Source organism: Tauraco erythrolophus, chromosome 19, assembly GCF_009769465.1.
Source record: "Tauraco erythrolophus isolate bTauEry1 chromosome 19, bTauEry1.pri, whole genome shotgun sequence".
In the NCBI taxonomy this organism is placed as follows: Eukaryota; Metazoa; Chordata; class Aves; order Musophagiformes; family Musophagidae; genus Tauraco; species Tauraco erythrolophus.
The window spans coordinates 3,663,274-3,940,672 of record NC_141483.1 but is presented as its reverse complement, the minus strand read 5'-3'; the positions used below and the strand labels follow the sequence as shown (position 1 = coordinate 3,940,672).

General features: G+C 49.3%; 12 protein-coding genes across 16 annotated transcripts; 7 read left to right on the top strand and 5 right to left on the bottom strand.

Moving 5' to 3' along the window:
* Positions 1–12,473: 12,473 nt before the first annotated feature.
* Positions 12,474–35,959, bottom strand: SUDS3 (SIN3A corepressor complex component SDS3). 2 transcript variants are annotated; one of them, XM_086623311.1, is made up of 12 exons: positions 35,794–35,959; positions 33,898–33,967; positions 32,856–32,911; positions 32,386–32,457; positions 30,613–30,632; positions 29,895–30,051; positions 26,120–26,215; positions 24,160–24,221; positions 23,240–23,261; positions 22,477–22,582; positions 18,072–18,156; positions 12,474–14,722 (listed from the first exon to the last, which is right to left on the bottom strand). In XM_086623311.1, exons 1-12 carry the CDS (start codon positions 35,957–35,959, stop codon positions 14,624–14,626), a joined length of 1,011 nt encoding a protein of 336 aa, XP_086479437.1. In that variant the 3' UTR covers positions 12,474–14,623. The 2 variants fall into 2 exon arrangements, with proteins under 2 accessions (XP_086479437.1, XP_086479436.1); XM_086623310.1 differs by having other exon boundaries at positions 26,120–26,250; positions 29,897–30,051.
* Positions 35,960–68,597: 32,638 nt separating this feature from the next.
* On the top strand, positions 68,598–132,761 carry TAOK3 (TAO kinase 3). Its single transcript, XM_086623664.1, has 21 exons — positions 68,598–68,618; positions 80,860–80,958; positions 82,195–82,405; positions 86,163–86,234; positions 87,245–87,346; positions 87,821–87,866; positions 88,808–88,904; positions 92,407–92,520; positions 93,596–93,687; positions 95,216–95,309; positions 96,785–96,866; positions 102,268–102,435; positions 105,350–105,556; positions 115,646–115,780; positions 124,256–124,492; positions 125,121–125,249; positions 126,181–126,384; positions 129,119–129,358; positions 130,291–130,503; positions 130,948–131,130; positions 131,281–132,761. The coding sequence occupies exons 3-21, from the start codon at positions 82,286–82,288 to the stop codon at positions 131,440–131,442; spliced, it is 2,697 nt and encodes an 898-aa protein (XP_086479790.1). The 5' UTR covers positions 68,598–68,618; positions 80,860–80,958; positions 82,195–82,285; the 3' UTR covers positions 131,443–132,761.
* A 1,662-nt stretch (positions 132,762–134,423) lies between these two features.
* Positions 134,424–137,096, bottom strand: PEBP1 (phosphatidylethanolamine binding protein 1). Its single transcript, XM_086623498.1, has 4 exons — positions 136,949–137,096; positions 136,463–136,572; positions 135,735–135,835; positions 134,424–135,341 (listed from the first exon to the last, which is right to left on the bottom strand). The coding sequence occupies exons 1-4, from the start codon at positions 137,081–137,083 to the stop codon at positions 135,124–135,126; spliced, it is 564 nt and encodes a 187-aa protein (XP_086479624.1). The 5' UTR covers positions 137,084–137,096; the 3' UTR covers positions 134,424–135,123.
* A 1,171-nt stretch (positions 137,097–138,267) lies between these two features.
* VSIG10 (V-set and immunoglobulin domain containing 10) lies at positions 138,268–146,725 on the top strand. The gene is made up of 8 exons (XM_086623721.1): positions 138,268–138,352; positions 139,046–139,330; positions 142,866–143,147; positions 143,999–144,292; positions 144,847–144,957; positions 145,414–145,426; positions 146,346–146,500; positions 146,655–146,725. Exons 1-8 carry the CDS (start codon positions 138,268–138,270, stop codon positions 146,723–146,725), a joined length of 1,296 nt encoding a protein of 431 aa, XP_086479847.1.
* A 1,012-nt stretch (positions 146,726–147,737) lies between these two features.
* Positions 147,738–150,672, top strand: CFAP73 (cilia and flagella associated protein 73). Its single transcript, XM_086623720.1, has 8 exons — positions 147,738–147,745; positions 148,158–148,334; positions 149,019–149,124; positions 149,285–149,389; positions 149,457–149,657; positions 149,778–149,999; positions 150,276–150,434; positions 150,526–150,672. Exons 1-8 carry the CDS (start codon positions 147,738–147,740, stop codon positions 150,670–150,672), a joined length of 1,125 nt encoding a protein of 374 aa, XP_086479846.1.
* Positions 150,673–151,198: 526 nt separating this feature from the next.
* Positions 151,199–157,032, bottom strand: DDX54 (DEAD-box helicase 54). Of its 2 annotated transcripts, none has more exons than XM_086623385.1 (20): positions 156,976–157,032; positions 156,378–156,510; positions 156,222–156,292; positions 155,953–156,138; positions 155,816–155,865; positions 155,655–155,696; positions 155,338–155,433; positions 155,066–155,187; positions 154,784–154,845; positions 154,497–154,628; positions 154,002–154,212; positions 153,535–153,669; positions 152,984–153,205; positions 152,821–152,894; positions 152,509–152,751; positions 152,196–152,341; positions 152,005–152,118; positions 151,825–151,929; positions 151,519–151,622; positions 151,199–151,422 (listed from the first exon to the last, which is right to left on the bottom strand). In XM_086623385.1, exons 1-20 carry the CDS (start codon positions 157,015–157,017, stop codon positions 151,199–151,201), a joined length of 2,514 nt encoding a protein of 837 aa, XP_086479511.1. In that variant the 5' UTR covers positions 157,018–157,032. The 2 variants fall into 2 exon arrangements, with proteins under 2 accessions (XP_086479511.1, XP_086479510.1); XM_086623384.1 differs by having other exon boundaries at positions 152,509–152,709; positions 156,976–157,017.
* A 63-nt stretch (positions 157,033–157,095) lies between these two features.
* RITA1 (RBPJ interacting and tubulin associated 1) lies at positions 157,096–158,434 on the top strand. The gene is made up of 2 exons (XM_086623696.1): positions 157,096–157,328; positions 157,634–158,434. Exons 1-2 carry the CDS (start codon positions 157,096–157,098, stop codon positions 158,163–158,165), a joined length of 765 nt encoding a protein of 254 aa, XP_086479822.1. The 3' UTR covers positions 158,166–158,434.
* Positions 158,435–164,674: 6,240 nt separating this feature from the next.
* TPCN1 (two pore segment channel 1) lies at positions 164,675–212,239 on the top strand. Of its 2 annotated transcripts, XM_086623272.1 has the most exons (29): positions 164,675–164,891; positions 181,004–181,068; positions 181,142–181,232; positions 185,325–185,449; positions 188,475–188,651; positions 190,572–190,685; positions 190,948–191,078; positions 191,317–191,405; positions 192,016–192,050; positions 192,654–192,712; positions 193,495–193,594; positions 194,645–194,761; positions 195,739–195,863; positions 197,716–197,764; positions 197,962–198,025; positions 199,176–199,220; positions 200,285–200,341; positions 200,430–200,483; positions 201,884–201,956; positions 202,191–202,298; positions 203,529–203,600; positions 204,430–204,519; positions 205,272–205,387; positions 206,076–206,122; positions 206,678–206,746; positions 207,181–207,265; positions 208,750–208,886; positions 210,141–210,221; positions 211,482–212,239. In XM_086623272.1, the coding sequence occupies exons 1-29, from the start codon at positions 164,780–164,782 to the stop codon at positions 211,602–211,604; spliced, it is 2,610 nt and encodes an 869-aa protein (XP_086479398.1). In that variant the 5' UTR covers positions 164,675–164,779; the 3' UTR covers positions 211,605–212,239. The 2 variants fall into 2 exon arrangements, with proteins under 2 accessions (XP_086479398.1, XP_009990110.2); XM_009991808.2 differs by lacking the exons at positions 181,004–181,068; positions 181,142–181,232.
* Positions 212,240–216,066: 3,827 nt separating this feature from the next.
* Positions 216,067–220,750, bottom strand: SLC8B1 (solute carrier family 8 member B1). The gene is made up of 15 exons (XM_086623519.1): positions 220,574–220,750; positions 219,938–220,090; positions 219,792–219,844; positions 219,628–219,685; positions 219,250–219,382; positions 218,973–219,140; positions 218,779–218,886; positions 218,637–218,693; positions 218,270–218,400; positions 217,966–218,107; positions 217,448–217,569; positions 217,120–217,273; positions 216,955–217,035; positions 216,351–216,415; positions 216,067–216,264 (listed from the first exon to the last, which is right to left on the bottom strand). The coding sequence occupies exons 1-15, from the start codon at positions 220,748–220,750 to the stop codon at positions 216,067–216,069; spliced, it is 1,800 nt and encodes a 599-aa protein (XP_086479645.1).
* Positions 220,751–223,417: 2,667 nt separating this feature from the next.
* Positions 223,418–227,459, top strand: PLBD2 (phospholipase B domain containing 2). The gene is made up of 12 exons (XM_086623419.1): positions 223,418–223,614; positions 223,790–223,883; positions 223,967–224,125; positions 224,566–224,666; positions 225,089–225,303; positions 225,383–225,477; positions 225,549–225,709; positions 225,848–225,943; positions 226,268–226,339; positions 226,469–226,621; positions 226,768–226,930; positions 227,056–227,459. The coding sequence occupies exons 1-12, from the start codon at positions 223,418–223,420 to the stop codon at positions 227,221–227,223; spliced, it is 1,674 nt and encodes a 557-aa protein (XP_086479545.1). The 3' UTR covers positions 227,224–227,459.
* Positions 227,460–230,055: 2,596 nt separating this feature from the next.
* On the top strand, positions 230,056–232,343 carry SDSL (serine dehydratase like). Its single transcript, XM_086623662.1, has 8 exons — positions 230,056–230,141; positions 230,462–230,648; positions 230,758–230,797; positions 230,905–231,044; positions 231,337–231,425; positions 231,531–231,758; positions 231,869–231,993; positions 232,150–232,343. The coding sequence occupies exons 2-8, from the start codon at positions 230,481–230,483 to the stop codon at positions 232,341–232,343; spliced, it is 984 nt and encodes a 327-aa protein (XP_086479788.1). The 5' UTR covers positions 230,056–230,141; positions 230,462–230,480.
* A 4,447-nt stretch (positions 232,344–236,790) lies between these two features.
* LHX5 (LIM homeobox 5) lies at positions 236,791–243,700 on the bottom strand. Of its 2 annotated transcripts, XM_086623539.1 has the most exons (6): positions 243,528–243,700; positions 241,574–241,797; positions 240,888–241,073; positions 240,103–240,380; positions 238,523–238,688; positions 236,791–237,158 (listed from the first exon to the last, which is right to left on the bottom strand). In XM_086623539.1, the coding sequence occupies exons 1-6, from the start codon at positions 243,698–243,700 to the stop codon at positions 236,791–236,793; spliced, it is 1,395 nt and encodes a 464-aa protein (XP_086479665.1). The 2 variants fall into 2 exon arrangements, with proteins under 2 accessions (XP_086479665.1, XP_086479666.1); XM_086623540.1 differs by lacking the exon at positions 240,888–241,073.
* Positions 243,701–277,399: the final 33,699 nt, after the last annotated feature.

The following is a 277,399-nucleotide window of genomic DNA, read 5'->3' as shown; positions in this document are numbered from 1 at the left end:
ACAGCCCCAACTCTCTCAGCCTGTCTTCATAGCGGAGGTGCTCCAGCCCTCAGATCATCTTGATGGCCTCCTCTGGACCCACTTGGGGAAAAAGAAATAGGAGGCCCCAAATTCTACTGAGCGTAGGATGGAGCACATCTCTGCCAGCATGCCAGGGTGCCCGGCAGCAAGGCTCGCCTTTCTCAGTCTGCCTCTAAGTTCAATCAGCAGAAGCAAATGGGATAGCTTGGCCCCAAGGAAAACCTCATACCCCCTCCACTTCAGAAAGTCCTCAGGGACTCCTGGGGACACTTGGACTCACCAGGATGCTGGAAACAGCAAGCTGGAAGGCAGCAGGACTTCTCTGGAGGGAGCTGACAGATGCCCTGGCTGAGCCCTCTGCTCCTCCTGTCTTGCATCATCCCTGATTCAAGGACAGTGGCCAACATGAAGGCGTCCTCCTGCTTCAGAGGGGCACGGTCCTCATCTACAGAGACAGAGACAAGAAAAGAAGTTTTTCTTTCCTGCCATTGAAAAGGAGTCAAGTGAGACTAAACCACAAGTGCTAAAGGTTGTGGTGGGGTTGAAGTGTCAGTGTTTAACCCAAGAATAGCCCACCTGAGACGTGCCTCTTCCTCCTCCTTTACTTCAGGCCCACCTCCCTGCCCTCCCAGCTGCTGTCTCTGAGCAGCATCACCGCAGTGCTGAGCAGAAGCCCTCCTCAAAAATGTGGAAAAAAAAGCAAAAAAGCAAAAAAATATATTCCAGCCTTTGAGCCATGCTTTTAATATCTCATCTTTCTTTTTCTGCCAGAAGAAAGTAGATTCCTTATGCCAGCTGGGCTGGAATCTCCCCACCACGTCCCTCTGGCTCTCATGGCCCTGGCCGCCAGCCCCTCTGGGCAGATGGGAAGCACAAGGCTCACGTGCCCCCCATGCAACCCCTTCTACTCCTGCGTCCCTCGGCAGTGGGGCGGCCACCAAGTTGGCAGCACAGGGGGCAGTGGCACTGCGGGGCTGGGCAGGCTGCCGAGGAACAGCAAAATTCAAGGCAGATCCCGGGATTGCACAGGAGACCCATGCTGAGCTCCACGGGGCCACTCGGACACCTCGATGGACATGTTTTTGTGGAAGAACTTGTCTGGGAGAGGTGACAGATCAGCAGCCACCGGGTCACACTGAGTGACATCTGTCAGTCACCGCCATCACATCCTGTCTCAAAGGCAGCTGCCATCCCACCCCTACCCAAACTATCCGTCAAGCGTCATCTGTGTCAAGCCAGTTTTTGCTGTAAATTTAATGTCTGTAAAGTATTTTGGCTTTAAATTATTCCGCAGCCTCCCTCAGCGCAGCGGCGCTTCCCCGTCTAGACAGAACAATCTTGTTGTCAGCGGAACAGATTCGCCCCGACATCCCCGCGGCTGCTGTTTTGTAGGAAGGAGAGAGCTAAAAACCTCCTTCCCTTAGAGTGCCGAAACGCGGTCCTGTCCATCCAACTTCAACCACACACCTCGATACGGAATGCTGCAGTCTTTGGTCTCATCTCTCTTTCTTCGGAAGCATCGGTGGAGAAACAGGGAAGGGCTCAGCATCTGTGGGATCCGACATCTCCCTGTGCTCCTTCCCTGCCCTCCTGGAAGGGAGGGATGCCCTCCTCCTCTGCTCTGGCTTTTGAACCCACCGGCTTTGGCTCTCTCCTCCAGGCTGCAGACCAAGGATCGGAGTTTGGGGACCTCATGGGACCCCTCCGTAACACTGAGGTCCCTGCTCCCAAGCACAGACCTGCCGGATGCTCTGCGGCTGCGGGACAAGCCTCGGATGACTGGCAGAAGGATGAAGGAGAGACATCGGCAGCCTGAAAGAGACGTTAAACCAAGTCCAGAACACATTTTGCATCATCAGCTTTGCCCCCGGGTCTCTACAAACACTTCCTTTGTAATCAGAAAAGCACTCCTCCCCCGTGAGAAAATCCCGCGCCAAGGCGAAGGCAAACCGGAGCCAGCGCTGGGCAGCGCCTCGCGTCCAGTCAGCCCCGCTGCAGCCTGATGTACCTGGAGAGGAAAACCAGCCTGATCAAGCCAAAAATAACAGGATTCCCCTTCCAGCTCCATCCATGACCGCTCCTTGATGTCCCCAGTCAAAAGTAACTAACACCAGTTGGGCATCTTTCATCTCCTCTCCTGGTAACACGGCCGCCGGCATGGCCACCCGGAGGGTCATTGTTGCCTTGTGCGACGCATCCCCAGCCCGGGCATCGCCCCGGGGAAACGCGTGGTCCCCAAAACGAAGCCCATGAGAAGCTGGAGACACGCAGTCACAGCGGATCAGCATTAGCTCCCATCACTGCAAGTTGAAGGTCAAGAGCTCAACATCATCCTGGATGTCCCCATCTCTCTCCGGTAGGAGAGGGGTGTGGACACCAGCCTCCTGCTCTGGCCAGGTCTCCTCCAACAGACCCAGAACAGTTCTCCATCAACAAAGACAATGCTCAAGATAAAGGTTTGATCAAAAGGAGCAATTGCTGGTTCCTCAGACCTAGGGCAAAACCTTCTCAATGAATTAACGAGCCAGCAAAACACTACTATTGAGTAAAGGCGTTGGCACAAGGCGTCAGCAGGTCCTGCATTGGCATGGAGGCACACAGCCACCACGGAGCTGGTGCTTGCACCTCTGAGCATTGCGTCTTGGTTCCGCTCTTCATGACACCTGCGCTGAAAGGACTTGGCTTGGCATGTCTTGGCAGTCATCAAGAGGCTTTCAAGAATGACTGAACTGCCTTTTTAAGAGGCAGGAGATGTGTGCAGCTAATCCCATCTTAAAACTAATGATTTAATTTACCTTAGGAGAAGCAAGTCAGCATAAATTAGTATCTCCCAGTATTATAACAGAAGCATGTTTTATCTGGAGCTCATGTTGATTAAATCATCAGGTGCCACAATCTTTCCTTCCTACCTCAATAAGATGGGGAAAGAAAAAGAAAAACCCTAAAAATATAGGTTTAGCCTTTTAAGCCACAGGAAGGAACAGCACATTCATCCCCAAGTGCTCTCCTTGCTCCCTGAAGCGCACACACAAGACCCCAACCCAGCAAGGTGCGGTACTGGGAGGTGAAACGAAGGCACGTGTTCAGAACCAACGAGACACCAGGAGATGGAGGCTGGAGGGGCTTTGAGGCAGTACAGGAAGAGGCAACCCACTGACGGGGTTTCACTCTGCAAACATAACTGAAGAAATCAGATCTGACTTCTGAAGGCTACAAATCTGCTTTCAGGATCTAAGACACCAAGGCCACCAGTCGCGCAGGCTGCAAGCTCGAGTGGCTTAGATCCACCACGCACGGAGACAATGTCTTAGCAGAGGGGGAAAACGCAGAAGCCCTTGTAAAACCTCTTCCTCCCACCCCCCTAATGTCATTTCTGCTCGTTCCTACCTCTTTTGTTCTAGACTGAAAGGAAAGGACTAAACCGCCCACCTTGATGAATCAACAAGACCTACCTTGACTTTTTCCCACGGAGTTATCACCTGCTGCGGGTGGTTTTTCCAGACAAAGCCTGTTGCTGGGGGACTCGCCTGCAAACCCTCTCCTGCAGCTTTCCACCGGGCACTTCACGTTGAATGGCTTTGTCTGCTGGCGGTTTGGATTGCTGGAGAGCTCTGGAGCCCTTGGGCAGGGCACTTGAGAGGCACACCACCTTTTCTTCAAAGCCAATTCAAAGCCGCGGCAGCGGGTTCGAAAGCTTCCCGGCAGAACGACAAAGGATCTTGTTAAGCTTGGGGAAGAAGAGAAGGGGTCCAAGGCCAAATAAAAAAAAAAAAATTAAATTAAAAAACCCTACAACAACAGAAAGCTCCCTCTGAAAAAGGAAACTCTAAATGTAAACTGTGTTTGTGCGGACCCCCGGCCCCAGCAGCAGCTCTCCGACAAGCAGTGAGCATTCCCAAGGCCAGACCCCAACGCGAGCGACGCCGACTCGCCCTCCCGGCCCGTCGTGACGCAGCTCGGCGTTAGCGCTTCTGAACCGAGCGGGTTTGCAAGGGAAGGGCGAGGAACGGACCTTTTCAGGTCGTTTTATTTGCTTCTTGGAAAGTGGGGGCAGGCAGCTTCTGCCCGCAGCGCCGAGCGCGGGCTGCGGTGACCGCGGTCCCCTCCGTGTCCACAGGGATGGAATAATTACTGCAGTGCTGTGAAAGCTTGGAAGCCTTCAGAAGAGAGACAACGTTCTCTGGAAAACTATTTTAATATCAAAACGAAGTTACCGAGAGGGGCTGCGTGCCCAGTGTCTCATCACGCAGAAAACGCTCTTCATTCAAACACCCCGGTCCTGCAGGAAAACAAACGTACACGGGGTGTGAAGGAACCAGGGTTTGGGGTTCTGCCTGGAGGCATTTTCTCAGCAAGAGTTTTTCTCGGAGAGGAGAGCGAGCGTGTGCTGAGCCGCAGCCTCGCAGATCTGGAAGCTGCAAGAAGCCTCCTGACATATTTTTTTGCCTTTTTCATTTCTGTAGTCCTGCAAACCTGCGCCACGATTCGCGAAGCAGAGGACGGGCACGTTTCTCTCCTTGAACAACTTTCAAATTAAAGCTCAGAGCCAAGCCCCTTCCTCACCTAGAAGCAAAGCACAGACTTCCCTAAAACGATTCAGGTAGACAAATGTAATTTCCAAACAATTCTTCACATCCTTCCGGCGTCCTTTTACAGCAGAAATAACCTATTCTGACCCTCTCCTCCTGCTTTTCCAGGTGTGAACAGCATCTCCCTTCTGGGCTTTGTACCTCTTCACTTCAATTAACAGGGTCCCCAAAAGGTTGAGGGCTTCATTACTTCTAAATGAAACATCTTCCAACACGCTAATGCCACTTGTCTTCTGCAGGACCCTCCTGCCAGACAAGCCTGACGTTTTGACAGCACCTTCACACTCGTTTTCCCCAAGCAAAGGCACCGTTAGGCAAAGTTTAATTTTTAGGATGGCTAGAAAAAAATCTCTCCCTCTAAGTAACCATGAGACAAACATCTGTACACTGCATGGAATCGCACGTCAAGCCGCTCAACAAACCTGGCTTATCTGCGGGGAGCGAGCCTGCAAACCCTCGGTACAGAAGCCTTTTCTCCCCCAGCTTAAAATTGTACGCTGAGTCCTCCGAGTCGCATGGAAGGGAGAGGTTTCCACTCATTGACCATCCCCGTCCTCCCAGCACCACGTCTGCTTGTGCTTCACCACCTCTGCCAGGTCTCCTCCTCTCGCAACAGCAGACAGCCCTCACGGCAGCGCAGGCACGGAGAGGATGCTCGGCTCCTCCATGGCACCGGCCACCGGAGTCATGTCACTCTGCCACTGTGCACTCACAGCAGCTCATTCTGTCTTAAGGAGAAAATTTGGTTGAGGGACTTCTTGCTCCTTCCTTCAACGCTCCCAACAGACCAAACCTACAACCATTTGCATTTTTTTCCCCAAATACATTCCCCCCTCTCCCTAAGCTGGGGGCAGATCAGCCTTCACAGCAGATCAAAGCCCACAGACCTCAGCCAGCTTTTCTTCTTTCCTCTTGCAAGCCTTTAGCTCCCTGAAGCCCTGGAAAGCCAAAGGTGGAAGGCAGAAAGCCCGTGGTCCTCAGCAAGACAGACTTTATTATATTCAACCAGTGAGTTTCACCTTGGAAGGAGAGACCCTCTTGTCTAGGGGCTCAGCTCCTCTCTGAGCTGCCTCACACAAACCCCTCCTCTTCTGCCAGCATCTTTACAGGCACCATCATTCCATCCTCAACATCCTGCACAGGAAAATGATTAATTACTCCCAGCAAGTTGCCATCTGTCAGCTGATCACTGACAGATCTAATTAACAGACCATCCCCATGTTCTCCACCTACTGCAAAGGAAAACATGCTGTCTTCCAATGGTTTATGCTAACGCATTTTTACTCAGGATTTGCAACCAGCTTCTCACAGTCAACTACCAAATATAGCCAACTACCAGTAACTCGTTATCCAGAAACGATCTGGTCACCTTCTCTGGACCAAGCCTTCGCCTGTCCAGCTGGATGGAGAAGGGACAAGAGGGTAACACTGAAGAAGAGGTTCCATGCCAAGAGGTGAAGATGAAGTTCTGACACAGCTGAAACCCTAGAGCAAAACCTTAAGGAAGGTTGAGTTGCCCTACGATCAGGAGTATAAGCCAAGTTAAGGAAGGAGAAGGGCACTTCCAGCTGAACGACGGACACAGCTCAGCGTGGCACGTCATCGCGCTCCTGTGCCTCAGCTTCCCCAGCTCAGTCATCGAGCACGTTCTCATTTACTTCTCTCTGTAGAAACCTTTGAGATTTGTGTATCAAAACCACTGCAGGGGCAATGCCACTGGCAATGCAGGCAGCAGCAGGCACTGGATGCCCTTCACAGCACGGACCGCGTGGAAAAGCAGGATGCTCTTGCACTGACGCTGCCTTCTCCCATCCGTTCTGCTCAGCAGCAGAGATTGCCACAGCAACAGGAGACAGAGGAGACAAATATTCCTCTGGAACATATTCGGTTGCTTTTTAGTGGATCGACATGAGAGAGTTCGTTTATAAACACGTCAAGAGCATGTCGGTGTGAAATTGGAAATGAGAGCGGATGGCAGCACAGTGAGCAAAAGACACGAGGTGAGGAGGTTGAACAGGCAGGTCCACCTGAGCAAGGTGCAGAGCCAGAGACCCGCGGGACCGTGCAGCATCTCGGCGCTAATCGACTCCATCGACCGAGCAATGGAAACCCTTTTCACTAATGGAAACTGCTTCGTGGTTACTCGCCTCCACGCCGTCACGGGGCATGGTGAGCCTCTGCCTCCAAAACGCCCACTGCCATGCGCAGCCGAGCTGCAGCCTTCTGCTCTCCCCTTGGGAAGGGAAATGCCACCACGCTGGTGCCCACCACACCAGTGCCCACCGTGGGCTGCTCCTCTCCCAGCCCCGCCACCGCTCCGTGAGCCGAGCCACAGAACGAGACAGCAAACAGGGACAGTAAGGTCATGCAGGAGACTGGGGCCTTCCCCAAAACCATTTAAGAGGCTCATTAAACCAGTTAATAGCGCGGAAGCAGCACTGACACCATGCCACAGCGCTTCCAGTTTCCTTCGTAACATCCCCAAAGACTCGAGCGTCGAGCTTGAGCGCTAAGTGACACTCTGAGAGCCCCACCGAGTGCCCTTGCCTGGAGCTGGAGAGGGCAGCTCGTCCTGAAAAACCCCACAGAAGGCAACAACCCCATCCTCGGAAAAAGAGCGAGGCTTTTCCCATGCTCCCATCACGACGGCCGGGTTGGGCACCCGGGGACCACTCACCCCACCGCCCTTCCCAGCACCCCGTCACAGCAGTGCTCCGGGACACGCTTGAGGCACAAACCCGCTCACTGGAGGAGGGCTCGGGGGAAGCGGGGCGAGAGCTGAACAAGTGCTCTCAGATAAAGGGTACCTGCAGGTTTGTGGCTCTGCTGGCAGCCCCTCAGAAGGGCACCTGGAGCGAACACTGCAGAAGGCACACGCGACAGATGGGCTCATGGGAGCAGGAGACCTCCTTGGTCATCAGAGGCACCACATCCCAGTGACAAACCATGATAAACCACTGATCCCCCAGCGACAAGAACGCAGAACCTACCTGGCCACGCATCACATTCTTCTTCATCTGAGACACCGCGCCGATTCAACAAGGTATTTGGCAATAAAAAGATCCAGAAGCAGTGAAAATGCGTGCTATAACAAATTAATCTAATTTTTTCCTCCCACTCTCTGGCTGTCCCTGGTTTGTACTGGTACTTAAAGCCAGAGAAGCAAACTACCTGAGACAGCACTGGGTTTGTTTTTATGAAAACAGAACCTATTACCTTTTCTTTTGCTTTCTTGGCAGCAGAGGAGCAGCTTTGTGTCACAGCCATGGTTTTGTAACATCAGTAATAGAGAGTGAAAAAGGAGAGCATAGTGAGAGATGGAGAGAGACAAGGAAAGAAAATGAGGGGATTACAGTAAATGTCTCTAATATTTTAGCAAAATACTCTGGTTTCTTCAGTTCAAAATTTAAATTAAAAAAAATGTAGCAGCACCTCGGAATTTAAGTGAATTACACCACCATTGAAACAGGGTGTTGTAACGAGGCGCGGGCAGAGAGCACAAGCAGACGAGTGTCTCTTCTGGGCTCGTGCCTCTGCCCGGCTGCACCCGCTAACGAGATGCCCATGACACAGGCAGGGAACGTGCCCACCAGAAGCACCTCACTGCTCTGTCCTTCAGCCCAGGAACACGACAGGTACCACAAAGAGCTGAGGCACAATCGAGATGGAGTACCTGTCAGGTGCGCTGATGGGGAGGGAAAACCACCTCTGGCTCAGAGGTTTTGCAGATTAATGCCTTTAGGTACATCAAATGGCGAACAGGAACGGGCACGCCTTGCAAAGGCACAGCCATTACCAGGCAACCCCATCAATACGGGCCCCCGCGGGCTCTGGCACTCACGTAGCAGAGGGCAGCCACGCGCAGAAGACGCTGCGACAATCCAGCCCAGAACACGCGCTGCTGCATCCGAGTGCAGGGAGCACACCAAGTACTCCAGACAAAATTCTGGACTCAGACTTCTTTGAGCACATCAGCCTCAGAAGAGAGCGGTGCCAAGCCTTGCTGAACGCTCCAGGAACTCCTCACGACACTGCTCTCAGCCGTGCCCTCCAAGAACGGTGCAGGAACCAGCACTCCCGCAGGTGCGCCCACCTTTGCCAACGCACCGCAGCAGCAGTGCAGGTGAGCAGCTTTGCATCCCAGAATACCTGCGAAACACTCGCCTGCACAGCGCCTGGAAAGGACAAGCAAGCACCCGCATCCCTGAGGCGGATGAAACCCTCAGCGAGCACAGCCCTGTCGTGGCAAAGCTGCTCCCTGACCACCAGGCACTGCCCCTTCCTTGGGACAACGTGTTTTGGTCTTCAGGCAGAGACCAGGGGACAGACCATGTCTGTGTTTCAGCCAGACTTCCAAAGCGCTCCTCAGAACAGCTGTCTTAATGAAAGAGGAAACAAATCAAGAGTTTGGAATTCTCTTAGGGAAGAACAAGACCCACAGCCGAGCCAGGGCTGGTAAGTATCCCGCCGGCTGCGCCACGCTGCTGCCCTTCCCTGGCTGCAGAACGTCACGCTTGGTACAAAACGAGACCTCATCAACACTAGTGCCGAAATCCCGCTCCCGAGCCCGCATCCCTGGGCCCCAAGTGACACGTTAAACTCTTCTGCCATGTCTTACGGTCTTCAGGACAGTCTTAAACCGAGGGGTTTAGTAATCTCAATTTCAACGGATGACATTTTTTACTACCACAGAAATCCCTTCCGTCGGAATATTTGCCTCCTGTATTTATACTAATTTTGTGCAACTATTTTACATGATTTAGTATCATTAGTATTCAGAGTCTTCCCCATTTCCTGATGCCTCATGATGTACGAGGTTTGGAACGTTGCTTCCTAATCACATTAGAAAAAATATTCATGTGACTATCATGCAGTTACTGAAATTTAGTTCATGGGCAAAAGGATATTTCATCCCCATAACGCGCAATTCTTCAGGATTCCGACATGATCAGCAGTTACCTTCAACTATTTGTTTCAACAGAAGTTAATTAATTATCAGACACTCATTACTTCTCTGGAAAAACAAACAAAAAAACCCAAAATCTCCACTTACCTTTTAATTTTATGATGCAAGACACGGAGCTACATCCACATGTCCTGAGCCAACCGCTCCCCAACTCCATGTTCAGTCCATGCGAACAATCTGTTCACTCTGACACCTTTCAGTCACCAATCCCAAACAGGATTTAAACCACCAAGCAGAAACCTTGATTTAAGACACTGATTTTAACCTTGATTTGTATTTATTTTCATTAAAGACCATTAGCTTTCATTAACCGGGATACCCATTAAAATAGCAGAGCTCTGCAGGCAATCGGCAACTCCATGAAAACACAGAACCTCAATAAAGCAAAATGAAAAATGTATGTTTCATCACTATTCTGACTTTTTTCCTCAAGATTTGGGGCAGAACATGTGGCTGCAAATCAGAACTAACTGAAAAATGACAAAGCTCCCTTAGGCACACGGGGCGACTGATAGGTTTCAAATTTAAGAGACTGATGAAATAAATCAGTAGCTGTTTCCAGTGGGTCAGATCTCTGGTGCCAAAGCCCTAAAAATGACCAAATGCTCAAAGCATCGCTATTTTAGAAAATATTTTGCATTTATGTCTTTTGTCACGTAAACGTTATTTAAATTTTTGTCCCAGGGTATAAGGTTTCTCTGAGCCACTTTTTCCCTCCCCCTGTTTCTTAACATCTCATCAGAGGGGAAAAACCCAAACCTTTTATGGTTTGGGGTTTTTTTTTGGCTCCTCAGTGAAGCAATATAAATCCAAACAGTTCTTTACGTGTATTTATTAACTAAACTGAAACCAGTAATATTTCACAGAAAAGCATTTTTGCATAAAGAGGAGGAATCTAAACACCAGCAGTCACCCCACTGTAAAGAGACAGGTACTTAAAGCATCACAAGATGTTTTGGCACCCAAAAGTATGAGCTGATGTTAAATGTTAAAGGCGTTTCCCAAATTCAGCATAACATTAAAAAGAGTGGGATTTTTTTAACGGAATGAAATGTGAATTTCCAGTGACAATAGGTTTTCAATAAATCCTAGAAAAATGGAAACGCTCATTCTTTTGTTTTCTGAACATTTTAAAATATATTAAGCTTTTAGTTATAGATTTTCTTGATTTAGATTCAGATTTTCTTAACCATTTGCTATTTACTTCTGTGGAACAAGAACCCAAAAGGTGTTTTAATCTTCCTTTTGCTAACAGAGGAAGGACCTCAGTTATTCACAAGGGTCATAGCAATTTCTTGCTGTTCTAGGCTTTATTTTCATAAGTGGCCCATGAATGTACAAAAAATTACAATCAATCAAGACTTCTGTTGCTACATCACTTTGTCCCTTTACAAAATGCCAGACAAAGCAGATAAGCTAAAAAAAAAAAAAAGACAATTTCTTTTATTAGCATTCCTCCCAGCAAAAAGCCTCTTTCGAAAGCTTCCAGGGAGTGTGATGGCAAAAAGCCACGGGAAGTGGGTTCGCTGATCTGCCTTCCCGTCCATTTGGACATCCAATGGCTGGGGGCGGGAATCTTCTTCATTTTGCACTCGATCAACATCACAGTCCGTTTTTCAGCGCAATAAAAAAACCCCACACTAAACATGAGTCAACAGCCAACTCCAATTTGGCCCTCCATAAAAGTCTATTTTTGGCAGAAGGTTCACCTTTCTTTAAAATGACTGTACCGGGAGTTAAAACCATTCCTGAAATTTACTTTAAACGCTGTTCATAATGAGGATTAAATCTTTTTGTACTTGCAGCAAAGCCATTTCTGTTCGCTGAGGGTTTGAATTGTTCAAAAGACTGATGTTAGACAGGCCAATAGCAGACAGAAAAGCCAATTTTCTCTTAGAATTTAAGCAAGACCTTGTCCATCTCCTTGAGTAACCCGTCTCTATTTTTCCAACCAGCGGCAGGAAATCTTCATTTCTACAGCTAATGTCTGTACTCTTGATCTCCACGTGCCTCATCCTCGTCACGACACATTTTGAGAGCATCCTTCTAGGATGAAAAAATGGACTGCTTCCCTGAGTGCACAATAAGGCACTGCATTTTTATGATTTCCAGTCCTGTGAATGGCACAGGCCATTACAGAACAGCCTGCTTGAAAAAACAGGATACGATATTCACGTACTTTGTTAGAGGAGACAGATCTACATTTTATGGGGATCAACTAAGGCAATAAAGACTTCCATTTCAATAAAATAAACTAAGGAAGAAGCAGCCTTAAAACAAAATACCTTCAGTGTAGCAGTTAAATTTGAGCAGAGGGCTAGACGCCCACAGTCAGGACTGTCAAAAACAGAAATAAGTTAAAAGGGCAGGAACTCTGACAGAAAGGAGTTGTACAAACCTCATACATCCCCTCCTGGAGATCCAAGATCAGCATGAAAGAGCGGAGCAAGAGCCTGAGATCAAGTTTTGACAACTTCCATGCTGAAGCACTGCCCTGAATCAGGGTCAGTTTGTGTAACCCATCTCCCTAGTCAATAACCACACTTAAATTTTTTCCTTCCCACCCTGACTGCTCACTGTCCTCATTCTTCCTTAGTTTGTTTTTCACCACTACAACTTGCAGTCCAAGGCTACGCTCCGTGATCACCTGCAGCAACACAAGATGTCTCCTTACGATAACGGTAACTTTCTCAGCACACTAGAGTGTCCACAGAGGAGGGAGATGGTCCGACAGTCCCACAGGTATTCGCTTCCAGAAGACTCTTCAAATTCTGGTCAGGGTGTGAACTAGAAATGTGTGTCCCATCCCACCACCCCCCTCCCCCCCAATGTCTCCAATGCCTGCAGTGTAAGACTACAGCTGATGGAAAGACAGGCTTCGGGATGCGGGAGCCATGGAATAGGGATGGTGAGCAGATGATGTTGATTCAGATTAAGATGTGGTGTTGCAGCTATACAATTAAGCTTACACAATGCACACCTATACCATGCCTGGCTCTAAGAGAGCTGCTGCACTTCCACACTTCTGCTAATACCATTAAAGTTACCCCAAAACAGATAACATCTCAGCAGCAGAGACGTCACCTGCTGTTAGCAAGTTGGCAAAATAGCTCCCCAAAATCGAACCAAAGCTCCCAGCTGTTTTCACAAACAGATATATTGGTAAAATGATACAGGTAGGAAATAAATCCTGCTATTTACTTAGCACTTCTTATAATAAGAGTTATGATGTTCATTTTAAGGCTCAGTGACAAATCCTGTTTGGTACATCATCACCTTATTAAAAACCTGTCACATGTGCAGAGAATGATAAGTTATATTAGGTATGCTGTTAACTTGACAAAACACAGCCTGCTGCTTTCCACCTGCCTAACGCTGCATCAACCACGGCACATTTTCAAGGGGTGGGAAACAGACACCCTCTGCTTTCCTCACCAAAGCTCCAGATCCAGTTGAAACTCTAAACACAGTAAAAATAGGTAAGGTGTCTCAGCCACAATGGCAACACAGCAGAAACTGAGTCATAACACTCCATTCCAGATCCATGTACGTACATCAAGTTATCGGGATGTGACTGCCACCCAACTGCAGCAAGTAAAAGAAATGGAAACAGTCGTTTAAAATACTCCATTTATCCAGATATGAAAGAAAGGCTCGACTGATGCTGAACAAGAAGGCAGTTCAAAAGCAAAAACAAAAATTGCCTCAAAGTGACAGATATTGATAAAGGCAGAAATTACAGCTTTTTGTCCAGTAATCAAAAGGAGCACAAAGTTCTTTTGCGTCAAACGCAAAGATCTGACAGTTTTGCCAGTGCACCGTGTAGTTCAGTCACACATGGTATTGGTGGTTTCAGCCACCAGCAAAAGACTGGGAATAACACAGGAATGCCAGAGGCAGATCTTTAAGCATCTTGGAAGGGAGTACATTAATGTCATCACTTGAGCGCTTTCACTTGTGCTATGGGAGGGGAAGTGTTGAAACTCAGTGTTATCTCCAGTAATTAAAATACCCTTCAAAGGGAAACCTCTGCATGACATTGTAGGGAATGAAGGTTTCAGCTATACACCAAGAGCATGTCAATGCCACTTTCTACTCTGTACCAGGCTTCTTCGGAAGATACACCAGATCCAGTATCTTCTGTCAGCAGGATTTCAGCATGACCTGTTACTCTAAGCAGTGGTAAGGAAAATGAAATTTACCTTTTGTCTCTCTACATGTATGAGTGGTTATACTCACACATATCATTCACCTAGTCTTGCTATCTGCAAAGGCCAGTTAATTAATCCTTTGGTTTACGCTCATCCACCTATTTCAGAAAATCTACTTCAGCAAATAGACATACTCTTTGCTTGTTCATTGAAGGGTTTTTTAATGTGAAGAGAAACAGAAGCTTCTGATTAACCACGTGTGACTGCTTAACTACACTGAAATCAACTCCATTTTCAGCAGTTTCTAAGCTGTTCAGACTTTCCTAAAAAAAGCCTCAGCGCTCAAGTCTTTAAACAGTTCGTCCAATAAAGCTGATGTCGTATACCAGGTATTACAGACGCATCTCTTAGCTGCAGCTGAAAGCTGGCAAGGTTAATCTCCTTTTGCCCAACATACCGAGCCTTGCAGGAAAACAAAACTAAAAAGAATGAATAACCTCAGGTCTTGACAAGCAAAGTTTCTTCCGTTGGTCTGATTCAAAACATGTTACGTTGTTTTCAGCATACGAGTCCCATCTATGCACCATGAAACGACGATGAAAAAAGTATGATGCAAAGTCTTCTTAAATAGTCACCCAAAATATAAAGAAAGCATACAGAAACTTGATGCAAAATCCAGAAACAGTCCAGGGCAGTGCTTGGGTACCACTAAAGATTTAAGGACTACTGGGGATTATGTGGCCAGCCACAAACTGTCTCGTAAGAGGTCATGACAGTGTTCTCTGCTGCTAAGATGAGTGAACAGACTGCCATTCCCCATTAAAGGGTTGTCTATCGGTTTAAAAAAAAAAAAAACAAGACAAAAAAACCCAAAACCACCAAGGAAGAGCATACAGTCATGCAGCTGATCGTCGTCGAATCACAAAAACACCTCGCTGCAGCTGTCCCAGATAAATTCGCATTTTTGTGCTGTCACTGGTTTTTCTCACCCAGATCTGCATGAAAGAAAAAAAGAAAGGGAGGGGCAGGGAGATATATTGGGGAGAAAAAGAGAAAAGCCACAGTAAGCAACGGGCAGCTAAATAAGTCCAGGTATTCTTACTGCTATATCTGAACATCTCCGTTACTCAGGGATTTAGCTTAAGCCCTTCTCCCTCCCCACATTACACATTTGCAACCTGAGCAGAAAACGAAGTAAGGTTTCTAACTTTACCACCTTCACTTCCTGCTCAAAACAGTCATCAAGAAAAATTACTCGTTCCCAGCATCATCAGGAAAGCAAGTTTCCTCCTGCTACAGTTTGCAACAGAACTCTGGCATTAAGCTTTACCTAATCAAGAATAAGTCTCTCTAGATCCACAGATCATAAAATTACCTATCCTGGGATTTGCCCAGACAAGTAACTATTAGTCAAACGAAAAGCTTATTCTGATTTTGTTCAGTGAAGCATTTCTCACAATGTATTAAATAAATTGTAGCTGAAGATAAAAGGGCCTCTCAAACACCTGCATGGAAGAATTCATGTCACTTGGTGATATACAGTGTGTTTCAAAGGACAAATTGCTCCCATGGAGGCAGCCACTCAGCATTTCTAAAAAATAGAAATCACTTCCAAGAAGTTTAGACCCAAGTACCTGTACTTTAAAAATCAATTCTGAGCAAAACTCCTCTGCATTTTATCATTCACTGCATTTAAATATATTTAAATAAATGCATGGAAAATAAGAGTTATCCAGCTCTTAGTGCAAGAGTATTTTAGGACACAAGACCAAAATTTCCTACTGCAAAACACTATAAAGTTAGTGCTGGCATGAGATTTATCCAAAACTTCTTTTTTAGTTATCATATTAGCTGCCAGCTGGCCTGGCAGATTGATTTAACTCTAGTGTTTTAATTTTAAGTTGACTTTACTAGCAGAAGCCCTCGATATAAAATAAATTAAGTATTTGCCCGCATTTGTACTTATTTCTCTAGAAAAACTAGAATGCACCTTCATTGGTAGTCATCTCTCCACTGCAACATTTCCAAGAATTTCGTATGTTTTACTAACCAAAAGAATTCTTACATCTACAAACTCCGAGGAACTGTACAGAACAACAAACGTACCATTTTACATTCTCCCACGAGACGACGGAACGGTATCCTTCTCTTGCTAAAGTTAGCTGTTTTGTTAAATTCCATTTGATGGAAAATTAGAACTCAGCTTTAAGTGACAACAGTGAAAACTTATTAACACTAAGATGTGCCACACAGTTCAGAAAAACAAAAGAATCAAGACGTATTCTGAACTTGAAACTGACACTTTAGACCTACCAAGTGTTTTGCGATCAGAAGATAACGTTTATTAATCCTAAAGAACTGAAAGAGATGGTGAACAGAAGCAACAACATCCATCCCTGAATTTCTTTTATTCCTAGACTGTAAAAGAAAAATACGTTTCCTCCTTTTTTCAACGTCGAGCAAACTGAGATTGCTGAATAAACTCATGGGAATAAAAAAAAATTTCCTGCACGTACTGAAGAGTTTATTGTCAAAAGGCAAATTATTTCACTGGTTCCATGCACTTGGCCAATGATTTCCACCAATGCAGCATTTGATGCACAGTTTCCACGGAAATCACATTGAAAGTAATAGAAATGTATTTTGTTTAGATCTAAACACATCATCAAGTTTTGAAGAATTTGGGTTTGGGAAGATTCAGTTTGTTTTTTAAGGGGGATCACCAAAGCTCAGACCATGTCAGAGAGGCCCACAGCCAACTACAAAATTCAAACCCAGTTTAAGAAAATTGATTTAGACCTTCATATGAACAAAGATGCCTCTGATACATCGTTAACTACTTCCTTTCCCCAGTCACAAAAAGGCAACTGTATGCCATAAGGTCGCTGATGTTTCTTAGTTAAGTCTTTTCCCTTTCAGCATTAACGGAAATGCTGGTGGGGAGACACTGTGCAAATATTGTCGGAAAAGTTCTTTTGAATAACTTGACTTACTTTAGAAACACTATCAACTTTTGACTCCAGTCTACAAATTAGAGACCTCAAATCTAGGTCTGCCTTCTAGTTCCCAAATTCAAGCAGGACCCATAGGATCACAGTTTGGCACCCACGCTTTTGAACCTGTGATGAAATCTGAGATGCGCACGTTGTGCTCGTAAGAGAACACCACCTCATTCCAGTACCCGTTAAGTATTTATCTCCCTTGGCTTTACCTTGTTGTTTGCCTTGTGATGGTTCCGTACAACTGCCTCGCCTCATCCCCAGTCTGTCTCAAAAAACCCCACAGAACTAACCCAAAACCTATTGTCTTGTTTAAAGCGGAATTCATGCGATTGTAATTAAGGGATTTCGTTTCTTTCAGGTTTCAGGTAAGATGCTCCCAAAAGATTGAGTATTCATGTTGTAAGTTAAGAGTAATAACTTTAATCAAATGAGCAGTTTTAATGCTAATGCTTCCATTAGCACGCTACTACTACTTTATCTAAACAACCGTCCGTTGAGCGTAACAACTGTTACTGCAAGGAGAACAGTTGTGATACAAAGCACATCCCATATGCAACTCATTTCGTTGAAAATAAAATATTTTCCCTTAGCAGCCAAAACAAATTAAAGTTACTTTATTGGCTGATTGAAGACAAGTGCATTCAAGTCTGTAATTTCTTTCCTCAAAGTGTCTGGAATCTGCAAACAAAGAACAAACTGCTCCCTTTGCCCAACTGATGCACTGCTCGAGCACTAAGCTTATTTTACAGCAAGATTCTCATCAATCTCCGGCACGCACCTCTCCTCGCCTGCTTCTCTAAGCCTTAATCATTAGCCACAAGGAAATTGTCTCAGATAAATGACTCACTTGCCCTGTCTCCCAGGCAGGTGATGAATGCTGCCAGCTTACTGCACTCAGGTTAGCAGGAAGAATTTTCTCCCCTTACAACAGCTAAATTTGGTAACAAAATTATTCCTCATCCTCTTCTGGATTCCAAACAGGATTTTCTTTTTTTTTTAATTTTACATTAATAACAACTGTGTACATATATTCTTGAAATAATGGAAATGGAACTTATGAACGCAGTGCCAACGAGATGCAACATGCCAGTTCTTCCCATTCTGCCTGCCAAACTACCACTCGCAAAATGCAGGATCATTCTTTAGAAACACAGCAAGTCTCTTCTCATGGCAAGAAGAGATCTCTCCACCCAGTTTTACCTTGGGTTCAGCTTCTTTAGACACCAGACAGCTACATCTTTTCTGAAAGCAACGCTGCTTTTCCTAGTCTTTACAGCTGTCTGCCTGCCTACGCTGAGCCACGGCTTTCCCCCCTCCCATGAAAAACAACGCAGCCCACTACCTCGTTGGCGCCCACAGAACTGATCACACAGCTGATCTTCGTGTTCTCTTTTGACTCCAGGTAAATAGCCTGGCTCTTGTGGTACCTGCAAAAATTAAAAAAAAAAAAACACAAAAACACCAACACACACATGAAACCATTAGCTGTCCAAAGACTGAGAAAAGAAGCAGTAATAAGATTGATAAAGCTCGGATTCCACAAGCATTTGCACAGAGTAAATGAAGTCTGTCTTTCCTTCCACACCATTTTCCCCATCTTCAACCAACACAGCGGGTGGTCTGATTCTACACACACACTTTGCATTTAAATGGTGTTTCAGAATGCACGAAGCTCCCTCAATCCACATTCCATCCTGCAGGCAGATTACCGAAAACAGGTTTCACATCTGACAGAGGGAGGGGCAGAGCATGGAGCCACAAGGTAAGAGAACACTGACGGACAACAAGCCCACGCTTCAAGAGTTAATCAAACCAGCCTTCCACATTTCAGACACAGGATGGATTTTAGAAGGCAGCTCCATATTATGCTTGACAAAATGTGACAGAGCAAATCACAGATGCTCAAGTTATCCACGTTCCCCAATACAAAATCACTAGCACACCAAGTGACTGGCACTCAATCAGTGCAGTCTATGTACTGCTTAAACAGAGACCTCAAGCTTCCAATACTGTCTTATTTTATTAAAATACCCAAAACCAGGAAGTGACAGGTAACTGTTTCTGTTAAAAGCTGTACGTACCTGCCATAAGGAGGCTGTGTCTCAGCACATCCATTTTTTCCCCTTTTAGACCATATTTTAGTCATGCTGTATATTTTTCTTAGCACATTTCATATAAAACAAAGTAAAAACTTTGAAATCCGTAACTCTGAGTTGCTTGATTTGGTGGTCTCGCTGTCTTCGCAGAGCGTGTTTCCGGTGAGTGCTGCAAAGTGTGCCAGACAGAACTCCCCAGTTTCTGTTTATCCTGCCTGCGAGAGTTCCACAGGCAGAACTAATTATACCGAAATGGATTATTTGTAAGTAAATAACCTTCATCAAGAGAACACCAAAACGCTTTATAGTTACAGAAGCATAACTACATGTCCACCTTTACCCTAATCAAGATGTGCTTCGTATTCAACTGGGCAATTCACATTCCAGAATCACTGCAGAGATTCCCCCAGTAACTACTCAGTATGCAACGCCCTGCAGTCTGATTGGCTGACAGCCATTTGTCAAAATGCATGAATTTGCATAATCTTCACAGTTATTTCTACAACAACCATACTGTAAATATGGAAGTCTTCCAATAGTTTCTTCTGTAATCTCTTCCTACTGGCTCACGTACTCAGAGTTTTCACACTGCTTGCCAGTAACGAGAACGAGAGCGTCAGCTTTCAGCCTTCCAAACATACTAATTACCAACGGGTGAGGAAAACCCAAATCCTGAAACCTTTAGACACTTGTGCCCAACCATTATTCCCTCTCCCTCATTTTAACAGAAAGGATGTCAGTGGCCTTCAGGGCAATTCAGTAGCAGCAATGATCTGAGCTAAAAATCTCCTTTTACTGAGCCCAGATGATCACTGATCGATAGAAAGGAACAGTATAAAGCTGCTACAAACCAGACCTAAGATGAGACATAAAAATCTCAAGTGATATCTGTGCCTGCACAGACAGAATCATAGAATGGTTTGGGTTGGAAGGTACCTTCAAGATCATCTAGTTCCAACCCCCCTGCCATGGGCAGGGAAATCCTCCACTACACCAGGTTGTCCAAAGCCTCATCCAACCTGGCCTTGAACACCTCCAGGGATGGGGCATCCACAACTTCTCTGGGCAACCTGTTCCAGTACCTCACCACCCTCAATGTAAAGAATTTCTTTCTCATATCTAACCTAAATCTCCCCTCTTTCAGTTCAAATCCATTGCCCCTTGTCCTATCACTACACGGCCTTGTAAAAAGTCACCCGGAGCCTTCTCTTCTCCAAGCTGAACAAATAATTTTTAAGATAATTAAATAATTTTTCCACGCAAGGGTGTTTCTTCAACATTTGATTGCCAGGGAATTCCAAAGCTAATGACACACACGAAGCTTGCTTCAGCCCCTGGCTTTCACACCACAAGTTACTGTCCATCAGTAAATCTCTTAACTGTGCACAGAAAAGGCAAGGTAGCAAGTCAGTTCAGCACTTTTTCATCAAGGAGCTCTCAACGGCCTCCTGCTCCGAGCACGCAGAGACGCGGGTCAGCTGGAGGCACAGTAGCCTGGAAGGTCTCAGTTACACACCCAAGTCTCATCTTTTTGCCAGGTTTATACACCCACATGGGAACAGAGGCGTGGAACAGAGGAGAGTACTTCAGACGAAACACGCAATGGAATTTAAGTTGGCTTTCAAGAGAAGGGAAGTCTCTAACAATTCTTGCTTTTGCAGTAGGTAAAATACACCACCATACTGACAAGTGAAGCGAGCAGAAATAATTCCACTTTCTGCTACAAAATAGTTTGCTGAAAGGCCAAGATTTTCAACTGCATCTCCATCAGAAGATTGAAAGAAATCACTCTGCATTATTGTATGCAGACAAAGCTAAAAGCAAAAAGATGGTTGTTTTACAGCGAACTGTATTTTAGGATCTGATGGAGGGGCATGGAGCAAATTGAGGATAAAACCTGAAGTCTAACTCCACATCTATCTGGAACTCCACTTTGGAGACATGTTTGTGAAATGTCTCTGCAAGACCGGAGGGAGTCCATTACTAGCCTTAAACATTCACTACTTTGAGATAATGGTCCTTCATGGCTGCTGTCAGGAAACGGAGAAAGCAGTCACTCCTGAGCTGCCAGTTTTACTATTTTTGGTGCATGCAAGCAGCTACAGCCTTAACACACCTTAGAAAAAATTACCCTCCCACTATCGAGAGTTACTTCATTATTTAAAAATACCAGCTGCTTTGCACAAGTATTATTACTATCAATCAAAAATATCTAAGCAAGAATATTACAGCCAAAAAAAGTAAAATACTTATCTTAAAACAGTGTGAGAACAAGGAGACCAGTAAAGGCAACAGCTGGAATTCCTGAGAGTGAGACCCCCACGACAATTGAACTCAGCAAGATAAAAATATGTTCGTGTTTCACATCACAACTAGACACCTTTCAGAGAGAGTTTGTGCTTTTGAGAGATTCATCTGGGCTCACTGAAGCTCTCCAAGGTTTAAATTTGGTGGGAGCTTGGGAGCTTTACTGACACAATACTCCAGATCCCATCTTTTTTTTTTCCACTTATGCAACTTTTCACAGTACTCTACATGCTTAAAAAAATTCTGAAGAACAGTTTATTCATCCAAATATATCCTAGAGGACAGTCACTTTACAGAAAACAATTATGAAAGCAAATAAAGAACTTCATGAATTTGTGAAATGATAAGCAGCCTGTTCAGTTCATGTCTGCTTTATGCTTCACAGAAGTTTAAGTGCCAGGCAGCACCTTTTATCACAGTTGCATACATTGAATCCTTGACGGAACCTCACTGTCAGAAGACTAGCAGACAAAAAAACTGACCAACTGTACGAGACAGCTGTCGTGTAGAAAACAAGCTTCACACTTATTGTCTTCCGTGATAAAATTACAACCTTGTCACTTGTTATTTTGAGCCACCAGAACACCAAAGTGGGCAACAGATAAGCATAGGACTTGCAAATTGCTTTCTGCTCAAGGAGTACTAGATTGTCCCCTTGATTATCCAGTTTTGCATGTCTCATGGATTAAGTTTAAGACTCACTAAGACTTCTCTGCAAAATTCAGTATTTTCCTTGCTTTTTGTGAGGCTTGCCCAGCTATATGCCCATAAAACTTAACAGACCTAAATCCAATCAGCAATTCTGAAGTTGTTTCTCCCATGTGGGTTTGATCTTTAAAGGTTATTTGGGTTTGTTATTGGAAACATTTTTCATTCTTCTCATCTGGTGCACAACATTTCTTCTGCCACCTGGTGGAACGATGGGCCAGTGTTCCACAAAACGGAACACCACGACTGTGAACACTGCTGACACCACTGTACCTGCAATCACGGCGTATCTGTAGCCTAGGCTGATGGGCTTCACAGCTACATCACACTACATCTGCTGATGGCTCTCTTACTTAACACCAGGTTTGACAAAAATCTTTCCCTAAGTGTCACAGTGTGCACAACTGACTCCATGGAAAAGATTTATTTGAGCCAGTAGTTACTCCTGACAGTCCATGAGGTCTAAACACTCCATTGTCATTTCTGATTTACCGAAGTCACAACGATTAGCCCTTGGAGGAAGTGGCTAACCTCTGCCCAAGAATTCTTATATCAAAGCAATTTCTCTCCATGGTCTTTTATCTCCTCACTAGACAACACTCAGACTGATTAAAACAGATATTTACCAGGACTTACCATCTCTTATCATAGTAGAGTTTTCCATCTTCTATCCGGGCTTCAAACCGCTGCGCTGGAGACTCTGCTGGTGTAGCCGGGAGGTGTTCGGGAGAGGAAGGAGAGGCTGAGAACAGGAGAGAGACTGTGTTTAAAGACCAGCATGTGTCCATCACACAGTAGCACATCTGACTGCAGAACTGTAATTAATAATGTCATCTTAAGCAGAAATAATAAGCACAAAAAGCTACGAACTCAAATTTCCATCAGAAAAATATTCTCTATTGGCATGAATAATTCAACCTCTGCCTTGAGTATATAAATGACAACATTTACTGAAACAGCTGAAAAAATCTTGATAAGTAGGTGATAAGACACTCTGTCTTGAAATAAAGTGTACAGACTCATCTAGTGAGCTGAGTGCATAAACCCATAAGTTCTCAATCCCTCCACCAACCTAACAAGCAGGCAAGCTGCCCAGATGCATCTGAATATAATGGAGAAACCTCTTTACACAGCTGGATTTTTCCATGCTCAAATGTTTCAGCCACCAAAGATGCATATACCTCCCTTCCCATCCCTGACAAACTTCAGAACAGATAAGAGACTCCACAAAGCACCCAATTCAGCACAGTAGCTACGCAAAGAACAGCAATTACACAGTCAAAACAATTATACAGTCAAATTACACAGTCAGCAATTATACAGTCAAAAAGACCACAGTGTAATTCTCTGTTCAAAACAGCATGACTGTGAACAAGTTCCAATGCAACTCTTAACTCACCTGGTCTCTTGGGTGATTTAAGCTACATGGAAAGAGAGCAAAGAAGGGTTAGAGATCTGACATGAGCCATGCAGTCTGCAGTAATAATTTCAGATAGTCTTACTTTCCATAATCTAAATTATTTTTTTAAAAATGTACTGTTAACTGGCATAACACGTCACCAGAAAAGCATGCTATAAATAGCCAAAGGCGTAGGTAATCAGTATCATGATACAAAAGGTCTACAAACTGAAGTTCAGAGCATTCAGATAATCCACTAAAGTCAAAACCAAACCCATCCAACACGCTATATTTTTGAACATGACCCAACATTTCTCAGGGTACATGAAATACAGGAGATAAATCATGAGACAAACCTCAAGAGCTGGCACAAAAAACATGCTGCACTACCATCCTCGAAAGCCTTAATAAGCAGCCTCTATTATAAGAAATTAGATAAGCCTTAAAGTGTTTCGCAAGAAACCAATAAGGTACTAAAATCTAGAAAAACTATAAACTTACACACTTTATCCTGTCTGGTTTGCTCAAGTTCTGCGACAGTGGGGAGAAAAAACCACCTCTAAACAACAAAAAAACCACCCCACTCTAAGGCTGAACACAGAGGCAGCCTGTGATCTCACAGAAAGACACGTTAACATCTGTTCAGCCGTGTCCTTACGATAGCTCATCACTTGCTTCAGACAAAAGCTAACATTTTTAGATGACAGTCATTTTAATTAGGTTAATTAAACCTATTAAAATAAAAAGGAGGAGATACCATCTTGCCAAATCTTTTATAGTGTTACATCAGAAAGCCTACTGGGATGAAATAGTCCCACATATCAAAAAGAAACATAAACCAGAGAGCTCTGTTCTCCTCAGGGGAAAGCATAAGCTCTCCCTTCAAAACAAAGAAACACAAATCAAGCAATAATCCCTACCTTATTCAGTGTTCTCAGGTCCTCCATTATCTGCTCATCAGTCAACAAATAATTCAGCTGAGGTATCCAGAATTAAGGCTCCGTAAGCTCTTGACAAGCAAGGCTAAAAATTAAAGGTCAATGACATTTCACTTGACTAAATGTAAGCCAAAAGGTTTCTGTAAAATTGCCAAAGATTTTCCTAAGTGTCATACTTGAGCTTTTTTTGTCATATTAATAAATACTAGTCCATCTCCACAAAGCCTCATATTCAGCAGCAAATAGAGTGCAAAATCATTCTAACTTATTCAGACACAACCATCAATGAAAAACCTTTAGTGCATTGACATTTACTTCACGGAGGCATCAATAGTGTTTTCAGCGTTTTTCATCTTGTGTTTCTGTAGAGAACAAGCTGGGAGCTGAAACACAAGAGACTCGCTTCAGATTTTGAAGATCAGTCCCACCCAAACCTAGGAGAAGAAAGTCAGCATTTTGCAACTTAGTAAGGAGGAATAGAGAGAGAGGGAGGAGAGAGGTAAAACCTCATCAAAAAAAATTAAAAAAAGAACAAGAAAACAAAGCCAGAAGCACAAAACATATCCTCGTGTGGATGAGGATAAATAAAAGCCTACAATTCGCCCGAAAACAACAACAAAAAAATCTCAAAACATGTAAGTTAGTGTTTCAGAGCCTTATTAGAGCTCCGCTATCCGACTGTGTAGTTTCATGATTGCATCTTCCTACTTCCCTTTTCCACGGCTCCTCTCATTTCCACACAAGAAAAACCTGAGTGCATAAAAGGAAAACAATACCCAGACGAAGCAGTGGACTCTCTCTCCAGCTTTAATCTCCAGTTTTTCTTCAAAACAGCTGTTAAGTCAAAAGTATTCCAAGTATTAAACTAAAGTTAACAATTGCTAGGCTGTATTTTAAGGATTTCGGTTCTGGTGGACTTGAATCCTCTCCCCAGTGAGGAAAGGCAGACATAGAGTTTCGTACTGTGGCTGCTGTACCATGCTCAATTAGCAGGTCATGTTCACTGGGAAACTCATTTATATTGGATGAGATAGGGGCACTAATAAATAGATTTTTTTCTTCCCCTGAAAGAGTGAACAGAATCTCCAGCCAGAAAGAGGTTAATTAAAACTGGGGATGCTTGTGACTATCCCGCATGAACTCTGGAAGTTCAAGGTTTGATATCGCCTTCACCAAATGTGAGTCACTCACAAGTCGCAAGGTAAGGTTTTTTAATCTAATTTAAGCCATACAACTTGGTATCTAATAAGCCTCTGCAAAGCAAATATCATTGCCTTCCTTTCCAGGTGAATTTAATACCCAAACAGAAGTGCCTATCATCACAGAGGAGCTAAAAACATTTCCAGAAGCCAAGGAACATTTTAATTAAGAAACACGCAACAAGGCAGAAGAGAAGGATTACGTATACATGTTTTTCTCTCTCTCGTGATATATGAAAACAGATGGATTTTCATCTGGATTAGAGATCTGAAGCCTTTATCAGAAAAGGAAAAACTCTTTTGATATGACAAATATGATCTTTCTGGCAAACATTTTATCACATCTTGAAATGAGAAAAGCTTTGGCTCATGTATAAAGCCGTTTACTATCTATGGAACCAATTACCTCAGCATTTATATATAACGTTCTTCTAAAGTTTTTCCTTTGTGAAAAAAAATTGCGTGAAGAATTCAAGCTATTCTCACCAACAAAAAAAAAAAATCAAATAAATTATCACACAACACTGAAGTTGAAGTTAGGATGCCAAGGGATCTCCAAAGACTGGTGGTGGTACATTAGTTTATCACACATTATACATGACGAATTCTGCTTCAGCATTTCCTGGATTAAAATTGGATCCTAGAGCCTCATTTCGTTTTCCTTCCTGTACAAAACAGCACAGATACAAGCAGCATGCTGGCTTCAGATACAATAGCCCTCCAATGACTCTCTAAAAGGATATCAGGGGCAGGTTTCCTCCTCTTGTCTGGGATAGGAACCGGATCATTTGGTCGTCGCCTCAGTTTCCTCGTCATAATAGGCTTCACTTCCATTGAATCTGTAGAATAATGAAGTTGGAGAGTTGATAAGACCAGAGGGAAGGGAGTAAGAAGCAGCACCTTTCTACACAAGGAAAATAATCTTTCCTCTTTCATACAGAAAATTGGATTTTTTTGGTAATAGCTTCCAGCATCCAAGCTGGAACTGCTGACAGTGAACACAAGTTCTCTTTCATACTAGGTCACTGTTCAGCAACGGCGTCGCGATGCCATGGTTACAGTCTTGGTGGGCTGGAAGTGGCACAGCTGGTTTGGGGGCACTTTACAGCTCCTTCAGGGACAGATAACCAGCACAACGATGCTAAAAGGATTCAGGGCAAATTTCTTCAATGTTAATGTGACCCGCTTTGAAAAGATCATTTAAAAAAGCAAAGTTCATGGAGTTCTTTGCTAACAGAACTCGGATAGTTAATAGCAGGTAAAACATCAACTACAAATCAACTGCTCTTCTTGTCTTCAAGCTGGAAAAACAGCTTTGTCAAAGGAATACAGATAATTGCTGCATTCAAGACTGACACAAGTCTGCTGGAGTGATTTTTCAACACAAACAGTATTTAATTTCAAATTATCTAAAAATGTTTCAAATAATGATTAATGAAATAACTAATAACATGCAGAGCAGCAGCTGACAGAAAATAAGTTGCAGCATATACACTGGGGAAAAAGAAAAAAATCTGTTTAAAAATTGAAACACAAGTCTTCTCACCAAGAAGTAATTATCTGAAATTAGTTTGTCCACATGTCTACAGGTAGTCTTAACTGAAATAATTTACTCAAACTCTCACAGATCATTCCTTAATTTATGAAGGCATCTTGAACTGGCAAGCAAAGGACCACGTCTTAAATGCTAAACACATCTCACCTCTCCTTCTATGTGCTAAGAATTATTCACTCATCTTTAAGTACACCTGAGTCCCACCCTAGGCAGCGCTGAAGTCTATGAAGCCTCTTTGGCTCCCTCTAGATGCTAAAACCTGGAGCAGCTGCACATGTTCGGAATACACCCAACTACTCCTCATCTCCACGGTGAACAAGGATGACAACACTGCACATCGAGGGAACAATATGATGATTAAAACTTTAAAAAAAAATTTAAAATGAAGTGCCATCCACTGAGCGTATGCCAAAGGAAACCTTATCTCTAGCCCTAACCATCCCAACACAAGAAGGACATGGAGCTACTGGAGCGGGTCAAGAGCAGTGCCACGAAGATGATTCTGGAGCACCTCTGCTATGGAGACAGACAGAGAGTTGGGGCTGTTCAGCCTGGAGAAGAGAAGGCTCCGGGGTGATCTTATAGCAGCTTTCCAGTACCTAAAGGGGGCCTACAGGAAAGCTGGAGAGGGGCTTTTTACAAGGGCGTGTAGTGATAGGACAAGGGGCAATGGATTTAAACTGAAAGAGGGCAGATTTAGATTAGATATAAGGAAGAAATTTTTCACTCAGAGGGTGGTGAGGCACTGGCACAGGTTGCCCAGAGAAGTTGTGGCTGCCCCATCTCTGGAAGTGTTCAAGGCCAGGTTGGATGAGGCTTTGGGCAACCTGGTGTAGTGGAAGGTGTCCCTGCCCATGGCAGGGGGGTTGGAACTAGATGATCTTTGAGGTCCCTTCCAACCCAAACCATTCTATGATTCTGTGATTTTATGATTCAAAGCTGAATTTGAAAAACTCTGAACACCAATAGCCCTGCAGACACTAAAAACGTAACTCACTGTGTTGAACGTAAGTTGTTCTTCTCGCTTTTTAAGACCTACTCACAAGAGCCTCAGAAGAGTGTCTGGCACACTTACTCAAGGCAATATGCAGCCGAGAAGGCTTTTTCTCCTTTTTAAAAATTAGTTTCAAGGGAGTTGTCACAGAGCTATTATCTATATTGCTTAAAATGTGATTAAGGCAGAGAGATCAATTTTCTCCTTTTTATCTTAGCATCCTGTATCTTAAAATTGCAACAAGTCAGCTAAAAGTCACACCAAACAAATTTTCAGAAAAATAAAGTTTGAGATGCTCACATTTACTGTTAAACATTTGAAGAACTTTGAGATTCTCAAGACATCAATGAAAACTTAGAAAGGAAGTTTTGAACAGCCACTAAAGCACCAATACATCTGACCCAAAACACATTATGGCATGAGGCTTAGCAGACAAGAACCACACTACTCAATACTCCAGAACAGCAGGCAACTATTTTCACCTAATGAAACTGCAACACTCACAGACCAGCCTACTCATCAGGCTGCTAACTTGCATTTTTGCATACACTGAACTTCCATAGGTTTTAAAAACCATCTGGCCAACATCAGTTCCAGTATTCTTATTTCTTAGCTTCCAGCGCATGCTCCCAACAAAATCCTTTCCTTCTAAAGAAATAGCATTGCATTTCTGCTGGTCTGGAAGGCAGGAGATACGGGAGGGCTAACGCACACAGAGCGGATCTCTTCTCCACTTGCCTCTTGCTCGAGTTGTACTTGACGAAACAGCTCGTCTCTTCAGGACTCACAACAATGGGGGGACACAATTCCCTGAAGAGGCTTAATTTGGTCCCCAAATCAGACTACTAAATACTTCTTTTTACCCCTCCTCAGTCTCCCTTTAACTCCGCAAATCTGGATCCTGATCTTAACAGCTGTCCCACTGATAGAGAAATGGGATTCCTTTGGACTCCTGGAACACTGGTACGCAGATTTCCAAAGGTAACATCCAGTCAGATCCTGATCCACTACTGAAAATCTGCTTACAAGATTAGTACTGCATCCCAACTTAGTAGCCAACAGGCCCAGGCATAAGATGACAATAGGAAAGTTAAGGCTAAGGCACAGTTTGTAAGATCAGACTAGATCAGGCAAACAGCATAGCTCAAGATGCTTTCCAGACCAGACAGTTTGTACAAAGCCAAGAGCACTCCTCAATATGTCCAAACAGGTTTTAATTCTCACTTCTGGATACTAATTAAATAATTATCTTACAGAACTTCTGTAGATACTATGTAGGAAACATATACAAGGTCTAACTCATGGACAGGTCACAGCAATACAACAAACATTACCTGTCCATGAAGTGAGGGAGTTGCTCTTAAAAAGAGAATCAAACCAGACTTTCGGTTCAGTACCACAGCAGCACAATTTCAGAAGCAGGTTAATTACCCCCCTACTTAGCTCCACTGTGTCAATTACTGCAAAGAGCACCAAGGGTACCAACTGGTCTCACAAAAGAAATCTGTCCATTTAATGTGCATTTTCTAGAGTCTGGACACAAATGTAGCTCACAAACCTATTCAACCTATTTCAACCTTCAGCGTTTGCCTTTCTTGACCATCTGTTCCTGGAGAAACAAGGACACAGCTTACAACCTGGCACCACTGGTTATGTCAATATTTGTGGCTATCAATAGTTTTACTGCCAGATCACAGGAACTAAAGAAGCTCCTTTTCCTGCATGTAAGAAAGCCCATGCACTCTCTGCTTCGCTGCCACCATTTTGATTAGTAATTCAGGTCACTGAATTACGAACTGCTTTCTCCATTAAAAGATCATCAATTTGTGTTCCACATCTGTTGGCATTTGGAAAGCTTTAAAGCCTTCTACCTGTCTATACAAAGCAGCATTGCTACACTTGTATATTTTTCTCCTAAGCTGTAGCAGAGTGGACAAGACGAACGACAGATGCCTATCTTGGTTTTTACCTCCTGTTAATTCCATGGTTAGCTTTTCATTCTCAATCATCTTCTTTTTCTCTTCCAATTCTGCAATCAAATTTTCCTTCAGCTCGATTTTCTTATCTTCAAACTCCTTTGCTGCTGCCTTCTTTTCCTTGACGTAATTTTTTTCCACCTGATCAGTCTAACGCAAACCAAAAGAACAAAAAGGTCAACTAAGGAACCAATGACTCGAGTTGATGATATCACCACAGCTCCTTTCAACTGAGGTACTGATTAGCTTTCAGTTCAAAACTGCAGCCAGTTCTAAAGATTATCGATATTCATAATCAACAGAAAACCACCTAAAAACTACTAAAGTAAGCAGTACTATATCGGAAAAAATCATTATTTTTAAAAGACATTTTAATATTACATATCAAGTCTTTAGCAGAGAGCTCTTCAGATTTATAAACAGCACTGTTCTTTATCAACTTCAATAAGTTTTTTAAACAAGCCAAATGCTCAGCCAGCATACAGCAGCCCAAGAGCAAATATTTCTTTACTTCTATTTTAATGACAAAGTCCAGAAGTTACTTGAAGTAGTACCAACAGTGGGCAGTACTACATCTCAACTGTAATAATGCTAGCTAGAGGAAGAAAATTTCTTTCTTGTGGGAAAACAAGCACAAGTACTAGTTGATGAAACGAGGTTTATATCTATTTATCTAGTTAATATATATTTGGGGAAATTAAGAGTACTTACTTCCAGCTGCAGGAACAGTTCTGAAAGAGAAGAAAGCCTTAATTTATTATCTTCAAAGATGCACAAAATTGCTTCCCTAACATTTGAAGTCATTAAATATTGCAGCCAAGAAAGGCAGTGAACGAAATAGTGTACATACTCATCCAATCTCTACTCTCACTTTGCAGTTTTACGTTGAAAATAAAGTAGCAGTGAAAAAATTCCACAAAAATATATTGTTAATGGAAGTTTTCTACAGATTGTCAACAAGATTTGCAAAGCTTACACAGTAGTATTCCAATCTATTCAGTTCAGCTAGCATTCCCAGCAATAGTAAGCATGCAGTCCATCTTCCTTCCAGTTTAATTACAATCAATTAATACTAGATACAAACTTCCCAGATAGAAGCTTGAAACATATAGCTGAATGTACAGCTGGCAAGAAAATCACAGTTTAAGCTAATTTAATGAATTTCAGCAACGCCTGGTACAGGAGTAATTCTGCAGCTGTGAGAAAATTCAGCTACTTAACCCACACGTGTCTGATTCAGGCTGTTTATGCCCGAGAAAACACGCAGCGAAATAGTTCTGTATCACTGAAGGTTAAGTTCTAACACATGGCAATGATTAGTTCTTAGGCAGGATGGGACTCTTCTCGAGCTTCCTGGAGGACATAATGCCCAAAACAAAGTTTTTACTCAACGTAGTGGCAAGAACAGCAAACTAAGGCACCTGATCAGCCCTCAAGTCATCATATTAAGCTTTGGCAATACCTGAAATAATAAAAACTTCTGTGAAGATCACAGGCTTCAAATACATTTCACAGAAGACTGCAGTAGCAATACTGTACTACTGTGCGTTTTTTTTAGTAATTAAAAAAAACAAGTAGCAAAATAGATACCAGAGATGACAATGACCCAATAATAGTCAAACCTTTTGTTTGCAAAGGACTCTACCAATTGAGCACAGAAGCAGTATTACGGAGGTGACCAAATACAGGTACATCTAAATTGCTGCTTTAATATCTGTGAATTCTGAAAAAAAAAGCAAAACCCTAAAGCTCAAATGGGAAGGAAAACATAAAAGACCATTCTTCCTGTAATACTAAGCAGTTGGATTTTTTTTTTTAATCATAAAATTGAAAGTTATCACCATCTGCCCTCCTGTGGAAAAAACACGTTGCTGCAGCACTTGTCTTCGCCAGCCACAAACACAAGTTTGCAGTTAGTCTTAATTTTATCAAAACAGATTGCAGCTCTGATATGCATGAAATTCATCTCAGAAAGATGGATTCCTGTTAACAAGAAGTTCAATTCCCTTAAATTCCTCAAGCAAATCCTTTACCATCCTCACCTTCCATTCCTGCAAAGAAACAGCACACCCGAAGGTTTCACGCAAGCTGCACAAACGAACGAGCCAAAGTGGGAGACTAAGTTAGGCATGGTGCCAGATAAAAAATTTAAAAAACAATAAAAATGAAATATTTGAATACGGAATATTGAATTTTTTTTTTTTACTCGTGCTGTTTCACACAAATGAAGACTAAAACTGTTTATTAGTGTTTAGTAAACAGCCAGCAATCAATGTTGATGAAGGCAAAAAAAAAAAATTCAAGACAGATTCCATCATGCTTCTCAAAAAAAACCTACACTATGCCCTCGGAAGCAGAAGAACCCTCTGCTCCAGCAAGTTCTTTTTTGCTTTTAAGGTCAGAATTACCACTATTTTTCTTCAAGTGTTATAAAAACTGTTAATTTAAGCTGTATGCAGCACCTTAGAAAGAAATTCCACTCACCTGCATTTCGTATCCTTTCTTTGTACTGCTGGTCCAGCTTTTTCATTCTTTTCTGGTATTCCTGAAGAGTACCTAGTTGAAATAAATTGTGAATTCTCAACAGAATTTTATTTTTTCCATGTGTTAGACTTTCTCAAGGAGCCATACACCACTTGAAATGCAAATACTAATATCTGATATCAGAAAACTACAGTTCTAGTTTGCTTATTTTGATAAGCACGTTCCCTGTTCTTTCAGAAAGCCAACTACTCCTTGTAAGAAATCCTTCAGTACACACAGGCTTAACTACAAGTGTTCAGAGGGAAAAAGGATGGAAAGTGGCTGGCATTTTTCACTAAGCAGCACGACTGAGAGCCACCATTCAGTGAAGGATGCTGCTAACATCTTTCAAACCCTCATCCTTCTATGACCTTTGACAAGTGCTGAAAATTGTTTAGGAAAAACAAAAAGCTACCCTCTTCAAAGCTTACCTTCCTGCAATTGTTGTAACTGCCTCTTCAGAGATGCCAGTTTGTCCTGATACATCCTGCAAAGACAGACAGCACGCAACTTTACTTTGAAAAACAAACACACCCCATTTATTTCACCATCTACTTAGGTAGGTTACAACATGTTTACACAGAATTAAAAACTTTTCAGAAGAACTTCAGGAACTAGAAGGATATTACTCAGATGAAAGGTTATCATTCTGTCTAAAAACCCTGCCACCCCATTGGTTTTACAAGGCACTTAAACCAATTATTTTGGGAACAGTTCCGGGTAAAATAGCATTTTACTTTTTAACTGTCAAAATCTAAAATAACATTTAGATCTACAGACACCATAAACTTTACAACAGAATCATTCTGCCACTTTGTCAAGTCTTAATACTTATGCATTGGCTCCCTACTTAGAGGTCATTTCCTGACGTAGATCTTGACATTATAAAAAAAACCCAAAGTCTATTCCTGGTGCTGTTGCAAACTCGCGTTTCCTTTCTTGCATATCTGTGGTTTAACACAGGCCAAGTCTTCCTAACCTGTATAAAAAACAAGCCTCTGCCAGTAAGCAAGACAAAATACTTCAAATACACCTAAACATCAAGAGAAACTATTTCAAGCCCCCAAAAATCCTGTCTTCTTGGGCAGGACTAGCATTCTGTTGTTTAAGGGATTTTAACAGACGTCGTGCTTTTCGCTTGGCTTATATAAAGTAGATCCTTGATTTTATTTCAAGGATCTGCCTGCAGTGGGATTCATTTGCAGCAAAACTCAGCTGCTCTCAGAAACTCATACTCATTTCTTTGTTCTAAACAGCAGCAGTGATTAGTTTCTTGAATACATATAGAACAGAGCCAGTAACTGAGGGAAGAAGAGATACCAGTATATGGACTCATTACTTATTACATTGAGCTAAGCACTTAAAAACCCCAAACTTGGCCCAAAACATTGCAAAGTTCTATGCAAAAAAAAATATCCCAAACGCCAGATGAACAGAACATGACCTTACTTTTGATTAGAAGGGGCTACTTACTGTTCTTTCATTTCCACAAAGTCCTCTTCCTCATGTTTTGCCAGATCAGTTTCGCTGGCATCCTCAGTGTCTAAATGAGGTACATAATGACTTGTTAAAACTAAAGAAGTATCTAAAAAAAACATAGTAGTACATTATTTAAAAACAAACACACAAAATCCCCAAGCCTCAGGCAATTTAACCTCAAACACACAACCAGACAGGCCTCTGGAGAGATGAACTCAGAAGTGAAATGAACCATCCCACCTCTCTCCTGCCAACGTAAGTTAACCTACGTAAACCCTCTGGTAGCTTTGCAGTGAAGCTCACATCAAGTCTAAACAGCTTCAACTTCAGACAGTCTGGTAACTTCTTCCCAGATTAAGACAACAGGTTGTCCATTAACACTCACACAAAGGTGAGACAGAAACAGTCTAACGACTCTGAAAGACCTCTTCCTTTAGTTTCACCCATGACATAATACACTGTATGGAAAGCAACGTCTGAAACAGCCATAACGTCCTGCATCCTGACTGACCTGCAACCCTCCAAAATGAAAACACTGACCTGATGCTCTTGGGGATGCCCACAATGGTCTTGCTAAAGGTAACAAAGTTACTTGCTGTAATCTGACCTTGACTTCTCAGCTACACGCTGCACGACATTTACACATAACAAAGAGCAGCACGACCATGAAGACGGTCCCAATTTTATGAATAGATAATATAAACTGTAAACAAATTAAACAAGAGCGGGACTGCTAGTTTTCTGCTAGGCTTTTTCAGGCTTCTGAGACATGAGTAGCCAAGAATTCGTTACCTTTCCTCCCCAGGGAGAGGTCAGTGTCCCCAGGCTGGAGATGCAGCAAGCAGGGTACAGCTGTAACGTCTAAAATACAGCTGTAGTTCCAAATTCCATACACTTGGACAGGGGGTACCAGTCCCTTAAATCAAACCTTCCTCAGATTTTTCTTAAACTATGAACAAATGCTTTAAGCTTACATTAAGATAAAATTCAACACACCAAAGATAAATCAAAAAGTTTTAACTGAAAGAAAAAAAACTTGGATGTCTAGGTAACCATAAAGGACTCCTATATCCAGTTCACCGAGTGCAACCACTGGGAGCCCCACACCAACCAGTACACTGCCATTCTTTGTAAGGATCCACAAGTTTGGCTCTGGCATCTCATTCAGGAACGTACCGGACATGATGGAGGACTCCAGCTGACAGAGCAACAGGCACTGTTGAAAGGCAATTCTTCATCTCCCTTATAAGTTATTTTATGGGCCCTACACCCCAGAATACTCTGAGTTTTGCCTCCATTTCCTCTTCTCTATTGCTTTCCTGGTCCTTCTACAAAACTCCTCTCTCCTCTAAAATTCTCTTGCACTCCCTAACTTCTGCCTGCGGTTTCTTCTACCTTAACTGCCTCCTCCTCCCCCCGCCTTCCTCTCACAGAACTATAACCAAGCTTCGTACACCAGACTTCTCCGCAACCTTTCCCCTGTTGTCCGATACAGGCGATCCCATCTCCTCAGCGCTCTCGCCTTCTTTCACTGCCTCTTCTTCACCTGGAAACCACTTCCAATTCCACTTGTCAGCTTTGCTTTCCTACTCTTCCACAGGGAGCTCCAGCAATCTAACAAGCCCCCGTTTTCCTCCCATTTTCTTGCTGCTTCAAACCACTTTTCCACCAAACTCGACCCAAGATTTTCTTCCCCGTTCTCCTCCACCTCCTCAGCGCACTCGTCCCGAGCGGGACCCGCCAATCCGCTGACAGCGCCCTCACTGCCCGCCGTGAGCCCCAGGCTTCTCCCCTCTGCCCCAGCCCCCACTCTTCCGCCCCCTCCCAGGGCACCACGGCCCCCCCGGCCCCTCTCCTCCCCACTCCGGCCCAGCCCGCCACGCCACCGACCCTCATCGGAGTCGCGGGCCCGAGCGCTCCGCTCGCCGTCCTCCTCCTCGGCGCTCTCCAGCTCCTCCTCCTCGTAGTACTCGGGGCCGGGGGGCATGGCGGCGGCGGGCGCCCCGGGCGGTGCGGGGGCCGGCGGCGTGGCAGACACCAGCCCGGCCGCGCTCATAGCGACAGGACGCAGCCGCCGCCGCCGCGAGCCCGCGCCTGCGCTCCGCAGCAGCGCCAGGACCCGCGGCGCCGCTTCCGCTTCCGGGCAACCGCCCCACTGCCGGAACGCCTCCGCCCGGCGAACGCGGCGGGCACCTAAAGTGTGGGGGGTCCTTCGGGGTGGGGAGCGGCGAGGGCCACGGGTTCAAGTCCCGGCCCCGCCGGAGCGGTCCCTTTCCGGGGCACGGGGGGCTTTGCCCGGACCTCGGAGACCTCCGCTCTGCCTCTGTGCCACCAGGATGATCCCATCGGCCGTGAAACACCTGCGTCACAGCACACACACACAGCGGTGCCTCTGCAGGACCGTGCAGTGGTGGGGACGGACTTGTTGACACTCGTACTTCTCTAATTATGATTTCTTTTTTAAATCCAGAAATTACTTCCTTGTTCCTCCATACCCTCAACCAAGCACCACCACGGCACCATGATCTCCCATTCACCCAGGTGAAGCAGTTGCTTCGTGCCAGTGAGCAGCAGCTGTCCTAGAGGAAGTGTCCAAACCCACTGGAAACGCCTGGCATCTGCCGGATAGGGGTTATCCTCCAGACCAGGCACTGCCACAAAACTAAGGGCCAACATACAGATCCTGCAGTCAGATTCACAAGCAGGAACCATTAAATACAGGATCCCACTCCATATTAAAACATCCCAAGCTAAATATTTCACTCAGCTATTTTCCCAGGTGACTTCCCAGCTGGGGAGAACTAATTAGCCTCCTTGCCTCCAGCAGAGCCACACTAAACAGCTGAACAGCTGAGATGCGTTCCTCCAACGCACAACTTACAGACCCACTGGGATACCACGAACACCTAACCAAGCCAAAGGACACAGAATAGGGTTTATCTAAAAGAGGACTGGATTCAGAAACGCCGCAGCGCTTTTCCAAACTCCCTGAACCAGGCTCAGCAGCCAAGGGGAGCACCAGGTCACACTCTCTCCTCTGAAAATAACTGTCATAATGCAGCACATGCACTTGGCTTTCCTGTAGTTCCCCCAAAAGATCTGTTTGCCCTGACTGACAATTTTGAAATTGGGAATGCCCACAGAAAGCATGCCCAATACCTCGTTACGTAACTAGAATCACAGAATCACAGGACAGTTTGGGTTGGAAGGGACCTTCAAGACCATCCAGTTCCAAGCCCCCTGCTATGGGCAGGGACACCTTCCACTACACCAGGTTGCCCAAAGCCCCATCCAACCCAGCCTTGAACACTTCCAGGGATGGGGCAGCCACAACTTCTCTGGGCAACCTGTTCCAGTGTTTCATCACCCTCAGAGTAATGAATTTCTTCCCCATATCTAATGGAAATCTCCCCTCTTTCAGTTTAAATCCATTGCCCCGTGTCCTGTCACTACATGCCCTTGTCCAAAGCCCCTCTCCAGCTTTCCTGTAGGCCCCCTTTTGGTACTGGAAGGCTGCACGTGTAAAGTAAATATTACCTTTTACAGGAGACGAGGCTGAGGCACAGCTAAAAGTCAACACTACCCAGAGCAGTTCCCTGAGCTCCACGTCCCATGTGAGAGCATTTGACTGAGCACACGGGAGACACGATGCCAGAGCTGCTTGCCACCTCGCCGTTGTCAAGTGATGCCGGGTGCTAGGGGCTAGCAGCATCTTGGAAAGCAATCCTGTTACCTCTTCCTTGCTTAGGGCAGCGGCAGCTGGCAGGACTGCCCGTGGCCACAGGGCAAACAGGAAAGGGTGTGGTGGCCGCTGCCACATCGCATGAGCTCACTGGGTGCCCACACTGCACCGATGGGTTTGCCCTCTCCTTGCAGACTTGCACCTAGCTCCAATAGTTCCAACAACTTTCCCAAAGCTGTACAGTCACAGAGTTAAAAACAGAGATGGGACTGGCTAAAGCCCTTTCTCAGCAGTAACCAGAGCTCCCTTAAAGCTTTATAAGCACCATCCCCCCCTTTCTTCCCCATTTCCTGTCTGTATCTCTTCCATCTGTCCATGTATTTAGTCCATCAGCTTCACTGCAAGCCTGGTTCACGCTGCTGTGGATGGCAAACCAGTATAATCACACTAGCTGCGTGTCTGAAGCCAGGCTGCCCTTCCAAGGTTAATTTCTCCTCCTGTGTTACGCTTCCTCAGCACTTTTTCCTTGTCTGAAGTCCGTTTACTCACACAGAGCAGCCCGTCTCTCACCCATCACACAAAGGGCAGGTGTGCTCACTGACACCAGGGCACACACAGAACCCTTTGAACGGAAGGAGCTGGGCACACACAGCTGCTGATGCAAAAAATCTTCAGCTCATTCTGTGGTCAAAACTGGAATCTCGCTTGCTGCTTGCTCCCTCTGTACTAATTCCTCATGTTTAATATTAGCCTTCTGGAGACACCCTCTGCTGTCATCTCTCAGGCATCCAGTGGGAACCCAAGGGAGGAGGTTCAGCTTTAAGGAATGCCATGTTTCCCTGACAAATGCAGAAACTTCACTGTCTACACCCCAAAGAGCTATCAGGGAAAGTTTAAACTCCTCTGTCAAGCTATTGTTCTTGGCTCACATTTTCTTCAAAGCTGTTTTTCTCATCACAATTCATTGTTTTATATATTCACCCATTTTTATGAAAGATTTCTGCCTCCTGCTTTGTCAGCATCAGCTATTCACAGAGTAGCTGACACAGAAGCAACGCTCACTATATTTTTCTTTCCATTTGTAAGAAGTAGAGGGAGGGGGAAAAAAAAGGTTACAAAGCTCAGCTTACAAACAGAGATCACAGCAATTCATTTATTGCATGAATTAGATGACTGTAACAAGAAAGACTGTAATACAGTACCTTGGCCTCTGAAGGACAGAACGCACACCAACACCCTCAGCCTGCAACACATGGCTTTCAAGTTTCTGTACCTTTTGTTTCAAAGGGCTATATGATGACGGTCCTAGGATAAAGCCCAGGAAGAGAAAAGCTATCGGAAACCAGTTAGTAGAATGAGGTTGCATGAACCAGAAGATAAAGCTCTGCTCCTTCAATTCTGTTTAGCAGAAAAGCACTCAAAAGCTATCAAAGGATAAGCCACTGTAGGGCTCTACAGCTAAAAGGGAAGAAGCATTCGCCTCTAAATTCAGAGGCTGTGGGGAACCACAAAGCGCAGCAAGAACAGCATTTTATCACCTTACCCTGTCTCTCTGCTCTGACTTCTTCCTAATCCAGACCTCTTAACCACTGCTAAAGCTCCTTCTCCTCCTTAGAGGCCTCCCCTCCTTCGGGCACACCACTGTTGGGTCGGACCTTCTCTTTTTTTTTTTTCGGTTACTAAGAATTTATGCGAGCTACTACAGCACACACAGCCTTTGTCAAGCCTTCCCCAACACCGACAGCAGGTACGTAAAGACTCAGAGCTGCCCTGTTACCGGGCCCCGACGCCTCCCCTCACACACCCGAGGCCGCCGTGGGCCCCGACGCCGCCCCTCACACACCCGAGGCCGCCGTGGGCCCTCACACAGTCCCCCAAGCCCTGAGGAGCCCTCCCCGGTTCCGGGGGGCGGCCCCGCCCCAGCCGTTAACGGCAGCCCCCGGCGGGACCACACAGGCGATTGAATCGAGCGCCGATGCTCCCGCGGCGCGGTTGATGAGGCGGTGCTGCTCTGCTGCCCGGCCTGAGCCGCAGGGGTGCGTAGCCGAGCGCCGATGCCTGCCCCCTTCCTCCTGCCCGCGGCGGGCAGGCCGTAAGAGTCGATCGCCGATCCACGGCGCAGCTGGGCGCGCCTGGCGGGGGGAGCCGCACCTCGGGCGGCGGCGGGGCCGTGGCAGGAAGCGGCGGGGACGGGCCGGCGGTCACTCTCCTTCCCTCCTCCCTCTCGGGCGCCGCGGACGTGGCCCGCTGCCGCCGACCGGCACCAGGTGAGGCGTCGGGGGTGAGAGCCCCGACCCGTGAGGCGAGGCGGCCGCGGGCACCGGCTGACGGGGCGCGAGCGGCGGCTTCGCCTCTGACAGGCGGGTCCCGCCGGGGCGAGGAGAGGGAAGCGGCGGGCTTGGCAGCGGTCTGGGGGCTAAAAAAGCACTTTCTCGCTGCCCCGGCGGCGCGTTCGCTGCCGGGCCGGGGGGTGCCGGGTGTCCCGGAGGCGCCTCACGGCGGAGCTCCCCCGGGGCGCGCCCCGCCCGGAGCCGCGCGGTGGCCGGGGTGGTGCCTCCGGGCTTCGGTAAGGGGGTCGGGGGGGTGGGAGTGCCCCGCAGCTCCCGCCGCGTTTTGTCAGACTGGTGCCACGCAGCTCCCGGTGCGCTGCGCTGTCCCGAGGCTGTCGGCCGCGGTCAGGGGCTCCGTGGGAAGTTGGAGCTGCGGGAGCCCGTTCCAGTGATCCGTGCGGGGGGGGGGGGGGGGGGGGCGTGGAGGGGGGGGGCGTGGAGGGAGAGGAGAGAAAGCGATTCCCTGTGAACCGGGGTGTGCCACGGCTCGGAGGGACGGCGTGAGTCCGGTCAGGCCGCCCCTCGGGTCCGTCTGAGCGAGTCACCTGGACGGCGTTATACTGGCCCGGTGAAATTCGACTGGGAAAATGGGAGCTTGGTTGCTGTCGGTTTTCTTTAAACCGGGTTGGGAGTGATTACGTAGGTCTGGTCTTAGCAGATGTATCTGTCCTTTTAATGACATCAAGAAATTATTTACTGTAGGTGCTGAATGTCATCTAGCAGTACTCGTATTTGCGTGGGAAGGAGAAAGAAGGAGGACACTAGGCAAGTACCAAGCCCTTAGAGTTTTGTTTTATATATATATATCTCCTGTATTTTATGTGTTTTTTTTTTTCTCTCGGGAATGTAATGGAATTAATTCCTTAATCCTGTAACTATGATACATATAAAATTTAGCAGCCACTGAGCAGCCCTGGTAGCATCCAGGCTTTCCTCGGTCGCTTACTCACCCTGGGCAGAATTGAGCAGCTCAGTGCTGGGTTTGTTGCCTGCAACCAGGGGTTCTCCTCAAGGTTGTGCTCCAGCCGTTGAAGACTGATCTGGTAGGTGTGTGGATTGCTCAGGCTCAGCACACAACTGCCACGTTTGTTTAAAAACAGCAAAACAGGTGGTGCTGGTATGGCCTCCCTGCTGTGCGGGAGCCTCCTGGCGGGAGGGCTTACCCAGGCTGTGGGAGAGCTCTGCCAGTTCCACTCCCTGTCCAAGCGGATTTCAGATCACGTTGCCCACCTTACGGCATAGTGATCTAAACAAGATGAAAGTGGTTCAGGGGGATGGATGGATGGATGGATGGATGGATGGATGGATGGATGGGGGATGCTCCCAGCCTCTCCTGTGGAAGCTGTTCCGCGGTGCACAACGTGGTTAGAAGTTAACTGGGTAATAGCTCAGCAGGGGTATGATGCTGTTGACCACAGTTCATGGTGCTCGTGTTTGGGCGAAGATAAGTGGGCTCCAATCTGTTCTCCAAGGTCTGCTTACGTATTTTCAACAAATGTTTAGAATGCTAACAGTGTTTAGAGTGATGTAGCTTATTTTGCTAGTGGTCATTTGTTTAATGTGTCTTGTACTGGATTTATTAGAGTACGTGTGTTGATATTTCCACGTTGATAATGGATTGTTTGTGGAGAGCAATAATACACGGTGCTTGTTCCTCTCTGTCTTTAAAACTGTATTACCTCTGGTAGCCAACGAATTCTGAGTTCTCAGGGAGTAATGTAACAATACAGGGAGTGTTTTAAATGTAAATACCTGTTCACAAAGTTTCTTTTAACATTGAAATTCATACAAATATCTGACAACTTAATTCTTCTGTGCACTCACAGTGAGGCTGCAAACTGTTCGTGTCTGCATTAATGGATAGCCTTTTCAGGTTTTGTCAAATCAAGAATTCTTGTGTACCATATAACTTCCTCTAGCATCTGATTTGAGGAAAACTTGAGCTAGGTTGTTTCCTTCTTCCCTTCCCAATATGAGGGTTTTCCGATTGCAAACTGTTTCTTCTGTGTTTGTGTTACTTACAGGGATTCTCTGTGTGTACTCCCCTTTTGCCTTGTTACATTTGTTATCAGTTAAAAAAGATCCTTGCAAGTCAAAGCTTTGAAAGATGAGATATTTCTACTTGTGTGCGTTCTAAATAGAGATCCTTATCAACAGGCTTTTGCTGTTACATTTATTTTTTGCAATGTGTTGCAGGATGGGGTGGTCTTTCAACAGAACTGGGCTCTGTCCCTGCTGACTAATCAGCTCTCTTGCCTGTAAGAGAAAACCCTGTTTGTAAGTAGCTCAGTGAGTTTGGAGTTTGCTGTGCTGGCACAGGCTGCTGAGGAAGCCCTGTGGCTGGGGAGGAGAGGGGTAGCCGTGTCAGTGAAGTTTGCTGCACAAAGGGTGGGCTCAGGGAGTTTGGACCAGGAACACAGACTAGTTGTTTTCTCCTTTTACAGATTTTTGTTCCAGGTTGTTCTGCATCCTCCTGAAACGCTGCAAGATTCAGGTTATGAGAAATGGCAGGGCAGGAGGTGTTCATGAAACACTTCCAATTCGATTTATTTGGTGATTTTTCCAGGAAAAAAACCCTAGTGTCTCAGGTTAGTGTCTTCAAATAGAACACCTTTTGTTTTAAGACAGAGTTCAGATTCTTTTAACAGAACCTTGCTATGGTTCAGTGAGAGCATTTACAGCAAACTGAGATTGAAGAAAAGTGCAATTTTGGTATCAAAGCTATTCAAGAAATAGACTTTTATAAAATTGTATTTCAGCACACGCTCAGCTTTTTTAATAGACGTGTTTTTACACAGCAGGGGAAAAAAAATCAAAGCAGTAAGCCCAAAAGAGTGTTTTATTTGTGCGTATTACTTTCAAACTACTTCCTTATTTGAAGGCCATTGATTAAACTCAAATAATTTGATTGCCTTTGGCGTAGTGCTGTGTAACAGGCATTATGCAATTGCATCACGCCTGCTTGTTCGTTAGTTCTTTCAAGGGTAGCTCAGTGGGTTTTCCTGACTAACGCTGTTGTGTTATCGTTCTCCGAAATCTCTGGGGCAAGTTTGTTTTAATTTATCGAGTGAAACATATTTTAGAAAATATCGAACTGGTAAATCTAGGGTTCCTTAGGTGTTTTGGGTAAAAAGAAGGAAATCCCTCTTCCTGTTTTTACGTAGGTAGCAGACTTTCTGACTTTCCATTCCGATCTGCTGGCTGTTGTTACAGCACATGAAGCACGACTGCACGGTGTGCACCGCTTCAAATCATCATGCCAGGAACTGTAATCTCTGTGAACCTCAGTTCCTAATTAATGAGGAGGAAAGTCGAAACAGAAATTAAAGTAAATTAATTGGGTGTGGTCATCCATCTCCTGAGCTACGGAAGGATGTTGGAAATCGGAGTGCCCTCCTGGTTATTTGTGATACTGTTCAGTCTTTCTCAGGCCCCGCTTCACCGCATTAAAGAGCAATGCTTCTAACGTGACGTGTTGTCTTTATTCTGCTGAGCTATATAGTGGGTATTTAATTTTTACTTCCTGTAGAAAATATGAAAATGTGTATTTGTAAAGATCAGTAGATTTTGCTCTCGGATTGAAGATACCTGGAGTACTGCTAGTACTTTATTTTTTAAAAATAAGTTGTTTAAGTGAATTCAGATAAATTTTTTAAATTAGATTGTCTAGGTGGCTTGGATAAGCTTGTTCTTATTGAGGATGGCAAAGAATGGGTTTGATTTGAACACTTTGGAAGTTGTCTTGTTTATATACTCATCTCTGTGTTTGCGTTGACTTACTGGACTTGCCCTTTGTGTAAGAAATTGTTAGTTTAATTTGTAAGGGCAGGGAAATTTCAAATTTAATATAGGGAGCTTACAAAACGAGTTTGTCCGAGTTGTTAACGAAGTAAGCACTTATGCTCTTTAACAGGTAATAGCTTGATGTTGATGTAATTACTGTTTTTTTCCCCACCCTGAATATTAGGTCAAAATGGACTCTGGTTTATTTCGAATTTAATGAAGCCCATAGTTACGTGGGAGCACGCGGTTGCACGCCTTCCTGCTGGGCTACAAGCGACTCTCAAATACGGACGTTATTCTCACAGTTTGTTCTGAGCATTAATTTCGGTCCGTCTTGCTGAATATTAGTATAATTAGGCCTGGCTGAATCATGGGGGTTAATTGGGCAAAGCCAGAGAACAGACCTTGTTCAGATGAGCGAACCTTCCTTGGGTTGTCTTTAAAGTTTTGGGCTGGTGAATTCCCCCCATTCTCACCCCCTTGTGCTGTCACTCTTAGTTATGATGCTGGATTAGTGAGAGACCAAGTAATTCCTCGGAAGAAGGACAAATGGTGACCTTGGTGAGCCATGTTTTCAGGCCTTCATGACTTTGCTTTGGTACAGGCAGCTTTTTTGCTGCAGGTTGTACTGTCTTTGGGAAGAGAGGGAAAGCTGTTTGTACCTAATGGAAGAAATTGTCACGTTAAGAGTGGAGATGTTCACCCCAAAGTCCTGGATAAACTCCCATCTAGGAAACTGTACACTGCCTACTGAATTTCCTTGTAGCCTAAAATGCATGCATGGGTTTGTTTTGATTCTATTTCCTTTTTTTTTTTTTTACTTTTCTCACAAACAACTCTCCAGAATTACCGTGATGCAGAATGTGGCAGATGCCGTGCTCCAGAGTAGCTGCTTTTCAGCGCTGGAGGAATGAATCCTGTATGTTGTGGATGTATTTTCACATCCGTTAAGCAGTTTAGGATGAAAGGTGTTGTGACTACGAGGTACAATCATCATTTTATGAGCAGGATGTCTTTATTAGACTGGAATTGATGCACGTGTGCCAAACTTTGTGCATAGTGAGTCTGTTTCTGGAGAGATGCGAATAGTGTGCTCGCTTCTTCCATTAAAACTCTTTTTTTCCTTAATTTTAAGTAAGTGATCTGGCATGAAATTGAGCAGATTTATTTAGCGTTGCCCTTGAACGTTGCGAGCGTTTAAGGCAGATTTACAAGAATATAGTCACTGATGATTCATGTTGAGATGATGTTTTTCTTCCTTGTAATGGAACATACGGGACTACGTAGCATATGGTACTGCTGCAAATTGTTAAACGCAGAGCACTGATTTATTACACAGCAAAAAGAGTTTGCTGTTCTAGTCTAACGCTGAGCAGGAAGCTTTGTAAACAGCTCTGGCTGCTGGTTTGCACTGGATGCGCTACTGTGGTGTAGTGGTGCATTTTCCAAGAATTCTTCTAAATGAATCCGGCATTCTTCCAAGAGTTGTGGATGTGCCCATTGCGCTGGAGTGAATGTATGAACTCTCTGGCTGTTTCATGAAAGGAGATGGGATTGTTGTTTGGTTTGTTGTCGTTTTTATTTTTAAAGACTGACTGGAACAGCTTTGGACGTGTTCCCTCAGCAGCTCTGCCCTGACAGCCGGGCTGCCCATGTAGCCATCCCGAGGGATGTTTGTTTTCTTATGGTTCACTCTTGCTCTCTGGGACAACTTAAAAACTCAAATCTCTTCTGTCTTACATGAGAAGTAGAGATATTAAGAATATATAAATACATAGTTTTCTTCTAGTCTTACTAGCCAAAACATCTTCCTGCTGTGTTTTGGATTTTTTTTTTTGTCTCCGTGTGACTTTTGGAGGGTTTTTTTTGGTGAGGCAGGTGGAGGAGGAAAACGCACACCTTGATCCTTCCAGTGCACAAGGGCAAGTGTTCTAAAGTGCAGTTACAGAGAACGTAAATTCCAGTTGTCTGTTTCCTCGTGCTCTCCTGTGTTTCCGAACTATTCATCTTTTAGATGATTATGATCTCTTCAGAGATTTCTGCTGTGGCTTTGTAGGTCTTGCTGCAGTGTGACTGAAGTAATACAGGTAATAAATGGTTGGTCAGAAGAGTACATTGGTTAAGCTTTTTCAGATATGATGTAAGGAATAAGCAGGAGCCTTTATTTAAACCTTACAATGATGTTTGTCTTTTTTTCTAATGAAAAACTTGACTCTTATTTGTAAACATTGAAATAGTGGTTAAAACAGACTTTATGCCAAATCTGGTACTGCTTTTCTTAGGCCAAACATACATAATATCTGTAAGAATATATACATGTTCTCTCAAGTTAGTAATTTTTTTCATAAAAAACAGCAGAGTCTTATTTACTTACTTAGTTTATGATGATCTGCCTTTTGGTTCAGGGTTTCTTGTGTATTTCTGCTTATTTTGACTGGTTCAGGTAAAGTTTAAGTATGCTGTGTCTTTAAGGGGGCAAAAAAAAAAAGATTTGACATCATTAAAAACTGATGTTATTTAATAAAAGGAAGTAGTATCTATCGTTGAGGGAATAAACTAATGACCTCTTGTTACCATTGCCTTCAGGATCTTAGATCCTCCCTTTGCTTGCCTCATTCTTAGTCATAGATTGGAAAAGGAAAACAGGCTTTTTCCCCCCCTCCCAACTCTTGAGCAGTTTCTCAACTTCAAATGAGCTGATTGTTGACCTAAACCATGTGAATAAACTGAAGTCAAGAAAATACTCCCTTTCCACTTGCAGAACATACTACTGTTGTTAAAACTTATGTAGCATGTCAATTAAGTCTAGTTCCCAGTTTTAACCTGTACGTAGACTATTTTTTAAAAAGTGTTAGCCTCAAATGAATTTTAATATATAATATTTTTAATCTTAACATAGGTTGTGGTTTCAGTTTTAACTCTAAGCTTCTTTCAGAAGAGGGGGAAAAACATTTCTTATCTGGAACGTCTGCGAGTGGCAGAGCAGATAAGATAATTGAGACCTAAATGTGAGCTGGGATGGAAAGAGTCTCTGTTGGGAGTCAGGTCTCATCCGCTTTGCCACAGTCAGGCGGTGCTTTAATGCATGCTAATGCCCTGAGTTTTGTCATCCTGTGGGGAATGCAGCGAATTTTGACGCTGCTGCTTGTGCAGGAAGAGACACGAGCCTTTCGCTGAAGTGTCACAGCCTCAAGTTTTCAGAGTCAGGAGTCTTATGTTCGTTTGTGAAGCAGCCAGCCAAAAATAGGAGGGTTTTATGCCTGGCCTGCCTGTAACCATATTTTGCTCCTAAAGTGAGGAATAGAAAGAAAAATGTTCTGACTCGTTCCACTCAGGCAGTTGTTCCTCAAAATTCCTTGTGTACCTTTTTGCGTGGTGGTTTTTTTTCTGTGGAGGAACCTCACAGAAGATGACAAGCTTTCCATTTTCAGCTCGTCCCACAGAGGAGAAGCTCCTGTTACAGCTGGAAAGGTTGTGTCCAGCACTTGACAATGGCCCAGGTGGGCAGGAGGTAGTAATGCAGGTATCTAAAACCAGAATAAATGAGTAATTACTGGAATTACTTTCTTACTACACAAGGTCTTATTTTTGCTTTGTTTACTTCAACTCTGCTTTTGCAATTTTCTACTTTTAGGGTTGCCTTACCAGAAAGTACATCATTTCAGATGAAGTTAGATTCTTACAGAAGGAGACATAAGAGGCCTTTTTGTTACAAAATCACTGTTGGGCTTAGTATGTTGCTGCAGGAAATGTAGTCCAGGAATCAGACCTGCTGCAGGTGTTGGAAGCTGTAATCCAGAGAAGGACCTTGTTCTTTGTATGTTCACCATATGAACATGACATAAATCAAAATATACTTAAGCATTCGAGAGCTGCAGAAACTGCAGGTAAATGTGTGATATACAACAAGAGCATTTCCAGTCCTAAAGGCTGACTGAATGCTAACTTGTTCGAGTGCTCCAAATTTCAGGTGTGCTGGGAACCTTTTCTGCATTTCAGGTTTGCAGCTCTGTGTTGTAGTGACGTTTGTGCCAGTCTGACAATGGTCATTTAGTGCCTTGGAACGAGGTAGCAGAAAGCTGCTGACTGAGGCTTGTTGTTTATTTTCCTTTTTCCTGCCCACCTGAGTGTTTTCATAGAATCATAGAATGGTTAGGGCTGGAAGGGACCTTCAAAGGTCATCTAGTCCAACCCCCCTGCAAGGAACAGGGATATCTCCAACTAGATCAGGTTGCTCAGGGCCTCATCCAACCGGGCCTTGAACATCCAGGGATGTTTTAGGAGAGCATTGGTTATATTTTTGAGCAGTCTCACTATTCCTTCGTATGCTGAGCCCAAATAAAGCAGAGGTGGTCAAATGAGATTGTGATCTGATCTGTTACACAGTTTGTATTGGATCCAGGCTCTGGAGACATCCAGAGAGGCAGAGGAACGAGAACCTGGATCTACTGACATGCAAGCTGGTGGCTGGAGCCCCAGGCTACCAGTGCAGCTCTGCTGGTGTTTAAGGTCAACTCCTTGCAAATGTTTTAGGAAGGCTTATATTCAAATGCGATTTATAAGGCCAGACTAATTTCTTTCTTCATAATGATGGCCTTTTGGCTGATGACAGGGCTGGAATCTGGAAGATCTGGATTCTGTATGCCACTAGTCAGCTGCATATCCACAGGGAAGTCGTTTGCCAGCTTTCTGCCTCAGTTTTTTTTTTATCTGTATTTAAATGAAAAAAAAAAAAAAAAGGTTGACTAATACCTGCCTCACAAGGCTATGAGAGCACAGTTAGTAGCCTCGTGGTGTGAGATCTTTGGAAGACACTACAGGAATGTTCAAAGGGCTTATTATGGTTAAGGCCCTCGCAGTGAGAGAACTGGTTAAGCCTGGGTTATTGTCAGACCGTTCATTAAGGATTATTAATAGCTGAAGCTGGGATAGTGGCTGTTCCTGGCTTCACCTGCAGCTACCCTGGGTAGGTAAAGGCTGCTGAAATACTGGAGTGCTGCAGTGGGCTGGAGCAGAGCTAGAGCATATGCAGGAATGTTTGAGTCCGCCCTGAGCGCTTCACTGCTATTTCATGGCTGGTTTTACATGCAGGTCATGCTGTAGCCTAAGTGAATTTTGGCAGTTTAACATCGTGATGATTGCTTATTCTGCCACTAGTGAGCCCTTAGCACCTTCCTGCCAAAAGAAATACTACATATTCAGCTGTTTTTTTGCTCTGTATCTGACTCTCTTAATCTGTCATATTTTCACTTTGTAAATTGAGCAAAAGATGAAAAAAAAAAACGTATTAGGCAACAGAAATTTTAGTACTTAGTATTAAAAGACGTGAACCAAATATTAAAAATCTCTTAAATTTTTGTGATTTTCAAGCTTAGGTTGTCTTTTGACAACCTGTGAAACTTTTGTGTTAATGCTCATGTTGTGGTTTAAAAAAAAAAACAATTCATTTCATAGTGTGTTTATAAGACATCTGTCAGGATTTTATCCCTTCGACCAGCGTTGTAATAAGCAACTATGCAAGAGAAGGAGAAAAACTCATTTTAGGAAAGACTAGATATCAGAGTTTTTTTCCAAAACTAAATAATCTTGTCAATCATTAGCAATGGTATCTTGCTAAACTTTATTAACTTTCTTAATATTCAGCAGTGCCATGCTCATGTGTTTGAAAATTAAGATACAGCCTTGACAACTGAGGTGTAAATCCAGACATTTTTTTCTTTGGAGTTTCATCTCTTCATGGTTATATATGTAAGCTGTTTTCTGTGTCTTGGTAGATCTGAAATATATTGATTGAAAGAAAAATAGAAACTCAGATTCCTGATGAAATTTGGGGTTTGAGGAGAGTAGGGATTAGGATTTGGGGAGTGTGAAATTGATTGAGTTGAAGTTAATGAGTAAATTAGCGAGTTTCACTTTCTGTTTCGTGTGCATTAGCTGGGTCTGGCAGCATTTGTGTTGTCTTGGGCTGCAAACTGCAGGGGAAGACTTGGATCAGGATTAACACGCTCTCCTTTCACTGTATTCCACCTGATTTGAAAGCTGGAGAGGGACTTTTTACAAGGGCATGTAGTGACAGGACAAGGGGCAATGGATTTAAACTGAAAGAGGGCAGATTTAGATTAGAGATAAGGAAGAAATTTTTCATTCAGAGAGTGGTGAGGCACTGGAACAGGTTGCCCAGAGAAGTTGTAGATGCCCCATCCCTGGAAGTGTTCAAGGCCAGGTTGGATGAGGCTTTGGGCAACCTGGTGTAGTGGAGGGTTTCCCTGCCCATGGCAGGGGGGTTGGAACTAGATGATCTTTAAGGTCCCTTCCAACCCAAACCATTCTGTGATTCTGTGATTTTCTGAAGCGCTTTTTAGGAAACACAAGTTTGGTGCTTTATATTACTTGCACCTGCTTTTTTTAAAAAAGGTTTTTGTGTTCAGATACGTGATATAAACAAGAAAAGGCTTTTTTGAAAGCCTGACATATTTTCTTGCATGTTAGTTGTTCAGTGTTTTATAGCCTTCATAGAAAAATATCCCTGCCCTAAGAAGCAGGGGGGGAAAACCCCAAGCAGAATGCTTGTCTCGTAGGCACCGAGAATATTGACTAGAAGATGATGACACAGAGGCAAGCAGGTATTGCCAAACACCACGTTTTATTTCATACAATGGCTTTTTAAATTGTCAGATCCTGGCACCGTATAACAGGAATTATGTGAAGGTGAGAAGTTGTTTCTTGCTCTTAAGTCCTCTTTGTTCTTGAAGTGTGAGAATTACTTGCAGTGTCTAACCAAGAACCTAAAATTAGAAAAGGAAGCACCAATGCAGATTAATTTTCTACAACTAGACTGTTTGTTTCATTAATACAAACGAGGATGGTTTCTGTTTGTTTGTTCTCTTTAGGAAGATCTCTGGTTTAGGTAAGCAGCACAGCAGGAATCTTTGAGCGCTGCCGAACCCACCTGGTTTCCAAAGCTGAATTTGTGGTGAATGCGTAAAGATTAAAACATCTCAGTTAAAGAACGTTTGGCTTCTGGTGGCAGAGCCTCCCATCCAAGGGAACAGTTTGCAGCCGTTGTCAGTGAAGTTGTGGGTAAGAGTCTCAAGGGTGTAGAGAGAGGAAGTTGAAGAACTTTCGTATTTATGATCTCTCTCTTCCCAGTTGCCTTAAACAGAAAGGACAGTTTAATTTGTGTCATCATTCATAAGCGAAGAATTCGTGCGAGGCTCAGCTGAACGCTGAGCGTCTGGATGAAACTCCCTCTGTATCCTGTGCTTTTTGTATCCCTGCAGCTCGAAAACCGAGTGGGAGATGGTGGGATTGTGTATACCCTCTCATCTTGGGTGCCTGGCAGAAGGAACTTCCTAGTGCTGACTGCTAACGTTGCAGAACCACAAGCGTTGGCTACTGCTATTAGTAGAAGGGGGATGTAGGGCGGAATCTACCTCTCCCTCGGCTGCGGATTGATTCAAGAAAACCGTTGCCAAGCTCAGACCGACGGAGTGGGACGGATGGCTGTCCACCCAGTCACCGGGGGCCTGACCCTGCTTGGGGCAAGAAATCAGCAGTTGTGGTGCTTGGTTTGTTGTTCATTTGGGTTTTTTTTCCTGAAAACCAGGGTATTTAAATCCAGGCTTTTGCGCTTTGGTGGTTAACTGGTGGCCAGGGAGCTGCATTTATACGCAATAGGGAAGATTTTGGTTCCCGTTTGGGTGTGTGGCACACCCTGCCCAGGCTGCCGTGCCCAACAGGAGGTGGGCTTATCTGAGCTGTGTGACCTGGAGCTGTCTCCTGGTCTAAGTGAGTTTTTAATTCGGCTTTTTAGTGTCAAGGCACCAGTAGAGCTCAAAATTTTTTTTAGTAACTGGCGTGTAATTTATTCTGTCTTCTCAGAGGAAAAAAGTATGCAATGTAGAGGGGTTTTCTGTCCATGAATTTGTGCTGCCTCTTTGGCAGAGGGAAGAGCACATTGCCTTTTACTGGAAGCTTGCAAAGATTTTGGAATGTCTTTGCTGCTTGTGTGTGTTACTCCGATGTCTAGGGCCACGTTTTGAGTGGGACAATTGCATTTTACATTATCCTAGGTTTCCTTTATTTTTCCTCCCTTTCCCACTATTGCTATTCTCCCTCCTTGTAATTTATGTACAAAAAATGAAGACCAAATACACTTAAAATGTTATGTTCTCCTTGAAAGGTTGCATGTTCAGGGGGTTTGATGCCTGTGTTGAGATAGCAGTGAGATAAATGAGCATGCTGACGTTCCACAGTGAGATTTTAAAAATAAAAAAAAAAAATGAAACATCTGGGTGGAGGGAGCAAACCTCAGAAATGAAAATTGCTTTTCTATTTTATGACCGATCAAAATATTTTGGAATTAAAAGTGAAATTGAAGTTGAGTAAACTGATTTTTTTTTTTTTTTTTTTTTTTTGAACCACTTGTACTAAGAGCTTATTTTATGTAATTACTGGGGCGTGACTTTAAATTCTGGGCAGGACTTTGTGGCTTGTTAGCATCGAGTTCAGCTTCTGATGTTGCAATGAAGAAGGAAGTGAGTGTGTGTGTGCTTGGGGAGGGGGAGAACGAAGCACTTCTGCCTAGCCACATAAGGTGGGAATTGCAGCTGGCTGGTTATTTTTAGCTTCTATCTCATTGTGAATCTTTTTTTTTTTTCTCTTTAATCAGTGTGTTTGGTAAATGAGGCTGTCAGTTAACTGTTTTGAAGAATTTTTTTCATACCAAAATGTACTAAACATAGATGACGACTCCTCCACCTCAATTTTATTCATTAAACCTTTAAGTCTTTTTAACCCTCCAAAGCTGCAGGACTGGGTGTGATGCATTTCACAAGTATCTCTAGCTGCTGTTGATTTTTTAAGATTGTGCATCCTTAGCTACGAATATAAGCATAGTAGGGATTGCAAGGAAAAGTGAGACCTTATAGATCAGCCTCTGTAGCTGGAGTAACACAAAAGCTTAATTAAAGGGAAAAAAAAGTAAAAATGATGGATCTGATTTTGCTCCCTCCTTGCAAAAACGTGCATCAATGTGTTCACAAGGATTTTTTCATGGGTAGGAGAGAGAGGCAAAAGATACCATCAGTTTCCACCAGTGTGTTTTCCAGTCACTTGCTGTAGTAGTGATTCATTTTTGTTCAGTTGTTCATCCTGGCCTGAAGAGAGATGTATAGAATGTTTCCATTTTAAGCTCTTCAGCATAATGGATGAATAAACTTACCCTTCCTGTGTTGGTTTTTGCCACAGTGGGTGAGCTTTCCTGCCTGGGATCAATCTGCTTTGCTGCACTGGCCTAAAAAATCCACCCTCTGAAAGCTGTTGGTGTGCGATCAGAACACCAATGGAAGAAAACGTTCTAACCGTTTTGCTTCAGGGTAGCTGATGTTAAAATGCACTGTTAAAAATAACGAGTTTTCTAAACGCGTACGGCGATGTTTTCCTGGCTCCCTGCCTCTTCCTCACCATATTAGATGCCGTTGAAGGCTACTGAAACTCAGCAACCCCCAAGTCAAGTGCATAGCCATGTGCATTTGCTGCAGCTTTAATGATGTTTATTCCAGGCTTTCTTAAGGAAAATTAAGAAAATATTTTGCAGATGGAAGCTCTGTCCCTATCACAGTAAGTACCACGCAAGCAGCAGCAGCGCACATGTGCTTTTTCTGCACCAGGTAGTATCCTTCAACCTCTGGTAACAAGAGAGAGCCTGGGGATCCTGAGTTGTTGATCCTGGTTGGACTGCCAGCGGTGCAAATTGTGCTGGTGCCCGTTGTGAGGAATAACTGAAACCACCAGCTCATTTCGGAAATGCCAGTAAGCAGCGTTTGGAGTTCCCGTACCGTCCGTGTCTGCTGACCAGTCACAACAGCTCTTAAAACCAGCGATGGTCGGAAGAGATGAAGAGCTTTGTGCGTGCCAGGGAAGGTACCCTGCTGTAATTTTGAGAGTGAAAGAGCAGAGGTAGATATGGCTCATGGGAAAACAGTGTGGTGCTGACATGACAGTGAAGTGCTGCTGTATTGGGGTACCAGGGCGTGTCGTTTCTGTCCTCATTTGTCCTCATGTCACTCTTAAACATTGTGTTTTGAAACTGGTTTTATACTGTTTTAAACTGTCTCATGCTGACTCAGTTTGGCTGTGAAAGACTTCTAATGTGGAGCAAGGTTTCCTCGGTCAACAGAACAGGTGTATCCTAGGTACCAGTTTTTTTCTCTATTACCAGAACATCTCTTATGTTGATCTTGAAGGATCTACTTCTCTCACTGTCTATTTCTTTCCCCAAAGACCAGTTCATTCACTGAGCTCACGTTAGGCTGTCTACCTTTGCAAATATGTTTGTGGTGGCTCTTTCACATTTTCTGCTTAAGAAGTTGCATTGAAATCTGCAGTGTCTGATATTAGACAAGAAGGACCTGATGGTGAATGCTTTCAACTACTGGTTGCATAAAGCGATTCTGGAGGGAGGTGGAGAACTAAGAGGCATTTTCAGGCAGAAGTATTATGTAACAGTAGCTAAATTCATGGTAGCTTTTCCAGAATCTTTATATAGTAATCTGGGCATATTCCACTGTTTTCAGAATCAGCTTTAGAATTTTATCCTCCCTCCTAAATTATGTGCCAAATAACACGTTTACTGATTGAATCAAGAAACCTCTGGTGGTTCAAATGGGAATCTTGAACCCCTATGCAAGGCTGCCAAATTTATCTGCTGAAGTGTGTAACTTGGAGCAGGTAGTTAAGAAGCTCTGCAGTGTGGGTTGGGACTGACTTAAACCCAGATCCCAAACCCCCAAAACTTCCAAGGACAAATGCATACCGGAAAACAAACAGAACATTTCTGTGGAATATGTTTGAATAGCTTCTGAGCATTAGAACATTTGCTGGCCTCTAATTAATTTTAATTCTGATATATTTTGATTGGCTGTGCAAAACGTGCTTCAGATGAATTCAATGCACTTCTTTGTTCATGCTGGTCATCTTGTTCCTTGTCCTTAAAGTGCTCGTGCTCTCTGTCTCTGTTTTGGAAGATAGTACAGCTCTTTGAAGGACATTGGTTTCTGTGTAGCCTTTAAAGTCTACCAGGTTTGTTTAGTGTTTGTCTTGAGTTACCCTTTGAGATTTACAGGGCGTTTTGTGTTTGTTTTGACGGTTAATTTATCTCGTTTTCTCGGTGAGTCCAGTCTCTTCTGGTGGTAGGTGATAGGATGGGAGGATTGAGATGCTCTTGGAGCCTGCGTTTGGAGGGCTGCATGTCACGGTGCACGCGTGGATTCTTTTTCCCTTAGTCTTTGTGTTAAATGTGTGATAGAAAGGGCTGTAAAATGAACGTGGTGATAGAAATGAAATAACTGGTTAAATGTCTTAATCATTCTGATGTGAGATGACCTTGCTGCTTTTACTTCCCTTAGTGCTCCTGGGGTATTGGTCCATCTTTGGTGGCAAAATACTCTACTAGTTCTGCTCTTGCGTAGTGGTGGGGCTTCCTCCGCTCAGCTAATGTTAATTTTTAAGCGTGATACTGACATTTCAGTTGCAGGTTCTGAAACTTATACACTCTGCAGGTGTAGATGTCACTGGTCGTATTTACAGTATCGTGGTTGGTTAATAAATACACACATGGCAAGCTGTGGGGTGACTGCCTGCTGTGTTGTCCTTAACGTGCCGTGGAAATGGTTCTGTTTCCTGGAATAATGCTTGTCTAGTGATAACATATGTGAAATGTATTTTAAAATGCCAGTGCTCGTATTCAGCTGTTGACCCCAGAGATAGGAACGATGCAGTGCTGAGAGTTGGTGGTCTTCAAATTGAAGAATTTATGCAGGTGTACTTCAGGGGTTTTTCGAAGAAGCATTTTCAAGCTGTACATGTTCTGCATGTGTAGAATAATATGTATATAGTAGGGCAGCTGAATGGTGCTCTGTGGAAAAGGCTAGTTTAAATCTACTTATTGATCCAATACCAGCACGGGTACACTCTTTGGATCCTCCCTTCGTCCAGACTAGGTGAGCGTAGAGCTGCAATATAAGATTCCTGATGCCTGTTAGTGTATTCCAGCCTGGACTTAGGGATGTGCAATACCACACTGAAAACAGTGTCATGCTGAGCTCTTTCTGCGTTCCGTAAGGGCGCCTCAGGGACGCTGTGCTTCGTGAGCACTGTCGGCTGAAAATTAAACCGGGGCAACCAGGTCACTGCACGAATCTGCATATGTTCTCCAGGTGGAACCTCTGGCGGTGACTGACATCACATGCCCAGCAGTCACAGAATTGTAGAATGGTTTGGGTTGGAAGGGACCTCAAAGATCATCTAGTTCCAACCCCCCTGCCTTGGGCAGGGACACCTGCCACTACACCAGGTTGCTCAAAGCCTCATCCAACCTGGCCTTGAACACTTTCAGGGATGGGGCATCTACAGCTTCTCTGGGCAACCTGTTCCAGTGCCTCACCACCCTCAGAGTGAGAAATTTCTTCCTTATATCTAATCTAAATCTGCCCTCTTTCAGTTTAAATCCATTGCCCCTTGTCCTATCACTACATGCCCTTGTAAAAAATCCCTCTCCAGCTTTCCTGTAGGCCCCCTTTAAGTACTGGAAGACTGTGATAAGATCACCCCGGAGCCTTCTCTTCTCCAGGCTGAACAGCCCCAACTCTCTCAGTCTGTCTCCATAGCAGAGGTGCTTCAGCCCTCGGATCATCTTTGTGGCTCTTTTCTGGACCTGCTCCAACAGCTCCATGTCCTTCTTGTGTTGGGGACTCCAGAGCTGAATGCAGTATTCCAGGTGGGGTCTCCTTGCTGCTTGGAGATATTGCTGAATATCACCATCTCACTGCTGGAAAATTGGTCCATGTTGTTCTTGCGAGCGAGGGCAGCAGCGGTGATGTACTTCTCTACAGTTAAGCTACTTAGAAGCCACAGTTTTAGTTTTTGTCGACAGGGAAATAAGGCGGAGTGTTGCAAGCACACTTCATGTAGTACGCGTAGTTGTGCTTACGTCACACGCACTTGTGCCGACACAAACTCTTACGCGTACAGGTGGCACTGGACTAGAAAGGTGAAATGCAACAAATGTGTGATGGCCACTTTGCCGAGCAGGTTTCCTGGAACAGCTCCCTGTGAGCTTTTCTTCAGACTCTGAGATCTGTTTGACAAATCTGGTTTTTTGTTTGTTTTCCATTTGTTTATTTTTCAATAGTGCTTCCTGCAGCATAACTTAAAATACCTTAGAGCAGATATTTGCCATTGTATGCGTAGACCTCCCATGTAATGCTCTTTCCTGTTGCTTCAGAGTGTTTGGATTTGTGTTTTTTAGAAAGCGGGAAGGACCTGGAATTTGATTGGATTTACATATGTAGAAGTTCTGGTTATAATAATCAGCTTTTGTGTCTTCATCTCATCTGTGTAGCACTGATTGCAGCTAGAAACAAGATATTGGATGTATTAATATGATTGTTGACACATTTTGATTCTGTTTTGGGATTGAACGAATACTGCTTTGCAATTAAAGGCCACATGACATCTGAAAAGAGAATAAATGCTGATGTATTTGATATTCTTCAGAACTAAAACCAGCTATAGATTGCTGCAGTGCAGGTCTGCGCCTTAATTTGTTGTTACCAACTTCAGTGATCTGGTACTTTGGCACAAACTCTTAATTTATTGTAAATATTTGCAAAGAATTCCAGCTACTTCACACCAGGTGATATCTGAAAATTCTCTGATCAGAGATCTTTTAAAAAAAATCAGTGGCTGGAAGAAAAATAAAGTCATCTTAGGCTATGTCTGATGCTGGCGAGGGGGTTCTGTGAGTGCCCCTGAAAACTGTGTTATAGTTGGCTTTGTCACCTGATACACAAGAATTGCTTGTACCACTGATTTCAGAATAAGCAACTTTTATAATGGCGTGAAAGTTTCCAGTTGCTTCTTTGAACTTGCTCTTACACTTCTCATTACAGTGCTGCTGTGGTCATTAAGCACTTGTCATCAGCCAAGTACTCAGTATCAGTACTTGGTCTTTTTTGACATAGTCCTGCTAATTTGTTAGAATAGCATTAGAGACTATTCAAATGGAGTGCCACACTTAGCTAAGCTATGTGGAAATAGATCTTTAAGTTCATGCTCAGAGAAATCAATATTCAGTTTTAAGAGACCTGGTCATTGATCCGTGGTGGTACAGGGAGCCTGTATGAATGTGAGAATTAGACCAAACTCCCTCTTAATGACTGTTATTGGGGTAGCAAATAGTTTTTTATATTCAAATATTAGGACTTGTAACTCTTTTTGCAGCCACTTTCATGATGAAAAATAGTGAATCTTGTTCTGTGTCAGTGGTCTTCTGTAAGCAGCTGTCCTTCCAAGTAGTTCTACCTAACGGGATCGGGTGTTGCTGATTTGTGGTGGATTTGTTTTAAGTTCACTCCTTTGATAGATGAGGATGTAACTTTCAGGTATTCAAAAGTGAGGTGGAATTTCTCTTTTGTCCTACTGGATTTTTATCAAGAGTCCTGGTAATTCAAGAAGGCCGTCTTGTACTGTCTGAAGGTGAGACTACTACTCTTCGGTAATTCTAGGAGCCTGAGGGCTTATCTGGGAGTGTTATTAGTTGGCTGCTTGCACACAAGTGTTTGAGCTGTCATTATCAGATTAGAAGTCAAACCCAAAAATGTATCATAGTTTGAACTACACAACCAATGTTCCAGGACTCTGAGAATTTTCATAGAAACCCTGTATCCTCCCAGTTCCTTTGCAGCTATGTTGACCATGGAGTAAAAATGTTGAAATTGGTCAAAACAATATAAAATAACTTTATAAAAGTTTGACTTGGATCTTGAATTTGTGCCTAGCAAAAGACCTGTCTCCTCAGTACCTGCTAAAGTAAAAACTAATTCTATGTTGTCAGTGAAGTTGCATTCCCTCATTAGATGGTCATCTGGTAATTTGACTGGACTTTTAAAGTCCATATTGTTCCAGCTGACCAACCTCAAACCTAGAACTCAGGTAAATTTAGATTTTTGCGCGTTGCAGTCCCTTTCTTTTAGAAGGTAGCGGCAGACTGTTTGGAAAGTAAGAGAGGTGAACGTAACGAGGATGCTTTTATGTTCAGGACAGATTGGGATTTACTCCTGAGGCCAATCTGGAGGCAGCTGCTGCTGTAGATGTGTCCTCTGAGAGGCTTTCATGGGGCTGCCAAGCATCTGAGATGAGGAATGGAAGGAACTGGCTCTGCAGTGTGAAGGATCTCGCTGTCAGCAGAGTAAATGCGAAGTGTCTCTGTAATAAGGGACACCTGGGGATGGGTTTGGAGCAAAGAGAAATCAGAAGGTGAAAGGGAGTTTGATCCTTCATAGTTTAGGTAAGACAGAAGCTGGGGTGGGGAGCTGAGATTGTTTAAAGTTTGGGGAGGGACAGATGTGGTAAGAGATTATACAGTTAGTGATGCAGCACTTAAAAATGCAGACAAGTGCTATGGGGTGTTGTGTATTTACTTTCCTCCTTTAAAACGTCCTCAAATTCATCCAATTTATTTTAAATAGTTTCTTTTTCTTCCAGCCTCTTCTGTCCTTTAATGTTATCTCAACAAAATTTATGTTGCATTCAAATTAAACTGGGGAATGGTTTCCCAAAATAATTTTTCTAATTGTAATCTCTTGTTTGAAATCTGCAGTCCCTATGTTAAATATAATGTGCATTTATTGATATAAGTTATTTCTTACCCTTTGTGTGGGTGCCTACACAGTCAGATCACTGCTTCAACCTTTGGCTGCCTGACTGGTTCCTAGAAAATATAGGGGAATTTACTACCGTGACTCATCTTAGAAGTAGCAGATGCTACATGCTCTCAAAATGTTTATGGTAGTTTCTGGAGTCTTAATAAATATAATTGAGTGTTGGGGGCTCAAAAATGTATTGTATGACCTTAACAATTACACACTGCTACTGTTTCTCCCCTTTTAATGAGGACACTTAAGTGAAATCTTTATAAAAGGTGGTTTCTTCCATTTCTGATCTTTAGCACTACTGTGAAAACGTGTTTCCACTTTGAAATTTCATTTGCATCCTGCTGTCACCACAGAATACCTCCAGTTTTAGTACTTAATAGATCTGGGAGACCTTCTCCATTCTTTTTTTTTTTTTTAAACTCTTTGACCCCAGGGGTTAGAGTGGCTCCTGTGCTTGAATTGCTTGTGAGTGGCATATGGCTCAAGTCCCTTATCAGGAGTAGATCATGTCACTGGTGATGGGTTTGTGCTGCTGTGGAGTTTCTGAGTTGCTGCAAATCTCGGATACAGGAGAAGTGAGGCTGCAAGTGCTGCGCAATTGCCACCAGACTCACAACTTGCATGCCTCTGAAGAGTATGTTATGGTCTAGCTTCATGTTCACTGTGGTCATGTTAGGGTGTGCAGCAACACAAGGAGGATGGGGTTAAAGGTGTCATGGAACTGTGCCCAGCTGGGATGTCTACCTGTAACTGGCACTTCTCTGCAAACTGGAGTCGAAGAGACAAGGAGCGGCTTGGGCTGGAGGTGATGAATGCCTGCTCTGGAACACAGCTCCCTCGTTCTGCCATTTGAAGAGGCAGAGAGAGAAAGGAAGGTGGAGGAGGAGAGGACAGAGATGGTTTGAAAGGATCTCTAAAGGAGTGGCTCTCCTGCAAGCTGAATGTGCAGGATACAGAGCTCTGGCTTGTAGAGTCTAAGAATCAGTTCTTGTTCTGGCATTGTCCAAATAAAACCAACCTACTGCTTCAGAAGCTGATGTGCCTGTTTCTTCCAGTGTGGAGGTCCGGATTCCTGTGCAGGGAGAGATCTTGCCTGGAGGCACATGAGGTGTTCCAGAGAAGCTCCAAAATCAGTGGAGTGGTGTTGTGTCCAGACCTGCTTTCAAATCCAAGAGAGCCTTAAGGGTTGCCCTGTTCTGCAGTGGAGTGAGGGTTGGCTTGCAGAGCGTAAAATACAAAGCTTTGGGAAGCAGGTCAGTGGCAGACAGCTGGGCTGGCAGGGTACAGGGCTCAGTGGTGATGCCCTTACCCAGCTCCTCAGTGTACTAGAAGCTGTGGTCATCTTGTGCTTGGGGAATATTCCCTGAATTTGCTCCCTTGGTTGCTCAGGACGTGGTATTTGTCTTCCTGCTGTGTTTTACGGATGTATTTTAATGTGGGGCTTGTCAGGTTGGGAAGGTTGCCCACCTGGTGTTGGTAGCCCATACGGAAGCAAACAGAACACTGGCTGGGCTTTCTCAGCCACTGGTACTGGGCGCAGTGTTGTTAGGAGGGCACCTCTTTTGTTTAACAACACTGAATGAGCACTGTGTGCTTTATCTTTTTAGGCACATGGTGAAATGTATAAGGAAGGGTGGAATTGCATTGTTACTTGAGGTTTTCATGGGAAAAGGGCAAGTCCTTTAAGTGCTTTTCCTACTACCCATCATGCTGACTGGTGCCTCCTCTAGATTGCAGAAGTGGGTTTTTCCTGTAGTTACGGTAGAGTGAGCAAGCAGCAGTTCTCAGTGGAAAACTGCCATGTTGCATTTGTGACCAGAAGCCAGTTTTGCAGCGCTAGACACAATCGGCGGTTCCTGGCCCATTATTGCTGCGGTCAGTGGGGCAGGGAGGGGTGCTCCGTCCCTGCTGTGCCATGGAAAAGGGGAAGCCTGGAGCTGAACCTCGCCGCTGCGTCGCACTTCCTTAGCAGAGCAAGATCAGGAGAAGGCAGTTCCTCTGTTCGGCTTCATGTATGTTTAATAGAGTTTAAACACCGTATAGACTTGCTCTGGAAGCTCTTCATGCTCTCTCATATTCTCTGCAGAAGTTTGTTTCTGACCAAGGAAAGTTATTTTTTTCAACAGAAAAAATATTTTATTGTGGTTATTTATTTCAGCAGAATTTTTTTTCAAGTCACAGGATACTGAAATTTGGTTATGTTTGAAATGTGCGGCTCTGATGCATGTTGTTTGTATACAAATATTTCCTGTTTTTCTCCTGTAGTTACACTTCGGAAAGAGTTGATTTTTTCGGTATTAAGAAGAGAAAAATCAAAAAACTGTATAGTTATTTGATACACAGCGGCTGATCAGAAGAGCTCAGTGCAGTCTCCTTTGAAGGGTTTCTGTCCTTGGAGGCAACTGCTTTAAAATTGTAGGATATATGTGTAAAATTCATGATAGCTCTGGTAATCCTTATAAGGCCTTTGTTCTTGTTGTATTAGATTTAGTTATACATTTATGCTATATATAGATTAGTTAGGAAGACCCAGAAAGCAGTTTTTCCCCAGTCTTCCTGCCTAGAATATTCCCTTCTAATGGGAGGAGTGACTGGGTGCTCCTGTATAGTAGTGACCCTGGTACAGTTGACTTCTTGAAGTTCCTTGAGCTCCTTTAGGAATTTGGGCTGATATGACCATAGAGAAAAATATTGAACTATCACGAATTTGGCAGTTAACGCTAGAATTTTTCATTCTTTTAATTGGTGGTAATATATCCCAGTCTGCAGGAAAACTCACTTCATTGATGGAGTGTCTCAGAAAGCTGTGCTTAATATTAACCAGAACAAAAGAATGGGTCTTCCAAGCTAGCCTATGGTCAAGAAGCTGTTCCCAATTAAAAATATTTATCGCTTAGACACTGTAGTGTGCAGAAAGTATAGAATTATCTTTTAGTCTTTCAGTCAGCTTTTAGTGTCTTGCTAAATATATAAATAAAAATGTAAGTGTAATCTGGCTAAGGTACAGGATTAGATTCTTTCATAGTTTTGCTACCAGAATCGCCTTAGGTTCATTATGCCTTAGATGCTGACTCCATAAAATAGGGCTGCTAATATGTACATGAGGCACCAAGGGCTAAAATAGTGCTGGAGACTTTCAAAAACTGGTAATTCCTTGATTTATTCATAAAGCAGGGAGCATAACTCTTGAAAATTTGATCAGATGCCAGTTCCCTCAGTAGCCACTTGATTCAGAAACCTTTTTATAGCCGTGCTAACATCTCTGAAGACTGTTAGGCTTAATTAATGTTTAAGACTCTTGAACAGAACATGTCATGAAAAGAGAAGCTTTTCTAAGGGAGCGTAGAGCGTTTCGCTTCGGGAAATGGGAAGGCAAAGGACGTACCAGTGTTTGAGTTGAGTAAGTTTCTGTCTGTTCTCTCACTTAAAAATATGCTGCTTGTGTTTTTTAGAGAATTACTGTTATTTGGTGTGTTGAATTGACAGGTGTGTGTGCAGGATCCTTCACATGGACTTTTAAATATCTAAAGACAGTTCTGGTATTTAAAAAAAAAAAAATATAGAATGGCCTTGTTAAAAGTATGTACTCCTCACAAAAAAGTTTCTTTTCTGTGGTGTGAGCATGGCTAAGCCTGATGAAATGGTCATGAAAATGTTGCCAGTCAGGCAAAACATTTACATTTCTCCTACCTGCAAAACAAAATAAGATTTATATTCTTTCGAGTCAAGTGTGGGGACCCTTTTTCTGGGAAACTGAGCATCTCTTTCTGGTGCATAATAAACCTGTTATGGATGCTAAAATGAGTATTTTCTCGAGAACACTGATGTTTTCCTGCACAAATACCTTCAGCGCAATGCAGAACGTTATCAAGCAGCAGAAAACCATTATCCTGTGGGCATGTTCAGTGCTGCTGCTGCTATAGTGAGGTTGCATGATGTTCTTTATCAGCAGAAGATTGTTTTCAACTATTGAAAACTTCCTTAATAAATGTATCAAAAAAAACCCTCAGTCATTTCCCCACTCGTTCTCCTCTACACATGCTTCCCCAAAGTCTATATTATTAATGATAAAATATTAAGTGGAAAAGAAACTGTGATCACAAGATACAAATGGTTGCATAGATGTTTGTAGAAATTTACCTGGGCAAAAAAAAAGATTGGATTATTTCAGAAGAATTTGCCTTAATATTGTGAAGGGTGTATTTTTGTGCTCCCCTTAGGTCCCTATATACCACACAGATACGTTTCTTAGAGGAAATGAAACTGTGTCCATGCCCAAACAGGTGAAGGTCCGACGTGGTGAACAGAGAGGAGGATGACGTGGGAAAACAGACGTTTTACCCCAGCACTCGTGATGGGAAAAGGACTTTGGTCTGTCTTAGGAGAAAGCAGAACTGGAATAGACTGACTTAAATGACTGACTTCTAAGTCCAACAACATGGCCTGCAGGGGAAAATACTCTTGGCAAAGACGTTACTGGTGATGAAAGCTTTACTGTAGCAGTTAAGCTGAGTTGTCTTTAGATAAAAACCTCATGTATTATTTAATCTCCATTCAGGCCTTTTTTTTTTTTTTTTTGCCTGGCTAAAAAGGTAACAAGTAGGGCATCAAGATCATATCAGTGAATGAACTTTAGATGTTTTATTCAGCAAAAAGGCCGTTTTGGTTTCTGTTAGAAAAGCTTAATGGCTTAATTGCATGAGATTTAAGATTATTTTGTGATACTGAAATTCTACTACAGTCTTCAAAGACTGCTTTGTTTGCTGTTGCTGCCAAGGCAAGGTTTACAAAAAAATAGTGGAGGATTTTTTTGATAGAAAATGGGGAGTTTCTGTCAAAAATCAAGCTCTTTAGTGTAGCATTAAAATTAAGGATGCCCAGCCATAGCTGGTGGGCTTGATCTCTTTTTGGTTTGTGGTTTGGTTTTTTTCCCCCCTGCAAAAGATAGCCTTGCTACAGCAGAGGACATAAATAAGCAATTGTCTAACTAAGGCCTTGCTCACACAATAATATTAACTTGTAACTATTTTATTTCAATATCTGTCCAAATAAACGAAGCTTTAAGTCATCAAGTGATGCGTAAACATCTGTCTCTGGAAATCACTAGGCCATAGCTATTCCAGTGGCTGTGTTTTAATCCAGAAGAAGGTTAAAGCTAGATCTGTTTGGTCTGTAGATGTGGGGAGCTTGCAGCATGTCTGCTTGCAGTCGAGCAAAGCTGGTGCTGGAGCGGAGAAGCAGGGTGCTGCAGTGTGGACATGTCCCTCCTGGGTGTAGCTGCTCCTGCACGCCTCTGCTTCTCGTCGTCAGTGCTGGGCTGCAGCTCCTCTGCTCCGCTCCAAACCCAGCATGATTTGGAAGAAAGTTGTTTAGATCAAATTAGGAAACCGTGGAGTGCTGGGATGCTAAGTGGCAATATTTCTATAGCTTTAGCTTTGGCGATGATCAAATGGAATTGTTTGCCAGTGAGGACCAGTACATAAGGACCAGTGCAGAGCTGCAGGCTTGTAGGTGACGGGATCTGAGGAATGCTGGCTTGTGTGTTAAGCTTTTGCTCGATATTTTGATTAGTGTGTTATCCATAGTAACCAAACTTCAAATAATAACTTAACTCCCAGAACATCCTTGGAATAAGTTTGGCAGCTTCAAGGAGCTTTAGAAAGGGTGGCTGGAATTTGTCTGTGAGGCAAAAACAAATCTACAGAAGGAAAAAGTGACTTCCTTTCCTTGCTTATGTAAAAGCTGTTGCCCCAGGAATTTGCCGCAGAAATAATGAATAAAAAGGCTCTTGATCTATTTGCTGTCTTCAACTGTTACTCACTCTCAACATTGTTGGAATAGGCTGAAGTAGCATGTCAAAAAGAATGATAATATTTGGCAGGGATAATTTATCAGGAACAATAAATGTGACTTAAAACAGTTCTCATTACTAGTCAGGTTAACAGGTATTCGGAGTCAGATGGTACGAGCAGGTTTTTGTGTTGGATTTTTTTTTTTCAAGGAGAGAAAAGAATGAACTGAGGAGATGATGTAAGGAGTAAAAGTGCTGGATTGCAGTGGGAGTCTGACAGGCGTTTATTGTCAAACTCTGGATCAAGAAAAGAGAATTTCTGAAGTAAATCTTTAGGGAAATGGTTATAGCGTGTGGTGCTAGTAGCAGGGGGACCGGGGGGGGTGTGTGGTGACCTTGTATCTTGCTGTGAAGGATGCTGAACTCTCTTCTCAGAGATGGAACGAAAGCCCGTGGAGTGGGCGAAAGTAAATAATCAGCCTACAAAGAAAGTGCTCCTGGGTTTTTGCTTTGACACTGGTCTCATGCAGTCCACAGTTGTCTTCTGGATTAAGTGGAAGTGTTCTCTGTTTTCCACTGCAGTGTTCTGAGCCTTGCACTCAGTGTTACAAATCAGTGAATTCATTAATTGAGAAGAGTTTGTTTCTATATTCAGTATAGAAGCATGTAATATTTTTAGATCCATCTATATGAATTAGCTGTTGTATTTTTAAGTTGAAACTTGTTCCCTTTTGGCTACGTTCCTTGCTCCACCTCTTCTCAGAGGGGAGAAGAAAGGACAGCCTTGCCGTGTGCTCTTTTTCCCGTTTTGTTTAATGCATCGTTAACTCTTCCATTTATCCCTGTGTAACCTGGCTTTATTTTCAGTTTACCTTCATGTTGATGCCTTCCTCTACATCTAATTTTTTTATTTCTTTTTTCTGCTTTATTTCTGCTGCCTTTTTCTGGTATCTGATGTGGGATGTTGTATTTGAGTAATATGATACCTTTGATCCTTAATTTCTGTTGTGTTATAGTACTTTTGGCATGGCTTTCTGTCGTTGTATTTATGCATCCCAGGACTCCATTTGCCTTTTTGACTGCCTCTGCACACTGAGCAGATGTTTTTAGAGAGCTGTCTACAGCAACCCCCAGGTCTTTTTCCTGTGTGGTTACAATTAATTTAAAATTCAGCAGTGTGTGCGAGTAGCTGAAAAATATTACTACTACTATCGCTGTACGCTACCCTACTTTTGTAACAAATGCACTTAATCAGCCACTATTCTGCTTCTGACTTCTCTCAGCTCTGAGCCACTCAAGGTGGACCTTGCTGTGTTTGTTTTCGACGTAATGGTTTCATCACGTCTGCGATGAATGAATGTTATCTACAAGATAAGTGACCGAACCCTATTCGGTGTTGTTAAATCTAATACATACAGTCTATGTCATTACTTCAGATGCCTTCTCAAAAATAGTAAACAACTAAATGGCTGTCTTGGTGGTGATTGAAAATAGTAAATTATCGGTAGAGAAACAGTAAAACTCAATCGTATCTTACAACAGTCTCTAAATGGTTTCTTCTTCCTATGCAGTATTTACAAATAAGCCTGGATTTTTTTGCTTCTTAGCCAGTGAACACACACATTCCAACATGAGCTGCCAGTTCCTTGGTTGCTGCTCATACAGAAATACAGCTATTTCTAAATTGTTCTTTAGGGTATAGAATCATAGACTGGTTTGGGCTGCAAGGGACCTGAAAGATCATCTAGTTCCGACCCTCCCGCCATGGGCAGGGACACCCTCCACTACACCGGGTTGCTCAAAGCCTCATGAGGTCATCTTTCATTTGCTTTGATATCCTTTTTGTCATATTCTCTTGTTTTAGTGATGTCTCTGATCTGAATTTCTCTTGTCTGTTCCCTCCTGCCCTCACATGCCAATGTAAACATCTGCCACTGCCACCTGCAGAAGACACCTCTATCGAGTGCCTTTTGTCCCTTCAGTCACCTTCCCAAATCCTGTCACCTTCTATTTTTGTGCAGATATGCAGTAATCTGGTTTGATTTAGGTACTTTGCATAGAAGCTGGGCCAGCAGTTCATAAGTTTGACCCTCCCCTCGGAACTGCGTACTTTCATTGACTGTGGGAGTCTTCAGATGTTTTCATCAGGTAGCCCAGCGACCAGAGAATTTCATTTAAGCGTTGATAATAATTTCTGTTACCAATATCCATGGTGTCTTTTGCAACATCGGTTTGTCCTTACTGGAAATGACAGCAAACAAAAATGCACTCTGTATTTTTGCTAAAAGCTTTTCTGTTGGGTTGGAAGCGGACTGCTTCTCGCCTTATCTATTATGTTCATAGCACAGCATATTGCACTGCTAAAGTATCTCGTAAAATACTCTGTTGCCATGGTGATCTACCTTCCCCTTTTCCTAAAAGGACCCACTGGGTCCTGGGAGACCAAATCTACTTTCTTCGCCTGTGAGAAGATTAGTCCCATCCCTTATTTTACCCTCATTTCTATCTTGTTTTCTTGAGGACACCAAGTGGGTTTTGTTTATTGTTTTGGGTTTTTTTTTTCTCTCTCTCTGGGTTTAACATTCTGAATTATTAAATCTTGGTACTTTAAAACTCATCTGAGGATATGGCTGTACATAAGGATGCAGTACTGAAACTTGCGTTTTGAATTTCAAGTGGAAAAATGAGATTTAAGCATAGATAACTTAAAATAAGAATTAATTTCAATTAAAACTGTATATTGATTCTTCATGACTGCAATGCTAATTTTTTTTTTAAAAAAAGCATGTGCTGAGGGGACAGGTAGTTGCCAGTTTGCACATCCGAACCCAGGTGGCAATTTCTCTTCTTCACTGCCTGCCTCTGCTGATCTCCCTTTGGTAGGAACCCACACTGTTTGTCCGAAGGAGCACCGGCTGTCCATGAGCTGGGTTAATCTTCAACGTCTGATTCCAGTGCCTAGTGAGGCAGGCTTCTTTCTTCCCTCCAGTTCTAATTTACAACTTTTTTTTTTTTAATTAAAGCTGCTGAAAATCTGCGTTAAAGCAACATTAAGGGCCTGTTCTGACCTGATAAATCCCAAGAAAATAAGACTTTAGGCTGAAATCGCCGACCTGGACCTCTCTGTTACTCAGTTATTGAAAGAGTCGCTGAGTGCTGCATATTCTCAAATAACGGGAGCGATGGCATGGTACGGGGAGATGGAATTTCAGTCTTAACTCAGAATTTTTTTGTCTGCTAAAGCAAAATAGTTGTTTCAGTTCAGCAGTCTTTTATTTATTTATTTATTCCACTTTACTCTGGAACTTACGGTTGATATGTTTGACAATATATTGAGGTTTTGGTTTGGATATTTTTTTCTTTTTTCTCCCACCCCCGCAGTGTGAGTGATCCCCCTTGTGCTCTCCTGCCTGGTGAGGAGCTGTTGATCATTCGTTATTTTACCCCTGGCTGAAATGTGGTGCCATTCACCGTGGGTTTGCTTTCTGTCTCAACAAGCTGTTCTGCGAGTTGGAGAATACAGGGTTTCTGACTTCAGTGTTCTCTTGGAGACAATTACTGTATCCTGGTGTCTTACACACTATCATATTGGCAGCACAATTGTTTTCTTAGCTTACTTGGCAGGTAGAACGAATTAGCAAAAGGTGGTAACAGTATATTAATTATAGGAACACATGGTTTGAAGGGGCAACTGCAGCACTGCACAGGTGAGTGCCAGGTTCAATAACCACCCAGGAACCTCCTCACGGAGAGAAAATAAGTGTATGTAGGCTTCAGGGTGAGATACTGAATTCATTATATTTTGATCAATGGATGGTCCAAAATTACCACTTTTCTTGACGGTCTTAGTGACTGAAACTCCAACGGAGATGTTCCGAGAGCCTCATTTCAGGGTTTTGGGTGGCAGTGCAGCCATGAGCAGCTCCTGCCTCTGGCTGTTTATTCCTTTTTGCATGGATAGATGTGGAGTGAGGCTGGGAAATAAGTCTGGTGGAAAACGAACCATTTTTGCTAGGTTGTTAGTTGTCTGGGTCAGCTTCTTGGTCAAATGAGTGTGGGGTTGGACAAGTGACTATGCTGGCGTGACGGAGGGGGGGCTGCTGCAGAACACAATTCGTGAAATGCAGATAGAAATTTTCTCTCTTGAAGTCCTAGATGTTTTCCATGTCCTGCTAAATTAAGGTGGAGTCGTCCAAGCAGCATAGACAAGCATGGATGCAGTTAGGTTACAAGTTAAGTTTTATCTGAATTAGTCAGAACTGCTTAAGCTGCTGCAGAGCTGTACTCTAGAATTCCAAATTTGTGTTTGGGGGAATGTGAACACAGGAAAGCTCCTGGGGCTGTGCCAAAATCTTACTGCAAAACACTGGAGTGATCTGATGAAGGGATGCTTGCCGGGCTTTGCAGGAGGTCTAAAGCAGCTCCAGGAAAGGGGTCAGGAACGTGCGGTAGTGGTGTAAGATGCCTCAGATCAGGATTAATATTCATTTTAGCACACATGGAGTAATGAAATGGCAGTGGAAACAGCTGCTGTAGTGTCTTCAAGTCCTGAAAAAGAGTCGAAGGAAATAAGGACATTCTCCTGCACCTGTGACAGTATCTACGCTTTTTCTCCATTCATCCAGTCAGTATTATATTTTGTTCCTGCCCCTTCTTGAAATAATCTGATTACAATGCTTCATTTTGAAGGAGTAGCAAGATATTCTAGCTGAATCATGCTGTATATAGTGAATTTTTTTTTTTTAAATTTTAACAAGTAAATTTGTGCATGTGTGTTTTAAAATGGAATGTATTTTTTTTCTGTGTTGAACTATATTCAGAAAAGAGCTGATGGAGGTGCCAGAAGAGATATGAATATGAGTTTATCACCCTAATAATATAAACATCCCTCCAAGCGTATTAGTATAGTATTTGTGGCCCAGCTCTCCATAAAACATAATTGCCGAAACCAAGCTGTGAGATAACGGCAGTATTTGCACTTTTCCTTAAGTGAACTTGTGAGAAGATGGAGGAAACTTGTCGGTATATTTGTTCCTAAAATAGAAAAAGCTATGAAAAAATCCCTGGAGATGTGGAACAGTCACGGAACAAACTTACCAAAGGAAAAAAAAAAAATGGACTAGCAGTAAGGAAGAGAGGTACCCAGCGGTTGGAGAGTGGCTGAGAACGTGCTGGCAGGGTGGAGGTGTCACTGCAGCAGCATTCATCTCACACCAAGGGCGCTCAGCGATGAGTAAATCACTCCTGCTTGTAGTATCGAGGTACTGTGGGAATGAATACTTTGGAAAGGTTGCATATATGTATAAATTTCATACACTTATTTGCTTTTATTCAGAACTTTAAGAGATCTTGGGTGACTTAATGAATGTTCAGTTGGCCAGAAAACCAGCTCCCTGTGTCAGTGGGTGATCGGTAAATCAGCCAAAAAAATAAAAAATAACGCAGCGGATGATTATTCAGTGAGATTGCCGCGACAGGTCTTTCTAACCTGGAAACCTCAATTTTGTGTGTAGCTGCTGTATTCTTTGGGTGACCTTGAACAGGTTTTGTTTCTCGTTTTATCAGTCTCTGTATTTTGCAAAGTGTGGACAGTACTGGCCTCAAAACCTCTGAGGGACAAAGTACAGGGACACCCTTAGAGGGTTCCAGGTAACAGCCAGACCCCACCTCGCTGTGTGGTCCTCCCTGACGTTCCTCCTGCCCCGCAGAGCTTTGTCCCTGCCTTACACTCCGAGTAACTCTTAGCTTCCCTGATGCCACCAGGGAAATTAAATGCCTACAGTTGTAAAACGGTCTGTTGGACCGTTTTATTGGTGTGTCGTGTAAAGCTGGATGCCCTCGTGGTGCGAAGTGTTGTTTATGGATGTTTTACTGTATTATGGCAGATAAAAATATATTCGATACTTTCGTGAGTCTTTGATAGCTGCTGCTTGTAAATAATTGCTGTAATTGTCCTGAGGATGTCAAAATGATCCTGAAGAGGAAGTATCCACAAGATGAGCGTGTGTGATGGCTGATAGAGCAAACCTTCCGTTCTTCCTGGGCGTTGAATAAAAGCAGCACACTAGATTTCTTTCTGGATTTTTCAGCCATCCAGTGCTCTTTTCATAGAGGATAAACACTCTCTTCTTGTACGCAATTATTAGAAGATAATAATGACGTTTTGGATATTAGACATCCGTATTTCACTTTGTGTGTCTTTTTTTGCTAGCCATAAAAAATGCATATGCTAGAAAAGAATAAACTTAGAAAGCCAGTGGGTAGGTTGTGTAATATTAATGACTAATTCTGTCTTGGCTGGTACATGCTAGATTAAGTTTGTCTTCTTTTAATAATAGTATTCCCAAATGAAATTGAATTTTTGTGGATTTTTCAAAATAAGCTTTTTCGGGTTTAATTCCATTCCTGAAGCAGTCTTTGAACACCTGGATGAAACAGATGTAGCCATTTTTAATGATGCCAGTGTGGAAAAAAATTCCCGCTACACATCTTCACGGTTGCAGTCGTGCCTGTAAATAGGTCAGGAAGAGAGTTGGATGTGGTGGAGTCAGAGCCACTGAGGGCGGTCCGAGCTGAAATGTTAGCCCAAAGTAGTCAAAAAGGCTATTTCCTAAAGTGTTATCTCTGGCTGGCACAGAGGAGGCAGGAAGGAAGGAGGCCTGTGAAAGGAGAAGTGTGTGGTAGGGAGGGATTCATGGGGCAAAGGAAGGTGTGTGTAAGGAGGAAGTGTAATGCAGCGAGGACCAGCCCTCTTGGGGGAAATATACTGGAGTGCTGTGGCTTCTCTGCTGCTCCTTAACCCAGCCGCGGTGTGAGGTTAGGGCTGGCTGGACCTCAGCACTGGGGAGGACCATCAGCACATGCTGCCCTGGGCAACTCTTCAGAAGTTGGTTTGGGCTTTTTATTCATAGTGAGCTCAGATCCATGGATTTTCATAGAATCATGAAGAACATACTTCACACTTACCTTCCTCTGCCTCGTCAAACAGAAGGGAGGGGGAATAATAAAAAAAAATAAATCATGATTTGGTTTGTCGTGAGAGGTGCTCTGACCCTCCAAAACCAGAGCGCATCTCTTCCCCTCCCACCCAGGCGTGCAGTCTGCATCTGGTTTCTTACTTTTTGTTAAGGACCTACTGCATGACTCCTTTTGGCCAGATTTACTGCAGTATAGCTTCCAGACATCCAGTATCTGAGTTACATTTTCTTGCAAAGGGAGAATAAACAGGTTTTTAAATAGAAACCTACTTTTTCAAAGCCAGCCAGCGCTATGACAAAAGCTACGTAGCTACGCTGGCGCGCTGTTACGTTGAAGGATCTTGTGCGTGGTCTTGCACTTACATAATGTGATCATGTTTTGCCCCAGATGATATCACAGGCTTTTCATATGGAAATATAGACACGTCCCTCTACTAAAACACTCCTTTTCCTTGGGTAGCACAAAGTAACTGCTCGGTAGCATAATTACACGATAACCTCAATTAGTTAAATCTAACTGCTCTCTGCAGTTTCTGGCTTCCTCTAAGGGACAAATCAAAGTCGTGCCACCTAAGCTAAGGATACGAAAACTAATTTTAAAACTCATTTTAAAACTTGTGTTCAAAATTATTGCAGCAGTCACTTCCCATGGTTCTGAAAAACTGAGCTCGAAGTGCAGCTGAAGATACACTTGCAGCCTCGTTGCTCAAATACTATTTAAATGATCCGGTGGCGACTGCTCCAGCGTCAGCGGTGTTGATCCTGCAGTTTTGCACCGTAGTGCAGGTGAGTAGGAGTAGGTCAGCTCTCTCTACAGCATCATCCTGGACACTCCGGAGAGCTGTGGGAATAGATTTATCCGGTTGCTGTCTTTTTGGTTTCGTGATGTGATGGTCAAAATCTAAACTCTTAAAAAATATCTAAAAATAGCTTTAACCACAAAATGGATGCAGCGCTTTGGGAGCCGTTACATTAATAGGCAGGAAACTCTGAGTGTGCTGGTGTCTCTTCAGACTTTCATAAACAAATTCGATGACTTATTTTTGCCTCTGAGTGGCACACGGCATAACACTCATGAATTTATAATTGTGTAGAGCTCACTGTCTTTTAAGCAACATGATGAAGAGCCTAATAAAAATGCTACAGGAAAAAATCTGATGCAAATAGGAAAGCAATTTCCTCAATTTCATGCCCCATATGTGATGTTTTAGAGATGTTTTGATGAGAAGATCTGATGAAATTTATATTTCTCTGTATGATGCTATTTGGGCTTACATACATTAGGATTTAAAATGATTCATGTATCCTTCCTCCCTTCCAGATGTACTCCTGAATTATTTCAAGGATGCCATGATGAAATACTATGAAATGTTGTTCAGAGCCAGAAGCCTTTTTCTTTCCTTTCTTTTAAACTACACAAGGTTAATTTCATGAATCAAAGTTTTTAATCTTGTAAAATAAACCTGCAAAACCCTAATAACACACTCTAGATTTTATGATAAAATAAAGGTTCTGGTTAAAGAAATGTAATAATGTTAATTACCCTTAAATAAAATAAGGACATACATATGTTAATTTATTTGTTTTAAACTTAATTGGAAAATTATTGGGAAGCATCACCCAGTGTCTCTGGCTGCCAAGTTTTACTTTTTCATTGCACACTTAGTGTGAAGAAGGATGCTGTTTAACTTTTCAAATAAAGCCCAAGGTTTAATTTTGGTTTAGAGGGTTTTTGCTTTATTTATAGAGTATCATAGATTTTAAAGTTTGTTTGTTTGTTTTTAAATATTCTACCCATAACCTTAGGTGATTACAATTATACATATTTAGCAAAACAGAGAGACTGTAAAGGACTTGCCTGTAAGAGACAAGCATCCAGGTACTAAGAAACTCTATCGTACCTTTTATTTCAGTTCATTCTTAAAATGCCACTTGCAGACAAGACTTGGGAGATACCAGCTCGTTTGCTACTTTTGATGACTCTCCCACTTGGGCTGATCACCTGAGTTTGATTCGTTCATGGTTTCCTCACAATTTTGGCATTAAAACATCATGTGATTTTTTTTTTTAATTTTTTTGACAGCTGCAAAATTTTCGAAACACTGAAACAACTGCAGCAAGATAATCAAAAGTGAATGTCTTTTGAAGTGATTTGCTGAATTTTGAGCTATGTGAGGATTCGGGAAAGGCTGCCTGATACTAACTTTGTTGCAGATATTCTGAGGTTCCTTGAAGAGAAAAAACAAACAAACAAAAACCTCAACTTTTGCTTTATAGACAATAGCAAAGCCAGGCTGTTCCTGGCACTGGTTTTCGGGCTCTGTTGGGGAACCTGTCACCTGAATTTTGAGCTGGAATGCTGACACCTCGTTTCCCTCTGTTTACGCTGTTCCCATACTGTGAACAAACACAGCAGATAATGTAAATATTTCTGCTTCATAGGTAATCAAAATACTAGAGTTGGATAAAGTACCCAGTAAATAAGTGGGGTTCTCTCTTCTGCATCTAGGGGAAAAAAAAAAAAAAAGGCTTCTTTGTCACAGAATGGTCTATAGGAGCGTGTTATTGGGGAAGACCACCTTGGTTGTCAGATTTCTTTACCTGCTTTCATAGAGGTTTGTGGATATGAAAGGACAGTTACTACAGAGAAAAATTACAGGTACAGTTTTTAAGCTGGGTTGAAGACTTCAGAAGGGCTACATAGTGCTCAAAAGTAGGCACAAGATTAAGGATTATGTTTGTATTGACCTAAATGAATGTATCAGAAGTATCTCAGATGTATGCCTCCTCATTCCGTTCATGCTTTTTTAAACAGCCACTGGATGAAAAGGTAAAAAGCAAAACTAAAATTCAGCCTGCTATTCCACAAATTTTAAGTTTCTGTGGAGAGAGTTTCGTGAAGCAGATTGCAGTGGGACTAACAGTGCTGGTCTTTATGGAAACGTCCATTGAGTTGTGAGCTTTGGATCAGGTGCAAGGAGAAGATGACACTTTGCCTTTGAACAGTAGATTTGGAAGAGGGTGTTGCTTTCAAAATAGCTGTTACCTCTGTTTTCTGCTAACCTGTGATACAGCTTATGCTCAGAAAGGATGGCCAAATTTGCTGGAACATAAATATAGCGTCAGAATTTGGATTTTCAATGGTTGCTGCTGTTGGTAGTGCACGCTGCTGCGTGCCTTTGTCCTGTGATCACTGGATTCCTGTGTGTTGTGTTTAGCTCCACAGCACAATTCAGAGTAGTATTGCTTTTAGGAAAAATAGAGGACCTAAAATTTGTGCCTTATGTATCATGCTTCTTCCATAGGATGTTGATAAACAAGAACTTTTTTTTTTTTTTTGACGATTATAGTCACTGTCTGGCTTCAGGTCAAGATGGATGAGAGCCATAGGTGCCACTAGTTCCTCACTTACGCCTAATCATCATTCTGCAAACTTAATACATCAGCCACAAGGTCTTTTTGGAGAGCAAGGAGAAAGACATAGTATAGAGATGTTTTTTTGATGGATTTGCATTCCATCATGTCTTATAACATCCCTAAACTCCCTGCAGTAGCTGCTGTGTCTTTGCCGGGAGGCTTTCCAGTGATTGTGACTGGTACTGTTTCCTTTGGGAGACTGGCATGTTGCTTGACTTCATACTTGTTGAAGTGTTCCCTATGACTAGAACTACTTGTTTCTTGACTTCAAGCCCACTGGTTTTGTGTTTTATTGTTTTTTAAATAAGCTTATTGTCTTACTCTTGACACATAAATACTAGTCATAGAGGAGTTGCCAACGGAACAGTGTTTCCTTTAAAACTACTGCTCTTAATCAGGAAAAAAAGTTGCTTAGAAAGTATCTACATAAGACCTGCAAGTTATTAGTTTAGTTTCATATCCCAGGGGCACTGTGTATGGTGATCCACTTAGTAAAGTTCTGATTCAGGGGTTTTTATTAGTGTGAGTGATCTCGTTAACTCTAAATGACCTGGTGCCCATGTGAGCGCTGGAGAATACTGAATCAAGGCATGTATGTGTCAGGAGGATGTTCCAAGTGGATTGCTGAGCTGAATACTAGGCAAAGAAAAAAAATCTCACGATTCTTTTTAGAAGTTGTAAGTAGTGAAGAGCTGTGATTGCATCCAAATATTATGCAAATGTTAATAAAAATGCTTTGTGTCATTGACTTGAATGTTCTGGGAAGTTACTTCTTTGAAAAGCAGAGCAAAAATAGGTGGTGTTTGAGGAACTAGTACAGGAGTCCCAGCTGCTAACTGGGACTTGTGTCCTGGTTACACTATCCAGCTTTCCTAGCAGACTGTGTCCTGATTCCTTAACCTGGTCCCCCTGCCACGTGCCCTCAGGGAACGCTATCCTGATAACTGCAGAGCCTTTTCAAAGGCTCAAAAATATTTTTCTTTGCTACTGAAGGTTACTGGGTACCTTTTTGTTTCTGTTGTTTACAGATAGGGTCATTTTGCTTTGTAGAAATTTTCAAAAAAGACACGAGAGGACTTGCTGCTTCCAGACCAAAGTGAAATCTTTTCTGAGTGTCTTGGAAACGGTGGTGAATTTAAGCAAACAAAAGCTGTGGTACAGTTGCTTTTTGTATACACTGTCAGAAAACCTCTAAGTAGCTGGAATTTATCTACCAGATATGTGTATCTGTTCGAAGCATTAAAATAAACTAAGTACTAATATACTAGGAAAAAAACACATATGTTGGTTTTAGTTACATAGTGTTAGCTGGAAAAGTAATTTTTAGCAATCAAAGAAATGACAGTGAAAAACGTAAAATATGGAGGTTCAAGAGTCTTTCCCAAAAAGCCGAAGTAACAGACTGTTGGTCCCGGATTGTGGCCTGCACGAGAGGGAATTAGCTGCAGGAGCGCTGGATGAGGTGTCTGTGTAAGGCCCTGCTAGCTGTTCATATAGAGCAATTAAAGGGAAGAAAAAAGCTCCTACTTTTTAAAAACAAACAAAAAAAAACCCCACTCAAACCCCAAAATCAAACAAACAAAACAATATATGTTGATGTGTGAGGACTGCAGTGGAACTTGAGCATTTGCCTACTTTGAGCTCAAAAGGTTTCTTACCCGAGACGGTTTTTATCGGCTGAATTTATCTGAGAATTTCCTTCTTAATGTTGTCTTCCAGATTTTTGGAGATTTTTGTAAAAACCGAAATGATGAAAGGGGACTCTATGTGTTTGTAATTCTTGGAAAAAGAATTCTGGTGTAAAATTATTGCCCTAGAAATATTAATCTAAAAATGAATGCATGTCACATTGCTCCTCTTATGAGTGGAATCTGCTGCTGTTCCACCCTGTTTCCTGTAGTTTGTTTTTCTGCTTGAAATGGAAAACTTTGTCCTTGTTTTGGGAAGTACCGTGATGTAGTTAGTAACTAAAATTAATTTTATGTATTTCTGTAGACATTTGAAAGGGGCCTATAGTGCTGTGAGATGCAATTCAAACTGTGTTTTACAAGCCACACACTTGTGCTTTTTCTGGAGTGCTGAAATGGAGATGCTTGTAGGGTGTGGAACCGTGCTGGGAGTTAAGGATGCTGGGCAGGCTGCCGATTGTTTAGTGGACTTGACAAAGAAGGAAGAATCTTAACTCTTCTCATACCATGCATCTTGTTAACAGTTACAGGATTTGAGCTGTGAAGTATAACTATCTTCTCATATGTGGACATAGTTTTGGACCCATGGAGTGTTTGGAAATGTGGGTAGTTTAGCTCTTCTTAAAGACACTTCCAGTTATGTTTTGTTGCTTCCTTTGTGTTCAGGTCAAGGTCTTTTCCGTTGTTGTTAATATAGCACCTTAAAATAATATAGCACCTGGAGGTCATAATTGGTAGGAAGAGAATTTTTGTGCAAACGTGTCGCAAAAGCAGTAATGATGCTTTTTAAACGTGAGGGTTGCTTAGGATTGAGGAAACTTTGCTTTTCTTTAAACTGTTGGGAAAAAGCCACTTCTTTGCTATAGTAATGAGACTTTTTCCAGCATTATCCAAGGTCTAGTCTATGAGTAGTCTGTAGGATCTGTCACTAGTTTATCATTCCTTGTTAACAGGCATTAACATGCTGCTGTCTGCTCCCTGGCCTGCCTGCTTCCATACTCTCTACCATCGTTTTCTGGTGAAACTCCATGATGAGACCTGGTGTCGTCTTGCCCCAGCCACTAAAATGACCAGGTTATTGTGCCGTTTAGTGTGTAAGTGAGGAGTAGGGAATCCTTGAAACGCTGTGATGAGATGGCAATGGGCCAGAACTACAGCAGTAACTACTGACTCCCTCGAGAGGGGTTCGCTTTGGCTGGGTTGCATTCCTGAGCCCTTGTGTTCCAAGGGTGGGAGAGGAGAGGAGTAGTACAGCAAACTGCTCTAAGCAGAATTGTTTCACTGGTTTAAGAACATAATCGTCTTCCACTTGTAGTTTTCAGTGCAGTTCTTCAGCACGTCACTCTTGCTTTGGGCACTGCTGTGCTTGGCAGGCCACAGGTGGCCATGAAGAACTGGATTCCCCAGTAAGCAGTGATTCCTGCTTTACTCTGCCTGTGACATTACTGGGAAACAGAGACGTTGCCCTATAGATGTGTCCAGCGAAACACTGGTTTCCCAGTTGTAGCTGGAGTAGTTTCCCTTGCAGAATTTCAGAAATGGGGCACAGGCAGTTTTTCCTCCGAGGCAGGGATTTTTAACGAGTAACTCTTGATTGAGAGCTGTAATTTCGAGGTAGGCAGTTCGAGGCATCTTTAAGTAGCCTTATCCGAACGAAACACTGATCTTACAAACTCTGAAAATCTTGAGTCACTTGTCAGTTCCGCAAGTCACTGCCAGTGCCATTAATGCCGTTGTCGTTTGAGGTCTTCAGAACACGCAGAGCCTCAAATGCTGCTTTGGGTGTGCTCTTTGAAGGGTGAAGAGTAGAAATCAGGCTTCTGGCAGAAATTGATTCTTGATTTGTTAATTCAGTAGTTTCGTAATGGGAAGAACTTGCTAAAATTGGCCATACCTTGAACTTGAGTTTTTCTGCTAACGATGTTTGACTCCCATGGTGCTCTGCCAAGACATGTTTCAGTCTTCATGTGTCTAGAAGAGTGCTGTGATGTTAAGAATCTGTGACCTTGCCAGCTTCCCTCGAAGAGGCGGGATCTGTATCTTTTCTTTCTGAGCGCTGTCCCACGCCTGAATCGTGCTGTAAAGTGCTCACGAAACGGATTCTCAGTGTTTGCTCCCAGAGGCACTGCAGGCACTATGGGATGGCATGGAGCAGTTGGGGGTTGTGTTCAAATCAGCAGGACTCAAGCTACTCTTGGTACACTTTCCATCCTAAGTTTTTCTGATAATCTTTACTAGGAAATAATAGTCCTGCTGAGAAGATTTACTTATTGTGTAGCCTCAGTGTATGTGTCTGTGCCAACTGGAGAATAACTTTATTACTTAGGGCTTAACTTTATTGACATTTAGTTTCTCATTTTAAGTACGAATTTATCCTTGAGTACTAGAGCTGCACAGATTTTGTATATGGCAGAAAAGTTCGTTTGACTAGAGATGGATAAATTGTTTTCTTCCTCAGTTTGTTTTTATTGTTCTAAAGCCAGATGGATTTTTCACTTGGCTGAAGAATGCCAGACCTGCAATACTGCATTCTTTGCCCCTGTCTGCAGGCATGTAGTAAATATAGCACCTTTGGGTGAGGCCAGTCAGCTGAGAATGAATAATCATTTCATTCATCTGGCTTTTGTCATTAGTTTATACTTGAGATTTTTTTTTTTTTTAGTCTACGCATTGCAGAACCTTTTTCTGAAGCTCTTCAAATAGCTTTTTAGCAGCTCACTAGTATTGCCTGTGTGGAGAACAGTAGACAAAAATACCATTTTTTGGTAATGTTAGCTACTAGCAGGAAGACTTCTGCTCATATATTTTTTCGTAATAAGTGAGAAGATGAGTTAGCTTGTTTGTCATTAATTCAGGTGGATGTTAATTCGGATTTTGGCACTACAACAATTGCAGTATGCTTTACTTGGAAGCATTTCTACTATGGATGTGTTGGACTCCACTGGGAGGATGGCTGTGGCTGTTGGGTGTGTTGCTACCCTGGTAGGAATAGGTGACTGCAGGCAGTTGCATCCTTAACTGTGAGCAATCTAGACCTGATTTCAGCTGATGTGTCTAACTGGCTGCCCTCCTTTTTAATCTTTTCTTTGTTCATTCTCTCCCCAGTGGAATCCAACAGTGTTTGACTTATTAATGCCTAGGACTTTCTTTGAAGTCTTGTATGTCATCAGGTACAACATACTGAGCTAAATAACAGACTCAGCTTTGTGAGCTTTGGCCTTTTTGTAGGCAATCTAAAAAGTGTAGTCTGAGAGCAAACTTCCAGGCTGTTCCTATGCCCCAACAAACTTAAGAGTCTTTATAAAAGTCAAAGAATTTGACATTTAACCTCTTTTCCTGGTTTCCTATCATATAATGACACATAACAAGCCCAAGGGCTATAGAACACAGGAACTTACTATCTTCACCTAAAGAGACACCGTTAGCATTTACAGCCAGTACTCTTTTGACTGTGCTTTCGAACGATGCCTTGGTAGCCAGTGATCTTGTCTAGATGTAGGATTTTGTATATTAGTATAAGGTATAAAACTTAAAATACTTTTCTTAATGCTGATATTTGCTTTCCTTTGCAGAATAAGAGAACGCATAGAGTCTGGGGGGACGAGAGCCCGGGACGATGCTGCTGAAAGGAATCTGAGCCACAGAGCATGCTTTGTGCCACACTTACCCAGGTATGCTCCAGCAGAGTCCTGTGCACGCCTCTAATGAACTGCACTTTGTTGTGCTGGTTGCTCCGTTGCTTATCATCCTGAGCCAAGGAGACTGTCTCACCCCAGACCAAAATTATACTCTTCTTTCATCATTCCATCTGGATGGCACTTGCAGCCTGAAACCTTCTAAAGCTTTTTATGTGTGTTTTAGTTTTAATTTTATCCGATTGCTCAGTTTCAGCCGGTCTCTTTTTAGATGTTACACTGGTTTATATCATGAGATAGGCTGAACATTTTAGTGTATGACTTCAGAAGTCTTTTTTTTTTTATGTGCAGAAAAGATGTGGTCTCAATAAATGAGGTGCTGAACTACGTATCTGGAAGCAGTTTTGAGACTTGCTCCAGACTGTTAGAAACTGCTCCAGTTGACTCACCTGCAGATAATCTGCTGGTTTTCAGAAGTCAAAAGCAGATGGGTAGACGCATCCATCATTGCTTTGCACACCAGTGTCTAATGAACCAATGCAATTTTTTCAGGATGTTTTGATAGGAAATGTAAAACGTTCTGGTGTTTCTTCCTCCACTCCCCCAAAAAGATTTTTGGGATGAATATTTAAAATCTTCATTTAAGTGCAGTTCAGTTCTGTGCTAATTAAATGCTTATGCTAAATATGTTGAGGAGGTTAAGATCTGCCTTACACGATGGAGACTAGGATCTTGCAAAAGCAATTTCATGACTTGGGAGCCATCACAGCCCAACAGCACTAGCTGTCTTACAGCTCTGAAAAACAAAGAAAGAAAGAAATCATATGATTGTGAAGTGTTTCTGTGGAATAGAAGCTAAGTTTTCTACTAGCACCAGCTGGCAAGTGGGAGTAGAGAAACAAAGCAAACAAACAGGAGAGAACAGTAGGAGGAACAATGGCGATAGTCTAAAAATTGACATGTTGGGAGACCAGCGTGAAGAATAACAAACTCGTATCACAGGATGTTTTGCATAGCAACAGGACTCTTGTCTTCAAGTGGACTTTAGTGTAACTGCAGCACTTGCTTCCTGTATGAGACAGCGAGCTGTTGTACTCTGAATGCGTTTTAATCTCTATATCTAAATTGGACTAATAATTTAAAAGAATTAGCTGAAGGAAACGATAGTGAAGTCTATTGCTCCTGAAAGTGTTTCCTCTTATTTTGTTGTCAGAGAAGTGAGAACAGAAACATGCATAAAGGAAACAGATTAAAGATGCACTTTTTCACCAGGTGCTGAAAGCTGTCTTCAAACTACTTTGTCGATGAAGGAAGAAATTGATTGGAAATTGAAAGCGCGAACTAGTTCCTAATACTGTTCAACATGCGCAAAGGGATGCCAAAGGACCCAGAAATAGCTGACCTGTTCTACAAAGATGATCCTGAAGAAATATTTGTGGGTTTACATGAAATTGGACATGGAAGTTTTGGAGCAGTTTACTTTGTAAGTATAGTTCTTTACCTCCTTTTTGGAAAACAGAACCATTTTAAATGACATTTTAGAGCTTTTCAGTATTTGTAAAAGGGAGCTTCCTTTGAGCTCTTAGAGCTCTGTGTGTATTGGCTTTCTCATAACACATCTCAAAAATAAGTGTTTCCAGAGCACTTCTGAGCTCTTTACTGTTACAGCTGTATTCATAGTAGCGGTTGACTATAGTCTTAATAGTGCACCCAGCCACTCAGCTGAAGTATGTGGTATCTTGTGCTGTCTGGTGCTGAAAGTTGAATTTAAGCAGTTGGAAATTAATTTGCCAAACTGGAATTTCAAGATACTCTACTTGGTGCTCATATGCTTGTAAATCTTTTCAAATTAATAGATCTAGCGTATCTCCAAATGCATTTGGAGTTAAAAGCTACTTTTGTTAATGAATTGGTATTGTGGCTGCTTGGGTAGAGATACTGTGGAAGTCGTATCAAACTGCATCAGGCTTTTAAATGATCTCTGCTGCTCTGATAATTGAGGAGTTAGAGGTATCTTTGAAATGTCATTTTGTTTTGCCACTTCTTGTCCCCGTGCTCATCTCATAACGTACTCTCTATAATAACACATGGTTACATGGCAAAAGCAAAGGGAAAGTACTAAGAGGAATGAGAATTCAAGCAAGAAGGATGTATTGTGTTAATCAATACAGTCAAGAGAATTTCCTACTGGAAAGTGGGAAGAAGAGTGTTTTACAATTGGTATCACACAAAGCCAAATCCAGAATACTGGATTTGGAAATAATTATAATCCAGTTGCTATCAGTGAAACTAAAATAGAATTAACTACGAAAAAATCAGTCAAAGGCAAATTAAAGCTACTTGGCAGCATGGCCTGCCACTCCAGAAGATCAAGTTCACTAGAACTGAGATTTCTGAATATCAGACATTAAAGTATTTAGATAAGTACACTTACACCTGTAACTCCAGAACCTGGCAGTAGCTAGCATGAGCTATTTGCAAGCACTCCGACTCAGTCTTTATAGTTGTGTACAGTGATGGAGGTGTTGGTGGAACTATTGTTAGAACAGGAGAGAGACCTTATATTTTGTGTCAGATAAGCAGTGCCTGTGTGTTTTGAGGGATAACAACACAATTCCTCAATGCATAATCTGTTGGTAATGATACAGAGGGGTTTCTGCCATGAGGATTGTCAGCAGTGGGACAGACACTTTTAGATGTTGGAGTAAGTGACAGGTCGGTGAAAGTATAACGTGAAATGTACTACATGTGTAAGAGGCTGAGGCTGTAAAACTCAATACATGTTGATCTGCTCCATAAGAAGAGCAAACATTTTTTTTAGATGGGAGGTCCTACCTGGTGTTTTTCAAAACCGAAGGGAAAGGATGCATTGTATGCTTTAGGGTAAAGATGAAGCAGTGAAGGTGCCACCTTTATCATTCAGCTCTGGTGTTCAGAAGTTCCTCATGCTTCCAGGGGAGGAGCATGAGGAGTGTTAGAGATCCAGTCTACTAAAGAGGCTTACAGCTGAGATGTCACTATGGTTAGGGAAAAGACTTGTGATTCCCTGATGCATCTCTTCCTCCTTTCCCTGGGGGCTTTGTTTAACTGATCTGTGCTTTAAGAACATTGGAGAGTTTAGCCAGACTGCAGCTTCTTGCAATATTCTAGCAGCAGCTTCATCCTCCAAATTTGACGTTGATTGCAGTCACGCCTGTAGTAATATTACTGTAGTAATTAGATGCATCACCACTTTTCTGAGATACATCTGCACTTCTTTGCCACTCTTTGAAAATTAAGCTTTCCTTCTTGTTGCATGAAGCACTTGGCATCCAGTGAATTGTTCTTTGCAGTCTTTGCCCCGTCCTACTGGGTATGTAAATGACAAGGAGGAGCTCACCTGTTTGCAGTTTTCGTGCACCATAGCCCAGGATGCATGTGTTTGCCTGAAGAAGGCCTCCAGCTGTACCTTGCTTTGCATGGGTCATGCTGGAGCTTTTCCCTACCATGCTGGGGATACTGCACATATTTGTTTGGGTTTTCCTCCTTTTCAAAAGCTTTTGTAGCCTGTCTTACATCTTGTTTCTTATGCATCTTGGAGTAAAGCAGGGGCTTGGATCGTCATGGCAAGATTCTGGGGATCCTGACGTGCTCGGTGTCAAAAAGAGAACAGGTCAAAAAAACTTTGAAGGAACAGGGCTTTCTAAATCATCCAAAAGAGTGGGGAAGAGACTTCAGATACATAGAAAGGAGTAGGACATGGATTGTTACGCTGTTGCTGCATCTCTTTGACCTTCGAATTGGTACTGACACTGCTGCAAATAACAAATACATCGATCTGTATCTTGTTGCTGTTGTTATTATGGATTAATATGATTATTCTAGTATAAATTTGAATTTAAGCTCCATTTTTTGAAAGCTGTTTTGTTTTCCAGTATACTATTACCAAGGGGAGTAATTTACCAATTACCCTTGGCAAGATAATTAGAAATTTCTTTTTTTTGCTTGAAAGAAATGATACTTCATGTATCAGAAGGCTTAAAAAAAAAATACATCACTTCTCACAAGGTTTTAAAATTGATGCTAACTTGACTTGAAATCAACAAAGTTGATTTGTTTCTGTCTGTAACAGACAGAAACACTTAGAAATTTCTTTAGAACACCCGCATTAATTTATCTGAGTAAAATGCTCTTGATCTTTTGTGTGCCGAATCAGGATGGTTAGTAGTTAGGAAGGGTTTTGCCTTATCCAAAAGTTGCTCGTTTTCAGCTTTCTCTAACTCATTTGAGGAGGAGCATGTGCTGTGAAGAGTTGAACTGTCAGCTCCCGTTAGTAATTCCTGTGCTCTCTTGGTCACCCAGCATAATTTTGCTTTGAAGTCACTGGATGCATCATGAAATGTCTTTCATTAATGTGTTACTTGAAAGTACAGTACTCATCCTCTCTAGCAGCTGAAAGGAGGATTTACCATATTTAGCTTCTATTATATTCTAAGCTTTTAACTGTCGCTAATTTTTTGTCCTGAAACAGTAAATGGTTGGAGGTACTGGGATTTCAACAACTCTTAAGACTAAAGCCTTCAAGTTTTCTGTCCTTAACATGCAGAAATGAGGACAGTGCCAATCCAGGCAAATAGAGCTCGTTCTAAAACTGAGTTTTCAGGCTCCAGTTGCCATCCCTATATCATACAGGCTGCAGAAAAGTAGAATTTTGATGACTGGCTAGTAGTCATTGAAAAACTGAGATCTGATGCGGTGAAAGGAAGGTTGCTTTTTGTAATTGAGATAAATTCCAGAATGAAGCATCTTCTTGAAACTGGAAATCACTATAGCTGTTTAAGAATATCAGTGTTTTGGATGAAATCAGAGATTTTGATACATTTATTTATTTGTTTCTTTGGAAAACATTTTTTCAAAGGTTTATCTAAAACTGCTTTTACTGCAATTCCAATAAAACGGTGTTTTGCCTGTTCTCAGTTGGTGCACGGTGGGGCCTCGGTTTGTGTGTCACAGAGAGGCAGCAAAGCGAGCCCAGTAAGGGCCGAGGGAAGAACAATGGATATGGGCAGATAAAGTCAGGAAAAAGTGTCATAATAGTTGTCTGGTAAATCTTATCACTAGGAAGATGCCTCTGAAGTATAGGAGCTTGCAAGGATGCAGTATAGGAGAAAAAACCCTGCATTTGCCAAAGGCACAGCTCACTCCATGGGGAGGAAAACAAAAGAAACTTTTTTCAATCTATTTCTTTCTCCCTACTCCAGGCTACGAATTCCCACACTAACGAGGTGGTGGCAGTCAAGAAAATGTCCTACAGTGGAAAGCAAACGAATGAGGTAAAGCAAATTCTGCATGCAGAAGCTGTTGCAACCAGAACGTAAATCTGGACAGTGAGATTAGCTGCGTGCTCCATTTGACACTAGCAGACCAGCTTTTTAGTGCAGTAGCTGTTGCTCACTTCTGTAGGAAGCATGGAGGTTTGTGGAGGGAAAATGAGTTTATGCAAATTTTGACAAATACTTCAGTTTAAGGAAGGGAATGGGAATTCAGAACGCTCGTATGGCAGTTGTTTGAGTACTAAGTGCCTTAAGAGCGTGCTGGCTACTGGAGCCATCACCACAACTCCTTGGGGTGTCAGCTGGAGCGTATCGCTGACTTGAAACCCTTTCAGGATGTATAATCTAAAATTGTGTAGACATTCTATTCAGAGGATCAGTTTCACTTCACTTGTTGCCTGTGAATTGCTCCTCTTATTTCTTTGTGTTGCGATGCTTTGCACTTGGATCGACTTCATTTGTATTGGTGGGTTGGCACACAGGAAAGAATGTGTGTGTCAGGACCAAACAGGGATGGTTTAGACTCATTTCCCCTTGCTTACCTGTTGGTCTCCCACATGTGCTGAGGTCTTCCAAATGTCAGTTGCCTTGCACTGCAATACAGAAGGAAGCGAACAGCCAACTGCCACCATCTGTAGCACGTACTGAAGGTGGTGGTGTCCGTTTTGGGGCAGGTGGGTTTGTTACTGGGTTTGAGACAACTGGGCAGATCAATATGCGAGACAGTAGCAATGCTTTTAAGTAAAATGTGTTTCAGACAAAACGAGGGGGAAAAAAATTTCTGCAATTTTCAAGCTGAATATGGGTTGGGGGAGTGTCTTAGTGCAACAGGGTCCATGCAACTGATGTGCAGTTGTGCTTTTGCAACTACGACTCTTATCGTCTTCACATTGTACACTAGTTTTGTGGTTGCTTTTCAGACTGTACTACAGTGTGTGGTGTATGAGAGTATGCAGAGGATTAAGCAGAGAAATGTTTTTACCTTATTGCTTTTTTTTTTTTTTAATTAGAAATGGCAAGATATCATCAAAGAAGTCAAGTTTCTACAACAGCTGAAGCACCCCAACACCATAGAGTATAAGGGCTGTTACCTGAAAGAGCATACGGCATGGGTGAGTGATGTGGCATTCAGAGGTCTTCATGAGCAGAAAATGTATAGTACAGCAACCAAATATTCAGTATGTGCAGCGTCTTTACGTGCAGCAGCATTCATCCTATGCTGCCTGTAGTCCCTTTCATCTGAAGAAGCTTCCAGGTAATTCAAAGGGACTAGATATTCAGGATATTGGAATAAATCCCTGCTTCTCTGAGGCAGGCCTCTGTATTCATGCAGGTTAAACAATTATTATGGAACACCCTCTGCAGTATCTTCCCACAAACTTCTCGGTGCCTAAACCTTCTTTGCAACAATGAAAGATGTCTTGACATTGCTGGAATGTTTGGAAGTTTTTATTTTGTTCATCGCTTATTGTGTTTCTTGCAGCTTAAGGTTTTGTTTGCTTCTACTGCTTCTCAGCCATTCAAGTAGTAACTGTTTGTGGAGGAGTGTCTACCTCGTAATTTAAAAGCGTGCTTTTTTCTTGCAGTTGGTTATGGAGTACTGTTTAGGATCAGCTTCTGATTTGCTAGAGGGTAAGTTTTATATAGGCTTTGGTTTTCTTTTTGCAAGTGCCCCTTCTGAATACAGTGGGAGGCTGTTTTCTCAGACTGGTATTTTGCAGGTGGTAGAGGCGGTCCATCTGTACTACTCCATTCTGTAGCTAGAATGCCTGTTTGTGATGCCAAGGGTGAGCTGAGACTTTCCGAGGAGGGCAGTGCTACGTATAGTTGGCATGCACTTTTATGTGCTGTAAAACGAAGGTATAAATGTATATATGTTCCTGTAACTTATACCTTCTTGATGACTGAAGCAATCTGCCTGTTTTCTGAATATCCGTGACCAAAAACTGCAGAGATCTCCTTTGTCCTTGCCTTGCAGTTTGTAGGAATAATTACAGGTGGTTTTGTAGAACAAGAGATCAATATGACCTCAAAACTACAGTAACAGCACCTGCAGAGGAATAAGGAATCTAAGCTGAAGTTTGCAAAAACTAGTGCTCTTTGTGGGCCGTATTTTTTGTATCTAAGATACGGTCGGCCAAAAGCACATGCTGGTCATATTTAGGGGTGTATGGAAGGTGCTTTGAGGCGTCTCTTTGTAGTTGGTATTTCTCACTTTCCTGTTTTTTGTCTATTGGGGAAAAAAGTGGCAGCTTTTCCTTGCTAATGACCAAATTAATATGTCAAATACATTTGGCAAGCTGCAGTCAGGCATGTCTCTTGATGTTAGTGGTACTTGTTGGCCCTAGCAGGAATGTGAAGAAAAATGTGGTTTCCTTTAATGTGAAATACATGCACAGGGTGTGCATAGACTCAAAGCTGCTCATGGCCATCAGGCCATAGGAAACTACAACGATGAAGATGATGATTGCCTCATAGCTGGCAAAATTGGTGGGGTTCCTTCTCTTGAAAAACACTTTCTCAGGAAAAGATCACATTTCTTATGTTTTTTTTTTATTTAATTTTTTCTATAGTTCACAAGAAGCCACTTCAGGAAGTGGAGATTGCTGCCATCACCCACGGTGCCTTGCAGGGGCTTGCCTACCTGCACTCTCACTGTAAGATTCACAGGTAAGGCTGGAGCTCGGTGCTCTTAGATGTCCTTCCATCTTCCACCCTCTGGAGTCTGGACATTGCTTCACTGTGTTTAAGCAACTTTGGTAAAGGTTATTTTACCAAAACTTTCTCTAATGAACCTGTCAGTACTCCTAATGCCAGGGTAAACGTATAAATAAAAGCTGTTGGCTATTAAGGAGTGCATTTTTTCTTTTTTTTTTTTTTTTTTAATAATTTAATGTGGTTATATTCAGTGCTGAATTCTCTTCCATGTTGGCAATTTTTCTCTGCAGACAAAGAATACACATGAATATTGGCTGACTGACAGGAAGATATCACCCTAAATTTGCCACGTAAAGTGGAGTGGTAGAGCTAGACTATTTTTCAGATTAGACATTGTGAGAATTTTTTATGTATGAGTAAGTAAAACTTTATGCTTTTAGAAAACAATTGATGAAAATGTAAGTCAAGGGTAAAACTACCTGAGGAGAAATCAGAGCACACAGGCAGAGGAAGATTTTTTTCTAACAGGCTGCTCGTAGATGCCAACTCGTAGATCCCTGTTTCATAATGCAGTATTTTTCAGGATTTTGGATTTTTTTGGCTCATTTGTCAACAATGTTGCATGTTCTCATTTTATGTTTCTGTCTAATTTTGGGTACTACTGATATATCAGGGACTTCTGAAATGGGTGACAACTAGGTTGGTGTAATGTGAGTGGGCAGTCATCAGAATGAAGCAACTTGAGACTAATTTATGGGGCTAAACCCCTCTTTGGGATCTACTGGCAAGCTTGAGACAGAAAATTGGTATGTCTGAGGTTGAGACAGAGAGGGATTTTTACAGAGATAGGAATTATTTGTCATTTGTTAGAATAACTATTTGGGCACATCTGCGCACGTTTAAGTGAAATACTAATTGAAACATTAATGCCAATTTGTGACATTAAGATTATTTTTTTATCATCCCTTTGCATATATGCCCTTACTTGAGCATAAAAATACCTGTTCTGAAATATTTTACATGTTTTCAGCGTCCATTGAATTCTCATTTATCGCGAACGACTTTCTTCACGGACACTGTTGAGAATTAGTTTTCTCAATACTCATTAGGACTTTCTAACATAGCAATTAATGTGTTGTAAATTCAGCAATTTCACTTACTGAGTGCTAGCTACTCTGTGTGCAGTTTCCGTTGGCGTGCTTGTTGCATATCAAGAACCAAACTAGTTGTTTCTCACTGGAAAATGTTACTTTGCTGTTGCAGTGTGCTGAGAGCGGCCGTAAGGAAAGTTACTGCTAGAAGCACCACGCAAGGCTTTCCTCTCTAGCAGGTTTTCTTCCAAGGAGCATTCTGCTTTTCAACTCCTAGCTAGGAAGGCAAGTCTGCTCTCTTAAAAAAGAGAACCATCAAGAGATTTCTACTTTTCCGATAGGTGTACCTTAGAAAGGGGAGGCGAAAGAGTGCCGTTTCCTCGCTTCGCTGTTCAGCGGTGTCGAGTGCTGTGCTGGTGCGTGCAGCTACAGGGGAACCGTGCAACTGGAGGAAAACACCGTGTTCGCCTCTGCGGTGACAAGTTCCACTTGTGCAGTGGCAGTGGGAAAAGGAAAGGGAATGCTGAACGCCAGAGGGTGGCAGGTGGGGCAGGGGACCCGCAGCAAGGCAGGCGAAGGCAGCGTGACCGAGAACGGGGGGACACCTGGTGGGGACGGAGCAGCAGAGCAAGGCTCCCATCTCGCCTCCTCAGCATCTCTGCTGCCAGTTCTGGCAGCACTCTGCGGGGTGGCAAAGGAGGAGGTTATTTTCTGTTTGATTGCAGGTGCAGGGCAAACCTAAGTTAGCAAATAGTTTGCTGATACCCAACGTTCCTGCTGAGTCCTCTGTTGATTGTTGTACAGCGAAGGTGGCAGTGGAGGTGATAGCAAGGAGGACAGCCTGTGCTGTCTCCATTGTACTTTTGAGGTGTTCATTCTTGCACAGGGAAAACATCTTTAGTGCTTGTTCTCCAGCAGAAGTGACAGGTGCATAGACCCAAAACATTAAGACGTGTCAGGATGTGTTTGAGTAGCACACGTGTGTGAAAAATTCCTTAATATTAGTTTTGAAGCAGGTGAGAACGGACCTGGGAATGGGGGAATAGAGGTTGTTACTCCAGCCCTGCTGCTGAAGTACTGTACATAAATTCCTGTCTCCGTGGCTCTCCATCCCAGCTGTGCCTATCCTGTGTGCTGCCCTGTGGAGACAAAGGCATCTCACCAGTGTTTGTATCACACTAAATTTAAAGGGTCTTTCAGCTTGCCTGTTCTGTGGGTCAGCAGCCATCCTGGGTTCGTATTTGATGCACAAATCATTATTTCAGCTGTTGTACAATAATTCAGTGTGTGCTCCTCCTCTGCACCAAATACAGGATAGCTTTGCTTCCCCTCCCATGTATCTAATTAGCTCACTTCTCATGGGCTCGGAGCATGAGCGTGTTTGGCAATACACAGTAACTTGTTTGTGTTGGAGCTCCACTACTACTGATAGTGGGCTTGGTGTTTAAGGACTTACAATTGAATACCAGATGAGAAAAGCTGATTTTTTTTGTGTAAAGATACATGATCTTTTTTGAAGAGATGGCAGAGACATTCCAAACCATATGGTGTATGTAGTCTGGCTGGCAGGGATCCCTTACACACATTCCATTTATGTTGAGGGTCTGCCTTAGCAAAAGTAAATAACCTTGCCCATGTAAAGGCATCTGTGGCATATCTAGTGGGCAATTTTCCCTTTGTTATTGAAGTGCTGTATCAGGGTTTTAAAGAACTTTCACTACATTGTGATTTTTTTTCAGCTGGCAATGTGTAAGTAGACTTGAATTTCTTAAAGCAATTCGTTTATGTCAAGTGAGTGGAAGGAAAAAATATTTCACATGTAGCTGACAAGCCTGTCTCAAACTTTGCATAGGGTCATTGCCAAGCATCTTGGAAGGGATGCAAATTGAGTTAACCTTTCTCAGCATTTCATGGGCAGTTAATCTGAAATTATCCCACTTACTGCTGGAATTTAAGAACTTACTCTGCCAAAGGTGTTGAATATATCTTGTGCCTTTTGTATTTCAGTAGTGTCATTGTCATTAATCTCTTAAATGTGTGAATTATCTGAGAGTTTTAGGAAGGAAAAGATAAGGGAGCGTTTGAAAGATGAAAATAACACATCTGGTATCATTTAAGGTGTCCCAACTGGTTATTAGGATACATCTTGGATCTCAGTTTGGGACCTCAACCTTGCAGCCATGGCTCATCTCTTTTTCTCTTCCCTCACCCTCTGCCCTTTTTGGGTACAGCCAGGCTTCCATTCCCCCAAAAAATATGTATCTGATTTCTCTAGCTTTCTGTAATACTAGACTTCTGAATATTCTTAGGGTTTTATGAATATTTAATTGAGGAAAACTTCAGTGGACTTCTGTGTGTTTTGTAAATTTTTGAAAGTTATTCTGCTGTAACCAAAAGTATACTTTTCTCCTTTTCTTTTACAGGGATATTAAAGCTGGAAATATTCTTCTAACAGAACCAGGTCAAGTGAAGCTAGCTGATTTTGGGTCTGCATCTATAGTCTCCCCTGCCAATTCTTTTGTGGGAACGCCTTACTGGTGAGTAAAGCCTGCAATACTTCAGTCCTTTATAAGACTGCTCTCTTCCGTTTCCAGCGTTTCACAATCCGAAAATAATATCTGGCATAAAAACTTTATTAACCAAGCTGTTTCCTTAAAACCCCTGTGTCCAGCTTTTCAGGAAGCGTGTTCTTTCTCAGTGCCCATGAGTAGAGGTAGGCTGTGCAGCACTTTGAAATGGCACCAGTTAGTGTTTCGACTGTCGTGATGCTGTTGGCTTAAAAAAAATATTAACACCATAGGTAATGCAAGTAAGACAACCACATGGAGAAAGGGAATCCTGTTAATCTGGCCATGCAGACTGGAAGTCACACAGCTACTTAGATTCTGTTTTGAAGAAACTTGCTTAAGGGTCTCTTGAGTTGCTTGGTATTCCTAACATAGTGGACCAGCATAGCTTTATGCTCCACTTGTTTTGTGGCAGATGCCCCAGGCATTGATGGGAGGTCACCTATCGCCCAACCTCTGAACAAGTCCACTTGGCAGGAAGCCTGCTTCATCTTTGAAGAACGAAAGTTAAGAGGCTGCCTTTTTGCAGGCTGGGCCCACTGCTTCTTTTTCCCCCAGCTCATCCGTTTATCCTGGACCACCATATTTCCCCACTGTTCCGCGTTTCCCTGTTCCTTTCATAGCTACACTCACAGGCGGCATATATCTGCTGGAATATTCTCCTGATGTGCCAATGGAAAACCCACCATCTCTGGTGAGAGTGAAAGTGATGCCTTTAGGACTCTCCCAGCCCTTGCTGTCTGCCTGCAGGTACAATGCCTTTGAGATTGGTGTGGGTCTCCCATGTGCCAGCATGTTGCGCTGACAGCAAGATGATCAGGTTGGCCTCTTGTTTACTTTCCTTTCTTAAATTGCCTCTTGGAAGAGTTGCTAGTGCAGGCAAGCATTGTTTCATTTCAGCATGGCTTTACTCAGCTCCATGCTGGCTCTTTAAGTTCTGGTCCGCTGCGCTGCTGAAGATAATGAAGCCGTCTCATTTTAAGCTGTGTGCTGGGAGTCACAGTTCTTATCCCCTAACCCACATGTTTTGCACTGTGGTTGGTAGGATGGCACCAGAGGTGATCCTTGCTATGGACGAGGGGCAGTATGATGGAAAGGTGGATGTCTGGTCTCTTGGGATCACGTGTATTGAGTTAGGTGAGTAAATACTTGGCAGCTGAGATTAATAATTAAATGTCTGCAATATTTATTAGGAAGTCCTGAAAAAAAGTCTTGTATGAGAGGAAACTGGTTTGTGGCCTGTATTTTTCAAGCTGGGTTTTGAGAAGGTTGTTCCAGCTATTATGTCAATGGAACTGGTGTCCTAAGAATTGTATGTCAGAAGGGATCTACATTTAATTTTCAATTCTTCTTACTTACCCACTCTCTGAAACAAATATCTTCAATCTCAGCTGAAAGTTTGTGACATGAATCAACATGGACAGGTTCTTTACGTGAGAAGAAAAGGGTTTGCACTGCAAAGGGCAATTGATACACATCCACACAACCTGAAGCAGATGTAGACGTGATAGCAGGTACACAGAACACACGTGTGCACTTCAAGTTTGAACATTGACATTGCATGTGCTGACTAGATTATTTTCAAAGATTCTGTTCATACAGATTATATTTACCTAAAGAGTAGTACATCAAGAACTTATTGTGAGGGCAAATTCACTGAAGATGTTATTTATGTCTAATCAGCAGAAATATACATGAGATAACAGAGGTCAACATACAGAATGGGAAGAAATGTTGACCCTGATATGGACACGATAATGTTGTAAATGACTAGTAACTTCCAGTGTTGTATTACATGTGTCAGCACTAATGCCTTGCTGACACAGCATGTATTCTGATATAAAGAATGCAAAAATCAGAAGTTCTAGACTTCTCTTCTTCCATACAGCCACCGATTTCTTCTCTTGTGGAGTTTAGACTAGTTATGGCCTCTCAATGAGGAAATCACAGTGGTAGAACAGATATGCTACCCTATGTAGACACTGAGTCTTGATACAATTTCTATGGAGCTTTTCAGTCAAGAACCTCAAAGCCTTTTTGCATAGTTGATGGGTTTGCTTTTTTTAATATTACCATTTTGAGAAGTATTAAACTTTTTTTTTAAAAAAAAAAAACCCTTTGAGCTTTGCCTTTGCATGATTCCATACCTGAACATGAGGTCAGGTAGCAGTGGGAGGAAGTCTCTTGTTGAGAACCACTTGGCTTTCTTTGAATGCTGATGCCTTAATTTCATGTGTAGCTGAAAGCAAGTAGTGTTTAAGGAAAAGCAAATGCGGTGGTTTGCCAAAACCAAAGATCTGTAGGGACTGATAGAGACATCTCCTAGCCCCAACGTGTTACATGTCTGAGCCCTGTTTTAGTCAGCCTCTGCTGATTTTACCATAGCAGGCCAGGTGTGAAACATTGCAGTTAAACAGGTAAAAATCTACTGGAAACTGTTTCTTATAATTTGTTTACTGTTCTCTTTGGATTTCTTCGTTCTCTCAAGTAACAGTTTTCCTTGAGTAGTTGTCCTGGTCTGACCTGGAATATTAAAATCCTTAGCTTAAATGTGATGACAACAGTAATGAGCTATTGATTTAGCAGCAATACCCTGCTTATACTTACCATATCTTTCTCCTTTTCTTTCTGACTGCCTTATCACACCTTTCTGTTCTCTCTCTAGCTGAAAGGAAGCCTCCACTATTCAACATGAATGCAATGAGTGCCTTATATCACATAGCCCAGAACGATTCCCCTACGTTACAGTCAAATGAATGGTAAGAGAGCTATTACCAGATATTTTCTTTTTGTTTCCCTGAAAATGCTCTGCGACACTCTCTGCATTGTTTCAAGTCTGACAAGAAAAGTGTTTGTTGCAGTGTAGTGATTTAACTGCGTTCTTAAATAATGCTCCTGTGTAGGCAGGCTCAATTTTGACCTTCTGTCACTTTGGCTGTGCTACAATCTAGATGTGCGGAGGTGTTAATTATGGGGCTGTAGATGCTGTAGGAATTAAGATGCTGCAGGAATTAAAATATTCTTGGATACATTAAGGCAGACATAGCTCAGCATCAGCAAAGTTTCCAGCTGCAAAAGATCCCTGACAGAAGAATTGTTAGCATTGTAGTGCAGCTGAAATGTGGAGAAAGGGAGGGGAGATGTACACAGAAAATAGAGGTAATTAGATTGGTTTCAGTGAGTGACTTCTAAAGTCATCAGAGCTCTGTGGCCAGTAAATACTCCCCTTGCTACAGGCTTGTTCCAGAATCAGCTTTGAAACAAGAATGCTTTGTTATTCTGTGGGAGCAAAGGAGCTACCCTGCTTCCTGTTCTCTGTACCCAAGAGTGGAATGTAGCTCTCGAGTGATGCTTGGCAGAGCCTGCAACTGGCTTGAAGCAATCGCTCCTGAAGAGGTGTGAAGTTCCTCCAGTTGCACTGCTAGGCATTTAAGTGACATAATTGTTTCATTGCTGATCGTTCCATCAAAAACACTCCCGTTGTCTTATTTCATCATCTCTGTTTTGTCCGTGTTTCAAGAATCGAAGAATTTGGTCTCATATCTGCACACTGATACCCACGTTATTCTGTGCAGAATTTGCAATGCAGAGTAGAGACAACTTGTGAATACAGTATGAGAATCAGTACTCTTGATTGCAAGCACTTTGTTTATAGTCACCTGTTTGCTCTCTGTGGCTTTGAGAACACGAGGAGTAAGCAAGGTGCCTTTTATGCTGCTTTCGAGTTCAGTTGGCACCTAGAAGATCAGTTTTCTTCTCTCCAGTTGTGATACAAGCTCACATAAAGTGTAAAGTTTTGTTGAACTAAGCGTTCTATCAAGGTGCTGTAGTGAGTCAGTGTTGCAGATGGTGGGAAGCTTCCAGAGAGTAGGGAGCCATCCCATCAGCCAACTTCACAAGGGCATTTCTGGAGGAACTAGCAATTTCCTTGCCATCTATTTTTAAGTAGTCGAAGTAAAATTGAAAATAGTGACTAGTACACGTAGTTCTTGCTTGTTTTTTCAGTTTGTGGTTGGCAATAATTGTGTGACAACGTTTGTTTCAACAGTCTTCAACGGTTGAAAAAACTGATGGGATCGACTTACTCAGAATTTCAAAAAGTCCAGTTAATTTCTCTGCCCTAGAACTTGAGAACAAATTAGTCAAGGTTTTTCTTTTGCTTTGCCCTAATAAGTTTGTGTATATTTCAGATCTGAAGCTGCTTTTTCATTTAGAACTTCTTTTTTATTTACAGGTCAGACTCCTTTAGGGGATTTGTTGATTACTGCTTACAGAAAATACCTCAGGAAAGGCCATCGTCAACAGATCTGTTACGGGTAATTTTTCAAATCTTTTCCAGAAATTTGGGAAAAATCTGTTTGTCTACCAAAATAATTCTAAAGATGGTGATCAAATATTTGCCCTTTCAAAAAAAACATTGCTCGTTTTGCTCTCATCTGAATCAAAAGAGTTTTGGAGTCTTCTGAAGAGAATTTTAGGCTCTTTAAGTTTCTTTCCCGGCTTTGCCTGTTCCGTGAGTCACAATTCTCTTTATAACATGATGCTCAAGAGTCGCACTACTGGAGAGAAGTGGAGATGGACTGTGTGGTACAACAGTTACCCTGTTGAGTGAGGAGTTACTGGGGGGAGCAGCCCCACACCTTGCTCCTCTTGCACCCCAGAGCTCTGCAGAGGTTACGTTTGGTTCAGAGGACTCGCAAGCGTCGTGGGGCAGAGACCTTTCTGGAGCAGTTACGTGGTTTTGTGTAAAGTAATGTAACTGGTAACTAACTGAGGCTTTTATTTTTTTTTTTCTTTCTCCTGTTTATCTTCTGCAGTAAGGAAAAATGTTACTTTTCCATTGTGTACAGGCAATACTTGCTCCTAAGCTTATACACCATTTCAGTGAGATTTAAGGCTTGTGGCTTGCTACAGGCTTTCTCTGTGGAAGTGATAGAAAATCTAAAAAAAAAAAAAAAACAAAAACAAAAACGTTTTAATTACTACTCAAAATCTAGACTTAACCCTCAAAATCTAGACTCGACCAGTCTTCATAAGATGCATAGACAGTAGCATATCTTTTGCAGAGCTGGTAGTACTTTGAGAATTAAACTCTGGATGATCAGAGGGTTGAGCTCCTAATAAAGATTCACAGATAGTGGCTGATTATTTAAAGGAACATGAGTATTAGAGATAGAGAGAGACTGGATGACCGACGTTTATCTCCTGGCCAGAGGAGGAGTGTTCTATGTGGGGTGCTCTGAACTGTCCAGTCTTGTCTTTTTTTTGACAGATGCAGATGAAGCTCAGGAAGGTTATCTTGACCTTTTTTCTCTAGTAATGCTAATGTGAGGGTGATTAATTCTTTATCTGTTCTTACCTTTTGAATATGTATCTTTTCATGAGCTGTCTGCCTGATCTCAGTTCAACTCTTGGTTTTGCTCTATTCTTGTAAATCATTCGTTTGGCCCTTTCTGACCCACTTTTTGGTTTGATGTTTGCTTTCGTGTAAAGTTCCTCTGGCTGGACAGGCATTTCTGGCACTACTACACGTACCATGAGATGTTACTCCAGGTGTGGTTACGTGGGAGCTGTGGTGTTACAGTAGGAGGTGCTGGTGCTGTGTTCTTTTGACTGCTGTTTGGTGCAGAAGTCCTGACAAATTTACTGGTCAGTGCCAACTGTAGATCCCTCCTCATGTTATTACTTACCAAACATACTTTGCGTCTGTTTAATTGTGTATTTCCAGACATCACATTTTTTCCAGCTTCTTTCTCTAGTCATCCACTGTTGTATTTCTGTCTGTTTCTGATCTCTGTTTTCCAATCATTTCATTGTCCTAGGTAAGTTTTGAGCAATTCCTCTTGATTCATTAACATCTTATAATGTGTTTGCTTCTTTTCTATATTCATGCATTATACTTAGTTGTTAAAAGCAGCACTGACAGGATAGGCCTAGGTTAACTTCTTCCCCTCATCAAACCACCAAACCCAAAAGTCATTTATATCCCTTTAATAGTTCCTATACTGAACCCAACTAATTAGAACTTGTTTTGGAAATAACTGTATCATTTTGGAAAGTGCCTTGTATGGGTTCATAATTGCCAGGAGCTTGCAGGAGGGGAATCTGTGCTGGGAGTGATGTGTCCAGAGTTTGCCCAAGTTTTGTCAGTGAATCATAAATCAGTTCCAGTTTAAGTCATTTGGTTTCAGTTTACCTGAGAAGTATAGGAACTGCTTAAACACAAGGGCTTTGTGTTTGTGAAATTCAGGAGCACCCTTCCGTTAGAAGGCAGGGATGTGTGAAACCCTGTCCAGGCCCTTTTCCACTAGGATTTTTTTTTTCCAAGTATTTCCTTTCTTTAAAATTGATTAGTGGCCCTGCTCTTCCTCTGGTTGCTGTAGATAGCTGCTGGTGAGAATTGCATGGCATGCTGCTGTTCCACACCAGGCAAACAGGACTGAGTTTTTCCTTAAATATTTGAGTAAAGCAATTGCCAGCTCCATGAAGTGTTTTGCTTAATTTCCACAGTAGGTTAGACTGCGCTCTGAGTCTACCTGGCAGCCTCTTCTTGCTGGTTTTTGTTCTTAGGCCACCACTCAGCCTTTGGCTTGTGGCTTCTCTTGTTCTTTCGGCTCCGTAAAACGCATTCCCATGGATGTTTGTGAGCCTCTTGGTTCTTGAAGAGTGAAATCAAAGCCCTTACTGAACAGCTAGCTTTGTGTTTGCTTCCATCCTTGCTTTAAGCCTAGACCACGTAGAATACTTAACCCTTACGCCTTCACTCTCTGGGTAAAGGCTGATGAACAAGCTTGTTCGTACTGTCTCTTCAGTGCCCGATATTTTTATTTTTTTTTCCCTGCGATACGTTCATGCTGTGGCACATAACCAGCGTTTTGTTCTCTGGTTCTGCTTGCAGCACCCTGACAATCCTTTGACCAGCTAATAGGTTCATGTTGTGGGTTTCCGAATGAATCATTCACGTGGATTGGCAGCCTTTCTGCTCTCTAGGAATAGTGCAAGTTCATTGAAGGAGATGATTTCCTGAGTACCTTCGGTTGGAGTCTGTGCCAACAATTGGAGCGGAGATCTTAAATCATGTATATTCAGTCTTTTTATTTGGTTTTGGACTTTCAGAACAGTACCCTAGATGTTCCTTCCTGCAGTAGCTCTCCCTAAAGCTTCTTAGATTATAAGAGTGAAGATGATTTTGTCTCATGAGGATTTTTCACTTGTGTACAGTAAACAGGGATAGGGCAAATTTTTGTGGCCATGTTTTCTTAAAGGGAAATGAATTTTAAATGAAGCTTTTGAGAATTATTTTGATTTCAAGTCACTATTCCAGGTGAAAATAGTCAAATGACTGTAGTGATACTAAAATGCAGTTGAAATTTAAAAAAAAATAAACAAAACAACAACCAAAACCTCACTAATATTTTTCCCTTTTAAAATTAGAAGCAATTATAAAATTTGTTTTAAAACATTCCCCTATTTTTCTCAGCTTGCATGACATTCCCAGCAGACTTGAGTTCTGTTAGTCACTCTTCGAGCCAACTTGTTACCTGCCTTTAGACCAACCTTTTCCTCCCTTTGAGTCAGTTTGGGTTTTTTCCTTGCAGTTTGGAGAAAGTATCCAAATTAAGTCCTTTCAGCCGTCGTTTCTTAGTGTTGCACAGTACCTTGCAGAAGGGTGTGTACATTTTTATAATTTATAAAATTATATAATGCAAGTTAACAGTCCGAATTGTATTTTTATTATGCAAGAGCTTTTTGGTTTGGTTTTCACTTTCGTGCATCTGCCGCGCAGTTTCCATGTGATCTCATTCTAATTGAATAGTGCTTGAATACGAAGCACAGTGTTTCCTGTGAAATTAGTATTTGTACTGTTAAAGAATATGCATAAACAAGTACACACTGGACAGACAGGATGGATTTAAGTTCAGGATCATTGTTCCAAACACATTACTGCTTTCTAAAAATTATCTACAGTGAGATAAAAATGGTTAGCGTTTTCCTAATCATAGATAAGCTGCAGATTGTTACTGTTTGCAGAGGAATAAATGGTGGTTGTCTGTGGTGAGGTGCAGAATTGATTCATTTTGCTTCTGTGTTAAACGGTGTTTAGATCTTTTAGCTATAATTCAAAAATACACACCATCACTACTCGCCAAAAAATTGATTCTGAAATGCCTAGCTGTCCCCATTAGCAAAACTCAAAAGCATAACGGTTTGAATGCAATTAAAAACAAGAAGCAAGCCTGTGGCATGATAGTTTGTACGTTTATTTACAAATCAGTAAAAGAGGATCATCCTTTCAACTTTTTTATGCACAAGACTCCTGTGTTAAGTAGGACTGTCTTTCATGCATGGGTTACTCCAGTTAGTTGCATATGTTAGCTTTTTGAACTTGAGGGATGGCAACACATCTAGGGTAGAGATGCTTTTCCCTGTCCTGTGGGTCCCTGAGTTCACCAGGTGTGGAAGGAGCTGTGAGACCAAGCAGGCAGATGTGACCCTCCTGAGAACTGCTTTGCAGACAGGGTCCAGCTGTTGAGGCTCTCTGACAAAAGGCCCCTGTGGCATTTGCATCACAGGGCAGAGAACAACTTTTTTCCCATTCCTCTCTTCCATTGTTAATGTTTCTAGAAATGTGCAGATGACGTTTGTGCCTTCAGGCCGTCTCCCGTGGTACCTATTAAACAACAGACCCAACGTAGGGATTCCATGTAGAATTTTGGCAATTGTATACTCAGGCTGTCTGCTTTAGTCAAAGGTTAAATGGGAAATCTGCAAAGCTTTCCTACTCTACTGCAAGTTGTACAGTTCAGGAGAAAGTATCTGATAAATCAGAGAAAAGCCTTTCATCGTGTACTTAAATTCTATTGAAGAATTTATTGTTAAGTCTACACTTAAAACCTGTGCTTCTGTGTAGCAGGAGTTGGTAAGAACCCGATTTTACTTTAACTCTGGCTACAAATGCTTTAAGTATAAATAAACCTTCTAGTCTTACTGGTTTTATGCGTGAATTGGAATAGAGAGATGCAGGATAAACTTTTGCATGTAGCTTAGGCAAGTAATCTTGCATAATCAGGGTTGATTCTTCTTTGTCCTTTATGCATTTTGTTCATTTTAAATGCCTTGGTAAGGTTTGAAGTGGCACTGTGTTGTGCCTTGTCCACATCCAACAAACGAGCTTGGGAAGGGACGAATTAGCTGGGACAACGTTGCCTGGGGAGCTCAGAAAACCTGACCCCAGTCCAAACTTCCACTTCAGACAGAAAAGTGAGCCAGGGCTAAAGGGAGCTTGCGAAGGTCAGCCAGGTCCCACACCTCTCCATCCGCTGCTCGTCTTCTCCTGCTGCTGTGCCCGCGTGCGCAAGCTTCAAGTAGAGAAGTGATTTTTGCCTCGCTTCTCTCTGCTCTACATTTAATTATGTGCTTAAGCAGATCTTCTGACTTCTGAACAAAACGTTGTGCAGCCTACGCTTCAAAACCCCCAGCGCGTAGCGTGATGAGTCGGTTATTTGACGTAGCGATGAGCGCAGTCGGTGTGTTCAGAGCTGAGCGCGTTTGGAGTCTTTCATAATGAGTATTACTAATTATCGAATATCAACAGCCCGAGAACTGAATACGAACTGTCATTTCAGGTGCCTCTTAAAAGGAGTCGCGGTGTCCCTGTTGTTACATCAAACACACCAGTGTCATGTCTGAAACTGTGTTTTATTTCCTTTAATTTAGCATGATTTTGTTCGCCGAGACCGGCCACCAAGGGTACTTATAGACCTCATACAAAGAACGAAAGATGCAGTACGTGAATTGGATAACCTTCAGTACCGGAAAATGAAGAAAATCCTTTTCCAAGAGACACGGAATGGCCCACTGACCGAGTCTCAAGAAGAAGAGGAGGTACTTTTATTTTGTTACCCCATTTGCACTGTTATAAATAATTTGAGGGCAAGTGAGATGTTCCTCTGCTGAAGGGGGCAGAACAAGCACAGCCTAGGTGAGGATGCAATCCATGTCGTTGGAATATCATCTGGAACAGCAGAGATACAGGGTAGGATAATGAGGGACAGTAACCTTTACTTGGTGTTAGATGTACGTTTATTGGCAACTTTAAAACTTTGGGTTTTTCCAAACGGTGGCCTTTTTTCTGAAAGCTTTAGGGAAGAAACTCATTGGGAGGGAGATTCCCTGAGAAGAAAGCGGTTCACAGCCTGTGTGAAGGAAGGTCTGTTGACAATCCAAGCTTTTCAGTCTCAGAAGCACAGTCAAGACCACTTGATTAACGTTAATATTTTTTCAATTACCATAACTGTACTGTAAAGTAATTGGTCTATCATGAGCTGAAAAGCAAATCACCAAATTAATAAGACTTATTTTTTAAAGTTCTTTAATATTAAAGAAAAAATATTTAAGACGTAAAATTCAGCTTCAGTTTAAATCTTATAACAAACAACCCACTTAATCAGTGTATGATAATTGACACTAACTGTGGCTTGGAGAAGGAAACGAGCCATTTTTCAATTGATAAAATTAGATGGAAATTAATATCATTTGGTGCAGGCACATTGGATAAATCAATCCATGACTGGTTCTCGACAAAAAAAAATTGACAAGCAAATTGATGTTTGTGTTCCTTTTCGCTGCAGTATAGCAAGATAATATGTAGTTAGATGCCCAAGCTCAGCGTATGTTCAGGGTCTTAGTTTTGAGGTTTGTGTGTGTCAAATGCTCCTTGAAGACTAAACTAGAGGTCTGGTTTAAGAAATGGATCGGCCTGGGTGTCAGGTAGGAGAGTACACAGGAGGAGGAGACGGGAACTCAGCACTGTCCTTCACGTTGAAGGAGTTGCACAGACGGAGCACGAACAACCACCACTGTGATTAAAGCTACGAAGTGCTTCTGTTGTAACCTTCCAGCTAGTCAGCTTCTCAACCTTGAGCTTAGTTGTTGGGGTGGAGAGAGGGGGGATTTGTCAGATTTTTGCACAGAAACCTTCAAGCTTTGTCTATCTATGTGTCAAAAGCTGTTAGGAGAGTGACGGGGTAGGAAAGCGCGAGGGAATGTGTTTCCCGTTTGACCGTTCAGCAGATCGGAGCTCAGCAGCTAAGTGGGATACATGTGGCGGTAGTTGACTCCGTATCTTCTGTTCCTCCTGTCCCCACCTCTCAAAAAAGGAGGAAGGAGAGAGATTATATCTCTAGGAATTAACCCTCACACTTTGCATGTGCACAGCATGCTTGGCACTGTTTTACCACTGAGCTTGTGTACCACGAGAGGAGGCTGTATTGCTGTGTGTATCGCTGACTCGGCAGGGGAAGGAAAACACAGCACTTGCTTCCGTTACTACTTAACGGGTTAACAGAAGCTGCTCAACTTAAACGCCACAAGACAGTTCCTTTTTCGACCTTAGACTTTCTAAGGTGAAAAAGGAGCATTACAAGTCTTTAACACTCAAAATACTACTAATGCTTTCCTTGGAGCTCTTGCGAGAAAGTTAAGGTGGTTTGGAAAGTATTCAAGTCAGGAAGTCGGTGTTAAGGTTGCATATGCAATCCCTTGTGTCCTTTGAGCATCTACATTCATTAATTACATAGCCATATCCTCATCTCGGATGCTTCATTATATTATTTCTTCTGCAACTTTATATAAGCATCCGGGAAATGTTTTCGTTCTCACGTGTGTATGTTCTCTGTTAAACAGTATTCTTTTTTATTTTGGATTTTCAGTGCTCTTACACAGGCTCTGAACGATCTGCTTGTTGCTTAAAAAATAATCACACAATCAAATACAAATCTCTCAAGTCTGTCAGTTTTGTCTTTCTGTTGGTTTCCAACAAAATGAGTACCCTGTTAATTGATTTTTCAATGTAATTCTCCCTGAGATCACTTTGGAGGCCAGGACACACTGGATGCAGTAGTGAGCCATTCATTTTGGTGAATCAAGGCAATTTTGGACCAGGAGCTGAAGGATGTTCAGAGTTCTCAGTTCTCACTGTGAACTCCTCACAAGCCTCGTCAGTGCCACTAGTTAATTACAAAGGACTCCTTAAATTCTCTAAAGTCAGTCCACATTCAGTGCATACTTTGGAATTACTGAGCTAGTATGGGTATGCAACAAGGAAAAAGGCTGCTAACTTCTGATATTTGTCTGTAGGATCAAAAATGTGTCCTGTATGAGCAATAACTATTTACGTATGTCTAAGTGGATTACAACAGTTTTAATCACTGTAATAATGTAAGTTCTTCTGAGTCAGCAGCTTAAAGGTGAATGAAGAACTTATCTTGGCTGAAAATACAAGATTAAAAGGGGTTTTTAGCTTGACAAAATGTAATTGCTGACTGCTTGGGACACGGAGGTTAAAACCTCTACACCTTATCAAATCATAAACAAATGGGTTCATTGTCTTAAAACTTTTTGGATTCACAAAATGTGTTGTAGCGTACCCTGACTCGGAACATTGCTTTCATACAAACTTAGGTTGCTCCTTTTTAATTATGAGACTCCTTCCACCAGCCATCCAGTATTCCTGGATGTCTCCTATTCAAGCCAAGAGCTGTGCCCAAACTTACTGATATGTGGAAAAAAATTGGCTTGAGGCCTGGTGTAGTAAGATTGCAGGAGAAGAGGCAAAAGCTAACTGCCCCGTCTGGAGTTTCATAACCCAAGCAGCCTTGACAAACCTAGTTGCCAAAACAAGGAGCGAAGAACCTGTAGCTCTGCAGAGTCGCCTTTAAAACAAACTTTGGGCACTGCAGGAGCGTGCTGGGCAGGTGATCTCCTGCAGTATTTGTAACTGATGCCCCTTGTTTTATAGGACAGTGAGCATGGATCAAACCTGAGTAGGAAGATGGACAGTCTGGGCAGCAACCATTCTATCCCAAGTATGTCTGTGAGCACAGGCAGTCAGAGCAGCAGTGTGAGCAGCATGCAGGAGGTCCTGGATGAGAGCAGCCCTGAACTGGTCATGATGCATAGTGACGAGAGCACAATTAATTCCACTTCCTCCGTTGTTCATAAGAAGGTATGTTGTCTGGTGCTCTCCATAGCTTCCTGCAGTCCCTGCTATTGCTCGTGTTGGCTCACCCGCGTAGGGCCCAACGGTCCGTGTGCTGTGGTCTTGTGCTGAGCCATCTGCTGAGAGCAGGAGCTGGTGCTGGGCTTGCTGGAATCAAGTTCTGTGTTTGTCTTTAAAAGCTAAACTGCATTTGGATAACCTCTGAAAATAAAGAGGCCACTACTGAAAGGTAGCGCTGTGTCAGTGTCTAGGCAGGGTTCACCCACACTTTCTGCATGCCTCCTTGCCCAGCCCTGCATGTGCGCTCTGCCTGTCACGTCTGTCCTGCTTTCCTTGGGAATGACTGTCCTGTGTTATGTGATACGGTGACAAGTGGTCGTAGCAGCTAAGCTAACCGTTTACCAGTCACAGTGTATGATTAAAATCTGCTTGCACTTGGATTTCCCTCGTGAGAAGTGGAAGTGTGCAGAACTTTGGACCCTTCCCGCAAGGTATGTTTTGAGTTAAATTCCACTCAATGCTTTTCTGCTCTTTTGCTGCATGTTGTGATCTGTTGCCTTTCGTTTGCTTAGTGCTAGATATTAGGCTAAAGTTGTCTAGCTGTAAGTCAGCATCTAATGTAAGATTGTTTGACTAAAATAGTTTTGGCTTGGCCGTAGCGGTGGCATTTGCTAGTGGGCAGTAAAATGTAGGTTGGTTGTGTGGTTGCATTTGCAGAGAGTTTCAAAGTGTACGTATGCTTTTTGCCAGAGGAGCTAAAACATTACAATAGCATGAAAAGTACAAATTTCTCATTTCAAGGTTACAGTAAAGCCTGGTTTTAACTAACTAAATGGTTTCAAGCAATTTTTCCTCCTGAAATACAGTGTTTGTGTAATTGAATACTGAAGTGCTTATAAAAGGGATCTCTCAAGAAATTTTGTCTTCAACAAAAGATTGCCTTACATATTTAAAGATACTGGCAGATAAGTTGCATGGGCTTCAGGGGTTTATGTCTTTCTGAAATACGTTTGCAGTAACTCCTTCAGAGAAGATTTTATTTTCACCTTTCTGGAAAATAAAAAGTGTTAAGTACAAAATGCCAGCCCGAGGAACCATCCTGAATGAAGAGCAGCGCAACTGATTTTGTTCTGGGTGATTATAGTTGGAGCTCTTTCTGATTTTGTGTAGGATTCAGAAATGTGTATTACCTTTAATTCCACGTTGTTGAGTAGTCATATTTACGTATGCATTCAAAGAGAAGTTTGAGAGTTACTGACTGAGCAGTGTCATTACAGTTGGTGAAAACAAAATGCAAGCCACTCCCATCAGACTTAAATTGTGTTTTTAAAAGAAGTTGAGTTCCTGCTTGTTGTAAGAAGAATATTTCAGTTTATAGTGATAGTATGACACTTCTGAAGTACAAATACAGGAAGATTTCTGACACTGTGATTTCAACGCTCTTAGACTTGTGCATAGCTGTTGTTTTCTTGAGATTAAGATGTTCCTTTGAGCAGAATGCATGAACATGACACCACGTGGAAGTTTTTGCAGGCTTGTAACTGAAGTATTGTAAAAGAAATCACCTGTAGATCATTTAACACAGGTGTTTTAGGTTAATTTTGGAAGCACAAAACCCAGATCTGCACTGATTACTGATTCTTGTGGTGAAGTAGATACTGACTTAATTGGCAAATGTTGCCTTCTGTATGTACACACAAGGCAAATTTAGACTATGTGTAGCAGGACATATTCCAGTCTGCAAACATATTGTTTTAATTGAGTACGTGATTTTTTTTTTTTTTATTCAGTGTTAACTTTGGGGAATGCAATTTTAAATGGAAAACTGCTTCATATGTATATTATGTAGATATTAATTCATGTGAAAAAAACTAAAATGGGAACAGGACACTTTATGGAGGTTTCTATACACATACATCCCACTCTGTTTACAAGGTAAAGGTCCTTACTCTGAAAAGACTTCAGTTTGCCTTTGTGCCCGCTTTAACTGTGTCTCTGTAAACTGATGCAGCTGATCCACACAACCTGGTTTTGTTCCAGCAGGTGAGAAGTAGGGAGTGCTGAGTTTGGTAGTGCTCTGGAGCCTAATCACAAACAAAATAGAAAGAACCTGGAGTTCAAGTTTAAATTAAGCTTTTGGTTTGCATTTAATCAGTCTTTAAAGGCTAAAAAGAAAATACTGATGAACATAATTAGCCAGCTGTCTCCATTATGTGGGCATAGGGTCACATACGAGATTGTTTTGACATGAGTCAAATGAAAGTGTTGTGTAAAATTATGGTATTCCACAAATGTGTTAATTAACAACCTCCGGATGTACCAGACTGTGTAAAGTGACCAAGATGGCAAAATTGCCCAGGCTGATGATATTTTTCTGAGGCTCAAAGCTCTAAGTGTCAGAGACCTTTTGATTTCTTTGGACCACAGCTGCACAATGTCATGTGCAATTGTCAAATGTAGGATGAAAGAGTCTGTGGTCATGTGTGGAATATAGTTCCCAGCCCTCAGTGCTTCAGACTGCTGCTTGGTGCAAAGAGCCAGTCTGGAGTGGCATTTACTGGGTGTAAATCAGGAGCAGACCTCAGGCTCTTGCTACATCACCTGTGTGGTGCTAGGCTGGGAGAGCATCCCCATCAAGCACTCCTAGCATCTATTCTGTGACCAGCTACTCTGAAACAGAGGCAAAGCATAAGAAACAGCCAACGTAGTAAAATCATTTGTAAACAACTTTTTTTTTTAAAATAAAACAGCTGCTAATTGGCTCTAACTCCCAAAAATGTTTTATGGTCACAGGGTGAGTGGAATGACCTGCTTCTGATGTGATTAATTTTCACTGGCTATACTAGTGCATGATAGCCAAGATGCTTTGGTTTTCCCTGATGGAGAATAGCACTTGTGATAAATCCTTCATGAAAAGCGGCCACAGCCTCGCCCCTTCCACAATACAAAAGCTTTGGGTAGCAGTGGAGTTCCATGTCTCTAAACTTGTGCTTAGAACAAAGGTGACTCCCACCTATCAGCAGAGTAGAACTTGTAGATTGGAAGAAAAATCACCGCACAAGAAGAAAATAATAATAATAATTATAAAGCCATAATTGAATGTGTAGCTTTTTATGTAACTTAGTTTATAGCTGTGTCCTAAACTCCTGGGAGGAAAAAAAAAAACGCAATCATGTCTGCTATTCGGGCAGGAAGCCTGCATCCTCCCTTCCTGGGATCTCAGTCCATCCTTAGGATCAAAGACTCCTTTGTCAGGAGAATGCCTTAATCACCAGCAAGTTCTTTACAGGAAATGCAGATGTCCAGCTTGGATGAGCTGTCCGGCTAGGAACTTTTCCTTGTGCCTTTGCAGGTTTCAAATTGGTGACCTCTTCTCTGTAAGCCACAATGTGATCAGAGTAAGAGTTCTGGTTTTCTAACATGTCTTTTGAAGACAGTTAACCTAACTGTGCTGCTCCATCCAAGAATTATCTTACCTATGGATGAACATTCTCATGTCCATCTCCTGTGGGGAGCTAATTCAGTTGCTCAGCTGCACAGGTTGACTACTGAAGAGTAAATGACAACTCTAATGCAAACCCAGTTGTACCTGAGAGCACACACACACCAAAAAAAAAAGACAAAATGGGGCAGGGAGTTAAACTGCAAATACACTGTGTTTCAAAGACACGTAGCCCAGATTTTAAAAGCAGATAGGTATCAGTTAATTCATCTTAAAATGAGGATGAAGATTTTTGGCTCCCTAAGAACACAGGCGTCAGTTGATGCGTATATGTCCGTGTGCGTACAGGTGGCTTCCCAGAAATATTATTTTGTTGTCCTGAATGAATATGCAAAGTGGTAGGATTTAGACCGTTCCCACATGGTATTATTTTATTTCCATAAAACTTTATAATGGTAAAAAAGGCTATTCTCTTTTAATCTAAACAAAAAGCCAGTACAGTATTGTTTTGTTCAACTGCAACAGAGTTGTTGCTGTTACTTCAACCTTCAAATCATCGGTACTTACAAAGATGAAACTTGGGCAATAAAAACGTCAGGGAAATCTTCTGATTAAAATCTAGTTTATAACAAAAGGATGAAAAGAGGATGTTCATAGTTGATCAGATTGGATATTAGGAAAAAATTTTTTACCATGAGAGTTGTAGAACACTGGAACAGGTTGCCCAGAGAGGTGGTGGATGCTCCATCCCTGGAGACGTTCAAGGCCAGGTTGGACGAGGCCCTGAGCAACCTGATCTAGTTGGAGATATCCCTGTTCCTTGCAGGGGGGTTGGAACTAGATGACCTTTGAAGGTCCCTTCCAGCCCTAACCATTCTATGATTCTGTGATCATCACAAATTCTTGCCCAATGTCTGTAGTAAAAACATACTTCTGTAATAACTGTCGCAACTTGAGTGGCTTTCCAAATCCGTGAAATTAACCTGGGCACGTCGCCTGTCGCTGCTGTGATTAATGTGAACTCAGCATTCACGCCGAGTTCCATGGATGGAGAGGGCTCTGGCACGATGGTTCTGCAGGAGTTACAGCTGAAGCAAAGCTGAAGGGGTTTCCTACATACCAAGATTTATGATCCATACTTGGAAAAGATGTTGGTTTTATGAGATGCAAGGGATATTTAGGTAATGACTAATGGAGTTTTGGCTGGCGTGATGACGCCTTGCTTACCTTCTGGAATCGTGTCAAGCAGGTTGGTGACATGAAGCCTCTTCTTGAAAGACTCTTGATACTTAAACCTCTCTGTAGATTGAGGCAATTAGTGCAGTGTATTAAAATGACCGATGGCACGCTGTTTTCCTTGCACTTTAAATTCTTAGAAGGAAGGGATTTGCTGCAGTTCCAATAAAGTCTGCGCTGTGGCTCAGAAATTGCCTGTCCTGTTTGTCTGGGAGACTGGCAGTGCTTTCCAGTTAGTGAATCCTCTTGTGTAAACAGTGGTTGTGAAGGGTTTTATTGGGTTTGCATAACCAAAAATGCAGTGGATGTTCCTTGTGAGGCAAAAGTTTAGATGTTTCAGCTTTGTGCTGGTCCGGTGTGATCAGAGTTTGCAGTTCAGGTGTGTTAGTTTCTAAATCAGCTACTGAATCACAGAATCACAGAACGGTTTGGGTTGGAAGGGACCTCAAAGATCATCTAGTTCCAGCCCCCCTGCCATGGGCAGGGCACCCTCCACTACACCAGAAGACGGTGGGACTCCTTTCTCTGTATTCCGTTAATTCTTTGCACTTGTGTTTGTCAGTGCAAAGGTGGTTTCAGCCATATGACAATGTTATATACTGAAAAAATTGAATTTATAGATCTGTCTGCCCAGTTTTGCTGTGATTAAAATCTGAGGCAAAATTCTCACTGATTTCTCTGTAGGAAACAAATCGAACTCTGATCTACCTACCGAGTTGTTTTCTGTTTGCTTCTATAGCTTCCTTGTTCCAGTTATCTTCTGAGCACGTATTTTATTCACCTAGGAAGTTTTATTGCTGCAATGTGTTTGTGTGGATTTTTTTTGCCTGGTGTTTTTTTGGAACAAGCTACATCTTGCTCTAAAACCAAGACAAAAACTTATCTGATCAGTGTAATTATTAAGTATTATCAGGAAGGAGTCTGGTCGGAATATCTTGAACATAAAATGAAAATACTGTTAGCAACATGCTGTTAGTGTTGCTCTTAAAAATGCATGGCAGTGGTGTAAAGCAGATATTCTGGAGAGGTTGTGCTGGTGTTGGGGACAGGGGATGGTAAAGCCCTTTTTCCAGTGAGAAGGATGAGAAAACAGTGTATGGTAGAACTGGTGTGGGACACTGGAGAGCAAAATTCAGGTTCTTACTTTGCAGGGTGACCTTGGGCAAGGCTCATGGGCTTGAGCAGGAACCCATGAGTAGTGTAAGATGCTCGGATGATACACCAGTGGTGGCCATTTAGATGGCCAGCTGGATCCCACTTGGATCAATTTGTGTCTGAACAAATGTTCTGACTGCTTCTTGGTATTTCTATTTATCGAGAGATTAACTTCCACAAGAACAATTTATTTATTTTTTGGGTTACTTATTAATCTGTAATATATGCAGGAGTCCTGCCTTTTGGGTTTCCTCATTGTTTTTGAGAGACTTGCTCTTTAGCATCTCCTAAGTAACTGGAAGCTCCACCAGCTCTCTGAACAGTTAATCCTGTAGAGATGCTTGAGTGTTTTTGTCCTGGCAAAAATGATGAGCAATTTCAAAGCCAGCACCCAGCCAAATACCCCATTTGTTGTGATCACCCTGAAAACTGTTTGTGTAGCAGATAATACAGCCAGAAAAACAAATGATTTCTTTAGCAGAAAGTTGAAGATTCCAGATTATTGACCCTAAATGGAAGGATTTTAATGGTTTAATGTGAGTTCTGATCTAAGCATGCCTGCAGTTGTATTCATAAGGCAAATATTGCAATAAACACACAAAACAGATGGAAAGTGAAATATACACAGAAGATACATTACTTTAAAAACAAACCGATGTTTGAACTGCAGATTTAGGGCTGAGAGATACCCTGGCTCAAACTTGATGAGTTTCTGGGGTGGTTTTGATCAGATTTTACTTACTGAGTAACTTGAGCTGAGGTGCCAGTCCTGGATCTTTGTTTCCCACAAAGCTGGAACTAGAAGTTTGAAACAAAATTTCCTTATTTGTGCCAACGTCTGAAAGGAGATAGGATTGCAGTATCTCTCAGCAAGTTTTTGGGAGAAGAAAATAAAATAAAAAGAGCAGAAATCTGTTTTCTGGGTTTGTAGGTAGATGTCTGTCATAGTATCCATCACTCACATTGAGGAAGGTTGGTGGAGATAACAAGGACTCTTAGGTGTAAGAGCAGTCTCTGTGGTAGTGTAACTTGCTAGACTTGGTAACTTTTTGTGTCTATTTTGTTTCTGGTAGCATGACGGCCTTTCTGAAAAATGTTTTGCCTGTTAAGGTTGAGTGGGCTCATTTGAGAGTGAATAGTGGCTGGCTGCCTGATGCAGACGCCCCAGATCCCAGATTAAGGGGTGCCAAAGGACAACCGCTGACTTTTTTGTCCACTTGGAAATTGGTCCTTTTTTTTGCTCAGTTGCAAAGGAATTTTCCCATTCTTTGCCCAGCACAATTTGAAATGGAGAATGCAGTTAATTCACATTCCTGAAGGGCAATTGGATTCTGCTTCGAGCTTCTAATGCGCACTGAAGCAACTAGAAGTCCCATAAAACAAAACCAGGATGACATTCTGCCCTCTAAGAATCCACCTCTTAGATAACAGAAGGTAACCCACAGATTAAATTCCCCATATAAGTAGTAATTACAATTTCAACTCATCATTTTAGGTGATGTTTTGGAGCATTCTGAAAAATTTGAATGCCCATTTTAAAAGCTTTTTTCAGTGATTTGCGGCTTCTCTGGTTTTAATATTTCACATTCACCCTGACATACTAATGTAACGGAAGATGGGCCAGGGATTGGAGTATTGGTTAGGAACTTTGTACCTTCGCATGTGCTGCTGCAGCCTTTGTGTATGACCATGGGTAATATTTATGCTGGCTCCACCTTAATTCCATGCCTAAAGTAGAGGAATCCTGTGTACTTTCATTTCTCTTCAGCCCTCCATGGCTCAGATGGGTAAGTCTTCTATAGACTTACCACAGGACATTTTTGTCCAGCTTTATTTTGTATATGAGGTGCTCCAGTTTCAGCCTGTAACAAAGGATTTCCCCTTTGCAGTTGCTCACTCCCTTCCCCTTACTCCATCTTGCCTTGCACCAGTGTGTTCACACGAGGCTGTGTTTGCACAAGCCCCAAAAAGCCAGGTTTATCTCTGCAGAGCTGTGCGTTGGAGAGCGAGAGGCCAAGTTCAGCATTGCTTCCAGTATTGCCCCTTGCCTGGCTAGGGGGCTGTTGTGCCAGAAGGCTCCAAAACATATCAGCAGAAATACCAAACTAAAAGGTGATGTTAGTAGCCAGCCCATCTGCTTTGGGTTGTCCGGAATATCCCCGATTTGTATTTCACAGAGTACCTCCTTACACCTACCTGATAGGCTGGAGTGCTCAAAGCTGTAGAAAACTTGGATTGATACTCTTCCAGTGAAGCCACGAGTCCAAGTGAACTGATTAATACTGTTAAACTTTAAAGGTTTAATCAAGATTTCTTTGGGATTACTATCCTAGAGCCTAAGATGTACCTTTCTCAGGAAAGCGTGCAAGTCTGGGAGCCCTGCCTGTCGTTTGAACATGCACAAGTTGAAAATCTGAGATCAGCCCGATTGCCAGTAATTGCCCTTCTGTAACACTGCCTTCCCCGTGTAAGACTGCAATAAAAAGTCCAGTATAAGGATGACCAATACAAAATTGCACCACAAATTTTTATTACACTCTGTAGTCCTACTGCTTCTGTGAAGGACTGTCGTTTTTAACTGTTCTAGCTTGTTCTGTCTCCCTGGGATGGGTGCGGAGGAGCCGGTGCAGCCTTGGCTCTGCAATGGTCTTGGGCCATTGTGCTCTGTCGGTGTAAAGGCAAGGGAGAGGTGAGTGTGGAGCATAAACGCTCAAAATAAAGAATATGAGAAAAGAAAAAGTCAATGGGTCATTCAGCTCTTTATATCAGCGTTTCGGTACCTGTTTGACTTTTGCTTGGAATCATTTACAGAATCATATTGAAAGTGGCCGAACGTGTGTGGGTCCAGACTAGAAGCAGCTGGAAACTGAGGGCAGCAGAGAGGGAAACCAAGTGTCTGCAGAGTGGGGAAGGAGCGTCGGTACAGCAGCAGTGTTATGGTGGAGATGCTATTCCGTATCAGCTGGTTCTCACCACGGGGCTTTCTGACCTTACTGGTGTCTGCCCTGGCATGGCACGGTGGCAAGGCTGCTTCTGCCTGTCTGCAAACACCCGGTGCCCAGAGGCAGCCGTTCTCTGCAAGAGTTGGTGTCTCTTATTTGCCTTTTGACATAGGCATTCGCAGCCTTTATTTTGCACTCTTGACAGATGGAAACTTGATTTAATTCACGAAGAATCTCGGGTTTTCCTTCAAGCTTTTAGGAGCTGGAGCTTGAAGATGGGCATCACGAAGCTGTGGTAGATGGCAGCATGGCAGATGTGCCAGCCCACACCACGGGCCGGGCTGCAGTGGGAGGCAGCGGGTTGCGCCGAGTGTCCAAAGGCTGCTCCATCCTGGAAGCGCAGCCCGCGGGTCTTGGCAGTCAGTGTTCCAGTTAGTGAGATCGTGGTGGTGGTTTTTCACTGGCCGTTCTGGTTCATGTCTCTCTGTCGGTTTGAGAAGAGCTTTGCTCCATCTCAACCAGCCTTGCGGATGTGCAGCCGCTCCTCGTGACGCCTCGCCGGCGAGCAAGGGGCAGGCGTGCTGCACCGGGAGCCGCGCGTGCCGAAACCTGCGCGCTGTTGCTTTAAAAGGAGAGGGAAAAAAATTAAAAAAAAAAATCTCCTTTGTGGGCTGTGGAGAGAAAGTGCTAGAACGGTGCGGGATCATGACTGGAAAGCAGGATCCCTGAGTGGTCACGGAGGCTTTCCTGGTCCTCCCTCCCCAGCCTGCCGTGGCGTTAGCCGGGATGCTCGTGCTCCGCGGCAGATAGCAGACCGGAGACAAAGCCCCTGGCGAGGACGCGCCGCTCGGCAAAGGGAATGAGGCAGAATGTTGCTCCTGGGTTGAAAGGGAACGGCACCTTCTTTGCTGGGCATGGGAATCACGTTTCCAACGGCATCGCTGGCTTGCAGGGCTTGAGCCCGACCTTCCGGAGGAGTCCGATCGCTCTGCATCGCTTTTCGCTTCTCGAATCCTTTTTTTTCCGCACATATGTAATCCTGGAGGTTTAAAAAAAAAAAAAAAAAAAAAAAACCAAACCAAACCACAAACCACCAGGCAGGCAGGGATTCGGAAGGCATCCCGCGGGCGATCAGCTGACACCAGCCGCTCCTGCAATGTGTTGCTTATTCATTTCGTACGGCGGGAGCTGCCGGGGCTGCCGGAGCTGAACTATGCCTGTCCTACAGCGGCGCCTGTGCACACAGCGGCGTGAGGGAGAGGCAGCCGCCGCGGGCAGAGCGCAGCCGGACCTTCTCCTTCTTTTTATCCCTTTCTGCAGGATCATGTATTTATAAGGGATGAGGTGGGCCACAGGGATCGCAGGCCTGAGGTGCGGCCTACCCAGTCAGTGCAGAATCAGGCCCTCCACTACCGGAACCGAGAGCGCTTCGCCACAATCAAATCAGCATCTTTGGTAAGTGGCCACCCCCCCCCCCCCCATTCCCCCATCCCCCCCTCTCCACCCCCATCCCCCCCTCTCCACCCCACCCCACCCCCGCCCGTCCCCTCTCCCTCTGCAAAGGGGTCAGCAATTATTTTTTTTTCCTCCCCTAATTAATTTTGTTGTTGTCGTTGGCATAGCAACTAGATACCGCACTGAACGGTATTTCGGCTCTGTGTGTGCATGAGATGCAAAATGTGGAATATATCGAATTTCTCTGTGTGTCGCCAGCCTGTGTGAGACAAGCTGCCTTCCTGGGTGAAGTTAATATAACCCCAGATTTTCCCACCCCCCCACCCCTTTTTTTCCACCTGTCTCTTTTGTCAATCTGTTTATTTGCATGTGCAAAAAGTGTGTATATGTGCTGGTGCAAAATATGTTTGAACGCTGTGGAGATGCAGATGGGGTTTGAAACAATAAGATCCCTGCTTCCCGGCTGAGCTGCTGGCTGGTTTGGGGTTTTTGGTTTTTTTTTTTCATTCATTCATTTATTTCGAGCAACTGTACCGTGACTGCATTTTTCAGCTCGATCCCGAGGAAGGGTGGCTGGGTGGCGATAACGGAGAGGGCTTACGGCGGGGCTGTGGGCTTACAAAGAGGAGGGGGATGGGATGAATCCATCGGGATTTGTACTATTGCAAATGTGATTGCTGTGGATGCCTTTGTAGTAGGGAAAGGGGTGTGTGCCGGAAGAGTTAGTTGTCGTGCCGCCTCCCCCGCCGCGCATCCGCTCGGTATCAGCCTTTTTGAGGGAACCGGGTGAAAAATGGCCTTTTAAAGCTAAAAGGAATGTCATCTGAAATATTTCAGCCCGGTGGGATTAGAGGTCAGATGGACGGGGAGCCGTAGAAAGTACCCACTGTTTGGCCATGGCACTTGCTCAGTGCTATGACATCATCCTAGACCAACCCCGAAATTACACCAGCGAGCCCTCCCCTTCTCGTCTCACCCTGCCTGAACGATGGGTTTTTTCCTTCAATACCACTATTTCCTGCTCCTCCAGCTTCCCCTTTCTACATGCACACGACAGAGTGTGTGTGTGTGACCACAGGCAAAGGTTGTGAGCGGAGGGAAAAAGCAGCAGCAGTGGCAGTTGCCTGTATTTCAGAGTGGTGGGTGATGCTGCTGCTGTTAAGATCTAAAACGGTGCTGTGGCATCCAGGCTTCTGGCCAGATGCTGCATGGGCTGAGATTTGGGGGGAGCATCTGAGTTCCATCTTTTGCAGGTGTACTTCTGGGTGGCCATGCCCTGAGTGCTCCCCCTTCCCTCCCTCCTCCCCCCACAATTTAAAGAGTGACCTAGAAACGTGTGCATTAGAGGACTTCATGCAGCACACCTGACACAAGCAGCATCTCTGGTCTCCTGGAGACCCTCTGCCTTGTAAAATTTTTCTCTTTTGTATGTGTGTGTGCGCGGGCACCCTGTATGTCACCAGCACTATTGCCTGCACTGAGCAAATAAAAGTAGGATTCAGTTAGGTTGGCTGGAGGGAAGAGGTGATGAATAGCTCAAGTATCATACTCCAAACATGTATTCGATACACAGATCTATTTATCAAATTGTATATATTAATATTCTCTTACTCCCTGTGGAAGGCTGCTGCACCTTCTCTCCTGCTTTCAGCAGCAGAGTTCATAACTCTTTGTCTTCCTTGAATATGTGATCTCTGGGCTACTTGGGTGGCTTGAAGGTGTTGCATGGCAAGGCCCCCTTGGGAGCTGATGAAAGATGTTGATGTCAAAGTATGGACTGTGAGGTCTTCCCAGCCCTCTGAGCTCTGGGGAAGACAGCCAGTGTCCCAAGGTCACTCCTGAATCCCATGGCAGCCTCCTGGGGGGCTGGGACTCTGTCTGCCTTAATTCCTTAGTCACTTGGATTTGCTAAATCTCTCTGCTTCAGTGACCAAATGATGATAAAGATAAAATTAATACTGGGTGAGGAAGATGGTAGGCTTTTTGGAGAACTTTTTTTGGTTCTCTGGAACGTGCTCTGATACAGAGCGTGTCTGGGCTCATGCTGAGAGAGGGCTTAGGGTGCACATTTAGGGTGAGCAGTACAGTATCTTTTGGGGGAGAGAGAAGTCCCACCCATTAGCTCACTCTGTTAGCCAGCAGGCCTTTGGAAAAGCACATGGTAGTATGGTATTATGTCATGCAAAAGCTTTGTTGTCCCCCTCATATGCATACATATCCCCTTCCCAGTATAGAGGAAAGTTCCCAAAGCACCACCTTGGTACTACAGGAGGTGTTACTGTGTCCTTAGGTTCTGAGGCTATGCCGTGAGGGAGAAGTTTCCCTGTGTTTACAACAGAAATATTTCATTTCAGTTAACCTTGTGATGGATTTTTCCCTTTAATAATCTTTCATTTCCACCTGTTCACGTTCCAAAATGGAAATCTAGAAGAAAAAATGCTGAGTTGAAACCTATTGCACAGAACGTGCAGAATGCCGGTGTACGTGCTTGGGTTTGAAGTGCCGGCGTGGCTGTCAGCACGCTTTTTTTTATCGCCGTGCATTCGATCACCGCTCTCTGGCTGGATGATGTCAGTGGGTAGTGGTGCTGAATGCTGCTGCTTTTCTGGCCAAGGGAAGGCTTCACTCATGCCTGCTCCCTTGTCTGCTGCTTAAGTGTCTGTGGGGCGGGCAAGGTCAACTGTGTAGCTGATATGGGGACAATGACCTAAACATGTCTGAAATTTAGAATGTGAAACCAGAAATTCAGACTTTATTCATCTCTCTGTTTTAATTGACTCTTTCAGTGGTATCTTAAAAATAATGAATCCTGGGTGAATGGGTGCTCGAGATCCCACAGTGTTAAAAACTAAGCAAACCAACGTGCTTTGATGGTTCCCTGCATCGCTGCTGCTGACCATCCGTTGGTTTCTCAGGAGCTGGGCATCACTTCCTGGGCACAGAGAGGTTATGCAGTTGAGAGCATCAGGTGGCCTGTATTGCAGGGCATCAGAAAATGGGAGTTCTGACCCCAAATTCAATAATATGGGATGGTATTTGGGTGTAAATACTTCTGCTGAACACCACTCCCCAACATGAGAGGAGGGCAGCATTAGAGAGGAAAAGCACCAGGGGCTGTGCAGGCTGCTCCACAGCTCTTCCTGCTGGTGGAGTCCAAGGTCTTGAGCCCTCAAGTCCTTGTTATTCAGCTTTAGATCAGGATATTGCAGATTGAGGAAAGAATCATAGAATGGTTCGGGTTGGGAGAGACCTTCAAGACCATCTGGTTCCAAAGCCCCTGCCATGGGCAGGGACATCTTCCACTACACCACATTGCCCAAAGCCTCATCCAGCCTGGCCTTGAACACTTCCAGGGATGGGACAGCCACAGCTTCTCTGGGCAGCCTGTTCCAGTGCCTCACCACCCTCAGAGGGAAGAATTTCTCCCTTAGATCTGATCTAAATCTGCCCTCTTTAAAGCCATTGCCCCTTGTCCTGTCACTACACACCCTTGTCCAAAGCCCCTCTCCAGCTTTCTTGTAGCCCCTTTAGGTACTGGAAGTCTGCTGGAAGGTCTCCCAGGAGCCTCCTCTGACTGGCATTTCAAAGAGGATGCTCCCAATTTGGAAGTTGGATCTGTTTCCAAAATGAAGCTCAAATAGTTTCGGTGAATGTAGAGTTTACAGGCAGAGAGGACTGTATTGGACAGATGTCCCAGTGATTTTAAGTGTGATTCATCTGCCCTGTTGCTCTGCAAAAGCATCACGTGACTAAGAAGGAAACTGGACAGACTTGCAGATGAAATAGTGAAGTGAGCTATCCACAAAGAAACAGGCTGTGACTGTATCTTTCTAGTCTTTCAATGATGCTTTGGTATTAGTCAGGTTTAAAAAAAAAAGAAAAAAAAAAAAGAAAAAGCACACGTGGTTAAGAAAGCTGACAGAGCCTACCTTTGTTTGTAATTCAAGCAACAATTTTAATAGTCCCTCTTTCCTGATCCGCCTTTCTCTTTGGGCATCATGTAGACCAACCTTTCCCCTACATTTTATTTTTTTTTCCTTCATGACACTCTTGTGGCAACAGTAACCATCACTCACTTGGAGCAGTGGTGGAAAATACACTGCGTATTTCTGCTGATGCAGTGAAAGTTAGTGTCTGAAATGGAGATCATGTACCTGCTACGTCTCCGTATTATTTTGAAGACTATCAGTGATCCATGAATTAAAAGTTACAACTAGAAATCTAAGCCTTGAAGCTCAGAAAGCTGGGTTTGAGAAGAAGGGTAGAGGTTCTGCATGTTGATAAGACTACATCTATCAACATTGTCAAGCGAAAGGTGTGTTTTAAATATATGCAGAGATGCATCGATCTGCATTTCCAAATGTCTTTCATGCTTGACCCCTTAACTCCCCACCGTCTCAGGCATTTCCTTGATAGCTGCTTTTACAGTTTTCAAATGAAACGATCTAATAGTTAAAACTTCATAGAAAGATCAGGTAGCATGGACTCTGCCGAAGACCTTGGCATTCTCTTTGAAATCCAAATGCCAGAAAAGAATTATGTGATCTCATCCTGTGCCTGCAAAGCCGAATATCCGTGTACGTGTGAGCAGGCTTCTCTGGATGTGGCCATTAAAATGCCACCAGGGCAGTCTGACTCCAAAACCAGGTACCTTTACATGACGGCTGTTCTCCTGCACCCTCTTCTGCTGAAGCAATGACATTTTATTCCAAACGACTGAGTTTCTCCTAATGGACTCATCTGCCTGCTGCCTTTCTAGATCTTTGCGCTAAACATACTGAACTTGTCCTTTCTCATCTCCAAGTTCTTCTCTTGCTGTGAGAGGCTACTGGCAGTGTCCTCTGTGCTCTGCCTTGTCCAGCAAAGAGGAGCTCGGTGTTTCATTTAGTTATCGAGTGGTGAGAATAACTGTCCTTCAGGAGAGTGTTCAGTATCTTGGTTAAACAATGTAGAAGAGGAACTCTAAGGAGCTGCTGGTTTGAAGGAGTTGTGAGCCCGGCTTCCTTACGTAAAGCCAAAATCTTGGAGGGATGAGAGAGAGAAAGTTTGGATTTTTATGGCAAGTGAACTGCCTGTGGGAGTAGGTTGGAAAAAGCATCTCTCTTCTCACTTCTGTGTGTGAAGATACAGAGAGATAAGAAACTGAGAAAATGTCATACCTTAATAAAAGCTGTTCTGTTTTATACAGGTTTTTTGTTTCTGCTAATTCCCTGCTTGATTATTGCGTGTTGCAGATAGAGCTTCAGGAGACTGCAGTTTTCTGGTTTAAAAGATCCTGACATTTTCTCGTTATGTGGAGAGTAAATTTTGCAATGACCAATTCAGTTGTCATCTTTTTCCATTAAAATCTATGGGATTATGTTCGTGAAATACTTTGCAAAGTTCCAAGTGCATTCGTCTAAGAACACTAGAAAAGTGATTACCAGAACTTCCCCAAATTCTCTTTTTGCAATGGTCCCTCAAGCTGTTCATTCATTAGGAGCTTCGTTTTTAAAACCGTAATCCATCCTTCATTCATGTGTTGACATGCTTAGTCTGAAGTACTTCTCTGGTGCTGAACTACGGTCGTATTCAGTAACTAATGTTAATTTCTTCCAAATTCATCCATGCTCTGAGATCACCATTTGGAGACTTTGTCTTTGAAGCCAGAGTTCTGAAGAGTGTTGGTCTTGATTAGAGATTATGGTGACAAATTAGGTCTTTAGCATGAGCATGCAGACATTAAATCTGCAAAATGTCCACCAAGTCTACTGTTCTCCTCTTCTCTTGTCTTCAGGAATGAAATGCTGCTTTTGTTTTCCTCTGGCTTTTTAATGTCTCATCTTCTGCTGTGACTAGAAGGCTTTATCAGCTAACGTTATCATTAGTAATTACATCCTAGCATTGGGGATAGATATCCCAGACCTAACATGAAGTCTTCCAAAGATGGAATTCTTGTCCTGATAGAGACAAGCTGAGCAAAACTGGGAATGAGGTGCACAGGAGCAGGAAAAAAAAAAAAAAAGGATAAAAGTTTGATGACTCTTGCTGTAAATAAAACAAGTGCACATTGTAAATCTCATTAGAGATTAGACCAAAGGGGAGGCTGACAAAGTTGCTAGCGGATTCTTAGGTCCATTTTTTTCTTATGCTTTTGCTGTTTGCTTTGTTCTGCCAACTTCTTGGAACGGAGTGTGACGTGCGGAACATCCCACTGTTCGCAAAAAGGCCGGGCCTCAAAAATAGCACATCCAAGAAGGTCTTGTACTGCTGCGTGGTAGTTACCGTTCCTCCGTGCCTCCGAGTCCCGACCGAGTCTGTTCTCTGCAAGTCGTACCTCATTTAACGTGGCGTATGTGACATGTTGGGGCTTTGCCTGTCTACCTGACATCTGTCTCATTATCATGAACTTGGACAACTTCTCAGAGGAACTCGCATTACCTGCAAGCTTCTGTGAGAGATCTTACTCTTGCTGAACTTGACTGAAATGTGCAAGTTCCTACAAAGGCTTACCAACTTCTGCAAAGTATGGCTGTCATTGTTGCACTTTAAGAAAACAAACAAATGAGCTTTTTGAACTGTAGCAATACACAGGGATAACACTTTGCTTGTGTTTCTGTAGTCATTTCTACAATCTCCGGTGCTCCTGGTATCTGGCTTGGGTGTGTTTCATTACCTAGCCTCAAGCATTTGAAGGCTGCTATGTTACACCAATTCTTGAGATGTAAGTATATATTTAATCCAGTCAGCTTCAAAATAACATCCCAAAATTCCTTGTACAAGGAGGATGTGATTTATGCATCATCACTTCCTGGTGATGGAGTCTGACACAGCGCTGTGGTCAGGCTAATTCTTTGCTTTCTTTGCAATTAGATGTTTAGTTTTCTCTCTGGGGTTGTCTTTGGAAGGGATGGGAGGAAAACAGGCTGTCCACTTGAGTAGCTTCATCCTTCGTGTCTTGTTCCTATTCTGAGACTCTGACTATGGTTTTCTTGGTTGGTAACTATTTACTGTAAATTGTTGTTAATCTGTTTCAAGGTAAAGGCTTTGGAAGGCTCTTCCTAACCTCCTCTTCGCACCACTCCAAAATGTTGGTAGTCATTTGAGCTGAGACAGGTGGCAGCATGCTGTCTGCCTCGGGTGACATCAGTTGTGGTGTTAAACTTGCTTGTTGATTTTGGAGCTCCTCCTTGATCACTGCTTCCTATCAGCTGCTAGTCCTGAAGCCCAGGGCTGCTAGCAGGTGGGCTTGGTTTGCTGCTCGGTAAAGCAACTGCTCTTCTTCTGTTGAACTTGAGCCTTCTCAGGTCTGTAGGTACATCCCATCCTACGTCTGAGCTTACTTTGAAGATCTGTGGGAAAATGGCCTTCAAGTGACTGCAGTACTGTCATAGGTGCCAGTTCTTTTTCTTGGCTACTATGGAGAAATTAATCGGGAAGGCTGGGCTCTTGTGGACTGCAGGAAGGACTGTTGGTTCATAAGGCTTCACCTTCAACGGGCTGAGCTCTTTCCTTCCTACTTGCTGAGTGTGAAAGGGAGAGGTCCCCTTGTACAGACTCAAGGACTGCAGCTCTACACGTGTACTAAGGGCTCCAGCTTTTGGCTCCTGGGACTATCATATAAAATACCAGCAGATGTTTATACGAAGTTCCTGGGGCTGTGTTAAAAAATATAAAATCAGTCTTGGACACCTTTTCCTTTTGAAACGGAAGCATTACTTTTTGCGTTTTCTCCGAAAGATTTTGGCACACCTTACCGGAGTTATTTCCTCCTTTCACATGAATGCACTTAGGCATGGAAATGAATGTGGAACTTGTGAGTTTATTTCAGCTGAGCAGGGTTTAAAATCTGCTTAGACCATCTGATCAATCTTGTTAAGAGCATACAGTTCCAGAACAGTGTTCCCTTGTTAGAAAACTTTCAGTTCTGGTAGGGAATGAGCTCAGTCTGCCATCCTCTTGAATTTTAAGAAGAAATTTTAAAGGAGGCTACTTGTTGCAGGAAATAGGTATTGAGGGACTGAATTGGAACCGTGGTGACTTGAGGAGGAAGGAAAGAACGAGTGAGTTGGGGGGAGTTCTTAAAATGGGTGCCATCTCGTAGGTCCATGTCACCCTCGGGATTTGAGTCCTGTGTCTGAAGAAGGTTGTCCAGCAGCCACCTTTGTTTCTAGATCTCCTCCAGTGTTTCCTGGAGTGATTAGTAACCTGCTGTTTCCTTTATTTGTAACATGACGTTTTCATGCTGTGTGACTGAAAAGGCACATAGAATTCTCATTAAAGATGGAGGGGTTGGAAACCAAGAGGGAGAAACCTTCTGGCCTGGTTTGTGATACTAAACAATAGCACCCTCCAAAACTGAAAAAACATTCCCTGAAAGTTGGTTTCAAAGAGCACAGCAAAGCAGGGTGTGGTTTACAGGTAAGCAGCTAACATGGAGACAGCTTGTCTGTGAAGAAGGCCATGTAGCACTTCCTCCCTTTTTCCTGACATCAGGTTACAAGACAGATCCATGAGCATGAGCAGGAGAACGAGTTGCGGGAACAGATGTCAGGATATAAGCGGATGCGGCGCCAGCACCAGAAGCAGCTGATCGCCCTGGAAAACAAGTTGAAGGCCGAGATGGACGAGCACCGCCTCAAGCTGCAGAAGGAGGTGGAGACGCATGCCAACAACTCGTCCATTGAGCTGGAGAAGCTGGCCAAGAAGCAAGTGGCTGTGATGGAGAAAGAGGTGAGTAGAGCTACAGGCTCCCTAGCCATACGAGAAGATTGGAGGGAGAGGTGCCTATCAGATCTCCAGGAGGCGGCTGTGGAAGTGCTGTTTAAAACCCATGTTCTTAAGTGCTATGTGGTTAGTGTCCAGAGCTGCCCTGGCCAGTTTGGTGAAATAGCTTCACAGCTCCAAGTCAACCTTCTGGATGATGGGCACTCCATTGGCATTGACCAATACCGTAGCTGCTGAGAGCTGGCTAAGAGAGTCTCTCAAACTCTGCAGAGATCTTGGAGAGGGTTTCTGCCCTCATGGCTGAGAGAATGACAAAGCTTGCTGCTGTTACTCAGTCTGTTTAAAAATCAACATGTTAATCTGTATGGTAAGCTAGGGGTATTACCCTCTGGGGTGGTTTTGGTGGAGGGGTAAGGAGCGTAAGGAAGCTCCTAAATGCACGTGGGCATTTTGGGTTACTTGTGCAAGCAGCTGTCATTTGGCTGTGAATTCTCATGGCTTTGTCTAGCGCAGCGATGGGAGAATGACAGACCAAAAACCACACAACAGAAGACTGATTTGTGCTGGATTGAGTACCTGCTCCCTCACCTTTCCCCCTAACTCTTTTTGGTTTTTTTCTCTCTGTGCCTTGCAGGCAAAGGCAGCTGCAGCAGATGAAAAGAAATTCCAGCAACAGATTTTGGCTCAGCAAAAGAAAGACCTGGCGACCTTTTTAGAAAGTCAGAAGAAACAATATAAGCTTTGCAAGGAAAAGATTAAAGAGGCAAGAAACCATCATTTTCAGGGCTGAAAGGGTGTGAAATGAACAAGAACTAGACTTTCCTTTTGATAAACCCGGGCCAGCCCAGGGGTTTAAGGGATACTGTCATGCTTGGAAGCGAATTTAGATTCCCAGCAAATAAACTTTCAGGAACTGTGAGCATCTGGTAGCGTTTCTAGAATAATCTGTAAGGGTGCTAGAGGAGCCTTCACAACTTGCTGTAGAGCAGAATCTTTGAAACCAAGGGCAATGAGGGGAAAGGGGACTTCATAGGGAATTCTTCTCCCTGCTCTTCCTCAACGCTTGCTTAAGCTGTAAGCAGAGCAGCCATATTTTAAAAGCCCTGTGATCGCTTGTATGAATTAATTAGAAAAAGTAGTAACTTAGTATATCGCTCAATCTACCCCAAATTGTGTTACTTGAGTACAGCGTCCCCACCACATTGCCAGAATAATTTGCTGTTAAGAATGTAGAGGTGAGAAAATGAATAGCAAAGAGCCCTGTTAGGTGTCTGATTCGACAGATTTGAGCATGAGTCCTGCTGAAATAAAACTTGAGCCCAAGCAGGACTCCCTTGTGAAACAGGTGCAGAGGTGGGAAGGGAGCCGAGGGCTTTCCCGGACAGCCAGAGCCTGCCCTGCAGTGGTGTGTCACTGTCTTCTCATCGCTGCGCTGTATGCCCCCTGAGATGTTTGTGTTCAGTGGCCACTTTTTCATCTTCCTCGTGGTGGGTCGTGATACAACTCTAGAGGCACTAGGGCTGGGCACGGCCAGGGGATGGGTCTGGTTCTGCTGGTACCCGGTGTCGTAGTCAGGATCTTGGGGTCCTTTCGTGAACTGAATGGCAGAGTAGCCGTGAGCTACTGAAGGTCCTCCGAGTCCCGTGTCACTGTGATCCTAAGGGAAGTCTTGTTTTGCCCCTGTATGCATGCAGGAAATGAACGAGGACCACAGCACGCCGAAGAAAGAGAAGCAAGAAAGAATATCCAAACATAAAGAGAACCTGCAGCACACACAGGCTGAAGAGGAGGCCCATCTTCTCAGCCAGCAGAGACTCTACTACGACAAAAACTGCCGCTTCTTCAAGAGAAAAACGATGATCAAGAGGCACGAGATGGAGCAGCAGAACATTCGGGAAGTATGGCACTCTTCACTTCCTTTCCCAAGCATTTCTGTAATTGTTTTAGCCTCACGTCTGTAAAACGGTTTGCTGACTGACATTAGATCTTCATGTTCCCAGTTGCTAAACAGAACGGAGAACAATGCAGGAATCCTGTTTTGGGAAATAGTTTTCCCCACAGATGTGGCTGCTTTTACTAACTGAGGAGGGGTGGCAGAGTTGAGACAGAAACATGATGTGGGCCACCCGCTCTGGGTCAGATGCTTCATCTGAGCTCCTGGACATGAGATTTCGGGGGATCCTGCTGGGCTTCTTTCACAGCACAGGGCAGTTTGTGCCATGCTGAGTGCCAGGGCCTCCTGTGGGAGAGCTGTGGGATGGCTGAAAGCATCACCTGAGGAGTTCTACTCATTGGCTAAAGAAAGCTCACGTGGCTGAAATATGGGTAATAAACCAGTGAGAACCTTAAAGGAACAACATGAAGTTTGCAGAATGAAATGCTACAAATTTAAGAAGTATCAAAACCAGAGTCCTCTCGTGTGTCTGCGTTCTGGTTGTCTTCAAATAGTCAGATGCTGCTTTTCTGTCAGGCTCTGCTCAAAGTAGTGCACAGAACAGGTGACAATTTGCTAAGGAGCTATTCAACACTGCATGTCCTTATTAGTTATTAACCCTTGCCTTACAGCCTGCCTGTAGTCAAATACCACTTTGGAGAAAGAATGATCACTTGTAGATTTTTCTGTGGTCATCACTATAGTATCTGAATTCTTCAGGAATGTTGGTTTTGGATAAAGACTATCGGGTGAAGAGGTATTTTAGTAAAGGCTGAGTGTGAGTGAGTGGTCAAAAATTTCTAATAATCATGTACTTAGTCTGCTACCATCACGTTCTCCGTCACACTCAACATTGCCCTGTGTTTTACTGGTTTGGAGCTTTGCTGCCCTTGACTTCAGATGTGCCTGGGGCTGCTCAGCTGCTTTGCAAATCACACCCAGACATCTCAGCTCGGACACCCTGAAAATTAATGACTGAGAAAAATCAGATTTGGGCACGCTTACTGCAGCATATAAGCTCTGTGGCAGGGATGGGAACAGAAATCAGTTACCTGGCACGGTATTTTAACGAGGAAACACTCCTCGGAGCTCGTGCATTTAAGGTCTTGAGACCTAAGTGTTTATTTCCTGAAAATAACATCCCTACTAACTAGTTCAAATTCACTGGATCAGGCAGCTGAACTAAATAACACTTCAAGAATGGTTTTTTTTTTCCTGGCATTTTAAGTAACCACCATTTTTCTACAAATGGGAAAGTGTTTGAGAAGTGGAGTGCCTCCGTTCATGCTGTGTCCACTGAAATCAGGTGTGGAATGGGCACGAGAGGCTGGCTGTCCTGTCCCAAGAGGAAGGCACCAGTGCCACAGCTCACAGCATGGGCTGCTGTGCCATCCGAATGTGCTACCTGCCTTTATGCAAGTGGGAAATTATTTCAGCACACCAGTACCTCTAATTTTTGTTTTTTAGCTATCAAGGCGTGAGTTTTGCTTAAATGTTGGCAACATCCTTATGGCCAAGAACGCAGAGACACGGCCTGGCCCCGTTTCCCTCGCTGTCCTCCCAGCTTCAGCCTGTCGCAGCTGTAAGAGCCCAAGGGGCCACAGTGCCTCTTTGCAGGTGCTGATGTTGAGAGTCACAACAGGATTACAACATGGAAGCAACAACTCAGAATAATTAGATTTCTTTGCTTCCGCTGCAGAAACTCGTTAGACTGAGCCCCCCCCTTGCTGGGCACTGCAGGTGTGAGCGGTGCCAGGCAGCCCCCGCTGCGCCTGTCTCAGTCTGGCGTGAAGCGTGGCGATGAGTGTGTAAACCCGAGAGCTGAAACGGAGACGTACCAGCAGACCATCTGTGAAGGTCACCAGATATCAGCGAGGGGTACAGCTGTAATAACTGCTCAGCTGAGCTGGATTCAGCTCCGTGCTCCACAGGTTGTTGCTGGTACCTTGAGACAGCAATTGGGAGAGAATCCGGTATCTTCCTCTCCCTTGGTTTGTGGTTTGGTGAAGGTTTTCCTAGACTGCAGGGCACCACGTGCAGGAACTCAACCACATGCACATTGCAAAATCATGTGAGGCTTGGGCTGTCTCCTCATTTTCCCAAATGTGCTGCAGCCAGGGCCAAAACCCACCAGTGCACAGTGGTAGATTAAGTCCTTTTTCTTACCTGATGTGATGTGTTGGAGCTGTTCACCTCTGCTTTGGCCGTTCAGTGTTAGTGGTGTGTTGGAAGCCACATCTCCCAGGGTCTAGCAGGGGCTCGGGGCAATTTAAAACAGACAGATAAGAGCCCCTGATTCTGTCAGTCACCCCAGCCCAGATCCCCCCAGCTCTGAGCACCCCAGGGTGTATTTATCAAAAACTTCAGGGATAATCAGCAGTCACAGAGGGCTGGTGTGTGGTCCCAGTGCCACCTGCTGGAGACTCCCTGGTGATCCAGGAGCTGCCAGAGGAGCAGGCTACGAAGCGGAGGGGAGGAAGGCAGGGAGGGAGGGCTGGCTGGCTGGATGCTAAGTGGCCACTTTGTTAGCGTTCCCATCGTGCTGCTGAGTTTGTGCTTCCCTGTGGCACATGGAAGTCCTTGATGCTGTCCAGAGGAGTGACTGGGACACCCAGCCTCACAAACTCAACTACTGCATCTTGGGGCAGAGAGAATCACTCCTCAGCTTTTGCCTTGTGCTCTGCTGTCCTCTTCTGCAGGAGTTAAACAAGAAGCGGACGCAGAAGGAAATGGAGCATGCCATGCTGATCCGGCACGACGAGTCGACGCGCGAGCTGGAGTACCGGCAGCTGCACACGCTGCAGAAGCTGCGAATGGACCTGATCCGGCTGCAGCACCAGACTGAGCTCGAGAACCAGCTGGAATACAACAAGCGGCGAGAGCGGGAGCTGCACAGGAAGCATTTCATGGAGCTCCGGCAGCAACCAAAGAACCTGAAGGTGCTGGAAGCTTTCCTTCCTCCTCTTCCAACCTCTGTCCTGCCAGGCAGGCTGGTCTGTGCGCTCGCTGCCTCCTGCGTGCAGCATCCATGCTGCCGAAGCGCCGTTCTCCACCAGCACTGCTGCTCTCCCTTGCATCCCTTTCCCTTGTGCCGGGCTGCTCTGGTGTAAGGCAGTTGTGGGTTACGACAGCGAGGAACTCGCTGAGGAACTTTAAGTGCCGTGCTAATTGAGGCTGCTGGGTGAGAATAGGCTGGCTCTTAGCAGAGCATTACAGAGTTTGCTTCTGATGAGCTGTGCTTTCTTCAGGCCCTGGGTGGTGTCAGCCTGTAAACCTCGATGTGGAAAGGGGTTTGGGGTGATTCCTCACTTTCAGAGTCAGCAGAAGGAGAGGACGTGGGTGTGCTGAGCACTCTGCTCTGTCCCAGTTCGGCTGCAGGTTGATGAGGAGCCTCTGTTCCTCCTCTGAACGTCCAAAAAGGCACATGGCTTTTATTCGCTTGTTGCACCCTCGCTGGTTATGAGATCTGCGGTCTCCGTGTAGCACGTGGCCGAGGTAGGGTAGGAAACGTGTGGAGGCAAAATAGGAGGCTGTGGAAAAGCAAATGGTTTTTGGGAGGCAGGTGGCAGGGTGATGGGCTGGGCAACCTGCAGGAAGCAGTGGTAGGAGATGGACTCGCCCTGGGCTGAGGAGGACTTAGTGGATCCTGTTGCTGGCCCCGGCCCATGCCCAGTGCTGAAGCAGGGCCTGAGCTGACGCCGCTCATTAGATGGCACAGAGCACGCCCTGCCCACCCGCCTGCAGGGACAGGAGACAGCGCAGAGCATGGGGGAACCGTGCCTGTCTCTCACCAACCCACCTGTTTGGATGTACTAAGACCTCTCCATTCCCAAAGCTCTTTATGCTCTTCACATCGTTCCTTCCTTGGCAGGCTATGGAAATGCAGATCAAAAAGCAGTTCCAGGACACATGCAAAGTGCAAACTAAGCAGTACAAAGCACTGAAGAATCACCAGCTGGAAGTAACTCCAAAGAGTGAGCACAAGACAATTTTGAAGAGTCTGAAGGACGAGCAGACGAGGAAGCTCGCCATCCTGGCAGAGCAGTATGAGCAGAGCATCAACGAGATGATGGCCTCACAAGCGGTAGGTGCAGCGCCCAGCACCTGCGGTCCCTGGGCAGGGGGTCCCTCACGGAGGTGGGGTGCCGTTGGGCCACCAGTCCTCGCAGCACGCTGTGTTCTCCCCGTCCCACCGCGGGATGGTGAGCGATGCAGCTGTGCTTGCAACAGCTGTTCTACGTAACGCATCAGGTGGCACTTTCCCTCTTGTAATAAGCATCCCGCAGAACGCGCATCCTTTCCCTGCTGCCCCTGGCACGCTGGGGTTTTAGAATTGGATCTTCTCCGAGGCTTCTGCCTCCGTGCCAATGGGCAGGCAGCTGGTTTATGGAGCCCTTCCTGCTTTCCCGTTCTGCTGCAAACGCTAGAGGCTCCCAGGCTTTGAGAAGGGAGAGCGGCGTGTCGCTGGCACCGGAGCAGAGAAGTTACTAGTGGAGGTTTGATTGCTGTTTTCCCGATGATCTTACAGCTACGGCTGGACGAGGCCCAAGAAGCAGAATGCCAAGCCCTGAGACTGCAGCTCCAGCAGGAGATGGAGCTGCTCAACGCGTACCAGAGCAAAATTAAGATGCAGACAGAAGCACAGCACGAAAGAGAACTCCAGAAGCTGGAGCAACGGGTGTCACTGCGCAGGGCACACCTTGAACAAAAGGTACGTTTTGGGTGGGCTGCTGGGGTGGGGGGGACCTGGTTACCGGTGCGGATCTCGCCTCGGACACAGGGTCGGCACCGCGCGTCGGGAGCTGCCGCAGCCCGGGGCGGCCGTGCTCTGCGAGGGGGCTGCTGACTGTGCTTCTTTCAGATCGAAGAGGAGCTAGCCGCCCTCCAGAAGGAACGCAGCGAGCGGATAAAGTTTCTGTTGGAAAGGCAGGAGCGAGAGATTGAAACGTTTGACATGGAGAGCTTGCGAATGGGCTTTGGGAATTTGGTCACGTTAGAATATCCCAAGGAGGACTATAGATGAGATTAAATTTCTTTGCCATTTAGAAACAAAGCAAAAAGACAAAAAGCAAACAAAATGACGATAAAACTTGCAAACCCAACATTCCCCATGTTAACGGGCGTGCTCTCTCTCTTTCTGTCTCTCTTACTGACATCGTGTCGGACTAGTGCCTGTATATTCTTACTCCATCAGGGGCCCCTTTCCCCCTGCGTCAAATCCCGGGGCAGGACAGCTCCTGGCGGTCTTTTCCATAGTATGTCACAGTATTGATGTCTCTGTGCAATGATTAAAAATGTTTCAGTGAAAACTTTGGAGACGATTTTAATGGAGAAAAAAAAAAAAAACAGTGGATGTATGTTGCTTTTGAGCAATCACTCATTTTACCACCAATCAATGAAAGTACAAGCAAAAAAAAAAAATAATAATCAAATGATATATACAAACCCAGGGGGAGAGAGACGAAATCCGCAGCCTTACCTGAACTAGCTGCTGCATAATTTTATTTTATTTTTATTTTTTTGGTATTTATTCATCAGGAATAATTAAATAATAAAAAAATTTTATTAAAGATTGAAAAAATTTGATACATTTTACAGAAAAAAAAAAACTTAATCGTGCTGTACATATCAGTGGTGACATATTATTACTTTTTTGGGGGTGGGGAGGGACGGGGCGAAGATCTGGTGATTTTTAGAAGAACCATGCCGGGCCGGGCGGGGACGAGGCCTCGGCCCTCGGCATATTCTTGATTGTATCATAATCATTTTCTGCTGTCGCAGAGAATGTTGAATACACTTAAAACGAGCCCACAGGATCCCAGTAGCACAAATTGGGCTTTGTCAAATCGTGTATTTTGTGTATAGAAGGAATTTAAGGAGAGCTTTTACTTATTTTCATATTGTATTTTAACTGTTTCTCTGATCAAAAATTTTTTTACTTCTTTCCCCCTTCCCTCCTGCTCCCAACCACCCGCCCACTCTCCGGTTCAGTACTTGCAGTTCAACACTGTCTGTTGGATCATCCCCAGCCCTTTTTTTTTTTTTTCTTTTTTTGTTTTGTTTTGTTTTGTTCCTCCCCCAAGTCCACCCTCAACCCCATGATCTTGGTCATAAATATTGCATTATTCACACTTTCAAACTGTGTATTTTCTTACAATAAAAAGATAAAAAAAAAAGGCTTTACTTCTTTTGCATGCACTTTAAAAAAAAAAAAATCAAACAAAAAAATCCACAAAAAAAAAACCCAACAAAACAACAAAAACATTTTTCAGGTTCCAAGGAAGAGCATGAATAACTGTCAGAGCTTTTAATTATATTTGTAAATAAAAGTGTTCATCACAACGCCTCGCTGTGTCATTGTGGGAAGGTGGGAGCAGGGGAGGTGACCCGTTCTGCTCCACCAGCCCCCCGGGGTGGGTGCCTGATGGGGGGGGCTGTCCCACTGGAGCAACCTCTGGGCTTTATTGCAAACCTGGTTTTATCCATAGTCGAGGTTTTGAGGCTCATTTTTTTTATGTCCTGCTTCCAGCCTGAGAAGTCCCAAGAGGGCTCAGGCCTTGCTGAGCACAGTGAAGTTCACTGTGCCTCCGCCCGCCTGATAGGCTCAGGCTTGGTCTTGAGCAGTTGGGGATGTTTTCCTGAAAAACCATCAACCCTGTTTAAATGTTTTAATGGCTGAGTTGGAAGAACTACCTCGGGGCAGATACCAAGCACCTGTCTTTGAGTGGCTGTGACTTTCACAGAGCCTTGCTGCGGCGTGTTGAGGTTTTTGATACCTATTTCTCAGACCATGCAGGTGGTAGACCTTTGAGAAAGGAAGTAGTTCAAAAAAGGGAGAAGGCTTCTACTTCCATGAAGTAGAATTCCCTTGGCTCCGTCTTTTTTAACCTTTTAAAGATGTCAGACTGGACCAAAGATTCATTTTCTGCTGTAAGTTCTTAGGAGACCCCACCAGACCTCCCTGCAAGCTGTGGGAGGATTGGGAAAACAGGTGGGAGCCTGCAGCTGGGCTGGGAAGTGGCTTCAGGTCAGTAAAGCTGGTGGTGCTCCTCCCAGGAGCTGAAACCTGCAGTCAGGGTTCAGCTGTGGTGGGGTGGGCTCCTACAGAGCAGGACCTGCTGGGTGGAGGGACGGAGGCCTCCAGGGAGTGCCATGCCGGAAGCTTGGGGTGCAGGGAGATCCCTGGGGGCAGCCAGGGACCGGCTCTGCTGCCAGCTGCCAAAGGTGGGCTAAAGGCACTGGGCTCCCTCAGCCACAGGGAGGCTGGCAGAAGGGCTTGTTAACAGCTGGCGCTGCTGCCCCGCGGCTGGCCACGGCACAGGGCAGATCCGTGAGCACAGGCTGCCCCATCAGCTGCAAGGATGGCGAGAGGTGACGGGAAGTTTTTAGGGGATAAATTACCTTGTTGATGATGGGTATTAGTGGCTTCAGAAACACCCTGGAAAAAGCAGCAGCCTCCCCGATGGACACCCCACTCTGTGCACTCGCTCTCTTTGAGCTACAGGAGGTTGCTGTCACAGGGCAAACTTTTAAGCTTCAATCCACCATCTACCTACAGCAGGGACACGAACGGTGCATAGGATGCGTGTTGCTAAGGGATTTTGGGAAATGACTTTAAAGCAGGGAGACAGCTGCCTTCCCAAGGATGCCCCATGAAGGGGACAGGATTTACCGTGCCACGTACCTGTCAGGGGAGCAGCCTCTGTGGCTCAGTCTGAGCCCCACTCTGGGACGTGCCCAGCTGTGCTACAGCCCCTCGGTGGTCAACCACAGCCTGCGGCGGGAGCGCGGCTGCTGTTCCGCAGGGCTGCTGTTCTGCAGGGCAAGCTGCACCTTGGGGTGAGCGGAGCTGCATTTGTCACGAGGTGGGCCATCGGACACAAAGATGTGACCAGTTGAGTTTGGCTGGGGGTACCAAGGCAAGAAGTGTTTCAGACGGCACTGCCGGAGGGAGGTGCTCCTGTAAGTACTGCCTTCGTCCCCCAAGAAGACCACCACACCATCCACCTTGGTAAGTTTTTAATTGCACTGTGAGCAAACAGCACGTTAACATCAGGTCACAACAGAACTTGAACAAAACGAAGTGGTCTCTCAGCTTTGAGTGGCAACAGAGAACAGAAAGTAGTGCTATAAACCAGCTTCCCTGCCTCCTTCTGCCAGCTATCCCTTCACTGCTTTAGTGTTCACTTCAGTGAAGTGGGGCACTGGCTGAATACTTGGCCATAAAAATGAAATTTAAAAAAAAAAAGGTGTTTCCCTTAGACACTCATCTCCTCTCCTGTTCTGCAAAGGTGAGACTACACAGCCAGCACCACCCCAGAAGTGGTTCTGTACCCATACCACCTCCACATAATACCATTTCAGAACAGCAGAGACATCTTGAAGTGACACTAATTCACAAAGGCTTCAGTTTCCCTTGAGCAGGTCAGCCTGGAGGGGGTGGCCCTTACAGGGACACCTTGTCAGCAGCTCGTCTAGCTAGGGATTGCCTGCACCTATGGGAGTCAGCTGAAGCACAGCACAGGTCTGGACCACGCTGACACAGAAGCAGGTTCAGGCCAGGGACAGCGACAGGGCCAGAGTTCCAGCGGTCAGGGCAGAAGCAGTCAGGTTAGACTCACTAATCAAACAAAATGACAGCGACATGCTTTGACCAGCCTGGTCTCCAGCGGTGCTGCACAGTGCTTCTTCAGGTCCCCTCGGCCTACTTTCCTGAGAGCTGCTCATAGAGCTTCGGCACATAGTCATCCCACTCCGCCTGGTAGCAAGTGCCAGCCACCGGCACCCCCAGCTCATACTTGCTGCGGAAAGAAGCCACCTTGAACTTCCCCCGTTTGTCACCAGAGCGATTAGAGAGGATGGGCTCGTTGCAGCTCAGCTGTTTCGGCTGCTCGTACACCAGCCACACGTAGCGGTGCAGCCCTGCGGGGAGGAGACAGTGTTACAAGTACCAGTCACCTGTGATTCCCCGGTGTAAGGTTTGCTCTAAAGCAACCCCAGGTGCGCCCAGAAACAGATGCCTGTGTTCTCCAAGATCCAAAATGGAGCTAAAGGAGCTTAGAGAAGATGCACTAGATATGCTTAAATAGCTCGTGTCCTGCCTAGACCAGTGCTTCCCCCCTGCCAGGCAATGCTGACTACCAACTGCAGGCAGAAGAGCACAGCAAAGGGATGGTGGCGATACGTGCTTGCGCTGGCCGTGGCTACGAGGAGCTGCAGGCAGTCCTGCGTGGGCTGCTCCTGCAGCACGCACAAAGCTGGCGCCCTCCCCTGCGCACCGTGTTCCATCACACTCAGCTGCAGCCAGGTACCGACCTGTTCCTTTGGGAGGTCCTGAGCCAACATAATCAGACAGCACAGTGCCGCTCCCCACATCGTTGCCTTTCATGTTGGTAACCAGGAAGTGGTGCCATTCTCTGAAAGGAGAAGGCAAAAAAATCAATCAGACAACATTCAGCCCCAGATAAGACCTTTCTTTGCTCCAAGATGCTGCTTTTCCATAAGGCTGTCAGGTTGGGGAAATTGAATCTAACAGCTGCCGCCCCTGGTTTGCCAAACCTGAAGAGCACCAGTCCTACAGCAGGTCCAGCTTCCTTTGGGATGCAGAGCCTGTCAAAACCAGCTCAGTCATCCTGCCTTGTAGCTCCAGGAAACCCAGAGCCTGACCCCTAAGAGTAGGTATTCCACATGTTTCCAAGCCTGATTTGAGAAAGGTGAGCTGATCCCAGGTTTAAGACTCCACTGGTAGCACAAAGAGACCTAATTCCAACTCAGACACGTGCCACATTAAAGCCAGCAGCAGATCCTCTGCTTCTCCATGCTATAACAGACTTCCAAACACCCCTGGCAAAAGCAGCTGCTCCTCCTCATGCTGTCCCTGTCTCAAGGAGAGACACAAGGACACTGTTTCTATCCTGAGCCACAGACTCACTGCTACACCTTAGGCAGAGCACACCCTCAGGACCTCTTTCTAAGCCTCTGCTCAGACCGAGAGCGATGCCCCATTTTCCCCAGGCAAAACAGGGAGCTGCCCACCCCATTACCTGAACTTCGGGTCCTTCCTACTGGGAGCATCTGGGTCTGTGAGAACCAGGGTGTAGAGCTTCTGGGGATCGCAGCCATCCCACTCGATGCTGGTGGGGCGACGCTGGACCTGGAGGGATGACAGCATTTAGCACCAGCTGCCAGCCCTGCTGTAACCACGCAGCCCGCGCCAGCCAGCATCAGCACACATGGAGGCCACGTGTAACCAGCGCACGTAGCAGCACCGGGGTTCAAGGCCGTTCTTGCCGGCTCGCACCCCGCCTACCACAGCCGCCAGTTCTCGGGCAGCGCGGAGCCAGGCCTGACCGCGCCGCCCCCGCGCAAGAGCCGACAGCAAAGCAGGGTACCCCTCTCTCTCCCCGGCACCCGGGGACGGTCCGATGCGGGCTGCCCGAGTGAAGGCGCAAGAGGCCCGGCCGCCTCCCGCCATTTTGCCGCGTCGCCGTGCGACACTCCCCGCGGGCGCGGGGCCGGGCTCCGCTCACCTGAGTGGGTGTGAGCACCTTGCCCAACTCGTCTATCTCCACAGAGCCATACTTGACCCGCAGAGGGTGCGCCGGCTTCTGCTCCACCTCGGTGAGGCTCAGCGGCCCGCTCCACAGCCCCAGGTCCACCGGCATGGCTGCTGCTCGCAGCGCTCCCCTCCGCGCACTGCGCCCGCACCGCCCTGCTCGGCCCGCCCCACGCTCCCATTGGCGGAGGCGCCGCGACGCTCCGCTCCCATTGGCGGTGGCGCACCGCGAGCTCTGCCCCGGCTCCAGCTGTTAGGGCGCCCCCACTCGGGGGGTCGCGACGCCGGGGCCGCGGGGGGCTCCTCGGCCCGCGGCGCTGTCCCCGTCCTCGCCCGGGGCAGGAGGGGCCGAGCGCTGGCAGAACCATTACTACAGCAGCCCTGCTTAACGGCCTTAGCCCTGCCATTAATTAGGTTGTAATTGATGCGCCAGGGCCCAGTGCAGGCAGCCCCCATCGGTCTCAGCACTGCCCCACGAACTCCTCAGCCCAGTGCGGGACAGCTGTTGTGCCCTTCTCAAGAGGTGTCCTGGAGGAACCCGGGGATACCTGTAAGCTTTACAGTTACGCAGAGAAGCTATCTGTGTACTACTACACGTAACAAACCAGCCTGGAAGCTGCTGCCTGCAATGGCAGACAACACAGGACCACTGGATCCACTTGGCATCAGTCAGCAAAAAGAACCTGTCATGGGGACAATTTCTCCTAATGCACCTGCTGCTGGAATTTAACAGCACGCTGGCTGTGCTTTGCTACCTTCACCCAGGGGAATCCTGAGGGTAAGGAAACTGAAGACATCCATACCTTTCTCTTTCCTCCTCGCCTGTTCCCTCAGGACCCCTCCAGCTGTGGCTAAGCGCATCGTTTACCCTCTCCACCTGCTTCCTCGTCCTACTCTCCCTCCAGTCTGTGCTCTGCTGCTTTCCTCTCCACCTTTGGTTTAAGCTGCTGCGTGCTATTTTATTTTTTTTTCCCCCACATACCCCAAAATCACGCTGTTTGTTTCCCCCGCGCAGGGAAACTGCCCTCACGCCGCTCTCAGGGGGCGTCCCAAGATGGCGGGGGGCGGGAGGAGGGGGCGCCCTCAAAATGGCGGGCGGGGGGGCGCGCAAGATGGCGGGTGCGAGGCGGCGGAGGGGGTTACGCGACTCCCTTCACGGGCCCCGGCGAGCGGGCAGAGGAGGGCGGGCGGGCCCGTCCGGGCCCGCCCGCCCTCCTCTGCCCGTTCGCCGGGGAGGCGGCCGTAGTAGCACCACCTCCCCGAGGCGGGAGGCTGTGGCGGCGGCACACGGCGATGCGGCTGCCCGGCGGGACGCCGCCCGCCCGCTTCTTCCTCGCCCTCTGCGTCTGGAGGCTGGTGGCGCGCCGGGACGCCGCAGGTAGCGGGGGGGGGGGGGGGCTGAGGAGAGGGGAGCGGTGTGGGGTGACCATGAGAGTCTTCACGGTGCTCCTGAGGGGAGCTCCTCTCCAGCCGACCCTAAGCGCTGATTTCTGGTTAAAAATGTAATTTTTGTCACAAAATTCCCCTTTGAAAAGGAGCAGGGCACACACTGAGGGGGCTGGTGGAAGAGGAGGACTCCTGCAAATCCCTGGGGTTGGTTGTAGGGTCCAGGTGCTCTTTGGAAGGGGAAAGTAGGATATCAACGGTTGTGTCGTCTGGAGGTGGTTTTTATCGCCTTTTCTGGCACCATGTGCTCCTCTGAGTGGCGCAGGGATGAGGCTGCTTGGGCAAGTGGTCCAGCAAAATGTTGGGAGAGATGCGAGCTGTGAGCTGGCATCATTAGTGCTCCAACATCCCTCTTCTTTGGCTCCTTCGGGTCACTTGTTTGTTGTCCTCCTCTCTCAGGCAGAAATAGCCTCTCCTTGTTTTCCTCTTGAGCCTTCTGAGCTGTGTCCCTTTCCCTAACCCTGAACGTTGTTAGCTTCCAAATGCATCGTGGAGATCCTTTGGCAAGAGCCCTCCTAACAAGCACCCCAGGGGGTTGATCTATATCAGATGTCCAGGTCTTTGCTGATGGAACGGGGCTTTCCCAGTTCCCTAGATCCCTAACACTGTCCCTTCTGTTTTGCAGGAACAGAGGAAGTGGTCTTTGGGAAGGTTGGAGGAAGCATCCTCCTTGTATGCCGAAATGTCTCCAAAGAAGCGACCGAGGTGGTCTGGTTTCAAGGGGATCCGCACTCTTTCCCCCCGCTCTTCTCCTCGAAGGTCACCTTCCCACCAGATGTCCGTTTCTCCCTCGTTGACAACAGCTCGCTGCGCATCACAGGGCTGCGTTTGCAGGACGAGGGCAACTACACTTGCAAGGAAGTGCTGAACAAGACGGACCATGAGCACAGGGTCCAGCTCCTGGTGGCCAGTAAGTCTGTCCTGTCTCTGTGAATTTCCTCCCGAGTCTCACAGGTCCCCACATTCATCTGGCACTGGTGGAAAAAGAGTGTAAAAAAAGGGCAAGGTGGCCTCATGGTGCAAAATCTGTGAGCAGGCTGATACTCCTCAATTACACGTTCACTCACAAGCTCTGAGACGTGTGTCTAAATGGTCTGTCAGGGATCGGTTTTGTGGAATGCAGAGGACAAAATGCCAGCTGTTAAGTCCTCCCTATGTCTCTTCAGTTCCTTCTTCATTAGTGATGAGAAACTAATTTTTGGACAGATCTTTCGTATCCTGTAGCTGTTCCGGGGTGGTCCTTTGCCTCAGAATCTGGCTGACTTGAGCCTTCCTAAATCTTAGGGTGGGGGCTGCTGCTCACTGTCTTTTTTTTTCCTTGATTGAAGTACATGTTTGAAATAGATGTGCCGTGCCATTCCCTGCTGCCATCGTTCCGGTGTGAGGATGGAGGGTGCTCAGCTCATGAGTTGTCTGTCTTACAGTGTAGCCTTCCGATTTTGATGGAAACACCACGTTCCTCAAATTTACTGCTGGAAGCACTGTCCGGGGAGTGTGCCTGTTGTTACCAGCACAGGCCATTCTTTCAGCCCTTTTTTCCTGCGTGTCTTTTGGTGCTTACTCGTGTTTACATCCCTATTTCATTTATTCATTCTCTTAAAAGTCTTCACGGCACGGGTGGAAGATCAGACTGGAGAGCGCTCAAATCGATTACTTTGCACACCGCTGCTGCAGGTCCTTCCCGCTTCTGTGGGGGAATTGATATCTTGCTCAGATGTCCCATCTCTTCTGTGGGAACAGCCCCCTCCAGATCAGCAGGGAGCGCAGATCTTAGGCCAGTACCACTCTTGGCCCCTTCACCAAGTCGAATCAGATGTGGCGGAGGCTCTGGCCCGTCAGACCTGGGCTGTGACCTGCTGTCCTTCATGCCAGCCAAGCCCATATTGTAGGGTTGAGAAAAGGGACAGGTTGCTGCTAATTTGCCTATTCCAGTGACACTCTGTGCTCTGTTGGCCCCTGCCTTTCTTACTGGTCTTTCTGTCAACACCTGCCATGTGAGACCTGTTTTCTGTTTGCGTTCAGGGTGTTCCTTCCTTCTCGGTGTTTGGTGAACGGTATGTGTCGTAAAAGTCGTACCTGTTTTGTACAGATTAAATCTCTGAAAGTTCACATGAATAAAAATTCCCTTCCTGGAGCAAGGAACCTGCGGATGGGGTTTGGAGGTTTGTGGAGGGCCAGAGTGAAGGAATCGAACCCGAAGGTGCTTCAGAGAATATATATGAAGGTGTGGGGCTTAGGAGGGGAAGCCCTAAGTCTGGAGCATTGGTGCGGTTCGCTCATGAGCAAAAGACGTCTGTGGCATCCCAAGTGTTGGTGCTGCACTCTGAGCTTCGTTTGTTAGGGTGGAATTAATGTGTCCATTAGTTGCCAAAGGTTACAAAGGTGATGAGGGACGGTGGTGTGCCCTTAAATAGGCGGGAGAGGTATTTCTGGTGGTGCTTGAGATCAGCAGAAGAAGCATCTGCGAAGGCCAGAAGCTGAAGGTTCTCAGCCTCAGACTAGGAGCACGGGCCCTGATTTTTTACACTCACTGTTACTTGAGCAACTTGGCCTGGGCTGGAGTGAACCTCTCGGGCACAGACTCGGCATTGCTGTAGAAGAGCCATCCAGGATGTGTAGGCTTCGTGTGGGAGTTACAGCTGACAGGCTTCAATCCATCTCATGGGTTGTACCAAAAAGTTATCATTTTGTTTAAAGCTGCATTTAAAAAAGCCACAAGGAGTAGAGTAAATGTTCTAGAAGCAAGGTGCAGCCCTGCCTTGAGCTGCTGTTCTGTGTTTGTTTTGGATAGGAAGCAGATGGTGTGAAGGAAACGTGCAGTTGCACACCTCCAAGGGATTCCTTGGTGTGTTTGTGTGCAATTGGATATAAGCTTGCTGTTGGCTCTTCTGTGGGCATAACGGCCTTTATGCTGGTGTTTTGTGAGGGTTTTTTTGGTTGTGGGCAGTTGAAGGCTTTTAGGTTTGGGGTTTGTTAACATTTTTGAAACAGATCTCTGTTAGCATTTAGGCAGAAGAGTGGAGTTGTACTGGGAGAGGCTGGGAGTTCAGGATGTAAAGCTGATGGCTTCAGGAGGCAGGTTCCTGGAACCAGCACAAAAAAGTGCCGCTCTCTGGCTGGACACCCTGGCAGGACTGTGCCTGCCTCTCGATGCCGAGCAGTTTCTGGTGATCCAAACCAACAGGTTGCTCTTATTAACCACAGCCAGGATTCAGGATCGGTTATGAGACCTCCCCAGAGCTGGGACAGAGGAAGTATTAGAGAGCTTTCTTGCCAGAGCAGATGGTTTCAAAGATCCTACGAGGTGTGTGTAGATAGTTCTTGGAAAGGCAAGCCCCAGAAGGTATGTTCTTGTAGCTCACAAGGGGTTTTGCCGTGATGACTTTGTTTTTTAATGCATGTCATTTGAAAATCACTTGAATAAACGCTCCGCAAAGTAAACCTCAGGCATCCCTCCGACACCTCTGTGTGGGGCTTGCTTTGGCAGCCTCTGGTCTCCCAGTGGGGTCGTGTTCAGCGTTGGATTAGGCAAGCCAACCGCAGAGGCATAGTGTGTTAATTCTGCCTGGATCAGAGTCCAGAATCCCTATGGCTGTTAAACCAACACATGTGTCTGTGCCGGTGCATGGGTGCGTGTGTGAAACCAGCTGATGGGAGAGAGGCAGGAATTTATATTGCATGAAACGTGAGCTCCACTCTGCCCCAAGGGATTGCTCTTGGGTTTCTGTTGGCTTTTGACCCCTTCCTGCCATCATGTAGTTGTTCCTCTATTTAAATAACAAACATAGTTGTGGTGGTTACCAAGCAATCAGCCCTGGCACCAGGCCAGTGGTGTCTTACCCTACCTATGTTCTTTGCTGGAGTTTGTCCCCACTGCTGCAGTGTGGTGTGGACACAGAGCGTGGCGCGTGGCTGAGTAGTACCATCTGGCCCCACGTGGCAGCGACAGTGGTGCCAAGAAGGAGCAGAGCACGCCAGGTTCGGCTTCAGTGGCACGTGTCCGTGGCCCTGACCCTGTGAGCTGGAATCACCAGGACAACCTGTGTACGCTAGGAACAGCCTCCTCCGTCAGCGACGTGCTGAGCTTGCTGGGGAAGTGCTCCAGCTTTCAGCTGGTGGCCCTGAGAAGCTGGTTACGTGTCCCTTGGTAAGAGCCCTGATGCTTACCATGTTATTGGGAAATGCGAGTGCTTGTATCAGCGATGTGGAGAGGCAGAACCTTGTTCTCAAGTAGCGAGACCTGCTTGGTCCCTGTTGACTGTTATTCAGAGTTCTGCTTCCCTGAGGCTGTGGGACACAGGTCAGGGAGCAAGACAGGCAGGGAAACCAGGAAGACTTTCAAGGGGAGTGATGGCAAAAACAAGTTCTTGTGGGGGTTCCAGCCCTGAGATGCCACGAGCTGTGACTTGGAAATGTTTTTAACCTTGTGCTGTTCTTGCTGATAGATCCACCGCACTCAACCCCAAAGTGCTGGGCTGAGACTTCCTCATCGGGGCTGATGCTGCAGCTGTTTTGCAGCTGGCCCGGAGGGTACCCCCACCCCACCCTGCACTGGAGAGCGGAGGGGCACGATCTGGAGAACTCAAGCTGGGTCATCAGCTCCATGAGCTCCTCAGACACCCACGTGGAAACGCTGAACAGCTCACAACTCTCCCATGGCAAAGTGTTCAAATGTGTCGGCAGCCACGTCATCAAGCAGGAGGAGCCTGCGTGCACTGTGGAGATAAGTGAGTTGACTTGCCTATCTGGTTAGCTTTTAATGAGCCTGCTAATGGTGGGGCAGACAGGTACTCTGGTCATTCTCTGCTCTCCAGGGCACTAAGGCAATAGTCAGGCAAGCTGGGCTTGCAGGCTCTTGCTGCAGGGGGAGATGCTAACAAGGCAGTGTGGCAGGGCTTGGCTTGTGCAGAGGTGACTGCACGAGGCACAGAAGTCCTGCAGCTGAGATCCATCGTGGCATAGTTGCAGGTGAGTTGTGTTTTGGGTACATCTTCAGGGGCCGACAAATCTCCCCATGCCAAGTTTTTTACCTGTGCAAGCACTCGTCCCACCGTGAAAGTGAGAGGTGGTTTTAGTGCCTTGGTCAGCTTGAGATTAGGTTTGATAGGGCTGGGTTTGTAGAAGGGTCATGCATGCCCCCAGACCCTCTTGAAGTGCCTAAGGGATCTAACTAAAGTGGCTTTTTAAAACCTGAGCTATGTTTGTCCTCCAAGGATTGTCAGGGCTACACAAGAGCTCTGCTGATCCTAAGGAAAATTCCTGGGCTGCCTTTCTCCTCTCTGCTGTCTTCCTGCTGTCTACCCTCTGACCGTTCTTCCCTGGGGATATAAAGACAGGTGTCAAAAAAGGGACTGAGCAACGTGAAAGTTCCTCAGATCCGTCCTTGGAAGGCTACTGAAATCTCGTGAGTGAGCTGAATGCCAAACCCAAAGTGCTCCAGTCCCAAACTCCTGTCTGACTTCCTTCTGTTAATGATTATTAATCAGTCAGATGGCTGATTGCTTGTTGTGTTAAACTCCTCCATTCCCTCCTTGACTCTCTTCTTTTATTTTTTTTTTTCCCCCTTTGGGCTGTTCAGAAATCCCTTCACTGGAGTCGGAGCCTCCAAAGACCTGCTTTGTGGGTGACAGCGTGACTCTGACATGCCGTGTGACCGAGAGCGCCCCAGCAGCGAGGCTCACCTGGCTGCGGGGCATCACCCAGCCAGAGGTGGAGATCCAACCCGGAGGGAGGTACCTCATCACCCAGGAGGGCAACGTGTCTCGGCTCACCATCCAGAACTGCTCCCAGGACACCGACGGGGGCTGCTACGTCTGCAAGGCACAGAACCCCGTGGGGCTGAGGGAGTTGCTCGTCTGCCTGACGGTGAAGCGTGAGTGGGGCTGCCCGGGGTCGCTGTGGCAGGGAGCGAGAAGTCAGGCACACAGTTCACAAGGGCCACTGGCAAGCCCCCAAGGGCCTCCCTTTGCCCCTAAGAGCCCTCTTTGCCCATTGACGCTTTCCATGCTCTCACAGCCAGTGCAGCTGGAGGACTGGTTCCCTTCATTCCCTTCATCCCAGGGTGAAAAGGCCTGATTCCTCTCACCTCGGCGTAATGGCCCTGAGAGAGTAGTGCCTACTGTAGGTTGTGGGTGCAGAGGAGCGCCTCCGAGGGCCGAGCTGCTCCAGGTGCAACAGGCAGGGGTTGGTTTGCTTTCACTAAGTGCACGTGGGCACAAAAACAGGGACCTTGCTGTGTTGCTGTCTGTATCAATCAAGTATGAGTGCCTGAAAGCCTCAGCCCTTGTGCTGGTGGGACTGTTGCAACGATGGGAAATGGGAGCTGAGACAGCACCGGGACCTGCCCTATTGCTTGCGCTGAGAATTCCTCATCTGTCTGTGTCCCAGTAACAAGCTGGCCTCCTGCGTCTCCTCTTCTCTCCACAGAGCCAGTGAATATCGTCGGGGTTGTGGGCGCAGTGGTGGTCCTGTCCCTGCTGGCTGTTCTCACAGTCACCAGCATTGTCCTGTACTACAATCCTCTCCTGTGCCTGAGAGGTAGGAGCTCTCCTCTGCACAAGCCAGGGAAGGGGTTACTCCTTCCTGGGATGGCCTGGGTTTATCCTTCACTGCCTTGTCCCTTCTGGTGCACTGGAGTCAGCCACTGATGGTCACCCCAGCACGTGGGCCTCATCCTGCCCCTGGTCAGCCCTGGAGACAGATGAGTTGGAAACACGAGGCCTTTCCCCAGCTGAGTGCTTCAAGCACCTTCCCCTTGCCTTCTCCGGGGAGCTAGACTATGATTGGCCATCCCTGTTCTCCCCTTTCCTTGGACCTCTCTGATGCACACATGGGCAGGTCACCTTCACATCTGTGCTCCTACGTGTGGCTACCAGAGACTATCCTACTGCAGACAGAACTGGCAGGGGTTGTACGGTAAAACCAGCAGCGTGCTGCCTGAGGGACTGCTCTGGGGCCGGTTTCTAACACTCTTTTCCCTTCTCTCCCATTCAGGTGCTGCATTCAGGTGAGTATTGATTTTCCTCAGCCCCAGTCCCACGTGGCCTCACCAGGCTGTCTCGTGCCACAGGTGATCTCCCCGTAGGACGAGATATCCCTGTCGGAGGCCGGAGCTGTCCCCAGAGCAAAGCTGTTCTTACCTGGGAGCTGTGCCTCCCGCGGGAAGGGGATGGTGGGGCTGGGTGAGACTCGGTGTGGATGCGGGTGCGGGAAGTTGAGGGGAGAGGAGAGCACTTGGCATCAGAGCAGGAGTGGCACCGCTTTGGGATTGCGCAGGGACAATGCTGGCGAGGCACCCATTAGTGTGGGAGGAGGCTGCAGCAAAGTGTCTCCTTCGTTCGGGTGAGCCTGAAGACAGAGAGCAAATAGAAATGGTGATGTTCTGCTGCTCTGTGTGGGTGTTTACCCATGTCCTTCCTCCAGGAGGAGGGATGTCCGATAGCTGTACGTGAACAGGTGCCTTCTTGGGGTTCAGGAGCACTGGATTTCTCCTCCGCTTCCTGCTTGTACCCCTGCTGCTTCCTTCCCTTGGCCCTGTTGGTTCTGTTCCCACAGCTGTGCTGCTGCAGCACAAGGAGACTTTTCTGAGGCCCCTTGTTTCCCCATCTGTACGGGAGGGGAGAATAACTCCACTCGGGAGAGGCTCGTGCAGTTTAGTACATGAATATACGTGAAGTGATTGGAGGACTTTGGAAGATGAAGGGGAAGCCGTGCAGAATGCTGTTGGTGGTGTTGCTGCCAGCAGGGTCTGAAACCACCTCTTCTTTGAACACCGTTGGTGCAGGATTGGAAGAGTCCATCAAAATTGGTTGGTTTGGTGGGTTTAGAGGGTTGTCAGAGCCAGGGGAGGCACAGGCTGGAGGGAGGGATCAGGACAGGCTGTCCTCAGCCTTTCTGCCCACTTTCACTTGCTCTACTGTTCACAGGAATCAGGACTTGGATGATGTCTTAGTGCTGGTGGACTCAGAAGATGATGATGAGGGGAAGAGGGAAGAGGAGACCATTAGTAGCTCCACCAACCATGAGGTGATGGCACTGGTCAATGGGAACAGCGTCCAGCGTCTCAACTGCCTTACAGAAGGTGAGCCCCGGTGCCTGCCCGCTGGCTGAGTTTTGGGGCAGGAACTAAGCTGTGGGTCTCCCAGGAGCAGCTGCCGGGGACAGAGGAATTCCTGTAGTCTGGCTTGTTGCTGAGACTCTGCTTCTGAGATGCTCCTACTCTGTGTCCTGCATAGGTGACGATGGCGAGCAGCGTGACTGCCTCTCTCCACAAGAAATGAGGGGAGAAGAGACACCAGGCCCCTAGTTTCCATCCCTTCATGCGGAAGCACAGAGGGCTCCAGCTGGAAGCCCAGCATCAATCATGTCCTCGTTGCCGCGTAGCTGAGCGCAGGCCGTTGGTGTCCTGCAGCGGGCTGGTTCGGTCAGAGCATCCCTGCTTCCTTCTCCACTCGCCCCTTCCCCAGCTTTCACTCTGTCCTTCCCCAGCCTCATTTCTCCATTTCTCCTCTCCTCTCTTCGTGTTCCTCTTTGTCTCAGGGGTCCTCTTTAACAAGGTGGTGCCCAGCGCAGACAGAGCTGGGGGAGTGGGTCCCAGTAGCCCGCTCATCTTCATGCCTGTGATGGACTCAAACACCAGCGTTCTGGCTCAGTCGTCACGAGCAGTGCCGGGGTTGCGGGGAGTGTGATGGAGAAAGTTGCTGCAGGGCCGCGGTGGTCCAGGGATCATGGAAGAAACAACTGGTGCACGCGCAGGACACGAGTGACGCTGACTCTGGGGTGGCTTAATTGTTTTTTTTTTGTTTGTTTGTTATAAATATTTTTTCCCCAAGTCCTTTTGAAATGTTACTCCGTGTCTAAGTCGGGAGTTAATCAGTGCCTTGTGCTGTGGTTTTGAGGGCGATGCCTGGCCGTGATGGAAAACACGGAGGGAACTTATACGGGGAGGGGATGAGGGGAGCAGGAACTGCATGGAGACCATCAGGGCAGCTGTGGAGAGGAACTGTAGGGTGGGTGACAGAGGGGCCAGAGCGTGCAGGAGGGGATGGGGGGACAGGTCAAACCTGGGCACCCTGCAGGGGTGAAGGGGGGATTGAAAAGGCACAGTACGGGCAACGGAGAGGAGCTGTGTGGGAGCGGGGAGGGATCCGAGTGTGAACGGAGGGAGAGGGATCAGCACGTATGGATGGGAATGGCCAAACAGCAGGATGGGAGCAGAGGGGAAGGGAGGTTGGAGGGGGGTGGAGAGCTCTGAATGTGCTGGAGGGGAACAGGAATAAACTGCCTAAAGTTGGGAGTGAAAGAATGCGTAGAGGGTGATGGAGAAGTGAGTGCACAACGGATCTGAGTGTGTGTGGCGGGTAACGGGGGGATGTGAGCGCACACGTGGGGGAACAAAGGGGACCTGAGGGCACGTGGAGTGGAAGGGAGGCACTCCGGGGGCACGCGGAGAGGAGCAGCGTAGGCACCGTGGGTGACCTGGCAGGGTCTGAGCCCTCCCTGGGATGTAGATAGGAACAGTGTGAGATGGAGGAGAGCTCAGGGCGTACAGGGGGAACCTGAGCATGTGGTGGGACATGGTTGGGGTCCGGTTGTGCCCGGAGGGAGGATGGAGTGTGGTTAGAGGGCTGCGAGTGGGACTGACCCACAAGCTGTCCCCAAGGAGCCGTAGTGCAGTCCCTGTGCGCAGCACCCCGCCCTCGCGGGCATTGCTCAGAGCCGTGCCGGGAAAATCCCAGGGAGCTGCGGGAGCCTCTGGCTGCCCCTGGCAACAGTGTTGTGCTGCCGCCATCTCGGCTGCCCCGTGTCCCGGTTCCTCCACACCAGCCCCTCGGCGAGGAGGAGACACGGGGTGAGATGGCCTTTGACGTGGAGGAGTATTTGCGCACGGCTTTCCGGGACAAGCTGCGGCTGCAGTGAGTGAGATCCCCCCGTGCTCCCTGCAGGATGGGCAGCTGCCCACCTGGCTCCCGCAGCGGGTGCTGCTGGCTGGAGGCGAGCAAGGGCTCAGCGATGGGACCAGCACGTCCCGCGTCCTCAGTGCTCTGCGGGTTTATGTTCCAACAGCCGGGTCCCAGGGTGGATGTCACTGGGTGGGTGCTGGGTCCACAGGCAGGGGGCTGTAGTGTGTCCCCAGCTGGGGCACCCCAGGAGGAGAGGGCACCCTGGTATCAGGGCTCCATCCCCACCTGCATGCCATGCAGACACCAGGACACTCAGGTGCGTACGTGCTGCCCAGCATGCTCCTGGGTGGCTTTCACACGCGTGCCCCCCCCACAACTGAGCTCCTGCTGCCACCCTTGGAAGTGGGGAGCTGCTGAGCCTGTTGCCCCGCTGGGGGATGCAGGGGGTAACCCGGGGTCTAATCAGAAAGCTGAGGTTGTGCTGTGACTTGTCCTTCCCAGGGATGCTACAGTGGCACTGGGGGGCTCCGAGGGGAGGGATGGGCAGGAGGGAGGGTGGGTGAGGGGAGAGTGGGCCAGGCCCCCCGGCACTGAGCCCTGGCAGGCAGCGGCGGTCCCTGGGGGGCCCCAGCCATGCCCCAGTGGCGGATGGCTCTCCCCACCCAGCCACGATGAGCTCCACGCAACCCATGGCAGGACGGTGCCAACATGGGATGCCACTGCACTGCTGCCCTCCACACGGTTGCTGCTGAAGAGGCGAGAGGTGGCAGAGGTGGAGCGGGAGCTGCAGAGCAAGAGGGAGGTAAGGGCAGCCCCCAGCCCCTCCGTGTGCCCCCTCCCTGGGGACTGTGGTGCGCCACGGGAGAGGAGCCGCCGGCGGGCACATCACCAGCCATTCATGGGCTGGTGCCTGTCCCCCCCCGGGCACTCTGCCATGCTCTCAGTGCCCAGTGGTCCCACAGGAGTTTCGGCAGAGGATGGAGCACCTGGAGCAGCGCCAGCAGCAGCTGAGCCAGCGGAAAGGCCAGCTCCAGGACGTCAACCTCAAATTTGATGCCTTCCTCAAGGTGCCAGGGTGAGGGCTGAGGCCGGGCAGGCCATGGGAGCCCCGCTGACCCTGTCCCCACGCCACAGGCTTTGTCGGCGAGGCAGGAGCGGGCGCTGCAGCGGGCAGAGGAGGAGCGGGCGCAGGTGGCAGAGCAGGGTGCCGCAGCCACCCGCCTGCGCCAGGAGCTCGCGGGGCTGCTGCAGCGCAGGGAGCGCCTGGCCCAGCGCCTGCGGAGCCTCCGCCGCTTTGGCGACTACCTGCAGGGTGTGTGGGCCAGGATGGGGCAGGTGAGCATGGGGGTGCCCGTCCTGCGATGCCACCCTGCATGTCCCCCAGCCCCTCGTGGGGGACCGACCCCGTCCAGGGCAGCAGCCCTTGCAGCCTCTCAGCCCCCTCCCGCTGCCCAGTTCCAGGATGTCCCAGCCATGCTGGCCCATTTTGGGGCGCTGGCAGGGGCGCGGGCAGCCCTGGCACAACAGGCAGAAGCCAGGTGGGAGCAGCTGGCCCAGGGCCAGGCACGGCTCCGGCGGTACCAGGAGGAGGCCGACAGTGAGCTCCTGCGCACCAGCGATGAGCTGACCCAGCTCCGTGCACACCTGGATGCTGCCCGCCATGATGTGCTCCAGAGGGTAAGGGGGGACATGGGGTGCCCAAGGACCCCCCAAGGGAGAGGGGCAGCAGTGCGGACCCCAAGCATGCTGCAGAGGGGAGATGCCCAATGCAGTGGTGGTGGTGGGAAGCTGTGGGGGCACCCCCTGGGCTGAGCTGGGGGTCCCCATGAGCCCAGAAAGCAGCATCAGCACCTGTGCATGGGGGACACACAGCCAGGACTCCTGTGTCCCCCTGGCCAGGTGCAGGGGACACGGGGCAGTGGCTGGGGGGGCCCAGTGCTCTCTGTCCCCCAGGAGTCCTGCTGGGCCCATGTCCAGGGCACGGCCACTCAGAAGACCCAGCTGCTGGGGCAGATCAAGCTGGCAGTGCTGACCCTCTTCCAGCTCGCCACCACACGGCTCGGGGTCCCTGCGGATGTGGCCCTGGAGGACACCGAGGCGCAGCTGGACACGGTCAGTGCAGCCCTCTCCCCTGGGTGCTGGGGGACACACGGGGACATTCATGGCTCCAGACGGCTGTGGCATCAGGCTCCCATCTCCGCAGGTGCTGCGCTGCATGCAGGACCTGGCTGCCATCTGTGCTGAGCTGTGCCCCAGGCGGCCGGGACTGCATCCCCCCCGCTTGCCTGCAGCTACCAGCAAGCACCCGCTGTGCCACAGGGATGCCAGGGTGCCTCCAAGCCAGGAATAGCCTCTGGGGAAAACCACCCTCTCCTGGGGCTGGGGAGAGGCTGCCATGGCCACTGTGGAGCCACAGAAGCTCTAGTACCTCCCTGCGGTTGGCGTTCACTCCCTGACATGTCTGGGACCCACCATGACGCAAGGCAACATGGATGGCAGCAGCACAGGCACACCGGGATGGCACCGCGCTGAGGCGGGGGCCAGGGCTCCCCAGGGCAGAGCCCACTCCTCTTGGGTACCCTTCCGCAAGGGCATCCCAGGCAGTGGAGGAAGGGGGAACTGCCGCTTGCGTTCACGCTGTTGGCATCTCCGAAGGTGTCTTCCATCAAAATACAGCCCAGCTGTGGACCCGCAGCACCCGCTTGTTTTAGGACTGCGCCCAGGGGCAGTCCAAGGGGGTGGGAATTACCCCGGGCACGATGCTTGTAGCAAGGACAGAGAGGAGTCAGGATGCAAAACCAGCCAAGTATTTAATGTCTCCTTCCCCGGCACCCAGCCCAGGCGCAGGGGAAGCCGCCGGGGCACGGCCCCCTCCCCTACACCCTCTTCCGCAACTTGCCCTTCTTGGCGGTGCCCACCCGGCGCCCGAATGCCATCTGCCGCAGCTCCTGCACCCGCTGCCGGCTGCGCGCCTTCAGGCGCTTGAGCCCCCCGCTCTGCAGGAAGCGCTGCTTGGCCGCCTTCTTGCGCTGCTTCAGGATCTGCTGCTTGTTCTTCAGCTCCGAGCGCGCCCTGCCGCGGGCGGGCGGCTGCCCGGGCCCTGCGGGGACACGGCCACGCTCAGCGCCAAGGCCGGAGGTGGTGGAGGGGGGATGATGGGGGGGGAGGGGCTCCAGCACTTGCTCTGGGTACTCACCGTGCCCACGCTTGTGCTTCCCTCTGAACTGCTCCCTGCCTCGTTGGTCTTCCTCATCCTCATCCCGCTCGTCAACCTTGAATTTCTGCTTCCACTTTTCATAGCTGGGCCGGGAGCATTAAGGGAATGTGTGGCAACTCCCCATTGCTCGACCCACTGCGGTGTCTGACCAGCCTCCCTCCTCAGACCACTGCCCCAGGAGCAGGGCACGATGCCATGCAGATGCCAGAAGGTCCAGCCCCGCTCCCTCTCGCCCCCAGCCCTCGCCATGGCACAGGCAGGCAGCACCGCCTGCGGGCAGGATACAGGTTGTTCTTGTAGGAGCTGCTGATGTAGCGCCCGCTCTCCGTCCGTACCTTCTTCTTGTCCTCCTGGCCCGTCTGCCCCACGAACCGCTTCTTCTTGCGGTCCCTGGGGGAGAGAGGAGGCCGGTGGGATCCCCCAGCCCTGATTTCCGCCCCCAGCCCATGGACAGACCCCACTCACCACTTCAGCAGCTGCTTGCTCTTGTTGAGGTTGTGGTTTTCATCACCCATGAGATCCAGGACGGCTCCAGCTGCCTGCTGCTCGAAGGGGCTGCCCTCGCCACCCACACTCAGCCTGCCAAGGGCGGGCAGTGAGAGCAGCCCCCCGTGCAGGCTGGGGTGGGATGGTGGCGGGGGGCCTCCCCGACTCACCCCCTCTCGCTCTCGAAGTCCTTGGGCCGGTACGGGATGTAGAAGTCCTCGTCCCGCTGCGCCGGCTGCTGCAGCTTTTTCCTGGCACCATCTTCTCCCCCTCGGCCCCGTTTTCGCTTCTGGCCCACTACAGTGGAGAACACGTCCTGGAAGGGGATGGTGGATGGGATGGAGGAGCTGTGTCCCCTCACCAGTCACTGCACTGGCCCACAAACCCTGGCATAGCCCGGGTGCCCTGGTGCTGCCAGCACCCAGCGCAGGCTGCCTTGCAGCAGCTCCAGCAGCCACGGCAAACTCATCCCTGCCCCATTACCTGGAGGTTTTCCTCCTCTCCTTCTTCTCCCTCCTCAGGGCTGGCAGGGGCTAGGGATGGCCCCTGCCCTTTGAGAGCCGCTGCCCGCTTCTCCTGCTGCCCACGCTGGTACTTCTCAATAAGGGCATGGTCATGGCGTCGCTTCGACCGCATCACAGTGCTGGCCGGCGTCCGGGACGTGGCATTGATCTCAAAGATGGTCTGCTCCCGGGGTGGGAACAGAAGCCCCGGTGAGCTGCACGGCTGACCGCAAGGACCTTCTCTCCCCACCCAACCCAGGCACCTCGTGCCCGAGGACGGGTCTCAACTCACCGCCTTGGACTTGTAGGTTTTAATGCTGTCCACGAACTTCAGCCTCTCCAGCTCGGTGTCTTCGAAGCGAGCACCTGGGGAACGTGGGCACGGAGAGGGGCACAGATCAGCTCCCTGGTGAGGGGAATGGGGTATCCTCCCTTGGCATCCCCAGGGCACTCACTGAAGAGCGGGTGGATGCCCAGCTGGGACACATCCAGGTCCTTCGCCCTCTTGATGGACTCGGGCGAGGGCCCAGGCCGGGACCGCAGGTACTGCTTATGGGCGTTGTCGGCGATGCGGCGCAGGCTGCGCAGCTCCAGCGAGCCCTCATGGTCCGTCAGCAGCAGGCACTCCTCGTCGTCCACCAGGCTCTGGGGGACGCGGCCCAGGACCCCGCCAGCATCTGCAGCCCGGGGGACGCTGTGTCACCTCGCTGGAACCCACCCGGGATTGCTGCAGCGGGCACGGCAGCAAGCCAGGATTAAACGAGCAGAGCTAAGAGCCACACGGAGCTCGGCAGTGTTAAATCTGCATCCCTGCTACGGGGGGAGTGTCGGAGCCCCCAGCACCCCATTTTCCCCAGCTGCACCCCTATAACAAGAGCTCACCACCCCTCTACACAAATGCCAACCACAAGACCAGGAACTGCAGCACTGGCCGAGGATAAAACTGAAGTGGACACATGGCCAGTGTCCCAGCTTGGACATGCAGCCACCCTGATGCCTGCCTTACCAGCGGGCATCTCCTGGGCACCAGCAAGGACGAGTGGGCGTCCCAGGAAGAGGTGGAGGTCGAAGACGTAGGGCATCTCATCAGGAGCCACCAGTGAGTAGGCAGTGCCGCTCCGGCCAGCTCGGGCCACGCGACCTGGTATGGGGAAAAGGAGAGTGGGAAACCAGACCCAGTGCCAGCCCAGCCTGCCCCAACCCAGGCAGGGACCCACTGGTGTCCCTGGGAGCCCACGCACGTGACATTTACCAGGTGCGCATGGCTGGCAAGGGGCTGTGGGTTGCTGGGGAAGGAGGCAAAGGGGAACCCACCACGGTGCCATCAAAAGGGAAGACACCAGCCCTGCACCCAAAGCCCCCACAGCCCAGGGATGAGAAAAATGGGACAAAGGACCGCCCGCTCACACCTTCCTTGTCACCCTGAGGGACCCCCAGGTTCCAAGGAGCCCTGCACGGTGCGCTGGCACCCACCGACGCGATGCAGGAACAGCTTGCCCTTGGCGGGGAAGCTGTAGTTGATGACGTTGTCCAGCATGGGGATGTCAAGCCCGCGAGCGGCCACGTCGGTGACGAGCAGCACCGGGCACTTGCCCTGGGCGAACTTGGCGATGTTAATCTTGCGGGCGGTCTGGTCCAGCGAGCTGTAGATGTGCGTGCAGTGGATGCCCTGGGCCGTCAGCAGCTGGAGCAGCGGAGAGATGTCAGATCCCACCTGGGCACACACCCTCAGACAAGGGACAGAGTCCCCAGCTCCCAGGGCCCTGAGATCCCAAGGTGCCCACCTGGACCCCCAAATCCCAATGTGCTCTCCCCTCTCTCCAAGGAGCACCTCCATAATCACATATACTGGGATTTCTCCTTCAACCCAGGGAAACGGAGGCAGAGACTCCAGCAGGGACGTGCCCACAGATGCAGATGCCACGTTGGCCTGGCAAGGGGCCCTGGGCACCCCCAAATGCCACTTACCTCCTTGAGATACTCTGTGTGGTGCTTGGTGGCCACAAAGACGACTGTCTGGTCCTGGGGCTTCACCACGCTCCGCAGGAGGTGGAGCAGCACTGCCGGTTTGTCATCCCCGCGCACGTGGAAGAAAGACAGCTGCAAAGGGAGGGCAGAGCTCAGCCCCTCTGCATCCCCACATCAGACGCTGCCACCCCTTCTGTCCCCTCCTTGCCAGCCTGGAGCCACCGCAGCGTGGCCGGCAGGGGGTAGGGGGCACAAAGGTCCTGTTGACCCCCTCCAGCCCCTCTCACCTTGAGCTGCTCACTGAGCTTGGACTCCACATCCAGACGGATCAGCATGGGCTCGGTGAGACCTGGGGGATGTGGTGACACGCAGGATGTGGGTGGCATGTGGGACATGCTGCTGGGACCAGGCGCATCCCTCGATGCGGGGACACCTGCTTGGCCCAGCTGCGACCCAGCTGAGTTTTGCCAGTCCTGGGCCCAGCCCAGCTGCAGGACCATCCCATGTCCCCGTCCCCAGGCTCCCCCCAGCTCCAGCCCCCGAGGTGCCGTCTGCCCTGCGCTCCTCACCAGCCCGGGCAAACTCGACGAGCAGCTTGGGCAGGGTGGCGGAGAAGAGGACGGTCTGGTGGCAGTCCGGGAGCCGGGCGATGATCTCCTGGAGCTGCTCGGCGAAGCCCATCTCGAAGAGCCTGCAGGGGAGGGGACACGGGACATGGCAGCGCCCGTTCGGTCCCTCTGTGCCCAGCCCTGCCGCCCCCCAGGGCACCTCATTCCCACTGTTGCTCACCCCACTTGCAGGGACTGTGCCAGTCCCGGGGACCCCCCTGTGCCCCACTGACCTGTCGGCCTCGTCGAACACCACGTACTCCACGGTGTGCAGCTTCAGTTTCATCTCCACTGCCACGTGCACCAGGCGCCCGGGGGTGGCAATGATTCTGCGGGGACAGAGCTGGTGACGGGACCAGGTGTGGGGGGGACACTCTCCCAGGTGTAGGTCCCAAATCTGACCCGTGGGGAGCACGGGACGATGCTCCATGGGAACACCAGGACATGTCCATCGGGTGCGCTGGCTGTAGACAGCAGCGGTGTCCCTGGATGGTGGGTGGCTCTCAGGGGCCATTTCCCTACCAGGTCCCCACCCCGTGCCCCCACTCACATGTCAGGGTTCTCATGCAGGGCGGCGAACTGGTCCTCCATCCTGCAAAACCAGGGAGAGGCTGGGGTGGCACTGGGCGGCACGGGGCAGCTCGGCCCCTCGCCAGGTTTTGGGGAGGCTTTAGGGAAGCGGGGACCGGTGGGGACGCGGGGACGGCTTACTTGTCTCCTCCCAGGATCAGGGCTGTCTTCAAGCCCGTGAACTTGCCCAGCTGCGGCGTGAGAAAGAAACACGTCAGCAGGAGGGAACCAAACGCCTCGTCCCCGTTGCCCCCGCTCGCCCCCGCTGTCCCCCGTACCTCCTTGGTGAACTTCAGGGTCTGCAGGGCCAGCTCGCGGGTGGGCGAGAGGATGAGGGCGCGTGCCCCGGCCTGGCTGGGCGCCTTCAGCCGCTCGAACATGGGGATGAGGAAGCAGGCTGTCTTCCCGCTGCCCGTCCGCGCCATCGCCACCACGTCCCGGCCGCGCAGGATGGCGGGGATGCTCTGCGAGACACCGCCCCGCCGTCACCGTCACCGCCCCACTGCTGCCACCCCAGGGTGGGGGTCCCGCCACCTCCCACGCTCACCTTCCGCTGTATGGGGGTGGGCACCTTGTAGCCCTTCTTCATGATGCCCTTGAAGACGGGGTAGCTGAGGCCTGCGGGCACAGGGACAGGTGAGGGGGTGCGGGCAGGAGGGCACGGTCCCTGTCCCGGGACCGCTGTCCCCCACCCCGCACGCACCCATGGACTGGAAGCCCCCAGATTTCTTCTTCTTCTGGTTCTGGGCCCGCACCATGGCCCGTGTGTCCAGGTCAGCAGCGGCGCCATCATCCTCCTCGGCGGCAGGGAAGGCGGGCAGTGGGGGCGTGGGCACCTGGGCACAGCGAGGGGACATGGCTGTGGCAATGGGCATCCCGGCAGTGCCAGGGCACTGCAGCTCTGCGCTGCCAGCGGTGGGCAGGGGCACCGGTACCGGGGACACTGGCAATGGGGACACTGGCAATGGGGATGCTGGTACTGGGGACGCCGGTGCTGGGGACACTGGCACTGGGGACACCAGTACCGGGGACACTGGCACTGGGGGCGCTGGCAATGGGGATACCGGTACTGGAGACACTGGCACTGGGGACGCTGGTACGGGGGACACCGGTTCTGGCACATCAGCACATGGGGACTGGGGACACTGGTACCGAGGATGCCAGCACCGGGCACAGGGGACACCGGCACATGGGGACCGGGGATACCGGAACCGGGCACAGCGGTACCGCGGACACCGGAACCGGATGCACCGGGGACGCCGCCCTCACCACCCTCCCCGGTCCCGTCCCCCGCCTCTTACCGGCGCTCCCTGCGGCGGGCGGCGAGCGCGCGGCGGCGCCATGTCGGTAGCGGCGGCGGAAGCACGTGCGCGGCGGGCGGGGCCGGAAGAGGAGGGGCCGGACCCGCGGGCGGCGCGGCCATGCGGGCGGCGGGGCCGGCACCGGGGCCGGGACGCCGCTCCGCCGCCGCTCCTGCTGCCCAGCTGCCGCGGGCGGCCCGGGGCCCCCGCCGAGCGCGGCCGTCCTTCGTGGACGAGTCGCTTTTCGGCAGCCCCGCGGGGGCGCGCCCGGCGCCGCCCGGCTTCGCGCCTCCCTGGGCGGCGGCGGCGGCGGCTCCCGGCGGCAGCGCGCCCCGGCCGAGGAGTAAGTGCAGGTGAGCGGCGGCCCGGGGCTCCGCGCTGCTCCGCTGCCGCGGGGTTTCGGCGCTCGCTAAGCGGCGGTAGCCCCGGGGCGCCGTACGGTGCCGGGAGCTTGGGGAGCGCGGCACGGCAGCGCGCCGCCGTCCCCCTCCTCCAGCCCGGGCCGGGGGTGGGCTGGGCTCGGCCGGCCCCGGGGGGGTCGGAGGGGAGGCTCAGCCTCCCTCTGCGGAGCCGGAGGGTTTGTCCCCCTCCCCGGGGCGCTGTGCCGCCGTTCCCCGCTCCGGTAAGCACACGGCTTTCTCTCCGCGCTGCTCCGAAGGTTGAGAAGTCCCACTCCGTCCTTCTGCGACGAGTCGCTCTTCGGCGCCAAGCCCAAGGGTCCGGCCTGGGCAGCTCCTGGGATGAGGAAGGAAGATGTAGCCAAGCTCCATCCGCTGCTCTGGAGCCCTCCACCTGCCCCGCGAAACCAGCCCGGCCCGGCCCCCCATGCCCGGGGGACACCCGTGAGAGCCGCCCACCCACGAGCGCCCGCGCCCCTGGCAGCAGCGAGCCATCAGGGCAAGTCTGGCGTCTGGGAGCGTCCCGAGAGCAATTCGGGCTCCGAAGGCCAGGCTGCTCCCTGCGGAGAACGTTCCCAGCCGCTCAGCCAGCTGAACACCCCCTCGGACAGGCTCTGCATGGCTTCAGACAGCCCCAAGGCAGGAAGGTGTAAAAACCAAAGCCCTCTGACGGCCCCCGTGACCCCCCAGGGCCCTCTGATGAGGGGTCGGTCGAAAAGCATGTGTGGACATCCTTTGGCCAGGACCTCCGTGACGGTGGGTGGCTGCAAACCCAGGCCTCCCTGGAAGTGAAACCCAACATCCCTTGGGACATAACTACAGCTTTAACCTGCCTGAAGTGGGGCCTGGCCTCCTGAAGAGTGAGTCCGTGAGGATCCTGGGACCTCCCATGGCTGCTAACAAAGGATGGGGATGCTGCTCCATGCGGGAGGATGAGCTGGGAACCGAGAGTGACGGCCTCGGTGCTAACAACCGCTTCAGTTGACCGTCTGGTGGTCGTCGGATGAGGTGCGGTAATGAGTTGGGCACGGAAGTGCAGGCAGGAAGTCAGAACAGCAGGAGGCAGGGCTGCCTTCAACGTAGGTCCAGGGCCTGACCAGGAGAAGGACCAGGTACACCTGCAGCACAGCTCGGCGGGCACAGGCAGGGCCCGAGCTCGGGTGGAGCTCCTAGAGCAGGGACCAGAGGGTGCCGCTGGGGTGGGGGTCCCAGGCGAGGCTGGCCAAGGCAGTTAAGGTCTGAGGGTCCTGACAGGGACCTCCACTGGCCACTTCTGGGGAAAGAGGAGTCCTGCTTCATCCTGCCTGTTACGTATAATTACAGGACTGCTCAGGCTGGATGGGACTGCAGGAGGTCTCGAGGCAGGTGAGCTGTGGGCTCAGGCAAGACTGCTTGGGGCTTTATCCGGTTGGGTTGGGGGAACCCTCAAGGACAGAGGCTGCACAACCTCTCTGGCACCCCTTTCCACTGCTTGACTGTCCTTGAGATGAAAAGATTCCCTTTATATCCAGTCAGAGCCTTTTTTGTTTCAGTTTGTGTCTGTTCTCTTGTTCTACTCTGCAGCTGAGCACAAAACTTGGCACAATCCTCATGGTCACCTCCTCTTCACAGGTACTGAGAGGCTGCTCTGGGGCCCCTGAAACCTTCCCTTCTCCTGGCCGAACGAGCCCCGTTCCCTCAGCTTCCAGGCACAGGATGTGTGCTCCAGCCCTGACTGTCTCGGTGGCTCCCTGCTAGCCCTGCTCTCTTTCATCAACGCTTTAATGATCTTCGGCAAGGAAGGAGAAGGGAGGTCAAGCAGAGAGGTGAAGAATGGCATCACGCTGCGTCCTGCAGCTTCTGGTGACGAGGATGTGTCGAGTGGACACACAATCCCATGGTTTGTACTGAGGGCTGGGAGGTGCTGTCACAGCAACACCGTGCTTGTCACCAAGTAAACAACCTGAAGCAAATCTGTGTTTGGTCTGTGGGACACTGCTGTGTGACCTGGGCACAGCAGCTCCAAAAACTGTCTGAGTAAAGCAGCTCCTCCTCTGTTTCCATATCTGAGGTGGGAAGGAGCAACTCAGCCTTTGGGAATACAGGTAGGGAGGCAGATAAAAGCCATGAGCTGGGTGACTCGGGGTGTGCAGCCAGTGTCACTGCTCCCCTGGGAGGGGAGGCTGCAGTGATGAGCCGCTGAGGTCAGGGAATGCAGGGGAGTCAGTGGGAGTCTGGTAACTCCCATGCAAAGGGAAACATTCTCTCAAATTCACCCAAGGACAAACCGAGGCAGGTTAAAGGTGTCATTCTGCCTCCCAAAATGATTTTATTGCCACCTTGAGCAGCAGCAGGATTGGGCCGTACCCACTCCAGCACACGAAGGCCAGACAGGAGCCTGCACTCCTGGTCCAGTCCTGTTGGCAAGAAGGGTTATTCTTGCTTTTGAAAGGCAACAGAGCTCAACCTAAACCAGTGAGACATGTCGTCATGCCACTGCTCTGATGCCCTCTGCCAGCCAGCCCTGGCAGACTCAGGCCTTGGTGCAAGTGCTATCTCAGTTAATGCTTGTAATCTGGGAAAGCTGAGCCCCAGAGGAGCAAGCAGCCACGCTGGGAGGAAAGAATGGAGGACAGAAGATGTTTTTTTCTGTGCTTATTTCTTGGCCTTCTTGCCCTCTCCCTTTTCCTTCATCTTTCATGTAAGGACTGTCTGGAACAAGCAGCTTTTCTGGATGCAGATGGCAGCACAGGTCACGGCTGTCTCCCTCATGTCCTGCTCATTCTGCTGCTGCCGCGTTCAGTGCTCCCCCTCAGTGTGGGAACAGTAGGTAAGCACAGTGTGTTTCTCCTTTGGGGTCAAGCCTTTTCCTTGGTGCAGACAGCACGAAGTGCCTCTCGCTCAGCCTGGCAAGACAGCAGACGCCAGTTAACTTGAGGGCCTTCAGCAGGTTTTCCCTGTGCATCCCTACAGAGTCATCCTTTTGCCTGTCCCAAATCCAGGTAGAATTGCCCTGGCTGCTGAACTGAGCATTCCCAAAGGGCCTAAAACAAGGAATCATACCTGATGGGACTTCTCAAGAGGTGCCAGGTCCAAATACCTCCATGCCCCCTTGAACTTCCCCCAGCAGCTTCCCCACATTGCAGACAGCCTCCGTGCTCTGACGGGGACCCTGAGCATGGCAAGTGCAGGTCAGAGCCCACTTTGCCACGTGTGTGGCTTGGATGGGGCTGGGGCTGCGCCGAGTGCTTTGCTGAGAGCAGGTTCCATCAGTGGTGCTGTAACCCAGCTAATAGCTGTGAGCTGTTGGGGGAGTGTGGGAAGAGCCAGGCCGGGGACAGGTAGTTGTGGTGGCACTCAGCTGCGGTTTATTCCATGCCCAGTGCACTAGTAAGGCGTGTGGAGGAGGAGGAGGGTTAGGGGAGCCAGCAGTTCTGGTACTTGGTGCTCCAGACGTCCTGGCAGATAGGAAGCAAGAATAACCTGATGTTATTGAAAACCTGACAAGGTGAGGATCCTTAGGATTAGCCCAAGCTTTCAGGCCCCTCCCTACTCTTTGCATTGCAGCAGCTTTTCTTCACCTGGGTGAAAACTATAGGGATGTGAAAGCAATTAGGGCGTTCTCGGAGGATGCGTTGGGGGTGCTGACGTGAATCTGGAGGCTGTTCAGCTTAATTTGGATGTCAGCACAGTGACATGCAAGCTCTTAAGCCTGCAGGTCTCTCAGTGGGCTGGGAGAGAAACCAAAGTGCGATTTGGACACTAGATGGAGACAAGAGGGTTAAGGATTGGCACGAAAGCACAGCCCTGTTCCCCAGCAGCAGGTGGATGAGTCAGATCCAGTGAGGCAACTCAACAGCAAACTCGGGTAACTGCCCCAAAATCTAAGCAGCAGAGAACTGCTGAACCCAAAAGCAGGACACAAGGTGCAATACTGGAGTGCTGGAGTACTTGAATGATGAAGCTCCTTAAAATGAAGAGAGATTTTAATCTGAAAAACAAATTGACAGTGGCTTGTGTGGCCAGGGGTAGCCAGTTTACCCTCACTGCTGTGTTCAGGCTTCACTGAATCAACGGGGGAAACTGGAGCCCATCGCATCAGCAACACGCTTTCCAGTCCCATCCTGGCCCAGGTTGTCACCGAGAACTTCCAGGCCATCAGGAGGTCAGAAATCGCTATTTACACCACAAGGACAATGTTGGTTAAAATATAAATGGGTTACTTGGATTTCATACTGCAGTTTTCACTCGCATTTGATGCTTTTCTACAGCCCTGTCCTCTTGTTACCAGAGCTGTGCAGTCCAGCACAAGAGCAAAAGATGCTCCATTATTGCTGTGCCTGTAGGAGGGTGGGGCTTGCGTGGAGCAAACACCAAGTCTGAATAAAGTGAGACAGGAAATGTTTCCTAGCTCCAGGTGCACCCTGTCCAGCGTCACTGATGCTCAGTTCAGGCAGGAGTTGTTGATACAGAGGCGTGAATCACAGCTGGGACTCCTGCCTACTGCTGCTCTTGTTTCTCATTTTTCTGCCTGCTCAGCCCTGCGATAAATCACACTCTGTCTGCCTTTGACTCAACCCTCCATGTCTTGTGTCTCTCAGCAAAGTACCAGCCAATCCGGGAACTGCTTAGCTTCCAAAATTAGCCGCACCCAGCCCTAGGTGCTACAAACAACTATAAAAGATGGGTGTACGGGCAGCCAGCATTACGTTTGCTCTGCTCAGCCCATACCAGCTCCCTTGTTTCTCAACACATGCCTCACCTGCTCTGTGGTAACCTCACTGCTCTGCGTTCTAGCAGAGGCTAGAGGCTACCGTGCAGCCTTTCCAGACTGGCACAGCGCTTTGCAGAGGAGGTTTCAGAGCTGCGTCAGTGGGTGGGGAGAAAAGGTGGTCCTGTGTGTAAGCTACTTGCTTGGTGGTTGCAATTGTGTTGCCACAGGGCTGCTTTCCACTGAAATCAGCGGAGCGTTGTGATGGAGCAGGTATGCTCCGAAAAACACCATATGCATCCTGCCAGGAGCCAAGTGATTACCTGAAGCAGGCAGCAGCCTGACCTCATGGCACTATGACAGGTTTAATCTCCTTCTACAGTACCCTTCCAAGAGCCAGCGCTGATCCTCAGTGATCCAATACAAGTATATTGACTTGTGTCTGTAGGTGCCGAGCACCCCACCGTAGCTCAACATGCTCATTTGAGGAGGCCCACAGCTCCTGTTTATGCTGTTTCACTGCTTCCCGTTTGGTCTGCAGATCTTGAAGTCTTCTGGCCAGCTCTAGCAAGCTGTTTTTGAGATCTCTCATCTCGTTGTCCTCCAGGCCTGGAGGATGACACAAAGAAAGAAATGCCACTGAGAAGGGGAAGGCATCACTTGCAAAGGTGTTGGTAATTCCAGACTGGACACCACTGCTCTGGTAGCATAGAGGATGATGTAGCTCAGCAGAGGCCTCACCTACCCATTTGTAATACTAGCAGGAGTCCGGCTAGTGGCAAAATCAGTTGGAGCCACTGGACAGAGCCTGGTGGCTTAGCAGGCTGGATTGAGCTCAGAGACTGTCCTGGGGATGGCTCAGTGAGCTGCCTGCGAGAGAAATGCTCAGCCTGGACCAGTGGAGCAGATTTATTCATGGAGCACCAGGCTGCTCGCGTCCGCCTTGGAAATCCTCACCTGGTCAGAGATGAAGATGATCCCGAGTTCTTGGGAGCACAGTGTTTGTCCCCCAGGGCACCTGCTGTGCCTGCCGCCCTCCCCGGGGCCCGTCCCTTCCCCGCTGACGCCCCCAGGCTGGGCCTGGCAACGGAAGCGGCTCGTCCTCGAGGCGGGGCCGGGAACGCTGCACCGGCGCAGGAGCGCGGGGGTCCCGGGCCGGGGCTCCCCTCGGGGCGGGCCCGGCGCTGCCGCCCTCCGCCGGCGTGCCGCCGTTGCTAGGTGACCGCTCCGCTCACCTCTGACCCCAGGGGCGGGGCCCCAGCGCAGCCAATGGCAGCCCGCGCTCCGCTCCCCGAGAGCCCGCCTCTTCCATCCCGCGATTGAGGCGTGATGTTCCGAGCCCGAGCCTACTTTGGGCCAATCAGCATCGCCGCTTTGCCGGAGAGGCAGCGCCGCTACCCAATAACGAGACCAAGTGCGGGCGGGAGGAGGAGGAGGAGGCGGGAATAATGCGGATCCTCTCGCAGGGGCCGAGGGCCGGCGGTGGGCGGAGCGGAGCGGGCGCGGAGCGCGGATTGGCTGGAGGGCGGGAGGCTCGGCCTCTCCGGGAGAGCCCCGCGCCGTCGCGGCCAATGAGAGGCGGCGGGGCGGGGCCGCGCGCGCCGGGCGCTGAGGAGCGGCGTCGCAGCGGTCACGGGAGCCGGTTCGGCGGGGCCGGGCCGGGCCGCGCGGTGTCCGGGTGCCGGCGGCGGGGGGTCCCTGGGGCCGCGGGCGTGAGGGGCTGGGCGGGGCGAGCTCACCCGGGGCTGCCCGGGGGCGCCGGGAAGGGGGCGGCGGGGCGGCCGGTTTGCGCGGGCCGGGGCCTCCGCAGCGCGGTGACAGCCCCGTCTCGGTGCCGCTCTGTCCTAGGCCGCGGGAGGAGCCCGGTCCCGACCGCCGCGCAGCCGCGAGTGCCCGCCGCGGAGACTCACGTCCCGGCGCTCGGTGCAGCCCTGCGGGCGCGGGGCGGCTCGGCCCGGGGCCCGCGGTCGGCAGCGGCGCGCTCGGCGAGTTGCTGTGGGAGATGCGGACTCCGCCGTGACTTCTTCCTGCCCTCGCCGCGGCCTGCGAGGAGGGAGGCGGGCGGAGCAGCAGCTGCGTGGCGGCACCGGGTGTGGAGCGTCCCTGTAACGCCGTCCAGGGCCCGCGTGGGTTTTGTTTTCCTGCACGCTTTAGAGAAATCCATGACTCTGTGACAGTGCCATCTCCCCGTAAAAAAGCCTCCCAGAACTTCATGCCCGCAGACCCAAACCGGACTCCTTTTCTCCCTCTTTCCCCTCCCCACCTGGAACCGAGGCATCGTGGCACGACAGGGGAAGAGCCATGTGTGACAGTGACACGTAGCATCATGCCGGCTCCGGACGCGTCACGCCTGCCTGCTTCTTGTGCCGAGTGTGCAGGAGTTCTTCAAGAAGCAGCTTCTTTGGCTTCTGTGCTGTGCTGCGAGCCGTGCACTGACGGGAATTGGCAGCCCAGACCCGACTTCTGAACTTATCTTTTGCGTAAACACTGCCATTGAGTCTAGCGTTCTGCGCTGCTTTCCGAAAGTGAGTAACTACATCCTTTTTTTGAACTGTGGTCTCTAGAGATGGGCACACGTACCTTTATATTCTTCTGTCCAGAAGACACCCCTGATGGAAGACTTTCTGGGGAGAGGTTTTGACACAAGTGTTTTACAAGTGGAACTGAAAAAGGTGTTATTTAAAGTTCTTGGAGTAGGAGCCTCTGAAGGGACAGGATGGCTGTGAGCATGGACGATGACGTTCCCCTCATCCTAACCCTGGATGACAGTGGAAGCAGCACCTCAGCCCCTCTAGATGACCTGGATCGGGAGGAGCTGCCAAACGAAAGTAAGATTGCTTTGTTGTTGTTTCCTGCCCACTGTGATGGCCTCGCTTGTTCTTCTCTTTGCAGTCACCACTCTTTCTTGCACTTGCCAGGACCTCAAACTCTCGGAGCTGTCATTCGGTGTTCTGGCAGCTGCCTGAGAAAATCAGATCAGGAAGTTGCTTATTATGTTGCTTGTTTACTCACAGCTGCCGTGTTACCCTGAGAGGGCAGAGGACACTGGAGGGACAGGTCCTACCAGTGCCATTTCTGACACACGTTTTCGTGGTTTCCATGTAATAACCTGTGACCTTGTTGTCCTCAAGCTCAACTCTCCTTTCCTGCGTATTGGCCCAGAGCATCTCCTTTTCTTGGCAGTGACCCGCTGTGCCGTACCACTGTCCTGAGCTGTCAGGTGCAGCAGCTGCAATGATGTCATGCAGTATTTTCCTAGCGCCATAAAGCATCTGTCCTTTGCAAATGTTGTTTTGCCTATTTCTAGTTTACATTCTGATTTTTGCAATAAGGAAAATGACACGTGTTGGTAACTCCCTTTAACATCTTTACTGCGTTCTTATTAAATAACCTGGAGCACTTTTAGACAATATATTCATACTGCTGTTAACCCCAGGTACTCAGTGGGACAGAGCCAGCCTGTGAGCACTGGGAGAAGGGAAACCAGAAGCCACCATCTCTTAGAAGCAGTGCTTTCTCCTTAGCATATCTTCGTTAAAGCCATCAGCCTGCATTAGGTGAAATGGGAACAGTAGATGTTTGAGCATGTTCAGTGAGGTTTTGTTTTATGTTATTCCTCACCACATATATTCAAGTAGTTTTGTTTAACACATCTCTGTGACTTCCAGTTGACATTGCAGGTGTATGCCCAAGTGCGTGGTGCTGTTCAAGCCCTTGCTGCCACAGGCTTAACATTTGTAACAAACCATTGCCTGGCCTGGCATCCCTGCGTTCTACGCTGTACCTCTATTGCATACCGTCTCTGTGACTCTGGGATTTGATTTCTCTCTTGCAGTCACGTGGGTTTCCCTTAGTTTTGTTCCTTCTGTGACTCCTGAGCCAGTAGCTAGTTTCTGACAATCAAGATTTCTGTGCAGTACACATCCCTGGCTAAATTGCCCCAGCTGACTTTCTCTAAGCTCTGCTGCATTGTTGCTCCATTGCATCTGCTGTATTGCATCTGTTTGTCTTTTAGCTCTAATTTTAAGTTAAATAGAAGAGAGAATGCTTCCTCCATCCAGTGGTGTATTTATAGGCTTTCTTGTGACTCATTTTAATCGCTCTTCTCTCATCTTTTTCTTCCTTCCTCCTCCCATCTCTCTAAAGAAGAAGTTGTATGAGGTTTGTCATTTGGTTAAAGCCAACACGATTGTGTTAAAGCACAAGTATGAGAATGAACGTATTAACAAATTAAAATATTGCACAATCCGTTTCCCTTGAAGTCCAGGGAAATTGCTGAGGGACCAATTTTATGCTTCTTGAAAGATCACTTTGTGGTTTTTGAGAATTCATTTCCTGGAATTCTTCGAATGAAGTGTCTCTTGGTATTGAGGAACCGTTACTTTGGCTATATGTTTTAATCGCTGTTAAAGCTGAATTTGCTGAAAAAATAGAAAGCTTATTCTGTGCAAGTGACACGGAATGATACGGAGCCTTCTGAAGTTAGCGGGTACTGTGAGAGTGGAATGAAAGATTGGGAAAGGAAGGCTGGCATAAACAACTTGAAAGGCATATTTATCTCTGAGAAGCGGGAAGCTTAAATTAGTGAGCGAGCAGACGAACGCCGCCGCTTGCAAAAGTAAGCTTGTTTAAAAACAGGACGTGTAGGCCAGCTTCCCTCCTTGCCTGCGAAGAAAATCTGCTGTGAAACGCGGAGAAGTTGTATCTTCTGGAGGCTGTGAGGAGTTCAAATGTTTCCTCTCTGCTCTGCCTCCACTTCTCTGCCGAGGACTGAAATGACATTAGCAGAACTGTAAAATGTCACGGTTTTATTCAGAGGCTTGTGTTTTTCAGGGAGAAAGAGCAGGTGAGAAATCCTTCTGAGGAGAGGGCGAGCCTGCCAGGGTGATGATGAGGGCACGGGCAACAGGGAAGGTCAAGAGGTTGCTTCCTTCTGGTTTTGTCTTCCTTGTGCCTAAACTCTTGTAACAGAATATTCATCCAGAATTTGGAGGAATAGCTCACTCGTTACTGTGCCTGACCGTCGACTCCTAGGGATGTGGTGGCAGCTGAAACACAAAGCTTTTATTTACGTGTGTCCCCAGATACCAGCTGGGACTGTGTGCAGCGAAGGACCCATCATCCTCGTCCCAGGGAAGGACAGAGTGGGCATAACCGCCAAATGGTGCGTCAGAGGTTGATCGCAGTGAAGTCGCGCTCTCATTCTGTGGTGCCAAGTCATGAACCTCCCTAAATTGTAGTCTGTTTGCCAGCCTCACAGCTGGCTCTTGCTAAGTGCTGCGTGTCTCTGTGGTTTCGGTACATCAACTCTCCTGGTTTTTAAGGAACTTCTTGTGCTTTTTTATAAAAAAAAAAAAAAAAACCAAACTCGATCCGTGGTGTGGCTTTGTTACAACCAGGTCCTTGGACAAATGAGTTTGTGGTTTCGGACTCTTGGTGTTGATTGTCTGGAAATGCAAACAAACTACTGGGTTGAAATAAGTAGTAACAGAGTTTTCGGAAAGCAAGCCTGTTGCAGATGTAAGAAGAAAGGACTAAAGTGCAAGAGTGTATTCCTTTCTGAATCTTGCAGAAGAGCCCTCTTCTGAGCAAGTGAATGCCTTGGGATTAGAATAAAAGAAAGCTAAATGAGAAAACTGTGTGGAAAATTACATTCTTAAAGAAAATGTCCAGCTGCAAAAATTAATCTCCCTAATCATACAGCTCTTAAGCACTTAATGGGAGAAAATACTTGCATGGGGAGGAATATTAAAGCTCTGCCTTCCTTGGCTTGTGCTTGGATACATGTCTTCCAGGGAGCTCGCGTTCGCAGCTACAGTGAAAGGTCAGAATCCGGCAAAGTTAACGGGAATTCAGGCCACATCCAGAAAAACGTGATCCCTGTGGTGCCGATGGTTTTCTGACTGCAACACGAAGGACTGTGGTGCTGGGCAATTTTTCTTTCAAGCTCCAACAGCTGAAGGAGGCAGAGAGAAGTGCTTTTGTCACTCGAATCCACACTGATTAATATGATGCTGCCCTTCCCTGGTGCATCTTACCCGGAATCCCTGAGTGCTGTGCACACTCTAATTAAGCTTCCCAGCACCTGTCTGAGGTGAATGACTAATATTAACTGAATTTCTGTGGAAGGCAAAAATGGGGGCGCAATCTTTGCGTGACCTTTCCCAAAACTGTGTACTGAAAACGGTGAGAGGCAGCTGGGGTTCAGTGATTTCCAGTCCCTCACCCGAACTCCCGGGAAGCGTCTGAACGGGGTTCTCAAAATATCTCAAAAGTGTGAGGCATGTTTTCCATATACAAAGGCACCGTGGATAGCCTTGAAACTCTGGGACACTGTCTCTCCTTGAGCTGATGGGAACTATAAGCAATAAACGAGTGCACATTGATTTATCCTGTATTAGATCAGATACAAGATTCTCCTTTGCCTCCTGCATGGAAATTGCTGTAGCCTCAAGTGGAGTTTCAGTGTGTTCAGAGCAGAAAGTACAGCTCAAAGTGTTGTACAGGGAACAATATGATATTGTATGTCTGTTTCTCCCACACAATGGATTATGGCAAGTGGAAGAAGTCATCTTTAAACTCAGGGTTTTTACAAGAAAGCAACTGCACCTGCTATTGAGGTAAAATGAATTATTGTGTGTGCGTGGGGAGGTGGGGGGGAGCAACTGCAACAGCCAAGTGCAATGTTTTCTAGAAGGATTATTGGAAAATGGGAAGTTAGAACTTTGAATGTTGAGGTTTCACCTGGGTCTTGGCAATCTTGGTTTCTGCTGCCTGAAGAGTAAATTGTCAGGAAATCTAGAGCCAGCCTGGCCTTTTGGGTAGAAGGAGAATTGTTGACAAATGTGCCCCCGTGCCTGTGCTGTGAAGAGGAAGGTGGCCCAGAGCATGAAAAGAAAATGGTATTTCACTGTTGGTGAAGTTGGAGGGGCTGCCTAAGGCGTGCTTGGTGAAGAAGGTGACTTTGGAGGGAAGCAGTGACTGCCTCTGAGACTGTTTGCTGTGCCTCTAAACCAGTGCGTGGTGTGCACCCTGCTTCCTGGAGCTGCTGGAAGGAGGACCTCTCCCCTCGCCTCACTTCTGCACGCCGGCCCGGCTCCGTGATGAAGAGGCTTTCAGCAAAGCTGTTCTTTTTGTAATTGGCTGATGGAAACTCCTGTGATGTTTCTGAATACGGAGTCTAATTACGGCATTCATGGATGTTGTATGCAACAAACTCATCTTTTAAAAAAAAATAATCATTTACTAATCTACAGGTAGATGTACGCTTTTGAGGGTGGCCCAGGAGTGGGGGTAGTTAATGTTGTTCCGCATCGGATTTTGATGTGTTCAGTAATCAATGCAACTGAAGTGACTTAATTCTGTGCTGGATCTGGTTCCAGACCATGTTTGTACCAGCAGGAAGAGAAATAAGTCTGTCCACGTAGTCCACAGCTTCAGCTCATCTGGTCAACAAGTCCCCACCCTTCAAACATTCCTGTTGCCTTCTTCCTGCTGCTGCTTCCTTTAGTGCCATGTGTGGATAAAAGAAATTTCCAGGAGTAAAACAAGTGTACTTTTTCTGGTGGGCTGAGGGAAGTGAGGGTTAAACACCTGACCTTTGGGGAAGTGCTGTAACCACCCAATCTCTTAGTAGCTGTGCTTCTCGAGGAACTGGTTTAGTTGCTGTGAAAGCATTCTGGCTCTGCTACCTTTGAGGGAAAATAGGTGTTTTAAATGTCAGTCACCTAGTAGATTTACCAAATCCTTCAGGATCTGTAGTTTTTGATCCCTGTGTGAGAGTAAGGATTTCAAAGATGGTTATTTGGAATTGGGCACTAGTTATGAAATGCTTTAGCTAGTTGCTGTGAAGAAACAGGACGAGAGAACAAGCAAACACTTGCAATGGACCTGGGACAGCCCGAGATCTCTGACAGTCAGGCTCATTTTTAAACAGCCTTTTGGATTATCTGGTGCCTTTCTTGGATGCTATGCAGGATATTATCTTGTGTCATGGTTCTCCTCATTTGCCTTTAATTAGTTCCAGTAGCAGCGCTTCCGCTGCCACGTTGAGAGGTGAAGCATGGCCAGAGCACAGGACTGGGATCTCATTTTCAGAAACAATCTAGTTCTGCTGTTGAAGCTGCTCCTCCTTGTACCTGGGGTAAGTCAGGTAACGTCACTGTGGTTAACGTGTCTCATCTGCAAAGTGCAGGTTACACCTTGCGTGGAAATGGACAGGTAGGCTTCGTTACTTCGTTAAGAAGAGGTGCTCATTTGCATTTCTATGCATGATTTGGTTTTCTTCGTATGTACCTGCTTAAAATTTATAGAGAGAGGGATTTTTTCTGAAGCACAAGTGGTAGTTCAGTGGTGGATTGTTGTTTATGCCTCTGAAAGTCTCATTTCTCCGACCTAACAGCCTTGCATTTTGCAACTTCTGCCAGTGCTTCTCTAATCCTTTCTTGGCCTAGATGACTTACAATGAATGTTTCCAGCAAGCAAAGCGAAGCGAAACTGCCTCTGAGATGAGTGAGGGGTGAAATCTTGGAAAGGGAAATGAACACCTAAAACATAAGCAGATTATTGTTTTCTCCTTCAGTACAATTTGTTTCCCTGGGTGATGAGCTCTGTAAACTCAGAGGAAGGAGGTAAATACTGCTTTTTAGGAGATGTTGGGTATCTTCTGATATGAGGTTAGAAATAGTGGAAAATGTGTTTCTGCTCTTAAGTTCCAAATGCCTCATCCCCTGGAATCTCATTTATCCTGAGAATTCAGGTTTTAAGGCAGGACTGACCGCCTGGGCTGTGCTTAAATACTTGCTGTAACAAGGGGGTAGAGCTGGTACCTTTGATTCAAGAGAAACAGCACTGTGTTGTCTAGAACTCACAAAAGCATTTGTATCAAGACATTCTCAACGTGACTCTGTAAACGTGGTACCTATAGAAGAAAAACCATGAGCAGAGTAAAGTACCAGGAGGTATTGCGGGCTGCAGTTATCTTGTGTATTTTTTTCGAGCCTGCCTTGTTTTCTTAGCCCTGCAGGAGATCAGTCTGCACAATGCACACATTGTGTGTTTCACAGTAGGATGCTTTGTCAAACAGAATCTCTGCACTGTTGGCTCTTTCAGGCAGTAAAAAAAAAAAAAAAAATCCTAGTGATTTCGTCTTGAATGCCCCATGCTGTTCAAATCTGAGCGAGAAAAAGTGTATACAAGGTAAAGAAGACTTGGGTTAGTGTTCCATTGTCTTGGAGTCAAATGGTTCTTTCTCCTCTGTCATCTCCCGAAGCACTAGCGATGGATATCGTCTTTCATGCATGCTCCCTGTAAATTAGGGAGGATGCTGCAGAGAGGGTCGAGGAGTCTGGAAGCTTCTTCTCGCTCCTTTCGTGAAGATGGGAGTAATGACCTTGATGCTTTGAGGGAGGGAGCCTGTTCCCTTTGTCTGTGACTTCTCTAATACAGAGCTCACATCTTTTTGGTGTGAAAGCAGAACGGGCTGGGCGAAGTGTTTTCTGCCCAGGCCGATTGCTTTGCTTGGAAGATGGAGGGGGTAAGGGTACATGCTGTGGCTCAGAGGGCTCCACTTTTCAAACAGGTGGTCCTGGAACTATGAAAGATGTTAAAGAGTTTCGAAGTGTTCAAGCTGCAATTGTAAATGGACAACTTTCCAGCTCTAACCGGTCACTCCTCAGCCACTGCAGCTGACTTGGGAACATTTGGCTCAGGAAGCGGAACAACAGTTGGAAACAGATAGCAATTAGTTTTTTCATGGCTTCCCAGGGAATGTATCAGTTTGTTTGTTTTTTCCCCCTCATTTTTGTGATTCCTGTGGATTTTTAAGGCACCGTAGATGCAGGATGTTCAGTTTAGCCAAGCTTGCTTACTGGCAGATTAAAATGAGCAAAGGCTGAGCACGCTGAGTTCACTTATCATAACCAATATGATGCTTCTCAGAACTTCCTTTGCCCTTGGTATCTTCACCGAGGAATCCTGCCTGCTGCCGTCAGCCCCCCTGCGTTGAAATCCCATTTTACCCATTTGAATGCTGTAAGAAGTGCTGTATAAACTAAACAGGAGCATCTGTGAAGTGGTTAGAGTTGTTGTTGATTGCCTTTTCCTTATTGCCTTCAGGGGATTTAAGCTTGAATTTGCTGGAAGTAGAATTTATGAGCCAGAACGCTCCATTTCTGATCCTTAAGCTGGGAAAAGTGTGGTGAATTTGATAGGTCTTTCTCTTGCCTCCAATGTCTCCGGCTTTTGATCTGGACTTTGCAGAGCTCTCCCTGTGTCTTTAGCATCATTGCTTTTGGCATGTTGAGAAGACGCCTGGTTTTTGCACGACTGCTTTCTTTATGCAGAGCTGTAGGAGCAGGTTTAGGAGTTCATCCATCTGCTTCTGGCGAGCAGTTCAGCGGGAAGCGTGTGCACCTGTACCGCTGGTCTTTTCATCTGGGAGAGAGGGAGGTGGAAAAGGTGTTTGTGTTGATCCACTGCAGCACTGTATGGTTGATGAAAGATCCCCAGGAGGACAAGAGACTGCTGTGATTTGAATCATAGTGTGGGGGTTTGAAGCCTGTATCCAGCGCTGGTTTTGTAATCACGACCTGGTGGTGTCTGTTTGCAACAAAAGGCTTTTATTTTCCTGCTTGCATGGAGGGATAAAATTTAGGATGTATCTCTCTGCTTAGCCGTGTTAAGCCCTCTGGTTCTGTGAGGCCAGACACCTTAGCTACTCTCTTGCGTTTCCTACGTGACTGCCTGGCACACGCCTCTGTGTATATATTGTCATCTGGGAATGTCTCATCATCTGTATTTTATTCCAACTATAACTGTTTTTCTGAGAACACTTTTGCTATCCTCAACGGATTTGGGAAAGTTTATTGTACAAAAGTAATGTAGCCTGGTAAAGGAATGCACAAATATGTTCCTGCTCTTTGTTAACTAAATGAAGAAATGCCTATGGAATTAAGACTAAGTGATCAATCCTGCAAGTGGGAGCGCTAAAAACTCCCCAGGGTCAAATTGTACTGGTGAGCTGGCTATGTCATTTACGGGATAATCAGACATGGGAGGAGGAAGGAAGGGATGCCATCCTCTACAGCTAGTGCTTTTGCGGCCGCTGGCTTTAGGCATGGGGCTCCAAAGGAAGAGTATAAGGGCAGAATTTTTCACTAGCACAATAGTTTTGTGGTCTGTCCCCTTTTTCATGTGGCACAGTCACCCTGGCTGGAGAGGATCCATGCCTGGTGAGAGGCACATGGGCTGTGGTGTAATCCATCTTGCAAACGCAGTGTTCCTACAACACAGAACAGTCGTGTGCAGCTGGTTATTTAGTTAGCTTGGTAGTGGTGAGTCACTGCAGAAACAGGAAAATGCTGCTCTTTGTTGCCCAGTCGCTTGTTTTTGTGGTGCGGAGGGGATCGTTGTTTCTCCAGGTGCTGAGCAGACCAGAAGTACTGGAAATGTGATGGAACACTTGATGAGACTCGTTTGCTCTGTGGCTCTGCCTTGCTACCTGCAAGTAGATAGTAAATGTTCTGCTTTTTCTGAACTGCTGGCAGGTGCTTACAAGCGACTGCTTTGGTCCTGCTTGTATTAAGTAAAGACTCACAAGCAACTTACTAAGGAGAATTTTGGCATTGGGGTCAGGGAGGAACTGACCAAGGCAAAACCCCATCCTTTCGAATACAAGGCTGGTGGCAGGACCTTATCTCTAGTGATTGCAAAGGGGAAAAACTTCAAAACATTGACAATTATTCATATACTTTGAGAGAGCACAAACATACAAAATGAGAACGCTAATGGAAGCTTTAAAGCTGTTGGAGAGGCAGCAAAAAGTCACAGCACAGACAAGCCTGTGCTGCCTGACGTGAAAGCAGCTGCGCCGCTAGATAGCAAACAAAGAAGCAGAAACTGGGAGCGGAGGAAAATCACGAAGAGAAATGTGGTCAGCGGAGTTAAAGGTGTTCTAAAGGACTTGAGAAATAAAAAGACACGTTAAGTGATACCAACCTGTTAGGAATTCGGGGTTAAGCACTGGTCACTAACACTACAGGGAAGCTCAAGAAATCCTGTATGTATTCTGTGTCTGTTGAAAAGCCAGATGACCTGGTCATCGTATGATCTATTCTTCTATTCCCACAGTAAATAAAGTAGAGATTAACCAGCTGATTCTAAAGCCAGGCATTTAAAAATCAGCAGAGGACTTTTTATTTTTCCTTAAGGCTGCAGCTGAGGCAGTCTGAATATTGCTGTGTTAGTGACTTTCTTCCAGCCCCAGAAGATATTTTGCACCAGGCGGGAGATTGCAGGCCAGCCAGCCAAACACGGTTTCCGGGCAAAATAGTGGGAAACCAGCAGTGGCTCGTCTAAAATCAGAGTTTAAAGGACGGTTTTTCACGTCAATCAGTGTGGATTTGTGAAAAAGCGAGTGTCATATGAACCTGAAGTCATGCGTTGACTTATTTTGTGAGGTTACAAGATAGACTGACAGTGTTTTGACAAGATATTTGTTTTGGCACTTGTGCAGCATTTTGATTGAGGAAAGGAACAATAGGAACCAAGACTGTGTAGCTAACGGCTCTGTGATCTGGCTGATGGACGGGTCTCAAAATCCAACTGGTTATTGGGACTGGTTAGTGAATAGGTACGTTATGAGCAGAGGCTGTCACAGGGGTTAGATTTTGTCCCTGTGCCAGCTGCAGCCTTTCTCTCTGATCTAGAAAGGGTGAAAAAAAAGTAATTTCTGATCGAGTTAGGAGATATTGTAGGTTGAGAGCATAGTAAGAGTGAGGAGGGATGCTAAGTGATTAGAACTGCTTATTAGGATGGATGTAGGCAGCCATGTGTGTTACTGACACCAACTGTAGGGTCATGCATCTGCAAGGCTGAGGGCTGCCTCGGCGGGCAGAGAGGCTGGGCTGAGCCTGACTTCATGGGCACCTGAGCTGAAACTGAGCATGTGGGACACGTGCCCGGTGAGAAAGTGAGTGTATTCCTTGATCCTTCCAGTAAGAGTAGTGATCAAGGTAGGCAGGTGATGTTGCTGTTCAGGCTGGCTCTAGAGTGATCAATGTGTTCATGCTTGGTGGGTTTCTAGTGCCCTTGCTCCAGCTCATCCAAGGGGCTTTAAGGTAAGCTTTGGTGACTGGGGAACAGTGGAATTATATCTGTTGGTTGAAGCTGGGGAAATTCAGACAAAGAATAAGGCATGTGTTTGACAGGGAGGTTTACATTTGGAACCACTTTGTAAGAGTTGGAGAGGATTCTGCAGCGCTGGAAGACTTTTGAAGTCCAAATTATCTGTTTTCTGAAGATATGGTTCTGGCTGAGGACCATAGGACTTGAAGTAAGGACCAGTTGAGGGAAAGCCCTCTAGCAGGTGGTTTGCAGATGTCACAGCAATAATTTAACTCCTTCCATCCTCTCCAGCTGCTACATGTAACCTCTTCAGTAGCTGCCAGCAACAGTTTCTACCAAATGCACAGAAGCCTTTGTTTTCATAATGGAGAGCAGTTATGCAGCACTAGAGGCTGGGGTTTTCCCCATCCCTTTACATACTTCTTCCTCTGAAGCTGGCAGCTTCTCTTTCCTGGCTGAGACACAATGAGGAGGCAGAGGAGATGTGGCAGTGTTGTATTTCAAAAGAACCGCTGTGGTGGAGTCTCGTTCTAACACCACAAAACGCAATTACACGCCTCTCACTACTTATTTATAAATAACTTTCCTTGGCCTCAGCCTGTCATGGTAAGGCATTAGAGTTTTGCCATGATATCGTTATTTAACTCCATGTATCGCGTTTTCTTGCTCTCCCTCTCTCTTTAGGGCAGAAAGGTCAGTATGGCACATACCTTATTACTGCCTACTCCGTTCCAGCCCTGCTCCAGCTTTGGGTGGCCATGCACGAGGTTTGTTGCCCAGATACTGGTTTCTCACATAAGGGAAGTGCTTCTTCTTGGCTTCCCACTGCTAACTTTGCGACTTTCCTGGAGAGCTGCTGGCGGCTGGAACTGGCAGTCGGACCTGGCAGCACACTGCTTTCGTTAAAAAGGCCAGATTGCAGCTTAATCAAACATCTTTCCAAACTGCAGCAGGAAAATCCAGAGACTCTGCTTTGGAGAATTGAAATGAGGGATGTGCTTTTAAAATGCTGACATTGTGTTGTCACCGATGCTAAAGCAGATCTTTAACATGTTAAAAGCATGAGGCATTGGTTTCCTTTTTTTGGAACAAAAAGAGGAAATTCCTTCATGTAACAGGATGTGTTAAAGAAATGCTATATCTGAGGAATTCTGATATTGTCTCTTTCCCTTTCTGTTACTTCCTTAAAAATTATGAATTATAAATGTGTGTGTATGTGTTTTATGTCTGGCCTGTCTCATAAGCTATAGCCTTAGGCAAAGCTTGTATCTTCTTTTTTTTGTTTGTTTGTTCAGCAAAAACTTTATTATTTGCAATTGTTTTTTCCATTCAAAGTTAGTTGTTTCATAGAGCCCCTCAGTGGCTCAGATATTTAATTCCAGTTACAGAGTAATTTTATCTCTGTGTCTGTAAAGCTTTTGTTGCTGTGACACGATCGGACTGACAAGATTATAGAACATGTTAGTTGCTAAAAGGATGGGTAATGTGAGATTGTAGATGATCCTTCTGTTGTGGCTTTGACTTCTCCTTTTTCTGGTGTGGAGGTTCATTTGTTAAGATCAGAAATAAGGGATATGAAACCGGCAGCTATTTGGCTTAACACACAAGCGAGATTCCTAGTTATATTTTCTGAACGCAACCTTTCCTTTTCTGTGACTTTTAGTGATGAAAAATGCTTCTGTTTTGACTTTGCAGCTACGTTAAGAAGCAGGTACCCCTGTGCTGTGTGGTCTCAGATTGCGGGAGTGCCTGGTTCCGGCTCTCCCCGTGGTATTTCATGGACTTTCTCAAGCAGGAGGATTTAGTCACACATCTGTCAGAAAGCAGCTTTGTGGAAGGCTTAGGCACGTGGTGGTTTGCCTGAGCTGCTGGAAGGCGATGCAGATGAGGAGCAAGAGCTAGCGAGGTAGGTAACGGTGTTCTTATGGGATGCAGCTCTGAATCGAGGTGTGATCCTCCTCCGTTTCACTATTGACTGCTGCAGCGGCTTTTGAGCTGTGTGGTCTGGTGTCCTAGTGAGGTGTGGGAGGCTTTTAGGTGAAGGGATCTCTCTGAGAGTGACAAAGGATCCATCAGTTTGTCTTCAGCTGCTGAAGCCTCTCGCTAACCTAATTGTGGATCTCAAACACCCTGAAGGGGAGGGATCTGTCCCTCTGCCTCTCGCTGCTACGTATTCAGGAGCGAAAATTGTCCAGCGATCATCTGGACATCTTCTGGTCAAAACTTCCCAAGTAGCATTGCAAGAGGAAAAAAAAAAATCAAGTCCCAGAGCGACTCAGATTTGAGATCAAAGGAGGGCAGTTGCTCTGAAGAGACGATGCAGTAAACTGCACAGATGAAGATTTCCAAGGAACTGCTCTTGGCTAGTGGAGATAGGTGAAATTATCCAGCTAGCTGGAGCCGTGGCTTCTGCTGAGACAAAACAATTTCCTACCACGCTTTAGCTCTTCTGTCATTGTGTTTAGCTTGTGCATCAGGGTTTAGACATGTGTGCAGTGCAGATGTTAGCAAGGATACAGTGGTCCTCTAATTAAGCAACGCAGGGCTTGAGTTGTCTTCAACGTAAGAAGATAAGAGGCAATAATATATAAAAAGTAGCTTACCATGCTGAGGGACATCTGCTCATACTTCATGTGGATTCAGCTCCCTGTAGTGTGGTGGATGACAGCGTGAAGTGAGCTCGTGTTGCTGCCGTAGGAACTAACTGGGTTCTCAAAGAAAGGCGAGGACAGTAGGCTGCAGTCGCCTCGTGCCGCTAACAGGAAGTGGCAACGTCCATACTTTTTAAAAAACTTTTCTGTGTTAAATAGGAAGCCGAAGTGGCTTTATTTGTTGAGTTTCACAGCGAGTGAGTGCTGTGAGAATATAGTAAGACAAAGAGCCGTGAGGCCTTTGCATATGTTTCTGCTGTGCCGTTGTCTCTAAGGAAGAGCATGACTCAGTTGCGCTGACTTGAAACATTCAGCAGTCGATTTCTTGCGACAGAAGGGCTTGGCACTGCACTCTGTTGGAGATGCCCTGTTTTTCCTAGGCAACAAACTGATAGTAAATTGTTTAGACTTCCCCATGGCTGTTAAAGTCCTTCCCATAACATCCCCTGAAAACAGGACCGGCGTTAGGATATATTGGGCTGCAAAGATCAGTCCTGCGATGCTCCTGTTGGCGCAGCGCTGAACTGGCAGTCAGGCACTAAAGGCAGTGATTTCACTCTCTGTCTCTCTCACCTCCGAGATGTGTGGCCAAGTGCCAAACCAGCTGTGCTTTCCAGGCAGCTTCCAGCTTTTTTTCCTCCCGGGTAGGTGAGTCTGGCCTTGAAGAGACAAATGCACGCATGGTCATGCCTCAGCACTTGGAAAGAAAAGGAGCTGTTTCTTATCAACTGCATTGGAGCAAGGAGGAAAGATAAATCCTCTGGAAGTGAAGCTACATGGCATGTAAGCGCTTGGAAGGGAAAAATGCCATCGTTGGTGTTGGTACAACTCCAATATATTTGACACTTCAGGATCCTGCTGTTTCCTGGCCAGAGCTGCTTCTGGGCTTTGCCTGGATTGTGTTGTAGTACTGCTAAAATATCAGCTTTGGGACTGAAGGTGCCTGTACAGCTTGTGTTGGAGAAGGATAACCATTTACTTTGTTTCATGTTTTTTCATGGAGTTGCGTCTTCTGTAGTGGCCACTCCATGCGGTTCAGCTGCTGAGGGCTTTCTGGGAGAGAGGAGCACTTCTGGTTGTCTGTGACAGATAAACGCTGTCCTCCTCCTGCAGCTTTGTTCGTCCTCGCTGCAGCCTCGGGGTGCGGAGTTGCCAAGGGAGCCGGCAGCTTTAGCCAGCATGAGGATCCCCCACTGGGACAAGTCCTGTATGTTCTGTCAGGGGGTCCAGGAACCCCATGGGCAGCTCTGATGTTGCTGGGATCTGCCTTTTTCTGTGGGCACATGTTCAGTGCTGCTGGATGTGTGGTTATGTTTCTTTTAAAACTGAAAGCACGAGCTGTGTGACTAGCTGAGTTGGGAAAATTAGGTAGAAATACAGTCAAGATGGATGGTATAAGCAACGGAGGTGGTGTGGCAGTAAAGAATGCAGCAAAGCCTGGCAAGAAACGCCTCCAGTTAAATGGTGCACCAGTCATTGCGATGAGGGACTGCAACTGAGGGAATCCCAGTCTGCTTTGTGCCCTTTTCCCTGCTGGCAAAGGGAATGGAGCCTGCCAGTGAGACTCTCGTGCTGGAAAGGTCAGGTTGCACGTGGGTGTGGACTCTTGTAGCAAACTTGTGAAGTGTTTGCTCAACTCCAGAAAGTCTCGTTAGCCTTGGACAGCCTGCACTCCTGGAAGTGTGTCCAGCTCCAATAGAAAACAATGCTGCTCCTGTGAAAAAATAGAGCTGGCAAGTGTGTTTCCAGACAGGGTTCATGCCTCTTTCCAAAGAAGGAGTAACAACTATAAGGGTTGTGGTAAATGCAAGACAGCAGTTCTTACAAACAAGGTTGCAAGAAGGAAAGAAAGGACAAAGTCGGTACCAGATGAAATTTAATTAAGAAGGAATCTGATGGTTAACTGACAATTTGCCCTTCTCTTTCCCTGTCTTCCTCCTCTGTGGCCCGGTGGCTGGTGCACTGTGCAGTGTTTTATCAGCTGGCATGTCCCCAGTTGTCTGAGATGGTTACTGGAGCTGCCCGGAGCACATGCCCTGGACAGCTTGACCTTTCCCGACTGCTGGAGGTACCACCGTTCTCTCCTGCTGTTCTAGCTGGTGAATCCACTTGCAGGAACCTCGTAAGGCAATGTGAATGAAGATGTGTCCTGCCTATGAAGTCATGTGTCCTTGGTGTTTCTTTTTTTTCCCAATGAAGAGAAATATTACCCGCACATGCAGCTCATTAGACAAGTAACTTATGTGTTGCTGTCTTGCATTGGCTACACACGTGATATGTGAACAGTATGAACAACAGATTTAACTAGAAGAATACTTGTGCTGAATTACGTCACTCGCCCTGCCTTCCACGCGGTTTAGAATCACAGAACGGTTTGTGTTGGAAGGGACCTCAAAGATCATCCAGTTCCAACCCCCCTGCCATGGGCAGGGACACCCTTTGCAGAGTTCTCTCATCGCAGGCATGCTTGCTAAAATAGCATTATCTGGACAGGATGGCAACCAGCAGCTCCAACAAGACCTTCCTCAACCTTTTAGGAGAAAGCCCTTGTAAGTCCGGCACAGGCGCGTGACTTTGGAGTGAGTCGAGGAGCTCATTAGCGGCGTCTCAGTCTGTTTCGGTGCAAGGCCATAAAACGCGCGTGCTAGCTAGAAAGCAGAACATCTGGCGAGCAGGCTAATGAGAGCCAGACTGGGGGAGCTCGGAGGCAAATGTGAGAGCTACCCTGTAGAGTTTGTTTATAACTCTTTGAGTTTGTAGGAGGTTACTTACTTTGTTGGATTTTAAAAATCGTTATTCATATTTATTAAAACCGATGCAGACACCAAAGATTGAACAATGAAAATCCAAACTGACTTCAGTTTGGATATAAAATATCCTGGCTGGGAAGGGTGATTTATCCCTGGTTCCTGTGAATGTTTTCTGTCCCTTATTCCCCTCCCGATCCTGCCCTCGAGATCCCCCGTGGCCGCGTGAGCTCTGCTGAATGCGAGGAGTTTGTTTGCTCTCTCAGCCAACGGAGAGTTTTTCCTTCCCCTAAGCAGGGAATTTGTTTTGCAAAGGGAGAGGTTTGGGCTCTGGAAAGTTTATGCTCCTTCTCTTTCTTTCTTTTTTGTTTTTTTGTTTTTTATTGTAATGATGACATATGGAAACTATTTACACAGGAGCATGCTCTGCTGCACTGAATGGAAATGTTGGAGTCCCGGCAGTATCGTTCCGGATGCCTTGTGTAAGCAGCCAGCTGGTTTTGCTTTTTCTTTTTTTCCCTTTTCTTTTTTTGCCCTCCCTCTCTCCCTTTTCAGGGAACGTCTGGGATGAGTTACACAAGTGTGGAAGGAAGCTTTGCCATCTGTGAACAGCTCAGTTCGTTTACTTTGTCACGCCCCTTGTACTGTGAACTTCACAAATATCTATTTTCTTTTTTTGCTGGGAGGGGGGCAAGACTCCTTGCTGTGACTAGTCAGCACTTTGACTCCTTTCCCATTAGTTGTTTATGTTTGCTGGTGAGCAAATTCTGGTATATGCCAAAATAAGAGAGCGTGGCACATGAAGCCTTGCTTCACCACCATGCTTGTGCTTAAAGCTTCGTCCTGCAGCTAAGCCCTCCGACAACTTGCGTTTGGAAACATCCTGCCCCTAAGACAGCGGTAGGGAAACGATTTCTGAAGTCTGAGCCACCTTCCTCAGAGGGGAGGGGAGAAAACGTTTAGTTCTGCAGAGGAAAATCTTTCGTGCGTGGCTTTCCCTTGAGGAAGCTGCGAAACTGAGGATCAGCTTTCGGAGGGGAGGGAGGGAGGAACTTCAGATCTGCCTTGTCTCCTTCTCCCCGACTCCGAACACGAGCGTGCCTGCTTCCCAACGCGGCGGCTGCCATGCGATGGAGAGAGCCGCCTGCCATCTACTTGGAGGATTACGGGAGTCCTGTGGAGAGATCCTCCTATCTCATTGAGCTCGATACTAATGGTAAATGCCGTCGGGGATGTTCTGCAGCACGAGCTGAGGTTGCATTAGTCTGTGTCATTGTTATCATGGGAGCAGCTGAGGAAATTAGCTAGCTGGAGGGCTGCCAAACAAACAGTCAGAGGGTTGCTTTTCAAATTTATTATTATTTTTATTATTATTTATTACCCAGATGATGCTGTTGCCTCAGGGATGCTAGATCAACCTTCTGGTACCTGATGGGGAAGGAGCTGATCCACAAAATGCAGCTCCACACCGGAACGCTTCACCAGTACATCTTCTGTTGTCTGTGCCTGGAAAGATGATGTCTGATTTAGACAGGAGGAAAACATCTTGGTTTCTAGAATTACTTTTTGTTTCTGATTTGCATCTTTGAGTGCTATTTTGTATTCGCAACCTTGATCTCACTGGGGCCTCTCTTCTGTTTCAGCTGTGAAGACTCCATGTGGAATCATAGAATAGTTTGGGCTGGAAGGAACCTTCAAAGGTCATCTAGTCCAACTCCCCTGCAATGAGCAGGGACATCTTCAACTGGATCAGGTTGCTCAGAGCAACCTGAGAATTGCAGAGAGAGGTCCTGAGTTTTTACTGTGGTGTATGTTTTCCTGGTGTTGATCATTTTCAAAGGGAAGTTGGTCTTTGTGGAAGAACTCCTTCAGGGTTAAAGGTAGTTTTGGCATCTTTTGGTAGGGTACAGTGTTTTGGTGTTTTGTTTAATGCTACAAACCTCTGCTGGTTTTGACCACAGTATGTTTTGATGTTCTTAAATTTCGTATATACTGTAATGCTCCAATAACATGGTAATACTGCAAGCAATCTGCTTAATATGTCCCTCTTCCCCAAACGAGCTAGTGCAGCCAAGGTGTTGGGTCTGTGCTTTTTCAATATCCCCTGAACTGGGTGAGATGAATGCCACTCGGATTTTCTCTGAACACTTGCTGTGGTTTGAAGGTGAGTTACGGAAAGGCCTGAAACTCTGGCTCCAGTTAGTGCCTTCACAGTTGTTGCTGGTTTGAGCAAAGCATCTTGCAGCCTCACCCCGGCCACCAGGTAACGAAGGAGCTGTGAGTGATGTGCGTGCTGTAGAGCTGTCCAGGTAGTGTCATGGGTGACACATAGAGCTCTGGGTGTCGTTGGGTAGCAGGTTATGTGTGATAGGAAGAGGTGGCACTCTCTGCTCCCGTGTACCAGTCACCTGTGTGCCTCAGCAAAGTTTGGAGGTGTTTGATAGCTCTGTGCCTGTCTATGGTGATGCTTCAGGTCTTTGAGGCTGGGGCTGGAGGCCACTTTGTGCTCTGCCTCTACCGTGACCCACCTTAATGCCCCATGGAGAGAAGGCAGGCAGGACAGGACTGCAGTGTGTTTTGTCTGGCAGCAGACGATCTGTTAGGATGGGAATGAGGACTGGAAAATACTTGTCTTCTGGGCAGGAAAGATCTTCTGCAGTGAGTCCGGGTTCTGATGAAGATGTGCTCCTTCTGCAACTCTGTTAAGTGTTAAATGCAGAAAGGTTTTTGCTGTCAGGCTGCAGTTTGAGGGACTCTGTCTCTTTGAAACATGTATACAGTAAAAGCTTTGTAAATAATAACATTTAAGAACTTTTTAGAGCTCACAATGTAAAGCTACTGGTTTTTGCATATTGCTGTCATTTTTTCGTTAAAAGGCAAACAAACCCAGAAGACTGCCACTCCCGTTCTGGAGATAAATAAAATCTCTGTTCAGTTTTTTAAAAAAATGCTCATTCGAGGTGTAAAAGGGACTTGGGGGAGCAATCAGCCTCATTCAAACATTCATCCAGATTTTAAGTGCTATTTTAATGGTATGGAGAAAGCAAGGAAGAGAAATAGGCTTAAATGCTGGAGGATTCTTAGCAATCCGAGTATGCAATCTGGAAAGTCTTCACAAATCCCAGATAAATGTTATCTTAATTCGATTTGAGGGTGGAAAAGGCACCTGTGGCTCTGCATTGGTGAAGGGGGTTTCTGATTTCTTCCCACTCCCTGCCTCCGTCAGGAGCCTGGAGTGCCGTTTCTCTCAATGGGTGCAGTTTTTGTCATGGACTGTCTTTCAGTGCCGGAGGGTGTTCTAGAAAGACTGAAGCAGTAATTCAGCGAGGATTATTTTGTCGTAGCAAAGAGATGCAGCAGATCTTCAGCATGCTGTCACGAGAGAGGAAAAGCAGCTCATTGTAATTTTTTTCCCACTCTTGGATAACTTCTTGTAACAACAGAGAGAACAAGCTACCACATCACAGCTTCTGCGCTCGTAAAAAGGGAGAAATCAGCACTTTTGCACCGGCAAGATCAATTTTACATGTAACCTCTTTGGGAACATGAGGTGCTGGAGGAGGGAAGTCTCTACTGAGCACAAGAACACCCATGTGGTTTGAGTAACGATTGAAGCTCTGGAGAAGTGAGCGTGTGGCCAGCTCCACCACGGGTTTCACGCATGGCCCTAAGTGGGTGTCACTTCTGTGGAGTCTTTGCTCAGTGGTCTTTGTCAAAGGTGCAAAATAAAAATCCCAGTCCCAGAAGAAACCAAGTGACGTTCCCTTTTTGAACAATAATTGTCTTCGTGCATGTTTTTCATGTATCTTAATAGCACCGAGGCTGTAGAATGCAGAAAATGGCAAGTATCCTGGAGTTCATATAAGTGCTTGTGTAGCAGTCCCATGGGAAGGGCACTATGGATGTGTAGCTGTGCTTGGGAGTTGCTTTTTGCAACAGAATTGTATTTTTTACAACAAAATTTTTAGTTATGAAACCTGGTACAAATGTTCATTGTTTTATAGTGCTTTACTGATGAGAAAGATGTGCTCTTAGAAGTTTCAAAATCAATCTGTGGGATATGAACAGAAAATTAATCTTGCTGGTAGTTTTCATCAGAGAAGTATTGGTACTTATCTGCACCAAAAAGTGTTGTGAAGATGCATTGTTTAATGACTTTGTAGAGCTCTGAAAAATGAGACTTTCTACTAAAAATACTGTACTGCTGCTATTAGTGTACTATATAGCTTCTATACTCAGACTGGTTTCCCTTGCCTGTGGTAGTCCTGTGCTCTGTTCTTCCATGGTCTCTCCGAACATTAACTGTGAAAAAGCAGTGTTCCTTTAGCAAGCCCACGTTTAATTTGTGGGTTGGACATCCTCAGAGACCCTAGCTGTTAGCTGCCTGTTTGTGGTTTATGACTGCTGATAGTATGCTACGAACATGACAGCACAGATCTCCTGAGCCAGGAGACCTGCTTATTGTATTAAATAGGATGCTGTCTCTTTTGATGATCATCTGGGAGCGTTCCCATGTTGAAGTGTTGAGTTTCAGCGTGTCTCAACACTCTGAAAAGAATCTAAAAGCTCCTACATGGAAAGAGTCAATTTGTCTGTGTACAAGCTGCCAGTTTCCCGGGTACTCTGCCGCCTCTTGATGCTTGTGTCTGGTCCCAGTGCCTGGCTTTTTTGCGTGCCTCCTGATCAATCTCAGCTAGCTTAATTGTAAATCAATTTTTCTCTTATTGTACTGATGCAGATGGAGGTAGCTATGACGTTATTAATGATGCATCCAGCCCTGCTGCGGGGGACGGCTGTGCACAGCAAAGCTCCACCCGACACAACTGGGAAATGAACTACCAAGAGGCAGCGATCTACCTCCAGGTGAGACCTGCTGTTTGCCATGTTGCGTGAAGAATGGACTTCTGAAACTATGGTAGTTCTTCATTACAAGAAACAATGAGCTTCAGTTTTGAGGTTAAAAAATTGATGCTTTGCGAAGGAATCCGTGCAAAGATTGGGAAGATGCTGAAAGGGCCTTCAGATAGGCTCTGGCAAGTCATTTGGGAGCAGCTGAACAAGCTACCCATCCTCTCCCAGTGCCAGGGACTGTAGTAGAGGGACTCTGCACATGTTCAGTTCTGCCACCTTGCCATGGAGATTTCTGTAACTTGTCATAGATCGTAATTTTATCTTTTCAGTCGCTCCTGGGTGAATGGTCAGTGCTCTTCTGGAGACATCTCGTGTTCTGGATCTGCAGGTCCTAATCCTGCCTTGGCCACAGATTTGGTGGGTGGCCCTGGGATGTTTGTTTAGCATCAGTCAAGCCCTGCAGGTCATGAAGACACAAGAGAAGGCAGAGGTCTTGATTTCTAGAAGAAGAAAGCATGCTGAGATTAGGATCAGTCCAGGAGTGAAATTTATTTAAAAAGAAAATTTAAAAAGAAAAACCAACCAACCAACAAACAAACCAACCATCTCTTGTAACAACAGAGAGAACAAGCTACCACATCACAGCTTCTGTGCTCGTAAAAAGGGGGAAATCAGCACTTTTGCACCAACAAGATCAATTTTACATGTAACCTCTTTGGGTTGGTTACATCCTCCAGTTACAGCAAACACCATCATTAAATCAGCAAAGTTACTGTACTTTTAAGATCGCTGTACAGTCTGGTGTGATGAATGAATTACCAAAACTGAGCTTCTCCCAGAGCTGGCCAGTCTGAAATTGTTGCTGGTTCCCTTACTGTCCTTCCTTCCTCCTTGTCTTCATTCCCTTTCAAAATCTCTGCATTGCAGTTTGAGGCGCTTTGGACCCAGTTAGGTTTTTTGCTTAAGCCACTGCAACGTGATTGAAACCATTTGTTCCTCCTTGCTCCTACACCACAGGACTGAGAAATGTTGCTTCTCTGACCTTTCAAAACCGAGTAGGCTTGGACCTTGGCAATACTTCAGCTTCATCGTACACTGGAGCAGCACTGGAAATATAATGGTAGCCCCAACCCCTCGCGGGCTTTTGTGTAAACTCCTGATTATTGGAGATGCTCTGCAAAGGGTCATTGAGTTGCTGCAGTGCCTGATGGTAATGTACACAGCAGGCTTGGCCCTTCAGATGCAGATTATTCTTGCTGCTGCCTTGACCAACGGTCATAATGACAATGTCCTTGAAATGAAGTAGACATAACTTGAAGAGCATGCAGATTGTTTATTTGAACCAGTAGCTGCAGGCAAGAGTGTCTTATCTGAGTAAGAGGCCTTTGCTGTCCAGCAACGTTTTGAATTGCTTGGCTAGCAAGAGGCAGAATTTCCCCTGTTTTTCATTCCGCGAGTGTGTTTTGTCAGGCGTGAATAAGAATGCCCTGCTGATCTAAGCCAGCTCGCTTTGAGAGGGGGGCTTGTGTTTTATGGAGCTTGCTGCTGGGTTTTGTCCTGCTCGCAGTCTGCCTCACTGACCCGGCAGTGGGTGTTAGTTTGTTCTTAAACGGAATGAGAGTTTGCCTGCGAGACGAGTAAATGAGAAACATTTGAAACCCTCTTCTGAATTAGTCTCGAGAATGCTTCACTTCTTAAAGGAGATCCTGTTTCCTGACCTTGTTATCCATTTGCAATCACAGTTATTCTGCTTTGATAGTAATAGCTTACTGGCCTTACAGTAATTGCTTACCTGGAAGGATGTTAATTTAAAAAAAAAAAAAACCACAAACAACAACTTCATGTGCATCTGTATGTCCCAGCTGGGGAAAAATGATCTCTTATGAGAGTTTCCAAGAGACAGCAAGTTACCTGTGAGTGACTAAAGCTCCCTTGTGTTGACTCAAGAAAGAGAAGAAGCTGTTGGGTTGGATCTGCATGAAAAACCTCTAAATTCTCCCCAAACAAAGTTTTATCCTAGAGGTAAAAATAGTAATGATGTAGCTGTTTAAAAATCAGTTGTAGGCAAACTGTTAAGATGAAGTGTCTGACCTTTTAATGTTAATTAAGCTTTCTGGTTAAGAGGGAATGACGAATCAGTATAGAGACTTGTTAATTTTTCATGGAGTCTGTCTTCTCACATTCCTGAAGTAGAAAACACTGTGTGTGCTCCAGTGTTTTCTCCCAGACGTTTTGCAAGGCCAAGATAACGAGGAGCAACTGTCAGCCAGGTGCCCTGGAGCTTATCTGGGCCTTCTTGTGCTCTGTCCTGGAGAAGTTTAATCAAATAAGTCTGTAAACATGTGGAAGTGGTTGCAAGTAAATGAAGTGCTGTGTTTATGTTGGGATGCTGTCGTGGTTTAACCCCAGCCAGCAACTAAACACCGCCCAGCCACCCGCTCCTTACCCCTGGTGGGATGGAGGAGAGAATCGGAGCAGTAAAACTGAGAAAACTCGTGGGTTGAGATAGAGACCGTTTCATAGGTAAAGCAAAAGCTGAGCACACAAGCTGAGCATGACGTCACATGGTGTGGGATATCCCTTCGGTCAGTTGGGGTCAGCTGTCCCAGGTGCGTCTCCTCCCAACTTCTTGTGCACCTGGTAGAGCATGGGAAGCTGAAAGTCCTTGGCTGCTTAGCAACAACTAAAACCATCAGTGTAGTATCAATATTCTTCTCCTACTAAATCCAAAACCACAGCACTATACTAGCTACTGGGAAGAAAATTAACTCTATCCCAGTTGAAAAGGCTCAAGGGTTTCTGAAGCAGGAGTTTGTGGATATTAATGAGTTTCATTACTGAAATATGCTTATGAACAGAAGGGGATGTCCCATGTGTGTAGAGTTCATTCCTCAATAAACAGATCAATGTCAGGCTGTAAAGTGGGAATAGTCTGTTGGGAATTGTATCTAATCCTTATAAAAGTCTGCGTTCTTCGTGTCTCTTACAGTACCGAGAGTCACTAATGCTGTTCTCTTCTTTATTCCTGCTGCCTTAGGAAGGAGAAAATAATGATAAGTTCTTCACTCACCCCAAAAATGCCAAAGCACTTGCTGCCTACCTCTTTGCACACAATCACCTTTTCTACCTAATGGAGCTGAGCACAGCACTGCTTCTCCTGTTGCTGTCTCTCTGCGAGGCACCAGCTGTTCCTATGTTCCGTCTTGGCATCTTTGTAAGTACTCTGGGGCAAAATGTAGAAGTCAGCTTGTTTTGCAGGGGTGGGTAAGAGGAAAAAGAAAGCTAAACATAAAGGAGGAAGGTAGCAATAGTAGAAAACAAACTTGTTCTGTAAATTGGTTGACAGCAGATACACCAGGCAGCAAAACATCCTTTTTTCATCTGATCTGCACAGGCCACAATGAAAGTGACATTTATTTCATATTATCAATTTCTGCCATTTTTAAATTTTGTAACTGTTTGCGAAGTGTGTGGGTTTTGCTTTTGCTTGTAGTAACTCAAGAATCTGTGTGGTTTTAAAGTCATTGTCCGAGTTGGTGCCATTACCCCAGCATAGCACTGGTTCCTAGAATACAGACAGATCTCAGCCTGGGACAGGTTGCTAAACCTTCTCCTGTCCGCTCCTCCCAGTGTTGTGAGGACTCTCTTTAATGTGTGTGTGAGGGACTTGAAGTTTTACGTCTAACCTTCACGAAATGCAGGTTGAGAGAAGGAATACACAAGCTGGTGTGTACTGTTGTCTGTCTGCAACCCCTTCATGAGGCACCACTGTCAGGCACAGTGCTAGGTGCCTGCTGTTGCTGGTGGGAGAATCTGCATCGGCTTTTGGAGCTGTTAATGGCACCCTAGGACCATGCCAGGGGTGCAAAACAGTGTTGACAACCCTGGGGTCAAAGTGTTCCTCAAAATGAGTCAAGGCTGCCTAACTCAGTTTGGGTTTTGAGCTGGGACTAAAGCTGGGGTTGTAAGAAAGTACTGTCATTGTCTTTGTGGTGCATTTTGCATCTTCTGATAGAGAAGGGGTCCTTCAGCACTGCCAAAAGCAGCATTCTGTTCCAGACCCTTTCTGTGGTTGTCCAGAATGTCTAGTTCAAGAGAAAACTGCTCTCTATGTATATTCTCTCTGCCCAGCAGCTCTCCTTCCTTCACTCAACTGAAAAAATTACGGTCTCAATCTTTTAAAAGTGTTTCTCCTCAAATTCCTAGTGCCTTGTCGTTTTGTTTCAAATGTATCAATACATTTTTTTGATGTATTCAAGTCCAAAAGGGATGTGAATTTCCAGGAAATTCTGAGCTGATACTGAGTAGAGGAAAATTATACAGGCTTTAATAAAAGCACAAAGCAATAAATATAGTGTCGTGGTTTAACCCCAGCCAGCAACTAAACACCACACAGCTGCTCGCTCACTCCCTTCCCAGTGGGATAGGGAAGAGAATGAGAAGTGTAGAAGTGAGAAGACTCATGGGTAGAGATAAAGACAGTTTCATAGATAAAACAAAAGCTGTGCACACAAGCAAAGCAAAACTAAGAATCCACTCCCTGCTTCCCGTCGGCAGGCAGTTGTTCAGCCATCTCAGGAAAGCAGGGCTCCATCACACGTAATGGTTACTTGGGAAAACAAACACCATCACTCTGAATGTCCCCCCCTTCCCTTTTCTTCCCCCAGCTTTATATTGCTGAGCATGACGTCATACGGTGTGGGATATCCCACAGTTGGGGTCAGCTGTCTCAGCTGCGTCCCCTCCCAACGTCTTGTGCACCCCCAGCCACTCGCTGGTGGAGTGGGTGAGAAGCAGAAAAGGCCTTGACTCTGTGTAAGCACTGCTCAGCGGTAGCAGAAGCATCCCTGTATCATCAACGCTGTTTCCAGCACAAATCCAAAATATAGCCCCGTACGAGCTACTCTGATGAAAATTAACCCAATCCCAGCCAAAGCCAGCACATAGCGAAACTTGGAAAAACAATGCTGTGCTGGCTGTAAGAGTGGCCTTGGGTTTTCCTGCGTGTCACAGAGCTGTGCTCAGACTGTTGTCAAACCCACGTGCTTCTTGGAAGAGGAAGGGCAGAAGTGTGGCCTCTGTGCTGCTGTCTGTAATCACAAGTGCTGGTTGAAGCCTTGCTGTGTTGTGACAGGTCCATGCAACCCTGGAGCTGTTTGCGTTAATTGTGGTGGTCTTTGAACTCTCGATGAAGATGAGGTGGCTGGGCTTCCAAACCTTTATCAGGCACAAAAGGACTATGGTAAAGGTAAGTTGTCTGTTTGCTTGTCAGTGTTTCTCCTTCAGCATCTGCGGGAACCAAAGAACCAGATTAAATATTGGCCCATGCTGTAGCAGAGATGACTTAGCCATGTGTCCCAGCTGCCAAATGATTCATGTGAGACCTCTTAAGCTCTCAGAGACACCTCCCATACTTAAAGCGTCCAAATAAATGTGTGGTTAGTGAGAGCTTTGCCTTCTCCAAAAGGAGGTTGCAGCTGTGCCTCTCATTTTAAACCCCTTTTTTGCAGACTTGCGTGCTGTTTGTACAGTTCATAGAGGCCATCGTGGTGTTGGTGCGCCAAACCTCGCACGTCCGGATAACGAGAGCTCTGCGCTGCATCTTCTTGGTGGACTGCCGTTACTGTGGGGCCGTCAGAAGGTGCGTGGTCAGCTGCCTGGGTCTTCTGCTGTCGTGCCTGGGACTGGGGTAGAGGAAGAGCACTCTGGTCCTGCAGGCAAAGGGACAGAGAGGTAGCTTGGAAACAATCTGAATTTACCTAGCTTTCTACCTGTAATCCTTGGGGGGGAGTGGGAAGAAAGTAGTCAAGTGTGCTGTGTTGTGTTTTTTTTTCCCCTTTGCAAGTTGTAGTTTATTAATGTGTTCCTCATATTTTCAGAAATCTGCGACAGATCTTCCAGTCCCTCCCACCATTTATTGACATTCTTCTCCTTCTGCTTTTCTTCATGGTGATTTTTGCCATCCTGGGTGAGTTGTATTTATGGAAGGTGAAGTGATGCTCTCAACTGGTTATTGTCCAAAAGCAACACAAACAACTGGGATAAATATGAAGCTGACCAGATTTAGAGTCCTGCCAGGATCTTCCATTTATCACATTTTGTCTGCAGTCATCTGGAAGGCAGAATTAAAGAGCTGAAAAATCTAGGAGCTCTGGGTATTTGATTTTGAGACAAAGGTCTTTTTGCCCTCATCCAGAGGATAATATGTGGTGTGTGTGTTTGTTTTCAAAGTTCTATTTTCATCAACTATTCCTCAATTTTGTAAGTTTAGTCTTACAAAGTCCCACAAATGCATGTGTCTGTGATGTACCTGCTACAGTCCTATACTCAAACCGTCCCCAGAAAGTTTGTTTTCTGAAAGGACTGGTGAAATGCCAATGACATGTATTAGCAAATCTGCATGGAGAAGACCTTTCACGTCCTCTCCTCTTGATGGTATCAGAAAGGGCCTACTGGTTCTTAGTGTGACCTGCTGTTTGGGAGCAGAGACTCGACACTGCTGCTTGACATTAAACAGACTATTTTTGTTTGGTTTTTCCCCCCTTTCTTTTCTCCTGCTCTCTCTGCTGCTTCTCTAGGTTTTTACTTGTTTTCTCCTAACCACTCGGATCCGGTGAGTATCACTGATTCTTTGAACTGAAGCTTGAGTCCCATTTTGACCAGCTTAAGAATCAAATGTTACTGTGTAGACGTAGCTTGTTCCCCTGTGATGGCCTGGGAGGCCAGATGCTAGCTGGTCAGAGGCTGCTTGGCAACGTTACCCTGGTTTACCCCCTGCTGGGAAGGAAAACGGTGCAGAGAACTTCCTCAAAGACAAGATGTCCCAAAGGGAACATTCCTGTAGTTGTTCCTTGTTCTTGCTGTCTTAATTCAGTCAAACAAGCCACCTGCCACTGTCCCCAGGGGAGGAAGGTATCTGGGTGAAAGCTCGGCGCCTCCAACTGTGCCTGTCAGAGACCAGTGGCCACTAGTTCCTGCTGCTGCTGAGTCTGAAGCTTGCTGGGATTAGCTACTACAGAAATGCATAGATGAGCTTTTGTTTTAACTCTTCACATACCAAGGACCAATGCTGAAGTACCCTTTCCCTAGGGGAGACAGGAGGGAATTGTAGAAGTGCCTGTAATCAAGTGGGTGGGTGGGTTGGTTGGTTGTTTTTTGAAGGAAATGTGACTATGATATTCTGCTTGCATTTTGTCATGGGAGCTTTTTCTTTCAGTACTTCAACACCTTAGAGAACAGCCTCGTGAATCTCTTTGTGCTTTTGACCACTTCAAAGTAAGTTCATGCTTTTCTAACTCAGTCTTTCCCTTTGCCCCCAGAGAAGTCTAGCAGAGCCAAGAGTTTTTTTTGCAGAAATACTCTGTCTCCAAATGCGACCCCATTCCTCTGCATGAGAGGGATATTTCCTGGGTCAGCCTGCATGGGAAGAACTGGCACTTCATTTTGGTTTAGGACACTGTGATGTCAGATGCAGAGTTACCTCTGAGCAACTCAGACCGCTTCGTCACTGTGAGAGCATTAAGAGAGGAAACAGCTTTATTAGTCCTGGGTCCAAGAAGGGAAAGTTTCTATTTGTGCTGCTTTGTCAGGCAACAGTTTGCTGTTGTGAAGTAACTTCCTATTCCTCTGCTTTGCTTCACCTATCTACTAGGAAAGGGGGATAACAACAGTGGGTAAATATTGATCTGCTGTCAGGGAGAGCTCTGAGGATTAGGAAATTAGCAAAGCATAGAAAAAATCCTAGGTTGTAACTCGTACACCAAGGCTGTATTGCTGTCATTGCTGAGTGTTAAAGCACAACCCTTAGCCACCTTACAAATCCCCCTCGCCCCTTTGGTTTTCAGGATGTGCAAGGAATGTGCTTTTCGTATTTATTTTTTTTATCATACCTCCATGTTCTTGCTGCTTGTTGCTAGGCACAAACTTTTGTGTCATGAGCAACCACGTGTTTTACAGAAGTGTGCAGATCTGTGGGTGTGGGTTTACACACACACCTGTGTCCCATGTCTCTTGCCTTTCTAGAGGGGTGCCTAAACTTGTGTCTTTTTTGGGTGCAGCTTCCCTGATGTGATGATGCCATCTTATGCCCGGAATCCCTGGTCCTGTGTCTTCTTCATAGTGTATCTCTCCATTGAGCTGTACTTCATCATGAACTTGGTGAGTCCTCTGTTGAAGCCCTTGTCTTCTCTCTGCCTGACTTTGGAGTTCGTTGCTGAGCAGAGTCTTCTTCATTCCCAAGAGTGCTCTGTAATAACTCTGAGACCATTTGGCAGAATACTTCTAGAAATGGCAGCTCTGCTACCGATAGAAGTCTTTTAATGTTTAACCACACAGAATTGAACTAAATCACAGAAAAAAAGAATGATATGAGTGTCTTTCAACTTCTCTCACATTAATATCATGCTTGGAGTGACATACTCAGTTTCGTGAAATTTATTGTCCTTTTCTGTCTTAATTATTTATTATAAAATGGCATTTTATTATCTGGGCTCACTTGAAATTCTTTGTAAATCACTTCGAAGGGGATGGAATTACTAAGTGTGGCAGGACTTGAAGAGTGCTGATAACTGCAGTGTGAGAGCATGGCTGCTGTGCTGGCTCTGCTTCTTGCAGCATCTAGCACAGAGCCAAGACCAGCTCAGGTGAGGATGGAGGTGGTTGAAAAGGGGTTGCCAAAGGAGTAAGGGAATCCTGCAACCCAACGTGAGTGATTTGGTGCTTATAGTGGGCTTGGATTTCACTGCTGCCATCCTAGCTAGAGGGTTAGTTTTGGCATGTGTTTGTCAAAACTCCCGTGGAAGGGTGAGTTCAGCAAGTAGCCCTCAACTCACTTTCCAGGAAGAGATGAGAGCATTTTGACAAACCTTTTGATACTGTTTTCACATGTTGGCATGTGTGGGGTTTAGCCTTAGGTGTTAAAACCACTAGCGAGCTTTCAGAGGCCAGAAACATCTGAACCTCATCCAAAAAGTGGATCAGTCTGTGTGCAGTGTGCTTAGTGATCCCTTTGTGGGATCCCTTCTGGCCAAGGGGTCCTCACTGACTGTATTCTGCCTCGATGTAGCACTTAGTAAATGCCTCCTGCAGGCAATGCCTCTCCTCACCTCTCTAGACTGGATGTTCGTGCCCCTTCGAGAAGCACTGTCTCAGGTAGCTGCAGATGATGACAATCAGAACTTGACTTTCTCTCCTGTTTTCTCTTTGCAGCTTCTCGCTGTTGTGTTCGACACTTTCAACGACATCGAGAAGAGGAAGTTTAAGTCCTTGCTGCTGCACAAGCGCACGGCCATACAGCATGCCTACCGCCTGCTGATCACCAAACAGGTACAGGGCCCTGCAGGGAGGCTGAGAACCACCTGGGGTGTGGGGTGTTGGGACAGGAAGGCAGCAACGTTTCAAGTTCACCGGTGGTCTGCAGTGTTTAAAGAGCATTTTCCAGAATAGGTGATTTATGTCAGTTAGCTGTAATCATACTCTCCGAGGACTACTGGCTTTTTTCATTGTGTAACTTGTTTATATCCGTTTCTGGAGAAAAACCAAAGTAGTCTGAATTTCAGCGCCATGTGAGGTTATGGAAGCGTCTTGATAAAATAAGTGAAGTTTGTTCTGGAGAGCATGCAGTCATTGATTTCGCTCTGATTCAATGTGGGTCACTTGAATACTCGCTTCTCGAGCACCAGTACTTAGAGAAGGGGTGGGTTATCCATGTGAAGGTACAGTACAGGTACTGCATGAGTAAATGGTGCAGAAACAGAAGTAATTCACCTAGAAACAACTCTTTACAGGGACAGGGCACTGGGGGAGAGGGTTGATTTCTTGCTTAACTTGTGGAGCACTAAGAGAAATAAGACCCAAAAATAACTAACCCACTTCTAGTAGATTAGTTCATGTCTGGGGCACGTTCGTTATACGAACAGTTCCTGAGGAATAGCTGATAGTCTTTAAAAAGTGCCACTAATGGGATCTGTTAGGCTGTCTACTAATTTCCCCGAGAAGAGTGGTTGAACTGTGTTGCTTGAGGTGTCTAGTTGGGCAATTTTCACACGATAGGGCAACAGGGAACAGCTCTGCATTTGCTGGAGGGACCGACTGCCAGGAGAGCTTTCTGATCTGGGTGCTCTGGGATAAGCTCGGAATGTTAAAGTAATGGCTTAGGGTACTTTTGGGGCTCAGTTATAATGGCATCTAACGATAATGTAGAAATCCTGCTTAAAACAAATCCAGAGTGAGAATCAAATACGCTAGCCTCTGTGTGCTTCTGCCTGATGTCGCTGCTTATGACAACATTCCCTTGTTTCTAGAGGCCGTCTGGAATTTCCTTCAAGCACTTTGAAGGGCTGTTGCGGTTTTACAAGCCTCGGATGTGTGCCAGAGAGCGATATCTTACTTTCAAAGCACTGAATCAAAGCAATACTCCTTTAGTCAGGTAGGATGGTCTTACTGCTGCACGCAGAGCAGGGAGGTTGCTTCCCTCTGGAGCGAGGCTGTACTTCAGAGAGGATGGCTGGGTTTGTGGAAGGAAGCCTGTCTGGGATGTGGGAGTAGAGTTACGTGATTGAAAGGATTTGTCTGGGAAGCAGAGAGCTTGGAGGGGTGGGTACCCTGAGAGATGAGGTTTTTCTCCGGAGGCGATGGAGTTCCTGCGTGCCCTCTTGTGGATACAGCGCTCTGCTGGCAGTCACCAGGCAGCCTCCGTGTCCCACCTCCCCTGTCTCGTTGTTTTAACCCGACCAGCAATAAAACACCACCCAGCCGCTCACTCGCTACCCCCGTGGGATGGGGGAGAGAATCAGAAGGGTGAAAGTGAGAAAAATCGTGGGTTGAGATAAAGACAGTTTCATAGGTAAAGGAAAAGCGGCACATGCAAGCAAAGCAAAACAAGGAATTCTTTCCCTACTTCCTGTCAGCAGGCAGGTCTTCAGCCATCTCAGGAAAGCAGGGCTCCATCACATATAATGGTCACTTGGGAAGACAAATTCCATCACTCTGAACATCCCCCCTTTCCTCCTTCTTCCCCCAGCTTTATATTGCTGAGCATACATCATACGGTGTGGGACATCCCTTTGGTCAGTTGAGGTCAGCTGTCCCAGCTGTGTCCCCTCCCAGCTTCTTGTGCCCCCCAGCTGCTCGCTGGCAGGGCGATACGAGAAGCTGAAAAATCCTTAACTTAGTGTGAGCACTGCTCAGCAGCTAAAACATCGGTGTGTTGTCAACGTTATTCTCATCCTAGATCCAAAACACAGCACCGTACCAGCTACTGGGAAGAAAATTAACTCTATCCCAGCCAAAACCAGGACACCCTGCCAGACAAAGGAGTGAGAAATTGGAGAATAGCATTAGAGCCTGCAAGGAGCATTTCTTCACACAGTGCAGCCTCGCAGCTTAACAAGTTTTTGTTTTTTCCAGCAGCTGGCTGTGTCCCCCAGGGTTTTGTTAATTAAAATCTGGTTCTGCTGGTGCTTTCAGGACTCTCATCCTCTGTGTTATGAGGCAGAGAATTACCATTCTGGTGGGTGGGTGCAGCTAACTCCAGCCAGCATGGAAGTAGAGGGAATTAGAGCAGGAGATCTCTTCCTTTTCCTTTGTTCTAGCCACAGACAGGCTCAGAGTGAGAATCCCTTGAAACTGGTGCCGATGCTTCTTAAAGTCGAGTGCCACACAGAAGTATTGAAAATTACACAGGGAGGAAGACTGAGTTCTTAAAGTTAGACACCTAATGACACCAGTAAGAGTCTGAGAAGTTCAGCATCCTCACTTTCAGAGAGCTAAAGGCTGTTATAGGCCTGACCCTGAGCACCTAGACAGGCACTCATGTTTTATGAGTTTCTTTGCTTCCACGTCCTTTTTCAAATTTCATTGTTACCTTGAAAAGAAAATGTGCAAAGATGTCAGAAAAGGACTATATGAGTAATTAAGACAGTCCAGGACTTCTTCATGAAGAGTAGGACAATCTCTATCCCTTGGAGTTTGCTATCTAAGCCTGAGATCTTTCCTCTCAGCGGTAAAATTCTGGAGTTCAGTGGAGTCAGAGTTTCCTCTAAGGGCTGTGGTGTTTCAGAAAGAAGGTGACAGGCTTTGCACCCTGTTGGGGCTGTTGTCAGACAGTAACCTTTGGCCAGACCGGGAAGAGGTCAGTGTCAAGTTATATCAGCCGTGGTTGCAGTTCTAATAAGGAGTTAATAACTTCCAGGGACTCTCTACTGATGATGCCTGACAAGGACAATTAAGGATCTAATCAGCTCCAAGGCTCTGATCAGATGCTTCTTTCTGTTTTGCAGTCTAAAGGATTTTTACAATTTCTATGAAGTTGTTGGCTTAAAATGGAAGGTAAGTATTTATTGGGTGGAGAAGAGGGGAAGCGTGCGTGAGAGGGAGAGCAAAGGAGGCCAGTGATTAAAGAGAAGGTGTGTAAGAAACAAAGGCAATCTAAAAGAAGCAGATGATGGTGGGTCTCCATCACTGCACGTTTTTTTTGTATGGTTGCAGCATTGATTTTTTTCTGATCGTGGCTGTTCCGCTTTCAGGCAAAACGAAATCGTGAGCACTGGTTTGATGACCTTCCACGGACAGCATTCCTTATTTTTAAAGGTAACAGGCTGTGTTTTCATGACAGCATGTATTCAACTGAGAGGAAAAGCATTCCTTCACAAAGACAGACAGGCCCTCTGAGGGGACCTTCTCTTATGTCCTGGTAAACAGCTGAGGGAAGGCCTACTAACCAACTCTCTGTGTGTTCAGAGCTTCCAAGACCAGAGCCTTGTATTCAGAGTCTCCAAGGAAGATTTCTGTCATGTAAATATTGCCTGTGGTCTCACCCAAACCCTGGCTTCCTTAAAATAAGAGACCTCTTGGCAGAAGCTCTGTAGTGAACCAGACCATGAGGTCGTGGAGGGCTGTATTCCTTTTTCAGCACAGAAGTTACATGGGGATTTATAATCGCTGAATCTAGCAGGGTTTATAGGTTTGTTTCTCCAAATCCCAGGCAGCAACTCACAGCAATGACTGTGGAGTGGGATTTGTGTTTCCACAGAAGCTGCCAGGCTTTCTAGTCCCAAGATACAGTTGCAGTGTTCGTACAGGTCAAGTGCAGCTGCTAAGGAAGGGGAAAGAGGTCTGAAATACCCATCAGTATAATCTGTCTTGCAAATGTGATTTACCTCCCACTTCTCAAGCTTTCTGATCCAATGTACCCATTCAGAAATAAGAACTTACCTGCAATTCTTGTTCCATGTTTCATGCTGGTGGGAAGCAGTTAACACCATCATGATCCAGACACACAGCTGCTGTAGGAGTCCTACATATCTCTGCTGATGCACTCAACCCTCCTTGACAGCATATCATAGAATCATAGAATGGTTAGGGCTGGAAGGGACCTTCAAAGGTCATCTAGTCCAACCCCCCTGCAAGGAACAGGGATATCTCCAACTAGATATGTGTTGTTAGAGACATGGGCAGTGCTTCAGCAGCTGTATTTACCTTTGTTCACACAACAAAACTAGTACACAGAGAAAAAAAAAGGCATCTTGGGGGTTAAGGATAGTGAGTTCATTGCTGTTCAGATTCTAGAGGAAATTTGAACTTGGTCCCAAGAAGTAAAAGTTAACAATCTGCTAATCTGTTTAACTTCTGTGCTGAGAATTGGTATGAAAATTGCCTCTAAGGAGAAGACAGAGGAATCCATGTGTGAGAGATGGAGGATCGCGTAAACATTTGTTTTGTCGTACTTTCCTTCATACAGGCATCAATATCCTTGTGAAATCCCGCGTGTTCCAGTACACCATGTGTAAGTAGAAGTAATGAGCTGTCTCTCTGCTAGGCTCCCTAAATCACGTGGGTCTGGTGTTCTGCGTCTGCCAGACCTCAGGAGGACTGAACGTGGTGGCGCCTGGTCTTTCCTCTGAGCTGTGGCTCATGTACAAATTTGGGAGTTTTGGCAGAGGGGGAGGGAACTGCGTGCTCCTACCGACCACTACTGCAGCCTGGACTCTCAGCTCTTGCTGTGTCAAGTCTTCTGGAGAGGCTTGTTGGTTCACTGCTTCATAACACGCTTCTGGGTCTGATTCTGTAGGGGTCAGCTCGTAGCGTTTGAGTAGGTTGGTGGTTAGCTTTCACGAGCCTTGAGGTTTTTTTATCTTGTCGCTGAAGGATGCTGGGTAAGGAACTGCCTTGCCAGTCAACCACCTTCTTGTGTTTGCGCTGGAGAAGGTGCAGGCATCGTTGTTGCTGGAGGGATTGCTTGGCAACTGTGCTGCCTGCGAGCATGATTTTGTGCTCCTCTTCTCTAGACGAGAAAGAGTGCTTTCTCATGGTGCTACTTGATATGTTCTAAATGATCTGTTCCTACTCAGTAATTTGGGGGGTTTTGAATGTTGGATGAGATGTTTTTTGTAAATTTGGATGCTAAGCTAAAGAGAGTGGGATGGGATAAGGAGATGCCAGTGAAAAGAAGTCCTGCACCTTCAGTTCTCAGGGTTTAAATGTTGAGGATCCAACAGGGCTTTGTCCTGCGCTGCTGGGGACCTAATGGTCCTTGAGATCTTGGTCCAGAACTAGGAGGAGGCTGAAATATGCAGGTAATAACATGACAGTATGTAAGATAATTATGAGTAAAAACGATTAAGCATGATTCAGACCATTGTTTTGTTTCCTTCTGCATCTGTTGAAGGCCTGGGAAAAGTCAGGGTAGAAGTTTTTCAACTCTCCCAAGTTATGAGTTCAATTTGTTAGTTGAATTGGAAACAGTGATCCTGCCACTTGTCCTATATTGTAGTCTTTTTGTTAGCCTAAGAAACAGATGTCCTCTGGTCCAGGAGTGTGTTTGCTATGGGTTGTTACTTTGTTTTCCAGATACTGTGGTGGCTGTGAATGGAATTTGGATTCTTGTTGAAACCTTCATGCTGCAAGGTAGGAAACATTGCATCTTGTTTCTTGACTATGATGCTAGGGGATGGAATAAAGAGAGGCTAGAAAAAATTCTTCTTGTGTCTTGCAGGAGGGAATTTCTTCTCCAGAAACGTCCCATGGAGCTACATAGTCTTCCTCACAAGTAAGCTGATGCTTCCCAACAGAGCTATGTCACTTCATAAGGAGCTGGCAGGGGAATAGACAGCTCTGCTTCTGGGAAATTACTCAGTTTGAAGTTAAAACTTAGCCACAAGTGTACAGACTCTGTCTTAGAACAATGCTGTGCCTGGCAGGGATTGTCAGCATCCACACAGACCCGTGTGAACACTGCTGCACCGTGGCACAGCTCCCTGCACCCCTGCAGCCTGAGGAGCTCCGATACAACTCTCTGCAAAAGCTGCTGTATTCCTCTTAAGGCAGACTTGAGCTCTGAGAGCAGAATAGCCTTGTTTGTTGGGCACAGCGTGCACAGCGATAAGCTCCTCCAGACTTGTGATGGCTCTGTGCGGAGTTGCTCACGTTGCTCTGTGCTGCACTGACTCTTCCAGGAGGCATTACCAGCTCTGATCTGATTGCTGCTGTGAGCTGGCGCTCTGCCACGCAAAGCAAGGCGGTCCTGTTGGAGTACTGAGTGCAAGGGCACGCTGAGCAGAAGTCTGAAAGGACTAGATGAACGAGTTGACCAGCTGAGTTTTCTAATTGAACATCATCCTCTCCATAAGCGTATAGCTTAGTCTTCCTTTTCAGCCCAAGTATGAGCAATTACATCTTCATGTGCTGGTTCGTTGCACTGCCATGGAACTCTTCAGTGATGTGAATTCACTTCCCTCCTGCTGCCAGTGTCGCTTGCTCAAGAGGAGAAGGAAAGTATAGCTCCATTGAATCCAAAAACTGCAGCAGGAGGTTCTTTGGAGAATCTAGGAGAGGTTGCTAACTTGCTATGAAAGTTTGAAGACGAAGGGACTCTGCAACACTTCTTTTCACAACTATGAGAAGCTCTTCACTTCTCTCCCACCTTGGAACCTGGAAAGAAAGTTTTGGGGATGACTGAAACAGGGCATCGTGTTATTGTGGCATTCTTTAACCTGTAGGCTCACAAGGTGCTGCCGGGACAGGAGGTGAAGTATTCAGATGGCTCCTCTTTGGAAGGGTCTCTCCCTGCAGGTCAAGGCTAGGCAATGGGACGTGGCTGAATTCCACTGAGATAGAAGGAAATAAACAGGCAGGAAAGAATTCCCTACACCACTTTTTGGCCTTTCCTACAGAAACTTGTGCCTCAACATTTATAGCGTGTTAGCCGACTAACTGCTTTGTAGACTGCTCTGGAGAGAAATCACTATGAATACAGGAGAATGTGTTGATTTGGAGGGAAAATGTCTCTTTGGCATTCCTTGAGAATAAGGAGGACGGATGAGAGTCTGTTAAACCTATGCTCAGCAGTTCTGCACTTAAAGCACCACACATCTTTGAGGGCAAGCCTTTGTATGAGCGCTTCGTGTGATGCTGCTTATTCCTGTCCATGGCTGTCATCTTGTTTTACAGTCTATGGCGTGGAGCTGCTCCTGAAGACCACTGGACTGGGGCCTGTGGAGTACCTGTCCTCGGGTTGGAATCTGTAAGTGCACGCTGACGTTCTGAGGGAGAGGTGGTGAACATTGTTGGGTTAGACTGACTTCTGAAATGAGTTTTTAGGTCTGTAGACAAGGCCATCAGCAGGTTACGTTAATCCTTCTGCCCTTGGCCTTGTGCATCTTGCTAGGCTGGAGCAGCACCAAGTACCTCCTTTCTGCTGAAGCACTAGTGCCAAATCATTGCTCTTCTTTTATTTTTTTGTTTGTTTTCTTTCCAGCTTTGACTTCTCAGTCACCCTGTTTGCATTTTTGGGGCTCATGGCACTGGCGTTTAACATGGAGCCATTCTACTTCATTGTGGTCTTGCGACCCCTCCAGCTGCTGAGGTGAGACGGGAAGGCTGGGGCGGCGGTACGGAGAGCAGGTGGGAAAGAAAACAGCCAGGCTTGTTTTCCATCAATCCAGTTGGGGTTCGAGCTCCTTCCCAGGAGAGGGCAAGGATTGCTCTGTGGGTACATGACCATGGCAAACAAGAATCGTGTGGGGTAACGAGATTAGCCAGAGTTATCAAAATGAATGATAACAAAAACTTGGGATGGGATATGAAACCCCGTGCTTTGGAGCTTAAGCTGATCTCTAATAGAGATCAAGGGATTTACCAGGGGCAGATTATCCTGTGTCTGCCTTCATGGGGTTCTTACACCTCCTCTAAATTGTCTGATGCTGTTCAGAGAAAAGCTCTTCTGTCAGGGTGAGACAGTCTGAGCCAGTTTAATAATTTCCATTGAATTACCAGAAATTACAGTTTTCAAAGGATGCTGCTTTCTAGGGTGAAGCACAACCCTGCTCTAACTGCATCTCACACTTTAAGCAAGACTGCAGCCTGTAACCCCTCTGCAGCTCAGCAAGATGGGTCTGATTAACCCTCTCATTTCAGGCTGTTACGGAGGTACATTCAGCCTTGCAGAACGCTTTGAGAGCCGTAAGGGGAAGACATTTGAGGCAAAATGTTGTTTTGTTAAAAACAAACTAATGTAATTTAGCTCTTCAGCGAGGATTTAAAGAACACTTTATGACACTCAAGGGGGAAAAAAAAAATGTTTTCTCTGTTGCTCCCCTGCCAAAGCCTGTGTTTGGCAGCTGTGTTTCCCTGTAAAGGCTGATGGAGTTGCCAGATCTTAAATTAGCAGGCACTATGTAGTTTTCTTTCATCAATTTTTATTGGGTTATGGGGGAAACGCAGAAAAGCTTGTGTCTGAGGAAGGGAGTCATGAATCTTGACCCTGTATACAGGACTAGTTTGAGTTCTATGATTATTTTTTTTTAAATAGCGATTTATGCATCATGCTGTGTAAGAAGACGTAGACTTTTCCATCAGATTCCTCAATTCTGTAAGCACTTAGTTGAATGTGTCGTAAGAATTCAGATGGGACAGCGGGACATTGTTGGGTGAGCAGAGACCACTCAAGCAAGAGCAGATCCTTGGAGTCTGGTGTCAGGAAACCTTACTGTTCGTTGGCCTGGGAGATAGAGAGTACTGTGATGCTCTGTTTAACTATTCCTAACACCACCGGGAAAGTTGTAATCCGTAGGTAACTGCTGGCTTCTCCTTTCAGGCTATTTAAATTGAAGAAACGCTACAGAAATGTCCTGGACACTATGTTTGAGTTGTTCCCCCGGATGGCCAGGTATTAACTTCTTCTCTTTTGGGTGATGATGGGCAGAGGGGAGTGAAAGTTTAGCATCCAGGGCTGGGGTCAGGATAGGGACCTGTCCAACCTGCTAAAGGTGTTTATGCTCTGATCTGTCAATTGATTGTTACAGATTCTTCAGTGTGCTGCAGTGGGGTGTTAATCTTCCAATTTCTTGGAGCAGGATGCGATAAGCAGCACCACCTCCTGCTCTTGTGTTAGGACGATAACGAAGAGTCGACGCTTGTTTAATTTTTTTCCCCCATCCCAGCTTTTGGTGAGAGGGGAGGCCCATTTGGGAGGAGCACTGGTGTGAATATACTCAGCTCTGGCTGTTTCCCTGTCCTTAGTACAGCCACTTGAGAACATTATTGTGAAATAAACGGTGGGGCAGAAAGAGCTTGGTGTTTGAGTGGGGCATCCTCAGACCTTATTCCTTTGAAGGAGGTCTGAGGAGAGCATGTTAGCCAGAGAACCCTGTTCTTGGCACAGTCCCTGTATCCAAGGACATGGAGAGGGCAGAACCAGTGTGTGTTGTTCTTTAATAAAGAAACTGTGGAGAGACGTTTGTTTACCAGAAAAAGACAGACTGGGAGGGAATCCAGGCCGCTCTTTAGTTTCTCTCTTCAGTGAATGGCAAACTCGTTGTCCAAGGACTTCTTGAATGAGAGCAGGCAAAGAACTGCAGAGCCGCAGTGGCAGGCAGGGTGGTCTGCTGCTTCCCATCCGTTGGAAATTCCTTCCAGAGAAACCAGCCCGTGACTTTGTGTTTCCCTGCCTCAGCAACTCTTCAGTAGCACAGTACTCTTTCTGTTTTTGCCTCCAGCCTGGGTTTAACCCTGCTGATCTTCTACTATTGCTTTGCCATTGTTGGCATGGAGTTCTTTGCTGGCGTGGTCTACCCGAACTGCTGCAAGTGAGTACCGCAAATCCATCCCCCTCTGCAGCGGGTTTGGTGCGAAGCCAGTAGCAGTGGGCACTGGCAGCTCTGTCCCCCTGTGGAGAAGGGGCCAGGGGATGGGTCTCAATGGGGTTTTGCAGCTAAGACAACGTGCTGGGAAAATCTAGGGGAGACGTTTCACTTCTCTAGGTAAGATTAGATGAAATGGCTTTTGCATTGCATTGGGGAAGGGAGAGACTTCTGTGGTGGGGTTGGCTGGTTTTAATGAGGTCTGTAACTTGCCTCAGGTAGCTGCACTGGGAGGCCTTCTTCAAGGTACAGTGGCTGGAAACTCTTGTAACAGCTGCTCTAGAGCAAAGTTGAGATTTTTGTCCTGGGGCGCTACATATTTAGGCCTCACTTTTTACAACATAAATTCATCTGGTCCTGGAAGCTGGGCTGTCCTGTGCCCTTTTCATCTTAAATGGTGACAGACCACTTGGAAATGCCAGGCCTTAAAGGTGTGAGCCAAGGAGTCTAACTCAAACACTCGATTTCTCTAGTATAATATTTGCTGAATGATTAGAAAGATTTCATGTGGTCCCTGGGCTTGTGCTGAGCTGTGAAGGACAGAGGCTTTCTTTCAGAGAAAAAGGCAAGTGTTGGCCAAGAGGTAGAAACTGCCACCCTGCTCACCACCTTCTAAGTGTTTTGATACTTATAACCCATGAGATTTTCCTTGCTTTTCCAGTTCTCTTCTCATTCTTTGTCCTGGTTTCTCCAACCAGCACAAGCACAGTCGCGGATTCCTACCGCTGGGTGAATCATACAGTTGGCAACAAGACGATTGTGGAAGAAGGTTATTACTATCTCAACAACTTCGACAACATTTTGAACAGCTTTGGTAAGGGCAGTTTTGTCTGTAGCAAAGACTGTTCCTTAGTGCATCTGTGTTCCTGCAGAGCTTTATGGCAGGACTGTAATGTTCATGTAAGCCTGGGACTCTCCCAGAGAATCCTAATGCACCTCGAAACACTCAGCATTTCTTTCTGTTTGGAGAACTCCAGCTGACTAATTGTGGCATGACTGTTTTGCAAGGTAAGCAGACACCTCTTAAAAGCCAGTGTGAAGCCAGCAGATCTGTTCTGACTGGTGATCAGACCAGATGTTTAAGGAGGCTTGAAGTCACTACCCTTCTAAAGAACCAATAGTGATGCTAATTCATTTCCTTAAACCCACTGATGAAGAATAATTTGAATGTGTTGATTACTCTCCATGATTTTTCTTAATGTGTAAGCAGAGATGCTTATCTCCTGGAGATTTCAGAGGTCTCCATGCTCTCTGGTAAAATGCCAGGTCTCTTTCCGATTCTTTTAAGAAATAGAGATTAATCCGTGCTCCTGGTTCTGTGGGTCTAACCCTGTTTGTCTGAAGTAATTGCAGTGATGAGGGTCTGCAGATGTGCTGGCTGTATTGAAAGTTTGTTGTCTTGCATCAGTCTTCCCTGTCAAATACTTTGTCTGAGAATCACTGTAAAGTAGGTCAGGTTGGATAAAGCAATTGTCTGTGTTTTTTCTCCCACTCGTATACAGTCACACTGTTTGAGCTGACAGTCGTCAATGACTGGTACATCATCATGGTACGTAAACCTCAGCTACCCTGTGTGCATAGACAGCAGACTCTTGCCAGCTGAGCTAGATCTTCCGTGCCACCACTGCTTTCTTCCCCTGGTGATTGGAGATGGGCCCAACATCGTCACTTCTTGTTGCCAGACATCTTTTGCTCTGATCGTTGGGTGATATTTGACATCTGACATGCTGCTGGGCATGTTTTTTGGGGGAATCTTGACCAGCCTTCAGGCCAGGTTTTAACAATCTGGGCAAGTGAAGTCACTCTGTATTCCAGCTTGTCACCCTGCTGTCCAAGCTGGGTTCTCATAGCAGCTACATACAGTACATACAGCCACAGGCTTTAGATGTTCTGTGTGTTTGCATGTGGGAACCTCTCTTTTTAGCTCAAGAGGTGCAGGGACCAGTTGGGGCATAGAGCATTGCGAAGGCAGTTCCTGGGCTAACTGTGGAGCCACGAATAAGACATAGATAGTGTTTATGCTGCTTTATGTGTGTTGGCAAGAAGTTAGCAGCAGACTCTCCCTTCTTTTTTGCACTGCTGACTTCTTCCCTCTCCTCTTTAGGAAGGGGTGACATCCCAAACCACTCACTGGAGCCGTCTCTATTTCATGATCTTCTATATTGTGACCATGGTAGGTTTCTGGTCATGCTTCTTGCATGAAATAGTGGGGATAAGGAGGGGAGACAGCTTTTACTGTGTTCCAGGGGAGCTTCCATCCCTAAATGAGGACAACTTTGCTCTTCTATGTAAACATCTTCCAGAAACAGATGTGAGTCCACATTGTTTGCAGAACATTGAATTTATGGGCATTGATAAAGCTGGTGCTGCACAAATCTGGGCCTGGGGTAAGGGCCACAGCAGCACAGTTTGTTCTGTCCCCTTTGCGGTTTATTGTCAGAAGTTTGCTCTCAGGTAGATGTGTGACATGTGCATCCCCTCTGCCATGGAGGTGCTGGGGAACATGGAGTTGAAGTACAGACCAAGTGCTCGGCTTCCTGCGGAATCGACCTGGAAGAATCCCCCTGCAGCAGCCTCCTGATCTCTTCTGTTCGTGTCCTCTCCCAGGTGGTGATGACAATCATCGTGGCTTTTATTCTGGATGCTTTCGTCTTTCGCATGAACTACACTCGGAAGAACCAAGATTCAGAAGGTCAGAACTGAGAACTGGTTGACCTACAATGTTGTGTCTTCTCTCCCTGGTGTCTTATGTCTGTAGGGGAGAATGAGACTGGCCAGCAAAGACCAGATTTTTTTCTTTTTTCAGCCTGACTTCCTAGGCTCATTCTTACGCTTTTGTGTGGTATTTTTATCTGGCTTTTTGTTCTGCCCCTCATCTCTCCTCCAGCACTTCCTAAAAAGTGTGAGGGGGTGGGGGTGGGGGTGTATGTACGTGGGGTTTTTTATATATGTGTGTGTGTGTATGTGCACACATACAAACTTTGACTATTTGAGCCATTTCAATGAAATTATTTGAAGATAAAGTCTGCATGCATCTCGTGAAAGAAAGCCAGGAATCATTACAGCAACGATGTAAAAAGGAAAAGAAGGTGATTTTTCTTTTAAAACCGATTTTCCTTCCTCACTAATATACTCACAGGCTCTAGAACGTGTCTCCAAGTGGCTTGTCCAGCATTCAGGCACCAAAATGCTGGATCCAAGTGGTTTTCCAGCACTTTTTGCCATGACACGGAGGACAATGAATGCTCCCTATCCAGTTCTTTCCACATCTCTCAGTTGTACTTAGACTGGTGACTACGTACTGGGTTTGGACATGCCATTCTATACCCTTCAGGAACTGACAGTGACTAGTCTCTCCATCCCCCCACCCTGTGAGTCATCAGTTTTACTCACTGTCCTTTGTCTCCTGAGCTCAGCATCTGAAGCTGCGTGTGACTTCATGACCTGCTAATTTAGGTGCCATAAACACAGTAGTCTCTTGTAGTCCTTCTGCTATTCCTTCAGGTGGTCTACACCCAGACTTTTCTATTCATTCTCAGTGCAAAGTAATCTTAATAATTATTTACACATTTCTGCAGGAAGGAGGTTTAGCTGCTGCGCTCTTAGACGTTTAATGCCAGAGAATCTTCCCTGCAAAAACACAGTGAAGGTCCCCGCCACAGGAGCAGCTTTCTTCAGCTTCTCATCTTTCTTAAGTGCCAGAAGATCTAAACGTGTGGCACAGGCCAGTCAGAGCCAGACGTTGTTAGTTATGGAAACGCTTTTCATCGTGATCCCTCCTCCACCCAGCTTCAAGTGTGCAATGAAAGATTTGTTAGCCCTGAGCTCCCAAGCTGCGTTAGGCAGCTGAAGGTCAAAAGGCAACAATTCCTGGGTGATTATTTGCTTTGCTAGTTAATTCACAGGCAAGCAAAAAGCTACAAGATTGTTTTAAGATACTGGGGAGCCTCATGTTTTGAAAAGCCGAGATGCTTGCTGGCCCTGCACGCTAGTTAGCTGCTTCTCTGCCTTGTTGCAGGACAAGGACATACACGTTCTAGTCACACAAGTGGGTACAGACTGTGCCTGACACCTGTGTGCTGTTAGGCTTTGCCTTACAGGATTATTGCAGAGGCTGATGAAGCAATGTTCATCTTGGAGACTTCTTTTTCCTCTTTTGTTCTCTTGCCTCTCCAGAAGACAACGGCATTGTGCTGGAGAAGGAGATCTCCAAGGAGGAAGTGGTTGGCGTAATCGAGCTGTACAAGCGGACTTCGGCGGCCACTGAAACCGCTCAGCTGCAGAAGATCGTTTTGCAGATGGACAAATACGGGGTAAGAGGAAACGCTTACTGCAAGTCCTCGGCTTCAGGGGAGGGAGGGGGCCAGTGCCACAAATGCCTTTTTGCTGTCTTAAGAGAGAGTGTGTCTTCGTAGTGTTGAGAGCTGAGCTACTGGAGGGACTCTGCAGCACTGGCACAGAGTTTTGCTGCTCTAGAACAGCAGCAGCTGAATTTCCTCTTGCACTCTGAATAGACCTGACAGGAGCTCGTTGCTATAACCCACAAACTTCCCTTAGAACTATTCTGGCCCAGCATTGGCTGGAAAAAGTAGATTATTTTTCCTCTAAGGAAAGCCACTGTCTTGTAGTTCTCCTGCCTCTCTCTCTCTCTGCCATCGTACACTTAGGCTTGGCCAATCCTCCAGCATTGTGCAGCAATATGATGGTGTCGATTCCAAACACCAGGCGTCCTTTCTCCATGGCACTGCTGATGTTTTCGTTCCAAAACAGGATGGACAATTGGAGAAATGAGCTGACTTGGCTAACTGCTCTTGTCTCAGAACTGTTGTCTCATGCATCTGGGAAGAGCATAAGTGGTTGTTTTAATAGTAGCCATTATATTCTTGTAGCACCACTACAAAGCACAGGTGCTACAGTCTCTTGTGACCTTTATTTGCTTTGGTTGGCTTGGTCATTAAAGGCTGAGCTCTCGTTCACACAGACAAAATTCAGAATAGCAACTATGATACTGATCAGAAGCCGTTTTCGAGACAGTAAACTAAAGGAGGATGCTGACCTCAGCTTGCAATGGAGTCCAGAATGATGATGCCAGATCTGAGGTTTCTTTGCTTCTCAATCCTGTTCATATAACTCATATGGTCAGAGAGTAATTCAGTCTCTCTGCTTACACGATTCTTAAGAAGTCCAGGCCCGTGGAGTAAATGGTGTAGTCCAGACAAGTGGGACCCGAAATTATTCTCAGATGAGATCTTATTTGGAAGCCTGGATTTGAGCTTCTTCCAGGCACTGACCACTGACAGACGCATCTGACCAAGCCACACCTCCGTCTGTAGTCTTTGGGGGTCTGCTCAGTGTGACTTGTCTCAGCCCGCGGTAGATACCTGCATTTTATTAGGTGATGTGCACCCTAAAATGCCTTTTTCCCATGACAACAGAAGGAGCCCAGGATAGCCCAAGCTGGTCCATGTATGATGGGTGTCTGCATGAAGGATGCCTGAAGTTCCAGGGACTGATCCTGTGAGCTGCTCAGTGACTGATGAATGTCTTGTCTTTCCCCTACTCTTTAGCAAATGTCCATGCTGTTTCTGGGACGCAGATCAAGAACCAAGAGTGACTTGAGTATGAAGATGTATGAGGAGGAGATACAGGTATGTGGGCCTGAGCTGGAAATACCGAGTCTGTGCTGAGCAAAACATTGCCTGGAATAACAAACCATCCTTTTAAACACTGGAGGCCGCCTTCCTCCAAGACCCAGGTGGCTGTGTGCTCTGTGAGGAGGGTGGGCAGTAGACAAAGTGTGCTTTAGATTCATCCATTCTGGCACTCCAGGACTCCCTAAACCACAGAGCACACCAGAGGTGCCCGCGGTGCAGGTGTGTGTCGGCAGAGGTGCGGTGACCGCACGCTGGGAGTGTGCGTAGGCACGCCAGCTGGCCGAGCTTGCCTAGGCTCACCGAGGTGGACGTGTTTTCTGGGGCAAGAGCACATGCCTAGTGTGTTCCTGAACGCTAATTAAGCCACTGGAATGTGATTGTGTTTGGGCTTAGGCGTGTCTGCTTGACAGAGAAACCGAGCGTTCTCCCAAGCGGAGTGCTGCTTGGTTGTGAGCAGTGCTGCCTGGTTTTCCTTCAGAATAGCAGGCTGACAACGATGGGAAATACTTAAATCAGCTGATTCTCTGGATTGTTTAAGGCACTCCTGCTAGAGCCCTTCGTGGTCAGGAGCTTTGTGCCGTGGATTTGGTCGCTGTAGTGCCTGCCAGACATTCACCTCCAGGTTGAAGGTCACGGGCTAATACAATGATTAGTACTGAAAGAATTAATCTCGTAACTATTTGAATCTGTCCTTTGTCCCTTGGGCAGCTAGCTTGAGGATGAGTCTTCAGTCCCCCTAATGAAAATAAATGTGTTATTTACTGTGGAGCTGGGTGGAAATCTGCAGAGAAGCTCCCCGCCTGTTCTGCTTGGTCTCTGATTCAGGGATATAACGTACTCTAACACCCTGGGCGCTGCTCAGGATTGGGAGCAACTCTGTAAACATCAGACATCCCTGTGACATCAGTATTGGAGTCCTGGACATTCAGGAGGGACATCCTGAGCCAGGGATGTTTCCTTGCCCAGGTTTGCCAGTCCCAACAGTTCAGCCAACTGTAACTGAGCCATAGCTGATACTTCTTGCCTTGGACTGTGGGTGCTGAGGTCTTGGTGCATCCATCGCAGTCGTGCTGCGATTAACCAGGTTGTTCCAGGAGGTTGAGCTATAGCCAGGGCTTTGGAGAGAGCCCCTCTGTGCCCGAGCAAATGTGGCACAGAGCAGCTGAGGGCTCTGCCGTTCACGGTCCTGCTGGTGGGGTGTGAGGCTGCTGTGGGGCAGAGCCTGATCTCGATGTGTTTGATCTCCTTTTGCAGGAATGGTATGAGGAGCACTCCAGAAAAGAGGAATCTCAGATGCAATTGCAAGAGCCTGCATCTGCTTCCAACAGCTCTCTGAAGCCCCTGAGCCTCCGACAACGCTCCCAGACTGTCACTTAGGCCTAGCTGATGCGAGCCACCTTCTATGCAATAACCTAGAGTATTACTTCACAGCGTATATATCAGGATGATGTATGTAGATCTGGTCCGTGTACTGTTTGGCTTTAGGGTTTCAATCTCTTCCCTTAGGCAGGGAATTGCTGTAAAACCAGAGGCCCAGGGGACTCTGTGTGAGGTTGCTACACCCAGATTGAGCATGATGCCCATGCTCAGCACAGAGCGGACATCTCTGACAGAACAGAGACCTTCTCCCTCTGAGCCACTTCCCAGGCTTGAGCCTGCTGTGTGAGCACTAACAGACCTTGGGGAAAGGGATATGTAATCCATTAACAGCAGGATATGCGCTGAAGCCACCTGCTTAATATTTAAACTTTTGCCCTTTTTGAAGATCTCTTTTGCTTAAAGGGTACCATTAACCTAGGAATAAAAGATCAGGGAGTGTGTTTTTGTTTATTCTCCATCCTCCCACACAAAGAACGGGGAGGTGGTGTGAAGTTTCAGCACTTTTGGAAGAGCAGTCTGCCTTTTCCCTTCTTTTTGGCGAACCTAGATGCACTCCCTGTAGTAGATCCAGCTCTGACTATTGAATTTAGCTGTCCCTGAGCAGTTCTGCAGCAGCTGGAGACAGAACCGAAGGCCAGCATCTCACCATGTTATGACCATAGGTGGGACAGGAGTTTGGGGAGACGAACTCTGTCTCTGCTGTAGCTATCCAATGTCTGCATCTCTGCTGGTCAGCTCTGTCTGGGACTGGGATCGCCTCTGTAAACCCCAAAGCTCCTGTCTCTGTTCAGTGAGAGGGAGGATTCTGCAGGGTGACGGTGGCTGTTGACCTCTGCCACATGGCCACCTGCTCTGTCAATGGCAAATCTCTGGCTGGTCCTTAGCTCAGATAGATGACTAGGAGGCAGAAATGGAAGGTTTTGCAGCTCCATGTCTGACATTTCTCCCTGGTCGTGGGTTAAGGAGAGCTTATGGGCATCAAAACGGTGCTGCTGGTTAGTCCTCAGCCAAGTCTTTGCTTTGTTTGTTCAGCTGAGCGAGGCCCAACCCAGCAGTGTTGCTCCTCCCTTGCTCTCACCTTTGCAGAAACGTTCCAAACGCAGGAGGAACGGGGAAGACAATGATTCTTCTCACCCATCTGCTTTTCTGCAGCTGGCAAGGAGGCTGCCAGACCTCGTAGCAGAGGGATGTGAAGGAAGAGAGAAAAGGGAACCCTTCCCAGCTCTGCCACATTTGTTCTGTGATCATGGGAGGTTGCGTCATCACTCGTGTTTCATCACCTGCAACATGACGACAACCTGCCTCCGTGAGTCCCCTTTTCCCTCCCTGTCAGCACAGTACGTGCTGAGGGCTAGAAGTCTCTGTCAGCTGGGAGGTTCCCTTCGCCTCTTACTGTTTGATCTTTTCTCAGGTTCAGACTAAGTAGAGCTTGCTGGGGAGGCCTTCTCCTTCCTCCAGGTCGATCAGGCAGTGGGAGATCTGTGTGCCCGTTCCCTTTGTCCCACATCCCTGTTTTTTCCTTAGTAGCCTCACCACGTGGCACAAGGGCAGCAGGAGAGGACTGATCCTACCCGGGCAGCTCTGGAGCATTTCCTGGGTGGATGAGACTTCACAAGTAGGCGAGACAGGGCTGCCTCTGAAAATCTCTCCCTGCGTAGCATGGTGGGTTATCAGATGGGAAGAGTGGGTGAGCAGCTTTCTGGGCAGCACGCACACCAGCGTCTGCTCTCAACCCTTGCCAAATTCCCTGGGTGCCTCAGGGCAACTCTTTGTTTCCTTTCTGGGTTCTGCAGGTATGAAACTACTTCTGAGCTGAACCGTGAAGGACCTTAAAGGGCTGTTTTCCAAACCATAAATTCGACCACAAATTAATGAGCAGTGCAGTTGTTGCTCTTGCAGTTGCTCTGCATGGAGTCACAGCCTGGGATATTTATCCAGATTAGTCCTGGGGCTGGAGGAGATGTTGTTTATTCTGTTTTTAAGTTGTGGGCAGGATGAACAAGCATTGTGAAGGTTGAGGGGAAGGGAAATGTGGCCACATTTAAACTCCACGTTCCCCTACAGCCTATTTCTCCTTGCAGGGCTGTCAGTGACTTGTTTTTCGGGTGTTTTCTGGCTGTGAAAGGAGCTGCAGCTTTAAGCTATACATTTAAGCTATACATTCAGTGGGGCACTAACCTGCTTAACATACAGTAACAGGGCTCTTGTGTCACAGAGACCGGAATGCTTGGGCTGGGGTTCAGGGCTCAGGTGCTGCTTCCATGGTTTCGTGCTGAGGTGTTGTTCTGCCCCCATGTACACACCGTATTAATTATTTTTGTAAACTAAGGAGGGTCGCAGAAGTTTACTTCTTCCATATGACTTTGGAAGGAAAAGAAGTTTGAGTACGGGGCATCCCCTTCTATTTATCCTCCTCTCCCCCACCTGACACACAGCCTAACGACAGAGACAATCATTTTGTAGGGAGCAAGGGAGGAAGCACTGCAGGATTTTGTATGCTGGTGTTTTGTTTATAAAATGATTTTATGGACACGTCTGTAAAATGTTCTCTAGATTTTTTTCAAGCACACTAATAAAAAGCATCCTCAGCTTTGTAAAGGCAGCGGCTTCCTTTCCTCCTTGCCAGGTTATTCCAGCCGCGGGGCTTGGCCGCAGCTGAAACATTTCCAAGGCATTTCAAGAGGATCAGTGCCCGCCCTCCCTCTCCGGTGGCAACTGCTTGCGTGGGCATATTTTGCATGCATGCCCTGCCGAGCTGCTCTGAGCTCTTGTTCCTGGACATTGCCAAGCCTGGCTTCCCTTCTGCCCTTCCCCTTGCCAGTTTTTTTCCTAAACATCAAGATAACGCTTTCAAACTTAAGATTTCTAAAACTACCCTGATGCAATGTTTAAGGTTAGAAGGGTTTTTTTGACCCCATATGTCTGTGTTGGTACGTTGGCCGCGGTTTCGGTTGCTTTAGCCCTGGTGTGTGTAAGGAAGCGGGGCTTGTCTCCCAGGCTAATTCCAGCAGCTGCTGGGAACTTGTGAGCAGGTTCAGGGCCAATAGCTGCAGGCAGAGGGAGCGTTATTTTTTGTGAAAGCCCTTAACAGGTTAGAAAAAGGAGAAATTCTTCAGGCCCAGGAGGCTGCTGGCACCCCTGGAAGGGAGCAGCAACCAGGTCTGGCAGTTGTGCTCCTTGCAGAACAGCCCCTCGCTCCCTGCGGAGCAGAAATGCGGTCGTCCGTCTGTCCGTACCCACGGTTTGCTTTCTGTCCTGCAGACCCTCCGGCAAGGCATAGAAGCACCAGCCCACCCGTTCCCCTTCCTGTGGGACCGTGGGCTGCCCTGCCAGTGTCCCCATCCAAGGGAGCTGAGTAATGTCCCGTGCTGGTGGCTCGCGGTCCGTGCTGACCCCGGGCCAGGTCCGCTGTGACGCTGCAGTTCCCAACCACGCAACGAACTGGCCAAGCCGGGCACATGTGACTGCTGTTGAGAAATCAAGTGCAGGAAACCACTTCCCGCAGCCGAGGGGGGCAGCCCCCCGGGCCCCCCGCTCTCCTGCTGCTGGCTCAGCTCCAGAGAAGCCCAGGGTGCTCCCTCTCCCTCCCTCCAAGCGAGCAGCGAGGCACCGTGCTGGGTACAGAGCAGGAGAAAACACCCTCACAGCAAACAAGAAGAGTCAAGGTTGGGTTTGTGGGGTTTTATTGCAATTATATTTTTTTTTCAGTGCCTAAACCTAGTCTCACCAGAGGCAAACACCATGTGTGGAAACCTCCAAGTCTTTCCTACAGCTCTGTCCATTCTAGGAGGAGAAAAGTAGGATCTGAAACTCAGGATGAAAAAAATAGCTTTAAAAAGCAGGGGTAACCAGCCTCCCTTAGTTGGTTTGTTGTTTTTTTTTTTTTCCTCTCCAGCTTTGCTTGCATTAAAACCATTGCTGCCCTGGAGCTTTGTCTCGGTTGCTATTTCAAACCTGTGGTGTGAACATGTCACGTCCTTTGCAATGACAAACTTGGGCTCAGACCTTCACAGTCACCCACGGAGCACGACAGCCAGGATGGAGACCAGGAGGGGAAAGTAAAGTGGGTGAAGAGGTAAAACCCCTCCTGTGGCTGACCCCAGACTGGAGCTGCCCTCTTCTCTCCCCCTGCCACCAGGACCAGAGCAAGCTGAGGTCTCAACCTCACTCCTGCTTGGAGCCACCTTGAGTTAAACAAGATGAAACAGAGTGGGGAGAGGATGTAGCTAATGAGGAACAGCCCCTTTCCCTTTCCCAAAGCACAGCCACCCAGCCAAACGCCCGAGAAAGTGAAGGCTGAGGGCTGGGCTGGCATATGATGCCTCCAGCACGGTTGGGGTCAAGGTGCCCTTATTGCCCTGGCAGGAACAATAAGAGGAGACAGTGAGGCCCCAATCCATCAGGGAGGCACAGTGAGAGCCATGGATGGACGTGCATCTCCTGCCGGCAGTGGGGCCGGTCAGACGGTGGGGAGACGAATCACCCTGAACTCGGTCAGCAGGGCCACGCAGAGGAAGGCCAGGTAGTAGAGGATGAGGCAGACGCCATACGCCTTGCCCAGCTGGAAGCACTGCGCTGGCACCGACACGAAGGAGAAGACCAAGCTCAGCCCCAGGGCCCCGGCGAGGATCCAGACCAGGAGGCTGTCGGGCTCCAGCTGCCGGAGAGATAAGGAGTGACGTGGAGTGACACCAGGGTCATGCTGCCAGCCCGACCTGGACCACCGGGTCACCGCAGCCTCACCTTCACCACCAGCTGGCTGCTGGTCATCTGCAGCAGGCAGCCCAGTCCCACACCGACCAGGATGTCTGGGGCGCGTTCAGGATGAAGACACAGTGCAGGGGACCTCTGGGGAATCACGGAGCCAGCCACATCCCACCTGCCTCGGGGACAGGGACAGGACCGGCCCCCCTCCTCCCTGGCTGAGCCCCGTGGCTGCTGCCTAGCCCAAAGTGATGCCTGTTTGCCTTGAGTACTGGAGGAGGAGAGGCTTCAGCCTGGTCTGGGGACTACCAAAGCCTCCCGGAGGGTGGCACAGCCTCTTCCCCTCCTTCCCTTTGGCAGATCCCAAATCTGCTGGACTCCAGCCCAAACCCCCATCTCTGCTGGGGCAGCAGTGGGGACGGAGGATGCTGCTGGCTCCATCCCTGCAGCTCCTGTCGGTCACAAACACCACACCAGTCCCCTCGAACTGTGTGGGCACTGAGGAGGCTGCCAACATCCCAGGGACTCTGGGATGGATCCTGCCCACCTCCTTCCCAGCGGTCCCCCCAGGAGCAGGGGCTCTCCTGGGCTGCAGACAGGGAAACTGAGGCACCACCACCTCCTCCCGGCATCCAAAGGATACTGAAGATGATGCCCCCAAAGCAGGCGGAGAAGGCCATGCGGGGGTAGCCCTGCCGTGCCATGGTGAGGTCAGAGAAGGTGTCTGCAGAAGAAAAAAGGAGACCTTGGGGGATGCCAGGAGGATGGGCGCGCCTGGGGCAGCACTGGGGTGCGGCAGAGCCCTTACCACCGATGCTGTTGCCCCAGGCCAGCAGCGTCAAGCCCAGCACGGTGTTGCTCAGCTGGAAGATGACACCCAAGGTCCGGAGGATGTTCACCAGCTCCGTAGCCGCAGCGTTGATCCACATGGCACTGGCCAAAAACCCCAGGAAGGCAAATACCTGCAGGGCAGAGGGGTACGCTGGTCCCTGGGTGCATCCTGCAGGACCCTGCACACCTCCAGCTAGCCGTGTCCCTCCTGGGGACTGGGAAGCAGGTCCTGGTTCCTGCTCTGCCCAGTCCAGAGCGGGCTGTGCTGGTCCCTGGTGGGTGTTCAGGGCTGGGGGGCACCTTACACAGTGGTACTTGGGCGGCTCCTCGTTGCTTGTGGTGATGAAGGTGATGATGGCCAGGATGGAGCCAACCAGTGTGATCAGTCCCCAGACTGGGAAGATGCCCTGGATCTGGTACAGCCCATCTGCACGTAGCGGAGAGGGGGGGCATCAGAGCAGCCCTGCAGGCACCACAGGGGCTGGAGCAGGATCCGACCAGGCTTGTGGTAAGAGGTAAAGCCTTGTCCCCTAAAGCCACCTCTACCCTAAGCCCTCACAGGGCTGCTCCCCTCCGTGCCTCAGTTTCCCCAGGTAGGCCAGGCCTGCTTCAGTTTTCCCCCAGGACCTGGATGCTGAGAGGCCCAAACCCCCATCCCTGGGGGAAGGACTGAGCCATCCAGCTGCAAACCAGGCCCCCCAGCTTGGCTCTTCGCTGGCCCATCCACCCTTCCCCAGGTGAGGTGCCAGCTCCAAAGGGCTCCTGTGGTCCCCAGGGCTTTGGTGGCCATCTCAGTCCTGTCCAGGGCTGCCAGGGCTCTTACAGGTGCCTGACTTGAGGGTGAGGACGCAGAGCAGGGGGCTGGTGAGGATGTGCAGGCAGTTGAGGGGTCTCTTCCAGTTCTGGTCGTCCTTGTCGGGATCCACCACAGGAACAGTGAGCAGCAGCACCAGCTCCACAGGCAACTAGGAGGAGCAGCTGTGAGCAGGGACGGGGGACCACCAGCACAGGACACCGCAGGAGGTGCCCCACGACCTGTCCCCCACCTGCCTGCCCTTGTCCCACCACCCTCACCTCCCACCCTGCTGTGCGGGGGCTCCTCCCAGCTTGTGTGCCCCCCTCCTCACCCTGAAGACCTTGAAGAGCCGCCAGTACCAGGGCTTCCTCCTCCACTTGCGGTAGTCCAAGGGGTTGAGGGCAGCAGTGAGGATGCGCAGGGAGGTCTCCCGGGAGGGGAGCAGGGGCTGGTACTCATCACCTGCGAGGGGCCACGGTGGCTGAGCGGGGTGGGGGCTCCCCAGCCCCCCTGCCCTTCCAGCATGGGGCTGCGGTCGCCTGCACGGTCCTGGGGAGATCCCCCTGCCCCGGGGCAGCATCCAGCCATGGCTGCCCTGTGTCTGGGTCATGCATGTGGCAGCCTGGGGGTCCCTGGGCCCCCCACCCACCCCAGAGGACAGAGCGGAGCCAGCCCCAAGCCCATGGGGTACAACGCACCGTAGTCCCCGCTGTTTGTGCCCGAGGACTCCCGCTCCTCAGTGTCCGTCAGCATCTCTGGGGGGAAAAAAGAGAGGAGGGGGCGATGGAGGGAGACCTCAGCACGCCGCAGGTCCCATTGGGACAGCCCGGCAGTCCTTACCTGGCTCCCAGGGTCCGGGGGGGGCCGGCCCCTCACCCCGCTGCCGCCGGTGAATCCAGGTGCAGAGGACCACGGTGAAGACATAGAAGACGTACAGAGCCAGGTAACCTGGGAGGGGGGGGAGCGATGGTGGGTTATGGCACCTCCAGGCTGCTGCTGCCACCCCCCCAACCCCAGCCCCCCGTGGCGCTCACCCAGAGCCTCTCCCAGCGTGATCTTGCCGAAGTAGAGGACCATGAAGGTGAGGAAGACGGCCACCATGTAGAAGATGACGTCCCTGAGGAAGGGTCTGGAGGCGGCTGTGAAGGGCTTGACCAGGGCGATGCCCCCGGCCACCACCGTTGTCACGAACACGCCGGCACCTGCCAACGCAACGGGTCCCTCTCAGGGGGAACAGCCCACGGCCCCACAACATCCCCCCTACTCATCGTCCTCCCCCAAGCTGGCAGCCCCCAGTGGAGGTCTCGTTACCAAAGACGGCCCCGATGGCCAGCCCCGCCGTCCGTGGGTCAGAGAAGGCCACCACAGCGCTGAAGACATCCGGCGCCCCATTGCCAAAGGCCAAGAAGGTGACACCATGGAGAGGGAATGTCAAGGAAAAGACCTGGTGGCCTCATCCCTGCTGTGACACAGGGCACCTGCCCTCTCCGGTGCCACAAGACTCCCTCCCGGTGCCGGCACACCGTCACTCACCACACCACCGTCTCCAGCTCATGCTCCAAATCGTTTTCCCCTGGCACGGTGCCAAGGGTTTGCAGAAGTGTCACCATCATGCCACCTCCCCTGCTCCATCCCTGCGTTCCCCCTCCCTGGGATGAAGGATCATCCCCCGTGACCCGCCAAGGATACTGCCACATTGTGAGACAGCTTCAGGTTGGTGGAGATGGCCGATAAGTTGGGGCAGAAGCTGGAAGAGCAGAGGAGGAGATGGAGAAGGGAGATGGGGCTGTTCCAGGACCACAGGGCTCTGTGCTCACGCCGGGGATCATCTCCTCCTCCACGGGGCTACTCACAACTTCTCCGCCGTCACACCAAGGATGATGAACAGGTACAGGAGCCAGAGAGCCTGGGGATCAGAGAGAGGGGTTGGTGGGGTCTCCATCCCACACCCCTAAAGCTGAGCATCCCGCAGCAGCACCATCCCTGCTCCTGTCCTTACATAGAGGGTGACGGCCAGGGGGAGCAGCCGGGGGGGGAAGACGCAGAAGACCCCATCGAGGTAGTCGAGGAAGCCGCCATCCAGCCGGCAGTCGGGGTTGCTCCGGACGAAGCGGCACCACTCGGAGCTGTTGCGTTTCCGCACCTCCCAGCACTGTGGGGCAGAGTGTGGGGTGCTTGACTGGGCACCATATAAATCCTGTCCCCACCCTGAGCGCCCACCACCCTCCAACAAGGGCTGCCATCAGGCACCCTGTGGGTGACACTACCCCTCTGCCAGGCTGCTTTCGGCAGGTCACCGTCATCCCTGCCTCAGTTTCCCCATCTGTGCTAGGTGTGCGTGGGACACGGGCTGTGCCATGGCCAGCACAGCTGCCAGCTCTTGTCTCCATCCCTAGTCCCCATCCCTATCCCTGTCCCTGTCCCCAGCAGTGTGGGGCCCCGTGCCGCCCCCCACCCATCCCAGGCCTGGCATCAAGCGGTGAGGTTTTCGGAGGAGAAAACCAGCAGCGGAGGAAACCCTGGTGAGATCCCAGCTGCGATCACTGGGGTGGGGGAAGCAGGGACAGGACGGGACCCCACCACCCCTGGCATCCCTCCCACCGCCCCCAAACCCCACCGCAGCCCCTACACTCACATCAAGGCCCCGGCCGTGGCTCAGAGCATCCTCCCCGGGGGGGACCGTGCGCCCCAGCTCCAGCGGCAGCGGGGTCCCGCCCGGCTGCGCCCCGCTGTCCCCCACCAGCGCCCCGGCCAGGCTGAGGGCCCCGGCCAGGCTGAGCGCCCCGGCCGGCCCCATGGCACCCTGCCCCATGGCACGGGGCAGCACCGGGGGGCACCTACCGCAGGCAGCGGCCCCCGGGGCGGGGGAGCAGGGGCAGCTCCTGGCCCCCCATCCCGCAGCTCCCCGGGCAGGGCAGTAGAGGGGGAATTAAAAACAAAGACTTAAAAAATGAAAATACTAATAAATAATAACGACAAAAGGCACAGCAACCCGCCGGGGGGGCTGGAAAACACGCTGCCACGCCACGTCCTGCCCGGGGGGGGCTCAGCCCCGGGGCCGTGCCGCTCCGAGCGCGGGCGGAGCAAGGCGGGGGGGGGGGGTAAAGCGGGAGTGGGGCCGGTACCGACACCCCCCGCAGGACCAGGGGACACGCGGGACGCCCCCAAAGCACGGAGGGGGCGGGGAAGACCCCGATGCGGGTGGGGACCCCGGGGTGGGTGGAGGGTCCTGGGCTGAGGGATGCTCGGGGGAGGCTGGGGGGACCCGGGGGACCCCACCCGCCCCGCGGACCCACCGTGGCAGCGCGGCCCCGCTGTCGTGCGCGGGCAGCTGATTGCCCCCCCCCCGCCCGCCTCCCCCGCGTCTTAAAGGGGCCGCCACCCTCCGCTCTTAAAGCGACAGCGCCACTTTTTTACTCGTGGCTGGCAGGGTGTCTGCCGCGGGGGGGGGGCGGGTAGTAGCCTCTGCTCCGTTCCCCCTACACCATCCCCGCTCTCTGCCCCGTCCCTCCACATCCCAGTGCCCGCAGGCTGTGCCAGGGCAGAGGCTGGATACCCGCCCCCGGGTGCTGCACCCACCGACCCCTGTTTGGGGTGACCCTCTGAGACCGGGTGAGCTCATCACAGGCACGGCCGAGCATGTTGTTCTGGAGGGAGCCGCACGCTGTGCCCCGTGGCGGGGCAGCTACACCAGCGCTGAGCGCTGGGGCTGCAGTGCACGGAGCTGCACAGGCCCCCGTGCCGGTGGCCCCATGACCCCACAGCAGCCTTTGCTGCTGCACTGTCCCTCTTCGCACCCTTCCATTGTGTGGCCAGCATACTCTGCCCCAGGACCCCCTGCTGCCCCCAGCCCCAGCTGTGCCCCTGTCCCATGCAAGCCGGGGGGAGGTGACTGTCCGCGGGGCCCTAAGAGCCTTACGGGATTAACGGGTCCGTTTCCCACCTTGGTTTCTCTCTGAAGTCACCTGCAGAGGGTCCCTCGGGACGGCCAGGGAGAGGGGAAAGGAAGAAGAATAAAGACCCAAAGGGAGCACCTAGCTTGGAGGGTCCCCAACAGGAGCTCAGGTCCAGCCTGGCACCCAAAGGCCAGTGGCACCCACTGGGTAAGAGCCCCGGCTCTGCCAAGTGCTGCCAGGAGCTGGCCAGGGCGTGGGGCAGAGCTCCCTCTCTCCACTTCGCCCCGGGCATTGCCCCGCGGGACAGTGCTGCTTTCTGCTCAACCGGTTCTCCTGGTTTTAGACCAAATTTTGGCGCTTGCCGCAGGGCTCGGGTCCCTGCTCATGGAGGTGGTGGGTAAGCTGTGCTCCCACCTTGATTTCTGCACCCACATTGCAGTGCATGGCTGGGTGCAGGTGGTCTCGTAGAACTGGAAAATTAATCAGCAGCAACTGGGAGCTGATGGGAGCTGGTGGGACACGCTGGGCCTTGGCACATGCCTGCCTGAGCGATGCCTTTGGGGTGCTGCCCTGCCCAGAATAGCCCCCAGGCACGTGCCATCTTTCCCGGCTCCTCCACTGATCCGATAAAGGGCATTACCAGTCCCCTCCCCGCTGGGCATGGGGACGTACCCCAGCAGGGTGCCCCAGCAGCACCCCCACCCCGGTGGCTCCCGACCAAGCCCCCTCACCCCCATGGCTCACTGGGTGTCCAGGTTCACTGTGGGCTCTGGAGGTTTGAGATAAAGCTACCTGGCACCCTGCCGTGGCATGGCATGAGCGCGCCAGGCCTCGGGCAGGCAGCTGCAGTGCTGCTTGGGGTAAAACCGGGGGGGGGGGCTGTACAGAGCCGGGCCACGGGGACTTTATGCATGGCACGGTGTTTTTGCCACCGCGGGCGGGGGTCTCTGAGGCCTCTGCCCCCGCCCCGCTGGGACACCCCACGGCTCCGGGGACTTTGCCCGCCAGAGGAGCGGGGAGGGCGGTAAACAGGCGCCGGCCGGGATTGCGCAAGGCCGGGGCTGCGCTGGCGCCGGGGCCGGTGGGTCGGGCACCAACACCCCCCGTGTCACCCCTGGTCCAAAACCCCCGTGGGAACCAGCTCCCCCCCCCCCCCCCCGCTGTCAGTGAGCCGCTCCCCACGGGCCGCACCCGCTGGGGTTGGACCCCACGGGGGACACCCCGGGAACCGGGTTCCCCACGGCGAGGGGGCCCACGTGTGCCACGTGGGGGGGCATAGTTGGGGGGGGGGGCGAACCTGCGCGCATCTCCCGTGGGGGTGGGCTTGAGGGGCTGAGTGTGCGGGGGGCACGGGGGGAGATGGGGGCGTGAGGTGGGGGGGGCGGACATGTGCGTGGGTTGAGCGGAGGGGTTTGGGGGGGGGGGATGGACAAGGGATGTCTACGGAGCGGGCGGGGGGCCCCCCCCCGGCCACCGCGCAGGCGGCCGCTGCCGGGGGCGTGGCCTTAACCAAACCCCGCCCCTAACCCCGCCCACAACCCCGCCCCTTCCCCGGGGCCCCCGCCCCCGCCGCCGTCCCCGCCATGGCGGCGCTGCGGACGCTGCTGGGGGTCGCGCTGGCCGCCGCCCTGGCCGGGGCCGTCCCCGCCGCCGCCGCCCCCCCGCCCCGCAACGTCTCCGTGCTGCTGGAGCCCGGCTCGGGGCGGCTCCGCGTCCTGCCCGGCCGTCGCCCCGCCGCCGTCGCCTGGGCCAGCCTCGACGACCGCATCCCCACCGTCGGGTAGGGCCGGGCCGGGCTGTCCCGGGACGGGACGGGGGCTCGCACGGAGCCGAGCGGGATGGGGCACCGGGGGCGATCTCGGGGGAGCCGTCGCGGGTGGAGCGCCCCGTCCTGTCCGTGTCCGTGTCCCACCCGTGTCCGTGTCCGTGTCCCACCCGTGTCCGTGTCCCCCCAGCTGGGCCTTCCTGGAGGTGACCACCAATGGCTCGTACAACGACAGCCTGCAGGCCTACGCGGCCGGGCTCGCCGAGGCCGCCGTCTCCGAGCAGGTAACAGGTGACCCCACCAAAAGCGGGGTGCCCCCTCCTCTCCCCCGGCTGATCCCCACCGGTGACGCCACCGTGTCCCCCAGCTGATGTACATGCACTGGATGAACACCATGGTGGGCTACTGCGGCCCCTTCAAGTACGAGAGCGAGTACTGCGAGAAGCTGCGGAGCTACCTCGAGGCCAACCTGGGCTGGATGGAGGAGCAGATGGGGAAGGGGAAGGACCCCGAGTACTGGCACCAGGTGAGGACAGGGTACCCCCACGCAGGGGGAGCCCCACTGCACCCCCCGGGCTAATTGGGGCTTTAATCAAGAGGAGAGGACAGGGCAGCGAGGGGTGCCTGGGGTCGTGGCCGGGCTCCAGGCAGGATGACGAGGATCCAGCCAGGATCCTCTTTCCCTAGGTGAGCAGAGGCAACTTGTGACCTTCTCCCCGCTGGAGCCTCCCACGCTGCTGTTGGGGTGCACAGGGGGTGGCTTGGCCCCCTCCAGCCACCGGTGCTGAGTCACGGCCCCGCTGACGGCAGCGCTTCCCCCAACGCCTCCTCCTGCCTCTGCGGCAGCACTGGGACCCACCGGATCTGCTGCATCTCCCGAGGGAAGGGGGGAGCCCATCCCCCCGAAATCCCTCACCCCTGTGCCCCGCGGGAGCCGAGTGCCAGCTCTGTCCCCTGTCCCCACAGGTGCGCCTGGCCCTGCTGCAGCTGAAGGGGCTGGAGGACAGCTACAACGGGCGCCTGGACTTCCCCCGGGACACCTTCACCCTGGCACCCTTTGGCTTCCTGTAAGCTGCTTCTCAGAGGTGATGGGGGGCAGGGGGTGGTCACCCCCGGGGTTGGGTGCTGCTGGGGGGGCCCCTGGGAACGAGTCCTGAATGTCCAGGGACACACAGTTCTGCTGTCAGTCTCCCTCGCCCACCTTCTCTGGGCGCTCGTTCTCTGCTGCTGGCGCGGGGTGGAGCCAAGGCAGGTTCTCCTCCTCCCCAGCACCATGGGCTACCTGGTGGGTCCCTGTCCCAGGCCCACTGCAGCCCCCTGCCTCAGTTTCCCCATTGCCACGCTCACCCTTCCCTCCCCACTCAGACTGCCACGGTGCTTCTGGCACTGGCACCTGCACTGGGATGGGATGGAGAAACCCTCCGGCCCAGATGGGCAAACAGAGCTCTGAACTGGGCTGTCCCCTACCTGGTACTCCGTGTCCCCCCAGTCTGTTGCAGTTGGGGGGTGACCTGGAGGACCTGGAATCTGCCCTGAACCGCTCTTCACCGCGGCGCGTCCTGGGCTCGGGCTCCTGCTCTGCCCTCCTCAAGCTGCTGCCGGGCCATCGGGATCTCCTGGTCGCCCATGACACCTGGACGTCCTACCAGTCCATGCTGCGCATCATCAAGAAGTACACGCTGCCCTTCCGCACCTCGGCCGGCGGTGCGTGGGCTGCGCTGGGGGGGCTGCATCCGACACCCTCTTTCTGACTCTCCCCTGCTTTTGCATCCCACCCTTCCAGGCAGTTCTCAGATCCCTGGGAGCATCCAGGTGTTTTCCTCCTACCCCGGCACCATCTTCTCTGGTGATGACTTCTACATCCTCAGCAGCGGGTTGGTGAGTGGGGTCTGGTCCTTGGGGACCCCCCCTCGGCCCTGCTGCTCTCCTTATCGCTCCCCTCCCCACAGGTCGCGCTGGAAACCACCATTGGGAACAACAACCCGGCGCGGTGGAAGTACCTGGACCCACGGAGCAGCGTCCTGGAGTGGCTGAGGAACATCGTGGCCAACCGCCTGGCCCGCAGCGGGCCCGAGTGGGCCGCCGTCTTCCGGCGGTTCAACAGCGGCACGTGAGCAGGGCGGGATGGGACGTGGGAAGCTGTCCTGGGGGAGTGGGATCGGATGGAGGGATGCTCCCCCCAGCAGCGGGGATGTCCGCAGGCAGAGGCGGGCTGCTGGAGGGACGCTTTCCGCCTTCTCCGTGCCAGGTACAACAACCAGTGGATGGTGGTGGACTATAACGCCTTCGTGCCAGGGAGGGCAAGCCCACCGCAGGGGCTGCTCACCGTGCTGGAGCAGATCCCGTGAGTGCCCCCGTTCCGAACGCCGGCTCCTGCGCTGAGCCATGGCGGAAGCGTTTCCTCTCCTGTCCCCGGGGGTCTGGGAAAGCCCGAAGGGTCCTGTCCACCCCTGGCCCAACGGGTGGGAGTTGGGTGATGGGGCTGCAGATGCAGGCAGGAGCTCTCCGGCTCTCTGGGGATGGGTGTCTGCAGGTGGTGAGCGCCCAGCACCCCTGCTTGGGGTGGGAACCCGGTCGTGGGGACCCCCCAGCTGGGCTGCTCCCCCTTCCCACCATGTCCCCCCTATCCCCATGTGTGCCCTGACCGATGCTCTTCCTCCTGGCGCAGGGGCCTGGTGCTGGCGGCCGATCGGACGGAGCTGCTGTACCAGCAGGGCTACTGGGCCAGCTACAACCTGCCGTGAGCAGCATCCAGCCCCATCCCACCCCACCCTGTCTCCCAAAAAGGGGGGCAGCCAACGCTGGCCTTGCCCCCCCTGCACTGGGTGCTGACTCGCTGGGTTCCCCCCCCACTCCACACCACCCCCAGGTACTTCGAGGAGATCTTCAACGCCAGTGGGAACCCGGAGCTGGTGAAGAAATACGGCGACTGGTTCACCTATGACAAGAACCCACGTGCCCAGATCTTCCGCCGGAACCAGACACTGGTCCATGACCTGGACTCCATGGTCCGCCTGATGAGGTGGGTGCTGGGGCTCCCCCCAAACCTGGGTGTTCCCCCACTTTCCCCCAGGGATTCGCAACCCTCAGGGGGTGGGTTTTTTTCAGCATTATGAATATGTATGTATTTTTTTTTCCCCCCACCACTCTCTCCTGGCCGCTTTGCAGGTCTAACAACTACCTGCGGGACCCGCTGTCACGGTGCAGGGGCTGCGACCCCCCCCAGAACGCGGAGAATGCCATCTCCGCCCGCTCCGACCTCAACCCCCCCAACGGCACCTACCCCTTCCCTGCCCTGCGCCAGCGCTGCCACGGCGGCACCGACATGAAGGTGGGGGAGATGGGGAAGCCCTGGGGGGCAGCTGGAGGTCCCCTCTTTGGGGGTGCTCCCCCTGGGCTGCGTTGCCCCATCCCTGTGTTGACCTGCACACCTCTTTTTTTCCCCGACCTCCCCAGGTGACCTCCTCAGACATGGCCCCCACCTTCGGGCTGGTGGCCGCCAGCGGTCCGGCCTGGGACGACGTGCCCCCCTTCCGCTGGAGCGCATCCCCCTGCAGCACCCTGCTGCACATGGGCCACCCCGACCTCTGGACCTTTCCCCCTGTCAAGGTCCACTGGGACTGAACGGGTGCTGCCGGGCTGAACCCGTCCATCTGTCCGTCCATGGGCATCTGTCCTGCGTGGGGGTCCCTTTGGGGGGGCAGCTGGGTGGGGGCGATCGCTACCAGCTCTCCCCTGTTACCCCAGGGGACTGGCTTTGGGTGCAAGGGGGGGTCCCCAGCCCTCCTGGCTCTTTCTGCTTCTGCCTCTTGCTGCCGCATCCCCGCGGTGCCGCAGGGGACCGCACCCCCTCCCTGCTGAGGGGCTCCGGCCCGGGGACGTTTCCCTGGTGCTGGCACCTGGTTTGGTGGGGCTCTTCCCATAAAAGGGGGGGTCCTGGGAGGCTGGAGCTCGCCCAGAGAGGAGGGGAGTGAGCTGGTTTGGCGGTGACAAATAAAGTGGTGTGCGTGCAGCGGTGGTGGTGGCTGTGCTTTGCGCTCTGCCGAGATTCTCTGGTGTCTTGTATAAGGGTTGGGCTCATGCAGCGGTCTTCTTCCCCCGAGTTATCGGGGTGCTCCCTGCCTCTGCTGCGTCCTGGCTGGCCAGGCCAGGCTCTTTTGGGGTGCAGGCTCCTAAAATTTCTTTGCAGGTGCATCAGGCTGGGTACCGTGCTGGAGTGGGGGGCACTGCTTGCCCCCCAGGATGAGGTGGCCGTCCTCATCCCCTTTGTCTTCCCCTCCTCTACCACTTGTGTCCCCCCAGCCCTGAAACTCTCCTTGCAAAATCCTCTTACTGCAGCTCCCTCGATCCGCTCTGCCTCGTTAGGAATAACGAGGTCATTACTGGGGGATTAATGAGCTGGTGCTTGGCAGTGCTTTGAAGGTGCCAGGTTCCCACCGGGACTGAGGGCTGCTGAGGGCCCCCGCGGCTCCCTGGGGGCTCCACAGGGCCGGGTTGCAGCAGGGTCTGGGCAGTTGGGGTGCTGGCACCCCAAAAGCTGGGATGGGTGCCCTGGACAGGGTGGAGTGTCTAAAAGCTGCTGTACCTGGGGGTGGGGGGTTGCAGGTAAGGTGGGTGAGTGACAGAGCCTGTGCCCACATCCCTTGGAGTCTCCGTGGGGCAGGGGGTGGTGCTTGGGAGGTCTTGGTGCCTCAGTTTCCCTGAGTAGGAGGAGGTCACTGCCACTGAGTGACAGGGCAGTGCAGAGGCGGGTTAAAGGGAGAACAAGCGTGGGGTGGAAAAGGACTCTGGAGCGCCCGAGGGCTGAGCTGAAATGTGGTGCCCTTGCTGAAAGGGTCCCTAGCCCCCTCCTTGTGAGTGGGGGTGGCCTCCTTGCACCCCTTCCCCAGCACCTGCCACCAAGGGTCCCCAGGGCTCATCCCTGTCCCATCCCCAGGGAAGTGATTGCAGCCGCACTGTGAGATGGGGGGGTTCTCTCCATGGGCCCCCAGGGGAGCTGGTCCTTTTGTGACCCCCACCCTTGGTGCCCCTGTTCAAGAAATCCTCATCGTCGCCCACGTTTCCAGTCCCCCACGTCCCAAAAGCAGCATGGATCAGTGCAGAGGCACCTGGTCTCTGCAAGCAGCACCATGCCTCTGTGCTGACCCTGCCTCTGCTGTTCACTCTGAAGCCTAATGATGGTGTAAACACCAGGGCATTAGTTAATTCATTGCCACCAAAGGCCAGCTCCATCGGGGACAAGTCTGCCCTGCAGCCTGCGCCCTGCTCAGTGCCTGTCACCAGGATGCTCGTGGGGGGGCTTTGCAGCACTGTTTGGGTCAGAGGACTGAAATCTGGTGTTCTGGGGTCTGTTTCGCTTCCCTCCACCTGGCAGTGGGGCAGAGCTGGAGGGAGAGCTGGTGGGTTCCCAGCACACCCCGTTGGGCTGTGGCGTGTGTGTGCCAGCTCGTGTGCAGTGTTCCCCCTTCCTGCCTTGGGACCCCCGTGGAGCCACCGCAGAAGGGGACAGGACTAACCTCCTGCCAAAGCGGACTTTGCTTTCAGACTCCTCCAGCCCGAGGGACAGAGAAATCCTCTGTGGCTGCGGGGTGAGGAACCAGGGACCCACCTTCCTCCAGACCCCACCTTCCTCCTCCTCACCTGTCCAGGACAGTGCCAGCCCCTCTGCGCAGAGGTAGGGTGCGTGCTGGGGGGACCCTTACCCTGGGGGTGTCACCAGGCCTGGGTGACAAGGGGTCCTGGGGTGTCCTGGAGGAAAAGGGGGCTCTGCCTGGAGGTCCCCTGACCCAGGCCCCTCATGCCAGCCAGAAACTGGGGGGGGACGGACTTGTCCTGGGGGGCTTATCGAGCTGGCAGGGCTGAGCCCCACTGGGGTCATGCGGCTTGGAGGGGGGCTGCTGCAGGGCAGGGGGGATTGGCAGGGCGGGCATAGGGGTGGGCTGGCTGGGACAGTGGCGATGGGGAGTGTCTTGGCTGCCTGCCGGGGATTTGGGGTGTGCAAGCTGCTCTCGCTACACTGCGGGTCCGGGTCAAAGGGGCAAAGTCCCCAAATTCACTGGGTCCCGAAGGAGCCAGTGGTTGTGCCCAGCTGGCAAGGACAAACCCCTGGGGACCCCCAAAGCTGTTTGGGAGCTGCCTCTCCTCATCCCATCCCCGGGGCGCCCACATCCCATCCCCTGGGCACCTACATCCCATCCCCCGGGCGCGCAAAGGCCACTGGGATTTGGCTGCTGGGGCAGCACGTGTCCATCCCTGCTGGGACACTGGGCACCGTGCCCGGGCTGTGGCTGGGCACCTTCGGCATGGATCCAGCCCCGCGCTTGGAACAAGGCAGCTGGTGCTGAGCAAACAGCCGGGCCCAGGGCAACGTTTAAAACCTGCCCCTCGCCCCGCTGCGTCGCCAGACACGGGGACTTGGGGACACGGGGACTTGGGGACACGGGCACGGGGCCTCTCCGACGTCACCCATCCCTTCTCTGCCCCTCAAACCCAGCTGCGGGCCAGGAGCCAGGGACGTGCAGCGAGGCCCCGCGGGACAGCAGGTACCCCCCGCGAGGGGTGGCCCTGGCTGGGTTTGGGGACGGGTGCGGGAGGAATGCTCGGGGCCATGGGGGCTTGGGGACCAGGGGGGTGGAGGAGGGGGTGGCACAGCATGTCCTGGGGCTCTGCCAGGGAGGGCCTATTGCTGCGCCCTGGGACTCGGCGCTGCTGCTTCCCGGAGCCGGAGTGGGGTGACACTGGGGACAAGCGATGCCGCCTTGTCTCTGCCGTGGGCTGCCAGCCAGCAGTGCCGGCGCCTTGTTCCCTGGCTCCGCTCGCCCCTGGAACCCATCTGGTTGCCTCTCCCACCTCCCCCTGGCAGAGCATCCACCACTGGGGCCATGGCAGCCCAGCTCGGGGGGGGTGAGAAGCCCTTCCACGTCGTGTCGCCCGTCCTGGAGAGCCTGCCCCTATCCCGGGCGGCGGGCACCAAGGTCTACATGAAGTTGGAAAACGTCCAGCCCACGGGCTCCTTCAAGATCCGGGGCATCGGCCACCTCTGCCGGGAGGTGAGTGTTGTTGGGGGGGGGCACGGGCAGGGTGCTGCTTCTGCCCTTTCAGGGGGCACGGTGGAGGGGATGCAGCCGTCCCTTTCCCTCCTTCCCTCCTGCCTTTCAGGCTGCCAAGAAGAGCTGTCGCCACTTCGTTTGCGCCTCAGGTAATTGGGCCCCGAGCTGAGGTTGGGGGGAGCTGTGGGGGATGCTCTTGGGTAATATAGGGGGCACAGGGGGGGTCGAGCCCTGCCTGACCCCCTGCTTTCCGCAGGGGGGAACGCGGGTCTAGCAGCGACGTACGCGGCCAAGAAGCTGGGGTTGCCAATCACTGTCGTGGTCCCCAGCACCACTGGCCCCGCCACCGTGCGCAAGCTGGAGGAGCTGGGGGCAAAGGTGGAGGTCTCCGGCCAGGTACCCCTGCAGCAGCCCCCTAAAATTGGGATCTGGGGGGCAGAGGGGGCTGAGCCTGAGCTCAAGCCTTCTCTGCGATGCTGGGGATGTGTATGGCAAACCCCATCCCAAAACGTCCCCCTGCTGCATCACCTGCACCCGGCATCATGGGAGGGTCACCCTGGGGACCCCCACCTCTGCCCAGTGCCCCGTGTGGATTTCCAGTGTTCCCTGGTCCTGCGGTGACAAGGGACCCACCTCCGGGGTGCAAGGGCTGGATGTGGCGCCGCTGAGCCCCCATTGCCCCCCCCAGGTGTGGGATGAAGCCAACACGAGAGCCCTGGAGCTGGCACAGACTGAGGGCTGGGTCAGCATCCACTCCTTTGACGACCCCTTGGTGTGGTGAGTGCTGCCAGGGCTCAGCCCCTGCCCCGCTCCCCATCCCCAGGGTCCGGGCTGGCTCGGGGTACCCCTGGGCTGCATCCTCCCAACCCCCTTGCCCTGCAGGCAGGGTCACGCCAGCCTGGTCCTGGAGCTGAAGGACTCCCTGGAGACCAAACCGGATGCCATCCTGCTGGCAGTGGGTGGTGGGGGGCTACTGGCAGGCGTTGTGGCTGGCCTGTGCCAGGTGGGCTGGCAGGATGTCCCCGTCGTCGCTGCTGAGACCTGGGGGGCTCACAGCTTCCACGCGGCGCTGGCAGCTGGCCGGCTCGTCACCCTGCTTGACATCACCAGGTGAGCCGGGCTCCGCGGGAGCGTGCAACGAGTTGGTGGGTCTCAGCCCAGCTCGCTGAGGGGTCCCGGGACCACCCTGACCACCTTCCTCCCCTCCTGTCTTGTCCTAGCGTGGCCAAGTCCCTGGGAGCCAAGACGGTGGCGGCGCGGGCACTGGAGTGTGCCCAGGAGTGCCAGGTCATCTCCCAGGTGGTGGAGGACGCAGAGGCCGTGCGAGCCGTGGAGCAGTTCCTGGGTGAGCAGGGGCCGGCAAGCCACGGCACGGGTGATGGGGACACCGCCTGCGGGGTGCCAGACTCGGGATGCTGGGGGCACCCTGGCTCCGCAGGCGGCTGATGGGAACGGGATGGGGTGGGCGGCTCAGGGTGACCCCCAGCTGTTGTCCCTGCAGATGACGAGAGGATGCTGGTGGAGCCGGCGTGCGGGGCCACCCTGGCCCTGCTCTACACGGGGCGGCTGCAGCAGCTGCAGCGCGAGGGGCGGCTGCGGACCCCGCTGGCCTCCGTGGTGGTGGTGGTGTGCGGGGGCAGCGGCATCCAGGTGGCCCAGCTGCGGGCCCTGAAGAGCCAGCTGGGGCTGGAGTGACACCTGCCTCGAGGAGGGGGACGTGATGGCACCCTCTGCTTGCTTTCTTTCCAAAATGACTAAAATAAAGCCCCACCGCCTGGTGGACGCGGGGCCGGACTCCTCCTGCAGCCTCTGCCCCAGCACACAGCATCCATGTAGGGGTGGGGAAACTGAGGCACGTGGGGCGGCCGAGAGCGGGGCTTATGCTGAAGGCAGGGATCTGGCCGGGGCCCTGCCCATCTGATGGCAGGACTGGGTACACCCATCCCACTCTGCCCCTTGGATGTGCTGGGCATCCCCCCACCGTCCCCCAACCCTCGGTCCCTCACTCCTCCCTCCCCTGCTCCTCCCCAGGCTGGTTGGACTGCAGCTCCCCGCCTCAATTAGCAAACTCTCCCTCTCTGACTAATTACTTCGCCACTGTCTTTATGCATTATTATTCTAATGATTATTAATTATTACAATCTTCTCCCATTCCTGCCGCGCTGTCCGTGCTCAAAGGGGAACAACACGCACGGACCCGCTTGTTACCGTGATTTATTGGCGGAGCTCCCGGCTGTGGTTGACACCCGCGGGCTCCGAGGGGCACGGACACACGTGCGTGTGTGTGTACCCCCCATCCCAGAGCCCCCGTGATCCCGCTTTGTCCCCCATGCCACTCTTTTTGCCATTTTCCTCTTTCCTGCTCTCCCCTATTCCCACTCTCTAGTGCTGCGTTTTCTTTTAACCCTTTGCGATTGCACCTCCCGGAGTGTTTTCGTGTCCCATCCCTGATGACACTTCTCCCCCCTCTCCACCCCATTGCCGGCCCATGTGGGCTCTTGCTCCCACTGGGGCTCCCCAGCTCCGACTGCTCCCCACTTCCCCAGCTGAGCCCATGCCCCAGGCATCACTTGGGAATGTCGGGCAGGGAGACAAGCCCTCTCCTACCCCAAAACCCTTCTCAGCCTCCTCCCCTTCAGAGCAGAGGGGGCTCAGCCCCAGGACCAGCTCAGCCCCCAGATCCCAGATCTCTTCCACAAAGCCCTTTTTCCCAGCCAGGTGCCTGCCCTGGGACGTGGCCACCCTCCCTGCAGGAGCACCCTCCCTGCCTTCGGCCCTTTTCCCCGCTCCCCCCAGTACACCCCACCGGCCAGGCCAGCCCCCCCAGATGCTTCTTGGAGGCCCAAACCCCATAAATCAAAACTCTGCCGCTCCATCGTGAGCAATATCTTATGTAAAAAGGTGTTTCCAGGGAGCACCGAAGGCTGGAGAATCCTATTACGAGGCGCACTATTAATTATAAGGAGTCAGCCCAACCTACTCCCGCAATTTTTTATCCCAGGACCAAAACCTGATTACTTTCCACCTTCTGCAGACCTTCTCCTTCCGAAAAAAACAGGGAAAAAGGTCAGGAAAAAAAAAAAAATAGCCTTGATGTTTGCCCAACAGATTTTGAAAAGAAGTTTATTCCCAGGACTGATGCTGCTCTCTGGGGCTCAGGGGGACCCGGGAGCTCAGGGGTTTTTTTCCCAGCATGGTCCCACGGGGCTTATTGCTGGTGATGACGTGGACATGGCTGCAGGGTTTGGGATGACTCCCTAAGCACCCCAACAGGGAGCTTTGCCCCCTTCTTGCCTTGAGGGAGCCCTCGGGCTTTGGGTGCCCTGGGGAGTGGGGGAGAACTGGGCATTTGGTGTCCCCAGCAGGGACACAGGGGTGCAGGTTATCTGGGGACACCCCGCTGGGGGTGGGCATGGCCCCAGCGAGTGGGGGGGTCACTCGTGGTCACCCTGCAGCTGGAGGCAGGTGTGAAGCCTGGGTGCTGGTGCCTTACCGGGGCTGCTGGGGTGATGGTGAGCCCAACCCCAGCTGCAATCAGGACCCCAGTCTTGGTTGTGGTGGCGTACCCCGATGCCAGTTGTGCTGGGGACCCCAGCCCTGGCTATGGTTAAGGGCTGGGGTAACCAACGGGGTGACCCCAGCTGCTCCCTGCAAGCCCAGCTCCATGTCCCCTGGACTGGATCTGGCCTCTGTGCTTTCCCTGGCCATTGGGTCCCTTTTGCCAGTGCTAAGCTGCAGGTGGGGGATGATGATGATGATGATAATAATAATAATAATAATAATAATAATAGCAGCAGCCAGCGTTCACCCAGTGCATGACCTTGTGGTCCATTTTATAACACTCAAAATGATGCTGGGAGGGAGTCATTGAGCCACACGTTGCCCTGTCCTTATAATAAGCACCTGTTATCCAATAACACTGGAAGGGGTGGAGCAGAGGGCAGGGGCCGGCTGCATCCCTGCCTCGGTTTCCCCACCTGTTAAAAGGGGAGAAGGTGCTTTGCTTAGTAGGTGATGAGGGTCCAGTGTCTTTGTGATGGCCCCAGCTCCTGGCTGAGGGATCCCTTGGGGCTTGGCCTGGCTCGTTTGCCACCCTGTTATTAATGCCGGTAATGGTATAGGAAGGATAAGTTCCACCACTTGGCTGAACAGAGAAAATATGCAGAGAAGTGGTTGGCTTTCCATAAATCATCGGTGCTCTGTGCTACAACCAAGCCAGGACTTAAAATTCAGGTCAGGAGAAAGGGACTCTCGTAAGCCAGCGAGGGAAGGTAATTTATTCTGTTTATATCTTTTTACTGCAAGACAAGGTTGGGGGGGGGAACTCTGCCATGATTTTGCATTTTAAATATTAGTTCAGAGCTGCAGCCTGCCTTGGACTTTATTTATTTTTGTATCTCAGAAAACAAGAGAGGGAAAGCAGGGGAGAGGAGTGGAGGGTGGACTGGGATGCTGGGGGAGCATAACCCCCTCCTGCCTGCCCTTGGTGCCCCCCTGGGGCAGATGGGGCAAAAGCAGCTGGTTCACAGCCCCCCACCTTGGTGTTGTGCCCCCCCTCCCCCCATGTCAGCCCCACTGACCCCCCTGGCACTCCTGTGGTTCCCCATGGGGATGCTCTGCAGGGCTGTGGGTGCCCTGGGAGGGGGAGCATTGGGGGATACACACAATACTTCCCCCTCAAAAAAAGAAATGATGCCTTGGTCTGTCTGCTGGGGGGGAAGGTGCTGAGCTGGGACATGTGGCCCCTCCCCCCACCCCAGTACTGGAGAGCTGGGGTGATGGGGAGAGTGGGGTGGGTGATGCAGCCCCGGATGCAGCAGCATCACCTCATATGGGGCCCATGACTGCTCCTCCGTGACCCCAAGCAGGGCTGGGGGACAGGGTGGGTTGGTGGGGAGCGGGGTGGCCCAGCCAGCATCTCTCGTGGTCTTGTCTTCAAAAAAAAAAAAAATAAAAAATGAAAGGGACCAGGTGACCGAACAGTAGGTAACTAAAAGGTTTTTTATTCACATTGAACAACAAGAGCCATTCACACTAACAGCCTCCGCAAGAGGCAGCGGGGACAGGAAACCCACGACGCTTTCGGAAAACAACTTTTTTTTCTTTCCTTTTCCATTCTCCTTCCTTTTTTTTTTTTTTTTCCTCGCCCCCCCCTCCCCAGTGTCACCCCCTCCCCACCTTCAAAATAGAAAAATTCGGAGCCTCCGATGACTAAAGTACAATAAATAATCAGTAAACACAAAAACATACTTTATTTGTTTCTCCTTTATACAAAATAAAGAAACTAGAAGCAAAAACTATAATACATCCTTAAATTGGCGGAGCCTCCGGGAAACGTTGGGGTGGGACTCGGCGTAGAGGCTCAGGATGAATTTCTGCTGTTGCGGTGGTTGGGTTGGTTTTGTTCTGGGTTTGGTTTATTTTTTTCTTGTTTATTGTGGGGTTGTTGTTGTTGTATTTTTCCTGTTTCTGCCTCTTTCTGGTGTCTTTTCCGCCATGTGGGAGCCCAATCTCAGCCAGTCACTGGGGCAGCCCTAGGCCTTGGCCCCCCCTCACCCCCCCCCCTTCCTGCTACCCATCACCAAAAACTAGGTCCAAACCCACCTTCTCCTTAGGGATAAAATGGGAACAACAAAAACAAGGGCAGAGGAGGGGTCGGGGAGGGTTATTCCTGCTATTCCCCATTTCCCCCCCCCACCCGTGATGTGGTAGGGGATAATTAAAAAGGATGCTAATTAGCAGGGGGAGGGGGGAGCCCTGCCCCAGCCCCCCCCTCTCTCCAGGTGCCGCTGGGGCGATGGGACCTGTGTCCAGGCGAGTTCAGCTTTGGTCCGAGAGGTGGTGGTCCCGACGCCGGCGGGGGGGGTTCTTCGGGGCTGGGCACCATTCATTGCTCCCCCCCTTGCCCCACTGCTGGGGGGAAGGTGCCGGGAGGGGGAGGTAGCGGGGTGACCCCAAGGTCCCGTGGGGACGGTTCTGCAGTGATGGGGAAGGGTGGGATGCAGGGATGCGTTTTGGCATCGGAGAGGGGCCTTTATCCGGCGATGGTGACGTGGGGTGATGGCGGGGGGGGACACGCGTGGGCTGGGGGAACGTGGGGGTGTTTTCCCCCTCCCCAGGCACACGCGTGCCCGCGCCAGGCCTACCACACCGCCGCCTCGCTGAGCTCCGGGTTGGGGTGCGAGAGAGCCCCGCTGTAGCCACTATTGCTGGACATGGAGAAGGGTGGGCTGGGCCCCCCGCTGAAGACCTCCCCCGGGATGGGGTGCAGCGAACCGGTCATCCCCGGCTCGGGGCTGGGGGTGTCAGGATGCGAGATCATATCCGTGTACCTTTGGTTTTCTGAAGAGTGGTGTCCGCTTAGGGGGGGCTCCAAGGGTCCCAGGGGCGTGGAGCCAGGTCCTGAGTTCTGAAGGTAGCTGGAGTCGGCTGGGGACTGGGCTTGGGAGGGCGGCCCGTGGGGGAAAAAGTCATAGTTGCCTCCCGGTCCGTAGTAGTCACCTTGGTAATCTGCGGGATGAGGGGAGAAAAGGATGGAGCTGGTCCCCTGGGGTCAAAAACCTTCCAAAATCCCATACCCAGCCCCTGTCCTCCCCCTCGGGCACAAGTGCCACCTGTATCAGTGCCACCTCCTGGGGTGCAGGGCCCAAAGTGCCCGTTTGTGGATTTGAGCCGGGTCTGAGGGAGAAATAAGCCCGTCCTAAGGGCTGGAGTGCTCATGGCCCCCTCCCTGCCCAGCCGGGAGGGAGGGAGGGGATGTGGTGGGGCAAAGAGCCCAGGGCTGGGGCAGCTGGGGTGGGGAGGGCGGATGTAATTTAATTCTTATTTAGTGGTGTGGGGGGGAGAATTAAATATATATATATATATATATAAAGGGAATGGGGGAAAAGTGTATATGTATAAAGGGAATGGGGGAAAAGTGTGCGTATTTATATATACATATATAAAATGGAGGGAAAAATAAAATGGGAAAAAATATATCTAATGGGGAAAATAGATAAATAAATAAATAAATAAATAAATATATAAAATGGGGAAATTATATATATGTTTAGCAGCTTGGAAAGGATCTAGAAACAAAGTGCAGAGCAGCCGGGGTGCCTGGGAAGCCCCTCGTCGGAAGACACGCTTTGAAAAAGCAGCTCTGGGGGGGGCTCTGCGCGGAGCGGGGGACGAGGGGAGGCGGCGAGGCCGCCCCGCTGCGCCCATCCCGTCCCGTCGGGGCGGCGGGGGGCCGGGCGGGCGGCGGTGACCTTCCATATGCTGCGGGGCCGGGAGGTAATTGGAACAAATGCGGCCTGAAATGGGCACAAAAGCCCCGCAGCTGGGGCTTTGTTCGCGGGAGAGGGGCCGTCGCCGCCCCCGCCGCAACGCCCGGCCCGGGGGAGGCTGGGGGGGAGGGGGGGCGTGAGTGTGCGTGGACGTGTCTGCGTGTGCGTGGACTTGTGTCCGTACGGTGCCGTGCGTGGATGTGAGCACGCGAGTGTGCAATGGGGGCTCGCAGCCGGTGTGCGCGGTGCACGGCCGGGGGGGTGCACAGGCGTGGGGGTGCACAGCTGTCTCTGGGTGGGGGTGCGCACCCGTGGGGGTGCACGCACAGATGCTTTGGTGTGCGTGGGGGGGATCAGGGGTGGTGTGGCGGTCGCGGGCACGGCCCTCACCGTCCCCTCGGGGCCCCGGGCGGCTCCGCTCCGCGCGGAGGGGGACAGGGAGGGAGGGGAAGGGGTGGGGAAGGCGGAGAGGAGGAAAAGGGAGGGCGGGCGGCGGGGAAGGAAGAACCCGCGGAGAAGCGGGACAGGGGAGGAACAAAGGGGAAGAGGGAGGGCAGGAGCGGGGGGGTGGAAGGGGCAGGGCCCCCGCGGGCGGACCCTCACCTCCGTAGTACGTGTAGGGCGTCGAGCCGAGCATCTCGGACTCGTCGAGGCGGCCGCCGAGGGGCCGCATCCTGCGCGGGCTGCGGAAGAAGGCGTGCCGGCGGGCGCCCAGCGCGCTCAGCTGCTTCATCCGCCGCTCCTTGGACCGGCGGTTCTGGAACCAGACCTGCGGCCGGGCCAGAGTCAGTGCCCGCCGGGGGTACCCCTCTGGGTTGGGGACACCCCCCCACACCCCGCAAAGTATGGCTGGGGCAGCTGGCGGAAGGGATGGAAATCTTGTGCCCGCCTGGGAGGGTGGTTTTTAATGACACCCTCGCTCCCCTCGCTGCCAATGGTCCCAAAAGGTGCACGGAAGGGTGTGGGGTGGCATAAAATAACAAGATTTATTAAAATCATGCCCCCCCCCCCTCGGCAGCTGCATCCCCCTGTGCATATCCTCAGCCTGTCTGTCCCTACGAGGGAGAGGGCAGCCAGAGAGTACGGGAAGAATAATTTTCCCTTATGGGGGGGAAAGAAGGGAGGAAAAAAGGGAAGGAAAAGTCGGGGAGGAACTCCGGATGGCAGCAGAAGTAGGTGGACAGTGGGCAGCAGGAAGAGGGGCACCTGCTGCGGTGGGAAGGGGGACAGAAGGAAAGCTGGCCGGTGAGGATGGAGATAAAAGGGAAGGGAGGGACACAGACACCTCTCTACAGGGCATCCATCGGCTGAACCGCAAGGCCTCAGCCCACGCAAACCTTTCCCTCAGCCTGCTGGGGTGTCCGGATTATTGCCCCAATCCCCCAACACACACACACGTGTGCCCTGTGGATGGGGCAGCTCGGGGGAACGAGCACATCACATTCCTTCAGGGACTTGTGCTCCTCTCTGTCAGGAGCAGGGAATCCCAGCTCCGTTCCCAGCAGAGCTGAAGAGTCCTCCCCTATTAATGCCTCTATTAAAGCTCATTAATCCGTACGTTTCCGCAGGGATTTTCTTCACGGGGGCAGCGCAGTAAGAAAGTGCCAGGCTGCCCGCAGAGCGCCATGGCTTCTCCTTGTTTTCACAAGTCCGGAGCATCTGTCTCTTGGGCATTCCGGGGGATCCTGCTTGGCCCTGGGGGAAGCCAGGCCAGCCTGGCCAGCTCATGTCCTGGGGCTGGTTTCCATCTCTTCCCATGGGGTTGGTGCATCGAAGCACAGGGTGAGAGATCCCCACGAACCCACAGGAGCATGGGGTGGGCGCAGGGCTGGGCCTGGGGTGAGGCTGGCAGGGGACAGAGGGGGTTTGCCTGTGCCCATTTCCCCAGCTTGTGGGATCAGCCTCGCTGTCCCAACCCCTCTCCAGCACCCAGGGGAGACCGTCATGGCCTTGAACCACCTGGGGTCCCACCAGCACCCTTTCTCCTTCCCTCCCCATGCAGGTCCTTTCCCTGTCTCTGCTCCATTAGAGGAAATCGCTCCCTGAAGCTCTGATGTCACAGGAACCTTGGTCTGCAGCGGGAATGACGTCGCTGACCAGCCCCATGACATCACGCTGTCAGGTGGGGAGGGCTGCAGTGGGGCAGGGGGGTGAGCCGGGACAGTGGGCTGGGGCTGCCCTACCTGGATGACTCTCATGTTGAGGCCGGTCTCCTGGGCCAGCTGCTCTCGGATGTGGCGGGTGGGTTTGGGGGTGGCAGCGAAGGCGGCTTTGAGGGTCTCCAGCTGCTTGGCTTTAATGGTGGTGCGAGGCCCCCTCCGCTTGGTGCCCGAGTTCTGCTCCTCGTTCTCGTTGTTGGTGGTCTCCTTGTCCGAGGAGGTCGAGTTGTCCGTCTCCTTGGTGTCGTCCTGCATGGGGTCCTGGAGATCCGGGGACAAACTCCTGTCTGTACATGAGGACACTGTAAAGGAGACCCAGAGAGGAAAGGGGGTGGGGGGCGAATGACTTAGGGGAGAGATCAACCTCCCCTCTGCTCTGCCCTCCCCGGCCCAGCCAGCCTGGCTGCTTTCCAGGAGAGGTGTTGGGGGGGTGCTGGAGAGCAGCAAGGGGTGCAGATCACCTCTGACCCCCCGGTACCCCTAAAGCATCATCCCCCCAACATCACGCAGAGCTCCAGGCAAGCGCTGCCTGATCCAGCCCCCGCGCACCGCTTCGTGCCAGCCAAGGGGAGCTGGGGCGGGGCTATCCCCCAGGCCCACCGCAGTCCCCGGCGCTCCCCCTCTCCCCCCCTGCGCCTTTCACGCCTGGAAGCGGGGTGTGCCACTGGGAAGAATGCAACCGGTCCGCGACAGGGTTCGGGGAGGGGTCTCCAGTCACTGCCTTGAGCCTGGCTCACACTCCCCTCCCAGCCACCCCTCCCGGGGACCCTGATGCCAGCACCCCCCCACCAAGGCCAAGCTCTACTCGCCTCGCTCACAGCAGCGGCCCCACTGACTGGCGTGGCAGGATCCGGCCCCGGGTGCTGGACGGAGAGAGAGCCCACGGAAGGGGGTGAGCACAGGCGCCTGGCATGGCTGGGACAGCAGGAGTGGGCCTGATCCTGCTGTCCTGACGCAGAGACAGCTTCCAAGGAAGTCAAATGGGAGCTTTGCCTCTGGGTGAAAGGAGGCGAAGGATCAGGCCCGCGGCGCGGGGGGACCGGGCACACCCGCAGGGGGGGCTGTGGGGTGGGGGGGGGCTCCAGGGTCAAGTCTGGGGGGGGGTCCCGGCTCCTCACCACCCCACATCCCCGCTGCCGTAGGGGCCATGCGCGGGGCAGGGGCCGGGGAGCGACGCTGCGGGGCCGCACCTCGGCCACGGCTCGGTCCCACGCGTGTCCGCGTCCCGCGTGGGGCGGGGGGTGTCACAGGGGCTTCTGCCCCGTTCGAAGGCTTTCACCTCAAATCTCCCCCTCCCCCCGCGGATTAACGGGGGGGTCGGGCTGGCTGCGGGGTGCAGCCCCTCACCCCAGAAAGCCAAACCTTCCCGGCGCGGCGGGACGGACCGGCAGCACCGACGGCAGCTGCCCGGAACGATCGGGCTCTGCCTGTTCCTGCCGGTACGAGCGACACGGGGCGCGTCCGCGGGCGGTGCGGCGGGCTGAGCCGCTCGTACCTGAGTTGAGGCTGCCTTCCTTCAAACTGGGAGAGTTCAAATAATCCTCTTTGCAAACAAATTTGTTCTCGTCTATGATATAGAGTTCCTCGCCCGTGGAGAGCTGCTTGTTGCAGACCATGCAGGTGAAACAGTTCAGGTGAAAGACTTTATTCCGGGCTTTCCGGACGAGGTCGCTGGGGGAGATGCCTTGGGAGCAGCCGGCGCATTTGGTACCAAACCTCCTGGAAAGAAGGAGAAAGGCGAGAGCTGGGAGCCCCGGCGGCGACGGGCTGCGGGTGTGTGTGTGTGCGTGTGTTTACACCGATCCCCCTCCTCAAAATCCCACCGCGGGAGCCCGATCCTCCAGCATCTCTCGCTGGGAGATTTGGGGGAGCAAGCGATTCGCACCCCGACCCCGCTGGAGTGAGGAGGAGGAGGAGGAGAGCCTTAATCCCCGCACAGCCCTGCTCGCAGGCGCAGGGCGGGCTGCGGAGAGAGCTCGGATTCGGGGTGTCCCTACCAGGGAGGACGACACACACATGGGCATCCTCGACCGGATTTGACCCCAGAAGGGCCGGAGGAGAGGGGAGGGCGGCGGGGTTTCCCCTCCGAGCTCCGCGGGGGCGAATTTCGTTTCGGCCGGTGCCTCTCCGGCGAGGAACGGGGGTTCGGCTCCGCCCGGCGCCGGCTTGAAAATCCCGGGGAGAAAACGGGCAAACTGCGGTGAGAGCGACGGAAAAAGGGAGCGGCGGGTGCGGGGGGCACCGCGATTCCAGAACAAAACCGGGCGGCGGATGAGGAAGCTCGGCTCCCCCGAAGCATCCCGGGGTCCCCAGCCTGGCGCTGGCACCACCCCGCTCTCCCGAGGGGGATTTTTCCTGGTTGGAAGCAGCATTTTGGAAATCTCCCGATTTTCCTTTCCTTCGCTGGAAGCAGCGCGGTTTTTTTTCCCCAGGAGATGCCTTTATTATTATTATTTTTCCAGAGAATCCGAATTAGCTGGAAACGATAACGATCTCTCCAACAAAAAAGCAAAACAAAAAAAAACCCCAAAACTCCCAAACCAAAACAAACAAAAAAGGAAATACAAATAAAATAAAAAAAAAAAACCACAACAAAATCAAACCCAAAACGCTCAAAACAAAACAAAACAAACAAAACCCCCCACTTAGCCATACAAAAAAAAAAAAAACACCAACCCACAAAAAATAAAAACGGGAGCGGAGGCTATCGCTGTCGGGTCCCCGGCGGAACCGGGGGCTGCCAGGCCCTGGGGTGCCCACGCAGGGTCCCCCTTTTTTCCCCTCCGGCCGCGGCACAACTTCTGCCTCCCTGTCTGCTCCCGGTGACGTTGATGTAGTGAGGGCATTAGGACTCATAAGTCATCGCCCCCCTTCCCATCCCGGCCCCTAATTTCCTCAGCGGCACCTTATCGCAGTCATTAGGGGCATTTAAGGAGCGGCGGAGCGGTGGGCCCCGCTGGCGGGGGTGGGGAGGGCCGTGATTTTGGCCACCGTCTTCACTGGGGCCTGTGGTCTCGGAAGGGGGGCGAGGAGACCCAGGCCGGGCACCAAGCTGCCGCCGCGATGCCAACCCGGGCCTGCCGCGACGGGGCGGGCGGCGGCGCCGGCGGAGCGGGGCCCCGTGCTGGTGGAGGCAAGGTCATGGGGAGATTTTTTTTTTTTTTTTGAGGGGGGCACAGCCTCGCCGACCCCACTTCGGGTTGCAACAGCGGCCGTAGCGCAGCCCCCGGCCCCCGCAGGGCTCCCCCGGCCCGAGGGGCTGCGTCCCCGGCGGAGCGGTGGGGCGGGCTCGGTGCGGATCCCCGGCAGAAGGGGATGGGTGGGGAAGCGGGGAGCCCCCCAAGCCCCCCCCAGAGCTCCAGGGGAGACCCCAGTGAGGCACTGGGCGCCGTGTGAACCTCTGCACCTTCTCGTCCCCGTTGGCGGAGGGCGTGGGGGGAACCACTCACCTAAAAAAGTCATTTTTGCAGTAGAGTTTCCCTTCCCTGGAGAAGCATTTCTCGGTGAGGTTGCACTTGCACTCGCAGCACTGGACGCATTTGATGTGCCATGCCCTGTCCAAGACGTTCAGCAGGAACCGGTCCAAAATCGGCCTCTCGCAGCCCGCACAATGCACCATCATAACCTCCGCCGGGGGATGGAGACGCGCAAAACGAGAAGTCAGCCCCGCGCCGGCACACGGCGGCGGCTCAAAAACGCAGGAGAAAAAAAAAAAAAAAAAAAGAAAGAAAATAAAATTAAAAATTAAAATTAAAAAAAAAAATACAAGAGAGAACAACGAAAAATTCAGGAGACGGGAGCGCAGCGACTGTCAAGTTCTTCCCCTTCTTCTCTCCGGAGCCTTGGCGGCGGGAGGGAAAAAATGACGTCCCCCCCCAAAAAAAATAATTAACAAAAAAAATCCAAACCACCTTCGAGAAATAATAATAACAATAATAAAAAACCCAAATACCCCCCGCGGTCCCTCCGGAGCTCCCCGGGAGCCGGCGGAGCGGCGGCCGCGCTGCTGGCGGGCTCTGCGGCAGCGGGCGCGGCGGGAGGGGTGCATGAACCCCCCCCCTGCAGCCGGCAGCCCCGGTGCCTCGCTGTGCTCCGCCGCCGCCGCGCCGCCACTCTCATGCTGTCCCCATCGCCAGCTTTGTCCCCCGCCTTAGTAATTCGCGCATCCTTATTCAGATTTAGTGACGTAGCGGCCCGCGTCGCCCCGGCGGCGGCCAATGGGGCGGCGGTAACCATGGCAACCTCTTAATTTATAGCATATCTAAATTGGCTCCAGCCTTGTGCTTGGCACAGAGGGAAAAAAACAACGCGCCTCTATTGTTGAGGGTGGCTTGTACCTGTGCCGCCAAGTGAGTATGCACCTGGCTGGGGGGCCGGGGGGGGCCCACGCGGCAAAGCCCCCGCTTTCCCCCCAGTTCGCCTTTTATTTTTATCGGTTTCTGTTAAAGGGATGCTCGGGGAGGGGCTGGGGGGGGTCCCGAGTCACCTGGTTTGGGGGGTGGTTTATTTTTCGGCCTTTTTTTTTTTTTTTTTTTTGCGCAAGGGAAAGAGGTGCTTTTGTGTGGAAGAGCAACAAGCGGGAAAAGGGGGGGGGGGGTGGATTTTTGGTTTGGGGGGGGAGAGGGGGCTTGGGGAGGGCCGGCTCCTCCGCGCAGCTTGGCGGGATGAAAAGTTCCCCCGGCAGCGAGCTGCGCGGAGGTATGCGGCACCCCCTCCGCCACCGACCCCCCCCCTCGACCCCCCGCCACCCCGGGCCTTTGTCCCACGGGCTCTGCCGCCTTCCCGCCCCTTCTCCGCTCCGCGTAACCGCTGGCAGCCCCTGGGGGGAAAGGGGACGGGGGGCGGCCCGGGGAGGGGGGGGGCGACGGGCCCTGCCCCCTCGGACACTGTTTTCTCTCTTTAATTCCAGGTGCGGCGAAGCTGGAAATAGCCGCTGGCCGTGCGGGAGGGGACGGAGTGCGGGATTGGACCCGGCGCTTGGGGGTTATAGGGGGGGAATGGGGGGGGATATTTTGTCTGAAGCCGGGGGGGCCGCTGCCCCCAGCCGGAGCTCCCGGCCAGAGCGGTGGGCTCGGTGTGTCGGGCGGCCCCGCCGCCTTTCCCTCTGTTTCCTCGGGATTTGGGAAGGGGACGGGGAGGCCCTGAGGTCCGGCCGTGCGGGGAGGAAGAGGAAAGTGGCAGGGCAGGTGAAGGCCGCCTCGCCCTTCTCCTTCCTCATCAGTTTTTCCAGCCAAAATTTCTACATTTATAATTTTTTTTTTTTTTTTCCCTGCTCCCATGGAGAGAAACACTCGGCCAAAGCCCGCTCCGGGCCGGCAGTCGCGGATCATCCCGCCGCCGGCTCCGCGCCGGGACGCGGAAACGCTCCCGGTAACGGGAAAAAAAAAAAATTCCACCACCCCGCCGCGGCACAAGGGCATCGGCGGGGAAGTGGAGACGGTTTTGCGTGTGCCCTGGGGTAGAGGTGTTCGTGGAAAGAGCAGGAATCGAAATAAGAAAATACAGCGAGAAGAGATTACAAGAAAAGAGAGAGAAAGAAAAGGGAAATAAAGAGGGGAAAAAACACAGGAGAGAGAAAACGTGTGAGGAAAAACAGAAACAGAGAAGGAAAAAAGGAAAAGAGAGAAAAAAAGGATAGAAAAAGGGAGAGAGTGAGGAAAAATAAATTAACGGAAACAAACAAAAAAAAAAGGAAGGAAAGGAGAGACAGAAGGAAGATCGAAAGAAAAACGAAGAAAAAATAAGAGAAGGAAAAAGAAGGAAAGAAAGAGGGAATAAATCAACGAAAGAAAAAATAAAAGAAAGAAGACACGAAATAGGACGGGGAAAAAAATAAGGAAAAAAGAAAAAAAGGGAAGAGGAAAAATTACCAGAGGAAAGAACTAAAAAGAAAGAGCGAACGGCGAGAATATAAAAGAAAGGAAACGAAAAAGAAAGCGCGACAGAAAAACGCCCGAGTGATCGAGCAAGAGAGAGGAGGGAAAAAGAGAGAAAACAAAGACGGAAGGAAAAAGAAAGGGAAGGGAGAAGGAAAGAAATAAAAAAGGCAATAAATTACAAAGGACGGAGACGGGCGAGGAGGGTGAAGGCAAAGGAGGAAAGAGGACGCGGCACCGGACCGGCGGCTCTGCCCGAGTTCGCCCGGGGCTTCGCTGGCGTTTGCGGGGAGTTTGGGAGCCGCGGAGCGGGGCCGGCTCCCGGGACACCGCTGCTGGGGGCGGGGAGGGGGGGATTCAGGGGAAGGTTCGGGGGGAGCTCGGCAGCGGGGACAGGGTTCGGGGGCCCCGGGAGCACCGGGGCTGGCCGGGCTCCCGGCCCCGCGGCCGCGGGAATCTCCCACCGGGCCGGACCGAGGAGAAAACCGGCGCGGTGTAAATCCGTCCTTAACGGTACGTGTAGGGGGGACGCGTACGTACAGACCCACAGCTATACGCGTGTGCGCAGACAGAAATATGTACGCACACGCCTATACATGCCGATCTCTCCACGCACACGCGTGTCCGTGTGCCCCGCGGCGCTGCCCGCCGCTCCCGGTGCCGGAGCCCCGCTGGCACACGCGGAACGGTTTGCGTTCCCACGGAGGAACGCGGGCCCGAGTGGCGGCTCGGGCAGCCCCGCTGCGCCCCAAAGGCGCGGCCCGGCCCGACGGGACGGGGAGCGGCGTGGGGGGGGGGGGGACGCGGCGGGCGTGTGCGTGTGTGCCAGCGCCCGTCCCGCGCCGTAACGGGCTCGTATGGATAATCGTATGGATAATGTGTTTCGTAGGGATAATCTGTAACGCGCCACTAAAAAGCTCACGCCTTTGCTTGTGCCCACGCACACGCGCTGCTCTCCCGCGCCCTTGCACACCCGCACATGCCGGCCCCGCGCCCCTTGCACACCCGCACATCCCGGACATCCCCCCCTCCGCCCCCCACTGTCCCCCGCGGCGGCGGGGCGGGGGAGGGGAGGAGATGCCAGGGGGTCCCGCTCCCCGCTGCCGCCCTCGGCTTCCTTTTTCGTTTGAAAGTAAAGGAATAAATAAAAGCAAGGGAAAGAGAAGAGGGGGAAAAAAAAAGCGCCCACTCCAAGCAAACAACTCCCGCCCCCCCCAGCCCACCCATCAGCCACATTCCCCTATGGTAACAGATGGTAATTCAGGCCCCATAATATCCGCCTATATGTAACTAATAAACCTATTGTGTTTTAACAGGGTAATGCATGGAGAAGCAGCGTCGCTTATGCAAGATGTTGATGGAATTTACTATATTAAAAAAAAAAAAATCCCCTTTCAAGAATAAAGTGTATCAACTTACAACAGCAGACGGCGAAGGGATAAGTGAAACAGACAAAAGACAAACAAGATAATAATCTGTTTCCAATCAGTTAAGCCCTGTAGAATTTGTAATACGCGGTTTGCATATTCCCCCTGTGTTTTGTAATTAATTATCTATCTGTTAGGATGCTCCGCCGACGACTTTGTTGATATTTCCAACTATTTTTGTTTGTAGGCGGTGGTCACGCCGGGAAGCGCGAAGGAAGGCGGAGGAGCGCGGAGCGGGGCCGGGCGCGTCGGCTCTGCCCGGCCCGGGGAAGCCGAGCCCGGGCGCGATGGCAGGCGGCAGTTCCGCACCGTTCCGCGCTCCTCCGCGGGGCTGCTGCCGGCGGGAGCGCGTTTTGGGGGCGGGCGAGGCTTCTCCTCCCCGCGTTCCTCTCCTTTTCCCTGGTAAGAGGGGGGACGGTGCAGGTTTTAACATTAAACAAACCCAGCAAGCATCTCCTCGCCGGGCCATAGGCGTTTCTGAGTGACTGCGTTACAAATTGTAAATTTAAATAGCTCACAGGATTCATTACCTCCCGCGTCTGATTTCACCCAGCCGTGAAAAATTGTCCTGGTGTACCACTGAGAAAGGGTTTGCTGCAAAGAGCCACAGTCTAATCACCAGCTTTCTCTCTCCAACAAAAGTGTAATTATTTTGTTTTGGGTGTAAATATAACCCACGGTACAAAAAAAAAAAAAAAAAGAAAGAAAAAAAAAGAAAAGATAAACCTCCAGCAGCGTCTGAATGTATTAACGGGGCCGTTTAAAAGATCCGTCCTAAATTGATACCAAGGTTAAAAGGGGAAGGCAGCTGGGACGTGGAAATTTCCGTATTACGGGGCCGGGGGGGGGGGCCGAGGTGCGTGTGAGTGTGTCCGGCCGAGTGTGCGTGTGCGTGTTCACACCGGCGGCGAACAATGCGGCACCTCCGCCCCCGCGCACAACGCGCCGCGGAGCCCCACGCAGCCCCCGCGGTGCCACCCGCGCCCACCGCTCCTTCTTTGCTCCCCGAAAAAAAGGGCCCCGAGGAAGGGTCGGGGTCCTGGTGCCCCCCCCGCCCCGCCGGTGCTCGGGAGAGGGGATGCCCCAGCGCGGTCCCAGGCGCCTCTTTGCTCCCCGCGGGTGTTTCTGTAAACGGCGGAGAGGCGTTGAAAAAACAAACAAATAAACAACAAAAAAAACCACACCAACCCCAGCGCGGCCTAAATACAAACGAAGAACCGTTTGGGGTTTTTTTCTTTCTTTTTTTTTAATTCCTCTTTTCTTATTTTTAACGAATTTATTGCTTCCTTCCTTCCGAGCTCCAGCCCGGGGTTTCGGAGGAAGAAACGGCACAAAACGAAAGGCGATGCCGGCGCCGGCGGCAGGGTGAAGCCCCGGGAGAGGCGGAACGGCTGCGGGCTCAGGCTCGGTCGAGGCGGTTTAAAGGAAAAAACAAACAAACAAACTCGCCAAAAAAAAAAAAAAAAAAAAAAAAAAAAAAGGGAAAATAAAAATCACAAACCAAACGAAAATGAAAGCACAAAAACATCGGGCGAGGGTGCCGGCCGGTGGCCGCGGACCTCGGCGGCCAGTCGGTGCGAGCTCGGGCCCGGAAAGCGGCTCCGCGGAGCCCCCCGACCCCCCCGCGGTACGGCGGCGGGGCGGCCCTGCCCGGGTTGGGGCTACCGGAGCTCCCGAGCTCGCCGCTCCCGGTTTCGGGGGGCAACCAGGGCCGACCCAGGTGCTGCTTCTCCTCGCTCCTCTGGCCCTTTCCCCAGCCCCGCTCCCTTCGCCCTCCCCCCAGCTGTTTTAATCAGTTCCTTTTTTTTTCTTTCCCCCCATAGGCGATGGTAATTGGCGAAGCTTTAATTGCGCCCCCCTTCCCCCCCCCCCCCCCCCCCCGAGCCCCTCCTAGCTCCAGTACCATCTCGGGGCCCTGCTCCCATCGCCCCGACGGTTCTCAGGGGCTAACCCGCCTCCGGCTCTCCCTCCCCGGGCTCAGGGCCCCGCTCTGCGCGGAGCCGGCCCGGATCCCCGGTGCTGCCGGTCCCCACGATGCTGAATCGCGGGTGGGCAAAGCCCGAGTGTGAGCAGCGTGTGTTGCAATAAGCGAACCGGAGAGAGCCAAGCCCAGGGCTTCGGGAACTTAGTGACTCGAGAGGGATGGCCGTGAAGAACTCGCTCCAAATTTCCTCGGGTGATCCCCGGCCCGCTCCAACCTCCCGTCGATGCGACCGCCCCCCCGGAGGGGCTGTTCGGGCCGTTCCCACCCGCTCCCCCCACCGCCTTCCCGCTAATGAGCGTGTGTGTTGACACGGCGAGGCGATGCCCCCGTTTGCCTTTGTTTGGGAGGTGTGAAAGAGGGAATCTGCATGAGAAAAGCCGGCGGCAACCGCGGAGCTCCGCATAGCAGCGGCGGGACGGAGCGAGCCGGTGCGTGGGGAGTTCGCCTTGGCGGGGCAGAAGCCCCCGGGGCGGGGGGGGGGACGGGACGGGGATGGTGGGGGGAGGCAGGGCAGGGCTGAAGCTGGGGGTTGTGGTGCTGTTCGCAAGGCAGAGAGGGGAAGGGAGCTCCTCCCGGTGCTCCCGTCGGGGGTCGGGGCAGAGCCGGGCGCTGGCAGGGGTTTTACCCCCCCGGGCACCCGCCGCACACGGGAGCCCCAGAGCTGGCGGGACGCTGGGTGTCCCCGCAGGACTGTGCGCCCCCGGCTCCTTCCCCCTCCTTTGGATTTTTCTTGGGAAATAGGGCGGGGGGAGCAGCCGGCCCGCACCTGCGGGCGGGATGAGGGGGCCGGGTCACAGCACTACCACCCTCCTGCTAATGGGCACCGTGGGGCGACTCGGGGGGGACACACAGGGGTGGGCTAGGGGCGACCCAAATCCACGCGTGCCGCGGAGCCCAGGGGGCCAGTAAGAGCGGTGGGGGGCAGCTCCGGCGGGGAGGGCGGTTTATCGGGGCTGGTGGCGGCGGAAAGCGGAGCAGGGCCGCTGCTCTCTCCCTTCCACGTCCCGGGTGGGCGCGGACCCCCGCCCCGGGACGGGTTCGATACCGATGCCTTCGGCGGGGCCGAACAGCGGGATGGAGGAACCCTGCCGGGATCCCGGCCCCGAGCCGCACCGGGTCCCGCCCGGGCCCCCCGAGCTCTGCCTGGCCCTGGCCCCGCGATGTCCGCTCCCCCCCCGCCCCGGTGCCTCCCACCTCGTGCCCCCCGCCCCCCCCGTGTCCCGCCCGCCGCGTCGCGCGCGGCCGGCGGTGCGGAGCTCTCCAGGGTGCTGAACCGCGCGGGCCCCGACGGGCCCGGCCCGGTCCCACCGCCCCCGCCTCGCCCTGCGGGCACCGGGGCACCGGGCACGGCCACCCGCCTCCACGCTTCCCCTCCTTCTTTATTTCGTTCATTCGCTTTCGTTCGCTCTTCCCCTCTCTGTTTTTCTCCTTTTCTTCTTTTTTTTTTTTGTTTGATTTCCTGCCCCCTCCCCCGCCGTTTTTCTCCTTTTTTTATTCTTCTGGTTTTCTCCTTTTCTTGTGTTGTTGTTTTTTTCTCTGCTTTTCTCTTTTCTCGTTTTCTCCTTTCTTCCTCCTGTTCTTATCTTCTTTCCCCGCTCTGTTTTTATATATTTGTTTTTTTTCCCCCGTTTTTCTCCTTTACTTTTTTCCTCTTTATCTCTTTCTTTCTTTTCTTTCTTTTCTCTCTTCCCTTCTCTCTTCCCTTCTCTCGTCCCTTCTCTTGTCCCTTCTCTCGTCCCTTCTCTCTTCCCGTCTCCTATTTCTCGTTTTCCCTTCTCATTCCACACTCCATAGCGATCTCTCTCTGTCTTTCCTCTCCCTTTTCTCTCCCTCCCACAGAAAGCCGCCTTTGCCAGAAAGGCTGTAATTTTACCAACGCGATAGCATAATTAGCAGACACTCATCGGACCCCCCCCCTCTTCCCCAGTGCTGTGCAAACAGTAACGAAATTCCGACGGGAGCGGGGCCGCCCCAGCTCCGGGGGCTGGGACCGGCGGGATCTCAGCGCGGGTTTATTTTTTATTCTTTACAGCGGCTGCGATTCAAACCGGAACCCAAAGAGCCGGTGCCTGCCGGCCCCGAGAGGAGCCAGCGCGGGGGGAAGCGCCGGGCTCGGCCCCACGCCCGCGGGGGGACCCGGGCGGCGAATCCCGAGTGTCACGGCGAGGCGACGCTCGGGCACGTCCCACCTCTCCTCTTGCACAAACGCTCCTGCCCTTGCACGCACCCCCACCCCCCGAGCCGGGACAGCTAACCGGACGGACCGCCGCCTCCTCCTCGGGACCACTTGGCTTTGCGCAGCCCCGACACCCCGGTGAGGGGCCCGGGGTCTGCCCCTGCCCGCCCGCATGGCTCTTTGTCTGCCTCGTCCCCTTCTGCACACTCCCCCCCCGCCCTTTCCCTGTGTACACCACCCAGCCTGCACCTTCCCTCCGTTCCTTCACGCATGTCCACGTGTGTGCACATCCCGCTCACACATGCATCCCTGAACACACCGAACCCTCTTCCCCTATCCCTCCACGGCTCCAAAGCACACCCCCTCGACATGTTACGTGCACACACCAGCCAGTCTTCACACACACACACACACACACACAAACACACACACACCCCCCCACCCACCAAACCAGCACATTCACACACGAACATTCCCCCCTGCAACATCCATCCGGGTGGCCCTGCCTTCTCTGACGTACCCAGACTCCGTGGGAGCTGACACTGTCCCTCAGCCCCAGCTTTTTATACCAGGAGATGAGGGATTTTTCTCTCTTTGGAGGCCAGAGCCCTTCCTGGGGTTGCCCTGGGGCCAGGAGTGGGGCTGAGCGTTTGGCCTAGGCCACTCCAACGTCCATTTCACAACCTGGGTGAGAAGGCAGGAGCAGAAGCACCTCAGGCCGGGCAGGGATGTGAAAACACCTCCATCGCCTTAGGGAAGAGGGAGACTGTGCATGGACCTCTCTAACCTCATCATCTGCCTAACGTGTGGTTCTGGTGACTGTGCCTGGACTGTCACTGTCACCTGGGCACGCGGCCACGTTGCTTGCTTTCTCCTGCCTTCCCCTCTCCTCTGTCCCCACTAGAAATACACAACCTGCCTCTCTTAATCACGATCAGAACCACAAAAGCAGCCCCACCTGCTCTGGTCAAGGGGATCTCCCATTGGTAACTGGGTATCTTGGGCTTCCCAAGCTGTCCAAGAGCCAGGAGAGATCTGGCAGCAGGGTTCCATTTGGGGCTGTGAAGTGAGGTGGGGGGGCTGAAAGAGGAGTGGAGTCCTTGGGGGCTTGGGAAGCTGTCGGTTTCTTTCCATTTTTCTTTAAATGTTTCTGATCTACTTTTTTTTTTTTTTTTTTTTCTTTTGAGCTGGGCAAAAACCAGCTTGGGCGAGCACAGGTTTAGCTTTTCCATTGGAAGCGACTCCTCACAGCTGGAGGTGGGGATGGACAAGGACCAGCCTTGGAAGGGCTCCTCACCTCAGCCAGTGCCAGGGATCCAGCCCTGGAGATGTGCTGCGGGGCAGAGGTGCTCCCAAGGAGACCTCCATCCACCCAGACCTTGCTGCAGGTAAGTCCCGAAGCAGGGACAGGAACCCCGTGTGCAGGGACGGCCTTAACCCTCGCAGCACCTGGGTGGGGACAAGGTCCTCTCATCCCCAGCGCTGGGGCCGATTCATCAGATTAGTGAAGGGAATAACGATCCTTCAAACAGCTGAGGACCTGCTGGGCTGTGCACTGCTTTATTGTGTTACGGTAAACGAAGGATGTTTTGGGCAGCTTCCCATGTGAGCTCTTGTGAGCTCGGCAGGTGAATTTGGGCAGGGAACACGGATGAGGCTGATGCAGGTTTGCTTACTATGAAAAGACGAGGTACTCGTAGGTGTGTATATAAATGTGAAGGTATTGCACGTGTGTGCACACACATCCACACCCTCGCAGGCTATGCAGTTCAAGCCTGGGGTGCAAATCGTCCCCTGGCACCCCACGCCCGGCTCACACAGCCCGGGGGGGTTCTATCCACTTGCACACCCACGCACGCTCGCACGTGTGGCTGGTGGGTGCGGAGGGCGCGGGGCCGGAGATGTGAGAGTGTTCCTCCTGTGCCCCCCCAATCCCAGCCAAGGCAGCAGTTAGAGAGGCCATTTTCTCTTGCAGAATCTGAACCTGCTTCTACACTCGAAAGCCAAGGGGGGATTAAATCTGGCAGAGGCAGGCTCAGGCCTTTGGCTCGCAAATGCTTTGTGCAACTTCTCCGGACTTCAGCAGGGACTGCGTGTGCTGAGCCGAGAGCAGCCCCTGGCCCTGGCTCTTAATTTCTTTGCACTGGTGCATGAGAGGAGATTAACGGAGAGAGCAGAAGGCTGCACCTCCGAACTCCTTGGTCACTCCTTGTGCAGCATCTTTCTTTGTTTTCCCTCACATCCACATCTCTAACCCTGTGGAAACCGGGCTTTGGCTGGCTGCAAATTGTGGACACCGGTCCTGCCGTGGGCCTGGTACAATTTCTTTCTTTTTTTTTTTTTTTCTCCTCTCCAGAAACATAAGGGATAAATACAATAATTTCAAAGGAGTGAAAGCTTCCCGCTGGAGAAGCCAACAGGGACCTGCCGCGAAGTCCTGGTACGGTGTGTCGCTGACACTGATTCCATCTGACACCTGGGTGTCTCCAAAGCCATCACATTGTGCGCTGCGAATGTATATTAACATTAGTATGCATTGGCACAATATGGATCCATTATTCCGAACGCTTCTGAGAACTAGGTGCTGCATAGGAGCAGCTGCTGCTTTTTAAGCCTCAGAGCATCAATAGATTCATAGATTTTCGGGCCAGAAGGGACCCCGATGATCATGTAGCCTGACCTCCCGCGGAGCGCGAGCCAGAGAGACTCACCCGGCAATTTCTGCGTCCTGCCCCACGACTTGTGGTTAAGCCGCAGGCTCCCCCCGCGGAAGGCAGGCGGATAGGGATCGCTGGCCATGGAGAAGCTGATGTTTCCCTCCGTAAATCAGTTCCCTTGTTTTATCACTCTCCTCGTGAATCATAAAAGGGCACTTTTAAACTTCAAGGCTCGGCTTGTGTAGATATAGCTTCCCACCGCTCAGTCCTCTTTGGTTCCCTCTTCTCCCACTTTTCCTGTACCATGAGAAGTGCTTTCCCTCTTTGGATGAAGTAGTGGCTACACAGGGAAAAAGAAAAAATTCAGTGTCCTGGAATGTCGTCTGAAAAAGGATCGGTGCTTCTTACGGGCGGAAACGGTATCTGGTAAATATTCAAATTTTGGGTGATTCCCTGCCTGTAAGTGTTTAGTCTTTAGTCTTTTTTTTTTTTAAAAAAAAAAAAAGTATAAATGCATTTTGCAGTGAAGGAGCAATGCTGCAGAAGGGCTTTGGTTTATATTACAGCTCTTGCTGCCAGAAAAGGAAAGAAAAAAAGTGAATGAAAATCCGCTAAACGAATGAAATAAAAAGAGCTGAAAGTCCTATATTATGGTCACAAAAATTCTTCAAATAAACACCTCCTGGGTGACAGCTGAAGATGGGTAACTATCATTCAAATCACCTCTGATCCCCAAATCACTGACAAAATCTCACTGATAAATGATCCAGGATAAGATGCAGTTTACCTTCCTGCAGGATTTTTTCCCCATTTCCCCTTCATTTTGAGGACAGCAGCTTCGACCCCCATTGCCTTCCTGTGCTGACACCATTGGATTAGAGGCTGCAGGTGTGGTGCCAGGCTTTTTCAAACCTCCCCCAAAACCTGAAATTACCTATTCTGAGCATGCGTCGAACCTCGTGCTCAACTTTTAAAGCAGAAACGAGTCGAAAGGGGCTCTTTTCCGGCAACGTCACCCTGTGTTGGCTGCTGAGTGTGTGGGAAAGGAAGGGTTAGCAAATGGGATGGTTTGCAAGGCAGTATCCGACAGGAAAAAAGGCAGAATGTGGTGATCTTCAATTTGTCCCTCATAAAGAGTCTTGAGTTGATGGGACACTATGAGCCAAAGTCCCCTGAGAGCCACTGAGGTTTTAGGGATGCAAAGAGAGGAGGGATGCGGTGGTGGACACAGAGCCTGTGGGGATGGGGCAACATTCCAGTGGTTGTACGGGACGGGGGGAGCAGCTGAGGGACTGGGACAGAGCAAGGGAGGGGAGCTGAGGAGCGGACTGGTGGCTACAAGCCAAGGGACCTCTCCTATGTCCTCCTTCAGGGTAACTCTCAGTCCCTCCCCAGGCAGGGCAGCTTCAAGACAGAAAGATGCCCTTCTGCATTCCCAGGGGAATGACTTGGCTGACCTCAGGAGTTGTTGGTCTCCTTTCTGAGGCTATGTGATGCCTTTGACAGCATTTCCTACATGAAACAGCGAGTAGGAGACCAACATGGAGCTAAAAACCCTTTCACATTCTCAAATGAAGGTGGTAAAAGCAAGAGTTAAGACAAACTGTGCTTCTTGCGATGAGTTATCTGTGGAACTCCTCACTGCAGGAGCTTAATGGATTAAGAGGAAACTGAATAAGCTTATAGGAGAGAAATTCCTTGAAGGATGTTAAGAACACTGAACCCACAGCTGGCTTTGGTGGTCCCCAAGAGCATCCCAGGGACCTGTTATGCAAGCTTGCCCTGCTCTGCTGCTCTTCCACAGGTGATGGCTTCTTGTCCCTCCTGGGGACAGCAGTCTGAGAGAGGTCCTGTTCTTGGTCGGGATGTGGCCACTCCTCTGTTCGTATGAGATGTTTTTTTCCAGCTCAGTATTGTCTCAAGATCTGAGAAAGTAAGGAACAATTGGGTTCCTGGAAAGGATGTTTCCACCACGTTTCCTCCTATCCCACCTCATGTGAATAGCTTCTTTCTTGGCTGCTAAGCTGAATCCTGGTTTGCCTTTTCTGTTCCATCGTTCGGCTAATGTCACAGCAGACATGTCCCTCACCTCTCATAATCTCTGACAATGATGAGAGGAAATGAAAAAAGATTATTTAGTATCATTTTTTCCTTCTACTAGACGTTTCATGTAGGAAACGCTTTCAAAGAAGAGGGATGAATCACACAACCACAGAAATTAGAAATGGAAAAGACCTTTTAGGTCAGCCAGTCCATTTCCCTGTCAATGCAGAAAAGCTTCTGAGTAGTTAGATTTTTCAAGGACTTTGTCCAGTCTAAACCAACTTTAGCAAGAAAGCTTCAACTTCAGTCCATTCCAAGATGGCTGTAGCTGGAAGAGGGGTGGTTTTCAGCTGAGTGTGGTGTGAATACTCCTAAACGTTCTTCCAAGGGAGGCATGGACCTCTGCCAAGGTTTCCTGAGGAGATGTTGCAGAGCTGAGCGCATGGAGCAGCTGGGTGGTCTTTGATAGCTCAGCTGCCTGGGAGGCTGGCCCCTTCCCCACTCCGACAGCAAAGCCATGGGTGATTGTATGGTGTAGATCCCAGGGGTGTGAGAGCGTGGGGCTGTGTGTAGTGTCGCTGCGGGATGATGTGGTGTGGCTTGCATGGGATGGAAGCCAAGGGCTGGATGGCCACGGGGCCACCTTGGGCACTTCTCGGCAGCTCTGTTCCTCAGTTTCTCCTTGCCTTTTGGCTGGCCAGGCTTTCTGCTCCTCAGGGCTCTGTGCATCAGGCCGGCACAATTCATGCTATGAATGTCAAATAAATCATTCCCACCCTAGTCTCTCATTTCAGTATCCTAGGCCACCTTCCGAGCCATGCAAAACCCTCCCGGAGGTCAGGCTACAATTAACTAACAATATAGCAAGAAGAAAAAAGAAAAACTTCCGCTCAGACATCTCATCTCTGAGCAGAGTCACTTGACGTGCAGCCTCGGTGCTCTCAGCCCAGCTCCACCAGCTTCCAGACCCGCACCCATGTGTGAGCAATGGGGGGACATTGGTACCCGAATACCGGCAAAGAGCTACCCAGGTCCTACAGAAAACTGCTTCCCTCTTCTCAGGGAAAGAAGGGGGGAACAGAAAAAGTGGGGAAGGGGAAGGGAAAGGGAGATAAACTCGTAATGACGTTAATGTTAAAAGAAAGCTCTGGTCCAGGGATTTGCTGTCGAATACAGACTTTTGGCCGTGTGAACTTTCCCCCAGTGACTCTGCAAATCCTTATACTTACTTTTTTTGGGGTCATTTTCAAAAGACATCATGTTGCTGAGCATGAGATACAGGCAAGAAGGGCCTTTCTAATTAACCCAGGAGGGAGAGCATCCCTCTCCCTGGCTCTGACCCTGCGCCGTTAGGGATGGAGCAGGATTGCCAGCACTCACCTAGAAACGGGGCCTTAATCCCCCTCCCCAAAATCTCCGACCCCTGATCCGCACAGAGACAACCGTTTTGAAGAGACACTGTCCCCATGTGCCACCTCCTTCTCATAAGTGGTCACCTGCCAGCTTCAGCCGAAGGCGTAATTACCAGCCTTGAGGCCTGATCCATCTTATTCCCCTTGAAGTCGATGAGGAAACCTCCCAGACTCTGCTGGAAGCAGTATTAAGGTTCCCCCCTCCAATCTCTTTTCCCAGGATTTATCTCCTTCCGAGGACGGAGCATCCAGCCAGCCCCGGGGCCGGGGCCGGGGCCGGAGCCGGGAGGGTGTGGAGGGAGGCATCGCCCCGGGGAGCCGGGGAGGGGGAGAGGGAGAGTAAGAAGAGCAAACACAGGTCCATTAATCCGCAGTTAGTCTGCCTTTTTTGTTAGGAAGATGAACTTGATGAGTTAATTAAGCCACAGCCTGTAAAACCAGTTTATTTGCATAGCAAACTCCTGGGCCAGTGCGCTGTGAGCGGGCATAGACGTGCAGACAATTCCGGGGAAATTACAGCCTCATTAATATGCTAATCTGGTTGCAGGCCTGGAACGAGTTTTGGGTTTGCGGTGCTTGGGGGGGGTGTCGGGGGGGGTGTTGCTTAGCAACCCTTTCCTCCAGGTAACCCTTCTCTTGCTTGCCCTTGATATCCCCCAAGGATTGCCAGGGAAGGGGGGGGCTGCTGTCACGCAAGAGTGAGCAAAGCGAGAGGCAAAGCCGGGGGGCTGGGGCGCAGGGGTGCACCCCTCCCCTTGCACAGCATCCAGGCACGCACCCCCAAACGGCAGTGGGCAGGTCCCTCCCACCCCCCCCAAAAAAAAAAAATCGGGGTACGGAGGCGATCGCTGCAGCTGCGCGGTCATGGACAAGAGCGCGTTGTGTGCAACATGCGTGGGAGCGCGGAGGTGGCCACGGCCCCCGGATGAGGAGCGCTCGCAGCCCCTGGCACCCAAGCTGCTGGCCACCAGTGCTCCCCAGCTGTGTGTTGGTTTCTCCCTACTGAGGGTCCCAGAGGCACGCAGTGGTTGCCCCTTGGCCCGTGACACCCACCCCTGGGCACGCAGCTCCCTGCTGAGCACCCCTCTCCATGGAGCGGTGCCTGCCTTCCATCTGCCCCCCGTCAGGCCTGCAGTTGCCCCGTCTCTCTGACTATCCTCCTGGAACGGCACAAGCCCAGTGCTCTTCGCCCATCCCAGCTCCCTGCAGCACTGGTCAGGATGGGAGCATCAGGAATCTGCGTGGGGAACGCAGCACCTCTGCCACCACCATCCCCTGCAGCTCCTGGACCACCCTGTCAGGGGCAGGAAGGGGACTGTGTCTCTGCCCCAGCTTGGTTGCACAGCCAAGACCTTCCTCCTGCACCTTAACCTCCAGTGATACATCATGACAGCAGGGCATGCCTCCTTCCCCCATCCCATCACCGCTACCAGGGGAAGGGACATGCCCTTGGTGTCCCAGTGTCCCACAGTGCTGGTGTCCACCAGCCTTGGACCACAGAGGAGAGCTTCTGCTGTGATATTGGAGACTTCTCAGTGGGGCTCATGCTTACCAGGAGTGTCAGTCATGGGGGGACATCTGCGCTAGTAGTCAACAAGGTCTAGTAGCAGATGAAATCTGGGCAAGGCCTGCTGCCTCCATCCCAGGGGATTGTACTCATGTTCACCCCAAGCTCTTTTTTCCCAGCAAGTGCTACTCCTGCCAGGTCTCCGTGATAGGTAAGCAATGGGAAATCACGTGCTGTGGCGCCTGCTCTCCCAGCACCGAGTACAAACCCTTTCCTGGGTCATTAGACCTACCCTTTCTCTCCTGGCATGGTCCTCATTTAGGGTTTGGATTCCTGTCTGGTTGCAGAGGGGGAGGCTGGAGTAGCAGTAGCTCCTAGACTGCTTCCCTGGAAGCCCACGCGGCTCTGGGGTGAGCTGGGGCTCCCTTGTGGTGCTCAGCTGAATGTCAAAACCGTGTGACTTTGTCCCCAAGCCCTGTTCTCCTGCTTGTGTTGCTTTCATAGTCCAGAGGTGAACGTGCAGGCTTCTGCCAGCTCCAGCAAGGTTTTTCCCCCAGCTCTCCCCGTAGCCAGCCCTTTGCTGTGCTTGAGGTGTCCTCTGGGTGCAGCCTGACAGACGGACATCAAAAGTCCTTTAAGTTAGACCCAACACCTGCGAAACAAGAGCCTTGGGGCTGATGAAGGCATCTGGGTCAGATCCATCCAGTGCCTCTAGACCATTCCCCCAGCGACAGGAGAGTCAACTGGAGTTTAAAACTCTGGAGGTGTGTGCTCAGCTCCCTTGCTCCAGCACCGAGCTTCTCCGTCTGGATGAATCTAGACCCAGTTGCAGTGGGAATTAGATGCTTAAACAGCTTCAAGGCTGGAGGCCCTTTGCTGACCGAACCTGGCTCTTGTTCAACGGAGACTGAGAGCTCGTGCTGGGATGGCCGATGCTTGGAAACACCCACCTCTACTCATTCATCAGCCCAAACACTCTTATTTGAAGTGGGAACGAGTATGCCAGGCAACAAGTTTTTTGGATCTGATGTTTCCCTGCCAAGAAGCACCTCTGACTTCTCGGGAGGAGGTCGATTCCCTGGATCGCTGCTGGAAACACCGATATGCGGAAGGGAGTTGCTGCCTTCCTACCCGGGGAGTGCCAGTCTCCAGGGCTATCCATCCGTTAACCTTCATGAGCTCAAATATTTATTATTCATATTACCCTGAAATGTGCTAAAAAGATGAAAAAAGGAATTAATGTGCCAGATCTTGCATCCACCTTTTAGCTTATTACAGTGCTAAAGCAGTATTAACATTTACAGTGTATGAGCTGTGCTTTGCTTGCGCCCGAGGCCAGGGGATTTAAGCCAGTGCCGAAGTTAATAGCAAGCGCTGGTTAGAAAAAGCCCATTATGTCATAAAGTTGGAATTTCACTTGGGCAGTGGCCACCGGCTCTTTCCGATCGGGATGCAGCGCCATCCTCTCAAGCCGCTTCTGCTCCGTCACCCGCTCCAGCTCACTCTGCCTCTCGCGTTCAAACAAAACGGGAATGGGGGAAAACGGTGTTTTTCTTTTCCGTGCTGGTGGATCAAAGAGCATCACATTTGCCAGAAGATAATTGGTTCAGACTCTGGCCAAGAAGCCTCATCCCCTCCCGGAGCGACCCTAGGAGGTGCCATGCGGTCAGAGGCATTCCTGGGCCCCGTTCCGTCTGTCGTGCTGGAGATGCTGGGCTCCTTGACATCTCCTCCTTTACAGCCTGAACATATTGATACATCCAACATACATGTGTTCTGCTTAAGGTTGACTTTATGAGTATCTTCTGTCTCCAGCTAGGAAGGACCTGCCTGTAAAAGCGGGTGAGGAGCCCTGCGGTGCAGTGGCTGCCGTGCCAGCCTCTGCTCCAGGGAAGGCAGAAGGAAACCCTGCACTCCATGGACATGCCCATGGCTGCTCCTCTTGACTCTTCTTTGAGGACACACCGTGCTCTCCTTGAAACCTGACTGCCCCATCGCTAGGCAGGGTCTGCTGGGGTGCCCGTTGGGGAGCATTGTGTTTCACGGCACTGGTGATTGGGAAGATGTGTCCCTACCTGATGGATACTCCTCTACCCTCTCCCCACACACCTTGTAACCCTGCAGAGCCCTGGGTCTTGCAACCAGTTCCTGCCCTCCAAAGACAGAGGGTACCTTGGCCAGTCCTGCGGCTACAAAAACTCACTTGGCTCTGCCACCACCAGGAGCTGCCATGGACAAATTTTCTGGGCTTTGATCTAACCAAAATTGTCAAAGTTCACGTGAGATCCAGTGTGTTTATTCGCACCAAATAACACCTCTTAATTTCACTAGGATTCTGGGCAAACACTCAGCCCAAGGAGTGAGAACGTTCCTGCTTTGGTGCACTCATTGAGATAAGGCAACAGGTGTCAGGGCCCTGTGGGCACTAATAGACTGTAATGGCCCTGACCAGCCTCACCTGGGGCACCCACCCACACCTTCTGCTCGTGGGTGGGAGGTCTATTTAAGCTCAGCCTTGAGTCCTTACTTCCTTCTTCAGCTTTGCTGTAGGTGTGTCTACTCCAGCTTTGTCCATGCCTGGCTACAGACCCTTTCAGTGTGGACCCATGGGCTGACTTCCCAACTTGGACCTGTCTGGTGATCACTGGACCTGACCCTGACTTGTGCTTCCGTCTTGGCTTTGAACCTGTGTTGTTACCATGGACTTGCTGTTGACATGGACTCGTGGCTGACCCCAGCTGCCGTCCCTGGGCTCGCCTTCCTTGGAGAGGGTGGGATGGGGCTTGCTGAGCACCTTCAGCTCAGACACTGGGGAGAGCGTTACATGGAGCCTTTGCCAGGAAGAGTCCTTTGCTGCTGTGGATGTGAATCTGGTATGATTTAGTTTCTTTGCCACGTTTGAGGCTCAGTGGGTTTTCTTTGAAGCACAAAGAGTGTTAAGGTTACTGCTATTTTCATAATTCTCCTACATTCCCATGCATGGGACAGCTGTTCAAGTGATCCTGTTGAGGAAGGATTTGGATTGAGGAGAGGGTTTCACCCTTTAGGAAATCAAACACTGCTTCTCACTCTCCTCATCCTTGATACGTGCCACTTGGCAGTCACAAGCTGGGAGTACTGAGTGTCCAGTGGGATAAGGGGAAAATTCACAGTGCTATGGACTGAAGAACTGGATTTCTGGAGTTTTTTTAGCAGATGGCTGGTTTTGGACATGAGCAGGTGTGGAGATGTGGGAAGACAGTGGGGTGGTGCTTGGAGAGCCTGGTGACACTGGGAGAGCGAGTCATGTCAGCACAGTGGGGCTCACACTGACCTGAGCACCCCGTCTGTCCCCTCCTAGCCTGGTGTCTGTCTTCTGCAGTTCCACCTCTGATGATGACCAGTCCTTCAGAGCAGTATCTACTGCCAGTATTTACCAGAGGACCTCAGAGACCTCACTGGACACCCGAGGTACATTGCAGAAACCCCTGTGCAAGGCGCCAGCACCACGCTGAGCCCACTCAATGGAATCCAGGAATTGCAGAGAGCCCTTGGATCTGGGGAACCTTGTTCCCTTTCCAAATGATGAAATCAGGTCTCAGCTTTTGGGGCTTTTTCCTCTCTGCACGTTTTCTAGTGGAGCCGCTCAGACTATCAAAACAGAGCTGAGTCCTGTTTGAAATTCAGAGGGCACCATCAGCCCATGTCATTGGCAGGGAATAAATAAATATCTGCTTTGAAGGAGTCGGGAGCGATGCGTCGCTGGGCTTGTTCAAGGTCACACCCGTAAACATGTGGTGGAGGCAGGATGCAAATCCAAACGGGATCAAATCTCAGCCCTCGCTTCCCTGCAGGACAAAAATCCACCCCTGGGACGGGAGTACCTGGTGAATGCGGGTCGGAGCCCGGGGATGTGGTGGTGCCAGTGCCTGTCTCTGCTCGTGTCCTCGGTGGGTGCTGAATGGGGCTGTCTCGTGTGTTTGGGAAGGGCCACCATGTCACCGGGCAGGATCTTGGTGTCATAGCATGGTGTGTGACATCCAGCATGTGATGATTTTCTAGTGCTGGATCCAAGGGTGCTGCCCCAGCACCCTTGGTGCTTGGCGGGTTTCAGAGAATTTCGGTTTCTCTGTGTCTGGGGCAAAACCTTCCTGGGGATGGGGCTCTGTTTCTGGCACAGCAGCTAAAACCCAGCAGTTCTGGGGACACGTCTGGCTGCTTGGCCATGCACAGCTCTCTGCTTGGCACTTTGCAGACCTTCTTACGCACTGTCCCTCTCAGGGCACTCCACTCACCCTCTTGGGTATAAAGCTATTCAGGACTGGGCTAGTCCCTGCGCTCCCTTTCTCTATCCTGCATGCTTATTCTATGGGAGAAGTGACCAAAAAGGGAGAAGCCAACCCAAAACTCCACCCTTTCCTCCTGTGTCGAGGCTCAGACCCCGAGCCCAAGGCCGCTCAGCTCTGTCTCAGTGGAGTTCCTCACCCTTTGACGAATCCTGGCATTTGCAAAGTTATTATACCTCATTATGAATTGGATTTTAATCTACTGTAAATAGTCCTACCATTATAGTGTCATAAGAAGCAATTAGCCCCCCTGCTTGCTTCTATGCATGAGGGGAAAGCTTTAATATCACGGAACTGCGAGGGCTTGGTGGGGCTTCAGCCTACGTACGTATGGACAGGCAGGGACTTTGCTCTCGCGGCGTTAACCTGTTCAGGACATGCCCAAGATGTCCCCTCCGTGTCCTTGGAAGGTCTCCTAAGGGAACATCTGAGCTCCTGGTTTGATTTCAGCCTGGGATCTCTGCCTCTCGTTGAGTGCATTCTGCGGCACAGCCAGGAATCTCCTTCCGGAGGACGGCCGTGGTTCGAGCAGATGATAAATTGTGGGTTCCTTGCCTTGCCCTGAACCCCATCACAAAGGGGATTATCGTCTGTGGGGGTGAGAGGTGTCCGGAGTCCGGTCCCTGCCTTGCCTTGGGGTGATTATTTCCAGTCTGGATGAAGCTTTCCTCCTTTGACTCCTGGAGGAAATTCATCACTGGAGCTGGTGCGCTTGCACGGTTATAACCAGCTCCTACCTTCTCCGTGCCTGTGTCACCTGGAGCCAGGCCGGAGGAGCTGGCAGGAGCTCAGGCACTCAGCCGTCAGGGCTGTCCCCACTGGGTAATGTTGCATGATTAATAACAGCCCCAGGTTAATGGGGTTTTAATGTTCCTCCGGCAGCGGGGAGAGGGGGTGGCATCCTCAGCTTCGAGCCAGCGTGGTGCAGAACGGAGGCTCTGATCTTTGTTTTAGGGAGGAACGGAGGTGTCTTTGTGCTTGGGGTGTGTGTGGACAACCACGGCGTGCGTGGGTTGAACAACAGAGCCAGAAGTGCCCAGGGTTGGGAATCACACTGGAGTGATTGTGGCGTGGTGTGTGATGGACACGAGCGTTAAATACTGTCCCCAGTGACACCATGGGGGTCCTCAGCAGATGGTGGGGGATTGCACGGAGCAGGGGGTGCGAGCATGGCACAGGTCCTGCATTGGGCTGTTCAGCAAGATCCACCCTGGTGCCGTTCCCAGCAAAGAGGGGCTCCCTGTGCTGTGAATTTAGCAAGGAAAAGGCTTTTCTTTCCTCTCCCCAAGGATGGGAAGGGTCCCAGGTTGCCCACGGGAGGAGCAGCAGGGCTCTGTAACACCTCAGCTGTGGGGACAAGTCGTCCCAGGAGTCAAACCCTGGAGTTGGGATGGAGGTGGCCACTGTTTCTGCCCTGGGAGAAAGATGCTGCCTCGCTGGGTGGATGGTGCCCGGATGCAGCTGGACACAGCCAGCAATGTCCTGCTTTGCTGCAAAATTTGGCTTTGTTTCAGTCACCTGTGAGTGTGAATCAGACAAGAACTTGGAGGCAGCAGGAATGCACGCACACCCGGCCAGCTCGGTCGCCCAGGAGAAGGTTTGTATCACCAACAGGCAGCTGGCTTCTCTTTCACCTGGCAAAGAAAGGATGGGGAGCAGGGCGAGTATTTTTCTGGGCCTGTCCCCTGCGAGCAAATTTCTGCAGGACTGCTCACGGGAGTGGGGACCACAAGGCAGCCTGTGAACAGGATCCCAGGGACGAGGAGGGATGGACCACTGACCCCTTTCCCTTGCTGGAGATGGAGGAGACTGGTATTTTGGGGAGGGGATGGGTTATAGCGTCAAGGGGGGTGGGAGAGAGAAGGTGCTTGGTGCAGGGATCAGCGCTGCTGCTCCATGTGACCTGGGTCTACAAGTGGAGCCTGGCAGTGAGCCACTGTGCTGGCTGGGGACTGTCCTCTGGTGGCAATGACAGCCCATGGCCAGCCTGGGACCTGGGTCACTGTCACTGTCCTGTGTGCACAGAGGAAGTGCTGATCACCCAGGGAGATGCTGGTCACTGGCCTGGCATGGTGTGCATCTGAGATGCTCCCCAAGGACCTTTCCCTCCCACTGAGATTTGTTGGGGGTGTTGGCCAACAGGGCTCATGGAGCCCTCCTCTACTTCCATAGGGTATGGATGAGAGTGCTGGCCACCTCTGTGCATGTATCCTGGCACAGCTTTGGCCTGTGCCAACCAGTACCATCCCCCAGTCAGTGTTTGGGCACAGGACACATCAGGGGATGTGCCATAGACCTCCATGGCTCTGCAGCTCCTTCCTGCCAGGTTGACTCCAACCATTTCAATGCTTATTTTCGAGGCCTTAATTTTCAGTGCTTGTTGCTATTCATTGGAGCATCTGAATATTTTAATCCTTGGGGAGGGGGGGCTGGAGAACAGCATGCCACCTTCCCTTGCTTATCTGCTGAAACCACGGCCAAACCGTCCCTGGCTTCGGTGGGTGAGACAAATTGTAGAAGAAGCTTAAAGCAAGACCAGCATCTTTCACCTTGTGCTTGGAGGGGACTGGGGAAGAGGAGGAGGAGGGGATGAGGGAAGCAGCTTGTAATTACAGAGTAAGAGGCAGCGATAAAACGATAATGGAGGAGTTCTGACCCGGCCGAGCCAGTTCTGCAAAGCTGTGAAATTTAGCAAAAGAGCGAGGGCACGGGGGCTCCCCAGCTGGGTTACAGCTGAAATGCTGGGTTCACAAACAGGACTTAAATTGGGTTGCAAACATCTAATTAACCCCTTTTGCTTATTTTTTATTGGGAAAGGCGACAGATTCCAGCCGAAGCCAGCACCGTGCCTTGGTGTCCCCTTGCAGGAGATGATCTGGAGGAGAGAGGAGGAAAGCTCCCTCCTGCTTCCCAGACATCGGGGAGATGAGAATTTCAAGCTCTGCTGGCCCCTCTGCCCTGTGGTGGAAGCTGTGCTTGATGGCAGTGATGCCCTTGCTGTGGGAGGAGAAGGTGCTGGTGGGGTTTCTCCCTGCATTTCTTTGTTCTTCATCTCATTCGGGGAGTTCCTCACTTCCAGGACAGGGATGGGGATCTGCTGTGACCTCCCCAGCCAGGTTGACTCTGCTGGGCTGCCCTGCGCTGGGGCTACTGGCTCTTTTGGATTCAACCCAACCTCTTTGGAGAGCAGGAAAACAACCCTTTGCTCCTTTCCCTGGGCTCCAAGGGTTGCTGTTTATCTTGCTGGAGGGCAACTGTTCCACATGGATTTCAGAAGCAGTGTAGTTCTGTGATGACCCCCTCCCTCTCTGTCTCCATCCCCTCCCCGCCTCCTGCCTCCCCCTCACCCCAACCTCTTCTCTTTTTCACCCCACCTTCCCCCAGGGGCATCCAGCCAGTGCAAATGGTCCCTTGGCAGCAATGATGAAGATGGATGTCTGATTGATTCTCTCTCTTCTGTGCAACCCCCCTCTCCAGCCCGCCCCCCCTTTCCCTCTCCCCCCACCCCCCTTTCCATGCCCTTCTGGCAGAAAATTAAAAGGCTATTTGTTAAAGGGTGAAAGCCCTCAGGTGCAGCCCCCGGCTGGACAATTTGTCTCCATGAAAAGGATGCTATTATGAGAGCGGCTGGATCCAGGAGGAGGGGGAGAATTTGCCAGGAAGAGAAGGGAGAGGTGGGGAGGGGGAAGGAGGCATCTCCCGGGGACAATGAGGTTGGGCTGGGGGGGACGGGAGATTGTTGGGGCTCGCCGGCTGGGCTGCCGTTCAACGGGGAGCGTGGAGGGGAGGGAGAGCCATGTGCCGGAGGGAGGGAAGCCAACCCTCTTGTTCCTAGGCCTGCCACAGAGCAGAAGTGCCGTCCTGCCAAATCCTCTCCGGCAGCTCCGCCAGTCGCTCGCTTCAAAGGGAACAGACGCTCGGGCCAGCCGGGCGTCCTGCGGAGCGGCCGTACCCCGACAGCCTGCTCGTCCTTGGGCGGGGGGCACAGAGCCCAGCCGCTGCCTCCTGCCCCTGGTAGCTGCCGGGCTGTGCTCGGGCAGCCCTGTGTGTCCCCAGGGCTGGCTGGCTGCTCCTCTGCTCTGGGGAGGCAGAAGAGGAGGAAGAAATGTCCTGATATGCCTCTGGTCCATTGAACCCATCAGCCAAGTGTCTGCCTGTGGGACCATCCCTGGGTACCCTTCCCTGCCTGCCATCCCTCCATCCATACATCCCTCTCTGTATCTGTTTGCCATTCCCCCCACCCAGCTCTTCATCCTTCTATTTACCTCCTCTCTGTCACCTAACAACCATTTGTCCATCTGCTTGTTCACTTGTCTCTCTGATTTTTAGGGTTCGATGTGAACATCCGGTTGTGTGGTCCCTGAGGATCTGCAGTACTGAACCGGAAGAAGGTCCCCAAAGGAGCTGGCAGAGCTTCCAGCCCTTTCCTTCTCTGAAATACCACAAAAACTCTTCAAGAATTAGGCTCGGTCAGTAAATAGCCATTGCTGTGAGAAGTGAGATCTCCTTAGCCGGGTTGGAGGTCAGCTCTGAGCTGCAAGAGGCTGAACATCACTGAGATCCCCTGGGAGGGACCAGGGCAGGACTGAGACCTTTCCTTCACTGCTGATCCCTTGTAGCAGCTAATGGCTCTGTGCAGCTCCTCGAGGCGATAGCAGTGGAAATGTGCCTGGACAGGTCCTGCAGAAGCTGGGGAGATGCATTGGGAGTGCTGCTGTGCCCAGCAGGATTGGGCCACCCCGAGGGTGAGTCTTGGTTGCACACACTTTTTGTCCAGGGAGGTTCTGCCCTTTGCTCTTCTACTCTGCTGCCCCAAAAATGAGGGAAGCAAATGGTGACTTTACTTGGGAGCAAGGAGACAAGCACTCATGAAGGGCAAGAAATAGCCTGGTCTGGGATAAAAGTGGCTCTTCTGGGGCAGTATTTCCATGTGGGATGCTGCTTTCCAACAGCTGGAAGAGAAGTTGATGTTGCAGCTGGTGAGCTGACCCTCCACTGCATTGTGTGGCTGGTCTGGAAAAAAGCAGTGGGTTTAGTCTCACTGCACATGAGGTGGCACCCTGAAGGGAAAAATGTGGGGAGAGTGAGTGGGTGGGAGAGGTGAGAGCCCTGAGATGAGCCAATCAGGGCTGCGCTGGGCAGTTTTCTCTGGGGAGCAGGTATAGAATCATAGAACAGTTTGGGTTGGAAGGGACCTTCAAGACCATCTTGTTCCAAACCCCCTGCCATGGGCAGGGACACGTTCCCCTAGATGAGGTTGCTCAAAGCATCATCCAACCTGGTCTGCATCTCTGCAGAGGCTCTTGCTGAGCGTTAGTCTATGGGACAAGAACCTCTGGCCATGGCTGTGTGGCAGGACAGAGCTCTGGGTGTTCAGGTACACTGTTCTTCACAGGGGAAAGCAGTTTTCCCTTCAGGCAGGAACTGAAATGGACTGGGGCCACTTGGGCCACAACCAGGAATATCAGAGATCGCTCTGCCCAGACTCAGACATTTTATTTTGCTTTTGCATCCCGACCGCATCCACAATCCTGGATACGGGTGGATGGACATGCCAAGGTACGTGTACTCCCATGGGATACACCAGCCTTGCAGGGCTGGAAGCTGGTGTCACCTCTTTACAAGCAGCAGGAGCTTTGGTGGGCAGAGCTGCTGTGGGCAGGTTGAGCTCTGGCTGCTGGGAAGATGATCTGGAGGCATTTTTCTGTCTTGGGCAGGAGATGGAGTAACGCAGTGGAGATGAAGGGTAGGCAGCCTTTTTGCTGTCCCAAGGTCTCAGACCACCTCTCTGACTTGGACAGTCCTGAAGCATAAACAAATATCTCCCCAAAATGAGACCCAAACTTCAAACCCAGATGCGGGGTGAGGTGGGGAGATGCTCTGGGGTGTACAGCCCTGCAGCAGCACCAGGTTTAGTTTGAATGGGAATCCAGCCAAAGCCTGCAAAAATGGGTGGAGGGTGGAGAGAAAAGGGGTGTTCAGGTTCTCCCGATGGAGATACTGCCTTTCTCCTGCAGGCATTCCTCTTTTGATACCCATGGCTCGGGTGGGAGCCCGTGCTCCCCCAGCCCCTTGCTCCTCAACCCAGCGAAAATAGATTACAGCAGAAGATTTAATGAGTCAGCACTTCTCCTGCTGCTGATTTACTGACTGATGCTCAACTTTTTTTTTTTATCAGCTGAAGAGCCACTCGGCCATCAGGAGCTGCAGAGAGATGCAAAGGGAATTAAATAATATCATCTTTGGGTGTGAAAACGGATGGATGGAATGCAGCAGCACTGCCATCTGGGCAGCGAAGTAAAGGTCAGACATGATGGAGGGGTCGTCCTTTACTTCTGGAGCCCAATGGCGCTAACACAGACCTAACTCATACATGTGTCCATGCCTTTGTGCATCTATCTCGTATTTCTCTCTGCCAGAATGGCCGACTGCTTAATTTGGGGGTACAAAGTGGTGCTTGGCAGATTCTGTGTGATGTGCAACCAAGTCCCTCCATGGCACCCGGGAGCCCCAGTGGCAGTGACTGAGGATGAGTCTCCTGAGCCCCAGCCTTGCCCCGGAGGGCCCCTCACCAGCTTTTCCAGCTGGGGCTGTGTGGGACACCCCCACGTTTTGTCCCTGAGCCCACCCAGGGGCAGTTCCCAGCACAGGCTGCCTGGGGATGGGGTCCTTGGCACCTCACACCCTTGGGTGGGATGTGGGGGTCCTAGCCCTGGACCCAAAGTCTCACCAGCTCTGACATCAGCATCTGTTTTTTCCCCATCTAGCTCCAGGTTTTTGGTCCCTAAACTCAGACAGTATTGACCAGGATGTGGAAGTTGGACCTCTAATCCAGTCCCAAACCCACACCACCTGCGTTATCCAGTTAGGTGCTATTTTTTTTTGCCAAAAGTCAAAGAGCGAGCCACCTCTCCAAGGCCAGAGGCAAAAGTTTTTTCCCCTCAAGCTCATGATGCTGAAGTAGCTTTAGAAGTAGCTGAACATCATCCCTTCTCCTTACCATGAACCTTCTAACCTCTTTTGGGTCTGGGTCTCTTCTGTCTTGTTCCTACCAGTGTTGTCCTCTGAGACCTGCTGTCTTGGATTCAAAGAGATCTTTGCACAGCCCTGAGCATCAAGTTTCTTCTGGCTGAAAGGGTGGAGGAGTTCAACAAGCTGGAGCTGGGAAGGACCCCCGGTGCAGCCTGACCACACTGACAGTCCATGTGGCTGTGACACCAGCCCCATGCATGGGCAAGGAGGAGGCAAGGACCTGCTCCGTGTGCTCTGCAGTTGTAATCCTTGTCCACAGGTGATAGGATTGATGGAGACCAGCATGCTGAGGGAGAGATGATTCAGATCAGCAGGAGATGTTGCTGGGAACGTGTGGCTTTGCCAATGGGGTAGTTGTGGTGGAACAGCTGCAGCTCTGGTGAGGCAGCAGGCTGGGAAAGTTCTTCAGAGAGGTTTTGAACTGTTTGAGAACACCCCAGGGGATGAAATGGTGGGTGGTGGTGGTCATCCTGCAGCATGTGGCGTGTGCCCCGGCATGGCTGGCAAGGGTCGACTCATTGAGCTGGCCTGGGGGAGGGCTGTTTGAATGAGCCTGGGGGAAAAACATAGAAGGGGAGGGGAAAGAAAAGCGGGGAAAAAAAATGGCCTGAGTCCAAAGGCAAGAGGTCTCTGGAGACTGTGCAGACCTGTTCTGTGATGGTGTCTGAAAACCACGAGGAACGTGAAGCGGAAACCAATGAACCACAGTGAGCGTGCTGGAAATGAGGCCTAATTGATGGACAAAAACAGGAGCAGATGGGCAACCCTGCCCACCACCCCTTTCCAGGGGTCTAATTTGCCACCGAAGCCAGAAGAACGGCCATCCCTGAATAACCGAGAGTCGCTGCTGCGGATGGGGGGTCGCCTTGTCCCGGCATGCTGCTGGAGGAGACCCCAGTGGTGACTGTGCCAGGGGGATCTGGCAGCATCCCACATCCACTGCCCCTGTGGAGTGATCAGGCATGTCCCTCCCCACCTCCTGCCTGGCCTGGCCACCCTCTGGTGCTGGATGCACCAAAGCCAAGCCCACTGGGGTGGGGATGCTCCAGTGCTTTATTCTCAGGACCGAATTCAGAAGTGAGGCTCAGGGACAGGCAGGTGGGGGGTCACCAGGGCTCAGCAAGTTACCGCCTCTCTGTAAGTGAGATTTGTTCTTTGCTGCGAGTTTTTGAGGTTTGTGCTTGTTCTTTGCTGTCATAAAACACACGAGTCAGGAGGGTTCTTTGAACAAGACTGTTCTGCTTCACAGTCAGAGCTGGCTGAGACCCTACGTGTTGCACTAGGACGAGTGGTGAGCAGGTAAAATACACAGCGCTGTGCCCAGGATGGCGCGATGCAGCCCCAGCACCTCTTTGGAGCTGCTGAGAGTCTGTGCCAGGTGCTTTTCCATTGATCTCAGAAAGACAGTGCAGGTCCATCCCCTGGAGAAACCTTCCATCTGTCCCAGCCCTGCTCCATGGAGGAGAAGCGGTGAGTTCCCTATGGAAACACTGGTGGAGCTGTGGACTGAGTGATGCTTGTGGCTCTGACCCAGCTGCAGCCTTGGCCGCCCCGTGCAAGGCAGCACCCACCCCTGCCTCCTCCTGCTGCAGCTGTGGGGAAGCTTAATGAGTTAATGCTGATTAAGTGCTTTTGGATAATCAGATAAAGGTGTCATAAAAGCCCTTTACAGTGGTGATGATGTGTTTTATGGTGAGGAGAAACTGATGATCCCAAATAAAAAGCCAAATTAAACTGGGGTGGGGGGAAGCACAAAGGTGTCTTCAGATCTGGGGTGAACTTCACATCTAAGGGCAAAAAACCATCCAAGCATTTGCAGAGTTCCCATCTCTCCTCAAACAGTGCTGTATTTTGACCTCCCCCCTCCTCTCCAAGAGCCTTTCTGCTTGAGACCAAGATTAATTACCTCCCTCGCAGCCCTTTGGGCTTCCCCCATCTGATAACGTGTGAACGAGGCTGACAGGACCTGCTAAGGGTCTCTCAGCTTTCTCTGCTCCCTGTCTTGCCTCTCGGAGCAACCGAGCTCCAGCGGCATGTCTGCAGGGTCGTTGTGTCCCTGCACCTCCTCGCTGGTCCCCAGCCTCCTACCTTGGTCAAGGCTCGAGTTGTGACTCAACTTTCAGTGTCCGTGGAGGGGGAAACCATAGGGATGGTGGTCCTACCTGCTCTCCATGCTGGGATAAGAGAGAAATTGGCCCCAAATCCTGAATCTGCTCTCATCAAGTGCGCCGGGTCCAGGGCATGCTGGCAAGACCCTAAATAATCCAGGTAACAGCATTTTCCCCACTTTGAAAGCTGGCTTTGTCCAGGCTGCCCAAGACACCGAAGTTGAGAGACACATGTTAAGATCTACAGCAATTAAAAGGGGCTCCAGCCTTAATGTGCTCAGCTGAAAGCCCAGGTCCCCAGGTTGTTTGCTGGAAATTGGCTGGTAATTTAGCGGCTGGTGCCAACTGGCTGCATCTGTCCAGCCTTGCGATGGTCTTTTCTTTCTTGCTCTTTTCCAACCGCTTCTCTTGGCAAGCGTACAGCCCGGGGAGGAGGCAGAGATGTCTCGGACAACCTGCTCGCTTGACACGCTGCCTTGGGTTTATGGCCATGGCTGGGCAGTACCCCCGCCCTGGAGTGGCACAGACGGGTTTGCTACTCCCGTACCTCTCCCTGTACTCCCTCGGGAGCATACAGGAACTTCCCGGCTGATCTCTCTTCCCAAAATTATCAAGTCAGTGGAGTTTCGGTGAAGTAAAGCGAGTTACGTGGTGGTGACGCTGCTGAGGGTCCGGTCCAGATCCAAGAGGTCACTTCGAGCCCCATCTGGGAGATACCTGGCATGAGCAATTCCCAGATCCTGGCTCATTTTGGGTGGCATATCGGCGAGATGATTCTAATATCATTTTTACTCAAGCGACAAAGCCAATTTTCTCCCCACATCAACAAGGGTTTTTTCTTTTGCTCTTGAGCCAGCTGAAATGTTTGGTTAAAAAGAAAATACCTCATACTAATATTTTAACGTATTTTTTTCCTCTTTCATCAAGGCAAATGAAACATCCAAATTTGTTTCACTTCAGTTGAAAACATCAACATGAAATGATCCAACTTTTCCATCGTGGTATCTCTGTTAGAAACACATTTATTTAGGCAAGCTGGTTTGCCAAATTTGTCAAGAATTTGTAGCTTTACGCTGAGTTTCCCGGTCACCTTGAGAGAGTGTTTTGAAGAACGATGGATTTGTCTAACAATTTTTTCTAGGCTGCAGTCCACTGGTTCTTCAACCCAAACGGTGGGACAATGTCCTGGAGGGATTAGCTTTCATCCTACGAACATGGTGCCACTGAGTAAGTTGAAGGAGAGGCTGAAGACTTTGGTCAGGTTTGCCTCGGAGAAGGTGAAGGTCGGTGATCCACAAAGGTCTCTCCCAAGCTCACCTACCCGTCAGCCAATGATGAAATTGTTTCCCCACGTGATCTGTTGACCTCCATGTGGCCAAGCCCAGTGCGGTCTCTGTGACAGTTGAGCACATCCAGATTCTTGACCAGGTTGGGGTCAGCAACTCGCTCCGGCTGGGGGGTTAGCAGCTCTGGATGGACTTGCTCTGCTGCCAAGCTGCCCCTGAGACACCTCAGCTTGGTGGAGGTTGCAGAGAAGGACTCTAGGCATGAGAGGGGGAGAAGGGATGGAGGTGATGGAAGAGCTCTTCACCGCTGTCAGCCTCGGGTTTCACCCGGTGCCTGCAAAGCTCTGTTGCGTAAGTCCCATCTCTGCCTCGGCACTAATGCAAATCCACCTGGAACGAAACACAAGGCGGGATTCGGGAAGCTGGTGCTCACAGTGCCTTGTCACATCTCGGGTGCTCCCTGGGGAATGTTGACGTGGGAGGCAGGAGACCTAGGCTGATTCCTTGCCGTTGGCAGAAAGCAAGAAACAGCATGGAGAAACAGCGCTGGGGAGTCACCTGCTTTGAAACGCTGTTGAAGTGCTCTGGGGTGCTGGCAGGAGAATGGAGAAGAGACTATTTTCCTTCCCCCTCCCCTCTGGCCCTCCCCGGCTCTAACTGCTACGCCCTTCAAACGTCCTTGATCCCTTGGCAGAGGAGGTCAGTCCCTCATCTGTGGCGCTGATGCCGAGCACCGAGTGATGGCTCCCCATGCATCACCCCGGCAGTCACGCTGGAGCTCGCGTGTCATTTCAATTCGTCTTTCTCCGAGCGCTCCCTGTCACCGGCGGCGCTGCGGGAGACGCAGGGGGAGAAGGGGAGGCAGAGGCAGGCAGAGGAAGAGAGACTGCTGAAGGGAAGGGGGAGAGAGGGAGAGAGAGGTAGAGCCATCCAGGCTCTATTTATTGAGAGTTGCTGCTTCCTTTCCTGGGAAGTGCCACCAGCCATGTCCCAGTGGCAGCTGCTGTCTGGGAAGGGGTGGAGGTGCCCACCCCTCGTCCCGAAGCGGCCACAGCGGGGTAACGAGCAGGCAGAGCACCTCGGGTACGTGTTTCGAGGTCCCTCCAAACACCATGAAGCTCAGGATTCTTTCTTTTACTTGGAGGCAGTGGTGCAGGAAGGGTCACTGTCCCCATGGGAGCGCAGCCTACCACCGCTGGGGAACTGAGGCACAGAGGGGAAACCCAGCTTTGCACTTTTTTACATTGATTTGAATGGAGTATTTGAATTTTGATCTCCGTCTCCTGGCATCTAACCACAGTAAATGGGGCAAGAGCGGACCAGACCCTGGTGAACTCATGGTGCCATCAGACCTGCTACAATCTCTGGGCTGCCCGTTTGACACCCGGGGAGGAACAGCCACTCCTGCTCCTCAGTTGCTTTTTGGGAAGAGGTGGGATGAGAGAATGTGGGGCTGAGATCCGCATCCCTCAGCTTGGGACCACTTGTACAACAAATTGACTCACTTGGCACCAGCATCAGTCTTCTCCAAGGGAACTTGGCCAGGCTGCCGCCGGGACTGGGCAACCTTTGTGCGGTGCTGAGCGCGGCCCCACGTTTCATCTCCCGCCTGACTGGGCTTCCTATGTGAGCTGGGGGGATGGAGCGCTCCTCGGGGTCATGTTTGTTATGTTTCCAGGAAGCCCTTCCAGAAAAACATCCTTGGAACACAGAGATTTCCCTTCTGCCTCCATACAAATGAAACTCCAAATAGAGCCCACTTCAAAGCGACCGGCTAATGAGCCGGGCTCCCCCTGCTTCCAGGAGGGCCTTAACGATGCTGCGGTATGACAAAAGCACCAGCTTGCTTTTTTTTGAGCCTACTCGGTGGGAAAAATATTGAAAGAGAGGGAAGAGGCAGGCACAGCCAGCACCCTGGTACCCCTAGACCCATGTTGGGCAGTGGGGTTGAGCATGAAATGGGGCTGATGTTGCCCTTTGGTGGTCCCTGTGGTGGTGGGATGTGCATGGGTGGTGAGGACCGTGGTGGTGGTCTTGATATTTTTGTTTTTTCCAGGGATACGAGGGGGTGATGGAGGGGTAGGGAAGCAGATTAGATGGAGAGAGCGCTGCTTGGACCATCCCCTTGGAGCTGCTTTTAGTCTCCTGAGCCAGTAACAGGTGTGGGGATCAGCTAAGAGAAAAGAAGAACCACAGGGACCGTTCCGAAACGAAGCCGGAAACTCTTTTGCTTTCTTCAAAAGTTTTTCTTCTCTTTCTGACTAGTGAAGAGTAGCGTATTTCTGATTTTGCTTACAAAAAAAAAAAAAACAAAGATGTGTTCCTGCTTTTGTTTTACCTACGGTAATATTTTTGTCTGGCTGAGAAAGTCTTTTTCTGCCACAGAAATGCAAAACAAAACTAAAAATAACTCCTTTCTGCACGTGAGCCATAAATATTCACTGTGCTCTGCAGTTCCCTGTTTCAGGTGGAAACTTTCCCCACCCACTAAGCAGAGAGGACATTTTCCCTCGGACAAACTACCTGTGTGCCCCCAGGATTGCCACTGCTACCGGAGAAAGATTTTTGGTTCAATCTCTTGATTTCAGAAGATTCCTACATCCCAGTTAAGTCATTTTTCAGGGGAACAGCCAGCTCCCTGGTGCAGAGCTGACCTGTTGTTGTAGGGCTGCACTACCTCTAGTAACTCTTCCCAGCCAGAGCAGAACCAAAATCCTATTCATGAGAACCTTCATGGTTTCACATTCTCCACGCTGGAGCTGTTCGGATATGTCCATGAGAGAGAATTGCATGGATAATTTTGAATCAAAAGGATCAGAGGTTTCTCTGGACCTTCTCTCCAAGGGTCTTGCCTCTCAGGAGCTTTCCTTGCCAACGGTGGCACAAACTGATGGTGTTGAGAGCTTTCCCTCCAAATTTTCCAGTAGGTCTCAACGTTTCCTTCTGCTCTGTACCCAAGGGATGCTCCAAAACCCAAGAGCCTCGGTTTGCCGTAACTCAGCACGTGGTGCTCAGCCTCGGGCAGCCCCCAAAGCCCTTGCACAAGTCGGCGTTGAGCAGCAGTGCACGCCAAGAGGAGGAAACTCCTTCCTCCGCACCATCGGCATTCCCTGCCTCCCCAGTATAACGAAATAATCTGCAATCTCAACATATTTCCACCCCTGAGAGCTGGAGCGGTGATGACCATACCCAGCTGGGCTATCCTTCCGCTGCTGGATAATAACAAGCCTTCGATTTCTGCCTGGCTGTTGATGCCTTTGCTGATGCTGGACTGGGGTTAGCGGGGCTGTGGGCATCCCCCCACACCGGGGGCAGCCCCTGGGGGTGGGGGGCGATGGATGGGAGCCGTCAGCCGATACTGCTGATCAGCTCCGGCATTGATTTCCACTCCTTCCCTCCTTCTCCCTGTCTTCACCCCTGCTGCTGCTTGCTCCCCTCTGTATTTTTCTCTCTTGGTTGGGGAATAAACAAACACCAGCCACCAGCTC

Bases quoted from the DNA above. Each gene is read 5' to 3' on its own strand.
- LHX5 (XM_086623539.1), bottom strand. From the start codon at position 243,700: ATGATGGTGCATTGTGCGGGCTGCGAGAGGCCGATTTTGGACCGGTTC. The intron at 241,074-241,573 runs GTACGAGCGGCT...CCTTTCACCCAG, and splicing joins GGAAGGCAGCCTCAACTCAG to AGGCAAAGCTCCCATTTGAC. The intron at 240,381-240,887 runs GCGAGTAGAGCT...TCTCCTTTACAG, and splicing joins GGGCCGCTGCTGTGAGCGAG to TGTCCTCATGTACAGACAGG.
- SUDS3 (XM_086623310.1), bottom strand. From the start codon at position 35,959: ATGAGCGCGGCCGGGCTGGTGTCTGCCACGCCGCCGGCCCCCGCACCG. The intron at 32,458-32,855 runs GTAAGCTTTGAA...TATTTCAACTAG, and splicing joins GTTACAACAATTGCAGGAAG to GTACTCTTCAGGAATACCAG. The intron at 30,052-30,612 runs GTAAGTACTCTT...GGTTTGCGTTAG, and splicing joins AACTGTTCCTGCAGCTGGAA to ACTGATCAGGTGGAAAAAAA.
- VSIG10 (XM_086623721.1), top strand. From the start codon at position 138,268: ATGCGGCTGCCCGGCGGGACGCCGCCCGCCCGCTTCTTCCTCGCCCTC. The intron at 138,353-139,045 runs GTAGCGGGGGGG...TCTGTTTTGCAG, and splicing joins GGCGCGCCGGGACGCCGCAG to GAACAGAGGAAGTGGTCTTT. The intron at 139,331-142,865 runs GTAAGTCTGTCC...TCTTGCTGATAG, and splicing joins GGTCCAGCTCCTGGTGGCCA to ATCCACCGCACTCAACCCCA.
- SDSL (XM_086623662.1), top strand. From the start codon at position 230,481: ATGGCAGCCCAGCTCGGGGGGGGTGAGAAGCCCTTCCACGTCGTGTCG. The intron at 230,649-230,757 runs GTGAGTGTTGTT...CCTGCCTTTCAG, and splicing joins TCGGCCACCTCTGCCGGGAG to GCTGCCAAGAAGAGCTGTCG. The intron at 231,759-231,868 runs GTGAGCCGGGCT...GTCTTGTCCTAG, and splicing joins ACCCTGCTTGACATCACCAG to CGTGGCCAAGTCCCTGGGAG.
- TPCN1 (XM_086623272.1), top strand. From the start codon at position 164,780: ATGGCTGTGAGCATGGACGATGACGTTCCCCTCATCCTAACCCTGGAT. The intron at 185,450-188,474 runs GTGAGACCTGCT...CTGCTGCCTTAG, and splicing joins AGGCAGCGATCTACCTCCAG to GAAGGAGAAAATAATGATAA. The intron at 191,079-191,316 runs GTGCGTGGTCAG...TCATATTTTCAG, and splicing joins TACTGTGGGGCCGTCAGAAG to AAATCTGCGACAGATCTTCC.
- DDX54 (XM_086623385.1), bottom strand. From the start codon at position 157,017: ATGGCGCCGCCGCGCGCTCGCCGCCCGCCGCAGGGAGCGCCG. The intron at 156,293-156,377 runs GTGCGTGCGGGG...CTGTGCCCGCAG, and splicing joins TGGGGGCTTCCAGTCCATGG to GCCTCAGCTACCCCGTCTTC. The intron at 154,629-154,783 runs GTGAGAGGGGCT...CTCCCTTTGCAG, and splicing joins AGCTCAGTGAGCAGCTCAAG to CTGTCTTTCTTCCACGTGCG.
- PLBD2 (XM_086623419.1), top strand. From the start codon at position 223,418: ATGGCGGCGCTGCGGACGCTGCTGGGGGTCGCGCTGGCCGCCGCCCTG. The intron at 225,478-225,548 runs GTGAGTGGGGTC...CCCTCCCCACAG, and splicing joins ACATCCTCAGCAGCGGGTTG to GTCGCGCTGGAAACCACCAT. The intron at 226,622-226,767 runs GTGGGTGCTGGG...GCCGCTTTGCAG, and splicing joins TCCATGGTCCGCCTGATGAG to GTCTAACAACTACCTGCGGG.
- RITA1 (XM_086623696.1), top strand. From the start codon at position 157,096: ATGCGGGCGGCGGGGCCGGCACCGGGGCCGGGACGCCGCTCCGCCGCC. The intron at 157,329-157,633 runs GTGAGCGGCGGC...GCTGCTCCGAAG, and splicing joins CGGCCGAGGAGTAAGTGCAG to GTTGAGAAGTCCCACTCCGT.
- TAOK3 (XM_086623664.1), top strand. From the start codon at position 82,286: ATGCGCAAAGGGATGCCAAAGGACCCAGAAATAGCTGACCTGTTCTAC. The intron at 102,436-105,349 runs GTACTTTTATTT...CTTGTTTTATAG, and splicing joins AGTCTCAAGAAGAAGAGGAG to GACAGTGAGCATGGATCAAA. The intron at 124,493-125,120 runs GTGAGTAGAGCT...TGTGCCTTGCAG, and splicing joins TGGCTGTGATGGAGAAAGAG to GCAAAGGCAGCTGCAGCAGA.
- CFAP73 (XM_086623720.1), top strand. The intron at 148,335-149,018 runs GTGAGTGAGATC...AACCCATGGCAG, and splicing joins CGGGACAAGCTGCGGCTGCA to GACGGTGCCAACATGGGATG. The intron at 150,000-150,275 runs GTAAGGGGGGAC...TCTGTCCCCCAG, and splicing joins GCCATGATGTGCTCCAGAGG to GAGTCCTGCTGGGCCCATGT.
- SLC8B1 (XM_086623519.1), bottom strand. From the start codon at position 220,750: ATGGGGCAGGGTGCCATGGGGCCGGCCGGGGCGCTCAGCCTGGCCGGG. The intron at 219,141-219,249 runs GTAACGAGACCT...TTGCGTTGGCAG, and splicing joins GGCCATCGGGGCCGTCTTTG to GTGCCGGCGTGTTCGTGACA. The intron at 217,570-217,965 runs GTAAGAGCCCTG...CGCTACGTGCAG, and splicing joins CACCCTCAAGTCAGGCACCT to ATGGGCTGTACCAGATCCAG.
- PEBP1 (XM_086623498.1), bottom strand. From the start codon at position 137,083: ATGCCGGTGGACCTGGGGCTGTGGAGCGGGCCGCTGAGCCTCACCGAG. The intron at 135,836-136,462 runs GTAATGGGGTGG...TTCTCCTTTCAG, and splicing joins AGGAAGGACCCGAAGTTCAG to AGAATGGCACCACTTCCTGG. The intron at 135,342-135,734 runs GTCGGTACCTGG...TCCTCCCCGCAG, and splicing joins AGGACCTCCCAAAGGAACAG to GGCTGCACCGCTACGTGTGG.